The sequence below is a fragment of the Mustela nivalis genome (assembly GCF_964662115.1).
Source record: "Mustela nivalis genome assembly, chromosome: 8".
NCBI lineage: Eukaryota > Metazoa > Chordata > Mammalia > Carnivora > Mustelidae > Mustela > Mustela nivalis.
In genome coordinates, this window is record NC_139027.1 from 25,521,140 (window position 1) to 25,761,451 (window position 240,312).

Consider the following 240,312-nt stretch of genomic DNA (forward strand, 5'->3'; position numbering starts at 1 on the left):
TCTGAAGAAAAGGGGGAACTAGGGAGCATGGTAGTGTCTGATGTTCAAGATACATTCAAGGTTTATGGGACTATAAAAGAGGGGACATAAAAAGCTCTAATACATCCTATTAGTGCGGAGGGTGGTAAGCTCTGTACACCCAAGAATGACAAAACAGTCAATTTTTGAGAAAGAAGAGTCAATTATATGTCAGACACACACATGGTTGCTAAAATCTAGCTACAGGGGCACCTGGGTGGCTCAGTGGGTTAAGCCTCTGCCTTCGGCTCAGGTCATGATCCCAGGGTCCTGGGATCGAGCCCCACATCGGGCTCTCTGCGCTGCAGGGAGCCTGCTTCCTCCTCTCTCTCTGCCTGCCTCTCTGTCTACTTGTGATCTCTGTCAGATAAATAAAGAAAAATCTTGAAAAAAAAAATCTAGCTACAAAATGATCAGCAATAAGAATAAAAGGACATTTATCAGCCCTCTAGGCTTTTCCTCTTTTGTCTGTGAGGGTCCTGTCAGGGATGGAAGATAAAAGCTACTAACCATATCAAGCCTCCAACTTGGAATTTCTACCCCTCAAGTCCTATTTATTTATTGATTTGACATATAATGTGTTAGTTACTTCAGGGGTGCAGGTCTGTGAATCATCAGTCTTACACAATTCATAGCCCTCACCATAGCACGTACCCTCCCCGGTACCCATCCCTCCCCACCAACCCCCAAGCAACCCTCAGGGATTTTATTTTTAACCACTGAGGTAAATTTGGGTCATTTTCTCTAATTCACACCACTAGTCTTCAGAAAGCTTTATAAGAGGAAAGTAACAATACTAGTACCATAAGGTCCAATTCATGTTTTTAAAAAACCAAGACCTAGAGGCACCTGGGTGTCTTAGTTGGGTAAGTGTCTTCCCTCGGCTTAGGTCATGATCCCAGCGTCCTGAGACTGAGCCCCACATCGGGCTCTCTGCTCAGCAGGGAGCCTGCGTCTCTCTCTCACTCTGCCTGCCACTCCCCTGCCTATGCTCTTGCTCTCTGTCAAATAAAATCTTTAAAAAAAAAAGACCTAAAAGTCTAGATTTGAGACATTACTTTAACATGGTTCCCTCTAGGATGCTGACTTGAGTACTCATTCTGGCAGTAGGTACGGGTTCCAGCACTTGAGGGTTGGATGACAGACGGAAATATGATGTCGGTACAGTTGAGAAGTCCTCTGATAGAGTTTACAGGGTACTGTTGGAAACACGGGGGAGGAGCACTTAGTTCAGGCAAAATGCTAATGGACATTGAGGTGATGCGGTCAAGAAAGACCCCCGAGGAAGGTATTCTGAGTCTTGAAGGATGCGGAAGAAGTTAGCCAGGCACAGGCAACTTGGTGACTCAGTTGCTTGTGTCTGACTCTTGATGTCTGTTTAGGTCATGATTTCAGGGTTGTGAGATCAAGGCCTCTGTGGGTCTCTGCACTCAGCCCAGAGTCTGCTTGAGATCTCCCTCTGCCCCTCCCCCCACAAGGTAAATAAATCTTTAAAAAAAAAAAAAAAAAAAGAATTTAGCCAGGCAGAAAGAAGTTATTACAGACACAAGAGAGCAAGGGGAAAACTCAATAGCACATTGGATTGTAAGAGAAAGTACGATAGTTGATAGTCCAATGAAATGCAGGCTGTAATGTTAGATAGGAGGGCTTGGATCATGGAAGGCTGTCCTGTTAAGAAGCTTTAACATCCTGTGGGTGATGATTAGGGGAGCAACCTGGTCATACTGTTTCAGGAAGATTCTACCGACGATGGGGAGGCAAGGAGATGAGTTAAGAGCCCACTAGAGTCCGGGTGGTAGGTCATCAACTAGGACAAAGGTAGAGAAGAAAAGTTGGGAAATACCTATTTTTTGGTATAAGAACAGCCAGCATGTTTACTGGCTGAGGTACCTAGGGCAGGAGATGGGGGTGTGGCAGGGAGATGGGGAGGGTAAGCATGAAGGCCTTGGAAAAGGCAGTAAAGACAATTGGTCTAGTGGTTAAACTCCTATGAAGTCTAACAGTACAAATATAAACTGCTTAGATACCACTGTAGCATTAAGGCCAATATTGTCAAAGCCTGACAAATCTAGAAAGTACTATAAAAGTTTTTTGATGTCCTATAGTTTGGTTAATGCAGGGTGAGGTGGGTGAGGGTGAGATGTTGTAGTTAGTGTGTCTTAAACTGGTGGAGAGTAAGGTTCTTGGTTGTGCCTCCTTTCCATTAGAGAAGCACACCTTGTACAATACAATAAAAAGTTTGCATTTTGTCACACTGCTTCTTCTCACCTTCCGAACTTAGACCATTGCCTACTGGGAGCCAACTGGAGCATGACCTGAGCAGCCCTATGCTCAGCAGCTCAAGTGAGGCTGGGCCCGTGGCCAGGCAGTTCTCACTGGCCATTTATTCCTTAAACTAAAGCTGATGATCTGAGTAGACAAATGTCCACAGTTGCATTTTTTTTTTTTTAACCAAGCAATGTGCACACCTCAAATGAGTACTCTGGCATAACCTTGTGTAGATGCTGGAATAATATTTTGCTGAAACAAGCCTTGAGTCTTGGGAGGTGTGAGACCGGTTAGAAAGGCTCCAAGATGGAAACAGACCTGCCCACTGGGTCAGCTGAGACAGGTACAAAGCCAGTTGCAGACCTTGAGGGAGCAGGCAGCTGGGGTACCAGAGGACTGGTGCTTCAAGCCTGGCCCAGGTTGCTCCACAAATTCCTCCAGTCTTGGGCAAGGTGGTCAGGGCGTGGCAGAGCTTTGGGTTCATCTGGTTTCATAATACTATGAAGTTAAAAAGAAAAAAAAAACACCATTTTTTTAAGATTTACTTTAGAGACAGAGCATGAGCTGGGGGGAGGGACAGAGAGAGAAGGAGAGAGAATCTCAAGGAGACCCCCCGCTGAGCATGGAGCCTGATCCAGGGCCCCATCTCATGATCCTGAGATGGTGACCTGCGCTGAAGTCAAGAATTGGATGCTTGACTGGCTGAGCCACGCAGGCATCTTTATCTTTGTAAAGATAAAACTCAATAATCACTTTTCCTTACATATTTTAACTGCAATTTTTTGCTGTTGTTTTTTCCTTGGCTGTAATCTCTTGATCACCTCTTCATAGATCACAATCCTTATATTGTCTAACTATTAAATAGGAAAACAATTCGTTATTCCAGCATGGTTGCTTAATTTTGTATTTTATTATTGGTGGTAGGGTTGCAGACCCCTAACCCTAACCTCACCACAGACATACACCTGTTTATAGTATTCCAACAGGTTGGTGTCCCACCAACCCATAAATTCTATGTTTCATTATTCCTATTTAAAAAAACAAAACAAAACAGGGCACCTGAGTAGCTCAGTTAGGCACGTACCTTCGGCTCAGGTCATGATCCCAGAGTCCTGAGATTGAGCCCCACATTGGGCTGTCTGCTCAGTGGACAGTCTACTTCTCTCTCTGTGTCTCTCCCCCTCCCTCTGCTCGTGCTGTCTCTCATGCTCTCTCTCTCAAATAAAAAAAGGGGCGCCTGGGTGGTTCAGTGGGTTAAGCATCTGCTTTCAGCTCAGGTCATGATCTCAGGGTCCTGGGATTGAGCGCCACACCAGCTCCCTGCTCATCAGGGAGTCTGCTGCCCCTTCTGCCCCTCCCCCTGCTCATGTTCTTTCTCTCTCTCAAGTAAATAAAATTTAAAAAAAAAAAAAAAAGGAAAAGAAAAATGGGGCACCTGGGTGGCTCAGTTGGTTGGGTGACTGACTATTAGTTGCAGCTCAGGTCGTAATCAGGGTTATGAGATTGAGCCCTACATGGGGCTCTGCACTAAGCATGGAGCCTGGGTGAGAGTCTCTCTCCCTTTTCCCTCTCACGCTCTCACTCGTTCTCTCTCTCTAAAGTAAATTTCTTTTTTTTTTTTTTTAAGAAAAGACCAGGTGGTTTTGTAATTCCTCCCTTCCTTTCATCTTTCCTTTCTTCCTTTTATTTATTTATTTATTTATTTATTGGTTAATTAATCCTTTTAATCCTTTGGCTTATTTTAATTTTCTCTCTTATACTGGTTTAATTTTTAAATACTTTCTTGTCAGTTAAAAAAAAAATGATTTGAGGCAGAAAAGGCTCAAAGTGTTGTATTTCTATGGACACAGTGATGAACAGATTGACTAGCCCTCCGCGCACGGTGCCCCAAGTCTGGGTGGAAGACAGACCCTAAGCACGGAATTCGAGGTGATGGATGCCTAAAGAACTGCGGGGTCGGAGCGCCTGGGTGGCTCAGTAGGTTAAGCCTCTGCCTTTGGCACAGATCATGATCTCGGGGTCCTGGGATCGAGTCCCGCATCGGGCTCCCGCTCAGCGGGGAGCCTGCTTCCCCCCCACGCCCCCACCTACCTCTCTGCCTACTTGTGATCTATCAAATACATAAATACATAAATAAATAGATAAACAAATAAATAAATAAAACTGCGGGGTCCCTGACGGAGGCCGCATTTCCTCCCTGTGGGAAACCTGGTCCAGCATCTCACCAGTCAGACTCCTTTTCAGACCCGTCGGTATTTCAGGGACATGGCTGATCACTGGTTGTATTCTTCTTAAACTTTTATCCAGGAATCCCTCCAGAAGAGATTGGGCACCAGACTCTGCTGGTCTCTTGAGAAAAGGTCACTGTCTGACCAGGAAGAACCCAAGTTTCCTTTTGTGTCCGCCAGCCACGCAATTGGAGTGAGCTCAGCGCTCTTCTCAGGGGCCAGAGCCTCCATCTGCTCATCAGCAGGATCGGCCGGAGCTTCTCCACCGCAGGGCACGATCTCATCGCCCTTTCTCAGCCCTCCTCCGTCTGCCAGGCGGTCACTGGGAGTGGCGCTTACAGGTACTGCGCTGAGGGGCGCCTGGGTGGCTCAGTGGGTTAAGCCTCTGCTTTCCGCTCAGATCATGATCCCAAGGTCATAGGATCGAGCCCTGCCTGGGGCTCTCTGCTCAGCAGGGAGTTGGCTTCCCTCTCTCTCTGCCTGCCTCTCTGCCTACTTGTGATCTCTGTCAAATAAATAAATAAAATCTTTTTTTTTTAAATGGGGTTGGCTAGATAGTAAAGATTTTAGTCATTGCAGACCCCCTATGGTTGTCATTGTAACTGCTTGCTGTTGTAGCACAAGAGCAGAGACAGTAAGTAAAATGAGTGTGGCTGGGTCCCAGTAAATCTTTATTTACAAAAACAGGCATCAGGCTAGCCTTGACCCACAGAACAGTTTGTCAACCTTTGTACCGAAAGAACAAAAGCAGAATTGAACTTCCACATAGTAAAGGAACAAATGGAGTAATTAATTAAAAATACTTTTTTATCCAACTAAAAGGCAAGAAATGAGAGAAAAAGAAATATAAAACAGGATGAAATAGAAAGTGCCTCGTAAAAGGGTAATTTTGATCCCAATGTTTTAGTAACTGCATCAAATAGAATGGGATGCGTAATGGAACTGGAAATGGAGGGCGTGCCGTTTGGGGTGGGACAGTCTGTGCTGTGTGAGTGGAGGTCTTGGCTCTTGGATTCCACGAAAGATTTCCGCGCGGATCCGTGCTCTCATAAAGACAGCTGGGGTTGGGGCGGGGGGTGGGCATTAAGGAGTACAGTGATATAATGAGTGCTGGGTGTTATATGGGACTGATAAATCACTAAACTCCACGCTGAAACTAATAATACAGTGTATGTTAACTAACTTGAATTTAAATAAGGAGAGAAGAAAGCAGCAAGCACAAAGCAGTTTATTGAGGACGGTACACTCTCAAGGCGGGAGAAGGGGGAAGGCTCAGAGAAGGCAACTGCCCTGGGGCTGCAGGAGTGTGTGTGTGTGTGTGTGTGTGTGTGTGTGTGTGTGTGTTGGGTGGGGGGTGGAGGGGGTCTTGCGTCATACATTGGTCAGCCTCTAATGGAGGCTGCGTCCAATCCTTTGAGAGAGTCCTCCCACAGGTTGAGAGAGGTTAGGTTTTTGTTTGTTTTTTAAGATTTTTATTTATTTATTTGACAGAGAGAGCACAAGTAGGCAGAGAAGCAGGCAGGGGGAGGGGGAAGCAGGCTCCCTGCTGAGCAGAGAGATGTGGGGCTTCATCCCAGGACCCTGGGATCATGACCTGAGCTGAAGGCAGAGGCTTTAACCCACTGAGCCACCCAGGCACCACGGGAGGTTAGTTTTTGATCCTACAAAGTTTGTCCCTGAACCATCAGGGCAGGTTTCCCCCATGGGGAGTGAGGGGCTAAAACCCCTTCACAAATATATTGTAATGAGTCTAGGGGTTACCCTGGGGCAGAGCTGGAAGAGGAGAGTGGCTTGTTCTGCACCTGTGGCTCTTGGTGGGTCAGCCCAGGGGATTTGGAAGCCACAAAGTCAGGGTGTCGTGCCCCCAGGCTTCTAATGTGTAACCTACTTACCACCATCCCTGCCTCCAGCCCCTGTCCAGCTCATTGCCTACTCTTATCAGTGCTCCAATAAAATCTGTTTGTTTTAGACGTGTCTCTTGCCAATAGCATATATTTAGATTTTTTTATTTATCCAATATTAAAAAGGTATAGAAAGGTTGAAAGAATGGGAAAAGATACACTATACAAGTACCAATCAAAAGAAAATCGCTATAGCAATACTAGTATCAGACAAAAGAACTAAAGGCCAAAAGTAGTGTTAGAGATAAAGAGGGTCTTCATAGTGGTACCAGACTTAATTCACCAGGAATAAATAAAACTTACAAATACATAAAGCAAATATTCTTGCTATTCAAAGGAGAAATAAGCAAATCCACAATCATGATGAGAAATTTTACATACTTGTCTTAGTAATTGGTGGACAAAAAGCAGACAAAAGTTTAGGAATAGTATAGATTTGAACATGGAGATGAACAGAATTGACCAAATGGTCATAGAGACATCCCCCCAACCCCAGGCAGAAGAGGAAACTCTGAAGAGACTTTTTTTTTTTTAAGTTTTATTTCCTTGAGAGCAGAGAGAGAGAGAGAGCGTGCACGCACACACACGCAGGTGCAGGGGGAGGGGCAGAAGCAAAGGGAGAGACTCCCAAGCGGACTCCCCACACAGGACCCTGAGATCCTGACCTGAGCCAAAACTGGAGTCCAGCGCTTAACTGACTGATCCACCAGCTGCCCCCGGAAGAGACTATTTTCTACACCTGCAGAATTCTTAAGCACACAGAGAATTTTTTTTAACTGACCATAAATGGGGAATAAAGTCTTAGAACAATTTAAAGGAGTGAAATTAAAGTATATATTCTGGCCACAGTCCAACTTTGTTAGATAACTGAAAAATCCCCATATGTCTAGAAACTTAAAATGGATTACTGAATAATGCATGGATCAAAGAAATCACCATAGAAATTAGAAAATAGTTGGAATAGAATATAAAAATTCTGTGTGTTCTAACTTACAGAACGAAACTAAAGTAGTATTTAGGAGAAAATTTATACTCTCAAATACCTATATTAGGGAAAAAGGATTAAAAGTGAGTGATCTCGGGCACCTGGGTGGCTCAGTGGGTTAAGCCACTGCCTTCGGCTCAGGTCATGATCTCAGGGTCCTGGGATCGAGTCCCGCATCCGGCTCTCTGCTTGGCAGGGAGCCTGCTTCCTCCTCTCTCTCTCTGCCTGCCTCTCTGCCTGCTTGTGATCTCTGTCTGTCAAATAAATAAATAAAATCTTTAAAAAAAAAAAAAAAAAAAAAAAAAAAAAAGTGAGTGATCTCGACATTAATCTCAAGAAGTTAGGGAAAAAAACCCAGCAAAATAAATCCAAAGAAAGTAGAATTGTCGATTATATCTCAATAAAACGGGGGCAAAAGAGAAAGGAGAAGTGAGGAAATAATAAAGACGAAAGGAGAAATGGTTGAAATTGAAAGCAAACATATAGAAAGTTGGCTTTTTGAAATTATTAATTAAAATCGACAAAACATGGGGCGCCTGGGTGGTTCCGTTGATTAAACACATGCCTCAGGCTCAGGTCCTGATCCTGGGGTCCACGGGTGGAGCCCCACAGGGGGGGGGGGGTCTCTGCTCAGCAGGGAGTCTGCTTCTTTCTCTCCCTAAGCCCCTCCCCCACCCTGTACTCACTCCTTCTCTCAAATAAATACAATCTTTAAAAAAATAAAATAAAATCAACAAATCTCTAACAAGATCAAAGATAAGAGAAAAAAGAAGACTCAAATAACCAATCTCATAAAAACAAGAAGACAGTACTGCATTTGAATAATTTTATGTTAATATATTTGAAAATGTAGATTAAACAAAAAATTACTAGGAAATATAACTCACCAAAGAAGATTCAAAATAATTTACAAACTCTTGGGATGCCTGGGTGGTTCAGCTGGTTAAGCTGCTGTCTTCCGCTCAGGTCATGATCTCAGGGTCCTGGGATCGAGTCCCACATGGGCCTCCTTGCTCAGTGGGGAGCCTGCTTCTCCCTCTGACTGCAGCTCCCCTGCTTGTGATCACTCTCTCTCTGATTTAAAAATAAATAATAAAGTATTTTAAAATATGTATAAATTCTCGATAGCACTATGGGACTTCAAATAAATGAAATCTTTGGTCAAAAATCTTCACTCAGGGGTGCCTGGGTGGTTCAGTGGGTTAAGGCCTCTGCCTTCACCTGGGGTCATGGTCCCGGGGTCCTGAGATCGAGCCCCGCATTGGGCTCTCTGCTCAGCAGGGAGCCTGCTTCTCCCTCTCTTTCTCTGTCTGCCTCTCTGCCTACTTGCGATCTCTGTCAAGTAAATACATAAAATCTTTAAAAAAAAAAATCTTTACTCAAAACTCCAAGCTTTGTTGACAAATTGTACCCAATGTTGAAGAATCAAATAGTTTCAATCTTTTATTTTTTAAAGACCTAACCCCCTGAGTCACCTAGGCACCCCTCAAATAGTTTCAATCTTATGCAAACTTAATCAGGCATTTAAAAAAAGAGGAAATATTTTCCAACTCAGGAGTCTAGCCTGACCTTGATACCAAAAGCCTGACAAAGACAGAACAAGAGAGAACAATCACAGGATGGCCTCATTCATGAAAGTAGGGAACAAAAATCCTAAACAAAATATTAGCAGCTGGAATGCAGCAATTAACTCATGAAATGAATTAATGCCCAATGAGAAAAATGCCCAATTAACTCATGAAAATGTGTTCACAAGTTAATAATTATTAGTAACCGGAGAGATTTAAGTTAAGCAATGGAATACTGTTACCACATACACCAGATTGGCTAAAGGGAAACAGCCTGCCGAAACCACACGTTGGCAGGAAAATGGAGCAGGAAGAACCGCCATTCACCACTGGGGGAGCTATTGACACGGCCACTCTGGAGAAAGCAGTTTAGCACTGTCTCCTAAAGCTTAAGTTACACATACTCTAGAACCCAACCATTCCACTCCTTGGTTGATACTATAGAGCAGGCGTCCTTAAAGTGTGGTCCTTGGTCCAACAGGACCAGCAACAGCTAGAAACATCTTAGAAATGCCAAATTCCTGAGCTTTACTGCAAACTCAATCCATCAGCAACTCTAGGGGTTGGGCCCAGCAGTCTGTGTTTTTACAAACTGTCCAGGTGATTCTGATGTATGTTAAAGCTTAAGAGCCATGGCCATAGAGAAACAAGAATATATATCCATGAAGATACAAGGACATGGATGTTTTTAACTGCATTGTTTATAACAGCCAAACATGGAAAATAAATGTCCATCAATATCGTAATAGATAAATGAGTTATGCAATGACTGATGAACACTACATCTGAAACTAATGATGTACTATATGTTGGCTAATTGAGATTAAATTGAAAAAGAAAAAAGTGAGTTATGCAATGGTTATACCATGCAATGAAGTAATAAAAATGAATCCCCAAGGTACAGAGTAGCGTGGATAACTCAAACATAATGGTGAGTGAATATTCAAGATACGAAGAATACATTTTTTAAAAGATTCTATTTATTTGACAGAAATCGCAAGTAGGCAGAGAGGCAGGGAGACAGGGAGGGAAGTAGGCTCCCCACTGAGCAGGGAGCCCGATGCGGGGCTCGATCCCAGGACCCTGGGATCATGACCTGAGCTGAAGGCAGAGGCTTCATCCACTGAGCCACCCAGATACCCCCAATGAATACATAAACACACAGAGAAAAAAGTGGGGCACCTGGGTGGCTCAGTTGCTTAAGTGTCTGACTTTGGCTCAGGTCACCATCCAGGGGTCCTGGGATTAAGCCCTGTGTCTGGCTCTCTGCTCAGTGGGAAGCCTGCTTCTCCTTCTCCCTTTGCCCCTCCCCCTGCTTAGAGACTCCTGTCTCTCTCACTCTCTCTCAAATAAATAAATAAAATCCTTTTTAAAACGTGTTTGTCAAACTGTACACCCGTGTTCTTTGAACCAAAACTGTACCTCCACCCCTAACCTTAGAACTCCAGGCTGGCATATACTAGTAACCTGCCACGGAAGGTGTGCTCAGCCTATCAAGTATCATTCTTTTTTTTTTTTTTTTTTTTTTTTTATAAACATATATTTTTAACCCCAGGGGTACAGGTCTGTGAATCGCCAGGTTTACACACTTCACAGCACTCACCATAGCGCATATCCTCCCCAATGTCCATAACCCCACCCCCCTTCTTCCAACCCCCCTCCCCCCAGCAACCCTCAGTTTGTTTTGTGAGATTAAGAGTCACTTATGGTTTGTCTCCCTTCCAATCCCATCTTGTTTCATTTAGTCTTCTCCTACCCCCTTAAAACCCCCCATGTTGTATCTCCACTTCCTCATATCAGGGAGATCCTATGATAGTTGTCTTTCTTTGCTTGACTTATTTCGTTAAGCATGATACCCTCTAGTTCCATCTACATCATTGCAAGTGGCAAGATTTAATTTCTTTTGATGGCTGCATAGTATTCCATTGTGTATATATACCACATCTTCTTGATCCATTCATCTGTTGGTGGACATCTAGGTTCTTTCCATAGTTTGGCTATTGTGGACATTGCTGCTATAAACATTCGGGTGCACGTGCCCCTTCGGATCACTACGTTTGTATCTTTACAAGTATCATTCTTTATAATCTTTATAGTGACTGCAAAGTCTGTCATCATATGGACATATCATGTGTTTTTTAACCACTTCCTTGATGATGGGCTTACTGAGAATATTACTGTGGCTGCCCCAGTGGGTTGAAAATTCTGTAAGGTGAGATACCATCATTGTCTTTTTCAAAAACAGTGCCTGCTATTCAATAGTTATTTAATTGAATTGATCTTCCAAATTAACATTCCTACAAGAAAAAAATATACCCTGGCCAGTTTTCTTCATCTTTAGTATAGCATAAGTTGATTCTTTGGAAATTTTGTTACAGCGAATTAACCATAGAGAATCCAGTTAACTCTGGGTGTAATGACATAATAAATCTTCTAGAAAATGAGACTATGGATTTTGGAGTTGAGTGATCCTCTAAGAACATTTAATTTCCCTAACTGACATCTCATCTCTGTTTCAATGCTATAGCAACTAAGAAATATGTCAAACTTTGGAGTTAGGAAACCATATATAATCACATTTCCTGAGAGTATCTGTACTTAAAACAGCCTAGCTTTCCTAAATGTACTTGCCTCAGTATTCTAATTCGTGATTGGGAACATATGACTGCAGACCTGGACTTCTAGGGAGTGAATGGTTCCAGAGAAGACGCTTATAGGACAAGATAAGCCCTTTGGAGGGGCTGCTCCTTTGAAATCTTGCCTCCGTACTCTCTATGCCAACTTGTCCAACCCAATCCTAGTAGAATGCTAAAGGAGGTCTTCCCTGAGCATTGGCTGCCAAGGCAGAGCCCATGGGCAGCTGCAGGAAAGGGCGTCTGATGGACACATCTCTGAGAAGAGACCCAAGCAGCTCACACATTGGCTGGGCCCTGTCAGGTTGACCTCGCAATGACCATTGTGATGTCATATGGAGTCACAACCTTGAGGGATAATAGTGTTTGGCTGAGAGGGGCAGGGTGTTGAGAAATGGCACCCATCTGGGGGCTGGCCATACCTCCTCCATCATGTGTCAGCCTTCTACTACTATGTGGTTTCCTCGTTTGGGGGCTTTGGCTGCTCTTCTCTGGGAGACAGAGCAGGGAACAGGTGGCAGCCAAGAGAGCCTCAGAGGTATGTGATGCAACCTTCCCTGGAAATCCACTGCTCCCCGTCCCTGCCTCTGAAGCACTGGAAACGCCTACCTCTTGGGCCAGGGGAGGAACTGGGTGGGGGAAGAGGGGAGTTGAGACAGTGCCTATGGATGTCTTCCTAGAAGTGTCAATCATGCTCAGTCCTGTTCCTTTCGGTTTATTTCAGCAAACCTTGAGCTCCTATTATGTATGGTGGCGCACTAGACATTGAGGAGAAATAAAACCCCAACCGCACCCTCTAGGAGCTCTAGGCGAACCTGGGGAGAGAGATGGATATATACATAATGAAAGAGAAAATGATAAGAGTTAGTAGAAGTATAAATATTGCTGAAGAGGTTGGAGGCAGTCTTTTGAAGCAGGGGGATCTAGAAAATGCCTATGGGGGAGCTCAGGATTGAATTGTGCTTCAGAAGAAGGGAAGGGCTTTGGACATGGATAGGGTGGATGGAAGACAGTAGGGACGACTCTCAGGTTGGAAGGAATGGATTGGGGGAAAGCAGGGGAAACTGAATAGTGCTGGATATGTTTGAAGAGAGGACACCTATGTGGTTGGAATGTATATTCATTCATTCTATATGCAATGGGAAGATGTCAGGGGGCTCCTGGGTGGCTCAGTTGGTCTGTGACTCTTGATTTAGGGTCAGGTCATAATCTCAGGATTGTGAGATCAAGCCCTGTGTCCTGCCTTGCACTCAGCAGGGAGTCTGGCTCTCTCCCTGCCTCCTTTCTCCCTCCCCTCCCCCTGTTCCACGCTCTCTCTCTCAAATAAATAAGTAAATCTTTTTTTTTTTTAATAAGCACATCTTAAAAAAAAAAAGATGTCCAAGTTCTTTTTTTTTTTTAATTTTATTTATTTATTTGACAGAGATCACAAGCAGGCAAAGAGGCAGGGAGAGATAGAGGAGGAAGCATGCTCCCTGCTGAGCAGAGAGCCTGATACGGGGCTCCATCCCAGACCGTGGGGTCATGACCTGAGCTGAAAGCAGAGGCTTAACCCACTGAGCCACACAGGTGCCCCGTCACATTTTTTTTTTAAGAAAGGAAATTTTTATCTTATTTTATTATTTTAAAATGTTAATTGCAGTATAGTTAACATACAGTGTTATATTAGTTGCAGGTGTACAGTATAGTAAGTCAACAATTCTATACATCACTCAGTGCTTATCCAGATAAGTGTACTCTTAATCCTGTGCACCCATTCCCCACCCCAACCTCTCATAACCATGTTTGTTCTCTGTAGTTAAGAGTCTGTCTTTTGGTTTCTCTATTTTTCCTTTGTTCATTTGTTTTGTTTCTTAAATTCCACATGTGAGTGAAATCACGAGGAATTTGTCTTTCTCTGACCAGCTTATTTCACCTCGCGTTATACTCTCTAGATCCATGCACGTTGTTACAAATGACAAGGTTTTATTCATTTTTTTCAAGATTTCGTTCATTTTTATGACTGAATAATATTCCATTGTGTGTGTATGTGTGTGTGTATCTATGTATACATGTACATTTATACATGTGTATATATATATATACCACATATCCTTTATTTATTCATCTATCAATGGAGTACTTCCATAATTTGGCTATTGTAAATAATGCTACTCTGGGGACACCTGGGTGGCTTAGTTGGTTAAGTGTCCGCCTTCAGCTCAGGTTATGAATCCGGGGTCCTGGATCAAGCCACACGGCAGGCTCCCTGCTCAGGGGGAGCCTGATTCTCTCTCTCCCTCTGTCCCTCTGCCTCACTCATGCATGCTCTCTCTCAAAGGAATAAATAAAATCTTTTAAAAAAATAATGCTGCTATATACATAGTGGTACATATATCCTTTTGAATTAGTGTTTTCAAAGTTTCTGGGTAAATACCTAATAATACAATTACTGGATAATATAATTATATTTTAAAATTTTTTAAATATCTTATTTATTTTAGAGAGAGAGAGAACACGGGTGTGGGGGAGGGGCAGAAGGAGAGGGAGAGAATCTCAAGCAGACTCAGCCCTGAGTGTGGAGCCCAATGTGGGGTTTGATCTCATGACTCTGAGATCACGACCTGAGCTGAAATAAAGAGTTGGACACTTAGCTGACTGAGCCACCCAGGCACCTCTCTTCTGCCCATTTCTAATTGGATTATTTGGTTTTTGGGGTGTTGAATTGTGTAATTTCTCTCTATATTTTGGATACTAACCCTTTATCGGATTTGTCATTTGCAAATATCTTCTCCCATTCAGTAAGGTGCTATTTAGTTTTGTTGGTTGCTTCCTGTGCTGTGCAGAAGCTTTTTGTTTTGGTGTAGTCCTAACAGTTTATTTCTGCTTTGCTTTCCCTTACCTCAGGAGACATCTCTAGAAAAATGTTGCTGTGGCCAATGTCAGAGATCTTACTCCCTGCGCTCTCTTCCAGGATTTTTATGGTTTCAGGTCTCACATAGAGGTCCTTTACCCATTTTGAGTTTATTTTTGTGTATGTTGTAAGAAAATGGTCCAATCTCCTCCTTTTGCATGTAGCTAGTCAGTTTTCTCAACACCATTTGTTGAAGAGACTTTTTCCCATCACATATTCTTTCCTCCTTTGTCAAAGATTAATTGACCATATCATCGTGGGTTTATTTCTGAGCTTTCTATTCTGTTCCATTGATCTGTGTGCCTGTTTTTGTGCCCGTACCATACTATTTTGATTGTTATAGCTTTGTAGTAGTATACCTTGAAATCTGGGATTGTGACACCTCCAGATGTGTTGTTTTCCTCCCCCAAGATTGTTTCAGCAGTTTGGGGTCTTTTGTGGTTCTGTACAAATATTATGATTGTTCTACTTCTGTGAAAAATGCCGATGATTTTTTTGGAAGGGATCACATTAATCTGTAGATTGCTTTGGGTAACATGGGTATTTTAACAGTATTTGTTGTTCCAAGCCAGGAGCAAGGACTATCTTTCCATTTGTGCCATCTTCAGTTTTTTTCATCAATCTTTTCTAGTTTTCTGAGTACAGGCCTTCTACCTCCTTGTTTACTCCTAGGTTAAGTTTATTTCTAGGTCTTTTATTATTTTTGACGAAGTTGTAAATGGAATTGTTTTCTTAATTTCTCTTTCTATGGCTTCATTATTAGTGTATAGAAATGCAATGAATTTCTGTGTATTGATTTTATATACTGTTACCTTACTGACCCAGGACCACGGTTTGAAAGTGAAACTTTAAAATCACGCCAGTACGTGTCTGTGGCAGTTGTCTGGGTAGCTAAGCCAGTTGGAGACTGTTAACGAGGTAGTGGGAAGGAGGGAAAGGGAATTCAAGCCGGATGGTAGGAGAGGCGTGGATTCGGTCCTCGGATGGATGTTGACCAGCCGCAGCCACCACCCTGTACAAGGCACTCCTTTAGGCTCTATGGATACAGCGGTAAATGGAAGGGACAAAAGTCTTTGCCCTCAGGGGGCTATTGTGACAAAAGTTTGGATGTGAAAAGTAAAGCAGAAAGAGAGAAGGGACTGAGTCTGGTTTTTTCCCTGATTGGACCTCAAATACAAGAGTTCATTATAAATATTATCACTGTTTTCCTACAAGGACTATATTCATCTTTGTATTCCCTACGCCTAGTATCCTGCCTGGCATTTAGTAAGTGCTCCCTCCATCTGGTCTTTTAAATGCCATTTTCTAAGGGCACCTGCCTGGCTCAGCCGGTAGAGCATGTGACTCTTGATCTTGGGATTGTAAGTTTGAGCCCCACACTGGGTGTAGAGATTATTTAAAAATAAAATCTTTAAAAAAAAATCATTTTCTAAATTATGTCAGTACTTCAAAATAGGGTGCCTGCGTGGCTCAGTTGGTTAAGCAACTGCATTTGGCTCAGGTCATGATCCTGGAGTTCCGGGATCGAGTCCCACATCAGGCTCCCAGCTCCACAGGGAGTCTGCTTCTCCCTCTGATCTTCCCCCTCTCTTGCTCTCTCTCACTGTCTCTATCTCAAATAAATAAATAAAATCTTTAAAGATTTTTTTAAATTCATTTATTTGGCAGACAGAGATCACAGGTAGGCAGAGAGGCAGGCAGAGGGAGAGAAAGAGGAGAAGCAGGCTCCCCACCGAGCAGAGAGCCCAATGCGGGCCTCGATTCCAGGATCCTGAGATCATGACTTGAGCCAAAGGCAGAGAGGCTTAACCCACTGAGCCACCCAGGCGCCCATAAATAAAATCTTAAAAAATAAAATAAACAAAAAAACACCTCAAAATAAAATGGACTTATCAAAAAAGGGGGGGGGTTTCGATATTGACCTTTTATCTAAAAATCTCGATAAATTTGCTTATCAATCCTGAAAATGGATTGGTAGATGCTTTTCCAAAAGCATATTGTGATTCCCTACACAGTCCCATTGTCTGCATATGATAACTTTATTTCTTCCTTTCTAATCCTATGACTTCTCTATTTCTTTTCCTTGCTTTATTGCATGGAGTAGGATTCCCAGTACTGTGTTCAGTAGATAGTGGGGTTTTTTATCTTTATGTAGACGAAGGTTTTCTTTAATTCACCATTTATGAGTAATGTTTGCTGTGTGGTTTTTGTAAATGCTGTTTAGCAGATGAAGAAAGCTCCCTTTTACTTCTGGTTGCTAAGAATTTTAGCATGAATGGGTGTTGAATTTTATCAAGCACTTTTTCTGCCTCTACTTAGCTGTTCATACGATTTTTCTTGTTTATTCTATTAAAGTGCTGAATTACAATGAATTTTTAAAGTATTAAACCAACTGTGATTCCTGAAACAAATATGTTTGTGACACTGTTCATGATCCTTTTTATATATTGTTGGATCAAATTTGCCGATATTAAGTTTAGGAATTTTGCATCTGTTTCCATGAAAGAGCCTGGCCTGTGAGTTTTCCTTTCTAGTAATGTCGTGATCAGATTGTAGAATCAAGGTTAATTCAGCCTCCTAAAGTAAAGGGAGAAGTAACTTTTCTTTTCTACCTCATTAGCATAACCAAGGCATTCCTATCACTCAGGAAATTCCCACAGAGTTTTTGAATCTCTGTGTCAGGAGTCTGGGACAAACACCAGATGTGTTCTTTATTATAAGACCACATAGACACACACACAAACACACACAGTGGAGGGGGGATTGAAAGATTGGCTGATATCAATATATTTGTGGAGGCTGATAAATCCCAACTTTCTTGAGGCAGGCTGGAAACTTAGGCAGGGTTTCTATTTTCAATCATTTTTTAAAAAATTATATTATTTATTTTAAAAATATTTATTTATTTGACAGAGAGAGAGAGAGAGAGAGACAGTGAGAGAGGGAACACAAGCAGGGGGAGTGGGAGAGGGAGAAGCAGGCTTCCAGATGAGCAGGGAGCCAGATGTGGGGCTTGATCCCAGGACCCTGGGATCATGACCTGAGCAGAAGTCAGACGCTTGACGACTGAACCACCTAGGTAACCCTAAGCATCCAACTCTTGATCTCAGCTTAGGTCTTGATATTGATCTTTATCTTGATCTTAGGTCATGAGGTCAAGCTCTCCATTGGGCCCAGTATGGAGCCAACTAAAAGAAAAAATACAACTGATTTTTGTGTGTTGATACTGCATTCTGTAACTTTGCTAAATTCATTTATTCTAATTGGGTTTGTGTGTGTGTGTGTGTGCGCGCATGCGCGTGTGTATTCTTTACGATTTTCTGTAAATAAGATTATGTCGTCTGTGAATAGAGCTATTGTTTAACTTTTCCTTTCCAAAGGAAAGGATGGCTTTTACTTTTCTTACCTAATTGCTCTGGTTGGAGTTTCTAGCACAATGTTAAAGAAAAGTAGTGAAATTGAGCATCCTTGTCTGTTCACTACCCTAAAAGAAAAGCTCTCAGGCTTTCACTATTGAGAAACTATCGATGAAAAACTATCAGTTTTTCATTAATTCCCCTTACTAAATTGAGGAAATTCCCTTCTATCCCTAGTTTGTTAAGTGTTTTTATTTTTTTAATTAAATCATGAATAGGGGTTGGATTTTGGCAATCCTTTTTCTCCATCAGTTGAGATAATTGTCCAGTTTTTCCCCGTTGTTGTTATTGATGTGGTGTATCACATTGATTGACTTTCTTATGTTGAACCACGATTCTTGGGAGAATTTTTGCTTTTAACACTTTTATTCAACATTGTTTAGCTAAAACATCTGGCAATACAATGAATATTATGTAGGCTTTTATAATACACTCTCCGAGACTGATGTCATGATTCAAAAGGGAGAAATAAAAATTGTTTTATTTGAAATGGTAACAAATGTAATTCTACCTTTAAAGTGACTTGGAACATGCTTGCAAAAAACTCAGGAGTTTATGTTACTGATCAGGAAATTCTGACCTAAAGGATAAAATAAAAATTCCATCATTTGGCAAAATCTGGCTTCCACTTCTATTTTCAGCTTTTGTCTTAGCAAATGTGCACCTGACACTCATGACTTTATAGTCTTCTTGAGGATGTTGCTTTTGACTTGGAATGCTCTTTTTTCACCTAAAAACTTTCTGCTGATTCTTCAGACTCCAGTACAAATGGCCACTTCTTGAGTAACTTTTCCCATCTCTCCCAGGCAGTGAATCCCTGTCCTTTTATTCTCTGACGCTTATATTTCTGTTATATATTTATTTATTAATATATCGATAAATTTTTATTAATATATTTAGATGTTTCTGTTCTATATTTATTTACAGAGGATTTATGTGTTCTATATTTACCACACTGTATTATAACTTAGCTGTTTAGACATCTGTTTTCCCCATTAATGTGAATTCCCAGAATACAGGGGTCATATTTATCTTTGTAGTCCTAGCACCCAAGCTAATGCCTAGAACTTACTAAGCACTCATTAAATGATCTATGAATACATGAATGGGATGCCAGTTGTGCTGTGGTTATGGACACCAACTGGATCAATATTTGTGTCTGTAAGAGGAAATGTCCTCTTGATTCTCTAACCCAGAACATTTTCTGATTTTATTTTTTTCTCTTTGTGCCTCTCTAGGCTTCAAAGCATCATAAACTGAAAGATATCCAGAAACTCACAGGTCAGAAAGATCCTATCCTTTATTTTTCAGCTCAAGGCTAATGACAAACCAACTGTGGGTCTGCTTTAAGACTCCAGACTTTAATAAGAGGTTGAGGGAGGGAATTTGAAAAAGATTATGTAAATGAAAGAAATGTGCTTATTCTTTCTAGCATCTCCAAAGACGCTAGATTCTTTTCAGCAGCTTCCAGAGAGCTGTAAACGGATTGATAATTCTTCCTATGCTTCCTTTCCCCCATGCTTTCTTGCCTAATTTTCCTTTTGTGTAGAACTCAAAGTATCAGGAAAGAAATTCGGTGAGATTAATGTTTGGTGCAGGAAGTTCCGATAACTTTTTCCCCTGTCATAGGCACTGGATAGACTCCTTTGGGGGGAAAAAATATGTGTTATGTTTAGTTCCCCTACTCCATCTCCCTACTCGCATGATTGTTCCTGCTCTTTCCAACAGCTTCATCTACTCCATGGCGAAGGCAGCATAGTAGAGTTCAAAATATAAAAACTTGAGCCCTGGGTTAAGTCTGAGCTCTACCACTAATTAACTTAATGATCCTAGGCATGATTTCACCTTTGTTTTCTAATCTGTAAAACAAGGGGGTGGAACAAGGTAGAGGTGGTATCAACAATTAGGGTGCTAAAAGCTTCTTTATCTCTGCTCCCAGCTTTCCAGTGGGAAGAAAATCTTAGGATGAGCTGCTCCGAAGCTAATGGGACACAGTGAGTAGAGTTGACCTTCACTATCTATTCCTCCTCTCTTCAACTTACTCTACTGATAAACTCTGTAGTAATTAAGAGAAAGGTACCTAGTACTGTTTTACTTCCCTCACAATGATAGCTGTTCCTTTTCTAAGTTAAGTCACTATTCTTATTGGTTTCCTTACTAGTACTTTAATATCACTTCAGTGACATTGACCTACTCTTGTGTCCAGCTTTTCAGGTCTCCCTATGGGATGGGCCCAGGAGTATGTACTCTGGTCAATGGAGAGAAGTCTTCAACAGATCTTCCAACATCTGGAATGTGCAAGGTCAGGGAAGGTCGTTTCTGGGAGGAGGTTGGGTGGTGGAAGTTTTTGTTTTTGTCTTAAGTAAACTCTACTTGAATTGAATTCTCGAGATCAAGAGTTGCATGCTCTACCAACCGAGCTAGCCAGATGCCCCAAAGGTGGAAGAACTTTTAAGAGGGAGGGAGGAAGAGACCCAAGAAGGGAGGTGGGAAAGAGGGAAAGAGGGAGGGAAAAAGAGAGGGAGAAGAGAGATTGTTAGTTGGTTGCTTATTTACTTAGTTTGGGCAGTGGGGACAAATTCTGGGTCCAAAGGTTTAGTCCATGGATCATTTCTGATTGGAGTGGAGACCCATACCTTCCTCTCCTCCTCGTAGAGGAATTCTTTACATAAGTAATTGAGATTGGGGAAGACAACCTCTTTTGTTGTTATTGTTCTCCCTCAGGACAAAATATTTCACATTTGAAACAGCCATTACCTTTCCCTTTTCCTACTTTTTCCTGCCCCAAAGCAAATGGAAACTTTTATTTCCTAGATCAACTCTTAGAGAATTCTGTTTGCCTGAATCACAGGATACGATTTCTTCCTCCACCTCCTCTGTGCTTGTGGCTCAGGAGCCTGTTCTACCCCATTGTGGCTGTAAGAAGGCGAAACATTCTCCTAAAGACAGCAGCTCCTCTGGATCATGATGCAACAACTCCAGCCTGTCCCACCTTCCCGTCTTTTCTAAAGGAACAACCCGGCAAATCCGGAGCCATAGTTTACCTATTTTACCCAAAAACCAGTCTTCCATGTTCAGGAACCAGGCACAGCCCTGCCTCCTTTTCAGCTCTCAGAGTTTGGGAAATCAAAACTTTTACAGAATTTGGCAGCTCTTTCACCCTTAAGATCCCAAAACTCTTTTATCAACTCTGTGTTTGAATCCCCAGATCTCTGCCAACAAGAAAAAACAAAGAGTGGGGGAGAGAGCAAGAGTCATTTGACATTGGATCATGGACCAGATTTTATTTTCACCAAGGGAAGACCACGATTCTCAGGGTTGGCTCCAATCCTGCTCTCTCCTTTGGCTAGGTGGGAGTTAGAGGGACATATGGCTTGGAAGGTTTATACTTTGAGGGAGCAAACAGTGCCTCTGCCAGTGAGGGAGTCATGGGCAATGCTGAATTATTTAACTGAGGCACAAGGAGGAGTTCCCAAACCACAGAAACCTCAAATCCAGGTATCTATGCCCACTCATCAAAGCACTGAACAAAGTCTCTACAATAAATTCCCAAACTGTCCATCATTTCAGCTCCATGTGATACTGGAGTGGAATCTGGATTAAATTGAACAGAAACAGAAATTTCACAGTCACTTATCCCAGGTAAGCAGTCACAACTTGGGGATGGCCCGCAAATCCTTGAATCCAGACCCTTAGTTACATCATTGGGCACTCCGTTTCCCAAAAGTTTAGGAGCTGACGTAATTCCAGAGAACACCACTGGACTGCAGAAGGAGCCAAAACACGTTCTAGAACTTAATATAGAACAGAAGGTCATAGGTCTTCTGGAAAAAAGGATTCAGCAGCATAAGTCCCACATGACTCACGTTGAATTGATCCCAAAGTTACCATGTCAAGTTACAGAGAGCATAAAGGTAACTCCTTTAGCATTACTTCAAGTCATGGCTTCAATGGGGATGATCCCAGAATCACATTCAGAAGTGATAGAATCTGTGGGTTTGTTCCCACAGTCACCAAAGTTGGGAAACCAATGGAAACAAAAACAAAAACAAAAAAGTGAGTGTAAGCACTATAAACCATCATATCAAGTCACTAAACCAGTGGAGGTAACATCAAGTGTTCAGCATCAAGTTATGGAATCCAAGATGACCTCCAGACCCCTGAATCAAGTCACAGATAATGTGACGGTAACTCCTGCAGCACTGCTTCAAGTCATGGATTCTATGGGGATGGTTAATGGGTCACATCCACATATCGTAAAACCAGTGGGAATAACCCCAAGAACACCATCTCAAGCCATGAAATCAGGGGAAATAACCACATCGTTGGACCATAAAGTCATACCATCAGGAAAGATGCATCCAAAGGCACAATACACAGTTGTGGAAACTGTGGCAATGACTTTTGGGCCACATCCTGAAGTTACTGAATCAGTGAATATAACCTCAAAGCCACAAAGTCAAATCACAGGACCATTGAAGATTCCTCCAGGGCCAATATGTCAAAATACAAAATCACTGGAAATGATCTCCAGTCCATTGCATCAAGTTACTGATTACACGAAAGTTACTCCAGTGGCACTATTACAAGCTATGGATTTCGTAGGAATAATTCCACCAGCACCACCACCTGTTATAGAATCTGGGGATTCACAGTCTGCCCCAGGAGCAGCTCAACCAGTTGGTTGGACATCTACTAGCTCTCCTCCTACTATTGGTCCGCCTGGAGTTGGAGGATCTGTGGGTTTACCTCCAAAGCCACCACTTAAAGTCACAGAATCAGTAGGGACGATTCCAATGCCAACACATCAATTCATACATTCTTTAAAGGTAACTCCAGTAGCACTGGGGTCATCCATGGGAATGATCATAACACCACAATCATCACAAGTTGCAGAAACTCAGGATTTGACCTCAAGGCCAGTAGCTCAAGTCAGGAAACCTCTGGAGTTGACTCCTGGGTCATGGATTCAAGTGCGAGACTCTGTGGAGTTGACTCCACAACCATATGTTCAAGGCACAAAGACTACAGCATTAACCCCAGGGCTACCTCATCAAGTCATGGAATCTCTAAGTTTGGCCCCATGGCATCAGATCTTAGAATCTTCAGAGATGAGTCCAAGGCAAAGCCATCAAATGGTGGAAACTATGGGGTCGGCTTCTGACCCCATAATCAGAAATGTGACTGAGTCAAAACAGTCACATCATCAAATAATGGAACATTTAGGGACAGTACCAAGATCACTGGGTCAAAGAACAGCATCTAAGGAAATGAGCCAAAAGCCACTGCATCAAGTCACAGAATCTGCAGTAATGACCACCACATCTCTACTTCCAGGTGCAGAATATTAGAGGGTGAAGCCAATGCCACAACTTAAGACTGTGGATTCTATGACGTTACCCCCAGGATTGCACAATGTAACATCTGTAGACATGATTCCGGGTTCAGTCCCACAGATGGTGAAATATGGACAGCTGATCCCAACTGTGAGCCCTAGAGAACTGGCCCCAGAACTTCAACTGCAGATTGCAACATCTAATGAGTTGGCTCCTATTTCACAGCTGGAAAGTGGGATTTCTGTGCAGTTAGCCCCAGGGTCTCAGCTTCAAGGTGTGAAATCTATTCATTTTACCCTAGGAACATAACAACAAAGTGGAAAAGCTGCTGAGTTAGCCCAGGCACCACAGTTGCAAAATAGGAAATCACTATATTTGACCCACAATTCACAGTTGCGAGGTCTGGAATATGTTCATTTGGCCCTACCACCGAAGTTTTCAGATACAAAAGCTGTGGAGCTGATCCTAAGATGACAACAGGAAGAGAAGAAATCCATGAAGTTTGCCCCAAAGCCATGGTTACAAGATGAACAATCTAAGGAGACAGCCCCAATACTATTGCTTAAAGATGTGAAATTTCCTCAAATGGTAGAATGTAGAAATGTGATTCCTGAAACACAGGTGGAAAGTATGAAATATGAGGAGCCAATCTCAGGGGCACACATTCAAGCAGTAAAATCTGCAGAGCTGAACCTCAAGCCAAATCATCAAGCCACAGAATCTGAAGGATTAACCCGATGGCATCAAGCTTTGGAATCTTCAGGAATGATCCCCGAGCCAGGATATCAAGGAGCAGAAGTAGAGTTGACTTCCGACCCTTGTCACCACAGGAAAGAATCTCTGGAGTTGACACAATCATCTTTAAGAAGTACTCCAGGGCCACTGAACCAGACTTCATAATCTATGCAGGTGAACTCAGTGCCATCCCAAGGTGCTCTTGAGACAATGCTCCAAGGCATAAAAGCCTTGGACACGCGAATGCCTCAACACATAATACAAGAATATCCAGAGTTAGTACCAGGATCAGAGATGCAAGGAATAAATCCAGAAGTGTTGAACCCAGAGTCCCAAAGTATAAACTTTGTTCATCTGAATCTAGGACTGTATTCAGAATTTACAAACTATAAGAAGTTGACCCCAGAACCTCAATTTCAAGGTGTGAAATCTGTGCTACTGACCCCAGAACCGCAGCCCCAAAGTACAAAACCTGAGGAGTTAATTCTAGGTCTGTTAATGCATGGCAATAAAGTTGTGGATTTAACTGTACCACTGGAAGTATCTAAGAGGTTGATTCTCTCAGTCATGGCCTCAAGTTAAGGACTCGGGGGACTCCTATACAAGGCCAGTGCAGGAAGTTACAGGATCTGAAGAGATGACACCAGAGCCCAAGCATCACACTACAGAAACTATAGGGTTGACCCCCAAAGCAAGGCCAACAGAGAAGGAATTCCTTGGCATGACCCCAAAGCCAATAAGTAAAACCACTGGATATACAGAGAGCGCTCCAAGGCCCTATCCTCAAGCACTAGAATTTGCGGAGGCGATCTCCGAGAAAAGACTGCAAAGGGAAGGATCAGAAGCACTGACTACAGAGTCATTACATCATGTCCCAGAATCTTCAGAGATGACACCAAGGCTAAGATATCCAGTTCCTGAATCTGTGGGTTCAACCTCTAAGCAGTGGCTTCAAAGGGAGGAATCTTTAGATTTGTCCCCAAGGCAGACAAGTCAAGCTACAGGACATGCAGAATCTGTAGAGCTCACATCTGACACACGGCAGCAAGGGGATGGACCAATGGGGCTGACACAATCACAGAATCAAAGTATGAAATATTCACAGATAGCTCCAGGACTACAGGGTCAAATTACAGAGCTTATGAGGATTAGTCCAAAGCTGCTCCATCAAGTCACAGGATGTACAAAGACACAGCTTCAAGCTGCTCAATCAATAGGAATAACCTCAAGAAGCCCCCCAAAAGTTGTTGAATATGTGAAAGTGTCTCCTGGGCCACCACTTCATGCTGTAAAGTCTGTACCATTAACACCAGGGGGAACCTCTCAAATGGTAGACTATGTTGAACTGACTCCAAAAGTACAAGATGTGAGACCTTCTGAGTTTACCTCAGGGCTATGGTTGCAAAGTATAAAATCAAAGGAATTAACCACAGAGCCAACACACCAGATTTTGGATAGAATGAAGTTGACAGGCTTTCAAATTGTAAAGACTCTTTTAATCCCACGGCCACCACTTCAAATTGTAAAATCTGAGGAATTAGCACCACCACCAATTCCTCAGATTGTAGAACCAATAGGAGTCTCCTTAGGATCAGCTACTGAAGTAATGGATTGTTTGGATTTCTTCCCAAGGCCACATCTTCAAGAAATGGTAGAACTAATGGTGAGGCCAAATATCGAAGAGAAATCGTCAGAATCACTCTCACAGCCAGCATTTTCTTTGGAGGAATCGACAGTGTTCACTCATGAACAAGGGCTTCAGGCTGTGAAAGGAATGGGGGTAAAAATAGGGCCTCCTCAAATCATGGAATGTGAGGATTTGAATCTAGTACAGATATATCAGAATAGGGAATCTGAGGATTTTATGTCAAGAGAGGAGTTACAAATAGGGAATTATTTCTCTAGATTTCTACAGAACTCTTCAAACTCGCTCATCTCAAGCTCTGTCGAAGCATCTGAATTAGGAAGCCTTTGTGATCTGGAGATGCCAGAAGTGTCAAGGGCCTTGGATATAAATAACTTTGGGACAGATATTTTGCAGTCTGAAGAATACTTTATAGACCCTACTATGATACAAACTTCAACCTTTCCCTTGTCCCTTCACAATCAACCCTCTGATGAGATAGGTCACATTGTAGAAATGCCACATTTTGAGATCCCAGGAGTGGGTGTCGTATCTAAGAGGACTGATAAGAAGCAGGTGGAGAAGCTAGAGAATTCACTCCAGCGCCTATCCCAACATCCACTGCAAAGCTGGAGATCACCATCTAGGAGCTTCCAGTCAGGATCAGGAACTCAAAGAGGCCTGAACGGGTCTGTCTTGAGCAGACAACAGAATGTCTGGGAGAATCACTCCTGGAGACAGCGATTACCCAGAAAATACCTCTCCAAGATGCTAGTGTTAGGGAATGTCTTGGGAACCACCATGGAAAGGAACCTTTGTTCTCAAACATCTTTACCGGAAAGAGCCACTGCAGATATCTGTCAATCTATTCAGAATTTATTTGGGGTTCCTGCGGAACTGATGGAACTTTCCAAGAGCCTACTAGAGAAGAGTCGAAGTAGTATTTCTCAGACTTCAGTGCCCGAAAACTACATTCAGAGACACACTTCCTATCATGGTCACGAACAAAGAAGAGCCTTAAGGATGTGGACACGTAGCTCCATGTCCTCCATAATACAGCAACACTCTGGGGCCTCCTGTCCCAGTAAATTTAGAGTCTTCCTTCAATATACTTTTTACTAGGAAAGATTCTGTTCCAATGGAAGAGAGTAAGACCTCACAGAGTTCACAGACAAGGATTTTTGAGCCCCAACACTGTCTCAAGCCAAGTTATCTTCCCCAGGCCAAGAATGACTTGTCAGAACAGTTCCAGTTGCTACAAGATCTGCGGCTAAAAATAGTAGCAAAACTGTTAAGGAGTCAGATACCCCCCGATGTACCTCCACCTCTAACTTCAGGTGTGGTTTTAAAATACCCTTTCTGCCTACAGTGTGGCCTATGTGCAGGACTTAATTGCCATCATCAATTACAGGGCACTTTGGGGTCTTACCTTCTTATCTACCCACAGCTCCACCTTGTAAGTACTCCCGAAAACCATGGAGAGATTAAGGTGAGTTTTGGCTTTAGGTTGCAAACTAGGAAAAGATCCCAAGTCCCAAAGTACCACAGAAGAGACAGATCCATCACACCAAGGAGTTCTATATCACTACCACTAAGGAAAGCTAAAGCCTATACTCGAGCTTCCAAGAGTCCTACTTCTACAATGGATTTCCGGTCTGTATCTTCCCAGTCTCCTGCTCCTGTACAAGTCCACATCAGGCAAAGACAGTCTAGAAGCCCTGCCCTAGCAGGAAAGACGATAATTGGAGGGCCAGGGCACTATGAGTTTACTCCAGTTCACTCTCTATGAGAGAGTGACTCTGAAACCGATCAGGATGAAACATGGGCTAAAAGGAGAACCAAAAAGACCTGTAGTTCAATATACCCAAAGAAAAGAATCACTACGGGAGGCAGAACACAAAACACAAAGTTCTACAGAAATGGTAGAACCACAATACGGAGTTCTTCTCGGGATTTACCAGACCAGTTAAGAAGGAAGAGGCATGGAGCATCTCAGACAACTACTGCCTCTTCAAAAAGACAACCTAAGAAATCCTCCAAACCCAAATTCATTCAACGGCTTTTTCAAGGTCTAAAACAAGCATTCCAGAGAGCACACAGAACTATGGCTTTTGCTGGACAGAAGCCTGAGGACACGTCAAGGCCAGACCATTTGTGTTCAAGCAAAAACCACCATCCAAAACGAAAAGCCAGAGATTATTCCTCATCAAGAGATATCAAAAGAGATAGGATGTCAGTAGGTAAGCTAAAGCGAAAAGACATAACCACTAAGCAGGAGAAGATGTTATGGGAAGAAATAGAGCAATTCACATCAGCTCATCAACCAACAAGAGGTAGCTCTTTCCAACGTAGACATACCCAACGACCCAAGACCATAGTTTCCCAAAGAAGTGCTATTTTCAAAACCACTTCAGTTGGACAGGCTGTGGTCATTGTTCAAAACGACAACAGCAGCAAAGGTAACAAAAAGTCTTCCAGATGTGAAATCTCTAGCCAGGAGTCCAAGAGCTCCAAAACAGGAACCAGAGTTCAGGCCAGAGGGAGAAATCTACACGGTTCCCTTAAGAGAACCTCACACAGTCACCTTACAGAGAAACTCACACCCACGAAGCAAAACCACCATAGCGTCGTAAGGGAGAGAACCCCATGTAATTCCGCAGAAAGGAGCTATCGCAGTCCCTCTGAGAAGCGCCATTGAAGTCGTCCTTGGAGGAGACATCACAGTTCCTCTGAAAGGAGCCCTCAGAATCCCTGTGAGAGGAGATGTCGCAGTCCTTGTGAGAGGAGATGTCGCAGTCTCTTTCAGAAAACACATCACAGTCCCTTAGAGGTGAGAGGATACAGCCGTTCTGAGAAAAGACAGCACAGGCCCGCTGAGAGGAGTGGTCACAGTTCCTCAGATAGAACTCACTGTAGTCCCTCTGAAAGACATGGACACAGTCCCTCTGAGAGGAACAGACACAGTCATTCTGAGCAGTGCCAACAGAACCACGTTGAAAGGGGCCAGTACAGTTGGTGTGGGAAAACCCATCTCCATGTCTTGGAGGTGAGAGGACACAGCCCTACTGAGGGAAGACAGCACAGGTCCTCTGAGAGGAGTGGTCACAGCCCCTCAGAGAGAACTCACTGTAGTCCCTCTGAAAGAAATGGACGTAGTCCCTCTGAGAGGAACAGACACAGTCATTATGCACAGAGCCAACAGAACCAGTCTGAAAGGGGCCAGTACAGTTCGTGTGGGAAAACCCATCACCATGTCTTGGAGGTGAGAGGACACTACCCTATTGAAAGAAGACAGCACAGGCCCTCTGAGAGGAGTGGTCGCAGTTCCTCAGAGAGAACTCACTGTAGTCCCTCTGAAAGACATGGACACAGTCCCTCTGCGAGGAACAGACACAGTCATTCTGAGCAGTGCCAACAGAACCAATTTGAAATGGGCCAGTACAGTTCGTGTGGGAAAACCCATTTCCGTGTCTTGGAGGTGAGAGGACACAGCCCTATTGAGAGAAGACAGCACAGGCCCTCTGAGAGGAGTGGTCGCAGTTCCTCAGAGAGAACTCACTGTAGTCCCTCTGAAAGAAATGGACGCAGTCCCTCTGAGAGGAACAGACACAGTCATTCTGCACAGAGCCAACAGAGCCAGTCTGAAAGGGGCCAGTACAGTTCGTGTGGGAAAACCAATCACCATGTCTTGGAGGTGAGAGGACACTACCCTATTGAAAGAAGACAGCACAGGCCCTCTGAGAGGAGTGGTCGCAGTTCCTCAGAGAGAACTCACTGTAGTCCCTCTGAAAGACATGGACACAGTCCCTCTGCGAGGAACAGACACAGTCATTCTGAGCAGTGCCAACAGAACCAATTTGAAATGGGCCAGTACAGTTCGTGTGGGAAAACCCATTTCCGTGTCTTGGAGGTGAGAGGACACAGCCCTATTGAGAGAAGACAGCACAGGCCCTCTTTGAGGAGTGGTCGCAGTTCCTCAGAGAGAACTCACTGTAGTCCCTCTGAAAGAAATGGACGCAGTCCCTCTGAGAGGAACAGACACAGTCATTCTGCACAGAGCCAACAGAACCAGTCTGAAAGGGGCCAGTACAGTTCGTGTGGGAAAACCCAAAACCATGTCTTGGAGGTGAGAGGACACTACCCTATTGAAAGAAGACAGCACAGGCCCTCTGAGAGGAGTGGTCGCAGTTCCTCAGAGAGAACTCACTGTAGTCCCTCTGAAAGACATGGACGCAGTCCCTCTGCGAGGAACAGACACAGTCATTCTGAGCAGTGCCAACAGAACCAATTTGAAATGGGCCAGTACAGTTCGTGTGGGAAAACCCATTTCCGTGTCTTGGAGGTGAGAGGACACAGCCCTATTGAGAGAAGACAGCACAGGCCCTCTTTGAGGAGTGGTCGCAGTTCCTCAGAGAGAACTCACTGTAGTCCCTCTGAAAGAAATGGACGCAGTCCCTCTGAGAGGAGCAGACACAGTCATTCTGAGAAGAGCCAACAGAACCAGTCTGAAAGGGGCCAGTACAGTTCATGTGGGAAAACCCATGTCAGTCCCTTGGAAGTGAGAGGACACATCCCTATTCAGAGAAGACAGCACAGGCCCTCTGAGAGGAGTGGTCGCAGTTCCTCAGAGAGAACTCACTGTAGTCCCTCTGAAAGAAATGGACGCAGTCCCTCTGAGAGGAGCAGACACAGTCATTCTGCACAGAGCCAACAGAACCAGTCTGAAAGGGGCCAGTACAGTTCGTGTGGGAAAACCCATGTCAGTCCCTTGGAAGTGAGAGGACACATCCCTATTCAGAGAAGACAGCACAGGCCCTCTGAGAGGAGTGGTCGCAGTTCCTCAGAGAGAACTCACTGTAGTCCCTCTGAAAGAAATGGACGCAGTCCCTCTGAGAGGAACAGACACAGTCATTCTGCACAGAGCCAACAGAACCAATTTGAAAGGGGCCAGTACAGTTCGTGTGGGAAAACCCATCACCATGTCTTGGAGGTGAGAGGACACTACCCTATTGAAAGAAGACAGCACAGGCCCTCTGAGAGGAGTGGTCGCAGTTCCTCAGAGAGAACTCACTGTAGTCCCTCTGAAAGAAATGGACGCAGTCCCTCTGAGAGGAACAGACACAGTCATCTGCACAGAGCCAACAGAACCAATTTGAAAGGGGCCAGTACAGTTCGTGTGGGAAAACCCATCACCATGTCTTGGAGGTGAGAGGACACTACCCTATTGAAAGAAGACAGCACAGGCCCTCTGAGAGGAGTGGTCGCAGTTCCTCAGAGAGAACTCACTGTAGTCCCTCTGAAAGACATGGACACAGTCCCTCTTCGAGGAACAGACACAGTCATTCTGAGCAGTGCCAACAGAACCAATTTGAAATGGGCCAGTACAGTTCGTGTGGGAAAACCCATTTCCGTGTCTTGGAGGTGAGAGGACACAGCCCTATTGAGAGAAGACAGCACAGGCCCTCTGAGAGGAGTGGTCGCAGTTCCTCAGAGAGAACTCACTGTAGTCCCTCTGAAAGAAATGGACGCAGTCCCTCTGAGAGGAACAGACACAGTCATTCTGCACAGAGCCAACAGAACCAGTCTGAAAGGGGCCAGTACAGTTCGTGTGGGAAAACCCATCACCATGTCTTGGAGGTGAGAGGACACTACCCTATTGAAAGAAGACAGCACAGGCCCTCTTTGAGGAGTGGTCGCAGTTCCTCAGAACTCACTGTAGTCCCTCTGAAAGACATGGACACAGTCCCTCTGCGAGGAACAGACACAGTCATTCTGAGCAGTGCCAACAGAACCAATTTGAAATGGGCCAGTACAGTTCATGTGGGAAAACCCATTTCCGTGTCTTGGAGGTGAGAGGACACAGCCCTATTGAGAGAAGACAGCACAGGCCCTCTTTGAGGAGTGGTCGCAGTTCCTCAGAGAGAACTCACTATAGTCCCTCTGAAAGAAATGGACGCAGTCCCTCTGAGAGGAGCAGACACAGTCATTCTGAGAAGAGCCAACAGAACCAGTCTGAAAGGGGCCAGTACAGTTCGTGTGGGAAAACCCATGTCAGTCCCTTGGAAGTGGGAGGACACATCCCTATTCAGAGAAGACAGCACAGGCCCTCTGAGAGGAGTGGTCGCAGTTCCTCAGAGAGAACTCACTGTAGTCCCTCTGAAAGAAATGGACGCAGTCCCTCTGAGAGGAGCAGACACAGTCATTCTGAGAAGAGCCAACAGAACCAGTCTGAAAGGGGCCAGTACAGTTCGTGTGGGAAAACCCATGTCAGTCCCTTGGAAGTGAGAGGACACATCCCTATTCAGAGAAGACAGCACAGGCCCTCTGAGAGGAGTGGTCGCAGTTCCTCAGAGAGAACTCACTGTAGTCCCTCTGAAAGAAATGGACGCAGTCCCTCTGAGAGGAACAGACACAGTCATTCTGCACAGAGCCAACAGAACCAGTCTGAAAGGGGCCAGTACAGTTCGTGTGGGAAAACCCATCACCATGTCTTGGAGGTGAGAGGACACTACCCTATTGAAAGAAGACAGCACAGGCCCTCTGAGAGGAGTGGTCGCAGTTCCTCAGAGAGAACTCACTGTAGTCCCTCTGAAAGACATGGACACAGTCCCTCTGCGAGGAACAGACACAGTCATTCTGAGCAGTGCCAACAGAACCAATTTGAAATGGGCTAGTACAGTTCGTGTGGGAAAACCCATTTCCGTGTCTTGGAGGTGAGAGGACACAGCCCTATTGAGAGAAGACAGCACAGGCCCTCTTTGAGGAGTGGTCGCAGTTCCTCAGAGAGAACTCACTGTAGTCCCTCTGAAAGAAATGGACGCAGTCCCTCTGAGAGGAGCAGACACAGTCATTCTGAGAAGAGCCAACAGAACCAGTCTGAAAGGGGCCAGTACAGTTCGTGTGGGAAAACCCATGTCAGTCCCTTGGAAGTGAGAGGACACATCCCTATTCAGAGAAGACAGCACAGGCCCTCTGAGAGGAGTGGTCGCAGTTCCTCAGAGAGAACTCACTGTAGTCCCTCTGAAAGAAATGGACGCAGTCCCTCTGAGAGGAGCAGACACAGTCATTCTGAGAAGAGCCAACAGAACCAGTCTGAAAGGGGCCAGTACAGTTCGTGTGGGAAAACCCATGTCAGTCCCTTGGAAGTGAGAGGACACATCCCTATTCAGAGAAGACAGCACAGGCCCTCTGAGAGGAGTGGTCGCAGTTCCTCAGAGAGAACTCACTGTAGTCCCTCTGAAAGAAATGGACGCAGTCCCTCTGAGAGGAGCAGACACAGTCATTCTGCACAGAGCCAACAGAACCAGTCTGAAAGGGGCCAGTACAGTTCGTGTGGGAAAACCCATCACCATGTCTTGGAGGTGAGAGGACACTACCCTATTGAAAGAAGACAGCACAGGCCCTCTTTGAGGAGTGGTCGCAGTTCCTCAGAACTCACTGTAGTCCCTCTGAAAGACATGGACACAGTCCCTCTGCGAGGAACAGACACAGTCATTCTGAGCAGTGCCAACAGAACCAATTTGAAATGGGCCAGTACAGTTCATGTGGGAAAGCCCATTTCCGTGTCTTGGAGGTGAGAGGACACAGCCCTATTGAGAGAAGACAGCACAGGCCCTCTTTGAGGAGTGGTCGCAGTTCCTCAGAGAGAACTCACTATAGTCCCTCTGAAAGAAATGGACGCAGTCCCTCTGAGAGGAGCAGACACAGTCATTCTGAGAAGAGCCAACAGAACCAGTCTGAAAGGGGCCAGTACAGTTCGTGTGGGAAAACCCATGTCAGTCCCTTGGAAGTGGGAGGACACATCCCTATTCAGAGAAGACAGCACAGGCCCTCTGAGAGGAGTGGTCGCAGTTCCTCAGAGAGAACTCACTGTAGTCCCTCTGAAAGAAATGGACGCAGTCCCTCTGAGAGGAGCAGACACAGTCATTCTGAGAAGAGCCAACAGAACCAGTCTGAAAGGGGCCAGTACAGTTCGTGTGGGAAAACCCATGTCAGTCCCTTGGAAGTGAGAGGACACATCCCTATTCAGAGAAGACAGCACAGGCCCTCTGAGAGGAGTGGTCGCAGTTCCTCAGAGAGAACTCACTGTAGTCCCTCTGAAAGAAATGGACGCAGTCCCTCTGAGAGGAACAGACACAGTCATTCTGCACAGAGCCAACAGAACCAGTCTGAAAGGGGCCAGTACAGTTCGTGTGGGAAAACCCATCACCATGTCTTGGAGGTGAGAGGACACTACCCTATTGAAAGAAGACAGCACAGGCCCTCTGAGAGGAGTGGTCGCAGTTCCTCAGAGAGAACTCACTGTAGTCCCTCTGAAAGACATGGACACAGTCCCTCTGCGAGGAACAGACACAGTCATTCTGAGCAGTGCCAACAGAACCAATTTGAAATGGGCTAGTACAGTTCGTGTGGGAAAACCCATTTCCGTGTCTTGGAGGTGAGAGGACACAGCCCTATTGAGAGAAGACAGCACAGGCCCTCTTTGAGGAGTGGTCGCAGTTCCTCAGAGAGAACTCACTGTAGTCCCTCTGAAAGAAATGGACGCAGTCCCTCTGAGAGGAGCAGACACAGTCATTCTGAGAAGAGCCAACAGAACCAGTCTGAAAGGGGCCAGTACAGTTCGTGTGGGAAAACCCATGTCAGTCCCTTGGAAGTGAGAGGACACATCCCTATTCAGAGAAGACAGCACAGGCCCTCTGAGAGGAGTGGTCGCAGTTCCTCGGAGAGAACTCACTGTAGTCCCTCTGAAAGAAATGGACGCAGTCCCTCTGAGAGGAGCAGACACAGTCATTCTGAGAAGAGCCAACAGAACCAGTCTGAAAGGGGCCAGTACAGTTCGTGTGGGAAAACCCATGTCAGTCCCTTGGAAGTGAGAGGACACATCCCTATTCAGAGAAGACAGCACAGGCCCTCTGAGAGGAGTGGTCGCAGTTCCTCAGAGAGAACTCACTGTAGTCCTTCTGAAAGAAATGGACGCAGTCCCTCTGAGAGGAACAGACACAGTCATTCTGAGAAGAGCCAACAGAACCAGTCTGAAAGGGGCCAGTACAGTTCGTGTGGGAAAACCCATCACCATGTCTTGGAGGTGAGAGGACACTACCCTATTGAAAGAAGACAGCACAGGCCCTCTGAGAGGAGTGGTCGCAGTTCCTCAGAGAGAACTCACTGTAGTCCCTCTGAAAGACATGGACACAGTCCCTCTGCGAGGAACAGACACAGTCATTCTGAGCAGTGCCAACAGAACCAATTTGAAATGGGCCAGTACAGTTCGTGTGGGAAAACCCATTTCCGTGTCTTGGAGGTGAGAGGACACAGCCCTATTGAGAGAAGACAGCACAGGCCCTCTGAGAGGAGTGGTCGCAGTTCCTCAGAGAGAACTCACTGTAGTCCCTCTGAAAGAAATGGACGCAGTCCCTCTGAGAGGAACAGACACAGTCATTCTGCACAGAGCCAACAGAGCCAGTCTGAAAGGGGCCAGTACAGTTCGTGTGGGAAAACCCATCACCATGTCTTGGAGGTGAGAGGACACTACCCTATTGAAAGAAGACAGCACAGGCCCTCTGAGAGGAGTGGTCGCAGTTCCTCAGAGAGAACTCACTGTAGTCCCTCTGAAAGACATGGACACAGTCCCTCTGCGAGGAACAGACACAGTCATTCTGAGCAGTGCCAACAGAACCAATTTGAAATGGGCCAGTACAGTTCGTGTGGGAAAACCCATTTCCGTGTCTTGGAGGTGAGAGGACACAGCCCTATTGAGAGAAGACAGCACAGGCCCTCTTTGAGGAGTGGTCGCAGTTCCTCAGAGAGAACTCACTGTAGTCCCTCTGAAAGAAATGGACGCAGTCCCTCTGAGAGGAACAGACACAGTCATTCTGCACAGAGCCAACAGAACCAGTCTGAAAGGGGCCAGTACAGTTCGTGTGGGAAAACCCAAAACCATGTCTTGGAGGTGAGAGGACACTACCCTATTAAAGAAGACAGCACAGGCCCTCTGAGAGGAGTGGTCGCAGTTCCTCAGAGAGAACTCACTGTAGTCCCTCTGAAAGACATGGACGCAGTCCCTCTGCGAGGAACAGACACAGTCATTCTGAGCAGTGCCAACAGAACCAATTTGAAATGGGCCAGTACAGTTCGTGTGGGAAAACCAATTTCCGTGGCTTGGAGGTGAGAGGACACAGCCCTATTGAGAGAAGACAGCACAGGCCCTCTTTGAGGAGTGGTCGCAGTTCCTCAGAGAGAACTCACTGTAGTCCCTCTGAAAGAAATGGACGCAGTCCCTCTGAGAGGAGCAGACACAGTCATTCTGAGAAGAGCCAACAGAACCAGTCTGAAAGGGGCCAGTACAGTTCGTGTGGGAAAACCCATCACCATGTCTTGGAGGTGAGAGGACACTACCCTATTGAAAGAAGACAGCACAGGCCCTCTGAGAGGAGTGGTCGCAGTTCCTCAGAGAGAACTCACTGTAGTCCCTCTGAAAGACATGGACACAGTCCCTCTGCGAGGAACAGACACAGTCATTCTGAGCAGTGCCAACAGAACCAATTTGAAATGGGCCAGTACAGTTCGTGTGGGAAAACCCATTTCCGTGTCTTGGAGGTGAGAGGACACAGCCCTATTGAGAGAAGACAGCACAGGCCCTCTGAGAGGAGTGGTCGCAGTTCCTCAGAGAGAACTCACTGTAGTCCCTCTGAAAGAAATGGACGCAGTCCCTCTGAGAGGAACAGACACAGTCATTCTGCACAGAGCCAACAGAACCAGTCTGAAAGGGGCCAGTACAGTTCGTGTGGGAAAACCCATCACCATGTCTTGGAGGTGAGAGGACACTACCCTATTGAAAGAAGACAGCACAGGCCCTCTGAGAGGAGTGGTCGCAGTTCCTCAGAGAGAACTCACTGTAGTCCCTCTGAAAGACATGGACACAGTCCCTCTGCGAGGAACAGACACAGTCATTCTGAGCAGTGCCAACAGAACCAATTTGAAATGGGCCAGTACAGTTCGTGTGGGAAAACCCATTTCCGTGTCTTGGAGGTGAGAGGACACAGCCCTATTGAGAGAAGACAGCACAGGCCCTCTTTGAGGAGTGGTCGCAGTTCCTCAGAGAGAACTCACTGTAGTCCCTCTGAAAGAAATGGACGCAGTCCCTCTGAGAGGAGCAGACACAGTCATTCTGCACAGAGCCAACAGAACCAGTCTGAAAGGGGCCAGTACAGTTCGTGTGGGAAAACCCATGTCAGTCCCTTGGAAGTGAGAGGACACATCCCTATTCAGAGAAGACAGCACAGGCCCTCTGAGAGGAGTGGTCGCAGTTCCTCAGAGAGAACTCACTGTAGTCCCTCTGAAAGAAATGGACGCAGTCCCTCTGAGAGGAGCAGACACAGTCATTCTGAGAAGAGCCAACAGAACCAGTCTGAAAGGGGCCAGTACAGTTCGTGTGGGAAAACCCATCACCATGTCTTGGAGGTGAGAGGACACTACCCTATTGAAAGAAGACAGCACAGGCCCTCTGAGAGGAGTGGTCACAGTTCCTCAGAGAGAACTCACTGTAGTCCCTCTGAAAGACATGGACACAGTCCCTCTGCGAGGAACAGACACAGTCATTCTGAGCAGTGCCAACAGAACCAATTTGAAATGGGCCAGTACAGTTCGTGTGGGAAAACCCATTTCCGTGTCTTGGAGGTGAGAGGACACAGCCCTATTGAGAGAAGACAGCACAGGCCCTCTGAGAGGAGTGGTCGCAGTTCCTCAGAGAGAACTCACTGTAGTCCCTCTGAAAGAAATGGACGCAGTCCCTCTGAGAGGAGCAGACACAGTCATTCTGAGAAGAGCCAACAGAACCAGTCTGAAAGGGGCCAGTACAGTTCGTGTGGGAAAACCCATGTCAGTCCCTTGGAAGTGAGAGGACACATCCCTATTCAGAGAAGACAGCACAGGCCCTCTGAGAGGAGTGGTCGCAGTTCCTCAGAGAGAACTCACTGTAGTCCCTCTGAAAGAAATGGACGCAGTCCCTCTGAGAGGAGCAGACACAGTCATTCTGAGAAGAGCCAACAGAACCAGTCTGAAAGGGGCCAGTACAGTTCGTGTGGGAAAACCCATGTCAGTCCCTTGGAAGTGAGAGGACACATCCCTATTCAGAGAAGACAGCACAGGCCCTCTGAGAGGAGTGGTCGCAGTTCCTCAGAGAGAACTCACTGTAGTCCCTCTGAAAGAAATGGACGCAGTCCCTCTGAGAGGAGCAGACACAGTCATTCTGAGAATAGCCAACAGAACCAGTCTGAAAGGGGCCAGTACAGTTCGTGTGGGAAAACCCATCACCATGTCTTGGAGGTGAGAGGACACTACCCTATTGAAAGAAGACAGCACAGGCCCTCTGAGAGGAGTGGTCACAGTTCCTCAGAGAGAACTCACTGTAGTCCCTCTGAAAGACATGGACACAGTCCCTCTGCGAGGAACAGACACAGTCATTCTGAGCAGTGCCAACAGAACCAATTTGAAATGGGCCAGTACAGTTCGTGTGGGAAAACCCATTTCCGTGTCTTGGAGGTGAGAGGACACAGCCCTATTGAGAGAAGACAGCACAGGCCCTCTGAGAGGAGTGGTCGCAGTTCCTCAGAGAGAACTCACTGTAGTCCCTCTGAAAGAAATGGACGCAGTCCCTCTGAGAGGAACAGACACAGTCATTCTGCACAGAGCCAACAGAACCAGTCTGAAAGGGGCCAGTACAGTTCGTGTGGGAAAACCCATCACCATGTCTTGGAGGTGAGAGGACACTACCCTATTTAAAGAAGACAGCACAGGCCCTCTGAGAGGAGTGGTCGCAGTTCCTCAGAGAGAACTCACTGTAGTCCCTCTGAAAGACATGGACACAGTCCCTCTGCGAGGAACAGACACAGTCATTCTGAGCAGTGCCAACAGAACCAATTTGAAATGGGACAGTACAGTTCGTGTGGGAAAACCCATTTCCGTGTCTTGGAGGTGAGAGGACACAGCCCTATTGAGAGAAGACAGCACAGGCCCTCTTTGAGGAGTGGTCGCAGTTCCTCAGAGAGAACTCACTGTAGTCCCTCTGAAAGAAATGGACGCAGTCCCTCTGAGAGGAGCAGACACAGTCATTCTGAGAAGAGCCAACAGAACCAGTCTGAAAGGGGCCAGTACAGTTCATGTGGGAAAACCCATGTCAGTCCCTTGGAAGTGAGAGGACACATCCCTATTCAGAGAAGACAGCACAGGCCCTCTGAGAGGAGTGGTCGCAGTTCCTCAGAGAGAACTCACTGTAGTCCCTCTGAAAGAAATGGACGCAGTCCCTCTGAGAGGAACAGACACAGTCATTCTGCACAGAGCCAACAGAACCAGTCTGAAAGGGGCCAGTACAGTTCGTGTGGGAAAACCCATGTCAGTCCCTTGGAAGTGAGAGGACACATCCCTATTCAGAGAAGACAGCACAGGCCCTCTGAGAGGAGTGGTCGCAGTTCCTCAGAGAGAACTCACTGTAGTCCCTCTGAAAGAAATGGACGCAGTCCCTCTGAGAGGAACAGACACAGTCATTCTGCACAGAGCCAACAGAACCAATTTGAAAGGGGCCAGTACAGTTCGTGTGGGAAAACCCATCACCATGTCTTGGAGGTGAGAGGACACTACCCTATTGAAAGAAGACAGCACAGGCCCTCTGAGAGGAGTGGTCGCAGTTCCTCAGAGAGAACTCACTGTAGTCCCTCTGAAAGAAATGGACGCAGTCCCTCTGAGAGGAACAGACACAGTCATCTGCACAGAGCCAACAGAACCAATTTGAAAGGGGCCAGTACAGTTCGTGTGGGAAAACCCATCACCATGTCTTGGAGGTGAGAGGACACTACCCTATTGAAAGAAGACAGCACAGGCCCTCTGAGAGGAGTGGTCGCAGTTCCTCAGAGAGAACTCACTGTAGTCCCTCTGAAAGACATGGACACAGTCCCTCTTCGAGGAACAGACACAGTCATTCTGAGCAGTGCCAACAGAACCAATTTGAAATGGGCCAGTACAGTTCGTGTGGGAAAACCCATTTCCGTGTCTTGGAGGTGAGAGGACACATCCCTATTCAGAGAAGACAGCACAGGCCCTCTGAGAGGAGTGGTCGCAGTTCCTCAGAGAGAACTCACTGTAGTCCCTCTGAAAGAAATGGACGCAGTCCCTCTGAGAGGAGCAGACACAGTCATTCTGAGAAGAGCCAACAGAACCAGTCTGAAAGGGGCCAGTACAGTTCGTGTGGGAAAACCCATGTCAGTCCCTTGGAAGTGAGAGGACACATCCCTATTGAGAGAAGACAGCACAGGCCCTCTGAGAGGAGTGGTCGCAGTTCCTCAGAGAGAACTCACTGTAGTCCCTCTGAAAGAAATGGACGCAGTCCCTCTGAGAGGAACAGACACAGTCATTCTGCACAGAGCCAACAGAACCAGTCTGAAAGGGGCCAGTACAGTTCGTGTGGGAAAACCCATGTCAGTCCCTTGGAAGTGAGAGGACACATCCCTATTCAGAGAAGACAGCACAGGCCCTCTGAGAGGAGTGGTCGCAGTTCCTCAGAGAGAACTCACTGTAGTCCCTCTGAACGAAATGGACGCAGTCCCTCTGAGAGGAACAGACACAGTCATTCTGCACAGAGCCAACAGAACCAGTCTGAAAGGGGCCAGTACAGTTCGTGTGGGAAAACCCATCACCATGTCTTGGAGGTGAGAGGACACTACCCTATTGAAAGAAGACAGCACAGGCCCTCTGAGAGGAGTGGTCGCAGTTCCTCAGAGAGAACTCACTGTAGTCCCTCTGAAAGACATGGACACAGTCCCTCTGCGAGGAACAGACACAGTCATTCTGAGCAGTGCCAACAGAACCAATTTGAAATGGGCTAGTACAGTTCGTGTGGGAAAACCCATTTCCGTGTCTTGGAGGTGAGAGGACACAGCCCTATTGAGAGAAGACAGCACAGGCCCTCTTTGAGGAGTGGTCGCAGTTCCTCAGAGAGAACTCACTGTAGTCCCTCTGAAAGAAATGGACGCAGTCCCTCTGAGAGGAACAGACACAGTCATTCTGAGAAGAGCCAACAGAACCAGTCTGAAAGGGGCCAGTACAGTTCGTGTGGGAAAACCCATGTCAGTCCCTTGGAAGTGAGAGGACACATCCCTATTCAGAGAAGACAGCACAGGCCCTCTGAGAGGAGTGGTCGCAGTTCCTCAGAGAGAACTCACTGTAGTCCCTCTGAAAGAAATGGACGCAGTCCCTCTGAGAGGAACAGACACAGTCATTCTGAGAAGAGCCAACAGAACCAGTCTGAAAGGGGCCAGTACAGTTCGTGTGGGAAAACCCATCACCATGTCTTGGAGGTGAGAGGACACTACCCTATTGAAAGAAGACAGCACAGGCCCTCTGAGAGGAGTGGTCGCAGTTCCTCAGAGAGAACTCACTGTAGTCCCTCTGAAAGACATGGACACAGTCCCTCTGCGAGGAACAGACACAGTCATTCTGAGCAGTGCCAACAGAACCAATTTGAAATGGGCCAGTACAGTTCGTGTGGGAAAACCCATTTCCGTGTCTTGGAGGTGAGAGGACACAGCCCTATTGAGAGAAGACAGCACAGGCCCTCTTTGAGGAGTGGTCGCAGTTCCTCAGAGAGAACTCACTGTAGTCCCTCTGAAAGAAATGGACGCAGTCCCTCTGAGAGGAGCAGACACAGTCATTCTGAGAAGAGCCAACAGAACCAGTCTGAAAGGGGCCAGTACAGTTCGTGTGGGAAAACCCATGTCAGTCCCTTGGAAGTGAGAGGACACATCCCTATTCAGAGAAGACAGCACAGGCCCTCTGAGAGGAGTGGTCGCAGTTCCTCAGAGAGAACTCACTGTAGTCCCTCTGAAAGAAATGGACGCAGTCCCTCTGAGAGGAACAGACACAGTCATTCTGAGAAGAGCCAACAGAACCAGTCTGAAAGGGGCCAGTACAGTTCGTGTGGGAAAACCCATCACCATGTCTTGGAGGTGAGAGGACACTACCCTATTGAAAGAAGACAGCACAGGCCCTCTGAGAGGAGTGGTCGCAGTTCCTCAGAGAGAACTCACTGTAGTCCCTCTGAAAGACATGGACACAGTCCCTCTGCGAGGAACAGACACAGTCATTCTGAGCAGTGCCAACAGAACCAATTTGAAATGGGCCAGTACAGTTCGTGTGGGAAAACCCATTTCCGTGTCTTGGAGGTGAGAGGACACAGCCCTATTGAGAGAAGACAGCACAGGCCCTCTGAGAGGAGTGGTCGCAGTTCCTCAGAGAGAACTCACTGTAGTCCCTCTGAAAGAAATGGACGCAGTCCCTCTGAGAGGAACAGACACAGTCATTCTGCACAGAGCCAACAGAACCAGTCTGAAAGGGGCCAGTACAGTTCGTGTGGGAAAACCCATCACCATGTCTTGGAGGTGAGAGGACACTACCCTATTGAAAGAAGACAGCACAGGCCCTCTGAGAGGAGTGGTCGCAGTTCCTCAGAGAGAACTCACTGTAGTCCCTCTGAAAGACATGGACACAGTCCCTCTGCGAGGAACAGACACAGTCATTCTGAGCAGTGCCAACAGAACCAATTTGAAATGGGACAGTACAGTTCGTGTGGGAAAACCCATTTCCGTGTCTTGGAGGTGAGAGGACACAGCCCTATTGAGAGAAGACAGCACAGGCCCTCTTTGAGGAGTGGTCGCAGTTCCTCAGAGAGAACTCACTGTAGTCCCTCTGAAAGAAATGGACGCAGTCCCTCTGAGAGGAGCAGACACAGTCATTCTGAGAAGAGCCAACAGAACCAGTCTGAAAGGGGCCAGTACAGTTCATGTGGGAAAACCCATGTCAGTCCCTTGGAAGTGAGAGGACACATCCCTATTCAGAGAAGACAGCACAGGCCCTCTGAGAGGAGTGGTCGCAGTTCCTCAGAGAGAACTCACTGTAGTCCCTCTGAAAGAAATGGACGCAGTCCCTCTGAGAGGAACAGACACAGTCATTCTGAGAAGAGCCAACAGAACCAGTCTGAAAGGGGCCAGTACAGTTCGTGTGGGAAAACCCATCACCATGTCTTGGAGGTGAGAGGACACTACCCTATTGAAAGAAGACAGCACAGGCCCTCTGAGAGGAGTGGTCGCAGTTCCTCAGAGAGAACTCACTGTAGTCCCTCTGAAAGACATGGACACAGTCCCTCTGCGAGGAACAGACACAGTCATTCTGAGCAGTGCCAACAGAACCAATTTGAAATGGGCCAGTACAGTTCGTGTGGGAAAACCCATTTCCGTGTCTTGGAGGTGAGAGGACACAGCCCTACTGAGGGAAGACAGCACAGGTCCTCTGAGAGGAGTGGTCACAGCCCCTCAGAGAGAACTCACTGTAGTCCCTCTGAAAGAAATGGACGTAGTCCCTCTGAGAGGAACAGACACAGTCATTATGCACAGAGCCAACAGAACCAGTCTGAAAGGGGCCAGTACAGTTCGTGTGGGAAAACCCATCACCATGTCTTGGAGGTGAGAGGACACTACCCTATTGAAAGAAGACAGCACAGGCCCTCTGAGAGGAGTGGTCGCAGTTCCTCAGAGAGAACTCACTGTAGTCCCTCTGAAAGACATGGACACAGTCCCTCTGCGAGGAACAGACACAGTCATTCTGAGCAGTGCCAACAGAACCAATTTGAAATGGGCCAGTACAGTTCGTGTGGGAAAACCCATTTCCGTGTCTTGGAGGTGAGAGGACACAGCCCTATTGAGAGAAGACAGCACAGGCCCTCTGAGAGGAGTGGTCGCAGTTCCTCAGAGAGAACTCACTGTAGTCCCTCTGAAAGAAATGGACGCAGTCCCTCTGAGAGGAACAGACACAGTCATTCTGCACAGAGCAAACAGAGCCAGTCTGAAAGGGGCCAGTACAGTTCGTGTGGGAAAACCAATCACCATGTCTTGGAGGTGAGAGGACACTACCCTATTGAAAGAAGACAGCACAGGCCCTCTGAGAGGAGTGGTCGCAGTTCCTCAGAGAGAACTCACTGTAGTCCCTCTGAAAGACATGGACACAGTCCCTCTGCGAGGAACAGACACAGTCATTCTGAGCAGTGCCAACAGAACCAATTTGAAATGGGCCAGTACAGTTCGTGTGGGAAAACCCATTTCCGTGTCTTGGAGGTGAGAGGACACAGCCCTATTGAGAGAAGACAGCACAGGCCCTCTTTGAGGAGTGGTCGCAGTTCCTCAGAGAGAACTCACTGTAGTCCCTCTGAAAGAAATGGACGCAGTCCCTCTGAGAGGAACAGACACAGTCATTCTGCACAGAGCCAACAGAACCAGTCTGAAAGGGGCCAGTACAGTTCGTGTGGGAAAACCCAAAACCATGTCTTGGAGGTGAGAGGACACTACCCTATTGAAAGAAGACAGCACAGGCCCTCTGAGAGGAGTGGTCGCAGTTCCTCAGAGAGAACTCACTGTAGTCCCTCTGAAAGACATGGACGCAGTCCCTCTGCGAGGAACAGACACAGTCATTCTGAGCAGTGCCAACAGAACCAATTTGAAATGGGCCAGTACAGTTCGTGTGGGAAAACCCATTTCCGTGTCTTGGAGGTGAGAGGACACAGCCCTATTGAGAGAAGACAGCACAGGCCCTCTTTGAGGAGTGGTCGCAGTTCCTCAGAGAGAACTCACTGTAGTCCCTCTGAAAGAAATGGACGCAGTCCCTCTGAGAGGAGCAGACACAGTCATTCTGAGAAGAGCCAACAGAACCAGTCTGAAAGGGGCCAGTACAGTTCATGTGGGAAAACCCATGTCAGTCCCTTGGAAGTGAGAGGACACATCCCTATTCAGAGAAGACAGCACAGGCCCTCTGAGAGGAGTGGTCGCAGTTCCTCAGAGAGAACTCACTGTAGTCCCTCTGAAAGAAATGGACGCAGTCCCTCTGAGAGGAGCAGACACAGTCATTCTGCACAGAGCCAACAGAACCAGTCTGAAAGGGGCCAGTACAGTTCGTGTGGGAAAACCCATGTCAGTCCCTTGGAAGTGAGAGGACACATCCCTATTCAGAGAAGACAGCACAGGCCCTCTGAGAGGAGTGGTCGCAGTTCCTCAGAGAGAACTCACTGTAGTCCCTCTGAAAGAAATGGACGCAGTCCCTCTGAGAGGAACAGACACAGTCATTCTGCACAGAGCCAACAGAACCAATTTGAAAGGGGCCAGTACAGTTCGTGTGGGAAAACCCATCACCATGTCTTGGAGGTGAGAGGACACTACCCTATTGAAAGAAGACAGCACAGGCCCTCTGAGAGGAGTGGTCGCAGTTCCTCAGAGAGAACTCACTGTAGTCCCTCTGAAAGAAATGGACGCAGTCCCTCTGAGAGGAACAGACACAGTCATCTGCACAGAGCCAACAGAACCAATTTGAAAGGGGCCAGTACAGTTCGTGTGGGAAAACCCATCACCATGTCTTGGAGGTGAGAGGACACTACCCTATTGAAAGAAGACAGCACAGGCCCTCTGAGAGGAGTGGTCGCAGTTCCTCAGAGAGAACTCACTGTAGTCCCTCTGAAAGACATGGACACAGTCCCTCTTCGAGGAACAGACACAGTCATTCTGAGCAGTGCCAACAGAACCAATTTGAAATGGGCCAGTACAGTTCGTGTGGGAAAACCCATTTCCGTGTCTTGGAGGTGAGAGGACACAGCCCTATTGAGAGAAGACAGCACAGGCCCTCTGAGAGGAGTGGTCGCAGTTCCTCAGAGAGAACTCACTGTAGTCCCTCTGAAAGAAATGGACGCAGTCCCTCTGAGAGGAACAGACACAGTCATTCTGCACAGAGCCAACAGAACCAGTCTGAAAGGGGCCAGTACAGTTCGTGTGGGAAAACCCATCACCATGTCTTGGAGGTGAGAGGACACTACCCTATTGAAAGAAGACAGCACAGGCCCTCTTTGAGGAGTGGTCGCAGTTCCTCAGAACTCACTGTAGTCCCTCTGAAAGACATGGACACAGTCCCTCTGCGAGGAACAGACACAGTCATTCTGAGCAGTGCCAACAGAACCAATTTGAAATGGGCCAGTACAGTTCATGTGGGAAAACCCATTTCCGTGTCTTGGAGGTGAGAGGACACAGCCCTATTGAGAGAAGACAGCACAGGCCCTCTTTGAGGAGTGGTCGCAGTTCCTCAGAGAGAACTCACTATAGTCCCTCTGAAAGAAATGGACGCAGTCCCTCTGAGAGGAGCAGACACAGTCATTCTGAGAAGAGCCAACAGAACCAGTCTGAAAGGGGCCAGTACAGTTCGTGTGGGAAAACCCATGTCAGTCCCTTGGAAGTGGGAGGACACATCCCTATTCAGAGAAGACAGCACAGGCCCTCTGAGAGGAGTGGTCGCAGTTCCTCAGAGAGAACTCACTGTAGTCCCTCTGAAAGAAATGGACGCAGTCCCTCTGAGAGGAGCAGACACAGTCATTCTGAGAAGAGCCAACAGAACCAGTCTGAAAGGGGCCAGTACAGTTCGTGTGGGAAAACCCATGTCAGTCCCTTGGAAGTGAGAGGACACATCCCTATTCAGAGAAGACAGCACAGGCCCTCTGAGAGGAGTGGTCGCAGTTCCTCAGAGAGAACTCACTGTAGTCCCTCTGAAAGAAATGGACGCAGTCCCTCTGAGAGGAACAGACACAGTCATTCTGCACAGAGCCAACAGAACCAGTCTGAAAGGGGCCAGTACAGTTCGTGTGGGAAAACCCATCACCATGTCTTGGAGGTGAGAGGACACTACCCTATTGAAAGAAGACAGCACAGGCCCTCTGAGAGGAGTGGTCGCAGTTCCTCAGAGAGAACTCACTGTAGTCCCTCTGAAAGACATGGACACAGTCCCTCTGCGAGGATCAGACACAGTCATTCTGAGCAGTGCCAACAGAACCAATTTGAAATGGGCTAGTACAGTTCGTGTGGGAAAACCCATTTCCGTGTCTTGGAGGTGAGAGGACACAGCCCTATTGAGAGAAGACAGCACAGGCCCTCTTTGAGGAGTGGTCGCAGTTCCTCAGAGAGAACTCACTGTAGTCCCTCTGAAAGAAATGGACGCAGTCCCTCTGAGAGGAGCAGACACAGTCATTCTGAGAAGAGCCAACAGAACCAGTCTGAAAGGGGCCAGTACAGTTCGTGTGGGAAAACCCATGTCAGTCCCTTGGAAGTGAGAGGACACATCCCTATTCAGAGAAGACAGCACAGGCCCTCTGAGAGGAGTGGTCGCAGTTCCTCAGAGAGAACTCACTGTAGTCCCTCTGAAAGAAATGGACGCAGTCCCTCTGAGAGGAGCAGACACAGTCATTCTGAGAAGAGCCAACAGAACCAGTCTGAAAGGGGCCAGTACAGTTCGTGTGGGAAAACCCATGTCAGTCCCTTGGAAGTGAGAGGACACATCCCTATTCAGAGAAGACAGCACAGGCCCTCTGAGAGGAGTGGTCGCAGTTCCTCAGAGAGAACTCACTGTAGTCCCTCTGAAAGAAATGGACGCAGTCCCTCTGAGAGGAGCAGACACAGTCATTCTGCACAGAGCCAACAGAACCAGTCTGAAAGGGGCCAGTACAGTTCGTGTGGGAAAACCCATCACCATGTCTTGGAGGTGAGAGGACACTACCCTATTGAAAGAAGACAGCACAGGCCCTCTTTGAGGAGTGGTCGCAGTTCCTCAGAACTCACTGTAGTCCCTCTGAAAGACATGGACACAGTCCCTCTGCGAGGAACAGACACAGTCATTCTGAGCAGTGCCAACAGAACCAATTTGAAATGGGCCAGTACAGTTCATGTGGGAAAGCCCATTTCCGTGTCTTGGAGGTGAGAGGACACAGCCCTATTGAGAGAAGACAGCACAGGCCCTCTTTGAGGAGTGGTCGCAGTTCCTCAGAGAGAACTCACTATAGTCCCTCTGAAAGAAATGGACGCAGTCCCTCTGAGAGGAGCAGACACAGTCATTCTGAGAAGAGCCAACAGAACCAGTCTGAAAGGGGCCAGTACAGTTCGTGTGGGAAAACCCATGTCAGTCCCTTGGAAGTGGGAGGACACATCCCTATTCAGAGAAGACAGCACAGGCCCTCTGAGAGGAGTGGTCGCAGTTCCTCAGAGAGAACTCACTGTAGTCCCTCTGAAAGAAATGGACGCAGTCCCTCTGAGAGGAGCAGACACAGTCATTCTGAGAAGAGCCAACAGAACCAGTCTGAAAGGGGCCAGTACAGTTCGTGTGGGAAAACCCATGTCAGTCCCTTGGAAGTGAGAGGACACATCCCTATTCAGAGAAGACAGCACAGGCCCTCTGAGAGGAGTGGTCGCAGTTCCTCAGAGAGAACTCACTGTAGTCCCTCTGAAAGAAATGGACGCAGTCCCTCTGAGAGGAACAGACACAGTCATTCTGCACAGAGCCAACAGAACCAGTCTGAAAGGGGCCAGTACAGTTCGTGTGGGAAAACCCATCACCATGTCTTGGAGGTGAGAGGACACTACCCTATTGAAAGAAGACAGCACAGGCCCTCTGAGAGGAGTGGTCGCAGTTCCTCAGAGAGAACTCACTGTAGTCCCTCTGAAAGACATGGACACAGTCCCTCTGCGAGGAACAGACACAGTCATTCTGAGCAGTGCCAACAGAACCAATTTGAAATGGGCTAGTACAGTTCGTGTGGGAAAACCCATTTCCGTGTCTTGGAGGTGAGAGGACACAGCCCTATTGAGAGAAGACAGCACAGGCCCTCTTTGAGGAGTGGTCGCAGTTCCTCAGAGAGAACTCACTGTAGTCCCTCTGAAAGAAATGGACGCAGTCCCTCTGAGAGGAGCAGACACAGTCATTCTGAGAAGAGCCAACAGAACCAGTCTGAAAGGGGCCAGTACAGTTCGTGTGGGAAAACCCATGTCAGTCCCTTGGAAGTGAGAGGACACATCCCTATTCAGAGAAGACAGCACAGGCCCTCTGAGAGGAGTGGTCGCAGTTCCTCAGAGAGAACTCACTGTAGTCCCTCTGAAAGAAATGGACGCAGTCCCTCTGAGAGGAGCAGACACAGTCATTCTGAGAAGAGCCAACAGAACCAGTCTGAAAGGGGCCAGTACAGTTCGTGTGGGAAAACCCATGTCAGTCCCTTGGAAGTGAGAGGACACATCCCTATTCAGAGAAGACAGCACAGGCCCTCTGAGAGGAGTGGTCGCAGTTCCTCAGAGAGAACTCACTGTAGTCCTTCTGAAAGAAATGGACGCAGTCCCTCTGAGAGGAACAGACACAGTCATTCTGAGAAGAGCCAACAGAACCAGTCTGAAAGGGGCCAGTACAGTTCGTGTGGGAAAACCCATCACCATGTCTTGGAGGTGAGAGGACACTACCCTATTGAAAGAAGACAGCACAGGCCCTCTGAGAGGAGTGGTCGCAGTTCCTCAGAGAGAACTCACTGTAGTCCCTCTGAAAGACATGGACACAGTCCCTCTGCGAGGAACAGACACAGTCATTCTGAGCAGTGCCAACAGAACCAATTTGAAATGGGCCAGTACAGTTCGTGTGGGAAAACCCATTTCCGTGTCTTGGAGGTGAGAGGACACAGCCCTATTGAGAGAAGACAGCACAGGCCCTCTGAGAGGAGTGGTCGCAGTTCCTCAGAGAGAACTCACTGTAGTCCCTCTGAAAGAAATGGACGCAGTCCCTCTGAGAGGAACAGACACAGTCATTCTGCACAGAGCCAACAGAGCCAGTCTGAAAGGGGCCAGTACAGTTCGTGTGGGAAAACCCATCACCATGTCTTGGAGGTGAGAGGACACTACCCTATTGAAAGAAGACAGCACAGGCCCTCTGAGAGGAGTGGTCGCAGTTCCTCAGAGAGAACTCACTGTAGTCCCTCTGAAAGACATGGACACAGTCCCTCTGCGAGGAACAGACACAGTCATTCTGAGCAGTGCCAACAGAACCAATTTGAAATGGGCCAGTACAGTTCGTGTGGGAAAACCCATTTCCGTGTCTTGGAGGTGAGAGGACACAGCCCTATTGAGAGAAGACAGCACAGGCCCTCTTTGAGGAGTGGTCGCAGTTCCTCAGAGAGAACTCACTGTAGTCCCTCTGAAAGAAATGGACGCAGTCCCTCTGAGAGGAACAGACACAGTCATTCTGCACAGAGCCAACAGAACCAGTCTGAAAGGGGCCAGTACAGTTCGTGTGGGAAAACCCAAAACCATGTCTTGGAGGTGAGAGGACACTACCCTATTAAAGAAGACAGCACAGGCCCTCTGAGAGGAGTGGTCGCAGTTCCTCAGAGAGAACTCACTGTAGTCCCTCTGAAAGACATGGACGCAGTCCCTCTGCGAGGAACAGACACAGTCATTCTGAGCAGTGCCAACAGAACCAATTTGAAATGGGCCAGTACAGTTCGTGTGGGAAAACCAATTTCCGTGGCTTGGAGGTGAGAGGACACAGCCCTATTGAGAGAAGACAGCACAGGCCCTCTTTGAGGAGTGGTCGCAGTTCCTCAGAGAGAACTCACTGTAGTCCCTCTGAAAGAAATGGACGCAGTCCCTCTGAGAGGAGCAGACACAGTCATTCTGAGAAGAGCCAACAGAACCAGTCTGAAAGGGGCCAGTACAGTTCGTGTGGGAAAACCCATCACCATGTCTTGGAGGTGAGAGGACACTACCCTATTGAAAGAAGACAGCACAGGCCCTCTGAGAGGAGTGGTCGCAGTTCCTCAGAGAGAACTCACTGTAGTCCCTCTGAAAGACATGGACACAGTCCCTCTGCGAGGAACAGACACAGTCATTCTGAGCAGTGCCAACAGAACCAATTTGAAATGGGCCAGTACAGTTCGTGTGGGAAAACCCATTTCCGTGTCTTGGAGGTGAGAGGACACAGCCCTATTGAGAGAAGACAGCACAGGCCCTCTGAGAGGAGTGGTCGCAGTTCCTCAGAGAGAACTCACTGTAGTCCCTCTGAAAGAAATGGACGCAGTCCCTCTGAGAGGAACAGACACAGTCATTCTGCACAGAGCCAACAGAACCAGTCTGAAAGGGGCCAGTACAGTTCGTGTGGGAAAACCCATCACCATGTCTTGGAGGTGAGAGGACACTACCCTATTGAAAGAAGACAGCACAGGCCCTCTGAGAGGAGTGGTCGCAGTTCCTCAGAGAGAACTCACTGTAGTCCCTCTGAAAGACATGGACACAGTCCCTCTGCGAGGAACAGACACAGTCATTCTGAGCAGTGCCAACAGAACCAATTTGAAATGGGCCAGTACAGTTCGTGTGGGAAAACCCATTTCCGTGTCTTGGAGGTGAGAGGACACAGCCCTATTGAGAGAAGACAGCACAGGCCCTCTTTGAGGAGTGGTCGCAGTTCCTCAGAGAGAACTCACTGTAGTCCCTCTGAAAGAAATGGACGCAGTCCCTCTGAGAGGAGCAGACACAGTCATTCTGCACAGAGCCAACAGAACCAGTCTGAAAGGGGCCAGTACAGTTCGTGTGGGAAAACCCATGTCAGTCCCTTGGAAGTGAGAGGACACATCCCTATTCAGAGAAGACAGCACAGGCCCTCTGAGAGGAGTGGTCGCAGTTCCTCAGAGAGAACTCACTGTAGTCCCTCTGAAAGAAATGGACGCAGTCCCTCTGAGAGGAGCAGACACAGTCATTCTGAGAAGAGCCAACAGAACCAGTCTGAAAGGGGCCAGTACAGTTCGTGTGGGAAAACCCATCACCATGTCTTGGAGGTGAGAGGACACTACCCTATTGAAAGAAGACAGCACAGGCCCTCTGAGAGGAGTGGTCACAGTTCCTCAGAGAGAACTCACTGTAGTCCCTCTGAAAGACATGGACACAGTCCCTCTGCGAGGAACAGACACAGTCATTCTGAGCAGTGCCAACAGAACCAATTTGAAATGGGCCAGTACAGTTCGTGTGGGAAAACCCATTTCCGTGTCTTGGAGGTGAGAGGACACAGCCCTATTGAGAGAAGACAGCACAGGCCCTCTGAGAGGAGTGGTCGCAGTTCCTCAGAGAGAACTCACTGTAGTCCCTCTGAAAGAAATGGACGCAGTCCCTCTGAGAGGAGCAGACACAGTCATTCTGAGAAGAGCCAACAGAACCAGTCTGAAAGGGGCCAGTACAGTTCGTGTGGGAAAACCCATGTCAGTCCCTTGGAAGTGAGAGGACACATCCCTATTCAGAGAAGACAGCACAGGCCCTCTGAGAGGAGTGGTCGCAGTTCCTCAGAGAGAACTCACTGTAGTCCCTCTGAAAGAAATGGACGCAGTCCCTCTGAGAGGAGCAGACACAGTCATTCTGAGAAGAGCCAACAGAACCAGTCTGAAAGGGGCCAGTACAGTTCGTGTGGGAAAACCCATGTCAGTCCCTTGGAAGTGAGAGGACACATCCCTATTCAGAGAAGACAGCACAGGCCCTCTGAGAGGAGTGGTCGCAGTTCCTCAGAGAGAACTCACTGTAGTCCCTCTGAAAGAAATGGACGCAGTCCCTCTGAGAGGAGCAGACACAGTCATTCTGAGAATAGCCAACAGAACCAGTCTGAAAGGGGCCAGTACAGTTCGTGTGGGAAAACCCATCACCATGTCTTGGAGGTGAGAGGACACTACCCTATTGAAAGAAGACAGCACAGGCCCTCTGAGAGGAGTGGTCACAGTTCCTCAGAGAGAACTCACTGTAGTCCCTCTGAAAGACATGGACACAGTCCCTCTGCGAGGAACAGACACAGTCATTCTGAGCAGTGCCAACAGAACCAATTTGAAATGGGCCAGTACAGTTCGTGTGGGAAAACCCATTTCCGTGTCTTGGAGGTGAGAGGACACAGCCCTATTGAGAGAAGACAGCACAGGCCCTCTGAGAGGAGTGGTCGCAGTTCCTCAGAGAGAACTCACTGTAGTCCCTCTGAAAGAAATGGACGCAGTCCCTCTGAGAGGAACAGACACAGTCATTCTGCACAGAGCCAACAGAACCAGTCTGAAAGGGGCCAGTACAGTTCGTGTGGGAAAACCCATCACCATGTCTTGGAGGTGAGAGGACACTACCCTATTTAAAGAAGACAGCACAGGCCCTCTGAGAGGAGTGGTCGCAGTTCCTCAGAGAGAACTCACTGTAGTCCCTCTGAAAGACATGGACACAGTCCCTCTGCGAGGAACAGACACAGTCATTCTGAGCAGTGCCAACAGAACCAATTTGAAATGGGACAGTACAGTTCGTGTGGGAAAACCCATTTCCGTGTCTTGGAGGTGAGAGGACACAGCCCTATTGAGAGAAGACAGCACAGGCCCTCTTTGAGGAGTGGTCGCAGTTCCTCAGAGAGAACTCACTGTAGTCCCTCTGAAAGAAATGGACGCAGTCCCTCTGAGAGGAGCAGACACAGTCATTCTGAGAAGAGCCAACAGAACCAGTCTGAAAGGGGCCAGTACAGTTCATGTGGGAAAACCCATGTCAGTCCCTTGGAAGTGAGAGGACACATCCCTATTCAGAGAAGACAGCACAGGCCCTCTGAGAGGAGTGGTCGCAGTTCCTCAGAGAGAACTCACTGTAGTCCCTCTGAAAGAAATGGACGCAGTCCCTCTGAGAGGAACAGACACAGTCATTCTGCACAGAGCCAACAGAACCAGTCTGAAAGGGGCCAGTACAGTTCGTGTGGGAAAACCCATGTCAGTCCCTTGGAAGTGAGAGGACACATCCCTATTCAGAGAAGACAGCACAGGCCCTCTGAGAGGAGTGGTCGCAGTTCCTCAGAGAGAACTCACTGTAGTCCCTCTGAAAGAAATGGACGCAGTCCCTCTGAGAGGAACAGACACAGTCATTCTGCACAGAGCCAACAGAACCAATTTGAAAGGGGCCAGTACAGTTCGTGTGGGAAAACCCATGTCAGTCCCTTGGAAGTGAGAGGACACATCCCTATTCAGAGAAGACAGCACAGGCCCTCTGAGAGGAGTGGTCGCAGTTCCTCAGAGAGAACTCACTGTAGTCCTTCTGAAAGAAATGGACGCAGTCCCTCTGAGAGGAACAGACACAGTCATTCTGAGAAGAGCCAACAGAACCAGTCTGAAAGGGGCCAGTACAGTTCGTGTGGGAAAACCCATCACCATGTCTTGGAGGTGAGAGGACACTACCCTATTGAAAGAAGACAGCACAGGCCCTCTGAGAGGAGTGGTCGCAGTTCCTCAGAGAGAACTCACTGTAGTCCCTCTGAAAGACATGGACACAGTCCCTCTGCGAGGAACAGACACAGTCATTCTGAGCAGTGCCAACAGAACCAATTTGAAATGGGCCAGTACAGTTCGTGTGGGAAAACCCATTTCCGTGTCTTGGAGGTGAGAGGACACAGCCCTATTGAGAGAAGACAGCACAGGCCCTCTGAGAGGAGTGGTCGCAGTTCCTCAGAGAGAACTCACTGTAGTCCCTCTGAAAGAAATGGACGCAGTCCCTCTGAGAGGAACAGACACAGTCATTCTGCACAGAGCCAACAGAGCCAGTCTGAAAGGGGCCAGTACAGTTCGTGTGGGAAAACCCATCACCATGTCTTGGAGGTGAGAGGACACTACCCTATTGAAAGAAGACAGCACAGGCCCTCTGAGAGGAGTGGTCGCAGTTCCTCAGAGAGAACTCACTGTAGTCCCTCTGAAAGACATGGACACAGTCCCTCTGCGAGGAACAGACACAGTCATTCTGAGCAGTGCCAACAGAACCAATTTGAAATGGGCCAGTACAGTTCGTGTGGGAAAACCCATTTCCGTGTCTTGGAGGTGAGAGGACACAGCCCTATTGAGAGAAGACAGCACAGGCCCTCTTTGAGGAGTGGTCGCAGTTCCTCAGAGAGAACTCACTGTAGTCCCTCTGAAAGAAATGGACGCAGTCCCTCTGAGAGGAACAGACACAGTCATTCTGCACAGAGCCAACAGAACCAGTCTGAAAGGGGCCAGTACAGTTCGTGTGGGAAAACCCAAAACCATGTCTTGGAGGTGAGAGGACACTACCCTATTAAAGAAGACAGCACAGGCCCTCTGAGAGGAGTGGTCGCAGTTCCTCAGAGAGAACTCACTGTAGTCCCTCTGAAAGACATGGACGCAGTCCCTCTGCGAGGAACAGACACAGTCATTCTGAGCAGTGCCAACAGAACCAATTTGAAATGGGCCAGTACAGTTCGTGTGGGAAAACCAATTTCCGTGGCTTGGAGGTGAGAGGACACAGCCCTATTGAGAGAAGACAGCACAGGCCCTCTTTGAGGAGTGGTCGCAGTTCCTCAGAGAGAACTCACTGTAGTCCCTCTGAAAGAAATGGACGCAGTCCCTCTGAGAGGAGCAGACACAGTCATTCTGAGAAGAGCCAACAGAACCAGTCTGAAAGGGGCCAGTACAGTTCGTGTGGGAAAACCCATCACCATGTCTTGGAGGTGAGAGGACACTACCCTATTGAAAGAAGACAGCACAGGCCCTCTGAGAGGAGTGGTCGCAGTTCCTCAGAGAGAACTCACTGTAGTCCCTCTGAAAGACATGGACACAGTCCCTCTGCGAGGAACAGACACAGTCATTCTGAGCAGTGCCAACAGAACCAATTTGAAATGGGCCAGTACAGTTCGTGTGGGAAAACCCATTTCCGTGTCTTGGAGGTGAGAGGACACAGCCCTATTGAGAGAAGACAGCACAGGCCCTCTGAGAGGAGTGGTCGCAGTTCCTCAGAGAGAACTCACTGTAGTCCCTCTGAAAGAAATGGACGCAGTCCCTCTGAGAGGAACAGACACAGTCATTCTGCACAGAGCCAACAGAACCAGTCTGAAAGGGGCCAGTACAGTTCGTGTGGGAAAACCCATCACCATGTCTTGGAGGTGAGAGGACACTACCCTATTGAAAGAAGACAGCACAGGCCCTCTGAGAGGAGTGGTCGCAGTTCCTCAGAGAGAACTCACTGTAGTCCCTCTGAAAGACATGGACACAGTCCCTCTGCGAGGAACAGACACAGTCATTCTGAGCAGTGCCAACAGAACCAATTTGAAATGGGCCAGTACAGTTCGTGTGGGAAAACCCATTTCCGTGTCTTGGAGGTGAGAGGACACAGCCCTATTGAGAGAAGACAGCACAGGCCCTCTTTGAGGAGTGGTCGCAGTTCCTCAGAGAGAACTCACTGTAGTCCCTCTGAAAGAAATGGACGCAGTCCCTCTGAGAGGAGCAGACACAGTCATTCTGCACAGAGCCAACAGAACCAGTCTGAAAGGGGCCAGTACAGTTCGTGTGGGAAAACCCATGTCAGTCCCTTGGAAGTGAGAGGACACATCCCTATTCAGAGAAGACAGCACAGGCCCTCTGAGAGGAGTGGTCGCAGTTCCTCAGAGAGAACTCACTGTAGTCCCTCTGAAAGAAATGGACGCAGTCCCTCTGAGAGGAGCAGACACAGTCATTCTGAGAAGAGCCAACAGAACCAGTCTGAAAGGGGCCAGTACAGTTCGTGTGGGAAAACCCATCACCATGTCTTGGAGGTGAGAGGACACTACCCTATTGAAAGAAGACAGCACAGGCCCTCTGAGAGGAGTGGTCACAGTTCCTCAGAGAGAACTCACTGTAGTCCCTCTGAAAGACATGGACACAGTCCCTCTGCGAGGAACAGACACAGTCATTCTGAGCAGTGCCAACAGAACCAATTTGAAATGGGCCAGTACAGTTCGTGTGGGAAAACCCATTTCCGTGTCTTGGAGGTGAGAGGACACAGCCCTATTGAGAGAAGACAGCACAGGCCCTCTGAGAGGAGTGGTCGCAGTTCCTCAGAGAGAACTCACTGTAGTCCCTCTGAAAGAAATGGACGCAGTCCCTCTGAGAGGAGCAGACACAGTCATTCTGAGAAGAGCCAACAGAACCAGTCTGAAAGGGGCCAGTACAGTTCGTGTGGGAAAACCCATGTCAGTCCCTTGGAAGTGAGAGGACACATCCCTATTCAGAGAAGACAGCACAGGCCCTCTGAGAGGAGTGGTCGCAGTTCCTCAGAGAGAACTCACTGTAGTCCCTCTGAAAGAAATGGACGCAGTCCCTCTGAGAGGAGCAGACACAGTCATTCTGAGAAGAGCCAACAGAACCAGTCTGAAAGGGGCCAGTACAGTTCGTGTGGGAAAACCCATGTCAGTCCCTTGGAAGTGAGAGGACACATCCCTATTCAGAGAAGACAGCACAGGCCCTCTGAGAGGAGTGGTCGCAGTTCCTCAGAGAGAACTCACTGTAGTCCCTCTGAAAGAAATGGACGCAGTCCCTCTGAGAGGAGCAGACACAGTCATTCTGAGAATAGCCAACAGAACCAGTCTGAAAGGGGCCAGTACAGTTCGTGTGGGAAAACCCATCACCATGTCTTGGAGGTGAGAGGACACTACCCTATTGAAAGAAGACAGCACAGGCCCTCTGAGAGGAGTGGTCACAGTTCCTCAGAGAGAACTCACTGTAGTCCCTCTGAAAGACATGGACACAGTCCCTCTGCGAGGAACAGACACAGTCATTCTGAGCAGTGCCAACAGAACCAATTTGAAATGGGCCAGTACAGTTCGTGTGGGAAAACCCATTTCCGTGTCTTGGAGGTGAGAGGACACAGCCCTATTGAGAGAAGACAGCACAGGCCCTCTGAGAGGAGTGGTCGCAGTTCCTCAGAGAGAACTCACTGTAGTCCCTCTGAAAGAAATGGACGCAGTCCCTCTGAGAGGAACAGACACAGTCATTCTGCACAGAGCCAACAGAACCAGTCTGAAAGGGGCCAGTACAGTTCGTGTGGGAAAACCCATCACCATGTCTTGGAGGTGAGAGGACACTACCCTATTTAAAGAAGACAGCACAGGCCCTCTGAGAGGAGTGGTCGCAGTTCCTCAGAGAGAACTCACTGTAGTCCCTCTGAAAGACATGGACACAGTCCCTCTGCGAGGAACAGACACAGTCATTCTGAGCAGTGCCAACAGAACCAATTTGAAATGGGACAGTACAGTTCGTGTGGGAAAACCCATTTCCGTGTCTTGGAGGTGAGAGGACACAGCCCTATTGAGAGAAGACAGCACAGGCCCTCTTTGAGGAGTGGTCGCAGTTCCTCAGAGAGAACTCACTGTAGTCCCTCTGAAAGAAATGGACGCAGTCCCTCTGAGAGGAGCAGACACAGTCATTCTGAGAAGAGCCAACAGAACCAGTCTGAAAGGGGCCAGTACAGTTCATGTGGGAAAACCCATGTCAGTCCCTTGGAAGTGAGAGGACACATCCCTATTCAGAGAAGACAGCACAGGCCCTCTGAGAGGAGTGGTCGCAGTTCCTCAGAGAGAACTCACTGTAGTCCCTCTGAAAGAAATGGACGCAGTCCCTCTGAGAGGAACAGACACAGTCATTCTGCACAGAGCCAACAGAACCAGTCTGAAAGGGGCCAGTACAGTTCGTGTGGGAAAACCCATGTCAGTCCCTTGGAAGTGAGAGGACACATCCCTATTCAGAGAAGACAGCACAGGCCCTCTGAGAGGAGTGGTCGCAGTTCCTCAGAGAGAACTCACTGTAGTCCCTCTGAAAGAAATGGACGCAGTCCCTCTGAGAGGAACAGACACAGTCATTCTGCACAGAGCCAACAGAACCAATTTGAAAGGGGCCAGTACAGTTCGTGTGGGAAAACCCATCACCATGTCTTGGAGGTGAGAGGACACTACCCTATTGAAAGAAGACAGCACAGGCCCTCTGAGAGGAGTGGTCGCAGTTCCTCAGAGAGAACTCACTGTAGTCCCTCTGAAAGAAATGGACGCAGTCCCTCTGAGAGGAACAGACACAGTCATCTGCACAGAGCCAACAGAACCAATTTGAAAGGGGCCAGTACAGTTCGTGTGGGAAAACCCATCACCATGTCTTGGAGGTGAGAGGACACTACCCTATTGAAAGAAGACAGCACAGGCCCTCTGAGAGGAGTGGTCGCAGTTCCTCAGAGAGAACTCACTGTAGTCCCTCTGAAAGACATGGACACAGTCCCTCTTCGAGGAACAGACACAGTCATTCTGAGCAGTGCCAACAGAACCAATTTGAAATGGGCCAGTACAGTTCGTGTGGGAAAACCCATTTCCGTGTCTTGGAGGTGAGAGGACACATCCCTATTCAGAGAAGACAGCACAGGCCCTCTGAGAGGAGTGGTCGCAGTTCCTCAGAGAGAACTCACTGTAGTCCCTCTGAAAGAAATGGACGCAGTCCCTCTGAGAGGAACAGACACAGTCATTCTGCACAGAGCCAACAGAACCAGTCTGAAAGGGGCCAGTACAGTTCGTGTGGGAAAACCCATGTCAGTCCCTTGGAAGTGAGAGGACACATCCCTATTCAGAGAAGACAGCACAGGCCCTCTGAGAGGAGTGGTCGCAGTTCCTCAGAGAGAACTCACTGTAGTCCCTCTGAACGAAATGGACGCAGTCCCTCTGAGAGGAACAGACACAGTCATTCTGCACAGAGCCAACAGAACCAGTCTGAAAGGGGCCAGTACAGTTCGTGTGGGAAAACCCATCACCATGTCTTGGAGGTGAGAGGACACTACCCTATTGAAAGAAGACAGCACAGGCCCTCTGAGAGGAGTGGTCGCAGTTCCTCAGAGAGAACTCACTGTAGTCCCTCTGAAAGACATGGACACAGTCCCTCTGCGAGGAACAGACACAGTCATTCTGAGCAGTGCCAACAGAACCAATTTGAAATGGGCTAGTACAGTTCGTGTGGGAAAACCCATTTCCGTGTCTTGGAGGTGAGAGGACACAGCCCTATTGAGAGAAGACAGCACAGGCCCTCTTTGAGGAGTGGTCGCAGTTCCTCAGAGAGAACTCACTGTAGTCCCTCTGAAAGAAATGGACGCAGTCCCTCTGAGAGGAGCAGACACAGTCATTCTGAGAAGAGCCAACAGAACCAGTCTGAAAGGGGCCAGTACAGTTCGTGTGGGAAAACCCATGTCAGTCCCTTGGAAGTGAGAGGACACATCCCTATTCAGAGAAGACAGCACAGGCCCTCTGAGAGGAGTGGTCGCAGTTCCTCAGAGAGAACTCACTGTAGTCCCTCTGAAAGAAATGGACGCAGTCCCTCTGAGAGGAACAGACACAGTCATTCTGAGAAGAGCCAACAGAACCAGTCTGAAAGGGGCCAGTACAGTTCGTGTGGGAAAACCCATCACCATGTCTTGGAGGTGAGAGGACACTACCCTATTGAAAGAAGACAGCACAGGCCCTCTGAGAGGAGTGGTCGCAGTTCCTCAGAGAGAACTCACTGTAGTCCCTCTGAAAGACATGGACACAGTCCCTCTGCGAGGAACAGACACAGTCATTCTGAGCAGTGCCAACAGAACCAATTTGAAATGGGCCAGTACAGTTCGTGTGGGAAAACCCATTTCCGTGTCTTGGAGGTGAGAGGACACAGCCCTATTGAGAGAAGACAGCACAGGCCCTCTTTGAGGAGTGGTCGCAGTTCCTCAGAGAGAACTCACTGTAGTCCCTCTGAAAGAAATGGACGCAGTCCCTCTGAGAGGAGCAGACACAGTCATTCTGAGAAGAGCCAACAGAACCAGTCTGAAAGGGGCCAGTACAGTTCGTGTGGGAAAACCCATGTCAGTCCCTTGGAAGTGAGAGGACACATCCCTATTCAGAGAAGACAGCACAGGCCCTCTGAGAGGAGTGGTCGCAGTTCCTCAGAGAGAACTCACTGTAGTCCCTCTGAAAGAAATGGACGCAGTCCCTCTGAGAGGAACAGACACAGTCATTCTGAGAAGAGCCAACAGAACCAGTCTGAAAGGGGCCAGTACAGTTCGTGTGGGAAAACCCATCACCATGTCTTGGAGGTGAGAGGACACTACCCTATTGAAAGAAGACAGCACAGGCCCTCTGAGAGGAGTGGTCGCAGTTCCTCAGAGAGAACTCACTGTAGTCCCTCTGAAAGACATGGACACAGTCCCTCTGCGAGGAACAGACACAGTCATTCTGAGCAGTGCCAACAGAACCAATTTGAAATGGGCCAGTACAGTTCGTGTGGGAAAACCCATTTCCGTGTCTTGGAGGTGAGAGGACACAGCCCTATTGAGAGAAGACAGCACAGGCCCTCTGAGAGGAGTGGTCGCAGTTCCTCAGAGAGAACTCACTGTAGTCCCTCTGAAAGAAATGGACGCAGTCCCTCTGAGAGGAACAGACACAGTCATTCTGCACAGAGCCAACAGAACCAGTCTGAAAGGGGCCAGTACAGTTCGTGTGGGAAAACCCATCACCATGTCTTGGAGGTGAGAGGACACTACCCTATTGAAAGAAGACAGCACAGGCCCTCTGAGAGGAGTGGTCGCAGTTCCTCAGAGAGAACTCACTGTAGTCCCTCTGAAAGACATGGACACAGTCCCTCTGCGAGGAACAGACACAGTCATTCTGAGCAGTGCCAACAGAACCAATTTGAAATGGGACAGTACAGTTCGTGTGGGAAAACCCATTTCCGTGTCTTGGAGGTGAGAGGACACAGCCCTATTGAGAGAAGACAGCACAGGCCCTCTTTGAGGAGTGGTCGCAGTTCCTCAGAGAGAACTCACTGTAGTCCCTCTGAAAGAAATGGACGCAGTCCCTCTGAGAGGAGCAGACACAGTCATTCTGAGAAGAGCCAACAGAACCAGTCTGAAAGGGGCCAGTACAGTTCATGTGGGAAAACCCATGTCAGTCCCTTGGAAGTGAGAGGACACATCCCTATTCAGAGAAGACAGCACAGGCCCTCTGAGAGGAGTGGTCGCAGTTCCTCAGAGAGAACTCACTGTAGTCCCTCTGAAAGAAATGGACGCAGTCCCTCTGAGAGGAACAGACACAGTCATTCTGAGAAGAGCCAACAGAACCAGGCTGGAAGGGGCCAGTACAGTTCGTGTGGGAAAACCCATGTCAGTCCCTTGGAAGTGAGAGGACACATCCCTATTCAGAGAAGACAGCACAGGCCCTCTGAGAGGAGTGGTCGCAGTTCCTCAGAGAGAACTCACTGTAGTCCCTCTGAAAGAAATGGACGCAGTCCCTCTGAGAGGAACAGACACAGTCATTCTGCACAGAGCCAACAGAACCAATTTGAAAGGGGCCAGTACAGTTCGTGTGGGAAAACCCATCACCATGTCTTGGAGGTGAGAGGACACTACCCTATTGAAAGAAGACAGCACAGGCCCTCTGAGAGGAGTGGTCGCAGTTCCTCAGAGAGAACTCACTGTAGTCCCTCTGAAAGAAATGGACGCAGTCCCTCTGAGAGGAACAGACACAGTCATTCTGCACAGAGCCAACAGAACCAATTTGAAAGGGGCCAGTACAGTTCGTGTGGGAAAACCCATCACCATGTCTTGGAGGTGAGAGGACACTACCCTATTGAAAGAAGACAGCACAGGCCCTCTGAGAGGAGTGGTCGCAGTTCCTCAGAGAGAACTCACTGTAGTCCCTCTGAAAGACATGGACACAGTCCCTCTTCGAGGAACAGACACAGTCATTCTGAGCAGTGCCAACAGAACCAATTTGAAATGGGCCAGTACAGTTCGTGTGGGAAAACCCATTTCCGTGTCTTGGAGGTGAGAGGACACAGCCCTATTGAGAGAAGACAGCACAGGCCCTCTGAGAGGAGTGGTCGCAGTTCCTCAGAGAGAACTCACTGTAGTCCCTCTGAAAGAAATGGACGCAGTCCCTCTGAGAGGAACAGACACAGTCATTCTGCACAGAGCCAACAGAACCAGTCTGAAAGGGGCCAGTACAGTTCGTGTGGGAAAACCCATCACCATGTCTTGGAGGTGAGAGGACACTACCCTATTGAAAGAAGACAGCACAGGCCCTCTTTGAGGAGTGGTCGCAGTTCCTCAGAGAGAACTCACTGTAGTCCCTCTGAAAGACATGGACACAGTCCCTCTGCGAGGAACAGACACAGTCATTCTGAGCAGTGCCAACAGAACCAATTTGAAATGGGCCAGTACAGTTCATGTGGGAAAACCCATTTCCGTGTCTTGGAGGTGAGAGGACACAGCCCTATTGAGAGAAGACAGCACAGGCCCTCTTTGAGGAGTGGTCGCAGTTCCTCAGAGAGAACTCACTGTAGTCCCTCTGAAAGAAATGGACGCAGTCCCTCTGAGAGGAGCAGACACAGTCATTCTGAGAAGAGCCAACAGAACCAGTCTGAAAGGGGCCAGTACAGTTCGTGTGGGAAAACCCATGTCAGTCCCTTGGAAGTGAGAGGACACATCCCTATTCAGAGAAGACAGCACAGGCCCTCTGAGAGGAGTGGTCGCAGTTCCTCAGAGAGAACTCACTGTAGTCCCTCTGAAAGAAATGGACGCAGTCCCTCTGAGAGGAGCAGACACAGTCATTCTGAGAAGAGCCAACAGAACCAGTCTGAAAGGGGCCAGTACAGTTCGTGTGGGAAAACCCATGTCAGTCCCTTGGAAGTGAGAGGACACATCCCTATTCAGAGAAGACAGCACAGGCCCTCTGAGAGGAGTGGTCGCAGTTCCTCAGAGAGAACTCACTGTAGTCCCTCTGAAAGAAATGGACGCAGTCCCTCTGAGAGGAACAGACACAGTCATTCTGCACAGAGCCAACAGAACCAATTTGAAAGGGGCCAGTACAGTTTGTGTGGGAAAACCCATCACCATGTCTTGGAGGTGAGAGGACACTACCCTATTGAAAGAAGACAGCACAGGCCCTCTGAGAGGAGTGGTCGCAGTTCCTCAGAGAGAACTCACTGTAGTCCCTCTGAAAGACATGGACACAGTCCCTCTGCGAGGAACAGACACAGTCATTCTGAGCAGTGCCAACAGAACCAATTTGAAATGGGCCAGTACAGTTCGTGTGGGAAAACCCATTTCCGTGTCTTGGAGGTGAGAGGACACAGCCCTATTGAGAGAAGACAGCACAGGCCCTCTTTGAGGAGTGGTCGCAGTTCCTCAGAGAGAACTCACTGTAGTCCCTCTGAAAGAAATGGACGCAGTCCCTCTGAGAGGAGCAGACACAGTCATTCTGCACAGAGCCAACAGAACCAGTCTGAAAGGGGCCAGTACAGTTCGTGTGGGAAAACCCATGTCAGTCCCTTGGAAGTGAGAGGACACATCCCTATTCAGAGAAGACAGCACAGGCCCTCTGAGAGGAGTGGTCGCAGTTCCTCAGAGAGAACTCACTGTAGTCCCTCTGAAAGAAATGGACGCAGTCCCTCTGAGAGGAACAGACACAGTCATTCTGCACAGAGCCAACAGAACCAGTCTGAAAGGGGCCAGTACAGTTCGTGTGGGAAAACCCATGTCAGTCCCTTGGAAGTGAGAGGACACATCCCTATTCAGAGAAGACAGCACAGGCCCTCTGAGAGGAGTGGTCGCAGTTCCTCAGAGAGAACTCACTGTAGTCCCTCTGAAAGAAATGGACGCAGTCCCTCTGAGAGGAACAGACACAGTCATTCTGCACAGAGCCAACAGAACCAATTTGAAAGGGGCCAGTACAGTTCGTGTGGGAAAACCCATCACCATGTCTTGGAGGTGAGAGGACACTACCCTATTGAAAGAAGACAGCACAGGCCCTCTGAGAGGAGTGGTCGCAGTTCCTCAGAGAGAACTCACTGTAGTCCCTCTGAAAGACATGGACACAGTCCCTCTGCGAGGAACAGACACAGTCATTCTGAGCAGTGCCAACAGAACCAATTTGAAATGGGCCAGTACAGTTCGTGTGGGAAAACCCATTTCCGTGTCTTGGAAGTGAGAGGACACAGCCCTATTGAGAGAAGACAGCACAGGCCCTCTTTGAGGGGTGGTCGCAGTTCCTCAGAGAGAACTCACTGTAGTCCCTCTGAAAGACATGGACACAGTCCCTCTGCGAGGAACAGACACAGTCATTCTGAGCAGTGCCAACAGAACCAATTTGAAATGGGCCAGTACAGTTCGTGTGGGAAAACCCATTTCCGTGTCTTGGAGGTGAGAGGACACAGCCCTATTGAGAGAAGACAGCACAGGCCCTCTGAGAGGAGTGGTCGCAGTTCCTCAGAGAGAACTCACTGTAGTCCCTCTGAAAGAAATGGACGCAGTCCCTCTGAGAGGAACAGACACAGTCATTCTAAGCAGAGCCAACAGAACCAGTCAGAAAGGGGCCAGTACAGTTGGTGTGGGAAAACGCATCTCTCTGCGAGAACCCATCACAGTCCCGCTAAGGAGAGACTCCAACACAGCTGCCCCAGGGAGAGGCTCAGACATGGTCTGTCTGAAGATTGCAAGGGCTCCTCAAACACGTCTCCTAGGGACCACACACAAAATACTCCAAAAGAGGCCAAGTTTAGAGGCCTGAAGCTAACAGATGAGAAGAGATTTGTCCCCATTATTCACTGACTGGATCAAGCCTTCACGGACCTGCCCCTTTTGTGGCTTCTTTCCTGCTTGGCCACTGCCTTTGATACCAGCACCCTCAGCAATCAGAGCCTCAATGCCGCTCTACCTGGGGGAAGGGAGGGCGGGAATGGGTCTGTAATTTCTCTAAGTAAATAAAGGGGCGATAATTCATCTCCACCTAGAAAGCCCACTCGTCGTGCTGCAGCGGGGAACAGAGGGTGATGGGATATTGGGTGTCACGCAAAGGGATGGAACGGGAGGAAGGGGCCCTGAAGCCATGTTTGGGGCTCTAAACCCCACCTACAGCTTCCCGTGGCGGGGTCTCAGAGGAGGGAGTCCTGTCACGTGACTCACTCCAGCCTCAGCCCCCTAGGAAGCTGCCAGGCAGATGCAGACCTTGAGACCTAGGATCTGCAGCTCTGACTCCACATCCCCCTCAAACTCCTAATACCGTATTTCTCTGAATCAAAGATGGATCATTTACTTTGTTTTAGATAGCACGAGTGGGGTGGGGCAGAGGGAGAAGAAGAGCGAATCTAAGGCAGATTCCGCACCCAGTGCAGAGCCCAATGCAGAACTTGATCTCACAATCCTAGATCATGTGCTGAGCCGAAAATTAATAAGAGTCAGATGCTTTACCCACCAAGTCCCCCAGGTACCCCAGATACATCATTTAAAACTTCACATGCAGGGGCGCCTGAATGGCTCAGCGGGTTAACCCTCTGCCTTCAGCTTGGGTCATGATCTCAGGGTCCTGGGATGGAGAGGGTCCTGCTGAGCAGAGAGCCTGCTTCCCCCTGTCTCTCTGCCTGCCTCTCTGCCTACTTGTGATCTCTCTCTCTGTGTCAAATAAATAAATAAAAATTTAAAAAAATATATAAAACTTTATATGCAACCCAAATTCTAAGATAATAAAATGTGATTATATATATGTTTAGGAATTGATGAAACCTACTGACTTGGCTTAGCCGGCTGGATTCTTCTCTTTAGGAGCTTCTGTGTAGAGGAGGAGGCTCTGCTTTCTTCCTGGCTTCCTTCTGGCCCCAGCTCTGGCCTCTGGATTTGCCCTTCCAGCTCTGGTCCCGGGTCTGCCCCCTCCCTCACAGAGCCTCCCTCCCTCTCAGTCGGGACCTCACCCGCCTCTGAACTCCACTTCAAATCACATCCTTGATCTTCACCGAGGTACTCAGTTAGCTGAGCCACAGTGGTGTCCAACTTCCCCCAATTTCAGGCTGTTAGGTGTTCTGCCTCAGATCCCCTTTTATAGTTTTCATAGTTCTGGCTCTAGCATCTAGCAAGCACTCAGCAGGTACCTGCCGCCTGAGCGAAAATGAGAGGCCCAGGAGGAAAAAGCAATGTCTGAGGAGGAATGCTGGCTGTGAGGGCGGTCCGGGAAGTGGGCGGCCAGGAAGGGTGGAGCCCGCCTCACCTTCATCCAGCACTTTTCCACCAGGCTGCTGCTGCCTGAGCCCCGCACCTTGAGGTAGCAGTCGACGGCACGGCTATACTCTCCAGCCTGCTCCCACTGGCGAGCTTGGTCCACGAGCCCCTCCATGCCCCTGAGATGAGAGTACACGTGACCAGGACAGGCTGGGCAGCGTGGCCTATCCCGTGCACACCTTGTGACCCAAGCTCCAGCCCTGCCCACACTTGCTGCCTCCTGGCGTCATACCTGGCCCCTTTCTTGGTAGCCTCCCGCTCATACTCTTCCCGCAGAACCTCCAGCTGGCCCCGCACATAGTCTTTGTAGATCCACAGAGCGTCGCTCCATAATCCAGCCTCCTGCTCAGATTTCCAGGTATCAGGAAGGCAGAGGCCGGCATGACACCTTCCCACTGCCACACAGGTGCTCTATACTATGGGCCACGGATCCCTAGGTCCTTGCACCTCTCTTCTCCTCCTTGTCTCCTTCCCCCTCTCCAGTGCTAACTCTCTGGATCTTTCCCAGTAGTATTGGTTAGTGTACTGCTCTGTGGGTTCTTACACTCTCTCCCCCTCCCCCTCATGGTCCTGAATCCGGTGCCCTACCTTATAATAATTGAGGGCCAGGCCCGGTCTCTGGGCCCGAAGCAGCAGCCCTTCTGCTTTCTGAAAGTCCTTCTCCTCCAAGGCCCCCCGGGCCTGCCCCACAAGCACCTCGGCGACAGTGTCAGGATCGTGGGCCTCGGCCACACACTGAGCTGCCTCCCAGTCCTGGTTATGGACGAACCTGCTCCCAGAAGAGGACACAGGGGAGGCTCAGCGCAGGACTGAGGCCTCAATAGTGGGAGACAGACAGCCATATCAGAGGGGGTAGAAGATTTATTGGTACTAGGTTCAGGTGAAGGTGGCCATGCCAGGTCCTGGGGCTGCGGCTGGGCGGACGGGCGTAAGGAATTGATGGGTAACTCACATGAGGGCTGCTTCCTTGGCCTTACCAGCCCTGATGAATTCAGCTTCGGCCTCTTCAAACTTACCCTGCAGGGACAGAAGGGCAGCCGCACACGATCAGAAGCAGATTGCCATCATGGCAGCCGGGAGACAGGAGGAGGTCCAGGTTAAAAGCAAGGGAGGAGGAGCACATCCATACCTCATCCTCCAGGTACAGAGCATATGGGAGATGCATTTCAGGGGTTTTGTGCTTGAGGGCCAGCTGGGAGAGTTCAAAAGCAAATTCAAATGAGCTGAAATGGAAGGTGTAGGTAAGGTCTGCCTACTCAGTACTTTCATTTTATGAGAGGCGGAGCAGGGCAAGAGAAAACAAATAGGGTAGAGACGGGGCCAGGGGAGGGAAAGGACAGACTGAGAAGACAACCCACGTGAAGTGACACAGAAGCACACAGACACGTAAAGGAGGACGGGGGTCAGGGGACACTTGGAAAAGCCTGTGCTTCCTGCGACCAGTGGGCATAAAGGAATGGGATGGGCGCGAGGCAGGGGACCGCAGTGAGCCTCACAGCACTACTCTGCCTCGGGAGCGAGGGCTCCGGGTTCTCCACCACTTCCTCCTGAGCCACATTTATACTAGCAGAAAAACTGTCTCTCTAAAACATTGACTACCCTCAGCCATCTGACTCCATGCAGGATTATTACTGGTCTTTGTAACATTTGCTTAAGAAAAGCTCTTTTTGCATTTAACAGAAGCCCACTTCCGTTACTCAGAAGTCAATTACTGGCTTAGTGCACCTTCGCTTTAAAAGCTCTTCTCTCTGGGGCACCTGCCTGGCTCAGTCTGTAGAATGAGGGACCTTTGATCTGAGGTTGAGTTCAAGCCCCACACTGGCTATAGTAATTGCTTAAAAAGGTCTTTTTGAAAAAAGAAGGAAAAAAGCTGATCACTTTCCATCTTCTTGGAACAGCTAAACACTGTTCTGAGCCCCCGGGAAACAGGGGCAGAGCTACTGATTCATTCCTTGCTTCTCCATCACGTTCTTCCAAGGATTTCTTCACTCCTGCCTCCTTTCTGAATGTTTCAGAAACATTCTCAGCTATACAGCCGTTTTCCTTGTCTATGTAGAGGCTCTGTCTCGAAAGGGTCCAGTGGAGAGAAGCCGTGGGGCCTCACCAGTTGGCGGCGTGGTCCACGGCAGCTGCCTGGAGTCCGAGCTTAGTGAGCAGTCTCACTGAGGATGCTCCTCCCAGGCTCTTTGCCCACAGATAGGCCACGTGCTTGTGGGCATCAGCTCCTCTGTGACCCTGGGCCACCTGTGAAGCAAAGCCATTTGGCAATCCTCCCACGCAGGGCCACAGGGCTGCTCCCTTCCCCCGCTGACTGGACTGCAGCTTTGACAAGGGTCAGGTCTTTCTACTAGAACAGGGAGAGGGCTCAGTTTTGGGGTCTGTTAGCCTGCTCAGGGTCCAAGAATGGACTTCAGGTAGTCCACAGACCCCTCCTACCGCATGTGAAATTTTGCCTGTCGGTATGGACATTTTTCAAAGAGACCCACGACCAGTTCAGAATGCGTCACTTGAGAGTGGGAAGAGGCACGGGCGTGTCCCCAGAGTGACCTGGACTCCTTACCCGGTAGGCCTCCTCCCAAAGCCCATTGGACCGGTCCATGTTCACTGTTGCCTTCCACTCCTGAGCCTCGAGGTAGTGAGACTCGGCCTCCTGCAGTCGGCCTTCAGCCTCCAGCTCCTGGGGAAAGGGGGGTCAGGATGGGGCGAGGGGGACGTGGGGCCTGTTCGGGGAAGAGATGGCCGAGACCGGAGAAGGGCTCACCTTGCCCAGGTGTAGGTGTGTGTCACTGAGGAGATCTGGGTGGTGCTTCCCTACCAGGCGGATCATATCATCATCCAGCTTGTGCTTTTTGAACATGGTGATGGCAAGATCAGGCTCTTCCACTGTCACGTAGAGCCTGGGGAGGGGAGAGACACCCGGGGCCGCCTCGACCCAGATTCCCGCATCACTGCCCTCTAGGCAGACGGCGCGCATCCTCAGATGCACCCCTCTCCCCGCACGCTGCCTCTGGGGCCCTGGCTCACCTTTCAGCCTCCAGGTACTTGCCCTGCTTCTCTGTCTCCTGAGCCTGGCTGATGTACAGCACTGACACGTCTTCCGGCCTCATGCACTTCATCGCCAGCTGTGCAGACACACAGAGCCCCAGTGTGGCCAGGGAAGCGCGACTCGGGGGTGACCTGTGTTCCCAGCAACTCTGAACCTTCCCAACAACCACAGGGGTTTGTGTACGGATGCTTTCCTGGTCAGTCCAGGGAATTCCAAGACCATAAGGAGCAGAGTCAGGACTATATTCTGCTCAGGCAGAAAGGCCAGAGACGCCCTGTGCTGGGGCACGTGTTCCCACTCCCGTGCTCCCGCCGTGCCCACCGGGTTCTGGGCGCCGGCAGCGAATGAAGTTGCCGCTGTGACTACAGCTTGGGGAGGGGCATTTGGGGCTCCCCAGCTCCCAAACCCTTCTGCTCGCTTCGGAATTACGGGTTTGGAACAAGGGCCTCTTCATCCTTGCCTTTCCCTGTGGCTAGGTGTCCAAGCGCTCCAGACTTTTCTATCTTTTGCTTTTACTCAGCTTTCAAGGAGGCCGGTGAAGAGGGGACATCAGAGCCCAAGGAAAGTGGGGACAGCCCAGAGAGAACCGGGCCCGCTCTCTACTTTATGGGCTTGCTCCCAGCGGCCGGCCCGAGTGTACATGTCTACTGCATCTTCTGTTCGGTCTCCCTTAACGTAGAGCTCCTCCGCAATCTGTGCTCGGGACAGCAGATACAAAAGGCCGGGAGCAAGAGCGTTAGAGCAAGAGCGTTAGAGCGGCCTGCAGGGGGAGAGCAAACCTCAGCTGGGGTGGCGGGGAGGGGACGGGTCCTTAGTCCACAACACAGAAGAAAAGAGGGCTATGGTGTCTCACACCCTCCACTGTTTTGAAAACAAAAACAAACAAACAAAAAAAAAACAGCCAAAACCAGAATGGGGACAATACAACAGGCAGTTTAAAAGGACCGAAAAGGACCCCATACTTCTGCAACACAGGGCAATTCCACATTGGAACAGCTCCATAGGAAGAGAGCTGGAGACTCGCTTTATAGGTCTGGGAGAGGGCTCTATGTTATGTTGGAATGAAATAAGGGAAGTAAACTGCTTTCTTCTCGCTCAGGGTGGCTGGTGCTGCTGGACCCAGAAAGAAGGATTTGGTGAGGGGCCCCCACTTCCGGTTCTGGGTTCTCTTCTCATTCGGTACTGCGTTGCCTCCAGCTCCAGCAAGGGACTTTCCTCACCTCATACTCCTGCAGAGACGCATAGTGTTGGGCCCCGCGGGGATAGTATGTGGTGGTCCGACAGTATTCCGGTCCGGTAGATCTAATACATAAATGGCTTTCTTCCACTGGCGGACGCCAAGGGCAGCTTCAATTGCCTTAATGGAGCACCTGGCAGAGCGGGGAAAGGCATCCGTGCATATGAGGCAAGAGGAAGACAGGTAGAGGTAGGGAGACACCTCAAGCCTACTCCAACCTACATGGTGCCATCTCTCTCGGAGCCTCGGTGCCCTTACTTGCCCCATCACCTTGGACCTCACACCCAGTCGCCTTTGCACCCCTCTACCTAGCTTCAATGTAGTGATTAATGGCTGCATCGAGCTGCTTCTGCTGTACCAAGTGATCCCCCAAGGCCCAGTCTCATCACTTCCACTGGGAATGCCAACTGAGCCAGCTCCACCGCTGCCAGGGACAGAGAGGGCACTCAGCTAAGCCTTCCAGGGATGGGACTCAGGGAAATGGGGTGTGGAAAATAGGTGACAAGTGGAGGGACGGAGAACTGAGCTGATCCACCAGAACAGGTGCACAAAATTGGTGCAGGGGGACTATTCGGGCAAGACTCTAACAGGGAAGGCTGGGTTGTCCGGGGCAGTACCTTTCATGAATGCGCTGCCTTTACAGTAGCACTCCAGGGCCCGCTGTGGGTTTCGAATCTTCTCAAAGAGATCACCTGCCTGTTGACACATACCACGTGACTACAACAACAACCCTACTACACTAAGAATCAAGTAGCAGCCCCCAAAGGTGGAGACTCAGCCACCAGTTCTGGGGGGCTATGCACTCCAGGGCTCCCCTGGGTAGGAGGGAGCACTGAGTCCTGGAGAGGAGGGACAGGAACAGGAAGCCAGCCATACCCTTTCATACAGCTCCCCCTTGATTAGGGCTGCCGTGATGTTTTCTACCAGCTCGGTGTTAGCTAGCAGTTCCTCCCGGGCCAGCACCAGTCGGGCAGCTTTGGCAGGGAGCCCGGCTTTGAGGTAGAGGCTGATGGCTGCTAGTCCATCCCCCGGCTCTCCTGTAGCTCACCGGCTCGCTCCTCTTGCTGTGTGTCCATCAGCCACTGGTAGTAACTCCAGCGCAGCTTCTCCAGGGCTGGGTGGCCCTGGACATGCAAGAGAGGCAAGACAAGTCACCTCCCTCCTTCCTGTGCTGTTTCCCAAGCTTCTCCAATCCCACTGTAACAACAGAAAGCCTCCCAGTCACCAACGTGCCAACTCCCGGCCCAACCCTGTTCCAGTTCCTATAGCCTCATTGGTAAGAAGAGGCTTTGGATATTGGTGGAACTGAGCTGCGAGCCCCATGGAGAAGACAGAACTGCTAGTACCTTGGCCTGAGCCACAGCGATACACTCATCCCAACGGTGCAGCTCATGCTACATATCCATAGCCTTCTCAACGGCACTCTAGGGGAACCCGGGCAGAGGAGAGAGGGACACCAAGAAGTGAGAGGAGCATCAGGGATCAGCAGGCTGTCCTCAGCCCGGGTATGATGCCAGCCTGGGGGGACTGAAAGCCTCACCCTTGACCTATGCACAAGCAGTGGATTTATCATGAAAGCAGAAGGAGGTTAAGCCCCAGGGCACCTCATTTGCATAGGCCCCTTCCTAGGCATTATTTCTTAAGGAGGGCTCCTTAAATTCTATCCGCTTTGGGCCCCACAAACCCTGGATTTGCCTGTGTGCACAAGCAGGGCCAGGGCAGGCTCTGGGGTAGGGGGGAGGTGGCAGATGGGGAGGCAGCAGACAGCTTATAAAGACATAGCTGTAAGGACTAACGCAGAGCAGACCCAGAAGGAAGGAGTGACATTTTAGCTGCATCAACCTTTCTAGAAGCTCTCCCCTCAGGCTGCCTCACTCCCCCTCCCGCCCAGCTCCCCTCTTGAATCTGGCCCCTCTGCTCCCATCACCTGCTCCAAGAAGATCATCTCAGCCAGCTTGTAGTTCTTCTCCAGCATGGCTAGGCGTTCTCGGACCTGGTAAAAGTCCATTCCTTCTCCACCCTGTGGGGCAGGAAGAAGGCTCTGGTTATCCTGTCAGCACTGCAGGAGCCATTCAGACTATGTGAGCTTATTAGACAGGAAGGCCACAGAGACGACGAAGCTAAAGGACCAGAAAGCTGAAAACCTTCATGGGGCTTAAAGGATGAGGTCTGGCAAGCCATTCCAGAGCGGTCTGACTCGAAGGTGGAGGCGCGCAAGCCATGGCTGGAAAGCCAGGGGTGGTGGGGCTGCACGTGAAGAGAAATCTCAGCTTGAGAGACTGAATAATTCAGGAGGATAATACTTGCATATTCCCGAGACACTTGGTCTGCAATCTCCTTGGTCTCATGCAGGAATCGAGCTTTTGCTACATGGCCCCAAGAAGAAAAGCACCTACAGGGCGGAAGCAATCATAGTAACAGCAGCATCACTGCAGGATCAGCGCGGACACACCGGCCCAGCAGCCGAACACTGAGCCTCGGTGAAGTGCCGCGCACCGTTTCTGCCCCTAGAGACACAAGGGGATACTCGGATAAGGGCCTTGCTCTCAGGGAACTTACTTTCTGGGGGAAACAAGTAGTTAGTATGCAAACAAAGATATTCCAGAGAAAGAAGAGTGAAATGGAATAGCGTGACAGTACATATAAACTGTAACGGAGGGGGCTAGTTCAGCTGGAACTCAGAGAAGGCCTATCTGAGGAGATGACATTTGTGCCAAGACCTAAGTACAAGAAAAAGTCAGTCATGCAAGATGGGGAAAAATTATTCCAGGCAGAGGGAACAGTGCATGTAAGGTGCCATGGCAGGAATGAGTCTGAGATACTCAAAGGGCCCAAGGGGTGCCAGTGTGGCTGGAGACTAACGGGCACGTGGGTACCTAGAAGATGAAGGGGGCAGAGGCCAAATATTGTAAGGAGTTAGGACATGCCATGGGCTGTGGATCTTATACTAAGTAGAACAGTAAGCTACTGGAAGGTTCTGAGCAAAAAAAGGACACAATCTGATTTATGGTGTAACACATGATTTCAGCTATTGTGGGATGAATGGATGGTAGGTGTGTAAGAACAGGATCCGTGAGACTAAGAGGCTTTTGTGACACTGCAGGTAGAGGTGTGGTCTGTTCTGGGCTGGACAGTAAGAGCTTCAGGATGTGTTCTGAAGATGCTGGGTCAGGGCCCTAGGACAAGCTGGTCGTCTACCTGTGGGGCCATGGGAAAGGAAGCATCCAAGAGGACTCTTGGCAAAACAGTAGCAGCTGACATTTACTGAGCACTGAGAATTCTCCTACTTTCTTCACTGCCCCTATGATTCTTCTTTACCACCCCAGGAGGTAAATGCTATCATTCCTCCCATTTACAGAGAGGAAATTAAGAAACCAAGGTTTGGAAAGGTTCACTTAACCCACGGCTATACAAGCTGTTAAATGGAGCCAGGTAACTTGAAAGAGTCTCAAACCTCAAGACTGTCCTACTAACTACACCCCTATGCCGCATTCGGAAATACACGTCAACACCTGGACTGGAGGGCATGGGTGTGAAAACTCTGAAGGGGGACCTACATAGGGGAAGCAAAAGCAAAAAAAAATCTTATAAACTGGGATGGAAGAATGTTTGGAATAACTACCTGGAAGGTATTACTGGTTGTAAGGGCAGGGGACTGGTGCCTCAGCACTGGGAGGAGCCTCTCACACACCCCGCCCTCCACACCGAAAATGGCCTCTGGCCATCCTTCCTAGCTGCCCGCACCTCACTTCTGGTCTGCCTCACCTCTCCGCGATGCGGAGCTGCCTTGCCTCGAGTGCCAGTTTGCTCAAGGTTTTCCACATTGCCTCTGTTTCTGGGGTCATTTCCAGAGTCTCCAAGAAGGCTGTGGCCCTGAAGACAGAAGGAAGGAAAGCAACAGTGCAGGCGCAGCAGGGCGCAGAGGAGTACTGGCGATGGGCAGGGGTGGCGGGGCCAGTTGTCTGGCCCATCCCAGCTCCTCCAGCCTCAGAACCAGCCTCTCCCACCACCTCCCGGGGCTGTCAGCTCAGCCCCTCACCGGTTGTAGTTGCCGTCATCAACTCCATCAGGCCCTCATCCAGCATGTAGGCAACAGTCGTCACACCTTCGGTCACCATCACCTCCGTCTTCCCCCCCTGCCCCCGCTCTGCTCCAGACCTACCGCATCACCCTGTAATATTTCAGTCCCCCCACACCACCCGAATTCCAGGTTAGTGTCTCCACCGACTCCACTGCAGAACGGACAGGCCTTACCCCACCCTAGCGCGTACACGCTGAGGGAATCCCAGTGGCCCTTGTTTGCCCGGCGTTTCGTTTCCTTCAAGCAGGTAAGAAGCCCTTATCTACACGGACGCCCTCATCTTCTGGGACACTCAGAGCTGTGCCCGCACCAATGCCTGCAGGTAAACTGACAAAGTGGGCAACCACTTCTGCTTCCGGCTTGAGTCCTGTTAAAATACAACTTTAACCTGGGCCGTACTTTTGCATACCTTCGTTGCTTAGGTCACCTGAAGAAATCGCTAGGCTTGCTTCCTAGTCTCCCGCGGGGAGGAAAGGAAAGGAAAAGCAGGAGGGAGGGAAGAAAAGGTTAGGTAAGGAGGGAAGGGAGGGAAGAAAAGGAAGGAAGGGAAGAAGAGAAAGAAAAGGAGAAAAACAGAAAAGGAAAGGAAAACATAAAAAGGAAAAGGCCAGTCAGCTAAAACCCGAGCAGGAAAAAAACAGGGGAGCAAGTGGAAAGGGTACAGTTGCCCTGATGCAAACACAGCAGCGGGTGAATAAAGCAGGGGTCCTCCAGCAGGATGAGGGGGCGATTCTGAGAATCTGTTAGTCATGAAATCTGGGATCCTCTCTTCAGGAAAGGGAACAAAAGCCATTAGTATGCCCGATTCCTGCAAAAGCAAACACTGATCATCTCTAGAGGAAAACATGCCCATGTTAGGCCCTTGGGATTCTAAAGATTATATCCAATGTAACGTGAGCCCCCCAATAAAAAAAGGTACCAACATAGAAGTTAACCACCATAAAGGAGTAAACAATAACAAGAACTACAGCACTTGTGGCCCTCCAAGGATTTCCAGTATTAAAAATAACAATTATGGAAGAAACCAGTTATGGAATATGAAAGAACTGTAAAATGTTTAAAGACCTAAGAGATGGAATGAAACATTAAGCAAGGGACAAGAGACTCTAAAAAATGGCCACACTGTGTTCACTTCAGCAGCAAATATACTAGAAAAAATGACCAGGCAGACTAGAGAAAGAACCAAATAAAACCGTATAAAAAATTCAATATTTGAAGTAAGAAAACTCAGTGGGTGATTTTAATAGCAGATGAGACGATGGTGAAAGTGAACCCCTGACTTGCAAGATTTTTTTAAAAATAATCTTTTAAAAATTGTATTTATTTATTTATTTGACACAGAGAGAGGGAAACAGGCAAGGGGATGGGAGAGTGGGAGAGGGAGAAGCAGGCTTCCTGCTGAGGCTCGATCCCAGGACCCCGGGATCATGACCTGAGCCAAAGGCAGATACTTAAGGGCCAAGCCACCCAGGCACCCCTTGCAGGATGTTTCTTAAGGAATTATCCAGAATGTAGCACGGAGCGAGAAGGAGGAAGGAAGAATAAGAGGTTATAGAGGCACAAAGACAGGACAAGAAAGGGAACACATACCTAATTAGGAAACCCCCTCAGGTTGCTATCATTGTTACTCCCATTTTCCCAATGAAGCCGCTGGGTGGGCGCTCAGAGACTGTGTGCCGAGGGCTTCAGGTAGGCGGGATTGGACCATTTATTGAAAGTGCAGCTGGCACTAGGACTTGAGTGCTGGTCTCCTAGCTCCAAAACCCAGCCTCTCTTCAGCATGGTTCCTCTCCTTTTCCGAATCTGAGATCTTCATCATCAGAACGAACGTGAGGTCTTCCGCACTCCGTCTTGGGGGCTTTTACCTAAAGCGCTCCTTTATCCGGGCGCAGACTTAGGCTCGCTGTTTCCATGTGCGCCCAGCACGGGGCCTCGTACACAACTGATGTCAAAGGAAACGGACGAAAGCTACCGCGGTTAGCGGTCCGTCCTGCTACTGCACACTACCGACCGAGCAGAGATTCCGCATACAGTAGGCGCTCACCATCGTGAGATTTCAGTTCCCCCCACTTCTCTGGGAACGTTAAGGCTGGCGGGGGAGGAAAGAGGCACGCAACTCCTCACCTGAGGGCTCAGCAGGGTCCTCAGGTGCTTCAACTGCATGACGAACACCTGTCTCTCGGATGCCACCAATCAGCGACAACTCCCGTGGTTACCTTGACAACCCGCCACGCTGACGCTGCCGCTCACGCTGACGCGAGTACAGCGAGACACACTTCGCAAAGTCACCACATAGCTTCGCTGTGAAGCAGAGAGAACGTGCGCAGGCGCAGTGAGGTCTAGGGCGGGACCGAGAGGACTGGAATCCTCTCTTCAACCAATCCTGTCGTCGCTTGCAAACTCAAGCTGAAGCCACGCCCACGAGCCCTTCGCAAACTCGAGGTCCTATGGCATCGCGATCTTCCTCCCGCCTGGATTGTGAGTAAAGTGTGGCTGAACACTTCTTTTAATCCTTACAACCCTGGAGGAAGGCAGGGCGGTTGCTTTCATACGTTTTGCAGCAGCCCGTATTGAACCCAGATAGGCTCTATGATGTGCACGGGGTATCACAAGGCTAGTAATGATAGCTAACCGAATCCTCAGGAGGCGTCTGCCAGGTACCGTGCAAAAGGTTGTAGATGCATTATCTCATTTAATCTCAAAGACAGCTTTTGAAGGGGATGGCATTATTAGTTCCATTTCTCATGCCAGGAGACTCGGGATTAGAGGGGTCCCTTAACAAATGAACAGTAAAGGATGTAACAGGGATTCAACCCAGAGCTGATGCATTGAAACAGCCTTTATATTCTGAACTCGTAGCTCCCTATATCTATGCCAAGCTTCTATACCCCGTGCCACTTCCATCCCAAGAGATGAGGTGTCCAGAGTCCGAGATGTGAGTGTTTCCGGGCCAGTGGCCAGTGAGAGGTACTACTGCAGAACTGGGTAGCAGTGGATCAAAGACTGCTGCCCAGATCTGGATGCTTTTGTGGTTCAAGGCAGAGGGCCAATGAGAACTGGGCTTATCTGATAGGATGAAGTTAAGTCTTGTGATACCTGGGGCTGGAGCTTGGTGAAGTAGAAAGGATAATGACTTCTTGATCTGTTTGGATTGGGGTCCCTTTCAGAATTACTGGTCTAAATTCTTGGAACATGCCAGGGAGACTGAGATGCAGAAAAGGAGCGTTCATACACCTCCCCTGGAAAGATCCGCAGTTGAGAAGACCTATAATTCTCCAGAGAGTATAGCATATGATGTCCAGATTCTGGGTTCTGCAGCTTTTCCCCCACAGTGGTATTTCTCTCACTGGCACCATCCTTGGAATTTAGGAAACAGTAGAGGAAAGCCTCTACTTTCACAGGAAGGAAGTAGCCCAGAGCCCAAAGTATAAGTCTTTTGACAGGGGAGTTCCAACCCCTCAGTTTTATTTCCATAATCCTCCTCTGGATATAGTGGCAGAGAGTGAATATAATAAATGCATTTACACTTTACAGTTATTATTGACTTTGACCGAATCAGCAGAGACAGAGGCAGACGAAACAAAAGGAAAAGTGAGTGCGGGGAAGACTAGGAGTACAGGAGTGCACAGGATACGAGCACGTGGCACTGAAGGATCCATTAGTGGAGCTGCTCTTTCATTTGTCCCAAAACACTGTTCAGTCCTTTTCTGGAAATTAACTCGAGGCTGATGGAGGTGTCAGAGGAATCAATGGTGAAAAGCTTGGGTGTCAATGTGGGCAGTGAACTTAAAAAGGTTACCGGCCCCTCTCACGTGGTATGACCTTCGTTTCCACGGATGCAGGAGAATTTATATCCCTCCCCTTCTTTTCCTTCTCCCCCGTTCTCACTGAACAAAACAAAAGGAACTAGGGCTCTAGTTTTCTACACCCATTTCTGTCCTCTCACCACCCATTCCAGGCTATAGAATCAAAACAAACACTTTAAAACAATGTTAGTGCTCCTGTCGAGTTGGTGGGGGTGTGAGAGGCCCTTGTGGTCAGGGGAGAGACAGTGGGGAGGTGTCTTCAGCGTACTGTACAGTATTCCCTACAGTCATCTCCAGTTTTTCCAAGAACGTTTATTGGAAAAATGTCCAAGGGGTGAGGTCACCAGCAGCTGGGGGGCCACCAGGTGAGGGGGGAGCCCCTGAGGCTCCGTGGAAGACATTGGAGTAGTGCAGTGCAGCATCTGCCTCCAGACCCAGACAATTCCTTTGAGTTGCTGGGGGAGGGGGAGTACCCAAAGAAACCCCACTGAGACCCAGAGGCAAGATGTGGGGGCACCTGGGGATGCCGAGAGTCCTGATGCAGGTGCAATGGGGGCCCATCTGGGACCTAGTGGGATACAGTTGAACAAGTGTCTCTCCCCCAGACCTGGGGGATGGAAGGACATTTCCCATCTGATAGCCATTCCCCAGGTCCAGGGACACAGACCCCAAGAGACCTACCTTCTGGCCCTGCTCACAGTGGAAAGAGGATGGGCACCAGGCCTGAGATTGTGGGAGTGTCATTACCCTCTAGAAGATTACGGGATCCTTCACAGTCTTGGGCAGATCACCAACTGAGGCTCTCCCCGACCCTATCCCCATCCCCAGGGTGTTAGTGCATCTGTTTTTGAGTTCGGTTTCTTCACTCATACATCAATGGTGTTGATGGATGGTGACTTTTTCTGTTAAAAAAAAAAAAAAAGGCCTGAGTCTCATGTCAGGAAGGTAAGAGCCTCCTCCATCCCAAATATCCATTTCCCCTCTCTTCCTGCCCCTCTTTGGCCTTCTCCCTTTCCCTGACTGCTTCTAGAAGCAAAATCACCCTTCCCTCCCTCGCCGGCCCCACATCACATCACCTGTCTCGTCCCCACCGGCCTTCCCTGAGGACTCTGTTCTGGCCCCTTCCCCTTCTCCTTGGGGTTGTTGTTGGAGTCGTTGTCCTTGATGATATCATACTGACGGCAGAAGAGCCCAATGACAGCTGAAACACAACAATACAATCTGCACCTTGATCTTGACCTCCCCACTCACAGCCTTGAAGGGCAGTGAGATACCCACTAGGTTTCTAGAAAATCTGAGAAGAAAACCCTTGAATTTCTGGTGCTCATATGCGAGCACCACCCTCTTAGCCTTCCTCTCCTCAAACTTCTGCTCACCCCCAACTAAGCATCTCCCCACTGCATTTCCCTCCCTGCCTTTTCTCCTGAGCCTTCACCACCTCCCACCTTCACTGAGCCCCCACTCCCCCAATCCTTGGTCCCCCGTGCAGCTGCTCACTCACCGGCCCACATGAGCAACACCACCACAATGATAACCACTTCCCCTGTCTGCAATGGTCGCTCTCCCTCCAGAACCTCCACTGTGATGTCACCTGAGAAGAAAGAGATAGACTCCAGGTTATGGGGAGCGGCCACAGAGCTCTTCTATGCAGACCCGTAAGGATGGAGAGTCTGGGGCCAGGGTTGCCCCTGAGAGCCCCTCTCTAGGAAGCTGTTAGTGGACAGGTAGGTAGAGACCAAAAAAGCAGGACTGTTGCGGGCAAGTATTCACGCAGATTGCGGCGGCTGGGAACAGAGGGTGGGGAAAAGGAAGCTTGAAAGCCCTTCTCCCAAACGATTCATTATCAGCCTGTTTATACCCAGTCCTCTGCCAACCTTTTCCTTTCGTTTCTTGGCAGTATGATGAATTAAGTCATCCTTTTATTCATCTAAGCTACACTGTGGCTTGTTTGGGGGGAAGTAAACAAGAAGCTGAAGGGCAGGTAAAAAGCCAGAGAATCCAAAGCTTTCGGGAGTGGAGGATAGCTGAGCCTCTCACCTGGGCTTGAGCTGTTGGAGGGTAGCTGGTCAGAACCCTTGAGAGCTCGGAAGTGCACCCGAGGCCCTGGGGGGCTCTCTCCCCGAGGCGATGATGCTCCGCACCTGCACGGAGTCGCTATCTTCAGCCAGTCCCCAGAGGGCACAGGCCCTGGTGGCGGTGTTCACCTCCCGGATCACACACTGCCCAGGGCCATTCTGTCGCTGCAGGGAGATGATGGGACAGGAGGGTGGTCTCACACCAGTCCCAGGACTCAAACATCCAAGCACTCCACGAAGTAGGATGACAAGGGCAGCTTGAGCCAGGGGACACCAGCTCCCTGATTCCCCCACCACGGGGAGGGGAGCTTTGGTCCCCAGTGGGGGTAACGGAAGGAAGACTCAGAGTTCCAAGGACACAGGCTGAGGGAGCAGAAGGGTGAGTCCTACTTGCTAGGAAATGGAGTAGCCAATGACGATGTTGCCTTCTGGGATGTCCCAGGACACAGTGGCCGAGTTGGCTCTGAGGTGAGTGACTGTCACATTCACAGGAGAGGGAGGCCGGTCTGTTGGCTGCCAGAGTGAATAGGTTAACAGGTCCCAGGTACGGACTAGCTCTGCTCGACCCCACTACCCCTTTACTCACCTGCTCGCACTAAGCCCAGGTCACAACTGACCAGCAGGAGGACCGTAGGGCTTAAATATGGGGAGAGGAGCATCAGCGAAGCCATGGTCCCCACCGAGTCCGCTGGGAGGCACTGGGGCATCCGCTTGACATCCAGGCGGGGCTCCTGGAGGTGGCAGGAGTTGTTGGGGGGGGGGGTTGTCCAGGACTGCCCAGAACGCACGCGTGGCAGCAGCTCTCCCGGCTCCCCACCGCCCACAGCAGCCCGGGATCTCCCCGGTTCTCCCCACGCCTTCCCCGCCCCCGCATCGCCCGGGTGTCCCCAGTGCGCCGCTCTGCCCCGCCCACGCCCACCCCCGCCGGTCCTCGCGGTCGGTCAGGCCTCGGGGGGCTGCTCGGTGCCCAGAGGGCGGCCCATCGCCCGGCTCCGTGGCGCTGCCCCTGCCCCATCCCGGCGGGGGCCCGGCGCGGCGGGCAGCGCGGGACCGAGCTGCGGACAGAGGGCAGGTGGAGGCGCAGCGGGAGCGAGCCGCGGGGCTGCGGGGGACCCCAGAGCTCGGACGGGCCGCCTAGTCTGTCCCTGATGGGGGGGGGGCGGTGCCGGCGCGGCCTGGCCGCTGGCCGGAGTCCCGGTGCGGGAGGCAGTGCGGCTGCTCCGCCGGCCCCTGCAGCGGGATGTGACCGTCCTGGCTAGCTAGCCGCCGCCTTCTGCAGAGCTGGCCCCGCTCGCTCCGCCGCAGCCGAACCGGGACGTGCCGGCCCGCCCCGCCCCGCCGGGGTTCTCGCCGCCGTCATTCCCCTCACCCCCCTCCTCCGACCCCATTCTCCCGGGGCTCCTCCCACGATCCTCCATTGGCGGCCTCCCGGGTCCCCTTGCCTCTGATCCTGGCTCCGTCCAAGGAGCCTGGGGCGGGGGGCGTAGGGAGAGGTGCAGGTGCGAGGGTCTCGGGCACCCAAGAGGGCCCCTCCCTCCCCGGGTGGAATTAGCCAAGTTGGGAGGAGGAATCCCACTTCCCCTGCCAGAGGGGAGAGTGGCGAGATAATTGATCTAAAATCAGTGAGTTCAGGATTCACTGCCGCTGCTGCCAGTACTGCTGTCACCACAGATGCCCCATACCCTTGGAAAATTGACAAGGGAAACTGGAGTCCAGCTCGCGTACATACCACTGAGCACAGACGCTTCCTTGTCAGTTCGTTCGGTCACAGAAGGATGGCCTTTTCCTCCCTTCCATGTTCCAAGTCCTGTACCACAGTTTATCAGTCGCTGCAGAACTCAAATTATGCCCAGAATCTTAACTCTGTAGAAATCTGGAAAATGTGAATTTACCCTTCCATACATTATAACCCAGGGGATAGGGAGACATTAGAAGGGAGTGAGAATGAAAGCTAAATAAAAATTAACAATATCTAGTGCAGCCCACTGCTTTGGCTAATAAACTTTCAAGCAAACAACAGAACTATGTTCCCACTTAAGACTGCCGTTCCTTCCTTCAAATGAAAACATGCTTAGCCTGCCCTCTAATCTTTACACCCATTGCGATGTGATGTTCCTTCCTCTTCTCTTTTAGTCATAAATTCCACTTTAAGACACTCTAACCTAAGGACTATCTTATAACATTAACCACCAGCAGCAAATCTCATATAAAAGGAAAGGATAAAGCAATGAAAAGAAGTTCATTAATACCTACAAAAACAAAGCAAGGAAGAAAAATGCATAGCTTCTATGGTCCTTTATTCTGCAACAGAAAATGAGACCATAGTTGGTGTTTATTACTTCCTTATTCATTGTTCTCTTTGCCCTCAGAAATCTTCCTAGCCAGCACGGTGGCACAAATCCTGAAGGACTTGAGCCCCAAATAGTCCTGACTTGTTGAACAGCTATAGATTTCCATTAACATGTAACACTGAGCAAGGAATTACTAGAAGCAACTTTGGAGGAACTCCAAATATATGCTTGTCCCTGATACTGTTGTATGGTTGCATCACTATTCTCCCTTATCGTTCTGCCCAGCCACTTGGGTAACCCCCTTATTTCCTTGCTGGCCTGATGACGTCATGATCCTTGCAATATCCAGATGCAGTTTCAAATTTCTATTCAAAGAATTGTATGTCCCCCTAGTGGAAACAGAGCCGTATATCATAGGAACAGGAAGCACTATTTTGCAAGTACATAGCAAGGTTTATTTTTTATTTTATTTTTTAAAAGATTTTATTTATTTATTTGAAAGAGAGGGGGCATGAATGTGGGTGTACAAGCTGGGGGAAGGGGCAGAGGGAGAGGGAGAAGCAGACTCTCCACTGAGCAAGAAGCCTGACGCTGGCTGACCCCAGGACCCTGAGATCACGACCTGAGCCAAAGGCAGATGTCTAACCGATTGAACCACCCAGGAGTCCCAAACTAGGTTTAATTGTGGGACACAACTCTCTCACTTTTATTGTTTCCAGAGTTCATGTGTCCCAGCCATGAAAAAAGTAGCAATTTGGTTTAGAACATACACTATCCATGAAGGGCAGCACACCCAGCTTGGTAAGTGCTGTCTCCTACTTGGGGCTGTAGCTGAGTCTTCATTACTCTACCCTACTGTCCAATATGGCCAGTTGCTTGGGGTAATGAGGTTCATAATAAAGTCATTGACTCCCATGGCAGTCACTTTTTCCTCTGTAAAATGGGTCTCTTAGTGAGGGATACCATGATGGTGAGCAAGGTATTAAGAATGTCCACCAATGTTGATGCTGGCAAAAGCACTGCTGGAAGGAAAGGCAAATCTGTATTTTCATTTAAATGTTTACCCCCCCAGAGGGAAAATCCCTGCGCACTCCCTGATGGAAGGGTCCTGGCATTACCTGTCTGCCACAAAGTGGCTGGCCAGTCTCCTTTGGTGTCTGGTCTTCTCCACGGGGGCCCAGAGTTGGTCCCTGATGTGAGAATGTTGGGTGCTCAGCCCAACATCTGACTCTGATCAGTCAGATCAGCCTTGATGAGAATTTCATGTTGATGAACTCATGTATATCATATGTTCCTACTGCCACAGTCTCCTCATTCCTTGAAGAAGCACCGGCGAGGCTGGGGAAAAGACTGACCAATGTCTACAGAAGTCTTCCTGCCCACTGCTTCTCAAAAACTTCCTCAGAAGTGGATGCCTTCCATGAACATTCACAATATGCTCCTGTTCTGTGTCCAACTGGTCTACCCACATCATTTTCCTCAGGTTACCTTATCACCAATCCTCTGATGTTGTTCCTTCCAAAGCTCTGACTATCCAGCTAACTTGGTTTTATCCAAGCCACTAGCTTCCTCTCTTTCCACATGACAACTACTACTCAAGGTTTTGTCCACGGGGAGGATTTCCTTTCTTCCGCTATACTTTAGGGCCACCTCACAGAGGGGCTGGTGTAGTACATCAGTCCACTTCTGATGAGTGCCAGTGTACTGTGCTACGTGCAGCTTTTTGTTTCTCAGTCACCTGGTCACAGGGAACCTTCCACGAGCTCAGTGATGTGGGTTGACAGAACTTGTCTTTTCCTTTCTTTAAATGGCAACTTGTCGCTGATACTGCCATTGCTGCTGCCACAGCCACCACATACCCACAAAACCAGCAAATGGTCTCTTGCAGATTCCTGCATTGCTGGAGTTTTTGTCATCTGGAAATTCCCCAGAAAGATGGCTCTACCTCCTATCATCCTTACAAACCTTCCACCAGTACTTCACATTTGCGAAATTTATTTTTTTTTCATTTGCGAAATTTAAATCATGCCCAGGACATGAGCTATAAAGAAAATAGAGTGTTGGGGCACCTGGGTGGCTTCGTGGGTTAAAGCCTCTGCCTTAGGCTCAGGCCGTGATTCCAGGGTCCCAGCATGGAGCCCTGCATGGCATCCGGCTCCCTGCTCGGCTGGGAGGCTGCTTCCCTGCCTCTCTCTCTGCCTGCGTTTCCGCCTGCTTGTGATCTCTGTCTGTCAAATAAATAAATAAAATCTAAAAAAAAAAAAAGAAAGAAAGAAAGAAAATATAGTGTTTAGCTATTGATAGCCTGAAATTCCGGCGTTTGTCGGCGAGAAGTGGAGAGGGACTCCTAGAGCGGAAACCAAATACTGAACAAATATCCGAGGTCCATCTCGGCACCACTGCAAAGATGCTGAGGGTACACATTTCTGGTTCTAATCCTAGTTCTCCTGCTTCCTGACTGTGTTAACGGCTCTGTGCCTCAGGCCTCAGTTTTCTCATCCGTTAAATAGGTATAGCAATGGCACCTACTTGTCAGTATTGTTGTAAGTCCTCAGCACTCCTCAATCCCCGTGTCTGTTTCTTACAAATCGAGGACTACTTAGTGGGGCGTTGGTAGGCAAACTCCACGCGGTCCCACAGGGAGCAGGTGGCTGGTGCTTAGAATGGCGCTGGCAAGTACCTGTTGAATGGATGGATGGCTGGACACTGACCTAAGGAGGGCTATGTCCCCAGGGCTCTTCGCCCCGCAGCCTTGTAAAAGTGAGGAGGTAGCAGGGTGAAAGGGGGACATACTTTGGTGTTTTACAGGCCTGACCTTGAGTTGAATCCTGGCTTTGACACTTACGAGCAGCAGGACTGTGGGCGAGTTAATTTACTCAGTTTCTTTGATCGTGAAACGGAACGGATAATATCCACCTTGGCCGACCGCGGGCGCTGGGGGCCCTGGGTGTGCCCGGTTTCTTCCCGCTGACGGATCTCGCACACGGGGGCGGGGCAGAAACAGACGCGGGAGCCCGGGTCGGAGGGTAGGAAGGTCCTTGCGCGCCTGGTGGCCTCCGGACGACACGTGGGTGCCAGCGCGTCCGGCGCGAACTCCGAGCGCGGTTCCAGTTTCGCGCGATCCAGGAGCGGGAGGGGGCCGGGCGGCCGCGGCGGAAGGCGGAGCCCGCGGGGAAAACGAAAGCGAGAGTGAGCGGTCCGGACCCCGCAGGAGCTCCGCGGCGGCGGTGCGGGTGAGTAGGGATCTGGGCGTGCGGGGAGCGCGGGGGGCTTCGGGGAGAGGAGACCGCGCGGGCGCGGCCAAGGGCGAGTCCCGGCCGGGAATGTGGACGCGGGTGAGAGGCCCCCGACCCGTGGCCCGGCCGCGCGGGAGCGCTGTCCGAGGCCCGCAGCCGAGGTGCGGCGCCCTTGCCAGAGCCCGGGAAACGTTCGCGCAGCGCAGTGGGGTCTGAAAGCCATCTCCCCCACCCCGCGAGGAATTTCTATAAGAGCAAGTAACGAATTTCCCCAGCTGGAGTGGCGGGGGATCTCGCGGAAAACATAAGTTGGGAACTGTGACAGAAGGGAAATACAGAGGCCTGGATTTCCCATAGATTGACTAAATAGGCCCTGGCTAAAAATCTCCTGCCTACACAGTTGCTGTTGTTTCCCAATTGCCCTGCCTTAGCGCACCCCATCCCACCCCTTAGCCCCGCCCCAACCTGTACCACCCTGTCCCCCATATCTTTTCTCAGCGCTGCAGCAGAGGGGATCCTTTAAATCAGGTCCTTAAAACAGGACCCTCTGCTCGGATCACCCTAATAGCTCACCATCCCATCAGAATTCGGTCAGTGAGGGTGCCAGGGTGGCTCCGTTAAGCCACGGATTCTTGGTTTCTGCTCAGGTCATGATCTGGGAGCCCTGAGATGGAGCCCAGACCCCAGTCGTCTGGAGCCTCCCTGCCTCCCACCAAGTAGGGCCAGGAGCCTGCTTGAGATTCTCTCCCTCTGCCCCTCCTCCTAGCTCATGCGTGTGCTCTCTCTCAAATAAGTAAATTAATCTTTAAAAAAAAAAAAATCAGTACATGGTGCTGACAAGGCTCCTTGCTCTCTCAACTGTGACCAGATAGGCCTCATTGTTGTTTTGGGATACAGGAAAGTACATGCCTGCCTCTGGGCCTTTGCACGCCTGTTTCCCCTTCCTGGAAAACTCTTTCTTCCCCCAGATGCCTGCATGGGTCATTCTTTTGCTTTACCCTGTACTTCTGGCTGTGACATCAAATCAGAGCAGCCTTCTCTGAACAACCAGCTGTGTAAAAGAAACCCCGCCCTTCCCTGCCTGTTCACCCTTTCTCTGCTTCAGTTTCCAGCACAGTAGTTACCAGCCAGTGACATTGTCTTATGAATTTGTCTGTGTTCCTCCTCCAGGAAGTTTACAAGAGCAGGGTTTTGTGCACCGGTAGTAATAGGTTCTCATTAAATATCTGTTTAATGAATGGCAATTTCTAAATTCTCTTTTGAATTAGAGAATAGTGAGACTTCCTGTTGAACTGATTTCTTTAGTACTTGAAACAGCTCCCAAAGGAGAGCTAAAAGGTAAACTCTGCTGTCAAGAGCTTAGAATTTGGCGCAGATTATGCTCTTCTTCACTTTGCTTAGTTGAACCTGAAGATCCATAACCCTGGACCTATAGTTCATTCATTGAACAATCAAGATCCTAGTTGTATGCATGTTGTAGGCCAAGCATTGTGCAAGACCTGGAAGGGGCGGGGTCCTCAGGGAGCTGGTAGTTGGCCAGAAGGGACAGAGGCCAATAAGTAAGATGAAGAAGGTGATTTTTGCTGGAGATTTCCTTTAGGAAAATGAGAACAGAGAATCAAAACAAGATTTATTGACAGTAGTTGAAAAGAAGCCTGATTTTTTTTTTTCCAGACTTGGAAGTATTTTTTCAAACATGTTAATTCAGCACTTTCTTAGTTTGCACATATATTTTACTTAAATTTGAACTGGCTTGTCCTTCTGATGATGGGTAGTTACTTAACATTAAAAGTGCTGGGGGCTTAGAGTGGATGATAGAACTTCAGGATATAGTTGCTAAGGGTTCTTCCATGACTGCTCTTCTGATATCTGTGGTCCCCTCCCCGCCTCATGTATGGTCTCATGGTTGGGACCAAAGTAAATGACACTGGTTCCTAAAAATAATGGTACAGCTGAAGATCCTTATCAATGACCCTTGGGCCAGGCATGTTCTGGTATTCAGAGAGTTTTGGATTTTAGCGAGGTAAGCCAACGTAAATCCTGTCTATTGCGGAATGTTCTCAGGAGACTTGGGGGGCAGCCCTCTAGAATAAAACCATTTATGTAGTGAAATGTATACGTGAATAACAAAGTATCATGAAAACTATAAATAGCTCATGTCCACTCAGGTCTAGACAGGGGGCTACAAAGCTATCAAAATCAAAACGAAAGAAAAAAAATGCATCTCCGTTTTTAGAGCTTTGTGGATTTCAGAATTGCAGACCAGGAGCACCATTTGTTGAGGGGAAGACTCTGCTGGATGTTTTTTGTCTGATTTCTCTCCCACAACAACCTCTGAATCTGCTGTTTTTGTTCCTGTCTTCAGGTCACAAAGGTAAGGTTCAGAGAGAGTCTAGCCCAGAGCAGTGTGACCTCTAGTCTGACTATCTCCATGACACTGAGCAGTAACGTGATGGCTTTGCCTTTGTGCAGACTCTAGATACTCCCAGCACGTGCTTCCAGCCACCATCATTGCTCACCCAAACAATGGCAGCAGCTTCTGCTTATGCTCTGCTCCACTACCCACACCTGTCCCTGCCCCCAGACTCTACTTTTCCCATAGTGTCAGAGTCATCACCTAAAACATAAATCCACTCACATCCCCCCTCTATTTAGAAAATGTCCAGTCCAATGCAATGTCCAGGTATTGCAATCGGAATACCATCCATTGGTTCTGACCATGACCTACAAGGTCTGTGTGCATGGCACTGACCTCTCTGACATATTTCCTACTCTTTCCCCCTCATTCACTGGGCAGCAGTCCCCTTCTTTTTGTTATCCCCTCCAAGGCCATGCTGGTTCCTGAGATACACTTCCCCCATATCTTGATATAATGGACTTTCTCATTATTCAGTCTTCATTTAAAATTGCCTCCCAAGAAAGGTTTTTTGTGAACACTATGTTTAAAACCGCCTCCCCTTTATCTGTCCCTGCCTACCAACTCACCCTCCTATGCCACACCCCTATTTAATTTCATTATAACACTTCTGGCCATCGGGTCATCATATGTCCAGCCTGTTACCAGTTTCTGTGCATGGTCATTTTCTGTCTTCCCTCAGTGGAATGCAGGTCAGGTGTGAATTTGTCTTGTCCACATCTGGATGGATACTCATTGTCACAATAATGCCTGGCACTTGCTAGCCATCCATTGAACAAATGAAGAAAGGATGCATGGAAAGCAGCAGATGAAGAAAAGGGAGAAGACGAGGGGGTTTCGAGTAGAATATTTAATTTTAATGAGTCGTTCTTTCATTTTCCTATGCACCATCCAAGTGTTCAGCATTTCCTGCTTGCCACTAGGTTTTGGTGATACAAAAGGAGTAAGACATAGAACTGCTTCCCAAATTGCTAACTGACTGGGCTGTTATGGGAGCTGGACAAGGTGGGGTGGTGGGCCCTTGGAGGAGGACTGGCTGCCCCCCCAACATCAAAGAAAATGTGGGAGCCTCACAGATGAGTGGGGGTTGCCTGGTGGACTGAGGGTGCAGATACTGCATTCAAAAGCAAAGAGACAAGTATGTGACAAGTCATGCAGGTGGGGAAGGTCTGTAGATATTCATTCATTGATTATGGAGCCCTTATTCTAACAGCCTGGCCCCATCCCTGTTATAGGTCATGGTCTCTTTTGGAAGACAGTCAGTTATATAAGCAATTGCAGGTAAGGGGACAAGAGCTGTTGTGGAGCACGGGACCATGACCTCTTCCAGGGTGTCTGGGAAGTGACATCTGAGCTGAAACCTATAGGAAATAGGAATTGACCAGACGAAGGCAGTGCATGGGGTATAGTCAAGAGCATTTCAAGGAGGCAGCCTACTGGACAGAAGCAGTTAGAGTTAAGAAGTAGAGTTAGAGGTGTTCTTTTGATAACTATCATTGTGTAGGTGGAATTTAAAGCCTTAAGTCTAGAGGGAGTTTGTGTTAATAGAGCAGAGAGGAGATCTAAAACAGGGCCCTGGGGCACTAGACTATTTAGAAGAAATAGTCTGTTCAGGTCCTTTGCCAGATTTTTACTTGGATTGTCTTTTTATTGTTGAATTGTAAAAGTTCTTTATATATTCTGGATACTGGACTCTTATCAGATATATGAACTAAGATATCTCTTTCTTTAGATTTTCATTTTCCTCATAGTGTCCTATGTGACACAAGTGTTTTTATTTATTTTTAAGATTTTATTTATTTATTTATTTATTTATTTATTTAAGAGAGAACAGAGATCCAGGACCCTGGGATCATGACCTGAGCTGAAAGCAGACGCTTAACCACCTGAGCCACTCAGGCACCCCTGTTTTTACTTTCAATAAAGCCCAATCTCTCTGTTTTATTTTGCTGCTTGTGCTGTTGCTGTCATTGCGAAGATTCCACTGCCAAATCCAAGATTCTGAAGATTTGCCCTTATGTTTTCTTCTTAGAGTTTCATAGTTTTGGCTCCTATATTTAGATTCTATATTTTTTGATTTTCATTATGACTTAAATCATTGCTACCCCCTTGGTCTAATGAGACCCATAAACTAGGGTCATAATTTACCTAGGTAAATTTACCTACAATTGACTAATGCACATTTTAAAGGGAAGATTTTTGGGATTTCATAGGGGAATCTGTTTCTGTATAGATAAATCTTTTTTTTTTTTAAGATTTTATTTATTTATTTGTAAGAGAGAGAGAGTGAGAGCGAGCACAGGCAGACAGAGTGGAAGGCAGAGTCAGAGGGAGAAGCAGGCTCCCTGCGGAGCAAGGAGCCCAATGTGGGACTCGATCCCAGGACGCTGGGATTATGACCTGAGCCGAAGGCAGCTGCTTAACCAACTGAGCCACCCAGGCATCCCAAGTATAGAGAAATCTTTAATGATTTCATAAACTTCACCTTACATATGTACTCCTGACCTTTTTCTTCTCAGCATGAAGAATCCTAATTCTACCCATGTAGCTCAAGCAGGTGGACAAACCCATGTCTGACCCTCACTGGAAACAGAGAGCAGAGTAGAAGAGAAAGTCCCATTTCCTTTTTTGGCCAGTTGAGTTTTAAAAGTAGAAAGTTTTGGAGAAATTCAATTGGTGTGCAAATCATGAAGGAAAAGGATTTTGTAAGAAAGTCTTCTCTGGATTTATGTGGGGCTGAGATGAGCCTTAGAAAGAAGATTCTTCTTATCCTGTTTTGTCTCCTACATTGGATTGGGAAAATCAGGTTAAATATGTTCTGTGTCACTTTTTTCAAACATCTCTTCTGTTCTAGGTTACTAGAAGAAATGGCCAATGTGCGTCCACCAAGTTTTTCTATAGAAGAACTTAATACATACTGTCAGAAGCACAACTTGGTACTTAAGTATTATGAACTGTCTAAGAAAGGACCTGCACATAACTTAAAGTAAGTTGCTATTTTTTTTTTTAAGATTTTTTAATAGTATTATCTCCACCCAATGTGGGGCTGGCTCTTAAACTCCGAGATCCAGAATTCATGCTCTACTGAGTGAGCCAGCCAGGCACCCCAAATTGCTTTTTAAAAAGGTATATCTCTCTAAAATATGAACTGTAAGAATGGCAACTCTGACACAATTTTGGAGTCAATAATTTAGCTCTACAGCAAAGATGATGTGTTATTCTGCTGTTTGTGTGTCACTGCTTAAATTCTATATTGAACCGGTTAAAATCTTCAAGGTCACAGGAGGCAGTGTGACTAGAACACTTGTCCTTAGACAATGCATGAACTTAATAACATTTTGTGAATATTGTCTTTGTAATCAGGTTTACATTTCAAGTTATCATAAATGAGAGAAAATATTCAGAAGCTGAAGGTAAATCAAAGAAGGAGGCCAAAAATACTGCAGCCAAATTAGCTCTTGAAAAACTTAATGAAGAAAGCAAGGTGAGTAAATGCGCTTTTAAACTTTACTCGGGGAGAAAACACCCACAGACAGAGTAAAGCCATTCACAGGTTCTCTTCCATTCAGAAGTTCAGTTCTTTTTCCCCCATCTCCATTTCTGTAGAGCCCTGAGTGAGAGGTTCATCTAGGAAGTAGTGGGCAAAGCCTGCCAATATCAATTTAGAGTGCCAGCAGTAGCCACTGTCTCTGAAGTTGAGTGAGTGGGAAAGGCAAAAGCGAGAAATGAGCTGGCAGGAGCCCCCCCCCCCCAACCACTGGGGAATAGAAGGACAGTGGAGAGGATGACAGATGAGCAGGACAGGTCATGGACATCCAACATTCGTGGAATTGGTTTCCCAGAGGCTGAGACCAGAGTAAAGAGTACAAAGAAAGCTATCTGAAGAAATTCCAGTGTAAAGTGTTTCTGAAATAAAGGAAAACCTGGATGCAGATAAAAATAACTCAACAGATACACAAAAATACAGATCTGCCAAGAATGTCAATCATTGGGAAAGTCCTGAACTCTAGGGATGATGAAAAAAATCCTATAAGCATTGAGGCAGATAAAGGAAGTTATTTAAGATGTAAAAATGAAGAAAAAAATATCTTGCTGTCCACAGCATCGTTTCAAACTTCGGGATAACAGAGAACTGGCAATAAAATGAGACAAGTAGTCATTTACATGTGGGACCAAAGAAGATCTTTTCTCAGATACTGAAAATCTTGAAAACATTGACTTTTAAGATACTTCCCTGAAAAGTCTTCCTCAAGGATGTCACCCTTGTAACAAAACTGGGAAAAAGTAAATCTGGCAAAATTACAAACTCACAAAATGTTAATGAGCCTGAGAAGTTAGGAAAGGAACAATAGAATGCCTTCCCCCCCAACCCCCCCAAAAAAAGAAGAAGAAAGAAAATAACAGCAAGGCCAAACATTAATGTAAAAGAAAATCAAGAAATAATAAAGAAGGTCCATAAAGCCAAAAGTTAGTTCTTTGACAAGATCAATAAAGTAGAAAAACTTTGGACAGGGTTTTGTCAGATTAGGAAAAAGGTAGAGATAAGAATGGAATGAATGGTGCTGTTATATTACTCTTTCCCAATAAGGTGTGATCCAGGATATAGCTTTACTTGTACATCGGCTATCTTGTTTTTTGAGATTTATAAAACCTAACATGAGGTAGACAGTGTTACAGTATTTTGGGTGGATAAATGAGGAAGTTGACTACTTTGTTTTTCTGTAGGAAACTATAAAAGGATGGTTCCTTTTATAGTTATAGTTATAGTTATAGTTATCTAGTTATAGTTATTGTTATCTTTTTCTCATGGTTTTTTTTTCTGGTAGAAAAAGACATATACTTAGACTTTTACTCAAGAAGATAGTAGACTAGGGCAGTACATGAAATCTAAGTTGTCTTTCAAATTGTTCATAGTAATTTTATTAGAGGAAATAAAATGGTTAAATCTTTGTTTTCATCTGTATTAAACAAGATTTTTTTTTTCTTTGTAGGCAGTTAGTTCTTTATCACTGACAACAACAGATACTTCAGAAGGACTAGGAATAGGATCCATTGAGAATTTCATAGGCCGTTTGAATAGGCTTGCCCAGAAGGAAAAACTATCTGTAAATTATGAACAATGTGAACTGAACAAATCTGGGCCAGAAAGGTGAGATGTAGTTCATCTTTTCCTTCTGTCTCATTATATCTAAGCAATAGAATGGGGTTGTTTTCATGTCTAATTTTCCAGAAACATTTGTCCTCCTTTTTGGGGCCTTTTGCATGGAAGGTTTTATATGACTTACACACAATTGGTCATTTTCATAATTAAAATATTTAATTGCTGAAGATGGGACCCGTATACATTAATGGATTGATTATGGGGAATCCTTTATTTCTGAGGTATATCTGGATGGTTTAGTCTACAGGAGACCTAAGAGAGAATGGGGTGCCCTGCTGGGGGAGGGGTGTGTGGAGATGGTCACAGGTCACAGGGGGAGTGGCTGTGTGACAAAGACTGGACCACAGGTGTAGGTAAAATGACTCTTTCACCATCATCAGATTAGAGAACCATTTGTCTAGGTGTTTGTCCTTCAAATTCAGTTAAATGGTGTCACTCTCTAGACAAATATCACGTCTTAAGAGAAATGGGTTTTAGCCATAGGCTGTGAGGAGACCCAGATTTAAGAAATATGAAGGGTGAGACGGAGGAGAGTTTCAGAATTGCCAAGACTTTGGAAGTGAGGATAAAGAATGGATAGGAACTGGTAAAAGCAGAAAGTAAATGAGCCTGAAGGAAATTGCTTCTTGGCTACAACCAAAAAAAAAAAAAAAAAAAAAAAAAAATCTAAACGACAAATAGTCCAAATAACCACTTCAGGATACCAGCCTCTGAATTGACTCTGAAAAGTTATGGACTTTGAAAACTCTGATGGCTTTTAGGCCAGAACCAGGAAGAGGAAAACAGAAGAGTATTCTTTGGCATGGAAGAGTCCACAGTGAATTGTGTGAGTGGATCTCAATAAAGTAGGAGGCTGTTCTATTGTCTCAGAGCTCACCTGTTTGCTTCCTTGGGATTAAACACTCTAATATGAGTTACCTAAAAGAGAGAAGACATCTACTTAAGGGTACCTGGGAGAATAGGGACCGTACACACCACCCAGTCACTCAATCTAGTTCTGCCTTCAGGGTCCAGAAGGGAAGACTCACCCTGGTTGGATGTGTTTGCCTCCATGGCCAATAATACTGGAATAATTTTGAAGTAATATATAGTAACTCCCTGAGGCTTACCAGGTCCATTGCTTTTCCACCTTAACTAGAGTTCTTCTATAATTGGATCCTTGCCTCACCACAAATATTCTTACATCTCCTATGAGGAGGGCATGGACTTCATGGAGCTCTTGCACTATGGGGATTTCCTTAGGTCTGGGGACACATGAACAGGGAGCAGATAATCCTGAAGTTAGAACCCAATCTCTGATTTGCCCATTCCCTACAAAACACTATAACCTTATTGTTTCTCCTGTAGAAGTCCTACTTTCCCAACGTAGGCTTTTTCTTTCCATTTGAGCATCTCTGAAAAATTCCCCAAATCTCTCTTCCTTCTCTACCTCTGGATCTTTTGACCTTTGAGGAATTTTTTAAAATCCCCATCAAGTTCCTTTTTCACCAGATCTTTCGGTGAAGCAACAAAAAGAAGTTGCCTGAAAAATGCGAGCGGAGACATCAACCAGTCCTGGTTATTCTAGCAAATCGGCCAGCCGTCTTATCAAAAATTTATATGCTACAAGATACAAACTGTAAACCTACCCATTAAGTTAGGGGGATTTTAAGATCTTTGTTCATCTGTGTTTGTTTCCAAATCCTGAGTTAGATTTACTGTTTTTGTTTGTTTGTTTTTTGATATTTGGGTGAATATTCTTTATCGTTTCTCCTAGATTTTATTATAGATGCAAGATTGGACAGAAAGAATATGCTGTTGGCGAAGGTGCTACTAAGCAGGAGGCAAAACAGATGGCCGCGAAATTTGCATATGAGCAGATAGAGTCAGAGAAGGCCTTCATGGTATGTACTGCCCTTGGATTTAACTTATAAATTTTAAGATTCTTTTTGAAGTGGATTTGACATAAGACTGCATTTAGATGATGCCAAGACAGCCAGTCACAGAGCAAAAGGATTCCTCCATTCTGTGTTTCATCAATGAGCCACGAGCCTTGGGGCCAGGAGACCCCAGAGAGCAAAGTTCTGTTGGCAACTCGGGGTTGTTGGGTGCTTTGGGTTTTTTGAAGGTTTTATTTATTTGAGAGAGTGAGAGGGAGTGAGAGAGAGAGTTTGGGGGGTGCAGAAAGAGGGCGAGAGGGAGAAGCAGACTCTCACCCTGAGCAGGGAGCCTGATGTAGGACTCGATCCCAGGACCCTGAGATCAGGACCTGAGCCGAAGGCAGACGCTTAACCCACTGAGCCACCCACGTGCCCCCAGGGTCGTTTTTTAAATCTAGACCAAGCATCCATAAATAAATCTGGTAGTTAGCACACAGAGACCGAAACGTGTGGAGAAGTGATGTAATTGCTCTTAAAACTCCTAAGGGGTACTCTTTCTTGCAGAAAGAGGACTCAGCAGCATCCAGTGATTCTTGGACTACTTTGTCTAGTGACTCCAGAAACAGCACTTTGGTGAAAAACCTATCGTAAGTGTGGACAAATAGCGGTGATATTTAACAAATTTAGATTGCTGCCTGAGAGGTCACATTTTTATGAAAATGCTTAATGTTTAAGGAGAATTTAGAGAAAGAATTCTGATCAACAGAAGATAGGCAGCATTGACCAATTAATAATGATCCCCTTTTCTTCTAGTGCCTCTAAATCACCACTTGAAAATGATTCCTCACCAAATGCACCGGAAAGAAATTGTAACAGCAACAGTGTCAACACTTCTTCATCTCCTCTGGTACAGTATTAGCCTCTAGCTTCCTGATCATCTTTTTCCCTGTTGTGTTTCCTCATTGAACAATTGCCTCCAGTCCTCAACCGTCATTTTCCCACTTTTATCTCATACACTCTAGTTTCCTATTAATATGTGGCAGCATTTTGACTTTCTCCTTTCTTTCTTTTCTTTTCTTTTTTTAAGGTTTTATTTATTTATTTATTTATTTATTTATTTGTCAGGGAGAGAGAGTGCGTGAGCACACAAGCAGGCAGAGCGGTGGGCGGAGGCACCCAATGAGGGACTCGATCCGAGGACCCTGGGGTTATGACCTGAGCCGAAGGCAGCGGGTTATAACCCGACTGAGCCACCCAGACATCCCTCCTTTCTTTATTAACCCCCCTCCTCACATGCAGAATTCTTCCACTGATCGCTTACATCTTCCTCTTCCTACTCACTTTTATGTTTCCATATGTTCCTGTGATCTCAGACAGTACTTCATAATGTCCTTTAATATTTAGTCTGATTTAAACAAAAGTCAGAACTAAACTTAAAAACCAGATAATTTTTGTGGTGACAGTTCATGTTGCACAAGTGCCGTATTTATAACAAACTTGAAACAAATCAATAAGAAAAAGAAGGGCAGCTCAGAAAAATATGGAAAAGGATCTAAACAGAGCAATACAGAGAAGAGATACCCAGATAGGCAACAAAAATATGAAAAGATGCTTTACTGCATGGTAATAGGGAAAATGCAGTTCAAAACAGCAGTTAGGTACTTCTCTAAACCCATCACCGTGGCAAAATTTGAGTCTGGCGATACTAAGTGTTGCAGAGCGGTGTTCCCGATTGTAACGACCATGTGCTGTGGGTAGAAGTATAGGTTGGTACAACCATTGGGGGGAACAGTTTGGCCATATGGAGCGAAATAGAGGGTGTGGATGCCATGCCTTCAAGCAGTTCCATTCCTGGGGATGTCTCCTAGAGAAGCACTCCTACGTGTGTACAAAGAAACATATTTCTTGCAACCTCATTTGTAACAGGAAGAGACTTAAGAAACATTGTCCATTAACAGCATGGCTACATTAATATACTGTAGTCATCACATAGAGGGAAGTGTTCTGAGCTCATAAACTCAGAGTTTGATGCTCCTCCCTCCGTGTCAACGTATTCAGATTGGCAATACTACAAAACCTACCAGAATAACAGGGAATATGAATAAGGTATAGCTATGTGAAATTAACTTTTGAGATTTTGAGAGTGACGATTCCTCTTTTTTTGCTAAATATTAAAATTATTAATTTGTGCTAAAAATGAAATTATTAGCATTGTCATTTTTTTCTTTTTCTTTTTTTTTTTCAAAAAATTTTTAAAAGATTTTATTTATTTATTTGCCAGAGACAGAGGGAGAGAGAGCAAGCGAGCACAGGCAGACAAAGAGGCAGGCAGAGGCAGAGGGAGAAGCAGGCTCCCTGCCTAGCAAGGAGCCCGATGTGGGACTCGATCCCAGGACCCTGGGATCATGACCTGAGCCAAAGGCAGCTGCTTAACCAACTGAGCCACTTATTTGTTTGGCAGAGAGAAAGACAGCGAGAGAGGGAACACAAGCAGGGAGAGTGGGAGAGGGAGAAGCAGGCGTCCCACTGATCAGGGAATCTGATGTGGGGTTCCATCCCAGGATCATGACCTGAGCTGAAGGCAGGCGTTTAATGACTGAGCCACCGAAGGGCCCCTAGCATTGCCATTTTAAACTGATGACCGGATAAGAAACACTTGGGGAATTATTTTAGACTGGATCCCTGAGCTCCATCTGAATCTTTAGCACTGTAGAGGACTGTGATGTACGCCTTCATATTGACACCCACTGGCCCCAGGGAGATCACCAGGAGGTCTGTGGTCTGTCCTGGGGAAATCAGTGCTTCTGCTGAACTTGCCCTGATTGCTTTTTTGTCCCCCTCCCCTACTGACTTATCTGTCTAGTTGCTATAACAGTGAGAACTTCGATCTAGCCAAGTAAACTGAGAAGCATCTAGCCAAGTAAACTGAGAAGCAGGGCTTGATGAGAATACCTAAGTTGATGAGGCTCTTTCATCCAATGAACCAGAAATATCACAGAAACATCTAGAAGCACAGGAGGATAAAGCAAGATAACTGATTTAATCATCTCAAACTGTTTTTCATTTTCTTTTGTTCCAGAGCAATGTCAGAAGTAGTGAAAAGAAGGTGAAAAGGTGGGTATCGTGATGCAGTGCCTGTATTTGGAAATGAAGTTTTGTTTCAGACTTAGGCTGTTAACTTTATTTACTAGGTCTTCAATATTTGGAGAGTACTATATACCCTTCTTTGAGTGGAATTTCAGAAGTAGAAAGCATGGTTAAGGATCCCCCAAAAGCTTGAAATCTATAAACAAGTGATTTTACATACGTAGAGAAGTCTTTGAATTTATGTACACACTGCACTGTAGAGGAAAGGGCCTGTGAGGGTATCACTAGAGACATTGGTTAAGGGCATTATTTTGGACAAGGCTGACAGAAGTGACCCTTGGAGAGGCACTTTCCAGAGAACTGCATTATTTTGCAGATAGCAGGTAGGGTGGGGTTGGTCTAATGACTTGGGTAAGAAAAGGAAAAGATCAAAGGTTGTATTCATAACGATGGATTGGCTTCTGGAGCAGAAGAGAAAAACAAAGATATAACTCTGAGTCATCAGTGAGGATGGGACTGCAATAGGGACCATAATGGGCCACCAACATATTCTGAACCAGAGGCGATGTGTCAGGGAGCGATGATTCCTGATGTGGGTGTTTGGGTGGAGGAGGCAGGAGAGGTGTGTGGAAGGTGATCGGACATCTTGGTTATCATGGCAGTGACGAGGGGTGAGGAGAATTTGCAAGACCGACTGTATGGGAAGAGAGGACAGGATTTGAGGGAATAGAGTTGCAATAACGGGGTGAAGAAGAGGCAAAGGAGAAAGGATTTGAAGTTTTCACTGGGGCTTGCACTTCCCAGAGCACATGGCTCACCACCCTCCAGGAATAAAGTACAAAGACCAGGAGCAAGGAGATCTGTTTTTTTTGGTTTTGAGTCTGTAGGGGAGAAAGGAGAAGCGGGTAGATCACCAACATTGAATGTGGTAAGGCAAAAAAAAAAAAAAAAAAGGAATCAGGAAAGGAATGAAAAATTATTAGTGGACAGAGGAGAACTGTCAGTATACTGTTTTATAAAAGAAAGGTTAACACGTTCTACCCTGTAATTCTAATAGTGGACTCAGAATATAAAAAAAACTAGTGCCTGACATAAAGTTCTCTTTTATTTGAGTTTATTTGAGTTTTATATTCTTCTCTTAAATTTTAGAACTTTGGCACCTACCTTTAACTCTCCTGTGAACAAAGAAAACAAGTACACTGTGGAAGAAAGGTAAGAGGGAAACCTGTATAAAAGATCTGTTTAAGGATATGTTTGCTCATTTGACAGATCTTCTGAAGGGACTATTGTACACCAGCCAGATTAATTCTATTTCTCTCTGAACAGTTAATTTTTTTTTTTTTAGTGCAGTCAGACCCCGAAAGGATCATTGTCTCTTGGAGAAGTAATGTTTAGATGAATCCAAATGGAGTGTGGTAAAGGTAGATCTGTGTGATGCTTATGTGAGTTTCTCTGACATCCATGGAAGTTTTTAATATTGAAGATATATATTTCTTTAAGCCAGTGATTTTTTTTCCCAAAAGACCCCCAAAGGAATCGAAGTAGATCCACTCGAATCTGTTTTCCATTTTCCAGCTCCATTCCAGATTTCATGTTGAAAAGAGTTTCCTCTTGTGATAGATTATGTGTTTGGGTTTAAACAAAATATCAAAAACAAACGTGAAACCTATTCGCAACAGGAAGACACTGACCTCATATATACCTGGCACTGTGCTGGGCATTGGATCTAGAGCGGGAACAAATAGAAACAGCTTCCACCCTCACAGAGTTTTGTGGGGATGATAATTACATGAAAAGTCTGTAATTATAATCTCTGGTCAGAGGTGTGAAGGGAAAGCAAATGGAAATAGGACCCTTGGGTTTAGTGTGAGGGGTGAGGCAAAGGCTTTCTGTGGGGTCATCCATGTGGGGGCGCCTGGAGGATGAGTTAAGCATGGGGAGGTGGGCTCTGTGGCTTCACAAAAGCAGAACATGCGGAAGAGTGGAGGTAGGAGAGCTGTGTGAGTGTTCAAGGGGGAGAGGCTGTGTGCTTGGAGTGCGGTGAGCAAGGGCGCCGTGCCACCAGACAAGCTGCGGAGGGAAGCACGAGACCCCTTGTAGGCCGTCTAAGGACTTCCTGGGGTTTGCTGAGAGCAAAAGGAGGCTGTTGGAGCGTTTAGGCAAAAACAAAGAGACATGCTCAGAATTTCTCCCCCTGCTTGCTGTGTGGCTCGTGGATTGGAGTAAAGCAAGGGAGAGGGAGTGGAGTGTCCCAGCCAGGACGGTTCTGAAGGAGCCTGACGGGATCTTGTACTGGTGTGAAGATGTTGGAGATGAGGAAAAGTGGGCACACACCTGTGATGTGTTTGGCGAGTAGAACTGCCAGGGCTTCATGACGGAATGTGGGGCTGGAGAGAGAGGGGAAGACCAGGTAGTTACAAACGTAGGTAGGCTCAGAGACCATGCTCATTTCTCTTATGATAGCTTGGTGGTAGCTGGGGAACCAGCATGACCACAAGATATGTTATGTTGGGAGCAGGAGCGGGAGAGAAACTAAGACTTGATGCTTGAAGAGTTTCACTCTTCTTATTTAGAAGGGAGCGCCATGTTTGTTATACAGTCTTCCTGCTGGTGACCTTAAGGGGGAGTGGAAGCGCGGGGTGGGGGCGGGGAGAGGGCCAGGACTATAGAACTCAGAGTAACAGTGGCATTTCTCTTTTCAGGTTTGTTAAGGATTTTACAGAAATAACACCGATTGGCTCAGGCGGATATGGTCATGTTTTCAAAGCAAAGCACAAAATTGTTGGGAAGATTTATGTTATTAAACGTGTTAAATATGATAAAGAGTAAGTACATGCTTGTTTCTTCAAATGAGAAGGTTTGTGAACCTGCACAATTCTTTTTTTAATGTCTCTCATCTTCGTTAGCAGATTATTTACTTTTTTCCTAGTCTTCTTAAAAATGTCACTCTCTCATCAGGAGCTTGCCTTCCTCTAACATAATAACCCCCCATTTTACTGTGGTTATTTCACTGAAAAAAAAAAATGAGTAGACCATTGTTCATTCCTTCAGTTCTGTCTTGATGAAAACTGAAGTTATGGAATCATCTAGGAAACGGTGACCTTTGAGATTTTCTGGTCTCCTCTCCTTACTTTACGAATTAGGACACTGAGACCCAAAGAGGCGAACTGATTGGTCAGAGGTACAAGCTAGTTGGTACCCGTCCCATTTGTCTATTATTGCATTATACGCCATGTCAAAATGTAGTGGCTGAAAAAGAACAGGTATCATTATCTGTCACTGTCCTGTGAGTTGGATGTGTTCGTCTGGGCCATCCCCACACGGGACACGGGATCTGTTATGCATTTATAGTCAGAAGTCATCAGAAAGCTTGGGGATGCCTGAGTGTCTCAATGGGTTAGGCATCTGCCTTTGGCTCAGGTCATAATCTCAGAGTCCTGGGATCGAGTCCTGCATCGGGCTCCCTGCTCAGCAGGGAGCCTGCTTGTCCCTCTCCCTCTGACCCTCCCCCTACTCATGCTCTCTCTCTCTCCCTCTCCCTCTTTCACAAATTCATAAATAAAATCTTTTGAAAGAAAAGAGTCCTCAGAAAGCTTGGCCAGGGATGGGAAGGGGACATGGGCTAAGGCAAACGATGTGAGCAAAGGAGAAGCAGGCATGGAGTCCTAGCCACTTCTCCTCTCCGCCAAACAAACCTACTTCCTGTGCCATGGACAATGCCTTGCAGTTGAAATCCCTCATATCCACCTGGCATCAAAACAAGACTTTTTCTTTCCATGTGGGTGTGTGTGTGTGTTAAGGATTTATTTATTTATTTCAGAGAGAGGGAGAGAGCGAGAGAGAGAGAGCACACATGGGCGGGGGAGTTGGGGGAGAGAGGGCGAGGGACAATCTCAAGCAGACTTCATGCCGAGCATGGAGTCTGACACAGGGCCCGATCCCATAACCTTAGCTGAAACCAAGAGTCAGTCGCTTAGCTGACTAAGCCATCCAGGTGCCCCTCTTTCCACATTGTTTTGCTTGACAGGAATAAAGTGTTATTCCGTACATTCAGTAGTATTTTTTTTAACGGTAATAACGATGATAAGGACATACTATCTTGGACATTTTTAGTGGCTTCATAGATTAGTATAACACAGTTATGAATATACTTGGAATAGTTATTCACCATGACACACGGGTTTCCTGTGTGGGAATCTATTCTAAGGATATTATCCAAATGATGGAAAAAGTTGTACAAGAGGATGTAAATCACTGTTTCACAGTGAAACATTAGAACAAATCAAATGTCCAACAATGAAGAAGTGATTAAGTATGTTCTGTTCTCTCCCCTGTTCAATGGCAAAACAGGGTGGCTCAGTGGGTTAAGCCTCTACCTCCGGCTCAGGTCATGATCTCAGGGTCCTGGGATTGAGACCCGCATTGGGCTCTCTGCTCAGCAGGGAGCCTGCTTCCCTTCCTCTCTCTCTCTGCCTGCCTCTCTGCCTACTTGTGCTCTCTTTCTCTCTGTCAAATAAATAAATAAAATCTTTTTTTTTAAAAAGTGAGGCTTATATACTGAAAGTATTTACACGTGAAATGGTGTGATGCTGGAATTTGCTTCAGAATAATCCAGGGAAAATGAGGAAGTGAGTCAGAGCATAGATGAAACCAGATTGGCCAGGAGTTAACAACTGTTTCATCTGGGTGATGGCTAGGTAGCAGGTCATGATACTATTTGTTCTAATTTTTTGTACTTTTGAAATCTTAATGACAAAGTTATACATGATATGTATAGATTACATAGATTGTGTAACAAGGAAAATGTAAAGATGACCTGTTATGTGAAAATAGGATAAAAATTATATACTATAATTATAAGTATATAAAAATATGTATGAAACGATCTCTCTGATATGAGGAATATGAGAGACTGGGTGGGGGGTCATGAGGGTAGGGAGGGAAAAAAATGAAACAAGATGGAATCGGGAGGGAGACAAACCATAAGAGACTCTTAATCTCACAAAACGAACTGAGGGTTCCTGGGGGGCGGGTTAGGGGAAGGTAGGGAGAGGGTGGCTGGATTATGGATATGGGGGAGGGTGTGTGCTATGGTGAGTGTTATGAAATGTATAAGCCAGATGAGTCACAGTCCCGTACCCCTGGGGCAAATAATACATTTTATGTTAATAAAAAAGTCATTAAGTTATCACCAAAAAAAAGTGTATGAAGAAAGACGGTAAGAAACAAACCAAAATAATCACTGATTGTATTAGGACTGTGAATTATGAGTACTTTTTCTTCCTTTAGTCTTATAAATTTTGTGACATGTAGGTATAGAACTTTTCAAGTTTAAAAAATGGGATTATAAAATGTTTGCTTACCCTCTCTCACTCTTGAAATCTCAAATTTATTAATTCCTTGTAGCCCAGAATTTTGCTCTTGATCCCATATCCATGTAAAGCTCCTGCAGTCTTCCTTTCTCGGCATAGGAGATCTTCTGTGTCTGTTTTTGCTACACACTGAAAATTCTGATTGGCGTTCTTCAAGTTGCCTGGGTTACCCTTGCAGCCCAAACAGGGTTGGCTTGTGAAATCCAAAGTGATTTTAACACAAGTCTAAACAAAATATGATGTGTGAATTAGTTACCAAGATTTGCATGACTGGCATTTGAAGACCACCACGAATGACTTTTAAATTATCTGATACTCGGAATGAATGAAGTCACCACTTCTTCTGTTATGTTGAGAATGAGAACAGCTGTGTATTTTCTGTGTGTTCAGTCTTTCCTTTGGTGGGCTCCTGGCTTCCATTTATTTATTTTTTTTTTTAAGATTATATTTATTTATTTGACAGACAGAGATCACAAGTAGGCCGAAAGGCAGGCAGAGAGAGAGAGAGGAGGGGAAGCAGGTTGCCCGCTGAGCAGAGAGCCCCAAGCGGGGCTCGATCCCAGGACCCTGGGATCACTACCTGAGTCGAAGGCAGAGGCCCAACCCACTGAGCCACCCAGGTGTTCCTCCTGGCTTCCATGTTAAACACTCAGGGTGAGTGTTAAACAACCAGGGTGACCGTTGAATAAGGAAGCACACGTAGCTGTCTTCTGTTACTGGACTTGTAGTTTTTACAGGGATGTATAATGACACTTTTCTCTTCCCTGTTTCTTTAAAGGAATAAGGTAGAGCGTGAAGTAAAAGCTTTGGCAGAGCTTCATCACCCAAATATTGTTCAGTACTGTAATTGCTGGGCTGGGGAAGATTACCATCCTGAGGACAGCGAAAATCCTTCAAGGTAACTACAAAGAATTCTCGTAGCTCTAATAGGATGGAGGAAACTGTTATTTACAAACTGTGGGCCACCAGTTAAGGCCATTAATTAGTAATATCACAACCACAAATTCTGTTATGTCTCTATTCACCAGATAAGGAAATAACTAGCAATCTTTTCGTGGCTCCTATTCCTTGCTCCCAACTTCCTTATTTATTTATTTTTTTTTAACTATCCTCAGCTATTTTCAGAACCTCAATGTGTAGGCTTGCTCATGTGCCCCAACCTCAAGCCAGGCTGTAAACGCAGCTTCATGAAGAAGCTTTCAATGTGTTGTAGATGCTACAGCTGGAAGCGTGTCCTCAGCTTCTAGCACTTTCCTGTCCTTCTCAGAGGCCCCTGGTTGGTGGAGTGCAGTCAAGTGGGTGGGGAGTCTCTCTCTTTTTAAAATTTAATTTTTTTTTAATTTTAAATTTTAAGTAGACTCCATGCCCAATGAGGGGTTTGAACTCACAATCCTGAGATCAGGAGTCACATGCTCTCCCGACTGAGCCAGCTAGGTGCCCCAAGGAGTCTCTGTTGAATACAGTTATACCACGTATGGTGGAATGGTGGACAGTGAAAATAATTGTAAGACCATGAGCTGTGATGGGGGTACTCCACTGGGTATCACTCATGTTTTGTCTCAAGCCCTTGACAAAGGACTGGAAGGTTCTAAAAACCTGGCATGTCCCTCTGAAGGCCAGCCAGTGTTTCTTGAGGACTATCCTCACAGAAATCCCGAGGACATTGAGGTCCTGTTCATTTATTGACTCTCGACTCCAGCCCCAGCCACCCCATAGTGGAGAGGTAATTGAGAGCTTTATCATTAGTTTCAGGAGTTACGGACCATCAGCATACAGACAGGACTTCTTCAGCTTTTAGCAAATTCTTGGCTTTCTCTTCCCATTTTCTAGCCAACATAAGTTCAAAGAATTTAAGTTAATATTGAGGCCAAGCTAGTTGAGAAAGCAACATAAAAGCATGGTTAGCAGACTCAGTCCTCACGGGTATGTCATAGGAATTTATTGGCACTACTCTTTGAGAACATTTCCTTATGCTGTTTTCAATTTGTTTTGCATGTATTTCTCTCACTAAACCGTAACCCGCATGACAGCAAGGATGGCATCTAATTCATTTTTTCATCTCTAGGTGCCTGTTCTAGGCCTTCCACAAAAAAGAACTCAGTAGGCTGATGGTAAATTAAAATGTTCCAGAATTCTTTTATGTAGTGATGAACTTTGGTTTTCTTTAATTCCATCGCGTTTATGTTCTTATTCCTATTAGCAAAGGTGATCCAGGATCCTTCGCCATTAAAGAATGGTCAGACTCATACTTTATAGTTCACAAGTAAAGCTCTGGACATTTGGGAACTTAGTATTTAAATGAAAAGATGACTTATTATATTTTGGTCAAGTTTGTTATATTTAGATTTCTGTTTTGAGACATATTTGGGGATTCTTAAGGAGATAAAGTACAATTTTAAAAAGAAAGGTTATTTTTTATGAATTTATTTTTATTGCTAATTGTAACGTACTGTGAATTTTATATCCAGGTCAAAGATCAAGTGTCTTCTCATCCAAATGGAATTCTGTGACAAGGGGACATTGGAGAAATGGATTGACGAAAGAAGAGGCAAGACACCTGACAAACCTTTGTCTCTGGAATTATATGGACAAATAGCAGAAGGTGTAGAGTATATACACAGCAAAGAGCTAATTCACAGAGACCTTAAGGTAAATGGAAAATGTACTGTTCAGATTTGACAAATATGATATAGTCATTTTTAAATTTACCTTCTCTAGTTTTAGAATTGATGGGCAGTCCTGAAAAATCCTTAAATCCTTTAAAGTTAGAATGGATCTAGAACTTGCCCCAAATACCATTCCATCGCAGCACACAGAAGACCTCTAGGACAAATGAATTTATTGAGACAGTCAGAATGAGCCCTATAGGCAGGAGCTCATTCACTTCTGCTGCTATCTGGCCGCTCGTCACACTCAGGGTGCAAGCACCAGTAGCTTTCGGAAGCTGAACATCCGTGTGCAGATGGTTACTGTGGCTTGCACACCAGCGGGCCGCTCTGTCCCTGCCTCTACCGCTACTCAGGCTTGTTTGGGAAGCAGAAGGGACTCCCGTGACTGGCTTTGGGAAGGTGGTTCTCCTAATTTCTTAAGTCATTACTCTTGAGGGCAGTCCCAGATACTGGGTCCAGAGTCTAGAATTTTCTTGGGATTTGGTTAGACATTTCTACCCTGCGATTGGTAAACTAGTAATCCAAAACTTGGAACACATAGCATACCTTTGTATTTTGTTTTCTGTGGACTTCCTCGCTTCTTTCATGGTCTAGATGAGCTGTTTTTCCATTTTACCCCTTCTCGTCAAAATGAAAGAAGGGACAGGAGAGCTTTACACGGTGTCCCCCAATCTCTTTTCCCTGTAACCTGCCTCCTCCCATTACAAACTAGCTATGCGGAATCCTAGCACTGAGGCTTTGTTCTTTGTGCTCGACCCATTTTTCTGCTTGTCTTCTTTGGTCTCAATTTCATTACATAGCCCTTCTTGATCACTCTGGATCCCGCAGAAGCACCTCGTCTCTATGGATCTTGGCTGTCTGCTTACCCTGCTCATCGATAAGCCAGGAATGAGGAATGAAGCAAAAAGTTTCTTGAGAAAAAGAAGCTCCTGGGTATAGAGTTGTTGGGCTTAGATGGGAATAATTGGCCCATGAAAGTGTGTCTTTGGTCTGCCCCCAGTAGCTGGAGGCTTGAGGCCTTTGTGTTGGAATCCACTTGGTTCCATCTCTTTTGCTTTCTTTCTTTCTTTTTTTGAAGATTTTATTTATTTATTTGAGAGAGAGAGGGAGAGCACAAGAGAGAAAGCATGAGCAGAGAGAGGGAGAGCAGACTCCCAACCAACTGGGGAGACTGACTTGGGGCTCCCTCCCAAGACCTCAGGATCATGACCTGAGCCGAAGGCAAATGCTTAACCGACTGAGCCACCAGGTACCCCTGGTTCCATCTTCCTTTAACAATATCTTAAAGGTACATTTTAAAGTTGGAATGTTAGAAGAACTATGTTCAAAAGAAGACATGTAGAATGGCTATATCTCCACCTTGGGATAAATCATATATATAGTTAAATAAAAAAATTAGGCAAATTAATTATAAAGTAATCTGCAAATAAATGCAGACATTTGGGCATTAACTCCCAGGCCCGCTTCTGGATGAATCCATGAAAATGACAGGTGCTGCCTGGCTCTTCCTTTCCCTAGCATCTCCATCTCCCATGTTGCCTGTGCCCTGGTCACCGGCTGATCTTTCCTTGGGTCTGTTTGCAGACAGTGTTTGCTCCATATCTGCAATTGCTTGAAGGTCAGACTTTAATACTCCTCAGCCTTCTGACCTCCCCTAACTTTTCTAGCTTTGCTGCTACATTTGCTACTTTATCCCATCTGAGAGAAGAGGCTGACGAAGGCAGGCACCTTTCTCTGATGCTTCACACGACACCAGCTGTGGGTGGTTTTTGCCAGAGGATGGTCTTCACCCTAGGAAGTCTGTATTGCATAGAGTCTACCAGCATTTACCACCTTCTGTCAGAATCTGAAACATTAGACCATCAAATCATTACATCATACGTCGAAACTTATATGTCAGTTATACCTCAACGATAAAATATATTACAGCAAAATGGAGGTGGGGGGAACTAGTTGAACATCCTGCTGAGGGACATAGAGGTTTCTAGAGTAAAAGCTTCTGGGGGTTCTTTCCCTCTGCAGGCCCAGGCTCTTTGGTCAGCCTCGGCCTGTGGATTCAGCCCTTTTTCCCCGAACTTCCTGTATAAAGTTTACACTTTTTTTTTTTTTTTGCCTTATTGTTACCATAACTGATTAGACAAAATGTGACTTTATTGTTTTTATTTTTTCTTTTTAATGAACTATAAGAAGCGATCTGCTATTTTTATTAGTCTCATACAGCTTCTGGATTTAGAAGCATCGTAAATACAACCTCAGGGTTTAGACCTCTGTGGGAACAGCAGTTGCACTTGCAAACCCAAAACATTCCTGCATGGTAACTTGAATACCGCATTGGAAGGTTTTCTCCTGCACCCACCCCACACGCATCTGCAGCCTTCCATCTTTATGACTGGCACTGGATTCCAGCCTCATTGTTAATGGTGCTAATCTGACTGCTAATTTCCGCCTGAGTCTTTGTAGGAGGGCTTCTTGGAAGCTACTCTGTCAGCCTTCCTGGCTTTATGGTCTCTTCCCTGTCAGCTCTTCCGCTAGGCCCTCTCGTGAGTATTACCTTCCAGATTCTGCATGTGCACGTAAAGCCCAACACTTTATTCACAGTTGCCTTTTCAAGAATGACAAAATATATATTTTTAAATATTATATTTTTAAGCAATATCTACACCCAACATGGGGCTCGAACTTACCACCCTGAGATCAAGAGTCCCATGCTCTACCAACTGAGCCAGCCAGGCACCCCAGGAAGAGCAAAATATTAATCTCCTTATCAACAACATTCCTGTTTTCATGGTCTTTAGAATGTTGGTCAGTACCAGCTACAGAATTGTGGAATAGAATGAACAGTCCCCATTCTGTCCCTCTCCCATTTTCAGTCTGCGTAGAATATTACGTACATAGACAGAAATACTTAAGTGCTAGTTATCAGCTTTCAGTTAATGTGGCCTGCCCTCAAGAGCAGAAGGGGTATGTTTGTCAAGAAGATGTCAGGGGCCTGGAGAAATTGACATCAAGGAAGCCCCCAAGAGAAATTCTGCATAGGATATCTTAACAGCTTTATCGAGAAGAGACTCATTCTGAGACTCTCAAACTTAGAGAACTGAAGGGCTTCTTCTTCAATCCCCAACAGATTCCTGGACTCATATTTGCAATACTTCTACCAAGTCGATGTCCAGCCCCACTCCCTGAGATGGAGACTCTCAAATTCGCATTTTTTGGACCACACTGTTAATATATTAGGATATCATAAGCAAGCCTTTTGGTGGTTTCTATGCTCTAGTACTGTGCAGAGTAGAATCTACCTTCCACTAAGCATCTCTTCCGATATTGGAAGGCAGTAGGGCCCGAAGCCTTCTCAGGTGACAGAGAAGTCCTTATGCCCTCAGCTGGTACTTTAAATACCATTGGTATTAAGTATCCTGTTTGGGGCTACCCATGTAAGGGTAAATGCCTCATAAAGAAATATAAAAACAGCCGTTGTTAAATATGATTTGGAGATGTGACAGCAGTCTGTTGAATTGGTACTTATAAATTAAATATTGGGTTGTTTTTTTTTCTGTAGCCAAGTAACATATTTATGGTAAATACAAAGCACATAAAGATTGGAGACTTTGGACTTGTGACATCCTTGAGAGATCATACAAATCGGACAAGTAATAAAGGAACTCTTCGATACATGAGCCCAGAGCAGGTGAGATCCCTTTCCTTTGTATGTATTTTTCACTTCCTTTGAATTTTTAATTCTAGAGATAATAGGTGCCTCTTGTAAAATTAAAACAGCACAGAACCATGTAGAATAAAAATGGGAAATTCTCTTTAACCTTCCCTTCTACTCCTGCTCTTCTCATAGAGTCTTGTTTATCTTTTCAGATAATTTTCTCTGAATTATAAACATATATAAACACAAATATGTATGTATATAGAGACTTTTTTTTTCAAAGATTTTATGTATTTATTTGACAGAGAGAGGGAGATCACAAGTAGGCAGAGAGGCATGCAGAGAAAGAGATGGAGAAGCAGGCTCCCTGCTGAGCAGAGAACCTGATTCGGGGGTTGATCCCAGGACCCTGAGATCATGACCTGAGCTGAAGGCAGAGGCTTAACACACTGAGCCATCTAGGTGCCCCTAGAGACTTTTTGCATAAAGATATAAGGACACGCTTTTACAAGTTACTGTAATGTTGTTTTGTGACTTAATTTTTTTCACTCAACAGTGTATCCTAATCTTTCCATCTCAGCACAGGTGGATCTGCACATTCATTTTACTAACTACATTGTATGCTGACCTGTACCATCATTAATGTAACTTTCCTTCCTAATGGGTATTTAGTTAGGCTGTTAGCAAGTTTTTACATGTTTTCCCCTTTATCTTTGACTCTAAAAACAAGTATTTCCATCATTATCTGTGATAGGTTCCTTCAAGTAAAATTATTGAGTTGAATGACATTTCTTGTTTTCTTTTTAAAGATTTTATGTATTTATTTGACAGAGAGAGCCACAGCGAGAGAGGGAACACAAGCAGGGGACGTTGGAGAGGGAGAAACAGGCTTCCTGCTGAGCAGGGAGTCCGATGCAGGGCTCCATCCCAGGACCCTGGGGTCATGACCTGGGCCAAAGGCAGCTGCTTAATGACTGAGCCACCCAGGTGTCCATGAATAGAATGACATTTCAAGTGCATTTCAGAATTGGCCAATACTATGAAATTGGCAGGCTCCTTCCCCTTGTTCAAGTCCTCTCTCAAGTCAGCCTTTCTGGGAAATCCTATGGTAACCGGTGACTCCCAGTCCCACAGAGGCATACAGAATATCAAAGATTTATTTCTTGCCCCCGTAATGTGTTGGCTGCAGTCCGGCTGTGGTTTAGTCCCACGTGTCTCCTTCATTCCAGAGCCCAGACTGAAGGAAGCATCCTATCCGTATCATTGCTCTCCTCATAGCAGGGGACCATGGCAGGATCTCCCGGTGTTTGGGCAGGCTCTGCCCAGGAGTGGCGTACATTACTACCCATCATGGCCCTGTGCAGATTGCATGGCCCAGACCAAGGGGAGGAGATGGCAGGTGTCATCCTCTCACTTCCCAGCTGGGAGCAATGATAGACCTCCCTGAAGGCCATCTTTATATTCTTCAATGAAGTTTCAAAATATTTTTTTTCTTCACCAACACCACTTATGTTTTTAAAGCATTTCCCTCAATATGTATAGTGTTTTGCTGTGAAAATGGGCCTCTTTATATCTAATTGGGCATTAACAAGGCTATTGATTCTAAGACATATTTATTTTTAATTTTGGAAAAATACACATAACGTAAAATTTACCGTGTTCTCCATTTTTAAGTGCACAGTTGAGTGGCATCAAGTATATTTACATTTTAGTGCAATCACTTCTACCATCCCTCTCCAGAATTCTTTTCATCTTGCAAAGCTGAAACTCTGCACCTCTCAAATAGCTCCACATTCCCCTCTCCCCCAGCGCTGGCAACCACCATCCTGCTGTCTGTCTCTATGAATATGTCTGCTCTAGATACCTTGTGTAAGTAGAATCATGCAGTATTTGTCCTTCTGTGACTAGCTTTTTCCATGCAGCATAATATTCTCAATATTACCTATGCTGTAGCATATGTCAGCATTCCCTTCCTTTTTAAGGCTCAACAATATCCGTACAACAAATTGTATGGATAGATCACAGCTTGTTTGTCTCTTCATCCATCAGTGGATACTTGGGTTGCTCCACCTTTCGGCTCTAGTGAAAATTGCTGTTACGAATGTGGTTTTACAGCTATTGATTGTGAACGTTTGTATTCTATGTAGATTTCATTCCTCTAGGAGCTTATATATTTTGGTTGATACTTTATTATCTATTTTTCATCTTTTTGATGTTTGAGAGTCTAGATTGAAGAGCACATTCACCTGCTCTCTTTGGGAACCATGTGGCACAGAGATAAAATTTTTTGGTGGAATGTGAAAATGGAAGATAACAGGTGGCTGATGGCTCCCCTTTAACTCCCACTTTTTTAAAAAAAAATTAATTTGTTATTTATTTATTTATTTTTATAAACATGTATTTTTATCCCCAGGGGTACAGGTCTGTGAATCACCAGGTTTACACACTTCACAGCACTCACCAAAGCACATACCCTCCCCAATGTCCATAACCCCACCCCCCCTTCTCCCAACCCCCCTCCCCCCAGAAACCCTCAGTTTGTTTTGTAAGATTAAGAGTCACTTATGGTTTGTCTCCCTCCCAATCCCACTTTTAAAAATATCTCCTGCATCCTATGTTGCAGTCCTAAATATATTTTTTAAAAATTCGTTCATCATTGTGCTTTTCTTTTTCTTTTTTTTTTTTCAAAGATTTTATTTATTTATTTGAGAGAGAGTGAGAGAGAGAGTTGGGGGAAGGTCAGAGGGAGAAGCAGACTCCACACTGAGCAGGGAGTCTGACCTGGGACTCGATCCTGGTACTTTGGGATCATGACCTGAGCTGACGGCAGTCGTTCAACTGACTGAGCCACCCAGACTCCCTGTGCTTTTCATTTTCTTAGGGGTTTTTAAATTGAAAATAATTTTGTTAGGGGATGATTTGTATACCATAAAATATATATCTTAAATGCACATTTTTGACAAAGGCACATTCCTTTGAAACCCATAAGCTTATGAAAATGTAGAACCCTGTCCTCACCTGGGAAAATTCCCTCTGGCCCTTTCCAGTCCATCCCTCCTTCCCAGAGGAAATCAGTGCTCTGATTTCTGTCACCACAGATTAGTTTTCCCTATCTTGAGCTTCATATAAATGGAATCATACTTTATGTATCTTTTTGTATTTGATTATTTCACTCGAAGTAATGTCAATTGGAGAACTTCTAGTCGTTGCTGATGCCAACAGGTTATTCCTTTTCATTACTAAGTACTATTCCATTGCCCTGATAGACCACGATGTGTTTATCCATTCTCCCATGGATGGACATTCACATTGCTTCCAGTCAGAATTTTAGAATTACATCTCTATGAACATTTGCATGCAAGGCGCTTAGTGAGAACTGTTTTAACTATTTTACCTGCTGCATCTTATTTATTTGTTTGTTTGTTTATGGTGCATCTTATTTAACACTGTAGTCAAACTCTGAGGTTGAAACTTTTGTTATCCCCATTTTAGGGTTGAGATTATTCTACCCTTGAAAGTTAATTTACATGGTTGATGCAGCTCTTAAGTGACAGCATTGAACCAGGGTAGTCGGGTGTTGCTAACAAATAATGTCTTGTTACATGATATAAGATATCTTGGCTTCAGAAGACATGGATCTTTACATTGCGTGAGTAATGAGTGTAAACATATCTTGGTCTCTTTAGATTTCTTCACCAGAATACGGAAAAGAAGTGGATATCTTTGCTATGGGGCTAATTCTGGCAGAACTTCTTTATATATGTCCCACTCTTTCAGAAACAATACAGGTAAATAATCTCACAAAAGGAATTAAGCAACAAAAATTATTTGCAGTCATCTCCGAAGTGCTCTACGGTAATTACCCTCATGTGAGGATTGGCTTGAATATATTCATGTTGACTGAAAAAGAAATACAGATTTTATCTTTTCCATGTTTGGGCAACCAAAGCTTTTTGTTTAAGACAGAAACCTTTGGTCTTCTTCCAGAGGTGTGTACACCTCATAAAATGACAGCTGTTTCTTACATGAGTCAGTCAGTAAACTTTTATTGATTGCCTGATTTGTATAAGACATTGTGCTAAGTGCTACAGGGTTATAAAAATGGATGAACCTTGCTCTAAAGGAGCTTATATTCTAGAAAGGAAAATAAGAGAATGCTATACATGTTTTGGGAGAAGACATGATTTTTTGTGGAGATGGCTAGGAAAGAGATCTTGCTAGCTACAGGGATTTCGGTTTAATCTGAGCTTTGAAGGATTGGTTCACTTCTAATGACCCCAAATAGAAAGAAGGCAAGTCCAGCCTTCAGACAGCAATGTGCAGAATGTGGGGATAGAAAGCAGTGGCATTTTTATTGGAGTATATAAGTGACAAGGAAGGGATGGTTGGTGGCCCTGGAAAGACATGTTGGGGCTGGACGAAGGCAAGATGATGGTCTTTCTTATGGAGGCAATGGGTTGCTCCTAAAGGCATTAGGCAACTGGATAGCTTGGTCTGAGGCTCAATAAAGGGAACTTGGCTGGAGCCAACAGCCTTCTCTGTACAACTGGGTAATGAAACACCTATCACATAGGATTCCAAAAAGGATGAAGGGAGATAATGCATATGATGTCCTTAACACTTCAGCATATCATGTTGTTAAGGATGGAGCAAGGTGGGGAAGGGAAATCCTGCATGCTTCTTGGCTGAGAAGCAACTTTGGTTTTCCTCCCAAGTAAAGAATTTCCTAACGATTTTATATGTTTTATTTTCAGATTTTTAAAGCGCTAAGGGATGAGAAGTTCCCAGATGTGTTTGATGCCAGAGAAGTAAGCACTTGAAAATAATCATAATTTTATTTATTGCAATGTTCTATTTCTTAGTATTGACTCATTATCATTACAGAAATTTCTTCTGCAGAAATTACTGTCACATGATCCCACAAAGCGACCTAATGCTTCTGAAATACTGGAGACTTTGAAGGAGTGGAAAAATGTTGCAGTGAAAAAGGAACGAAGCACGTTTTAGAGCCCTTCTAAAAAAAGTATCCTACTTTGGATATTCAATTTTTCTGTAACTGTCTAAAATCTTCTAGGGACTACCGATGGTATTTACCTTCTATTTTAAATTTTCCCTTAATTTTTCACTACATTTTAGGAAGATTTGAATTTTTCTTAACTTCAAAAGCATTTGTACATTTGCCTTATTTTCCTGTTTTATCTCCTTATAAACATAGGGAATCTCTCAAATTTTTTCTATTAGTGAATCAATCAATTAATAAATGTTAAGTATTCATTCTTTCTGGGCCAAAAAATATAAGAAGATCTTTCCCTGTCTTAGATAGCTAACCAGCTCATTAAAGAAATATGATATCCATAAAAAGATAAGTGGTTTTTTGATTTTGGAAAACAGTTTGGTCAGATCTGGTTAGGCTGAAGGTTTATATACCCTCAAAGCCATCAATTCCATTTCCATGTGCATGCCTACAAGAATGTTCATAGAAAGTCTGTTTGTAACAGCCAAAAGAACAAAAAAAATGTCCATCACAAGAAGAATGGATAAATAAATTGTATTTTTTCACACATTGTAATACTATATAGCAGTGAAAATGAATGAATGATAAGCTAAATATAGTACCATGATTTATCTCATAGGAACATAATGTTCAACAAACAGCCGGTTACAGAAAATATAGACAGAATGGTTCTCTTCACATAAAGTTCCAGAGAAGGCTAAATGAAATAATTTTGTTTAGAAATGCAAACAAGTGCGATCCAACAATAAAGGGAAAGAAAGGAGTAAGAAATATTAAATCCCATAGTGATTCTCTGAGAAGGGACGGAAGTGTTGTGACCTGGCGGTGGGGGGGGGGGGTGAACTGCAAAGGTAACAATTCACCATTTTTTCTTAAACTGACTGTTGAGTTTACTACTGCTTACTGCCTAGTTATTCTTTTTTTTTTTTTTTTTAAATCTTAAATACATTTTGTATCTGTTAGAACACAGATATAAAGATACAGCTGCGCTGGAAGACAGGAGGTAAGCACAGAAAGTAGTCAATGTGGAGAGGTTCATGTGAGACTCCTTTCTACTAAAGTATCATGGTGCAGGGCTTAGGCCTGGCATTCCAGTGAGACTTCAAGTAGGGGAGGGGTTTAACTGAGTAGAGAGGAACTGAATGGGCAAGAGGCGTGGCTTGAGTTCTGAAGAGATATACCTGAGGAGCACTGGATATACTCATTTATTTCCCTGGATTGCTGGAGGGAATAGCAGAAGATAATTTGGGTGGCATTCTGGAAGAACCTGAAAGTTGATTTAAATTTTAGAGCAACCAACTACCATTCTAAAATTGTCATATAATATTACAGTTTTTTAAAAAAAGATTTTATTTATTTGACAGACAGATCACAAGTAGGCAGAGAGACAGGCAGAGAGAGAGAGTGGGGAGAAGCAAGCTCCCTGCTGAGCAGAGAGCCCGATGTGGGGCTCAGTCCCAGGAGCCTGAGATCATGACCTGAGCCAAAGGCAGAGGCTTTAACCCACTGAGCCACCTGGGTGCCCCAATTTTACAGTTTTTAAAATGAGCCAAATTTAGGCTAAGCAGAAAACTATAGAGAAAATCCTTTTATAAAGGTTTATGGCTATTTAAAAAAAATTTTTTTTTAAAGATCTTATTTATTTGACAGACAGAGATCACAAGTAGGCAGAGAAGCAGGCAGAGAGAGAAGAAGGGAAGCAGGCTCCCTGCTGAGCAGAGAGCCCGATGTGGGGCTCAATCCCAGGACCCTGGGATCATGACCTGAGCCAAAGGCAGAGGCTTTAACCCACTGAGCCACCCAAGTGCCTGGCTTATGGCTATTTCTAAAAAGTTACTAAAAGCAGTTAATATGGTTTTCAACTCCCAAAGGAGTATGTGACAAAGGGAAGGTTTATTGGTGAATGCTAAAGCTATTGGTTGAAAGGCTTTGGGGAACAAGATCTTCACAGGAATTAAGCATAATCCCACAGATGTTATATCAGAAGGGGAAGAGGGGAAATTCACCTTTGCAATGGAAAGATCTCATCCTCTTCTCAATAACCACTTGGTTAAATCTAGCATCACTGAAGGTGGGACAAACTAATATTATGCCTCTCCTAATGTGATTGGTGTAAGAATTATACACTATCACATATTTAGTTTTATTGCCCAAGCATTTTACTGAAATTCAATCATGAAGAAATTATTAGACAAACCCTGAATGGAGTCATTCTATAAGATAATTACTTTGGGGTTTTCAAAAAAAAAAAGCCAATATCATTAAAAAAAAAAAAGTAGAGGAAGTATTCTAAGTAGTAAGAGACTCTCTAGAGAGATATCATGACCAAATACAATGCTTGAATCTTGATTGTATCTTAGATATTAAAAAAAAAACAGAACAGCATGGGCACCTGGGTGGCTCAGTCAATTAAGCAGCTGCCTTCGGCTCAGGTCATGATCCCAGGGTCCTGGGATTGAGTCCCACATTGAGTCTCTGCTCAGCGGAGAGCCTGCTTCTCCCTCTCCCTCTGCTTGCTGCTCTGCCTGCTTGTACTCACTCTCTCTCTCTCTCAAATAAATAAATAAATAAATAATCTTAAAAAAAAGCTGTTTTGAGGACAATTAAGAACATTTGGATATTGACTGCATATTAGATGGCATTATAGAGGATAATTTTTGTAGGTGTGGTAATGATATTGTCTTGCAGGAAAATGTCTTATTCTTAGGTAATGCATGAGAAAGTACTTAGGGGTGAAGTGCATGATCATGGCAACTTTCTTTTCTTTCTTTTTTTTTTTTTTTTTTAAAGATTGCTTATTTATTTATTTGAGAGAGAGAGAGCAGGAAGGGGGTGGGAGGGTAGTGGTGGCGGAAAGGCAGAGAGAGAAGCAGACTCCCCGCTGAGCAGGGAGCCCAACGTGGGGCTCGATCATGACCTGAGCCGAAGGCAGACACTTAACTGACTGAGCCACCCAGGTGCCCCAATATTGGCAACTTTCAAATGTTCAGCAAAAATCAATTATGTACATGAAGAGAAGGAGAAAGCAAATGGGGTGAAATGTTAATAGCTGAACAACTGATAAATCTCGTTGGAGGATATAGAAGTTATTAATGCGCATACGTGATTTAGCTTTTATGCATATACGTGTGTGTGTGTGTGTGTGTGTGTGTGTCCAGATACATAATTTGTGGGACCCAGTGAAATCAAAACATGAGGACTTTGTTCAAAAATCAAGCATGGGGCACTTCTTGAACACAGAATTTTGTGCAACTGCACCAGTTCCACATCCATAAGGTCAGACAAATATGTGAAAATAAGACATATCCATGTGCACACACATATAGGTGCACACTCACGTAACTGAGATGAAATGTTTAGAAGTCTAAATACTAGCTTCTCCAAGACTCCATTATCCAGGACACTGACTAGAAACATAAACTCACAATATCCATTCCCTACTTGAGTGTTCATAACTTGAGGTTCCTGGCATGTTCATTTTTTATTATAGAATAATGAATGATTCTAATATTATTCGTATTTTAATAAATCTTTATGTTAAAACATATGTCAAAACAGAGAATAAGGGGAACGTCTGGGTGGCTCAGTCGGTTAAACATTCGACTCTTCATTTTGGCTCAGGTCATGATCTCATGGTGGTGGATTGAGCCCCCAGTCAGGCTTTACGCTCCCCTCAGCAGGGAGCCTGCTTCTCGCTGTCTCTTTTCCTCTGACCCAACCCCTGCTATCTTTCAAATAAATAAATAAAATCTATAAAAATAGAAAGAAAAGTAGAGCGATACTCTGTGTACCCATCACCCAGTTTCAATAACGATCAATATTCTACCTTTCTTGTTATATCTGTCCCTTTTTTAAAAAAATTTTTTACTGTAGTATTCTAAAATGAATGTTAGGTGTTATATAATTTCACTTGTAAATACTTAAAAGCGTATCTCTGATACAAGATCTTTTGAATTTCAACAAAACCACGATAACATTTTCATTCAACAAAATTAATAAGATTTCTTTGATCATCACACAATAATCTTAAATGTATTCAGTTTTCTTCACAAAAGAAATATTTTTACTGGTTGTTTAAATCAGGATCCATCACTGTCTCTTACCATAACACTTACCTCTGTTTTCAATGTTTTCCTCTTGCCATTCATTTGAGGAAGGAGCTGGATCACATATCCTGTAGAATTTCCTTCATTCAGGGTTTGACTGATAACATCCCATGGTGTCTAGTTAGAACTAGAAGATTGATTTGATTCTGGTTCCGATTTTTTCCCCCAAGAATGCTGCATTGGTGATGCTGGATACTTTTTTTGGCATCGCTTTGGGAGGAATATGTTTGGTTGTTTCATTTTGGTGATCTGAAGATTGATTGGTGGGCTCCGGGGGTGTCATGTCCTATCAGGTTTCTTACCCATCTTCCACCTAACAGTTTTGGCAACCATTGATGATTGTTTGTTGGATCCATTATTTCTTTAGGGGTTGCAAAACAGGGATTTTCGGATCCTATCAGACCTCTTTGTCATCTGTGATTCTTCTATAAAGAACTTAAATGGGACAGATGGGGTATTTATTTTTAGAATGAGTTGGTGCCCTGGCAACCTCCAAAGGTGGCAAATTAGGTCTTTGTTTGCTGAGCAAGGGTGTGACCCAACCGGTTCTTTAAAACAGTATGCTCAGAATGGGTTGAAGCAGGAAGAGACTATATTTGAAAGACCAGAATGCTGAGAGGCTGTGTCAGCCTGGAAAAAATAGTGGGGTTAGGACTAAGAGGAGTTGGGAACTAATTGTGAGGATTAAGGAGAAGGTACAGCAGACATTGCCTCCAGGTTTGCTTGAAGGCATGTGGCTGGATTAGGATGCCATGACAGGAAATAGAGACCTCAATCATATTAACCCCTGAAGAGCCACACATACTTGAGAGCTATTTTGTCTCACACTTTTATCTATTACACAGTTTTTTGTTGGAATTTAAGCCAGTCGCGAGGCCACTGTACATTTGTCCGCACAGTGAGGTAACATGGGAGCTCTCATGTGGAGATGCTGCCATGTTTGTGTTGCAGTCAGAATATTCAGGTAAAGATGTAGAGCAGACTGTAGGAAACGCACGATAGGGACACAGCCAAAAGGATGGAAACACCTGCAGAATGAGGTGTATGTTGTCTGGAAGCAACCCCTGCAGCTTAACTTTGAATCTAGGGGATTGCCCAGGGAGATCATATAGAGGAAGGCAGGCTGAGGAACAGAATATGACGGACAATCCATTTAGATATTTACTTTTATGTCCAGCCAGTCTGTAACGTCTGTGATTCTGTATCTGTGACTATGGCCTATCCCAAGCCTACATTTCTGCAGAAAGGTCTCAGATGGAGGCACTACAGCTGATTGATGTACAGTGGCCTCACTAATGGTTTAAACTCTGACTGAAAAGTGTGTAATAGGTAAAACTGTGAGGTAACAATCTCTCTCAAATATGTGTGGCTCTTCGGGGGTTAATTTGAGACCTGTATCAGTTTTCTATGACTGCTCTAAAAAATTACCACAAACTTGGAGGCTGAGCACAACACACATTTATTCTCTGACAGTTTTGGAGGCCAGCAGTCTGAAATGAGTTTCACTGGCTGAAATCGGGGTGTTGGCAGGGCCAACTCCTCTGGAGGGTCCCGCTTCGTGACCTACATTCACTGTTACTTGAATGAGCACCCACCACACAGGCTCGCTGTGTTACTTGAATAAGGTTTTGCGCTCAGTGGCTTTCTACTACGGTTTCTACCTAATATTTACTTCAAATCTTTTTTTTTTAAATAAAATTTATTAAGATATGGGGCTCCTGGGTGGCTCAGTGGGTTAATCAGCTCAGGTCATGATCCCGGAGTCCTGGGATTGAGTCCCACATCAGGCTCTTTGCTCAGCAGGGAGCCTTCTTCTCCCTCTCTCTCTGCCTGCCTCTCTGTCTGCTTATGATTTTCGTCTGTCAAATAAGTAAGTAAAATCTTAAAAAAAATAAAATTTACTAAGATAAAATTCACATACGGTACAATTCACCCATTTAAACCATAACAGTTCAGTGTTGTCAAGTATGTTCAGAGTCGTGCAGCCATCACAATTTTAAAACATTTTTGTCACTCGAAAAGAAAACCCAGGCCCATTAGCACTGATTCCTCATCTTCCCCCAAAGACTAATCTATCATGGATTTACTTCCCATCTCTATAGAATCGCCCACTCTGGACATTTCATTTATACGGAATCATACAACATTTGGTCTTTTTTACTTAGTATAATATTTTCAAGGTTCATCCATGTCATGGCATGGATCAGTATTTCATTCCTTTTTATTGCCAACAATTATCCATTATATGGATAGATCACAGATCACATTTTATTTATCTACTCATCAGTTGATGGACATTTGCGTTTTTTCCACTTTCCTGCTATTACGAACAATGCTACTGGGAATATTCATGGGCAAGTTTTACGTGGACTCATGTTTTTGTTTCTCTTGGGCGAATACCTGAGAGTGGAAATGCTGGGTCACATTGAAACTCTTATAACTTTGTGTTCCCGGGTTATCGTCAGGATCAAGTTCTGTGTTCCATCATCCCCACTCACAATGAAACCTCTCCCTAGTACTGCTGCTGTTCAGTATTATGCTCACCAATTTGCCTTGCAGGAATTTCTATGTGACTCTTTGTGACTTTCTGGAAAGCAGGGACAGGGTCTCTCATTTTTGTATACCCCAAGGCAGTGAGTGTACTGCCTTGAATAAAACAGAAACTCCGTATGTGCTTTTGAATTGGTGGGAAGTAAAAGTATTAAGAATTTCATGTGCTTGATCCTACAAAATGTGTCTAAAACTAAATAATGTTCACTTTATTTTTAATAAAGTGAGACCTCACTTTATTAAATGTGTCTATAATTAAATAATGTGTCTAAAACTAAATAATGTTCACTTTCAAATTTCAACAATTAAATGGCAAATAACACTTAAAATAAAAGTGTCTAAGGCAAACCAATTTCGTATGTTAAAGTCTGTTTATTTTGAATTATAGAAGCTCTGGTATTTTGGATTTATATTAAGAAAACAAAACACTTTAGAAATTATAGAACTTTGAAAACAAACTTAGCACAATACAAACAAAAGTAAATGACATCATGATGTGTTAAAATTTAAGTTCCAAATTTCACATAAATTTCACTGAAGCAAATTCAAATTCACTAAAGGAAATTAAAAAATTCTTTTTAATGATGTGCTTCTGTTGGTTTTCATTATTGTTTTTACAAGTCAACAAAGACATATTAATAAGAATAAATTTTTACTATGTTGAAAGCCTGTATTTTTCTTTGCCAATGTTAAAGAATGGAGGGGTATTTCCTACTCTCCAAGATAGGCCTGTTTCTAGCCTTTGACCTGGAAATGCAGACCACAACTCTGGTGGAGTCACAGATTCCATCAAGGTTATTTGCACATTTTCAGCCTAATTATGCATGAACATATTAAAAATATTCTTGGTCACTAGGCAGGTGGGAGATTTTCTCCAGAGTCAGTAACAAAAAAAGAAGCTGGTGCCTAACTCTGTTCTGTCTAAAGCAGTCCATGTGGCTTTGAGAATGTCCGCATGAATGTCAGGATATTGGCTGAAATGACAGGAAAGTATCTGACTGTAATTCCAAGGAAAGATGAACTCCTTTGTTGTGGCTATTAATTCAATTTTATTGTTTTTGAAGTGAAAAAGTAAATATTAAATAGTATTATCCAAGTGTGTAAACGCTAGTATTATATACATATATGTATGTATGTATATATATATATATTTTTTTTTTCATAAAAATAATGACTCATTTTCTGAAGAATGGAGGCCTAGGGCTAACTAGTGATTTGCAAGCTCTGCTGCATCGTAGAATGAAGCATAGTAATGCTCAGGCCACACTGACCAATTACATCAGAATCTCTGGAGGTACCACACTGTATTTCCTTTTTAAACTCCCCAAGCTAAACTTGAGAACAAATGAATTAGGTCATATTAGGTCAGAGGCTGATACAAGTTGTATTACTGATTATCTTAACACAAATACAGGTTGGTTTTTGCTGTGTTTTTGAGTGTGTGGTTTTTTATAAGAGGAAGGAGCATGATCTCTTGCTCAATGGTACTGAAAGGTGAGCTGTAAAATTGTACCCCAGAAGATAATAGTGCTCTACATTTAGTCTGCAGCACTAGTTCTTATCCACAGGTGCTTATCAGACTCATTCTTAACACTTCAAAATAAATACAAATATCCAGAAATTCTCCTAGAACAGCTGAATCAAAATCACTTGGGAAGCACCTGAGTTTGTGAACTTTAAAAAAAGTTCTGTGATTTTTGATGTCATATTTTGGTTGAAGATCTTTAGAGGTGTGCCACGTAGTATGTCCTTAGTTGTATTTGATTAAATTACAGGGAAGCAGATTTTAGAATAACTTTAAAAAATCATATAGAGCTACCCAGCAATGGAATGACCCATTTTAAGGCAGTCAGCCCTCTGTGTCTGGAAAAATAAAGGCAGAGGTTGGATTAACACCTGCTGGGAATGTTGTCCAAGGGCTCCCAAACAGTAAGTAGCTGGATCAACAGATAGTTAAGGTTATGCCCAGTTTTTAAGTTTCGTTGGCCAAAACCTGCAGTCGCTCACTTACAAAGGATATTCACATTTTCATGAAAAGTCATGATTTTGCCAGAAGTATCATAATTATTTTGTTTCTAAAATTGGCTAGATCGAAGTAGCATTAATGGAATGTTGCTTCTGATAGCAGTCTTACCGAGGGAAATATCCTTCCCTCCTTCTCATGTTTGCATGGAGGGATGGAACTTTTTCTTGCTCCTTGGGAGACAGAAGTGTGGGAGCAAGCTCCATGAATCCTCATTCATTCCTCTCAACAGACAGGTGTCTCATCTGATGAGCGATCTGGGAGGCAGGAAGCCAACACGTGTGGCCCAGCCCCTGGTGTGTTCTCTCTCCTGAAACCATTCTCTTGAAAGCTGAATGGGTTTCCGAATGCAAAGGTGGGCTCTATCGCTGGCAAGGCAGAGATCTGCAGTTGTGTCCAGGCAGAGATATTTTAGGGAGCCTGATAGAACAAGCCAACCTTGCCCTCTACTCCAGCTTCACTGATAATGAAGCTGACACTTTGACTCTGACTCCCATGTCTTATTTCTCAATTTGTTCCAAAGTGAAGAGGGGAATAAGAGAGGTATTCTTAAGCCCCAGAAGTATCACAATCGAGTCATGAATTGTAACTACATGTGTCTATAACACTTGTGTTCTAAAATAGCATTGTTATTTTTTTTTTAAGTCGATGAACAACTATAAAATACAAAATACTTCCCAAGTTACAAAAAGAACACAACATATAAAAGGCCCCTTTTCTTTACTGGCATAATTTGGGAATTCTAACTGCTCAATTGTCTATTTTTAGGTAATAGCGACATTTTCCAAGTTTTTACTTTATTGAGAATATTCTTAGTCGTGATCTGCAGAAGTTGGTCCTGGGCAATTTGAAGAGAGGTCTTCTTTATCTGTGATTTATGTGGAGAAAATAAAAGATTAATATGACTTATATGGTAAACTATTGCTGAAAATTATGTTAACATAACACGTTTTGTAGTTGTGTTTGCTACTTACTCAGCTAAACCAGGGAAAGATACAATAAGAACTAACCAGTCTTAACTGTCAAAAAGTCCTTAAATTCAAGTTAACAAAGGCAACTTGGGTGAATGTTTTAAAAGGGAATGTATGTGGCTCTATAAGACATCTGGCCAGATTTAAACCCCTTTCTTTCCTTAAAATAGAATAAAATTTTAAAAAATGGAGTGGATTTCAAAATTCTGATTTTTACAGTTCAGGGACAATAACTACACAAAAGCTAGTTTTAAATTTATTTATTTATTTGAGAGAGAGAGAGAGAGATTAAGAGAGAGCATGAAAAGAGGGAGGGTCAGGGACGCCTGGGTGGCTCAGTTGGTTGGACGACTGCCTTCGGCTCAGGTCATGATCCCGGAGTCCCGGGATCAAGTCCCACATCGGGCTCCCAGCTCCATGGGGAGTCTGCTTCGCTCTCTGACCTTCTCCTCACTCATGCTCTCTCTCACTGTCTCTCTCTCAAATAAATAAATAAAATCTTTAAAAAAAAAAAAAAAGAGGGAGGGTCAGAGGGAGAAGCAGACTCCTGCCGAGCAGGGAGCTGATCCCGGGGATTCCAGGATCATGAACTGAGCAGAAGGCAGTCGCTTAACCAACTGAGCCAACCAGGCCCCCAAAAAGCTAGTTTTAAATTTTTAAATAGGGATGGCCTGGGTGGCTCAGTCAGTTAAGCATCTGCCTTCAGCTCAGGTCATGATTCCAGGGTCCTGGAATCGAGTCCTGCATCAGGCTCCCTGCTCAGAGGTGAGCCTGCTTCTCCCTCTCCCTCTGCTGCTCCCCCTGCTTGTTCTCTTTCTTTCTCTCTCAAATAAATGAATAAAAATCTTAAAAAATTTTTAAATATCTTTCAAGTACTATAGCTCAAGAAAGACTCTTTATAAATAAAGCATGAAAACAAATCATCCCCAAGACTCAAAAGTTCTTCCTTTTGAAATAGAAGACTGAAAAAATTCCCTTCTGCACATTTAGTTTCTGAAAAGTTAAAAGCATCTTTAATAAGGCCTGTTAATGGGATGCCTGAGTGGCTCAGGCGGTTAAGTGTCTGCCTTCAGCTCAGGTCATGATCCCAGGTCCATGTAGGGCTCTAGGGAGCCCGCTTCTCTCTCTGCTTGTGCTCTCTTGCACGCCCTCTCTCAAATAAATAAAATCTTTAAAAAAGAATTTCCATTGTCTTTGGGGAATGTGACTTTTTCACACACACACACACACACAATTAAAGTTCAAAAAAAAAATTAAAGAACATTTGTGTTCAATATTTTGAAAAAGTGCCAAGTATCTTACCTTCATAGGCTGTTCCACACCAAATACAATACAGATGTTCTTCTCTTAAATAACCAGTCAATATCTGTAATTTTTCCAGTACCTAGACATAGGACACAGGCACATTAATAGTTCAAACTGAACAGAATCTTGGTTTTCTCGTCTTTTGGATCCTGCCAAATTAGCCCAAGGCCATAAATCTTCTGCTACTCTCTTTACCAGGTAGAAGTGTAAAGGGCAGAGTATATTAGAACATATCCCAGTTCATCAGCCACCCTGATATTTTCACAAGTCTGCCAGACACAAAGAGACCACTTGTTAACATTTAGAAAATGAGGCTTGGGCTGGCTCTGTTTTAATCAGCCTCCTTTAAAGACCCCTTCTACTTTCAAAGAATCTTCCTCCCCAGTGGGATGAGAGTGAACACTGTCTCCCTTTGTCCTTCAAGTTCTTACCAATGTTCTCCCAGCTAAGTGGAACACTGGTTTTTCAAATTGGGAATGTTTCCTACAAAATGCTCATATATAAATAACCACAGAAATAGGATTTCTTTCTCGAATAATCTCTACTTCCTTTGAACTTTTTTTTTTTTTTTTTTTTGCTTTGTGGGTAGAGGAGAGAGGTACTCCTACAGAATCACTTCCAGAAATTTAACAGGCAATAAGGTAGAAATTAAAATAATTTACATTTGCAGTTTATCCATCATCCAAACTAGAGCTCAGATGAGAGTGTAAACTGAAGCTAAAGGAAGAAATTAAATAAAGTTTTGGTAAACTTATAATGTCATGGTTCTCAACAAGGGCTGATTTTTCCCCACGGAGATATTTTGCAGCGTCTGGAGACATTTTTGGTTGTCACAGAGAGATACAACTGGCATCTGCTGCGTGGAGGCCAGGCCTGATGCTACGAGGCACAGAACAGCATCCCCTGCCCCCAAACAATCACTGGGCTGAAAGCCTTAATGGCGCCAAGGCTGACGGGGCTCAGTGGGTTAAAGCCTCTGCCTTCGGCTCAGGTCATGATCCCAGGGTCCTGCGATCGAGCACCACATGAGCCTCTCTGCTCAGCAGGGAGCCTGCTTCCCCCTTTCTCTCTCTATCTGCCTCTCTGTCTACTTCTGATCTCTATCAAATAAATAAATAAAATCTTAAAAAAAAAATGGTGCCAAGGCTGAAACCCCCTGATCAAACAACTGGTGGCAAAACATACACTTAAGTCTTCACTCTTATATTCATCTTCCTCTGGCTCTTTTTCTTCCTCTTCCTCTTCCTCAGTCTCCTCTTCAAGCCCCAACCAGTACCATGCTTCCCTCGGAACCTGAATGTTCTGAAAAGGAGAAAATTATTCCCAGTTAAACACAAATATGCTGTCAACATGAATTCGTATTCTTTCAATTCAACATTTTCTGAATTGCCTCGAGAGTCCAGCATTGTGCTGCATGAACCATGGGAATAAAGACCCAGTTGGAATATTGTCCCCAAGTTGCTGCCGGTCTAGTGGGGACAAGAAGCCTTGGGTATACGTAGTCTAATGGGTATAAATTAATACATATAAGCTAGAAATCTTAAGTGTCATGACACAGACACAAAATAAAATGCTATGAGAATACAGAAAAGCGAAAGATGGCTTCCAGAGATCTATTTACATATGAGGGAAATTTGACAAACATTTTTGAGACTTCAAATGAAGTAAAATCATTTTATTTTGATGAAAACATCAAAATAAAAAATAAGCGCAAAGCAAAATAAAAATAAAAGAAAAAACAGAATTGTAAAAACCACTGACATCTAAAATAGTAATCTACCATAGATTTTACTAGTTAGGGATGCATGAGGTACTGAATATGGACTAAAAATAGGCTATTCTGATTAATCAAATATTCTGGTGAACAGGATTTCCACACGCATCAGCTCTGAGTTATCGATACTCAAATAAGTAGAGAACAATTAAATATAAAAACGCTATCTGAGGCTTACCGGGTAATTCAGACCACCCCGGTTCCTGCAGCGGACAAGTCATCTGAGTATTAGTCATCAAAGATCAGAAGTGCCCATTAAATGAAAGCTTTATGGGGTAGCAGGCTAGATACAGTGGGTTTGGGAAGTTCTTTTCTTTCTTTTTTGGGTCTAATTAGAGGGCAAATTACACTGGGTGCAAAAAAAGTGTTCCAGTTGGAGCACAGCTGAAAGGCTTGCCTTCTGAGTATCCAACTGGCGGCAGGCTCGCTGGCTTCTCCTCAGGTCTCCTTCCAGCTTCACTTCATCGTGCTTATGTTTAAATCGCAGTCTAAAAAATAAATCAAGTCCAATCAAACAATCACAGTCTCACTGAAAGAAGAAAACAGTCCACGAAGAGTCTGTACTCTCTTTGCCTAGTCTATGTGCCCAGCTTCCAGGGAACATACCCCAGTAAAGACAAGATGAAACCCAACCCAGCACAAGTACAAGGTGTTACCGAAACTGCTCTGCAGCTGTTTCTTCAGCTTGGTTTTGCATGCGAATCTTTCTCCTGTAGCTTTCTAGTTTTTCCTCTGCTTTCCGCTTCAGCAATGCCTCGTGACCAAGACCACTTTTCCCTGTTTAAAAAGCAAACTCTGCTGAGGAGCCTGCTAGCTTCACACTTGAAAGCATGGCAACTAACATATTTGTAAATGACACACAATTCCAATTGGAGGACAATCACTTAAAATCAATGAACATGAACGATAGGAGAAAATACCAGAGATTTTTTTTTCCCCTAAACCCAAACTCACAATTTGATTTATACAAAGATCATTAGTCTGATCTCCTAAGATAGTCACGCTATATAAAATTTTTTAAATTGGGAAAACAGGATCAACTGTTATACTTTCATATAAATATAACGAACAAATAAAATATTTATTTTTCTCTTTAATTCATCCAAAGTATTAAGAAAAACACTAAATGGATAAATCTGTCTTAGAAAATTTTGACGGATTTCAATGGAGAAAAGTAGCTTTGCATTTTTAATGGTCACTACAATTTTTTCCCATATTTTTATGATTTAAATTTTATTTTACACTCAAACTTTTATTTTTTAGTTTAAAAGACTTAGAAGTTTAAGAAACATCTTACAGAGGGCTTCCTTTGACAAGAACTGTAACAGTGCTACCATAAAAAAGTATTTAGTAAGCAAATACATGTGCTAGATCTAAGTGTAAGTTATTATTACTGGTAAATATGCTCAAAAATAATTATATACCTGTTTTGACGTTGAGAGGAATTGGCTCAACAATACCATCCCCTAAGAAAAGAGAACAAAACACACAAACTACTTTAGAAATTCTTCCGCAAACTATAGGCGAACCTGGTATGCGATATTACGATGTTCTATACATACCCCTCCGGCTTACTGAATATACCCTATCATCAACTACCTCCCTTGCCTTCAAATACCTGCTCCTTAGTAAGGATGACCCACAGCCCCCTCTGCCCTGAGAAGGTAGGGTTTCCAGAAGTGAAAACACTGATACTCTATGTCCAAGAGGGCGGCAGCCTCCAGAGAAACCAAAGCCTTGCTGGGTGAGGATCAAAGCCATTATAATAAAGAAGAGAAGATGAGAAAGACAGTTTACTACAAACATCTGACCTCTCCATCTTACTAAACAGTCTCACTTTCTAGAAGGGAAGCAGGAACTGAGCTTGTCCCAGCAGGTGCTCATTGAGGCAGCGGCCACAGGTACCGAGCAAGCGGGGAGAGTCCTGCCATCCTCCTCAATGTCACTCCACTGTCCTTTGGCCCTTGCACTCCTCAACCCTTCTCTTGTCACCATTCTTAGCTGCTGCCTTCATTCTAAGTCTTGCCCATCCCAGATGTTAGCATCTTCAAGGCAAAGCTGGGCTAATAAGTAGCTCTGGATGGCAAACGTTGTCTGAAGTGGTGAAGGAAGATGAAAGTTGTCCATATGCTTGTGAGCACCTAAGAGACTAGCTAAGTTGTTTAAAGTTCGGTGCAGCTGGATAAAGAGTCGTCTCTGGTACTCATCAGTAGATCAGCATTTGGTGGTTAGGAACACCTGCTTCCGTCTAGACGGAACTTACCACTCTTGCCAAGGGCCTGACCGCTTTTATATCCCATCTTTTGGAGCAGAGCAAACCCTTTGTTTTCACAGCCTAATGCATTCTTCAGCCCAATATCACGTCTTTCTTGTTCTTCTTCTTTTAAACTCTTCTGCCTATTTTTCAAATTAGCTTCCTGCTGCTTTTCTTCTTTTCGACGGGCTTCTCGGATCTGCCTCAGCATTGGCAATCCTGGTCTGATGTCTTGTCTGAAGAATAAGGGAAAAGGGGATTTTGGATGAGTACATGAAGTTTTCTCACAACTTTGCTACTCACTCATTTCACACTGCTTAAAAGTTCAGTAGCACTTCTATGATCACCTTTGTTATTATTGGTTATTATTGGTATTAAAACATAATCAGTGACCTCTAGAATGGCGGTCTTAATAAAAATAATGAAGGCTGGTGCCAGATTGTAGGAAACTAAAGGAAGTAGAGAGTTGAAATAGTAATTTTACACTAATTTTTCTAGGAGGTTGGACATAATAAAGAGCAAAGCTGAATACTAATTAGAAGAGACAATAAGATAAAATAAAGCAGAAGAGAAATTTCCTTGAAAGAGAAGAGTAACAAGAACCAAGGGCAGAAGTCAATGTTTAGCATTAAAAGGGAAATAAAGGCTCCTAGTATATTTGTATGAAAATGTAGGAGATGTTCCCATAAAGCAATAGAACTAATCTTCCAACTTGCATTTAAAATCAATGCTATTACTTAGGAATCTCCTACATACTATTACATGAGGTATACATCTTTACTTACTGGACATTAACGAAGGAATCAGACATGTAGTCCTCTTCTTCTGCCATGTTCAACTTCATATGGCAAAAGTATCTACACATCAAATAGGATAAAGTAACAATACCTATTATTTTAGTTTATGATGGAAATAGACCTTTCTCGGTAGCTCTCCCACACATTCAAGTGCCTCCCAGCAGCTTTCTGTGTGAAGCTCCCCAATAACTCATTCTCTTCTACCCCAAGCTTCTTTCATCCCCTATTATTTCCAAATGAATGTCACTACAGTATGCCCATTCCTGACCTCTTACAAACCTCTGCCAAGACTTCCTCTACAGTACCCCTCATTTTTCCTATATTTAAGGCATTTCTTTCTCACCTAAACTATTACAACTACTTCCTAACTCTTCTCATTGCATTTGGCCTCTCCTCTCCCAATCTGTTTCCTACATGCTCTCCAGAGTGGTTTGTTTGTTTGTTTTAAAGACAGCTATTTTTTCAAAGCTCATTTTATTTTAGTAATCCGTACACCCAACGTGGGGCTCAAACTCACAACTCCCAGATCAAGAGTCCTATGCTCTTCCCACTAAGCCAGCCAGGTGGCCCCTGTTTTTTTTTTTAAATAAGTCAGGTCATTTAACCTGTTTCAAATCCTTCAATAAGCTTTACTCTGTAGGCACTGGAAGACCAGTCACTTAAACACAGCAGCAGAAGGGATCCTTCATTGTCTGACCCCTGACGCTCCCTTAGGATTCAATGGTCAAGTCATAGGGGCTTCTCATTGGCCTCTGAACATACTACAGACATTTCCTTCCTTCTGGGCCTTGGCGACCCTCCTTCAGTCTGTGCTGACCATTTCAGGCATTGCTCTACAGCACTCCACGTCCAAGCTGCTCCTTTGGAACTCGATACAGTTAACGTCTCACGTATATGGAAACATTTTTTGAGGAGAGTTTCCATCCAAAACAGTTAAAATCATGTAACTATTTTCCCTTACAGGGATAACATAATTATCAAGAAAGGTGCATCTTAAATTTTATTACATACAGGAACTGCCTCAGGAGCTTCTTAAAATCCAGAGTCTGATTGTGAGCTAGAGCCTGAAGTTTTGTATTTCCAATAAGCTCCCAGGTGATATCAATGCGGCTGGTCCAGTGGCTAGTTACAAAGGGAGTCATTGGCTACAGTGCATACATGCTGTTTTTACCTGTATCCTTTCCTTTGGGAACCCAGCCCTCTGCTCTCCATGTGGTTCTAGTGGAGGGTGGCAATCTCAGTACTCGTACCAGGGACTCCCAATTCTGGTATACTATGTCCCCGCAACAGAGGAGGTGATGAACTAACCAGGGAAGATAAGCGTCTATTTCCTTACATGATAAGAATATACAGATTTGGCGGGGGGGGTGGGGAGAGATACCTTCACATACTGGTATCTTCACATACTGGAAGTATGTGAAGCTGGGCTTCAGATGGCCACCTTCCTGGCCATATGAAGAGATTCTATTCTGCAGAATGAAACCAGATTAGAAAAAATGGACAAAAGTAGTCCTAAAAGCAGTGAGTCTCTTAGTCTAGTTCCTAAGACCCTGATTTTTATAGCACTTTCTTTGATGTTGTGATCTAACATTCTTCCAAGCTAGACGGACTGATAAATTTCCTCACGACTTAAACTTGGAATAGGGATTCTGTCAACTGCAACTGAGAGTCTGGACAATTACACTGGATAGGAAAACTATTACTGTACTGTTTTTGTTTGTTTTTATAATTTCTTAATGTATTCTTCCTAACTGGGCTGTAAACCCCAAAGACAAGTTCCCTACCACTGTGGCCCAAACACCATAAATTCTAAATGTCTAGCTATGGTAAGAACAAGAGTCTTTGTGATTTTGTAATAATAGAACACTTTTCTCCCTAGGTTATCATGTCTTAAAACAGATGTACAGATAATGTACTTTTATGAAACAAACACTCTTGTAACCAAGCAGTGGCCTCCAAGATGGCCCCCAATGATTCCTGCCTTTTGGTTTTCCACATCCTTGCACAGTCCCCTTCCACAGTGACCAGGATTGACCTGTGACCGATAGGGTATTGTGGAAATGATGGAGAGTGACTTCTTGGTCATAAAAGACACTACAGCTCTTAGATCACTCTAACTCTGGTTAGATTACTCATTTTAAAGAAAGTCAGCTGTCATGTAGTGAGGACACTTCAGCAACTCTATGGAAAGGTCCACATAGGAAGACCTGAGGTCCACTGTTCACAACCATTACAAAGTTGGGACATGTTTGAGACATTTTAGACATGATTGAGACATCTTAGAAACAGAGCCTCAAGTGCCAGTCAAACCTTCAAATGATTCAGCCTGGGCTACCATCTTCACTACATCTTCTTAAGAAAGTCTGACTTAAGTTAAACGACTAACAAATTCCTGACTCATAAAGCTGTGAGAGAATAAGTGATTATAGTTATTTCAAGCTGCTATATTTTGGGATAAATTATTATACCGTAATAGATAATATAATCCATCACCCATATCACGACCCTTGTCAGCTACCTAGGAGTCCTCTTTGTCCCCTAACAATTGTATAATTTTCTTACTTCTAGTTTCATCAGCCATGTGTGCATCCTTAAACATTATCATTTTTTATTTTTATTTTAATAAGGTAAAAATATATGATTATACATAGCATTTGTGGTAATTCACCCACTGTCTCTAAACTTCAACAAAATTTTCATTTTTAATAATAGTACTTTTACACATAATGGTTTAGCGCCTACCCGGTATCTCAAACATTTTTATTCCATTTAACCATTAACAACTATATAAGGTAGGAATAGTTAGTCCAGCTTATTAGTTGGAGAAACTAAGGCTCAGTATGGCTAAACACAAAAAAATCCAGGTCTCAGTGCTCTTGCTTACTGCAAACCAGGTCAGATTATTTTTAAGGGACCCATTTAGCTCTTAACTGTTAGGCAGATCTGAATGGAGGTTCCAGTTTTTTTTTTTTTTTTTTTTTTTAACTTTCCCTTTGTGGGTACAATATGCTTTAGCATCATCCATTCGCATCAAGCATAAGGACAAACTTCGTAAAGCGATAATCCAGGCACTGATGACACAGTAACAGCAGCGGAAGTGGTTTGGAGCGGTCGGATTCTGGGTATACTTTAAAGGTAAAGCTAATAGATGGGAAGCAGTGTGTCAAAGAGCGAGGTCACCGATTACGCCAAGGCTTTTCGTCTGAATACCTGGAAGAATGGAGTTAGCCAGTTTGTTAGACCGTAGTAGGTCTGGTTCGGGTAAGGTTTGTCTTGTTTTGTTCGGCAGAGAGCGGGCAGGGAGGCGGCAACAAGAAGGCTGCTTCAGACCTACGGAGAAACCCATTACACATCCAAGGGGAGAGAAGGGCTACGCAGCTGGACGTATAGTAGAGACCTAACCAGAAAAGCCTCAGTCCTCCCCATCCCCACCCCAGGGACCCCTGATTCCTCCCTTCTCGCGTCCATCCCAGCTGCAAGCATCCCGCAGACGCAACGACTCCCGAGCGGGTAGTCAGTGATGGTGTGACGGCGTCGTCAGAAAAAGCGCAAAGCCCACCACTTTTTACTATTCCCTCTGGGGTCCCCAGCGTCCCCACCCCCGTACCTGGCAGCTCTACTCTCGCCCGGCCAGCTCCAGCGAGCGCGCGCTGCGCATGCGCCCACCTACCCCGTGCGACGTCTGAACCTCAGGTCCCACCTGAGTTTCCAAGCGAGCCATCAATTGGAAACCTGTGGCAGGCAGGACTAGGAGGATGTGATTAGTACGCTTGCGCAAGACCAGGCTTCCGCGCATGCGTTCTACATTCGTTTCCTGCCGGCCGGAGCGCGGGAGGCGGGGCATCCGGGTCGTTTGGCAGATGCTTCTCGCCCCGGAACTCAGCTGTTCAGCCCCTGCCAGAGTAGGAGGTGAGGCCACCCCCGTCTGCCGCCAAAGCATGCACGGTGACATGCACACAACCCCCTGCCCCCCGTTACGTTTTCAGAGGGCTGGAGAGGAAAATCGAGTTTGTAATGAACATTTTCCTTTCTCAGTCTCCAGGCTCGGTTCCGGGCCACCGTCACCTACGGTTGACAGCCCGAATGGCCCTGTTGAGGCCCGCGGCGGGCTCTTGCATTTCCCCTAGGCCCGGGACTGAGCTACGGGGGTCCTCCGAGTAGCCGGGTTAACCCGGACCTGCAGCGCGCACAGCCTCTGCGGGCTGCATTTCGCGCAGCGCCCGGGGTTGCCACGGGGATGTGGCTCCGTCACCCCATCCCCGTAGGAAGGCTTTTGGAGACCTCCAGTTTGACATCTTTATGCTGGGAGTTTTGACGTCCTCCTGGGCCAGGGGAGGGTAACGGTGCTGTGCACCGAGCAGTGGGCTGGAAAAGAGGAGGATGGATTGTCAGGCCCAGCTGGTGTTTGATCTTGCCGAAGTTTTACCATTTATGGAATAAGTTAATGACATGCATTTTGCTATGCATTTTTCTTCTGGGATAATGCCTTATTTGCCATATGTATTTATATATTTTATATTTTAAGTAATCTCTATGCCGAACGAGGGACTCGAACCCACAATTCCAAGTTCAAGAGTCGCAGGCTCTACTGACTCAGCCAGCCAGGTGCCTTGCTATTTACAAAATTTATTTTAACTTTCCGTTTATTCCTTTGTTCATTCTTCCTCACCACGCATGACTTTCATTTATGTTTGTTTTCGTTTTACGCTGGTCCTTTAGAATTGGGTTTTTGGGTTTAATCTCAAAGAAATTATGTAAATTTCCCCCAAATGAAGTGAAAAGTAAAGCCCTACTTTTCATTTTTTAAGTGGTTACATTCATTAAACTTGACTTTTAACATTAAAAAATCCTAACAAGTATTTTTTAATTTATTTAGGTGTGACTTTTAAACTTCAGTAATGGAGCTAGCCCACAGTTTATTGCTAAATGAAGAAGCTTTGGCTCAAATCACTGAGGCAAAGAGACCAGTTTTTATCTTTGAATGGTTGCGATTTCTTGATAAAGTCTTGGTTGCTGCCAACAAGGTATGGTATTTTTTTTTTCTTTTCCAGCCGGGTTTACATAACGAAGCATATTATATGTTCATGATTTGTGATAAAAAAAACATTATGTTTTGGGAAGGTTGTGAGGTCACTTATGGAATTGAGAATGTAGCACTGGAATAGGAATTGTTGTCTGTCCTTTTTCTGTCTTGTTGCAAGACCTGAATCTCATTTTAACTTTTGCCTACTTCATGTATCTGCCTGGACAACTGATTGTGACTGGAGAAAAATATGATATGACTGCTGTCATTTTATATTCATTTATCTCCAACTTCAAGTGGTCCTAAAGTGCTGCCTAGCAATCCCAGTATCTTCACTTATCTCTCTGAGGAATTATAATTGTTTTTTTTCCCCTTTCTGTTTTCTTCTGCCTACACAATCTCTTTTATCCTAGTTGCTTTTCCTTGTGTGTACATTTTATTTTCTGTCTTTAATATTAGATGCTTTCTTCAAATACCTGATGATGTTTGGCATCTGTTCAAATTTAAGAGTGAGTAGGGGGTGCCTGGGTGGCTCAGTGGGTTAAGAGTGAGTAGTAAGTCCCCTGGGCAGGATGAAGTTCATTAACTGTGCTTCACTGTAGCTAGTCCTATTGTTTGAGGAACTCCTGACATTGGTATCATAGGTTTCTCGTAGCTACTCATTCCCTGGAATGGACATTTCTACTCTAGTGTCCTAGAGTGTGTCAGCAGCTGCCTAGATTCTAGGAATTCGGGATGGCTAGGAGCTTCAACGTCCAGTATGTAAACTTCCATTTAATCCCCCTGTCTTCAGTGCAGTTTTCCCAGCTCACAGCTGTGCTGAGCTCCCTAAGTCTGGAGTGGAGGAGAGATGCAAGAGAGTCTGACAGCATCTAGACTCTCAACCATTTCCTCTAGCTCTAGGCGCAACTTCAGTCTCTCCTCCAAAAGTGCCTAGAGCTTTGAACAACAACAAAACAAACATGAGCTTTATGGGATTCTATGATGTAAGTTGGGTCTCTTCTCAGCTTTCCCTATTTGAGATACCTGGCCTCTATATTTTCTGTTGATTATTTTACCATTTTCTTTGCTCTTGTAGATTTGGGCTCTTTTGGGGGTGGGGGCAGGTTGCCCTTTAGTATCGTTTTATTAGTATTTCTGGAGAGACAAATTTAATGCATAGATTCATTTACAGTTCTTAGCTCAAAGTTTCCATTTTCTCTTAAACTCCTTCTAAGTGAGAATTTGTTGCCTACATTTCACTGAAATGATCTTGGTTAGTCATCAGTGATCTCAGATTCTTCCAGCCAGTGGTCAGTGTTCTGTCCTAGTTGACCATCAGCAGCGTTTGATATAGTTGATCCTCTACCTTGAAACACTTACTCTATTTTTTGTTTTGTTGTGCTGTTGAAAAATACAAAAGTATTTGTAGGTATTTATTCCTTCAATGATATCATAATCTCGTGATTTTTACTGCCATCTATACAATAATAACTCCCATATACCCAACTACCTCTTTCTTAAACAGCATCTCAAAATTAAGATACTCAAAGCCAAATTCTTGATTTCCCCATCCTAAACCTGTCCCTTCCCTAGTGCTCATCTTCTCAGGAAACGACCATTTCTTCCTTCTTGTTGCTCAGGTCATAAACCTTAGAGTCATTCTTGACTTCTCTCTTCTTCTCAAACTTCACATCATGCACATCAGCAAGTCCATTGGTTCTATCCACCCAGTATGTCCAGAATTCAGTTATTGGTCATCACTGCCATTGTTCCCATCCTCATGTCTCATCTGGGAACTTCCTAAGTGCTCACCATATTCCAGCCATATACCTTGTAGAGTATTCTTTGCTCAGTATTGAGAATGTGCCTGTTAAAACGTTCTGATCGCATTCCTCTTGTGCTTCAAGTTCCTGCTTAGAATTACATAGAAAATTCTTACAGTGGTGTGTAAGGCGCTCGCTATACAGTTTGGTCCCTTCTACCCTTCAACTTAATCTGGATCCACTACTTCCTCTCTCTGACAATGCTCCAGCCAAACTCACCATCTTTCTGTCCTCAACTAAACATGCTTCCACCTCAGGACCTTTGCCCTTGTTCCCTTTGCCTGGAATGTTTTTCTCGCAGGTATATGCATAGCTCACACCTTCAGTTCTTTTCAGGGAGGGCTTTTCTTACTAATCTGTACAAAACAGACCTTACACTATTCATTTGTATCTTTGGTAAACTCTGTCTTTCCCCACTAGACTGTAAGTTCACAAGAGCAGAGACTCTGTTGTGTTCGCTGTTCCATCCCAGTGCCTAGAAAATAGCGCATGGCATCTAATAAGTGCACAACTGGCATTTCTTGAATGAATGAGTGAACTCTCAGTATTGATTATGGTGTATCTGAATTTTTCTTTTTGTGCTGTCTACGGCTCTTGAAGTTTCTTTCAGTTTCCTTCAATGACCTATAATTTATGAACTACTGACTTTGCTTTTACAGGGCAGCATTGCTAGGTTCTAAGACTTCAGTTGTCCACATGCCCGGTATTGTACATCCTTTGTTGGTTTCTTAGTAAGTTGGTATGGAAACTTTTTGGATCTAGAGTAGTCACTTTAATTGGTAGCTACCTTTTTGGCATTGGAGGGGAATGAAGGATAATACTTAATCTAGGAAAGAATGGTTCATTTCTTTATTTTTTTTTTTAAGATTTTATTTATTTATTTGTCAGAGAGAGAGACAGCACAAGCAGGCAGAGTGGCAGGCACAGGCAGAGGGAGAAGCAGGTTCCTTGCTGAGCAAGGAGCCCGATGCAGGACTTGATCCCAGGACCCTTGGATTATGATATGAGCCGAAGGCAGACGCTTAACAGATTGAGCAACCCAGGCATCCCAAGAATGGTTCATCTCTTGCCAAAGTGTTCCTTATCTTGAAAATTTTCATGTATGGTTTTATGCCTAATGTAATCTAGATTTTAACTGTTCAGTATTTTTTTATTTTTATTAAAAGGTAACAAAGGCATATATAAGAAAAAACTGATAATATTCTTTATGTTTTGTAACAGACTGATGTAAAGGAAAAACAGAAAAAACTTGTTGAACAATTAACTGGATTAATAAGTAGTTCGCCTGGACCACCTACACGAAAACTGTTGGCTAAAAATCTTGCAGCTCTTTATAGCATTGGGGATACTTTTACGGTTTTTCAAACGCTTGATAAATGTAATGACATTATCAGAAATAAAGATGACACTGCAGCCTACTTACCAACAAAACTGTAAGTACTTACTGTGACGTTTTGGTTTTTTTTAAGAATAACTTATCTTAATAAGGGACCACTGACCATAAAGATGCCCAGGTGAGTGGAACCTGTGGTGTGTTGCTTGACAATGAAAGATCTAAGTAGGTCTGGGGAAGGGGTTCTTTTTCAAGCTGTTTCATCACGCTTGGGACTTTTAGAAACGACAGAGAATTGGTATGATGTCAGCAATTTGCACAGAGGTCTTTTAGTAAATTTGGATGGAGAGAATATTCTTGGCTGGGATAGAAAGAAAAGTAAAGCATTTCTAGATGATGGGATTGAGGCAGGACTCAGCAAACTAGCCAGTAGGCCAAATTCAGGCTGCCGCTTATTTGGTAAATAAAGTTTAATTGGAATACAGACATGCCCATTCATTTAGGTGGTAGCTGCTATCATGCTCTAGTGGCAGAATTGAGTAGCTGAGGCAGAGACCTTTTGCTTGCAAGTTTACTGACCTTAGATTAAGGCCTTCCCAACTCCTGGCTCATACTTGTGGCTTGGGTCATGGATAGACATTTCCAGAGCAAGCCTTCAGGTTAATGGCTATAGGGTGCATCCTATGAGAGGGTCAAATAAGAAAACCAGCTGTTGTACTACTGGTAAGCCTAGTACTCCTAGTGAGGAGTATCGTCAAGGGGAAAATAACTCATCTGTGGCCTAAGGGGAGAACAGTGTCAAGGAGGCTTCCCAAAGAGGTATCAGCCGAAGATCAACAACAGGGAACAACACATGATGGTTAGTCAAGTAAGTGGTTAAGATGGGAAGATGGATGTGAAAGGCCAGGGATTGACAGACTTTATGAAAATGTGCCAGGTAGTAACTTTTTGGCTTTGTGGACTGTCCATCTCTGTGACAACTGTTCACCTCTGCCATAGACTGTGTGTAAATAAAAGAGCTGTGTTCCAGCTAAACTTTATTTGCAAAAACAGGTGCCAGGCTGGATGATGGGCCAGATTCGGCCTACAGGCTGTAGTTGGCCAACCTGTTTTCTAGGTGAAGGAAACTTCTCATTGGGAGCAAAAGTAGGTTCTTTATACTTTACTTACAGTTCTTTTCAGAAAGATGCAAAATGGAAGAAACAAGTCATGAGGGGAACATGAGAAGTTCAGTTCTGGGTGCACTGATTTGCAGTAGAGGAGGGAACATCCAAGGGACAGTGTGTAGTAGGTAGTTTGAAGTTGTGGTCCAGATTTCAGAGCTCTGAATTGAGAATGTAGTTTTGGCAAGTGGAGCAGAGATTAGGAACCCTTTGGTATACATAAAGTTACCTAGGAAGGTTCCTTTTGGGGACTAGAGGATGGCCAAGGACACATCTCTAGAATGCCATGCAAGGGGCCTGGACCAGTGAAATAGCTTAGAGAGGAAACGGGGAGATTATTCGGACCCTGGACACTGAATTTTAGGTCTTTTCTCAACTGTACAGGTATGTTGTGATTAGATTTTGTGTTGTTTTGAATAGATGTAGATCTCAGAAGTTTTAGAAGAGGTTAGAGAGTCCTAGTGTTTTCCAGTTTATTTTGGAATTTGAAGCTATGTTAATACTTTGATGGTTTAGTTCTCCACCACTTAGCAAATCCACACATTACCTTCTCGTTCTGCTTAAGTAGAATTTACTATATATTCCTTATTATTCATATGTATTTCCAGTGGATTCATGGGTTTTGTTTAGGAATTCTCTAAATATTCTGGCATGTGACCTTGGTCCTTTTTAGTTTTGTTAGCAGCCTGGAGAATACTGAAAGAAGCATAGGATTTAGGGTCAACCAGGTGAAGGTTTCCCTGATTCTCCTATTTATTACATATGTGATAGTGAGGTATATGTATTTAATATCTCTGCCTCAGTAAACTTGCTCAGGATACGTAGCTATTATTAGGTGGCAGGTTCTAGGACTTAGTCGCAGATCTGCCAGACTTCTAGGATGACACTCTTTACTTCTGTCCTGTACTCCTGCCTGTACACTAAACTCACAGCTACTCACTTCTCTGCTATTCATAGAACTGATGATGGAGTGGTTTCCTCTGTCCTGAAGAGATGGGCTTTTGTTACATTTCTTCTTCTGTGTAGCCAAATGTTCCATGAAAGCCATAAAAATAAATTTTAAGAGTAATTTTTACTATTAATTATATATTAAGAGGCAGGAACTGTGTGCAATAAAAAAATGTGTAAGATAGATTTCCTGTTTCCAGATTTTACATTTCCACTGGTAGGATAAGATATAACATTACTTATATTTATTTATATTTATTTTTTAAGTAGACTCTATGCCCAATGTTGGGGCTTGAACTCATGACCCTGAGGGGATCAAGAGTCACTTGCTCTACGGACTGAGCCAGCCAGGCCCCCCAAGATATACACATTTAAATAGTCAAGTTAGAACACAGTAATTAGATTAATTTTTATCAAAATGAGTGGTTAACTTTAAACTTTATATGTAATGAGAGAAGAGGAGGAATCATTGTAGATTGACATAATTTAGGAAGTCTTTGTGAAAGGAATACTTGGGTTTCTTTCCAAAGGAAAGGTATGATTTAATATGTGAATATATATTTATTCTCTTATATTTCTAATGAGAATACAGTTTGATTAACCATAGTTGTTGGAATTATAAAGAATAGATAAACAAGGTATTTTTGAAAGTTGAGAATTAAGGATTTGTAGCTGAAAGCATCCTCCACCAATACAAATTGATTTTTGAAAATCAAAAAGGTATTGTGAAATTGTATTATTAATCTGAACAATGACGGGTGCAAACATCACTTCTTATAGGGCTGCAGTGGCTTGTGTTGGAGCATTTTATGAAAAAATGGGGAGAATGTTAGGAAGTGCTTTTCCAGAGACAGTGAATAATCTTCTGAAATCTCTAAAAAGTGCAGAGGTAAGTTTTATAACAAATATTATTTAAATGTTTTGCTTGTGGCAGGAGTTAGATGTCAGTATTTTTTTTCTGTCACTGTGGTACTCATACTGCTTAGTAAGAAGGTAATTTAAGATTATTACTTGCACAGAGTGGCTGGGTTATGGACATTGGAGAGGGTATGTGCTGTGTTGAATGCTGTGAATTGTGTGAGACTGATGATTCACAGACCTGTACCCCTGAAGCAAATAATACATTATATGTTAATAAAAACAAGATTATTACTTGTAAAAGAGTTTACCTGTCCCTTCTTTAATGTATATTACCGTATATTTCAGTGAGAAGGGAAAGAATGCTTTTCCTTGGCAAAAATAGGTTTACCTATTGTTTCTTATTTAGCCCTATGGATATTTTTGCACTGCTGTTTTATTTTTGTGCCATAGCTAATGTATTAGGTTCCTAGAGTTGCCTAGGCCATAAATGACCACAGTGACTTAAAACAACAGAAATTTGCTTTCTAACAATTCTGGAAGCAAAAATCCCAAATCAGGGTGTTGGTAGGGCCATGCTTCTGAAGACTCCTGGGAAGAATCCTTCCTGGCTTTCTTCACTGCTGGCGGTTGCTGGCAATCCTTGGTGTTCCTTAGTATTCCTTGATTTCTAGATGCACTTCTAATTTCTGCCTCTATTGTTACACGGTGTTTTTCCTGTGCATCTGTAGTCTGCCTCCATAGTCTTCTCATCTTGTAAGGATACCAGTGATTGGATTAGGGCCCACCTGAATCGAGTATGACCTTTTCTTTATTTAATTTCTTATTTCCAAATAAAGTCACATTCACAGGTAATGGGGCTTAAGACCTGAACGAATCTTCTTGGAGGACCTTTCAATCCACAGCAGCTAATACTGAGTAAAAATAGTTGTGTTTTGTCATGTCAATTTGATGTTTCTTTTGAAGGTTCCTTATCAACTTGGTGTTACTAAAACTAGACCAAGCCCTGGATTCTCACAGTTCAATTCCTCCATCTCAGAAGGCTGAAAATTTCTTGGACAGCATTTCTTCTGGGTACTACTTGCCTAGTCATTTATTATAAAACAGTGATTGAGGACATATTGTCAGCTAGTAAGCATATAAAGACGAGCAAGACATGGTCCCTGACCTCTTAAAAGCTTTCAGTCTAGTGGAAGAGATCTGTGTTTGAATGAGTGTACTCCAAGAAATATGAACCAAGTACTGTAAGAGTATGAAAACAAATTTGAAATAGTTATAAGATGAAAGCTTACTATATCTATGTAACAGGTTTTTAAAATGTGTTGGATGGTTCTTCTTTTAGATGGTTTATATTACTACTTAACTACTTTTGGCTTACCCATTCACATTCTGAAAGTTTGGACCCTTGAGATATTGATATTGAAGTTTTTGAAATTGTTTCCATGTTCTCATTAAGTTGTACTTTATGTTGTGGGAACATTAGAATATGTTTTCTTGTGGTAACCATATTTCTCAGCAAGATATTATTTAATTGAAGTTAATAATTATTCTTACCTTTCAGGTACTTTCTAGGCTACTTTATTTTATTTTACTTTATTTTGTTTTTCATTACTTACTGTTTACAGTGTAAAGGTAAGACTACAAAACCATGAAGCCCAGAAAACTTTTGTGTTTTGGTATGTTCTTTAAATATGGAACTTGTTTTACAACATAGTTTTTAGTTTTGATTTATGTTCATGTCTAGTCTCAAGGGCGAAGTGAAATCTTAATGAGCCTACAGAAAGTTCTGAATGGACTGGGAGGTGCAGCAGCTTCCTCTCATCGTGATATTTACAAGAATGCCAGGTCCCTCTTGACTGACAGGTCGATGGCTGTTCGATGTGCAGTTGCCAAGGTTAGTACTTGTCTGATTTATAAAGCTATTCCTTTTCTGGCTTCCTCTTAAACAATGACTTTTTTTTCTTTTAAAGTTTCAAAACGCGATAGCATACTTTTTGTTCCTATGGATTATATTCAGTTTGTACAATTATATACAAATGGAATCATGTGGTATGGACCCTCTTTCTTTGGTCTGGTTTCTTTTACTCAGCATATTAACCTTGAGACTCATCTATATTGTTATATGTGTTGCTAGTTCATTTCTTTTCTTTGCTGAGTAGTAGTATGTCATTGTTTGTTCCTTCACCTGTTAAGGACATTTGAATTGCTTCCAGCATAGGCTATTGGGAAAAAAGCTATGAACATCTGTATACAAGTTTTTGTGTGAACGTATGTATTATTCTACCTGGGTAAATACCTAGGAATGGAATAACTGGATTGTACGATAGATTCATTGTTTAACTTTTTAAAAAAATTGCCAAACTGTTTTCCAAAGTACTTGTATCACTTTACATTTCCACCAGAAATGTATGAGGTTTCTAATTCCTCCAGATCCTCATTTGGTATTGTCTGTCTTACTCATTTTGGCCATTCTCATAGATAGGTACCCATATCTCATTGTGTGTTTAGTTTATATTTCCCTAATGACCAATGATGAGCATATTTTCACATGCTTATTGCCATCCATATCTTCTTAGATGAAAAATCTATTCAAATCTTTTGCCTGTTATTTTATTGAGTTGTTCGTTTTCTTATTACTGAGTTTTGATAGTACTATATAGAGTTTTTATGTATCTCTTTATCAGATAGACGATTTGCAAATACTTTTTCTCCACTGTGGCCTATCTTTTCATTCTCTAAATAGTGCCTTTCTAAGGAAAAAAAGGGAAGTTTTGAATTTTGTCAAAGTCCAATTTACCAATTTTTTAATATAGACTGTGCTGCTTGTATTGTATCTAAGAAAATTTTCCCTAACTGAAAGTTTCTCTTATGTTTCCTTCTGGAAGTTTCATAGTTTTATACTGAGATATATGATCCATTTTGAGTTAATTTTTAAATATGGTACAAGGTATGAATTAAAGGGTTTTTTTTTTTTTTTTTTTGCACATGTATATTCACTTGTTCTAGTACCACTTTGGAAACACTGTCTTTTCTTCACATAAATTGCTTTTGCACCTTTGTTGAAAGTTGGTTGTCCATATGTGTATGGGTCTATATTTGGACTCTGTTATGTGCCATGTCCATAACATTTGATGTCCGTAACACTGTTTTAATTACTGTACCTTCATAATAAGTCTTGAAACCAGGAAGTGTTAACTTTCTAACTTTGTTCCTTTCAAAGTAATATATTCTAGGCTCTTTGCATTTCCATATGAATTTTAGAATTAACTTAGAAATTTCTAGAAAATTAGCATGCTGGGATTCTGATTCATGCTGGTATTTTACAAGAATCAGTAGATCAATTTGGGAAGAGTTGATATCTTTTTTATTTTTTTTTTAATAGACAGAGAGAGATCACAAGTAGGCAGAAGGCAGGCAGAGAGAGAGGGGGAAGCAGGCTCCCTGCTGAGCAGAGAGCCCGATGTGGGTCTCTGATCCCAGAACCCTGAGATCATGACCCAAGCCGAAGGCAGAGGCTTAAACCACTGAGCCACTCAGGCGCCCCGGGAAGAGTTGATATCTTAACAATACTAAATCTTCTAATCTTTGAACATGTTCTATCTTGCCATTTATTCAGGTCTTCTTTATTTTCTCTTAGCAACATTTTGTGGTTTCGATTTATAGGTCTTAGACATCTTTTGTCAGATTTATTCCTAAGTATTTAATATTTTTCAGTGCTATATTAAGTGGCATTGATTTTTAAGATCTTAATTTCTAATTGTTCATTGCTAACACAGAAATCCGATTGATTTTTGTATATTGATGTTGTATATGCCGATGTTGATAAATGGCTTACAAGTTCTGTCAGCTCTTTTAATAGATTCTATCAGATATTCTACATAAACAATCTTGTTGTCTAAGAATAAAGACAGTTTTACTTCTTTTCCAATATGGATACCTTTTGCTGTGGCTAAATCCTTCAATGCAATGTTGAATTAAAAACATGAGAGCAAACATCCTTGTCTTACTCCAGATCCTTAAGGAGGAGCTATTCAGTTCTTTGCCATTTAGTGTTAAGTATTGGTTTTTTTAAAGACTTTTATCAAGTTGAGGAAGCACCTTTATACTCCTAGGTTGCTAAGAGGTTTTATCAGGAATGGATATTGGATTTTGTTAATTGTCTTTTGTTTTAATATTTGATTTCTTATGTTGTTTTTGTTGTTGCTATTTTCCAGTTAAATTTCTTAAAGATAATTGTATATTTGCATGCAATTATGAGAAATAATATAGAGATGTCTTTATAAACTTTTACCCAGTTCTTCCCAAAGGTAATATCTTACAAAAGTATAATACAGTATTACAACTAGTATAATAGTGTTGACATTGCCATAGTCCATTGATCTTGTTTAGTTTCCCCCAGTTTTATTTGTGTACAAATTCAATTTTAAGATTTATTTATTTATTTGAGAGAGAGAGCACTCACATGAGTGAGTGTAGAGGGTAGGGGTAGAGGGAGAAAATCTCAGGCAGACTCCCTGCTGAATGAGGAGCTGTTCATGGGGGCTGCATCCCAGGACCTCCCCTTCCAAGGTCATGACCTGAGGCTAAACCAAGAGTTGGATGCTTAACCAACTGAGCCACCTAGCTGTCCCTACAAATTCAATTTTAAAAATAAATGCTGGGCTATTTAGGTTATCTTTCTTCTTTAGCGAGTTGTCTATTTCATTTTTCAAATTTATTGGCATAAAATTGTTTATGATATTCTCTTTGTCCTTTTAATATATATTGAATCTGTAGTAATGTGACCTCTCTTATTCCTAATTTTAGTAATTGGTATCTTTTTCCTTTATCTGTCTGGCTAGAGATTTATCATATTTATTGGTCATCTCAAAGAAGCAGCTTTGGGTTTTATTTGTTCTTCCTCAGTTCTCTATTTCAGCTCTGTTATCTTTATTATTCTCTTTTCTCCCCTGATTTCTTTGTGCTAAATTTGCTCTACATCATCAGTTTCTTAAGGTAAAAGCTGAGGTTATTGATTTGAGACCTTTCTTCTTTCTAGTACAGAAGTTCAGTGTTAAGTGTCTTCTCCTAAGTATTGAAAACTCTCTAGAGGCCATAAGCTGGGACAATTACAGAGTTCAGTTTGTTTCCATCTCCTAAGGATTTCTATCCTTCATTGATGTCCAGTGTCTTGAAAACTGTTGTTTCATGTATTTTAATTTTTTGGTTATTTCAGGAGACAGTAAATCTGATTCTTGTTGTTATATCTATGGAAGTGGAAGTTCCAGGATGTATTTATATATTTATTTTTTAAATTTCAGTGTCTACTAGAACTACAGAATGAAGCTGTGTTCATGTGGACTGCTGAATTAGAAAATATTGCCACTCACTGCTTTAAGGCTTTGGAAAATTCAAATTATGGGGTTCGAGTGGCAGTGTCTAAACTCTTAGGAACAGTCATGGCTACAGCGTTGATGCCAAAACAAGCAACAGGTATCATTTACCAATCCCTGATGTAGTCTGTAAAAGGTATTTGAAGGTATATGAAATCTATCTAAATAAGCTATTTGTTATAGGTAAGTCACTGAAAGATTTAAATTGTTTAGTGTCTTTGTCTACCTTTTTGGGGAATGGAACTACCCAAATGGCATTTTCCTTGATATAGACAAGACATTTTTTAAACTAAATTTAATTTAATTTTTTTCAGTGTTCCAAAATTCATTGTTTATGCATCACACCCAGTGCTCCATGCAATACAAGACATTTTTTTATGGTTATAATATACAAGATTATATATATCAAGTATACTGAATATATAAACAAGCAAATTTACATAATGGTTTTCTATAATCTTCAAGGGACTGGAATCTGGCACTTTATATGACTTTCAATCTCTGATGAGTAGATCCCTTTTTATAGAACAGTATTATTTTTCTTTTCTTTTTGGCCATTACTGTAAGCAGAATCAGAGACATTTGTCATGTGGCTTCTGCTGTGTCTCATAGTTCCATAGAGATGCCTCAGTGAGGGTTGTAAGTGGACTGTAAGGGAGCCCAGCCACGTCTGCTACTGTCCCCACCCCTACTCTAGCTCTGTGTAGCAGGAGAATCAGAAGTAATAGATTCAAGTCCTAGCTCTTATGTTAATTAGCTGTGAAGCCCTTTGAGCTTTAGTCTCTTTATCTTTAATTATAATTATTTCAGTCTGTGCAATTAGATGATGATGATAAGAGGTAACATTTATTAAGTGCTATGTGCCAGGCACTGAATTCAGCATATACCTGAGCTGTTTTATTTAGTCCTCACAAAAGACCTATGAATTATGAATACTATTACTATTCCCACTTTATAAACAAGGAAATTGAGGCTTATGAGATTGTGTAATTTGTGTTCTCTTAAGTGTTCTATAAGCGTCAGAGCTGAAATTCAAACCCAGGCAGCCAAATTCTGATCTCTACATACTTAATCATGAGCTTGATACCTCTCCTACAGATATCTTGTGAGGATTATGTTTGCACCTATATGTGAAAGACTTTATAAAACATTTTCTGCACAAGGTAATGTCATTTCAGCTTCAGTCCAATGACATTTTAATCTGTTGCTAACTGTTGTCTAGAGAGCGTGAACTTGACAAAGTTTCTTTGCATCTACTCTGTTGAGAATAAGGGCTGTGAGTCACTTAGTATCTGCTGTGGATGTACTTTGTCCTTGTTGTGTTACATATGTCAAGGTTAACATTATTAGATGGTGTTTGGCATAGATTTAATGAATTGATTTTAATTTTTAACTTCTTCCATTTTTCCTAATTTTTTTTTGCTTCAAAATTGAATTTATTTTTACAAATGCATTATAAATTTAAAGACTATAAGAAAATGAAAGGACCCTATCTTTGTAGTAGTTTAAGGATCCTTAGAAATAATTACTTGAATTTTAAGCTAGAGTTATTAGAAAATGTTATCTAGTAGCAGTATATATTGCTTATGAATTTACTGTTCTTCCTGAAAGTAATGCGCCAGAACGTGAAGCGAGCGACATTTGATGAAGTCTTAGAACTCATGGCCACAGGATTTCTACGTGGAGGATCAGGTTTTTTAAAGAGTGGTGGAGAGATGTTAAAAGTCGGAGGGTCTGTTAATCGTGAAGTAAGAGTTGGAGTTACACAGGTTTGTAATGCATACTTATGAAAGAATTCTGTTCACATTGCTGGTGAAATCTCATGGAAGACTCTTAGTACACACAGATTTTTAATATTGTCTGGTGTTTTTCCAAAGTGTTTATTTTACCAAATGAATGAATTACATTCAAATTCCAAATTACACACTTATATGGAAAGATAGATTCTTAATGATGTGTAAATAAGCCTGTGTCTGCTATATTTATGTAAATATCCAACAACATTTTCCCAAATTTTACTTGGCAGAAAATCAGATGTAAAATAATTCAGTTTTATATTCAGTATTTAAATTCAGTATTCAAATAGCTTGAGAAATTTAGATTTACTGTTCTCCAGTGACCCTTATTTGTTAATATTTCAATTGGACTTATCATTAATGAGTAATCACCAATATAATTATGAAACTAATTCTGACTTGGTGTAATCTCAATTCTTTTATATAATTTATCTGAAATTATATCTCTCTATATAGGCGTACGTTGTTTTTGTGACTACATTGGGTGGTCAGTGGTTGGAGCGTAGCTTTGCTACATTCTTGTCCCATGTACTTGATCTGGTGTCCCATCCTCGGGCAACGCAAACACATGTAGAAGCTGTGTACTCAAGGCGATGTGTCTCCTTTATCCTAAGAGCTACTGTGGGCAGTCTGCTAGGTGAAAAAGCCCAGATTGCAGCTGCCAAAGAAATATGCCAAGCTATTGGAAAACAAATGAAAGCAGTAGGTAAGAATTGATGTGTGTTGCTGATTTCCTTAGTCATTTAGCTTTATATTATTATTCTTAATAAATACTAATGGATCTGACTGTTAATTCATGGCATTTTCTGGACTGCATTTTACTAGTCACTTTTATTGAGTATGCTTATTTGTTATTAAAACAACATAATTACAGTGAAATAGAATTTTTTTTTTTTTAAGATTTTATTTATTTATTTGACAGAGAGAAATCACAAGTAGATGGAGAGGCAGGCAGAGAGAGAGAGAGGGAAGCAGGCTCTCTGCTGAGCAGGGAGCCCGATGTGGGACCCGATCCCAGGACTCTGAGATCATGACCTGAGCCGAAGGCAGCGGCTTAACCCACTGAGCCACCCAGGCGCCCGTGAAATAGAATTTTTAAAGATTTGAGTAGCACGTTTGAATTCTGTTTCATTTCTAGTATCTGTACTGATGTTCTAGCTCTCCTGGTATGCAACAGCATATTGCTTTCCTATCCTTAAGGAACAACCTATTTTAGTTTTCTACTTGGGCCTTTTGTTTTGTAAACACGTGTTTGTTTGTTTCCTTTTGTTAATAGGCTTAATAAGAAGACTTAGGAACAATTGCAGGTGGTTATTAGCCCACTAGAGGATATCCTGTGAAACCTCAATTAATTCGTAATTAAAAGGAATATCCATTTTATAAATATTTCAGTTTAACAAGTAGTTACTGAGCATCTGAGATTGCAAAGCAGTAATTCAGGGTTTGAATAACAAGTGAAATAAACGTTCCTGCTTTCATGGAGCTTGCATTACAATTAGGGAACTGAACAAGGTAAAATATACATTCCATAGGACAGTTCAGTTTTCTTAACCATTTTAATCAGGCAAATTATATTGCCTAATAGTGGGTTTTAGAAATAAGAATTTAATGGGATGCCTGAGTGGCTCAGTTGATTAAGCATCCGACTCTTGACTATGATCCAGGTCATAATCTCAGGACTGTGGGATCCAGAGTAGAATTCAATGATTCGTCACTTACATACAACACCTAGTGCTCGTCACAAGTGCCCTCCCTAATACCCATCACCCCTCTAGCCCATCTCCCATCCACCATCCCTCCTCACCCCTCAGTTTGTTCTGTATCATTAAAAGTCTCTAATGATTTATTTCCCTCTCTACTTTTTCCCTTTCTCCTTCCCATATGTTTCTGTGGCTTTTTTTCTTAAATTCCACATGTGAGTGAGGTCATATGGTATTTGTCTTTCTCTGACTGACTTATTTCATTTAGCATAATATACTCTAGATCCATCCATGTCAAGCAAACCATTTTTGTTTTTTTTTATTTTTTAAAGATTTTTTATTTGTTTATTTGAGAGAGAGAGAGAGAATGCACATGCGGGAGGAAGAAGAGAGGGAGAAAGACAAGCAGACTCTGGTGTAAGTGCAGAGACCATTGCGGTGACCCTGAGATCTTGACGTGAGCTGAATTTAAGAGTTGGCTGCCTAACCAACTGAGCCACCCAGGTGCCACAAGCCAAACATTTTTAAATGCATACGGCTAACTGGAAGTTAAGAATTGTGAATTAAAGGGTGTTTAAGTTAATGAGGTACCGTTCTTTAGTTACATTAAAATAGTAATCTCTCCTAGGTTCACAATTTGAAATGTATTTGTACAGTGATGTGTTAAAGAAATGTTGAAGTGCCAGAGACACTGTGCCAGACTGTGGGAATAAAATAGTAAACCAGATATAGAGAGTACCTGGTCAAGGAGGTGTGGTTTAGCAGTCAAAAGATGGAGTTCATGCATTTCCAAGTCCAGAAATAGCTAAAAATCAAGAGGTCCATAATGAAAATTACAATCTGTAATATATTATTGTATTCTGTTAGTATGTATTATATATTTTTAAATTTACATTCAATTAACACATAGTATATTATTAGTTTCAGAGGTATTGTTTAGTGATTCATCAGTCGTATATAACATTGAGTGCTCGTTAGATCAAGTGCCCTCCTTAATGCCCATCACCCAGTTACCCAATCCTCCCAACCCAACCCACCCCCCAGCAACCCTTCATTTGTTCTCTATAGTAAAAGTCTCGGAGCACCTGGGTGGCTCAATTGGTTAAGTGGCTTCCTTCGGCTCAGATCATGATCCCAGAGTCCTGGGATTGAGCCTCACATTGGCTCCCTGCTCGGCAGGAAGCCTGTCCCCCCCCTCCCCCCAATTTGTTCCCTTTCTCACTGTCTCTCTCTCTGTCAAATAAATAAAATCTTAAAAAAAAAAAAAAAAGAGTATCTTATGGTGTGTCCCCCTTTTTGATTTCATTTTATAGTCTACTAATACACAATGAATGCAAAAAAGGTAAGGAAGTTTTACTATATTATAAGGGTTAATTAATCTTAGGTCATAGATTAGCCATTTGATTTTTTAAAAATCTTAAAAGCAGAATTAAATATCCATCTGGGATTTATGGGCCAGAATATATTCTCAATTAGTAACTTGACAAGGAATCTTCAGTTGTCTCATGTTAAATACATTTCTGTTCTATTGAAAGGTCAGGGAAGGGGGCAGCAAAGCTAACAGGAACTTTGAGAAACATCTCAGTAAGAAATTCTAAAGCTAGTATCCTTTTAGATCTGCTTTCTGGTCAGTAATTCAACAGTGTTGCTATTAATATATTGCAGCACTTGAGGTAGCGACAATAATAATGTAACAATAATGGCTGCTGAGATTGATGCGTGTGTATTGTGGGCAACATTGTGCTCTATTCTTCATGTGAATTGACTTTTTAATCACCACAGTACTCTTTGAGATAGTCCCTTAACCCCCTGAGTGGATAGAGAAATTGAGACTCTTGGGGTGGCTTGCCCAGTGTCACGTGGCTGACATGACTGGTGGAGTTGGAATTGGAACCCAGGTGCCTTTCCGGGGAGCCAGTGCTTTTATACACTGTGGTTTGCTGCTGCTTGCTGAAGTCAGGTGTATTCCTGGAGGCAGGCAAAATCCCTCAGTGTGTATTTCAGTACTTTCGTGATGTCATTGGACAGTGTTTTAAGTCACTTCAGTGTTTAGTTACACAGGTGTTCTGCTAAGAAGTAATTACAGTCAGAGTTTTTAATACCCAGGCATCAATTGGTGGAAATATTGGTATAAAAATGTCAACTGTATAAATCAAAAAAATTATGTCACAACTTAATTCACCCACATCAAACACATGATTATGTGTTTCCAGAAGCAGTAGTGAATGATACTAGTGGTGAAAACAAATCTGGAGCAGCCGACATTGCAGCAAGCCAGCATGTGATGGTGTGCGCCCTCCAAGAACTCGGGAGCCTGGTGCAGAGCCTGAACGCTACCGCATCCCCTCTTATTCAGGAAGCATCTATAGGTATGATAATTCACTTACTTGCTGGAATTCTCTTTACCATTTCAAAAAAAGTCCTAAAAGTGTGATTGATATTTAACTCCTGATTAGTTGCTTGCCATTATAATTAGTAAGTACTAATTATAGTGTTATAATTATAATATTAGTATTATAGTTATATAAAACTAATTATATTAGTAACTACATTATAATTAGAAAACAACTATAATTAGTAGTTTTCAGATTACTTGTTAAAAAGCTGGGTTTTATTTAAAATTCACTAGGTTTGTGAATGTTGACTTAATAGTGAAATAAAGTTTAGGGAGACAAAAGAGTTATGTAGTTTGTTTCTAATAATTGGCTAAAATTTGTTGAATAAACATTTAATTTTTACATCAACAGTTTTTGGGGATATAATTATACTATTTTGTAGAAAATGTTCCTTTAAGATTCTCTACTATTTCTGAGATAATGTGTTTTTGGCAAAGTTCTGAAAGTATTTGGGTAAAACCATAATGCTTATGATTTTAATCACTGTGTTACACGTATTCTCGTGGTTTACGAAATCATTTGACTTTATTAAAGAGCCATTTGTTTTTGTATTTCTCTTTAGGACTTTTGGAAACTGTGACTTCCGTGCTGCTTCATCCAAGTATGGCTGCCCGGCTTGCCGCCGCCTGGTGTTTGCGCTGCGTGGCGGTGGCATTACCATTCCAGCTGACACCGTTTCTAGACAGGTGTGCAGAACGGCTCAACAACTTGAAAACTTCACCAGAAGCTGTTAGCGGATACAGCTTTGCCATGGCTGCTTTGTTAGGCGGAGTTCATCAGTGTCCGTTGGGCATTCCTCATGCCAAGGGAAAGGTACGAAAGAGACCATGGAATTTTAAGTGCTGTCATGTGGGGTTTAATCTTCATTGGAACGCCTTCTGTGTTTAATGTTTATCTGGATGATCAAACAACAGTTTTATTATAGTAATACAAAAAATAGTGTTTTGCCAATAATGATATTTAATTCTGCATACGAATAGTACATTTTATTTGGGTACAGAGTCATTTTATTTTAGAGGGAAAAAACACTTATACTAATCATGATGAAATCAGAGCTTTTCTTTCAGCTTTTAGAGAGAAAAATTCATATTGTTGTATTCAAAGATGTCAGGAGAATATGTTACTGCATTTAGCATTTTGATAATAATAGTTGAATGGTTTTTATGAGTCGGTGTTTTTTCTTTCTACTATACCTACTAATACTATTACAGTTTTTTCCTCAAGAGTATTAAGTGTTTATGTAAATATTATTTTACATATGTAGATCAGGGCTAGGTTTTTAACTTCTTATTCTTTCTGGGACATTGGGACTAGATTCATTCGTTCTTAGGAGTTCCATAGCTACTACTTGAATCTCGGCTTCCATCTCGTTTTGTTCTTCGACTGCCTCCTCCTGATTATCCTGCTTGCAGTCTTTCTCCCATCTCCCCACACCACTTCCATGTCTCACATTAGCTCGGAGACACTTTGGGACTACGCAGTGCTCAGAGAATAAATGTAATCCCCTCTGTCTGGAAAACCAGCACCTCTGTGGTTCGCCCTCATTCTACCCATCCGTTCTCATTTCCCGCTGTTCTACTAGACCAGTCATCTTGCTTCCTTCCCATGCCTTTTTCAGCCTTCATGCCGTTATGCACACATTAGAATGTCATCCCCCTTCTTGGTTGCCTGTACCAAGCTTATCCGTTTGTTTAGAAGCCTAATTCAAGTGCCATTTCTTTCATGAAGTCTCCTTAGAGCTACCCTATCTAGGATAACGTCCCTTTTGCAGACCACGACTACATCTGTCTTACTGTTGTGTCATTTAATCATGTGCTGCTTGTTACTTCCCGTTTTCCCTGTGACAGATTCTCTAAGACTCTAATTGCCATAAGACTGGCTTCATGGCAGAAACATAATGGGAGTTCAACAAATCTTTGAATATAGGATAACGGTACTACCAGTAATAGCATTTATGAACTAGTTACATGGGCCAGCACTCTTCTGAGTGCTTTGCTATATTAACTTATTCAGTCCTTGCTGGAGTGTGGTTGGCATTCCTGTTATTCCTGTTCTACCATTGAGGTAACTGAGGCAGGGAAGTTAAGTTATCTCAGGTCAGAAAGCTGGGAAATGACAAAGCTGGGATATGAACCCAGGCAATCTGGCTCTGGAGCTCTCTCTTAACCAGTGTGCTGTGTGGGGTCTCCTCAGAGACAACCGTGCCATCTGGATTAAGCAGGTCTTGATGTTGCCTCTTTAACATGTTAAAGCAACAACAAAAAAGGACAACTTCTTTTTTAAATTAAGCATACTATCTATGTATTTTCTTATTTGATTTCTTTAACTTGTTTCAGTTAAAATCCAATTGTAAACTTCTCTTGCAGATGGTAGTTAGTATTGCTGAAGATCTCTTACGAACTGCTGCCCAAAATAGCAGGCTGTCTTTACAGCGCACCCAAGCTGGATGGCTTTTACTTGGAGCACTTATGACTTTAGGTATAGTCATATTTGAGTAGGATCTTGTCTTACTGTATGACTGTCAGTAGACGCTAAAGAAAACTTAATTTGAAAGTATTCAACTTCACATTCTAGACTTTGAATGACACGATAAAATTGGTGAAGGTGTGTTTCCTCTCGTTTGGGCATAGATTTCTATTTTTGGTAATTTCTGCTTAAGTACATTTAATGACAAAATTATTAATGAAGTTTCATCTTCACTATCAGAATAGCCCTGGTCTAACTAATTGGCTTAGTGTTCGCCAAATGAGATGAGAGTATGGGGCCACTTGCCATCCCCGGAGTGACATGTATGACATGATTTTGGTGGGGGGATAAAGTCACATTTAAATGGTTTTTGGTGCTGCTTTTCTGGGGTACCCTTCTGCATTTCACTTTCCTAAGTGCTATGACAAATCTGAGATGCAGGCAGAGTTAAGCACTGTACACAGAACAGAGACATGTTGTCGTGGCGAAGAGATGTGTCTACCTTTTAGTTCGTACATTTAACTTCTGTAAAAAGTATGTGTGTGTGCATGCGCTACAGAGTCACTCACCACTTTGAGGATCTACCTTTTGGAAGTTATACTTTGACCTAGTTTTCTAAAGAAAATAAAAAGTGCTAACTTTTCCAGAAATTTATGTTAAATATGTTATGTGGTATGTTAAAGGAATTCCTTTGCAATATAAATTTTTAGTTCTAAACATACTGCCCCTCTATAAAATAAAATTAGCCATATCAGTTGCCCCCAAATGGAGGAATATATAGATGTATGTGTGTGGCACTGGGTGTCAATATTTATATGCAGGTGTATTAATAGGAGATTCATCGTAAGATGTGACCCAGGAGTATTTCATTATTGACAGTGCATAATCCACCATTATGAATATAGGTTGATAATATATAATTCACCATTCTGAATATAGGTAATTTCTTTTAAAATACTTGTTACGGATTTATGTTTGACTGCTAAAAATATTGATACTTTGTAGGTGAGTGTTATTATGCTTTAATATGTTATTTTACTTCCTGACTAAGAAACATTTAAAAGTGGGGGAGGAGGAAGTGCAGGCTAGTGGTGGAAAGGTATAGCCTTGCAGTTCTAAGCTGAGTAAGTACAGGGCTGTGGTATACAGCCTGGTGGCTGCGAATCACACTGCTGTGTGACAGGACAGCTGGTGAGAGAGTTAGTCCTGAGAGTTCTCATCACAAGGAGAAAATTTTTTAAAAATTGTTTTTCATGTTATTGTGTCTATATGAAATGGTGAATGTTAGCTGCATCTTTGTGGTGCTCCTTTTACAATTATTTATAACCCAAAACATCATACTGTATGCCTTAAACTTATGCAGCAGTATATTCAATTATTTCTCCATCAGACTGGAAAATAAAAGATGCATGTTGAAAATCTTACTTTTACAGATAAAGATAGAGTGAAACACCAGGTGTTGTTAAAGCCTGTGCGGGGCTCTCTGACTTTTGTTTGAAACATATGTTATATATATATATATGGTTTATATGTATGTTTTCACATTCTTGTTTTCTCCAATAGGACCATCTGTTGTTCGTTATCATCTGCCCAAGATGTTGTTATTGTGGAGAAATGTTTTTCCTCGTTCTCTGAAGGAGCTGGAGGCTGAGAAGGCCCGAGGCGATTCTTTTACTTGGCAGGTAACATTGGAAGGTCGTGCCGGAGCTTTATGTGGTAAGAACTGAAAGGATATCTCAGAATATTATTTTATTACTAAAATATTTGTGAGGGGAAGGAAAATCACTGCTTCAAATTTTTATTTTAGTGTGTAATGACAAATTCATAGACTTGTAGATTTAGAGAGAAGCCTTATAAATAACCTGTGCCAGTTTGCTAATTTTGCGATGGAAATGAAGCTGAGACTCTGAGAGGACGTTAGCATCAGGGGTAAGGTGAGAGCCAGAGCCCAGGCCTTTGATTCCCAGTGATTGCAGTTGTCCACCTGTCACAGAGGCACTGGCCACCAAGTAAACAGCCTGGTGGGTATTCAAAGAAGAAACTCAGTGATCTTCAAGGTCATTGAGTTGACAGTAAGTCTTTTCATAATGGACACAGCTAGCATTATCAAATCTGCAAATGCTGATGCTTTTTTTTTCCAGACATCATTGTTTCAAAAATTATGAATAAAGTTGTTTTTGTTTAGAAGCTAGCAACTTACAGGAAAGGCTCACGTTTGGTTTCCTCTGGGAATTAGAATTACACTGGGTGATGCTATTCTTTTTTGGTTTATCTCAGAGTGAAAAGTGCTTCTTTTTCCAAGGTGTGGGAGACGGATATATGCTAAAGCATAAGGGCGGCAGGGCAAGGGGTCCTTTTTGTTCCTACACATCTAAGAGCTGTTTTTGTCTTAGTTCTGTTGCTAAAGAGGCAGCAAAGATGTTCCCTCTCACTGAGCTATTTTATGCACTCTTGGTTTTATCTTGAAGCTGCATTCTTTGTAGTTATGTGAATTTAGTGATATTATAAGACCTTTGATTTCCCACTCACAGAAATCTCCCTACTAGATACCTTCCCTCCCTCCACCTTTCTTCTAGGCTCTTCTAATGATTTTTTTCTGTAGTTGCAGTTAGTTCTTCTTTCGGTTTGACCTGATTTCAGAGCCTTATATTGTATTATAATGGAGAACTATAGGTATCTTTATGTAATTCTGTAATTTTTTTTATTTTCACAGAAACTATCCTAAATCTGTTCTTTTAAAAATTTTATCTAGCAATGAGGAGTTTTGTTGCACATTGCCCTGAGCTCCTAACTGAAGATGTGATTAGAAAATTGATGACTCCTATTGAATGTGCCATGACTATGATGTCACAGTAAGTAAGCAATTAGGACAAGTTAACATCCAGTTTTACATATTTATAAACAGTCATGTCTTGTACTTCCCTATATGTATCATATATGAAATGTATAAAACTTTACTGTTCTAAAATGACCTTAAAAATTATAGTAATGGTATGGATTGAAGTAAAATTGTGTTTTACAGTGTGCCTGTAAAGGCCACAGAATAAACTAAAATGAGAATGTAGTACTCACCAGTGTATTTTGGTGGTTCATCGATACATTGCTGAAAATGCTTTAAGTAACACTTACTCTAGTAAGCTGTTATCAACTATACTTTTGATATTTTAGCATTCCGTCTGTAATTAAAGCCCATGGAGCTCATCTGAAAGCCAGTGCTGCAATGGTCCGTTTAAGACTTTACGATATCTTGGCTTTGTTACCTCCAAAAACTTATGAAGGTAAATAAAATTTATGGTATCTAGTAAAAATTCTTCAATTTACCTCTCCAGTTCTTCACACAGTATTATAGAGTTCTGATCAAGGCTCTCCCCTGACTTTGCAGAGGAAGACAACTATTTTACTATTCTTCATATGAAGAAACTAACACTTGTGGGGCATTTACTGTGCTCTGGGTCTGTTCTAATCCCTTTACATGTATTATCTCCTTTGACTCTAACCACAACTTTATGATGTAATTCAGCTGTATTTTATAGATGAAGAGCCTTGGGTACAGAGAGGTAATGTAACTTGCCCAAGTCTGAGATCTAGTAAGCGGTAGAGCTTGGATTCAGAGCCAGCTGGTTCAGCTTTAAAGCCTATGCTTTTATTTATTTTTTAAAAGATTCTCATTTATTTGTTTGAGTGATTGAGCACAAATAGGGATGAGGCAGAGGGAGAAGCAGACACCCCACTGAGTAGGAAGCCCGTTGTGGGGCTGGATCCCAGGACCCCAGGATCATGAGCTGAAGGCAGATGTTTCACTGACTGAGCAACCTACTCACCCCTCTGTCCTCTTAATTATGATACTGAACTGCTTCATATATATTATAATATAGACAATAATTTAGGAATCTTGACAGAGAATAATAATATACTTTACAGACATCAAATATTATATAAATTTTTTTTTTTTAAGATTTTATTTATTTATTTGACAGAGAGAGTTCACAGTAGACAGATAGGCAGGCAGAGAGAGAGAGAGGGAAGCAGGCTCCCTGCTGAGCAGAGATCCCGATGCGGGACTCGATCCCAGGATCCTGAGATCATGACCTGAGCTGAAGGCAGCGGCTTAACCCACTGAGCCACCCAGGCGCCCCTCAAATATTATATAAAATGCTAATATTAAAGTAAGCCATTGATCTGTGTTCAGTTCAGCCATACCCAAGAATTCTGATGTGTTATGGTTCAGTGTTTGCACATCATTGCGTAATTATTTTTTTTTTAAGATTTTATTTATTTATTTGGGGTGCCTGGGTGGCTCAGTGGGTTGGGCCGCTGCCTTCGGCTCGGGTCATGATCTTGGGGTGCTGGGATCGAGTCCCGCGTCGGGCTCTCTGCTCAGCGGGGAGCCTGCTTCCCTCTGTCTCTCTCTGCCTGCCTCTCCATCTACTTGTGATTTCTCTCTGTCAAATAAATAAATAAATAAAATCTTTAAAAAAAAGAAAAAAGATTTTATTTATTTATTTATTAGACAGAGAGAGATCACAAGTAGGCAGAGAGGCAGACAGAGAGGCTCCCTGATCATGACCTGAGCCAAAGGCAGAGGCTTTAACCCATTTGAGCTTCAGGTGCCCCTCATTGGGAAATTAATAATAAACAATAATTGTGTCATATTTAATTAATTAATTAATTTATTTATTTTTAAAAAAGATTTTATTTATTTATTTGTCAGAGAGAGAGAGAGAGCGAGCACAGGCAGACAGAGTGGCAGGCAGAGTCAGAGGGAGAAGCAGGCTCCCCACCGAGCAAGGAGCCGGATGTGGGACTCGATCCCATGACACTGGGATCATGACCTGAACTGAAGGCAGCTGCTTAAACCAACTGAGCCATCCAGGCGTCCCTATTTAAACAGATATTTAAATTATTACAATATATTTAATATATTTAAATTTATTAAATTTAAATGTGAACATTTAATAGAAATATTTTCTCTGTTTGAGTGTTTCTGTTACTTTAAATAATTTGGGCTAAAAGGCATAATACAGTAATACACTTGATCTTAGACAAAAGGCTGAGAAGTGGTAGAAAGGCATAATACCATTATTGTAGGTTAAAATCAGCATTAAAATATTTAATACAGATTTTTTTTTTAAAGAGAACAGGGACTTAATTATTTTATCCCTGTAGAAAATGTTGCTTCTTTTTGTGAGCAGTGATTGTAATTTTTATAAAAATTATTCTTTCATGTCTGATCTGAAGTTCTATTTTTTAGGATCTTTCAACGCACTTCTGAGAGAACTGGTAGCAGAATTCACTTTGACTGACAATTCAGCGAACACAACTACTTCCCTCCTCAGATCCCTCTGCCATTATGATGACAGTGTTCTTCTGGGTTCCTGGCTTCAAGAAACTGATCATAAATCAATTGAAGACCAGGTAGCAAACCATACAGGGAACTGAAATACAACTTAATCAAAGGCAGTGGTGTTATTATACATTGTCATTTAAAAAGAAAATATTGCAGACTAAAGTTTAATTTTATTTTGGCTTTCTTAGACATTTAAGGATAGCTTCCTGATGGTAGATAAGTAGTGAAAAAAGGTAAATTTCTTATGTTCTTTTAAAAAAGTTACCACAGGGGTGCCTGGGGGGCTCAGTGGGTTAAGCCGCTGCCTTCAGCTCAGGTCATGATCTCAGAGTCCTGGGATCGAGTCCCACATTGGGCTCTCTGCTCAGCAGGGAGCCTGCTTCCCTCTCTTTCTCTCTGCCTGCCTCTCTACCTACCTGTGATCTCTCTCTGTCAAATAAATAAATAAAATCTTTAAAAAAAAAAAGTTACCACAGTTTCTTTTAATTTTTTTTTTGGTGTGGTTTTAAGTTATTCCTGATATTGTTTTGCTTGCACTTTTTAAGGTGGGCAGTATAAAAATGTTTTTAGAATAAATAAGCATTCTTAAAATTACATAAGGTATAAATTATACAATTTTATGTATGTATAAAATTGTGCAATTACTGATGGCTTTTTTTCTGGATAAATCATTTTTTTTTAATATTTTATTTATTTGTCAGAGAGAGAGAGGGAGAGAGAGTGAGCACAGGCAGACAGAGTGGCAGGCAGAGGCAGAGGGAGAAGCAGGCTCCCTTCCGAGCAAGGAGCCTGATGTGGGACTCGATCCCAGGACGCTGGGATCATGACCTGAGCCGAAGGCAGCTGCTTAACCAACTGAGCCACCCAGGCATCCCCTGATGGGTTTTTCTAAAGATTTTATTTATTCATGAGAGACAGAGAGGCAGAGGCAGGAGAGGCAGGCTCCCCACGGAGCAGGGAGCTCAATGTGGGGTTCAATCCCAGGATGCCGGGATCATGACCTGAGACGAAGGCAGCTGCTTAACCAACTGAGCCACCCAGGCGTCCCGGATAAATCATATTTTTATCTATTTAAAAATTTTGTGATTCAGTCATTCTTGTGGGGTTTTTTTTGTTGGAAATTTTCAGATTGAGTCATTCTTATTTTTTTGTTGTTGATATTGTTAACCTTTTTTTCTGCCTCACATTCTATTTTTCTGGACTAATACTCATTCAAGGAGATTTTGAATGATTTTTACATCATTTTTTTTATTTTGTAGCTCCAGCCAAACAGCGCGTCTGGAAGTGGGGCTCTGGAGCATGATCCATCCTCCATTTACTTACGCATACCTGCTGGAGAAGCTGTGCCTGGTCCTCTCCCGCTTGGGGTTTCAGTCATTGATGCTTCCGTGGCCCTTTTTGGTGTAGTGTTTCCTCATGTGTCTTATAAACACCGGTTAGTATAAAGTCTAACAAGTAATTTTAGTTAAATATAAATTCTACCAGAGGAGTGGTGGTTAGCAGGGTGGATGGGTTAAGGAGGGTCATGGGGATTGATGAGGGCACTTGTTTTTATGAGCACCGGGTGTTGTATGAGCACCGGGTGTTGTATGGAAGTGTTGAATCACTAAATTGTGCACGTGAAGCTCGTATTACACTGGATGTTAGTTAACTGGAATTTAAATAAAAAGTTTAAAATATAATAAATAAATTTTAAAGTATTTAACATAAATAAAGTTATCTGTTAGGAAAAAAATACATAAATCATACTCAAACAAAGATTTTCCCATCCCATGCAGTTATCTACAATAAAGTGAATTACTACTTAAATAATAGGTTTATAAATTTAATGACCTAAGTGACACATACATGATTGAAAAAAATTGCATGAAAATCCCATATAATTTGAAGCTGCTTTTTTAAGATTTGGCTCTGTGTACTAGCATCCAGTACCATTGTCTTGTGGACTGTGTCTTAAACAGCAAGATTTTCATTTCAGTAGTTCATTTGCCAGTTTATAAGTAGGTTTTCACTATATCTTTAGTGAGGAATCATTAAATAAGTTTGCTAATAAGTCTTTTGTTTTTGTTACTGATGAAGTTAATGAGTGAGGTATTTGCTCTTTAATAAGGTTTGTCATTCCATTTGAGTCTGGAACTTGGGAAATCAAAATAACGGTTGTTTTTCTAAAAGGAGCATGTTGGTTTGCTATATTCTTTGTACAGACACTCTTCCTAACTTTATTAGACATTTTGTCTATGTATGGTGGTTTCTCAAACAGAAGAGTGAAAATGTGTGTACCATGTTTACATATGTACATGTATAACTACAAGAGTAGTTATTTCCGGTTAGTAACTTTTTGTTACTAGTCTTCAAATTAAATGAAATGAATATTTTATAATAAAAAACTTTTTTAAAATAAATTATTTTAAAAGATTATGTACTTAAGGTCAATTATAGACAAATGATGCTTAACAGTAGTGTTGGAGACATGGGTCTCTTATGTGTGTGCTTGAAGGCAGTGTGAATAATGTGCTGCTTCCTCATCCACAGAAGATATACATAGCATTAAAGTGGTCAGTTTCAGCCTCCAGTAACTCTAACTGGACCTGCTACTGGAGACTAGATGATTTCTTCCTCAGTGATTTTGGAGAGTGCTCTGACCTGAGACCTGTGGACTGTTTTACACTGAGCTTAAATCCTTATAGTGACCTTAGAGGGATACTGATATCCTGCTTTAGTTCATTGTTAACTTTAGTACTAAATCCAACTTCCCAGCATTCCTTTGCCCAACCCATTTATTTTTAGAATCTGAAATGATCTCATTCTCTTTTATCAGAATAGTCTCAAATGGCTGTGATTTTTTTTTTGCTGTCTCATTTAAATAATTTGAAATAATAAAAAAATTCACTTCTGATTTTCTACATTAAAAAAATTTACCACAGCTAAATTTTTTTCAAAATCTCCCAGTTAGCTTCTGAGAATAGGACATGAGATACTGTCTTCTTCCATGTGAGGTATTTTATTTTGTATTTACTTATTTATTTTTATATGTTCAGTTAGCCATTGTATGGTACATCATTAGTTTTTGATGTAGTGTTCAGTGATTCATTAGAGTATTTTAAAAGAAGAGAAAAATTATGCCACATTTTAACGTTTCTAACTTAAAAATCTTCTACATAGATGCATAATTAATGATTGTTACTCTATTGAAGAAGACTTGAGCACCTACTATATGCCAGGCACTTTGTTAGATGCTTGGGTTAACATCAAAGAACATTGAAACTATGACCTTATTTTGTTAATTGAAACTTAATGTTTAGTTGCTAGCTTTGTTACAGTTTTTTAAACTATTATGTTCAGTTAGCCACTGCTTTTTGATGTAGTGTTCAGTGATTCATTTGTTATGTATAACACCAAGTACTCATCATACCACATGCCCTCCTCAATACCCACCATGCCCACTCCATCCCCAAACCCTCAGTTTGTTTCCCAGAGTCCATAGTCTCATGGTTCGTCTCCCTCTCCCTCTCTGATTTGTGCCCTTTCAGTTTTCCCTCCCTTCCCTTATGGTTCTCCGTGCTATTCCTTATGTTCCACATGTGAGTGAAACCATATGGTAAATGTCTTTCTCTTTTCTCTGCTTGACTTATTTCACCTAGCATAATCCCCTCCAGTTCCATCCATGTCTTTACAAATGGTGGGTATTCATCCTTTCTGATGGCTGAGTAATATTTCATTGTCTATATGGACCACATCTTCTTTATCCATTCATCTGTTGAGGGGCATCTCAGCTTTTTCCACAGTTTGGCTACTGTGTTAGTTAAAAACCACGTGTCGCTGTATCAATTCAGGAGGAAGAGATCTGGTCTAAATCAGCTGCAGGAATGGAATAGAAATGAAACAGCATGGGACATTATTTGTTATACACTTAGCTGTTGCTCTTATTTCTGTTTTCTGAGCTATATATGAGTGAAAAGTATTGCTAATGCTATCTTTATTCTATGATTATAGATTACAGATGTTGGATCACTTTGCCGAATGTGTTAAACAAGCCAAAGGTGTCCGCCAGCAGGCTGTGCAGCTTAATATTTTTACTGCTGTTCTTAGTGCATTAAAGGTATTTACTTTTAACACATAAGTATTCTGAAATAAGATTTTATTAATGTCTTTAATAAGACATGTATATCTAGACCATTATGATAATTATATGTGTATCACTTGATAACTATGTTTTTATATTAAATTGTTAGAAACTACTTATTAGGCTCATTGTAATTAAATAAGTGTTTTCTATTTTAATAATGTTCAAGTTCATGTTTCAATGTGACCTTTCAGATTTTACAAGTGCTAGTAAGTTCTTTCAGAATTTTCAAAGATGTCTAATGCAATCTGATATTCTACTGGAAGCTGACCAGACAAAACTTAAGTTCAGTTTGTGGTTAGACCATAAATCAGGAGAGGCTATGTTGTATAGCTGAAAAAGGCTGCATTGGGAGACTCTGTTCTGGTTTAGCTCTCATTAGGTTTATGTCTTGTGCAGTTCCTTTAATCTTTTAAACTTTGGTTTCTACATATATGTAGTGTTTGGAAGACTAGTGTACCAACTGTAATATTTGTCCACAGAACACTTGTCTTCATAGATTTGCTTACTAATGCCTCTCTTGTAGTTAACATTTCCCTTGGAACCATGAGTTGGATTTTGTTATCAAGTTCCATGACAGTAAGTGTACCTAGAACAGAGATAATTGACATTTAATATGACGAACAAACTTTATCAATATTCAGTTACTGATATTTTTACCCCATTTTATCATTTTATACTTATTGAATATACTCTTTTTTTAAAAAAATTATTTATTTGACAGAGAGAGACACAGAGAGAGAGGGAACACAAGCAGGGGGAGTGGGAGAGAGAGAAGCAGGCTTCCCACTGAGCATGGTGCCCGATGTGGGCCTCGATCCCAGGACCCTGGGACCATGACCTGAGCCCCGAAGGCAGATGCTTAATGACTGAGCTTTCCAGGTGCCCTGAATGTACTCTTGATGACATAATTATCTTCTCTGAAATTTTTATATTAATAAATCAAAGTTTTTTACTCATCAGACCTTTTCCTTACTTAAAGTTCGAATGATAAATGTCAATCAGTTGAATGATAGTTGATTTAATAGTAGAGTGTCCTTGGGGCGCCCGGGTGGCTCAGTGGTTTAAGCCTCTGCCTTTGGCTCAGGTCATGATCTCAGGGTCCTGGGATCGAGCCCCGCATTGAGCTCTCTGCTCAGTGAGGAGCCTGCTTCCCCCTCTCTCTCTCTGCTTACTTGTGATCACTGTCTGTCAAATAAATAAATAAAATCTTAAAAAAAAATAGTAGAGTGTCCTTTTATATAAAAACAATTTAAGAGCATAGTCTTTGGATAGAGACACTTCTAGGGATTGTTCATTTTAGGGCTGATTGACTGTAACTATGTTATGTATCATGTTCTGAATCATGTTTAGGAAAGTAATTACTGTCGATCTAATAGGTATTGATCCTAGATGTAGTATATACATATGAAAGATGGTTGAAGAGGGGAATAGGTAAAATCGGTGAAGGGGATTAAGAGATACAGATTTACAGTTATAAAATAAATAGGGCACAGAAATGTAGCATGGGGAATATAATTAATAATAGTGTAATAATGTTGTGTAGTGACACATGGTGACTGCACTTAAGAGTTAGCTTAATGCACAAAATTATCCAGTCACTGTGCTGTACAGCTGAAACTAATGTTGCATGTCACCTATACCTTACTTAAAAAAAAGATGGTTGACACATGCACCCCTATTTTATAGAGCAGTATTTATAATAGCAAAGACATGGAAGCAGCCCAAGTGCCCATCAGTAGATGAATAGATAAAGAAGAGGTGGTATATATATGCAGTATTACTCAGACATAAAAGGAATGAAATCTTGCCGTTTGCAATGACATGGATGGACTTAGAAGTACGATGCTAAGTGAAATAAATCAGAGAAAGACAAATACCGTATGATTTCACTGATAACGTGGAATTTAAGAAACAAAACAAATAAGCAAAGGGAAAAAGAGTGATAAACCAAGAAGCAAACTCTTTAACTATTGAGAGGAAACTGGTTATCAGAGGGGAGGTGCATGGGGGGACGGGTGACATAGATGATGGGGATTAAGGAGTGCACTTGTCATGATGGGCACTGAGTGATTAAAATAAAAACTTAAAAAAATGAAAAGGTGGTTGGAAAAAAGTGGGTGAAGTGGATATATTTACAGAGGTTGCAGCACATTTTTTAAAAAATTTAATGTGAATTTTGAATTGCCTTTTTTTTTCTTTTAAATAACTATAGGGCCTGGCTGAAAACAAAAGTACTTTAGGACCTGAGGAAGTTCGTAAATCTGCTCTGACTCTGGTTATGGGTGCTCTGGACAACCCAAACCCCATCTTACGATGTGCAGCAGGGGAAGCTCTTGGAAGAATGGCTCAGGTGGTTGGGGAAGCAACCTTCATTGCCAGAATGGCCCAGTATAGCTTTGACAAGTAAGTGGGTCTGTGTACTGACAAATACGTTTCTTATAGGGGCAAAGATGTCTTTTAAAGTAATCAGTAAATATAGTAATTGGATGATAGGTTTTCCACATGGTATAACATATGACAAAATTTCGTGTTTTTTTAAATGATCTTAATTTTTTATTCAGTAATTGTTTAAACTCTATAATCTAGGAAAGTCATTATATTGTAGATACTTTCAGCGTGATGAGGTTTCAGCCTTTGAATGTTACATAATGGAATCAAGAGAATTGTTAATAGGACTTCTCTCAATTAGTTACATGTATTCTTCTCTGAAATGGTGCTCTGGTAGTCCCTTTCTCTCTCCGCCCCCACCTCTTTTTAAATTCTATTTTATTTTTTCAGTGCTCCATGCAATATGTGCTCTCCTTAATACCTATTACCAGGCTCACCTAACCCCTTATCCCACTCCCCTCCAAAACTCTCAGTTTGTTTCTCAGAGTCCACAGTCTCTCATACTTCTTCTTCCCCTCCAATTTCCCCCAATTCACTTCTCCTTTCCTTCTCCTATTGTCCTCCATGTTATTCCTTATGCTGCACAAGTAAATGAAATCATTTGATAATTGGTAGTCCCTTTCTCTTATCTCTGCTCCCCACATTATACTTCTTGTTAATTAGTCACTTTTTGGAATAAACCATTCTTTTCCTAACTGCTAGCAAGTTTATCATCTCTTAAATCATCCCTGAAACGGGAAAGGTTAGTGTTAGATTTTAAGGATTTCTTTGCTGTTTTAATTAAAAAGAGTGGTGTCAGAGCTCCAAATAAGTGATTAAGTTGATGCAGTTATTAATGATTCTTGGTTGTTAGGTAAGTACTTAAGTAGAGAAGTTGAAAATCAGGTGTGGTCAAGAACTGATACTTGAGTTAGGTAATAACTATTCTCAATGGTTATTTATTTTGAGTACTAATTACACTAAAATAGGACATAATCTTTTTTTTTAAAGATTTTATTTATTTATTAGAGAGAGAGAGAGCATGCACAAGAAGGGGAGGGTTAGATGGAGAAGCAGACTTCCCACTGAGCAGAGAGCCTAGGACTTGATCCTAGGACTCCAGGAGCATGACCTGAGCTGAAGGCAGTCGCTTAACCAACTGAACCACCCAGGCGCTGTAGGCCATAGTCTTTAATGAGAGGGTTGGGGAGGTATGGAGGTATGGTGGTGAAGCAGTAGTCCTGAAGAAAATGTATTTTCTTTCTTGGTTATGGGAGGATGGTTTTCCCTGTTGTCAAACGTGAACAGCAGTTTGTCTGGTTATAGGATAATGCCCCAGTGTATTGTTTGAATCACTAAGGATAATACGAGCAAGCAGAAGATATCTATTCCCAGATACTTCCTCTTCTGCAGGATGACTTCTGCCATTTTCTAGCAACAGAGCAGTTTTGCTTTTCCAAGTATATGTCATTGATTCTTAAACCGGTTTTCGTTAAAGATGTTTTTAAATACACAACTGATCTTACCTTTTAATGGTTTGTGCTCTGTTAGTAATAGGTAAGATAAGAATGTATTTGTTTGGGGGGCGCCTGGGTGGCTCAGTGGATTAAGTCTCTGCCTTCGGCTCAGGTCATGGTCTCAGGATCCTGGGATCGAGCCCCACATAGGGCTCTCTGCTCAGCAGGAGCCTGTTTCCCCTTCTCTCTCTCTGCCTGCTTCTCTGCCTACTTGTGATTTCTGTCTGTCAAATAAATAAATAAAATCTTTAAAAAAAAAAAAAAAAGAATGTATTTGTTTGGAAAACTTCAGAGTGGTAATTTTGTTTTGTAGTTCAAGGAGTTTTAACTTTGTAAGTATTTTCAATACCTGTAGGAGTATTTATTTTTTACTTATTCTGGTGAAACACAAAGACTTTCATTCATACCTGTCTGGTTAATGCTTTACAAGTATTTTCAGTGCCTAGTTTCATTAGCTTTTCCAAATCATTGATGATGATTTAAAGTTAAGTATTACCTGCATTTAAAGTTACCCATTTTTCGCAATTCATCTGACATTAGAATTTGTTTTAAATTCTCTGTAAAACATCATAATTAATTGGTGGCATTTTTTGTTTTTTTGGTTTTTTAATTTAAACTCAATTAATTAATATACATTTTTTCTTCATTTTATACTACCATATAAAGTAATGGTATGTTTAAAAATCTGTGGTATCTTTTTTTTTTTTTTAAGATTTTATTGATTTATTTGGCAGAGATCATAAGTAGGCAGAGTGAGAGGGGGGAAGCAGGCTCCCTGCCGAGGAGAGAGCCTGATGCGGGGCTTGATCCCAGGACCCTGAGATCATGACCTGAGCCGAAGACAGGGGCTTAACCCACTGAGCCACCCAAGTGCTCCAAATCTGTGGTATCTTAGGGGCACTTGGGTGGCTCAGTGGGTTAAGCATTGGCTCTTGATCTCAGCTCAGGTCTTGATCTCAGGATCATGAGTTCAAGCCCCACATTGGGCTCTACACTGGATGTGGAGAGTACTTAAAAAAATAAATAAATAGGGATCCTTGGGTGGCTCATTCGGTTAAGCCTTCAACTTTTGGTTTCAACTCAGGTCATAATATCAAGGTCTTGAGAACAAGCCCCTACGTGGGCTCCCTGCTCAGTGGGGAGTCAGCTCACCCCCCCTCTCTCTTTCTCCCTCTCCCTCTGTCCCTCCCCCTGCTCGTGCACTTTCTGTTTGTAAAATGAATAAATGAATCTTTGGAATAAATAAATAAATAAAAGTAAAAATAAGGATCTGTGGTATCTTAGATTAGCTTTAAAAAGTTTCAGTGTCCTCCTGTTTCGTTATAGTAGAATGTTTTCACGTACACACTATCTTTTGTTGATTTAGTATCTATGAAAAGCCAAAAGTACTTACACATACAGATCTGTCAGCTATATTTACACACTGAAGTGTTATGCCATCTTAGCAGTTAAAGAGGAATCATTCCTATAAACCGTTCTAGTTAACAGGGAGCTACTTCAACCGCTTAAGTTCAGAGGGAAATAAAATCATTACTGGTTGAATTTGTTTCCATTCAAACTGAAAATCACTTTGAGACCCCTGGGAAATATATATATTCTTACAGCTTAGAATATTCGCTCTATATTGAATAGATGATTATCACTGAGAGAAGTGACCCAGCTTTTTATCTCACTGAAATGTTGCCTTTCAAAAAGTACCAACATGAAAAGCAGTTTTGTAATCTATGTAATGCTTTAGAATTCAAGGATTGCATTCATTCTTAACTTCTTTCATTCCCCAAAATGACTGCAATGGAGAAACTGAGTCATAGAGAGGTAGAGGTTACTTATCCAAGGATGTAATATGTTAGAAATACTGCTAAGAACAGACATCGTTTACGTCCTTCATTACTACATTTCTTCATATCTGTTTCATGATAGCCCTTGGGATTTTTCTTTCTTCACCATAGGCAAACTGACCAACCAGCCTTGGTGATGGATTTTTAATCTCTTGGCTTTATTTTACTTTTATGGGTTTAACAGAAATTTGGTCATCAATGACTTACTGAAAGTTATAATACAATTCTGAAAATGCAAAGAAAGTTTCTCTCTAGACATCTTTGTTATTTTAGGTGTTCTGTTTTAAACTCTCTACATTGCTACTTACATATGAATAAAATAATGAAATCTATTCTTTCAAGTAAACATTAAAAATACTTACAGGACTTGCACTGCCAGTCATGGTGGAAGAACGGGGGCTGGGTTTTTGCTGCAGTCTTGAACAGTTGGAAAACCAGATAAAATAAATGAAAGAATGGTTTTCAGGTATTGGACAACAGCCAGCATAGAGCAGTGATCCCTGAGAAATGGGAAACAAACAAGGGGAACACTATAATTGCTCCAGATTTCTGCTTGGAAAGAGTTTCCAGGTTGAAATGCAGGGATAGGAACCCTAAACCTAACTGAGGTAAGGAGAAGGAACTTGGGGTTTTGAGAAATCAACATAGCTAGAAGGTGTGGAATAGAATATGTAAGAGGAGAGAGCTGCACGGAAAGAGAGCTACGAGCAGAGTCATCTGAAATCTTCAGCTGAGCGCTGCTATGTGCAGGAGGAAACTGCCCAAGACCGGGAAAACAAACAAACAAACAGAAAAGAACAGGTGAATAGGTGGAAAGAGTATAAAACAATCCCCAGGGCTCACACATGATTCCTACTGTCTAGATTGGAAAAACCTCCTAAAATGGAGTTGTCAGAGGGATACTGCCTTCGTAGTGAAGACAATATTGACCCACTCTAAAACAATTTAAAAGCAGGCTTTGAAAGGATCAAACTAATTCTAATGAATAAGAATATTCTAGAACAAAGCCCAATAGTATTTAAAGAAACACCACTAATGTAGCACCTAATATTGTAAAATGTATAGGACCCACTATCCAATCCAAACTAAAGAAGCGGGAAAGTAAGATCTGTTACTAAGAGAGTATATCAGTCATTGGAAACCGGCCCAGAAATGGAAGAGATGATGGAATTAGCAATGAAGAATACTGAAAAATATGCACCATATTTTTTTTTAAGATTTTTATTTATTTATTTGACAGACAGAAATCACAAGTAGTCAGAGAGGCAGACAGAGAGGGTGGGGGAAGCAGGCTTCCCAAGCAGAGAGCCTGATGCGGGGCTGGATCTCAGGACCCTGAGACCATGACCTGAGTGGAAGGCAGAGAGGCTTTAACCCACTGAGCCACCCAGGCGCCCTATGCACCGTATTTTTAAGTAAGTATAAGAAAAATCCAAGAATGATGAAAAACAAAATGAAATTCATAAAACAACCCAGGGAAAACTACAAGAACTGTAAAATACTTCCAATGAAAAAAATGCAGTGGTTGGGATTAACAGAAGATTAGAAATTGTGGTAGGAAAAAAAGTGATGTTGAACACCTGGAAATAGAAACTGTCCCAAAGGAAGAACAGAAAAACGGGGAGAAAAATGAACAAGAGTCTCAGTGACTTCTAGAACAATGTCAAGCTTACATTCATATAATTGAAATCTTAGAAGTAAGGGTAGGTCAAAAATTATTTGAGGAAATAGTAGACAAAAATTTTCAGTTTTGATGACAACTATCCATTTACAAATCCAGTGACTTCAACAAACCCCAGATGGAAGAAAGACAAAAGCATATCATAAACAAATTTCTTAAAGCCGTGGTAAAGAGAACATAAAAGCAGCCAGCAGGGAAAAGACATCATGCAGAGGAACAAAAATAACAATTTCAGCAGGCTTCTGATCATAAACTGTGAAAGCAGAAGACAGTAGAATGACCTAGAACGTTATGCCCAGTGAAAATGCTTTTCAAAACTGAAGTTTTAATAAAGACTTTCAGGCTGTGAAAAGTTGGGTAATTCATTGCTTACAAGGTATACCATAAGAAATTAAAAGAAGCTTTTTGCATACACACAAAAAAAGATGATACCAGATGGAAATTTGGATGTGTATATAGGAGTGAAGAGTGCCCAAAGTGGTAGATATGTGGATGAATATAGAGACGCATTCGTTTATAAGTCTATTTTAAAATGACCTGTTATTTTTATTCTCATTTTAAATTTATTTCTTATTGTTGTTTGGTTTTTATTTCATAATCACATACTTAACTGTGCAATCCAGTTAGACTTGGAGGGGAATAAGGAGAATATGGTACTCAGAGAACTGCAGAGAGAGCATAAAGATTTTAGGATATTTTGAAGAGATGAGAGTGAAGGGGTGCTCTCCTGAGCTACAGAAGTAATGGTCTGGCAGTTAAGATAAAAGACAAGTCAAATTTAATAGATTTGTCCACAATCAGCCATAGTGATCTCTTTGCTGGTCTTGCCATTCCTGGACGCAGAGCACTCTATGGCTTCCACAGTATTCATGCCTTCTTTCACTTGCTAGAGACCACGGCCTTGCCATCCAGCCGCTCACTCTTGGCAGTGCAGGTGAAAAAGCTGGGAATTGTTTGTGTTGGGTCTGGCATTTGTTATAGGCTAGATGCCGGGACCCATATGCTTCAGGATAAAATTCTCAATATCATATTTTTCCCCATAGATGGACTTGCCAGCAGTGCCATTACGGCATGTGAAGTTACCACCCCGGCACAGAAATCCCCGAATAACCTGTGAAAGCAGGAAGTTGTATAACAGAATCCTTTCTCCCCAGTGCTCAGAACATGAAAGTTTTCTGTTCTCTTTGAAACTTTGTCTGCAAAACAGCTCAGAGGATATGTGACCCAAGGGGTCACCAACCATGGCAATGTTGTACATGGTAGGATTGACCATGACTGGGTGGCATGGGCAGCTCCCGGGCAGCACAGTCTGCAAGCTATTTTTATTCTCATTCTTTTAAAATATCTTGGAAAGATAATTGTCTCTTTAATGCAAATAGAACATATGGTTGTATTTTAATATATAGAGAAATAAAATACCTGACAACAGCACAGAGAACGGGAAGAGGAAATGGTAGTATACTCTGGTTGTGTATAATATACATGAAAGAATATGATGATCTTTGAAGGTAGATCATAATGACTTAGAAATATATATTATAAGGGCGCCTGGATGACTCAGTCTGTTAAGTGTCTGCCTTAAGCTCAGGTCATATTCCTGGGATTCTGGGATCCTGGGATTGAGCCCTATGTGGGAGCCGCCTCCTCCCTCTACTCCTCCTCCCTGTTTACTCTCTCTCTCACTGTCTCTCTCTTGCAAATAAATAAATAAAATCTTAAAAAAAAAAAACGAAATATATAACTAATAAACCAATAGTGGAGATAAAATGGAATCATAAAAAATACTAAATCCGAAGAAGACAGAAAGAGGAAAAAGGGAACAAACTGATGTGACAAATAGAGCACAAATAATGACATGGTAGACTTAAACCCAGCCATACTGATAATTGCATTAAATGAAGTGGTCTAAACCTTAAAAGTAAAAGTTAGGGTTTGTTAGATTAAATAAAAACAAGATCAGGCTCTTGGGCATCTTAATTGGTTAAGCATCTGCCTTCAGCTCAGGTCATGATCCCAGGGTCCTGTGATCAAGTCCCACATGGGGCTTCCTGCTCAGCAAGTAGTCCGCTTCTGCCTCTCCCTCTCCCTCTGCCCCTTCCCTGGCTTGTGCTCTCTCTTGCTCACTCTCTTTCAAATAAATAAAATCTTTAAAATAAATAAAGAAATAAATAAAAACAAGATTTAGGAGCTCTTGGGTGGCTCAGTTGGTTAAGTGTCTTAACTCTTAATTTTAGCTCAGGTCATGATCTCAGGGTTTTGGGATTGAGCCGCATGTTAGGCTCCCTGCTTACCGGGGAGTGTGCTTCTCCCTCTCCTTCTACCCCTCTCCCTCCCCTTGCCCCCACTCATGCTCTCTTCCTTGATTGCTCTCAAATAAAAAATAAAATCTAAAAAAACAAAAAAAAAACCCTAAAACAAAAAAGAAGATCTAACTGTATGCTGTCTACAAGAAACCCCTTTAACTAAAAGAGAGAGGTTAAAAGTAAAAGGTTAGGAATAATATACCATGAAAACACTAATCCAAAGAAAGCTGAAGTGGTTTTGTTATCAGAAAAAGTAGATTTTGTAATAAAGATTGTTATCAGAATAAATGAGTGATTTCATAATGATAAGAGGGTATATTCCTCAAGAATACATAGCAATTCTCTATGTTTATGTATCTTATGATATAGTTTTAAAATACATGGAACAAGGAGCACCTGGGTGGCTCAGTCTCTTAAATGTCTGCCTTTAGCTGACGTGATCTCAGGGAACAGGGTTCGAGGCCGGCTCAGTCGGAAGCCTGCTTCTCCCTTTTGCTCTGCCTCGCCTGGCCAGCTCCTATTCTTTTTCTCTTTCAAATAAATAAATAAAATATTTTAAAAAATAAAATAAGATAAAATAAAATACATGGAACAAAATCTAATAGAAGTGAAAGTTCATAGTTATAGCTGGAGATGCAGCATTCCTCTCTCAGTAGTTGATAGAACAGATGCTTCCAAATTATTAAAAATGGATTTTGCCAATATAATCATCTAACTTGGCCTAACTGACATTTAGAGAATACTTTACCCAACAGCAGCAGAATGTACATTCTGTCTTTCTGTCTCTCCTTTTCTTAGGCAGTTGAAGGATTTATCAGTGTTACAGTTTTTTTTTCCAAAAACCAGCTTTTGGTTTCATTGAGTTTCTCCATTTTTCTGTTTTCTCTTCCACTGATTTCTGCTTTATCTTTTTAACTTGCTTCATGTAAGTAACCATGATTACTTTTGGTTCAGTTTGCTTTTCTCTTTCTAGGTTCTGAAGGTGGAAGTTTAGGTAATTGATTAAAAACCTTTCTTTACTGATATAAGAATTTTAATGCTATAAATTCACCTTAAAACAATTTAGCTTCATACCATAATTTCCATTTTTTGGAATTAGTTATCTGTCTTTATAAATGTTCTATGTATACTTGAAAAGAATTACAATTGGTAAATTTTATTGTATACAAACATCTCAATAAAGCCTATTTTAAAGAGTAATATACAGTATCTCCTTTTTATATTTTTTAATTCATTGGGTAAATTTCACAGGGAAAAATGCTTGATGCATTTTAAAGAGGTTCAAATCATAATTAGAGATAATTTCTTAAGTGAAAGTTAACATTTTCTTCAGTTCTGTGACTAGAGATACATTTTTTTTATATTTTTAAAACTAGTTATAAAAGCAATTCTTTTATCTAAAACACCAATAATAGGGGTGCCTGGATCGCTCACTTCTTAAGCATCTGCCTTTGGCTCAGGTCAGGAGCCCACAGTCCTGGGATCGAGCCCTGCATCGGGCTCCCTGCTTGGTGGGAAGCCTGCTTCACCCTCTCCCACTCCCCCTGCTTGTTTTCCTACTCTTGCTATCAGTCTCTCTGTCAAATAAATAAATCTTTAAAAAAGTAAAATAAAAATAAAAAAATAAAACCAATAATAAAAATATTTTTCAAATGATTCTTGACTTTTTTTTTTTTAAGATTTTATTTATTTATTTGACAGAGAGATAGCACAAGTAGGCAGAGCGGCAGGCAGAGGGAGAAGGAGAAGCAGGCTCCCAGCTGAGGAGGGAGCCCCATGTGGGACTCAATTCCAGGGCCCTGGGACCATGACCTGAGCTGAAGACAGCCACCTAACCGACTGAGCCACCCAGGCGCCCGATTCTTGACTTTTTAAGGAATGATGTTTAAAACTGAGAAATTGTGGGGTGCCTGGGAGGCTCAGTGCGTTAAGCCTCTGCCTTCGGCTCAGATCATGATATCAGAGTCCTGGGATCGAGCCTCACATCGGGCTTTCTGCTCAGCAGGGAGCCTGTTTCCCCTCTCTCTCTGCCTGCTTTTGATCTCTCTCTCTCTGTCAAGTAAATAAATAAATAAAATCTTAAACCAAGAAGTTGCAATTCTTCTTTCAAATTTTCTCTAAAATAAAAGTAGGCTTTATGCCATGAAATACATGACTTTCACCAACCATTTTCATTAATCTTTATCTCTTGGTAGGTAGTGGAAAAAGAAGTAATCATACCTGTAGTCTTTTCTGATTTCCAGAATAAAGCCCTTTTATGGTGTGACTTAAAAGCTTTTAATTGCCATAGGGAAATAGGAAAACCAATTCCTGAAGCATAACTTTTTTTTCAGGTTGAAATCAGCCCGTGATGTTGTATCCAGAACTGGCCATTCATTGGCTCTGGGTTGCTTACATCGCTATGTTGGTGGTATTGGCTCAGGACAACATCTGAAAACCAGTGTCAGCATTTTATTGGCTCTAGCACAAGATGGAACATCCTCTGAAGTTCAGGTATAATGTTGATTTTTTTCTTTATTACGAAGTTTTTAAATAATATTTTTAGAACTATTGTAATATAGTAATGATTCTGCTGATTTGTTTTAAAAATGTATTAGAGTCTTTCCCTGTCATTTTATGAGTCTTTTTAATTGTAAAAGTATAAACAGGATTTTGTATTTTAACCTAATCTTAAATCTGTCTTATTCTGGGAATTTAACCCATTCATATATATTTCTTGGAACATAGTTTCTTTTTATTACTTATTGTCTTTTGTACTTGTTTTCTCTTTTCTTTTGCATTTCCTTACATTTGCTAAATTGATCTAGTTTCTTTTAATAACCATTCTGTGTCTCTTCCCACTCATACACCATCCCAGCAACAGTGTTTTTGGTTGAATCTTCAAGTATCCTCCTGAAATTCTTTGTTTGTTTCTCTTTAAACATTTTAGTTATAAAGAAATACAACCACAATGAAAGACAGGAAGTTCGCTTGTGTGAAAATATACTACACGGTTGATTTGCCATCTCACACTGACGTACCTGTGAAGGTCAGGAGTATATGAATCCAGTAGCATTCAACTTACCAGCTTTGTACTGGGACTGCAAATTGGGAAAAGAGACAAATTCACTTGGCATTAGGGCCTACCATTAGTTTATTAATGAATTCGTTCCTTCACAATTAGATAAGGGACAATAAATCCATCAGAGGCTTCTAGTCTACAAGCTTATTTTACCTTTGACTTCTTGGCAAAAGTTTCCAGCTGTGTAAAGCTCAAAATTCCCCAAAGGGATAGAAACAAAAATCAAGTAAGCTTATCCCTTAATAGGTGCTACTACTTTTTTAAAAATTCTGTTTTCACAGTAGACTAGAAGAAAACTATGCCTACAAAGTTGCTGCTTAATTTTGTATTTTAAATTTAATTTACTTTTTTTTTTTAGAGAGAACATACAAGCGGGGCAGGGTAGGGGCAGAGGGAGAGGGAGAGAGGATCTCAAGCAGGTTCCACGCTCAGTGCAGGGCCTGACATGGAGTTTAATCTCACAACCCTGAGTCATGAAATCAGGAGTTGGACGCTTAACCGACTGAGCCACCAAGCTGCCTCTCCGCTTTCTTCTTTTATGTCAAAGAGCAGGGTGGCAGTTTTGCTTTCTTTTGTCTTCACCTTCTTCTCAGCTTTCTCTTGCTTTTAATTTCTTAAAATCATATTCCTTTAAGTGACCACTCTGCACAGTTCTTTTTATATGACAGGACATTTTACTATACTTTATATCAATTACATTTCCTCAGCACTACAGTAGATCTGCACAAGAAGAATATAATAGATTTTCTTAAGTTTTCCCTAATGTGTCTTCTTTTTTAAGAATTTTAACTCAAAAATTGATATTTTAGGGGCACCTGGGTGGCTCAGTGGGTTAAGCCTCTGCCTTCCGCTCAGGTCATGGTCTCAGGGTCCTGGGATCGAGCCCATGTCGGGCTCTCTGCTCAGCAGGGAGCCTGCTTCCCTTCCTCTCTTTCTCTGCCTACTTGTGATCTCTGTCTGTCAAATAAATAAAATCTTTAAAAAAAAATTGATACTTTACAGTCCTAGTATTGGCTACATCTATTTAACTATAATCACTAGAGATTTATTTTTCAGTAACTTTTTTCTTCTTTTATCCTCAACTTCTGCCTTGAGATCTCTGTTCTTTACATTTTTATTTGGTACGAAAAATTCCTTCAACAATCATTAGTTTGCATGGTATACTTTTTGAATGCTTGCGTATCTAAAACATGGCTTTATTTTGCCTTCACATTTGAGTAATATTTTAGTTGAATGTACTTTTCCCAGCACACAGTCCTTTTCTTTCATTATTCCTAAATGTTCAGGGTTTTCTGTGTTGGGTATTGCACATAAGAGGCTAATAGTAGTCTTTTAAAGTTAAATTACAGTAAATACTAACATCTCAAATTTTAATCATTTATCTCTAAAAACATTCAACTATGTTCTTTAGGAAATAAAAGGCAATATAGTAGTCATAATCAAAGCAACTGGTGTACAAATGTGTTTAAAGTTTCTCTGCAGTGTGGCTTTGAGTATCCAGAAATGAGACTTCAGTGACGAATTCATTTTCCTTTATACTGCACATACATTTCACACTTGCAAAAGACAGTGGCTTATGTGATAAACTTCTGAATTAATACATACTTACAGACATCACAGCAATCTGTATTCCCCATCGTTTTGTTGCTTTTGCTAAGAAATTTATCTGAAAGATGTCTATATGTCTGTTACTTTACATTCTTGTTTGGCAGTGTCTAAGAATTTTCCTGCCTGTGAAGTTCAGGCAAGGAGCCTGATGTGGGACTCGATTCCAGGTCCCTGGGATCATGACCTGAGCCGAAGGCAGTGGTTTAACCAACTGAGCCACCCAGGCATCCCGTAATTATTTTGGTTTTTAGCAATAGTTATTTTTTCCCAGTTTTCCATTGCATCTTTAATATAAATCCTGGGTTTTTTAAAAAACACTTCAAGAATCTCCTTTGTGCTTTAATTATGTGGCCTAAAAAATTCTTATTATAGTTTCATTAAAGTGATTTTTGTTTCTTACTCTTTTTTTTTTTTTTTTCCCAAGTAATCTCTACACGCAAGGCGGGGCTTGAACTCACAACCCTGAAATCAAGTGTTGTATGCCCTACCGACTTAGTGAGCCAGGCTCCTCTGTTTCTTATATTTAATCATTTTCTCTGGAAAGTTTGCTCTAGTCTTCTCTGATAAGGTGCTATGTCCAATTATTTTTTGCTGGCTCATGTCAGTAGATGTCGTTTCTGTACATACCTATCCAAGTCAGGTTGCTGAGTTCTCTAGGTTTATTGTAGGTTCACAGGTAGTAGAAGCTGAGGTATGGATTTTTTTTTCCTCTGTTGGCAAGTTGAGATCTCTCTGTCCTTGGCCCCGTAGTGTAGCTGCCTACAGCAGAAATTAAAGGTAAGTTCTTCTACAGCTGGATATAGGCAGTTGAAAGGACTTTTCATTTTCTCAGGCCTATGCTGATTACAGTATGCTGCTCTGGGATTAGTTTTGTAAATGCTATTAGCCAGTAGGATTACTTTGTGTTTAGTAGGCATAAATAGGGGCTTGAAATGGTTCAGTGCACTTGAAGAGCTGATTTATGAATATCATTGCTATAGAATTGTATCTGAGTTACAGAACATTGTCATGGTCATTGTTTAATTTCAGGCTCATTATTTAGCAAAACTCCACAATACAGGCAATAAAAATATATTTGATGTCCATAAGCATCCACTAAATTAAATGGTTATTATTTGAATTTATGAAATAGATGTACCTTATAGCAGAAGAAAATGAATTCATCATTGAAAATTTTGACACGCAAAGCCATGCTGCAGAGACACTTAAACATAACATTTGTACATCAGTTGCTTTGGTTAAAGTACTTTTAGATCATTGATTAAAAAGTAAGATGTTAGTATTTATGAACATTGAAGTTAAAAATCAATTCAGTGGGGCGCCTGGGTGGCTCAGTGGGTTAAAGCCTCTGCCTTCGGCTCAGGACATGATCCCAGGATCCTGGGATTGAGCTCCACATCGGGCTCTCTTCTCAGTGGGGAGCCTGCTTCCCCTCCTCTCTCTCTGCCTGCTTCTCTGCTTGCTTGTATTCTCTCTCTCTGTCAAATAAATAAATAAAATCTTTTAAAAAAAATCAATTCCGTATACTCATGTTATTCCTTATAACTAAACAAAACTATATTTCCTTCCAGACATGGTCTCTTCATTCACTTGCTCTTATAGTGGATTCTAGTGGCCCAATGTATCGCGGATATGTGGAACCAACATTATCTCTAGTTCTTACCTTGCTGTTGACTGTTCCACCTTCACATACAGAAGTTCATCAATGTTTGGGTAGATGCTTGGGTGCCATCATAACTACTGTTGGCCCTGAGCTACAAGGTGAGTAAATTTATCTTAAATTAAAGGAATTAGACATTGCTATCTTTGAATTTCCTCGCTGTCACTACCAATGAAAACTTGTAATAATAATAATTACTGTGTACTGAATGTTTCTTATTTACCAAAGGCCTACAATTTCGCTTTTTTTTTTTTAGATTTATTTATGTATTTGAGAGAGAGTGAGAGAGAACGCACAAGCAGGGGGAGGGGCAGTCAGAGGGAGAGGGAGAGGCAGACTCCCTGCTGAGCAGGGAGCCTTTAACTCTGGGGCTTCATCCCAGCACCCTGGGACCATGACCTGAGCCAAAGGCAGGCACCTGGCAGACTGAGTCACCCAGGTGTCCCTCAGCTCTTCTTTTTATATATGCTATTTTATTTAATCCCTACAACATACCTATGACTGACTGTTACTTGAAGTTTTGAGCAGAGAAAGCTTTATTTTTCTCCTTTTCTTTCTTTCTTTCTTTTTTTTTTGAGAGAGAGAGAGAGAATGTGTAAACTGAAAGGGGCAAAGAGAGGGAGAATCTTAAGTAGGCTCCACACTCAATGCAGGGCTCAATTTCATGATCCTGAGTTCATGACCTGAGCCAAGATCAAGAGTTGGAGACTTAGCCCACTGAGCCACCCAGGCGCCCCCAGAAAAGCCTTTCTAAATTGAATTTTACCTGGAGTCTCATGAAGACAAAGGTCAAAGTGGAGTTCCTTTGTCCTGGAGTACCATCCACTTGTCTTCATGGACTTCTGCTTCACTGTTTTTTTGAGCTCTAAAGATCAGGAACATAAATTGAAAACGCACTCCCATAAAGGAGGTAGGTAATATTATGTAAGATTTCTGTGAGGAACCAAGCTCAGAGAAGATAAGTAACTTGTCTGAAGTTATTTAACTAAGTGGCAGATTTATGATCCTGAGGCCCATGTTCTAACCACACAATTCCACAGATATAATTTTACTAAAGGCTGAATGAAACACAGAAGGCAGAAAATCACTGTGAATTGATCCTGAATGTATCACTCATTTTCAGTTTCCTCTTTTTCCCCTATCATTTAGTAAATGCTTTCAGTGAGTCAGAATTTTTATACATATTATCTGTCTCATTTAATTCTAACATTATCCTGAGATAGGTGCATCTCTCCATTTTACAGATGAAACTCCAAAGCTAGGAGAGGTTAAGAGCTTTTGCACCGTTTTGTATAGCTAATGAGTGGTTGGAGCCAGAGGTGAAGCCCAAATCAGTTTCCTTTGCATGCATTCTAACCACTGTGCTGTATTGTCTCCATCTGGACAGATATTTTAAAAAAAGAAAGAAGCCAAAAATGAAAAGATCTTAATGAAGAATGTTACAAATTGGAAAATACTTGATTTAGACATGTCTTTTTCTTACACTCAGTGTCCTCTTTGAGAAATTTGGTAGTTTTTTCTTCCAGTATTATCACAGGATATGGACAAGATAAACACATGCCTGATTAAACATAGGTGTATAGCAGGTGCTTTCTGATGCAGTGATGATGAGGCAGCCATATGTATTTCAAACTAGAATGTGACGCTATATGACTAAGATTTCCTTATTTCACATTATATGTATATAAAATTATTTTACATTGGCAAAAATTTTAAATCACTTATATTAGGGAATTAAGATGTTTTTACAAGTATATAATACTACTGTTCTTTTTCCTGACTATCTCTGTAAAAGTTTTCATTAATCTTCTTAGGAAAATAGGATTTGAAGTATTAAATAATACAGTGATAATATTGAACAGGGAATGAAGAATCTTCTGGCTCTTTCAAGTAAAACGGTGATGGGTTTAAAGGACAATATAGTTTCCTAGGTAATTTACATAAACCTAGCTAAATCTAGGAGGGATATATTATTGTCATACATAGACAGTCATGTTTTAAAGTCATTTCTATGGACTTCATAGACTTTTTTGTCTTCAAAACAATCTGAATAGTGATCAGAAAGAAGAGTTATTGAGAAGAAAATTGTTCTAGGAATATTTTCAGTAATACTAATAAGAGCTTTTTGCATTTTCTTTTATTTTGCTACCAGGGAATGGAGCAACAATTTCCACCATTCGTTCTTCTTGTTTGGTGGGTTGTGCAATAACCCAGGACCATTCAGATTCTCTGGTTCAGGCAGCTGCCATATCTTGCCTTCAGCAGCTTCACATGTTTGCACCACGACATGTCAATCTCTCTAGTCTTGTTCCCAGCCTGTGTGTAAGTATAAAGCTGCTTCATTCATTGATTTATTTAGGGAGCCCCACATTTGTTGACCAAAAGATTAAACTAGATCAAAACAAAAAATGTAAGTTTTCTGGATTGTGCATTCTAGAGTTTCACCTTCAATAGTCATTTTATGACTTTTCATTTTATTTATTGGTTTCCTTTTTCACCTTTTATATATATATTTTTATTTTTAAGATTTTATTAATTTATTTGACAGAGAGAGAGAGAAATCACAAGTAGGCAGAGAGTCAGGCGGGGGTGGAGGGGAGAAGCAGGCTCCCTGCTGAGCAGAGAGCCCTATGCGGGGCTCGATCCCAGGACCCTGGGATCATGACCTGAGCCGAAGGCAGTGGCTTAATCCACTGAGCCACCCAGGTGCTCCTCCTTTTTCACCTTTTAAGAAATATTTTGATGAACTGTTTATTTCTTGGCTAAAAATGCATCATGTTTTTAGTTTTTCCCATTCAGAATTTTGTGTCCTGAAGTTTGATTGTAACTTCTGAGGGTCTGTTGCTATCACCATAGTCATTAATTTGTTCACTTAATTAGTACTTATTGAGAGCCGGCTATGTGTCACATACCATGCAAAGTTTTGGGAATAGATTTGTAGATGAGACAAGATGAAGCTTATGCCATAGTGAAATTTGTAGTTTACAAGGGAACAAGGTCAATAATAATTATTTACAAATAAGATTAAGTGCTAGAAGAGGCTTATAGGAAAACACGTAACAGAGGAGCCTGTCAGAATCCAGGCATTCTGCAAAGATTTACCTGAAAAAATGATCTTGAAGGTGTAGTCTGCTGGATTATTAAGAGTTAGTTCAGGAGAAAGCATGATATTGCAATAGACAGAATTTATTTTTAGGCAGACAGAAAAATATGTGAAAGGCCCCAAAATGGGAAGGACTGTGACACAATTGAGAAACCATTTAGTCGGTATGATTAAGGCTGAGAGAGAAGAGGTGAGTGGAGCCCGGGCACAGAATGAGGCTGGACACTTAGCCAGGTGAGAGATCATGGGGAGCCTGCTTCCTCCTCTCTCTCTGTCTGCCTCTCTGCCAGACTTTCTAGATGTATTAAAACTTTAGACCTTAGGACTTTGAGAATTATGGTGGTCTAGGAGGGAGATGGTAATGTCTTGCTCTATATTGGCAGCAACGGGAATAGGGCAAGATAAATAGAATTGAGTGATACTTAAGAGGAAGAATCAGTGGGGGCACCTGGGTGGCTCAGCTGGTTAAGTGTCTGCGGGTCACGTCATGATCCCGGGGTCCTGGGATCAAGTCCCATGTCGGTCGGGCTCCTTGCTCAGCAGAGAGTCTGCTTCTCCCACTCCCTCTGCCCTTCCCCCTGCACTTGTGCTCTGTCTCTCTTGCAAATAAAATCTTAATTTAAGAAAAAGAGGAAAGAGGGGCGCCTGGCTGGCTCAGTGGGTTAAAGCCTCTGCCTTCGGCTCGGGTCATGAACCCAGGGTCCTGGGATTGAGCCCTGCATTGGGCTCTCTGCTCAGCAGGGAGCCTGCTTCCTCCTCTCTCTCTGTCTGCCTCTCTGCCTACTTGTGATCTCTGTATGTCAAATAAATAAATAAAATATTAATAAATAAATAAATAAATAAATTTAAAAAGAAAAAGAAAAAGAGGAAAGATCAGTAGAATCTGTTGATTAATTGGCCATAAGGAAAAGAGAGAAGGATGTAATCCACATTCTGACTTGAACATAGTAATGTAATTTCCTGAGACTGGTAATACCAGGAGAGGAAGAGGTTGGGAAGAGTGGGTATCATTAAATCAGTTTTAGATAATTGGTTAGTTTCATGGCCTGGAGCTCAGAAAAGAGAAATTTGGTTGGAAACATAAATTTGGGAGGCATAAGAATTTAGATGGAAAATAAAGACAGGAATAGTTAAGATCTCACAAGGGAGAGAATGCTAAATGAGGAACCCAGCATATAAAATTTAGGAAAAGAAAAAGAATTAGGAAAACTATGAAGCAATACAAGAGATTAAAGGAAATAAAGAGTTTGTAGTGTTCACAGAAGCCAAGTGGAGTAGACAGGAGTGGTCAGCTATGTCACACATTGTTGAGAGATCAAGATGAGAGCTGTAATGTGTTCTTTGACTTTTGTCACGTGATGTCTTTAGCAAGAGTTCATCTAGCAGAGTGGTTACAAATAAAAGCCCAAATACATCGGGCTATGAACAGAAACTTCATTCTGAAGTTGACTTTATAGGAGAGGACTGAGGTCCATAGGTCCAAGGGGTGATGGGGTCAGGCAAGACTTTTTCTCCTACAGTAGTGAGAAATGAGGGTGTAAATGCTGAGGAGATGGAACCAGTAGGATGGGAGGTGTCGGGCAGAGAGTGGATAATTATGCAAGGTTTCTGACGGAATGGACACAAATAAGGACACAAGTAAGAGAATATCTCTCCCAGTGCAACATGAAGAAAAGAGGAGAGGATGAGTATAGGTAGAGGTGGGTTTTTGGATTTGGTGGCTGGAAGTTGGGGAAGCTATCATCTGAAGACTTTTGCTTCTTAATCAAGTAAAAGGGAAGATAAGTTTTATGAGTGAGGGAGCAAAGAAGAGGGCCAGAAGTTTGAGGAGAGTGGATGCGGGAGATTGAATTAACTGGAGAAATAGAAGATTCTATGGTAGTTCTGAGGGTTTAGCAGAGGGTAGTGACCCTTTTTTGGATCCATTGTGTGATTCATGATGGTAGAAGTTTTCACCTTGTAAAATTTTTCTCCAGCATCTATAACCAACCATTGAGCGGCCAGATACTTTGAAACATTCATAGTTGGACTTTGGCCAATGAGATTCAAGTAAATGATAGCAGGATGAAAGAAATAAGGATTTTAACAAGATGTTGCTAAAATAGTAATGCATCATGAGGTCTCATTTGGATAAAAGAGGAGGGAAAAGACAGTAGGAGCCTGATATATAGAGAGAAAGAAATCCTGTAGATGTAACCATGAGAAGATATCACCCAGATAAAGGGAGGAGAAGGTTATTCAGGATGAGGTAAAGGAACTGAAAGACCAGCATATTAGATGTTAGATCTGATGTGGTATATTTAACTTATGCAACAGGATTTTCTCTTGCTTCACCATAGACCAGGGGGAACTGAACCAGTCCTAGACCATCAAAAGAATCTGAGTATGCTGTAGGGCAGAAACCAGATGCACATAAAATGCATACAGGAAACATCCATAAAAAAAATAGTTGATGAATACTTTACATCTGATTGTATTCTGCAGCAAGAAATGTGGCATCCTGCCAAAAAGCATGGCCTAATGCCTAACCTGAGGGCACTGGTGACATCTCTTGAGTAAGGTGGCTCTACATGAGCAAGCTGTTTCATGATACAGCTTAGGTAACTGACAAACGTGATGAAAACACACACACACACTCTTTAGGTTATCTGGTTCCTCCATTTTTTTTTTCTCCTTAAATATAATTATACCATGGAGGTTGACCTTCTGAGATAGAACACATTTAAGAGGATCTGGTAAAGTAAATAATGTGAATTTCGTTACCTCAGTGGAGGTTATCAATAAACCATAGTCTACACAATGAGCTTCCTGTGTATTAACGTTAGAAAATGCCTCAAAACTCATTTCCTTAGCAGAATACCAAGAGTTTTATTACACAGCATGTTGGAGCCCTTTCCTGAACCCTCTCCAAAAGGCTAAGTAGTTAGATTACAGGTAGCTGGTTGGAAGGAGAGGGCATGGCAGGATAGAGATGAGAAAAGGGGCCACTCAAGGGGTTGTCTTATTTTCACATTGCTGAAAGCCCCCATGCAGTCTCTCTTACCAGATCTTTCGACAGTGAAAAATAGTCCACAATGGGTTCATCCAAATTAGTGAAATCTGTTCAGATTCTTATAAATTTCATTTTCATTTTTGCTCAATCATTGCCATCAGAAATGGCAATATTACGTGATACCATGTGTAATACCTAACACAAACGAAATGATTTTTTTTTCAGCGAATGTATTGAGAGGTGTGTTTCACCATAGTAATCTTTAAATGATATAAAAGTATTAAAATTTGATTTTAGATGTTAGAACATTCCAAATGTATCTTTGAAAGAAAAACAACCACTCTGAATTATTATTATTATTTTTTAGAAAGAATTGTGTGTGCTTGTGTGTGCACATGTATGAGTGGGGTGGGGGAGGGGCAGAGGGAGAGATAGAGACTCTTTTTTTTTTTTTAACTTTTATTTATTTATTTGACAGAGATCACAAGTAGGCAGAGAAGCAGGCAGAGAGGAGGAAGCAGGCTCCCTGCCAAGCAGAGAACCCATGCTAGGGTTGATCCCAGGACTCTGGGATCATGACCTGAGCCCAAGGCAGAGGCTTTAACCCATGAGCCACTGAGGCGCCCCTAGAGAGAGACTTGTAAGGTCAACTCATGCCCGTTGACCCTGAGATCATGACCTGAACCGAAATCAAGAGTCAAACACTTAATGGACCGAGCCTCCCAGGTGCCCCAGCAATTGCTTTTTATACCATGTGACCACAGTTACACGTTCTCTTGTCCTGACAGAAGTATTCTGCACATAGGCACTTATGTCATCTAGGATAATTGTAGGAAATGTCAGTGAGAGAAAGACTTGAGCTGAATGTTCACATCATCACTGTGGGAGCAGGTGTGTCTGGTTGTCGGGGATGTGTATACAGTGGGCACAGCAGGAGATAGCAAGGTGACATACCGTGTAAAATAACAGGCATTTTTACAGGAAGATGGAGCTCTACTGTAGGAGCAAGCAACACAGTGTTCCTGAGGTTTGTGGACTCTAAGAAAAACAAAGAAGCTTCTTTGGAAAACAGTTCACCATAATCTTAAATAGTTGAATATATGCATATGCTGTGACCCAGAAACTTCACTTCTAAGTAAACACCTGACAAATACATACTCATGTGTGCCAAAATACATGTGCAGGAATGTTCACTGCTGAATTATTCATCATAGCCAAAACACAGAGCTGACCTAAATATCTACCGGTCAGCAGTGGGTAGGGTGATGTCATTATTCAGCAGAATACTACACAGCAATGAAAATGAACAGTAAAGTCTAATCACATGGGTGAATCTCACAAACAACTTGCTGAGAAGAAGCTAGATACAGAAGAGAGCGCACAACATGCTTCCATTTATATAAAGTTTAAGAACAGGCTAAATGAAACTATAATGATGGATGTCACTATAGACTGTGATCATCCCCGAGAAGCTAAGAAGGGTCATGAGGAAGCCACATATTTTTATCAAATTTAATATGTTTGATTCTTTATTTTGTGGCTTTTACCAAAAAGTGTCAAGGGAAAGTTTTCAAGTAAATATGTCTTTATTTTCTCTGTTTTATAGTGACTCTATGACACCATCAATTATAATTTGCATCTCTAATATTAGAGATGTTAGAATGGAAAAAATATGCATCAGAATCATTAAAATGGAGTTTTTGAAAAGACTTGGTAAACTAAAGGGTTCCCCCCCCCCCTTTGGCTCTGCCAGTCAATATTCGTTGAGTGTATTTTCTTAGCTAAAATACCTTTTTTTTTTTTCAGATTAAAAAAATTTTTTTCTTTTTTTTAAAAAATAGATTCTATGCCCAACATGGGGTTTAAACTCACAACCCCCAAATCAAGAGTTCCATGCTGTGTGGACTGAGCCAGCCAGGCACCCCTCTTAGCCACAGTTCTATTCACTTGCAACTAAATTAAATTTTTATGGTGTTCTGCTTTATATATATTTGGTCATTTGTTTCTTACCACAATTATTTAGGATAAAGCTGATACATAAAAACACATAAGTTTTTATGGGTACAGTGGAGACAGTATCAGCTCTATCCTAAATAATTGTGGTAAGAATAAAGAAACTAAGAAACTAAGTGACTTGTTCTTCCCCTCTCATATGACCATGCTTAAGATTTCTAAGTATAGGATATTTGAAAGTTCCAGAATGTCTCCCTTTTAAGGAGATGAAGTGAATAAAACATTTTATTGAAAAAAACTGTCAGGTTTTATTCCCTCAGTTTTATATATATATATATACATATATATATATATATATATATATACACACACACATATACATATATATACATACTTATATATACTTATATATTATATATATATTAATACTTGGTATAAATTTCACAGGGTATAAATCTTATGCAAATATATCTTGAATTACAAATGCTATATTGGTAGCATAAAAATATGCTAGTCAGCATTGTGAAGAAGTGGTATATTCCATATATTTGTTCCCTCCTCTACTATTTCTGGATGACACTTTTTTTTTTTAAGATTTTATTTATTTATTTGACAGAGAGAGAAGTCACAGATAGGCAGAGAGGTGGCAGAGAAAGAGGGAAGCAGGCTCCCTGCTGAACAGAGAGCCTGATGCTTTGTGGGTCTCAATCCCAGAACCCTGAGATCATGACCTGAGCCGAAGGCAGAGGCTTAATCCACTGAGCCATCCAGGTGCCCCTCTGGATGAGACTTTTTCCTAAAATATATTACTTATCTTGCTTAAAAATTAAAAAGCGAGTGCATGGAACATAATTTAATATTTTCTTGATGAGTCAGATTTATAGCAATAATGATAATAACTAATACCATGTCTCAATCACTGTTGTAGGGAAAATACTTGCATTGACTTTATTTTATTTTCACTATATTCCTGCAAAGAATCATTCTCCACTTTTGCATATGGGCAAACAAGGCACAGAGAGATTAAGTAAGTTGTCTAAGGTCACACAGGAGTCAGTGACAACCAAGATTCAAATCCAGTCTAGTAACCAGAGCCTGGGCTCTTACTCATTATGTTGTGCTGTGTCTTATACTTTACTTCATGTATTAAGGTGTACTACATTGACTCTTTCAGGAACTTTAGAGATGAAAAACAGGGCCTATTTTAGAATTTTTTCCAGATGTTTATGTTTGCTTGATTTTTTTTTTTTTAAATTTTATTTATTTATTTGTCAGAGAGAGCACAAGCAAAGGGAGAGGCAAGACGAGTAGGTAGGCAGAGAGAGAAGCAAGCTCCCCACTGAGCAGGGATCCTGATGCGGGGCTCAATCCCAGGACTCTGGGATCATGACTTGAGCCGAAGGCAGGTGCTTAACCTACTGAGCCACCCAGGCATCCCTGTTTTTTTTATTTTAATAAATACCCTTCTTAGCCTTCAATTCTTACTCTGTGCTCTGCCTCCCAACTTTTCATTGACTATATATAATCTCCATGCACTTAAAAAATTTAGATGATATTTAGTAGAACCATTTGTAAAATAAGATGTGCAAGAGATTCTTCTGGATTTTCATGGAAGTATATAGTGACATATATATATATATATATATATATATATATATATATTATAAAGTATATATCTTTAGTGACCAGGTCTTGGGACAGTCATTTTGGCCACTAAAATATTCCTTGTCTACTTTAGTGGTATTATTTTTTCAAAAGTCGATTATTTGGCTATATATTTAACAACTGCTGCTGTTACATGAAGAGTCTCTTCACAAGTAAGGTGTGAATACATATTCACTAGGCAAATGAGATTGCATTTTTTAAAGAAACTTGTCTAATATGTTATGGTTTCCAGGTTCACTTGTGTAGCTCCCATTTGCTACTTCGCCGAGCAGCTGTGGCTTGTCTCCGGCAGCTGGCACAAAGGGAAGCAGCTGAAGTGTGTGAATATGCCATGAGCCTAGCAAAAAATGCAGGTGACAAGGAGAGCCCTGGTACTCGTAAGTTACTTAATCAGTCAGTATTCCACATTTTAAATGAGTATTACTCTTTAAATAACATTTTTGCTTTCAAGTATGGTTAGTCTTCTTATTCTTTCAAGTTAAATAAAACCATTATCACTTTAAAAATTCCAGTATTGTTTTCTTGGTACTTTTACACTTTTACCTTTTTTAAGGTTTGGAGCTAAAAAGGAAAAAAGTGTAAATAGCATTTAGTGTCAAGGTACTCATGCCATTCCTTCTGGATGATTTAGCTATATAATGGATAACAAACTCTAAGGATATTGCTTTGTATCACAAGTAGATTTCTGGAAAGAGAAGTGATCTATTTTGGGGGTACCTGAAAGCTTCCAGTCTCTCATACTAGTTGACCCTTTGTGATGTAACTTTTCCTCAAGAAGAGAAAGCTAGGGTAACCAATAAAAGAAATGTCAGTAGGTGTTTGGGTACAAAAGGTAGATCTTTGCTTGCTTCCATTCTTTCTGCTTTGGTGGGGGAGTGGGGTTAAGTATAGCTTGAATTTCATAGCCAGCCTTTTGGTCTCTAGGGATAGATTGCTTGAGAGCTTTTTCAGAGCTTAACTAACAGGTATTTCCCCTATTGTGAGAGAAAATTTTTACTTGTAAGAGCTTTCTAATGCAGAGAAGTTCCTTGGGTACTAAGAAGCAAGATAATAAAATAACTTCAATTTTAGGATAATATATGAGCTCTATTAACAAATAAACTATATTGCATAATATGAAAGAAGTTACTTATACAGTAAACAGTATTGCTTTTTTTCTTTTTAAAGATTTTATTTATTTATTTGACAGAGAGAGAGATCACAAGTAGGCAGAGGCGGGGAGGGGGGAGCAGGCTCCCCGCTGAGCAGAAAGCCTGATGTGGGACTGGATCCCAAGACCCTGAGATCATGACCTGAGCCAAAGGCTCAACCCACTGAGCCACCCAGACGCCCCAACAGTATTGCTTTTAAGAGAGAAAACATAGCACCAAAAATAATTATAGAATTCTCCTGAATACATAGAAAATTTAAAAACTTATACACATCAGTCACCAAAATAAAAATTGAAAGACAAAACTAAGAGGGGAAGTACTTGCAAATATTTTTTAATTTATTTAATTTATTGAAGTGTGCATATTTACATTTTAATGTTTTTAAAGCTTTATGTGTTGAGGGTTTTAAGACCACCCGAGGTTTGATGATGTACTTGGAGGACTTAGCATATAGTCATGCTTATGGTTATGATTTACTATAGCAACTGGACACAAAGCAAAATATGTAGAGGGAAAAGGCACTTGGCGTGAAGTCTGGAGCAAACCAGGTATAGATTTCCAAGAGCTCACCTGCCGGGAAGTCACACAGAAGCTGCTTGAGTCCCGACAACATATATGAAATGTCTATCACGAAAGCTTGTCAGGGGCTTGGTGCCCAAGATTTCTCTTGGGCGCTGGTTGATTAGGCATGGTCTGTCAAGCATATTCCAAAAGTCCAGACTTTCAAAGGCAAGCAGGTATTCAGCATAAACCATACCATTGGTACAGTTTTAGGCATAGTGAGCCACTTTGACCAGGAAATGGTGGGAACCGTCCTGAAACCCACTTCGCTGGGAGGCTAGCTGAAGGCTAATATGAATTTCAGGCATCTCAAGCATCCTATGTTAACTCTCTTCTCCATCTATGGAAAAATCATGAGAACATAAAAAACACGTTTTATCAAAAAAGAAATATCAACTTATGAAATATTTTCAACCTCTAGTGATTAAATAAGTATAAGTCAATACAATCATAAGATAGAATTTTTCTTCTATAAAACTGACCAAATTAAAAATAATGGTTATAACCATCCCTGAGAGAGATATGAATAAAAGAGAATGTCTTATACTACTGGTAGAAAGAAATGTAAAGTCGTACAAATTTTCTGAATTTTTCAGTGTTTTTTGTCAGCTTACCCTTTGACCTCATGATTCCCCTTTTAGGAATTTTTGCTCAATGATCAAGCAGTGTTCTCTCTCTCTCTCTCTCTCTCTCTTTTTAAGAGAGGGAGAGAGAAGCTGAGTGCGGCAGAGGGAGAGGGAGAGAGAAAATCTTAAGCAGGCTCCTTGCCCAGCGCAGAGCCCAACATGGCTCTCAATCTCATGACCCTGAGATCACATCAAGAGTGGGGTGCTTAACTGGCACCCTCAGTGTTTTCTTAATTCAGTGGTTTGTTGTATAGCTATGAAAATTCATGTTGTAGAAGAGTAATCCCTGATATGGAATGTACTGCCAGGGCCTAAGTAAAAAATAGGCCTCTGTGCCTAACTTCTTGCTAATGTTCTCTTTCCTTGGAACTGAACCTTTTGACTTTTCCTACTATCTGAGTTCCTCTCACTGTGGCTATTTTCTGCAAACTTCCCCTTATTTTGTCTTTGGAGTGACTCAACTAAAAGAGCTGCTTTCAGTCTACACGCCTTTGTCTCACTCTCTTCAAGGTTCAAAGGGCTTCCGTCTTTGGAGCCTCAGTATTCCTTCTTAAGGTTGCCAGTTGTACAATTTACACTGTTTCTAAGAAGGAAAAGATTTTCAGATAAAACAGGACCTTTATCTACTATTTTGTAACAGTATGACTTTTTTAATTGAAGTGTAATTGACATACAGTGTTTTATTAGTGTCATCTGTACAATATAGTGATTCTACCGTTCTGTACTTGATGCAGTGCTCACTGTGACAGATGTAGTCACCGTCTGTCGTCATATGTTCTTACAGTACTACTGACTATTCCCCATGCTGTACTTTTCAACCCTGTGATGTACCTTACAGCTTGAGGTTTGTGCCTCTTAATCCCTTCCACCTATTTTATCTATCTCCCCACTCAATATGACTTTTTGATCGAATATTTCTTAGAAAATATTTTCCCAGTTTTTAAATGATCTTTTAGGATACAATCCATTTATAACTTGTGTTCCAGCTTTATAGATTTTTAAAAACCTAAACTATAAGACTAAATAAATTCCAATTTGTTCTTCCAACAAAATAGCAATAATTATTTTTTAGTCCATTAAATTAAATCTACTTAGAAATATGTCTCTTTCCCACACTTAATTTTTTTTGGAATGAAATATATATTTATGAGCATTCCCTGGAGATTTGTTTAAAATACTGCAGAATAATCAGTCTTAAGGATCTGAGTTTTACCCATATTGTCAGATTAAATTCTAAACCTAAGGATATATATAAACTGGAGAACATAAATTCTATGTGTAGCTAGTTTGTTTTGTTGTAATAGTGAATTTACATGTAAATCTTGATCTTTATTGCCTACAGTACACAACAAAACCCTATACAAATTCATTTGTAAAATTTGCTTTTCAGATGTCAATCCTTTTGCACCTGGAGTCAGTTCTCGAAGTGATATCCACTGCCGGCACCAAGGGGTTAATATAACAGAAACTGGTCTTGAGGGACTTCTTTTTGGAATGCTAGACCGGGAGACAGACAGAAAATTATGTTCTGATATTCATGATACTTTGGGGCATATGCTTTCATCACTGGCTGTAGAAAAACTTTCGCATTGGCTAATGCTTTGTAAAGATGTCCTGGCAGCTTCTAGTGGTATGTATTTAATATATAAAATATGTTCTTAAAATAATGACTCCTTTACCTCTGGTATATATCTGTATATGTACCTGTACATGTATGTATCTGTATATGAAAAAAGAAATATATACAGATATATATATATACGTATTTGAGCTTACATTAAAAAATGCTAATAAATTTTAATCTATAAATCCCTGTATAAATGTTGAAGGTTAAATTATATTATAGACTAATGAGCTTTCTTTGATTTGTAGGAAATAACTAAATTCAAACTAAATTTTCATGTATAAAAACTCAGGTTACTCTGTATTCAACATAGTATTTAAAACTAGTGAAATATGTAAAAACACTTTTATGTTATCCTTTCTTTGCTTTCTGATTGACATAAAAAAGACCTGCCAGTTCTGCTGTTTCCAAAGGAGTGAGAATTTAGTCCTTTTTATTAGAAATCTTGTAACATTAATGCAAGTTCTAAAGTATCATTTTGCTCTACGTGAGGTTGTCATAATGTGCCTTGTTTGTGTTATAGATATGAGCACTGCCACTCTCGTAAGTAGTGGAAAAGATGAGGAATCTGAGAAGAAAGATGAGATGGATGATGATACCATGTTCACCACACTAGGTGAAGAAGATAAATCAAAGCCCTTTGTGGCCCCTCGCTGGGCCACTCGGGTGTTCGCTGCAGACTGCCTGTGCCGAATCATCAATTTGTGTGAGAATGCAGACCAGGCCCACTTTGACCTTGCCATGGCACGTTCTGCTAAACTACGAAACCCTACAAGTAAATTTAAAATCAGTACTTCTTTTCCCCAGAGTATTTTTTTAGGTTTGTAATATTGGTTTGCTGCTATGGGACATGGTTTAGACTCTGCCTTTCATTTCTTACAAGTTTCTTTTACCTTTTTTTCTGTCGCCTAAGCTTACTACCTATCTTCTGACTTATATTTAGAAGATAAGTTGAAGAAAATGATCCAAAGGTGTACTCCTTCATAAGGTAGATGTATCTTAATCATGTGCCCTAAAGATAACAATGGTAGTAATTTACACATCCTTTGTACTTTGTCCTAGTTTAGCATTTAAGTATAAAAGAGATGGCAGAATGTTAAGGTACATAGGTAAAGGTTATGTAGTCCAGCTATGGAGAATATCAGAACTCGTGCATGCCATCATTTAATTCAACTCAAACTCTCAGATTTCAGAAATGCTGCTAGGTATTTTTGAAAAGCTGAAAACTCTTACTGAAACTCGACACTGTTTTTTATCTTTTGTAAGCTTTTTATATCCCTTAATTCTCTGGATCAGATGTTACAGGGAGTTTACAAAGAGATCATCAGATCCAATATCCTCGTTGTACAGATGAGTAGACCCAGAGAAGCCGAGAGCGGTGCAAGAGTAACAGACTCTCTGTCTTGTATTTGTGGTCTCTTCATCACCCTGTCATTTTTTTTAACATATGTAAAAACAAATTGTGCGTACTAATAGTATTGAAATCTATACATTAAAACTCCTTTTAGTTTACTTGATTACAAATGCCTTTTAGTTTACTGGAACTCAAAGTTGGATTAAAAAACAAACAAAAAGGGGCACCTGAATGGCTCAGTGGGTTAAAGCCTCTGTCTTCGCCTCAGGTCATGATCTCAAGGTCCTGGGATCGAGCCCCGCATCGGGCTCTCTGCTCAGCAGGGAGCCTGCTTCCCCTCCCTTTTCTATCTGCCTGCCTCTCTGCCTACTTGTGATCTCTCTCTGTCAAATAAATAAATAAAATCTTAAAAAAAAAAACAAACAAAAAGTAAAACAGTGGTACTCCACATATAAAATGTGAGTCCGAATGTACAGTTGTCAGCAAAGCACAATATATCACGAACACAGTTTCCTTATTCATGCCATTGTTTATGAAATATTTACCAAACCCTATTCTTTGCTACACATTGGGGATGCAAAGAAGAAAAAAATATAGCCCGTATTTTTGAAGAATTTCTAGTCTAAAAGACAGAAAGACTTTCTTTTAAACAATTATATGTCCAAATACTATTATGACAGAGTGTTTTGGAGGCATAAACAAGTAGTATGCATTTTCTGAAGAACCAAGGAAGATCTCACAGAAAAGGTGATTTTGAAACTGGATTTTAAAGGCAGACAAAAGATTTTCCAGGTAGAAGAAGCTGGTTGTATTTGTTTTCTATTGCTGCTCTAACAAATGAAGACAAATTCAGTGGCTTAAAACAATACACATTTTTTATCTTATTGTTCTTATAGGTCAGAAAATCCAACATGAGTCTCACTGGGCTAAAATCAAAGTATCAGCAGGGCTGCATTCCTTTCTAGAGGCTTTCCAGGAGTCTTTTCTTCTTTGGCTGCCTGCATTCCTTGGTGGTGGCCCCCTCTCTCTGTCTCTTGGAGGTGGCCCCCTCAAAGCCAACACTGACTTGTCTCAGTGATCCTTCTGTAGCTGTCACAGGGCTGTGAGCACAGCCAGGAGCGGTACTCTGCTTTTCAGGATCCTGTGATTAGATTGGGCCCACTGTTAAATTTGGGATAATCTCCATTTCAGAGCCCATAACCTTAATCACAACTACAAACCCCCTTTTGCTATGTAAGTTAACATATTCACAGATTGTAGGGATTAGGGTAGAGACACATTTGAGCACCAGTGTTCTGGTGGTTTATTACAAGCAAGGAAAGCAAGATAATTTGCTTGCTTTAGATTTTATTTATTTGTTTGTTTATTTTAGAGAGAAAGAGAGTGTGTGTGTGTGTGTGCATGCACACCAGCAGGAATGAGGGAAAGGAGAGAGTGAGAGGGAGGGAGAATCTCGGGCAGACTCTGTGCTGAAGATGGGGCCCACCATGGGGCTCGATCTTATGGCCCTGAGATCATGACCTGAGCTGAAATCAAGAGTTGTACTAATTAAAATTAACCAACTGAGGCACCAGGCACCCCAAAAGTGAAGAGAATTTGTAGAGGCATGGAAGTATAAGTAAGCATGTGACATTTAGGGAGTAGAGCAGATCTTTAGGTTGGCTTTCCTTTCTTTGTATTTAATACTTTTTCTCTCATTATTTGTATCTTGCCTACATGAGAAGAGATCCTCACAAGTTTTTCCTTTATATCATTGATAATGTTTTACTGTTTTCTGCCCCCATACTGGATCTTGTCTTCGTTTGTTTTTAGTTTTCTTTTAATTTTTGTCCTTTTGCTATTTTCATTACATCATATCCTTTTTTTTTTTTTAAAGATTTTATTTATTTATTTGACAGAGAGAGAGATCATAAGTTGGCAGAGAGGCAGGCAGAGGGAGAGGGGGAAGCAGGCTCCCCGCTGAGCAGAGAGCCCGATGCGGGACTTGATCCCAGGACCCTGAGAGCATGACCTGAGCCGAAGCAGAAGCTTAACCCACTGAGCCACCCAGGCGCCCCAGAGCATACCCTTTTGACTACTTATGATTTTCTGTTCTTATTCCATAGCAGCCATGATTTTTTGCATTCTATTGAAGTGCCAGGTGATTTTATATATTTTATTCTGATTTTTATAGAAAATTATTTTTGAGATTAGCACTTTCTGAATCTTCAGAATCTTTATTTTGCCTGTGTGTGTTTTCTTCATAGGCTTATTTGTTCATATATCCTTGAAAGAGGAGAGCATTCTCCATACTTAAAATTTGCTCAAAGTGTGTGTGGGGGGGGGTGGTGTGGATTGTCCATATTCTTGATCTTTGTTTACTTCACATTGGTAGCTGGATAGTAAGCTGATATAACAGCTTTCCAACCTAGATTCCAGTATCTGACAGGCTTTGTTCTGCTGGGCTGAAACAGGATCCTTTCTACTTCCCATTGCCTGCTATTCTGGACAATCATGTCAACATGTATTTTTCAAAGTTGTAGACCAAATAAATGTGCTATCCAGGCTCTTCCTGTATCATCCTTACCTCCCTTTGTATCCACTGAACTTTAGTTGTATGGAACTACTGCTCCCAGAATGTAATCAACCTCTAACAGCCCCCCAGTTCTCTCCCCATTTTAGAGTTTCTGCCTCAAGCCCCTTCCCACTCCCCTGCTTTAGAAGTTCATCTCCTTGGACTTGGAAAAAAGATATCTTGACTTTAGAAAAGTCAGAGAAAGAGATTTGTGTAGAGAAGCAAAATACTTTCAGTAATAATTGCCTAGTTTTTGGTTGGTAGATTGGTATCTTTCTAGACCTTTTTAATTAGGAAGAGTAGTGGGTGTTTTTATTTACTTTTGGGTTGGCATAATATGAATAAGCTCACATTAGTCCAGTTCCATCTGCCTTGGAAATTTCCTCCCAACTTCTGGCAGTTCATTATGCCTATTTTTTTTTTTTTAAGATTTTATTTATTGGGCTCCTGTGTGGCTCAGTCTTTAAGCATCTGCCTTCGGCTCAGGTCATGATCCCAGGATCCCAGGATTGAGGCTCATATCAGGCCCCTTGCTTGGCGGGAAGCCTGCTTCTCCCTCTCCTACTCCTCCTGCTTGTGTTCCCTCTCTCCCTGTGTCTTTCTCTGTCAAATAAATAAATCTTTTTTAAAAAAGTTTTTTGTGGACCTCAGTCCCAGGACCCTGGGATCATGACCCGAGCTGAAGGCAGATGCTTAACAACTGAGCCATCCAGGAACCCCCATTATACCTAATTTTTATTGATGATGTGGTTTTGCCTCCCTTAGATGAGGAAGTATTGGGATCTTCCAGCCGAATTTTTAAGTCTCTTCTTTGTTCTTCTTCTCCAAACCAGTAGATATTCTTTTTTAACTTTAAGATTCTAAAATTGGTATTTTAGTTAAGCACATGAAAAACTTAGAAGATACTTGTCTTATAACCTTCACAATAGCAATAGTCACAAAAACCTGTTTAAATAGGAACTGTTTGGGTATCCAGCTAAGCTACAGATTGCCACTGCTTCAAAAAGATTTTGGGAGTCTTGCAGCCTCCTCAAGAATCTGAGAGTGCTTGAGCTTGATCATTTTTTTAATAACTTCAGTTGCTAGGTCTTTAAGGTCACCAGTATTTTCTTCTTCAGTATCTAATCACTAATAATCTTACCCAGTACATTTTTCATTTCAGGTATTTTATTTTTTTTTTTCTACAAGTCTTATTTGTGACTTTATTTATACAAGTTTTATTTATGATTCTCCCTGTCTTTTATTTCTCTCTTAAACTTGCTAAGGTTTTTGTTTTCTGTCTTGAATATAAGCAACGTATTTATGATAATTCTTCTAGACTTCCTGTCTGCTAATTTCATCACCTTTTCATTTCTGGATCTGTTTCTGTTCACTAAGTTTGTTTTTTTTTTTCCTTGTTGCAAGTTGTATTTTCCTACTTCTTTGCATTCCTGATAGTTTTTATTACATACCAGATTTGCAAATTTTATAGTAGTAGTGCTGGATTTTGTTTTATTCCTTTAAATAGTGTTGGACTTCATTCTGGGATGTAGTTATATTACTTGGTATCTTTTGAATCCTTTTGAGACTTGCTTTTAAGTTTTGTTTTGGCAGATCTGGAGTAGCCTTTACTCTAAAAGGAGGACGACTTCCCTTTTCTGCATCTTATCTGTATAAAAGTCTTTTCTAGTAGAAGTTGGGAAATTACTTCCTACAGTCCAAATCCAGACCGTAGCCTGTTTTTTAAAATAAACTTTTATTGGAACACGGCATACTCATTTAAATACATGTGATCTATGACTATGCTCATTCTACAAAAGAAGAGTTGAGTAGCTGTGATAGAAATTATGTGGCTGGCAAAACCAAAAGTATTTACCATCTAGTTCTTTACCGGAACAATCCGCCAGCCCTATTCTAAAAGATTACAAACTCCTTTTGGGAAATCCAGTAATGTCATCTGTATTACTATATTGTGTAAAGATTCACCAATATTCTTGAGAAATTATGATACACGAGTCTTACTGGAAGTGTATCTTCTTTATTTTAAAACATAGTGGAATTGTGGAACATAAGTGCTTTTTAAAAATAAATATATATTTTATTTATTAGAGAGAGAGAGAGGGAGAGTATAAAAGGAGGGGTAGCAGCATGCAGAGGGAGAGAGAGAAGCAGGTGTGGGGCTCGATCCCAGGACCCTGAGATCATGGCCTGAGCGGAAGGCAGATGCTTAACTGACTCAGCCACCCAAGCATCCCAAACACAAGTGCTTTTTAAAAGAAGTTTATTTCATTTCATATTTTTATGTTGTAATACTTATTTTTGGAGTTTTCCTTTTTGCCTTCTATTTCTATTTTTAGATGACTTGTTGGTACTTCATCTCTCTGACCTGATTCGCATGGCATTCATGGCTGCAACCGATCATAGTAACCAGCTGCGGATGGCTGGGCTCCAAGCACTTGAGGACATTATCAAGAAGTTTGCATCTGTGCCTGAGCCAGAATTTCCAGGCCATGTGATTCTGGAGCAATATCAAGCTAACGTGAGATACTCTGTTTTATTTTGTTTTGTTTTAAGAGATACTCTGTTTATTTAAAACTTAAAATTGTTCCTTTAAGGGAGTGAAGATTCCCTGGAGAAATGTATTTGGAACTTCAGCTGCATATCTTTATTCCCATCGTCTGTTACATAGTTGAATCCCACAGTTGAAGAAACAGTAGTATAAAACTTGTCACTATTTTCGAGTTCTGATAGTGTATTGGTGATAAAACCAAAATAGAATCGCAGCCTAGCTTTTCAGTCTTGTGTTTAGATGTTTAGCCATGCCATTTAAAAGATAAAAGGACATTCAAAGAGTGTTGTGGATTTGCTGACATTACTTTTATATGTTAAGACTTGATAAGCATTTTTAAAAATACAAAGGACAGCTTTGTAATGCTGAAGGATAACTTCTAATAACAGCAGTTAAAAATACTACTGAAAGAATTACTTACCTTCAAAAAATATTTTATTTTATTCTGAACAGAGATACTTGTTTCCCCTGAAATTTGTAACTTTATTTGTGTTCTTGAACTGAGGCACAATAGATTTAATCCTCATAATGATGGGTTATGTGAAGACAAACTTAAGTTAGCAAGGAAAGAAGATACATATGTGTGTATGTATTATATATTCTATATATATATAAAATATATATTATACATACATAACATATATGTATAATTATGTATAATGTATATTATATATAAATGTTATATATAATATATTTTAATATAAATATCATACATATATATATATATATTTTTTTTTTTTACTGTAGTTATATCAGAACCTTAGTTTCAGATACACAACACCTCATCTAAAAGCTATACTCAAGCATACACAAAATTAAAAAGGGTGAATAGTGTATGCTCCATTGTTTTTCCATCATAAGTACAGGTGAGGAAGTTATAGCTTCTAGCCCAGCTGCCTAAGGAACACCCATATACAATTATTTACTCCTAAATACCCAACCTGTAAGAATGAAGGTTTGTTGTTTTGTTTTGACTTTTTATTTAGGAATAGTTCTTTCAGAAAAATTGAAAGAATAATTATTTAAATCTGTAGCTTTACCCTTGAATATTACAGTCTGTATTTCCAAAGAAAAAGGACATGTCTCATATAACCACAGGGCAGTTACCAACTTCAGGAAATTCAGCATTGATGTATTACTTCTATATAGTCTGTCATATTCCAGTTTTATCAGTCAACCCAGTGATCTCTTTTATAGTATATTCTCTTTCTTCTTCAGTACAGGGTCCAGCACCAGCTGTGTGATTAGTTGATGACTATACTGCCAATACTGCAATTAGCCGCCATGTGTTTTTAGTCATGGAGACGAACACTTGATTCATTTCTAAACTGCTATTGATATATCTCAGTGACTGACTCTCTTGTGCAAAGAGAGAAGTCTCAGAGTAGGAGTTGACTATATCTAACTCCTTATTCAGTTCATTCATGTTAAATCTGATATATTTAAGAATCTGTGACTGGGTTGGCTTATTAAAACTAAAGCTCACATTCCTTCACTTAATACTATGACAATGGTACATAAACTAATATTCCTTGAGTATACTTTAAAAAAAAAAAAATTTAAGATTTTACTTATTTATTTGACAGAGAGAGAGAGAGCACACAAGCAGGGGTGTAGCCGGGAGAAGGAGAGGGAGAAGCAGTCTCCCTGCTGAGCAGGGAGCCTGATGCTCTCAGTCCCAGGACCCTGAGATCATGACCTGAGCTGAAGGCAGATGCTTAAGCAACTGAGACACCTAGGCACCACCCCAAGCATCCTTCTTTTAAAGTTTTTTTTTTTAATTTTTTAAATTTTATTTTATTTTTTTAGTGTTCCAAGATTCATTGTTTATGCACCACACCCAGTGCTCCATGCAATACGGGCCCTCCTTAATACCCACCACCAGGCCCTCCCATCGCCCCACCCTCCTCCCCTCCAAAACCCTCAGTTTTTTTTCTCAGAGTCCACAGTCTCTAATGGCTTGTCTCCCCCTCTGGTTTCCCCAACTCACTTCTCCTTTTCCTTCACCCGATGTCCTGTGTGTGTGTGTGTGTGTGTGTGTGTGTGTTTTTAAGGTGAAATGGTCTCTGAGATCTTTCAGTGACTGTGAATTTTTAGTAATAGTTATTAAAGGAATTGATCCAGTTATATGAGATTCACTCATGAGGTAAATACTGTTAGAAATATATTCAGGAAAATATAGACGGAATTTTTTAAAAAAGGGTAGCAGTTTTCTGTTATGTCCAGGAACATGTGACTTTGTCAGAAAATCCTGTTTACTATTAAACAAAAACAAAAGAAAAAGAAGATTAATTTCCTGTTTTGGTATAGCATTCATATAGATTTGATAATGATTATAACCTCCTGGGAAGCAAAAGAAAAATGGTATGTTTGAGTTTATTGTAACTGAAAAGAGAGATAAAGGGATACGTGATTAAAAGGAAAATAAAAAGATGTGTTTTGTGTGTTTTCATCTCCAGAGACACAAGAGGCTTTATATTTACTACTTATCTTTAAAAATAAAATGCTTATATTCATTTTCTTAGGTGGGAGCTGCTCTAAGACCAGCCTTTTCACAAGATACCCCATCAGACATAATAGCAAAAGCTTGCCAGGTAAGAAGAAAAATAGAGTTTTCTTTAAATTAAAAGATACCTTAGAATTTCACTCCCAAAAAAGAGAGAAAAGGTAAATATTTATTTTTATCTTGGAAATACAACAGTGACAGTTCCTTCTTCTATTCTGTATCAAATGATGACGTAGTAACTGTTAATTGCATCCCGTTTTTTTGTCATAGCTGAGGAAATGACTTTGGGATACATAGGTCTTTCATCAGCCAGAAGTGAATAATGATATAAAAACCATAAGAGGGACTAAAAATAAAAATATGATTATAAAATAATTAAAGAATGCATATTAATGATGGTTGGGTAATAAATGATTTTTTTTATCACAGTTTGTGAAAATTTCCAAGTTTCTGGAGAATTTCACAATATGGAAATTACATTGCAAAATTAATCCCAGAGGATTATTCTCACATGATTATATTTTTAAAAAGTCACAAAATGTTCCTACACTTTTAATAAGTTCCTCTTTTTCATGCCTCATTCTGAAAATGGACTCATGCAGTAAGCTCTCATCTTTCAGGAAACCGGATTCTTTATCTGCTTTCCTAAGGATAGAAGAGAAGCAACTTTCTATTTCCCAGTTTTCTGGAGTACCGGGCTGTGGTCCATCATTATTGCTTAGAATCCATAATCAAGCTACGTGTGGCCTCTAGACAGAGAATGTTCTGCTATTTGCAATGATAAGCGGGAAGTTCTTACTTTGTTCTCTCTCTGGCTGAATGGATTTGCCTCTTCCTGCCATTGTTAAGATTTTTCTTTTCTTTTCTTTTCTTTTTCTTTTTAATAGGGGGTGATGGGCTAGGGGCATTGGGAGAGGGAGAGAATCTTGAGCAGGTTCCACACTCAGCAAGGACCTAACACGGGGCTCAGTCTCACAACCCTGAGATCATGAGCTGAGCCGAGATCAAGAGTCAGGTGGTTAATGACTGAGCCACTTGGGTGTCCCCCGTTGTTAAGATTTATTTCTCTGAAGTCTATGGTCCTAATGATGGCCTTCAGAGAAATCAACTCCTCTTACAAACAGCAGACCAGAAAGAAAAGAGGGAGTCTTGTTTAAGAAAGAATTCTGTGGATCATGATACAAATCTCAGAGTTAGAGCAGACCATTTGGTAATGAGATACTGATGCACAGACAATCAGAAATCATAGTCCTGTATAAATAAATGTCTTGTGATGATGTTTCAGAGCATAGTATTTAAGCAGAAAAAACTTATAAAGCTGTTCATAGAAAAGCAAAAGCTATCCAGATTTCATCTTGTGGATGAGTAGTATGAAAAATTCCTGTTACTGAATTTGCCTTCAACTTCTTATTCTTTATGTAGCTCTAGCTTTTTTTTTTTTTTTAAATTATAAGATTTTCTTCTTTTCTGCTGGAAGGCTTAAGTTTTTGACCTCCTGTCCTGTTTCTGGGAGGAAAACTAATTTTGAAACAGATGGAACAGTAGGTTGCAAGTTCCTTTTTCTTAAAGGAAAATGAGGAGTTGGCTTTGGACAGACCATAAAACATTGCAGCCCACCTTGTTTGCTAGAATAGATGTCGTGTTAAACCTGAAGCTGAATCAGAGTAATTTTGAGATATTAGAGGAAGACTCTGAAGTGCAACACAACTGGAGACAGGAATCAGTGCTTTAATAAAAGAAAAATACTTTAAATCAGCTTAGGAATCATAACCGTAATATATATTTTAAATATCATATTTCAGGTTAAATTGGTTAAGCGTACATTCACGTAACACTCTTTTTTTTTTTTTTAAAGATTTTATTTATTTATTTCACAGAGAGAGATCACAAGTAGACAGAGAGGCAGAGAGGCAGGCAGAGAGAGAGAGAGAGGGAAGCAGGCTCCCTGCTGAGCAGAGTACCCGATGTGGGACTCGATCCCAGGACCCCGAGATCATGACCTGAGCCGAAGGTAGCGGCTTAACCCACTGAGCCACCCAGGCACCCCTTCACGTAACACTCTTGATGCAAGTCCAGGTCTTTTCTCTGAGTATGACTTTGCTGATTCAGTGCTGCTTTATCTTTTTTCATAAACCAAATTTATAATGCAGAACCTACAGTTTCTAGTTTCATACTCTTTATCTTTTTAAAGATTTTATTTTCAAGTAATCTCCACACCCGTCATGGGGCTTGAGCTCACAACCCCAAGACTAAGAGTTGCATTCTCTACTGACTGAGCCAGCCAGGCGCACCAAGTTTCAGGTTCTTTAAAGTGAGAACTTGTGATTGTGGAAGCAAGCTCGCACCGCCAGACTACACCTTTTTCCTCAACATTCTTCCTTTGGCTCCAGTGTCACTGCCCTGGCCTGGTTTTCCTTTTGCTCTTCTGGCATTTTCTTTTCAATTTCTTTCATTGTTGGTTCTTATTCTGCTTGTCCCTTGTAACTATCTTCCTTGTGTTCTGGTCTTATACCTTTTTTTTTTTTTCTTATAACTCAGTCCTTGAACAAATTTACCTGGTCCTTGAAGAAATTTACCTAGTAACATTGCTTTAGTTTTTACCTGTTTGTGGAGAGTTCCCAGGTCTCCCTAGTCATTGTTTTTGAAAATTTTAATTCCAGTTCAGTTATATTAATTTTGGGTGTACAATATAGTGATTCAGCAGTTCTATGCATTACTCGTTCATCACAATAAGTGTGCTCTTCATCCCCTTCACCTAGCTCCCCTCCCCTCTGGTAACCAACAGTTCTCTATAGTTCATAGTCTGTTTCTTGATTTGTCTCTTTCTTTCTTTTTTTTTTCCTAAAGATTTTATTCATTTATTTGACAGACAGAGATCACAGGTAGACAGAGAGGCAGGCAGAGAGAGAGGGGGAAGCAGTCTCCCTGCTGAGCAGAGAGCCGGATGCGGGGCTCCATCCTAGGACCCTGGGATTATGACCTGAGCCGGAGGCAGAGGCTTTAACCCACTGAGCCACCTAGGCGCTTTTTTCTTAACGTTTGTTCAGTTTTGCTATTTAAATTCTACATGTGAGTGAAAGTATATGGTATTTGTCTTAGTCTCTGGCTGGCTTATTTCACTTAGCATTATACTCTCTAGCTTTATCCATGTCATTGCAAATGGCAAGATTTCGTTCCTTTTCATGGCTGAGTAACATTCCATTTTGCAAATGTGTACACACACATATACATATGCACACATATATATACCTTTACACATTTATCTATCGATGGACACTTAGGTTGCCTCCATAATTTGGGTATTTTTTTAAAAAAAAGAAAGTAAAAATAGAACTACTCTATGATCTAGTAATCACACAATAGGTATTTACCCAAAGTATACAAAAATACTAAATCAAACAGATGCAAATATTCTGAAAATGTCTATGCTACGTAGAGTTATCTACATGTTTAATACAATTCCTATCAAAGTACAATCAACTTTTTTCAAAGAAATGGAACAAATAATCCTAAAATTTATATGGACACCAGAGAAGACCCTGAATAGCCAGAGGAATGTTGAAAAAGAAAAGCAAAGTTTACAGCATCACAATTCCAGACTTCAGGCTCTATGACAAAGCTGTATCATCAAGACAGTATGGTACTGGCACAAAAACAGAAATATAGATCAATGGAACAGAATAGAGAGCCCAGAAATAGACTCTCAACTTTATAGTTAACTAATCTTTGACATAGCAGGAAATAATGTCCAATGGAAGAATGACAGTCTCTTCAACAAATGGTGTTGGGAAAATTGGACAACCACATGCAGAAAAATGAAACTGGACCATTTCCTTACACCACACACAAAAATAGACTCCAAATGGATGAAAGACCTCAATGTGAGACAAGAATCCATCAAAATCCTTGAGGAGAACGCAGGCAGCAACCTCTTCGACCTCAGTTGCAGCAACTTCTTAGAAACATTGCCGAAGGCAAGAGAAGCAAGGGCAAAAATGAACTATTGGGATTTCATCAAGATCAATATCTTTTGCACAGCAAAGGAAATAGTCAACAAAACCAAAGACAACTGACAGAAGTGGAGAAGATACTTGCAAATGTCATATCAGATAAAGGGCTAGTATCTAAAATCTATAAAGAACTTATCAAACACGGGCACCTGGGTGGCTCAGTGGGTTAAGCTTCTGCCTTTGGCTCAGGTTATGACCTCAGGATCCTGGAATCAAGGCCTACAATCAGGCTCTCTGCTCAGCCAGGAGCCTGCTTCCCTCTCTCTCTGTCTTCCTCTCTGCCTACTTGTGATCTCTCTCTGTCAAATAAACAAAAATATTAAAAAAAAAAAAAAAAGAACTTATCAAACTCAATACCCAAGGAACAAATAATCCAATCAAGAAATGGGCAGAGGACATGAACAGTCATTTCTGCAAAGAAGACATCCAGATGGCCAAAGACACATGAGAAAGTGCTCAACATCACTCAGCATCAGGGAAATACAAATCAAAACCCACAAAGATACCACCTCACACCAGTCAGAATGGCCAAAATTAACCAGTCAGGAAACAGCAGGTGTTGGTGAAGATGCAGAGAAAGGGGAACATACCTACACTGTTGGTGGAATGCAAGCTGGTGTAGCCACTCTGGAAAGCAGTATGGAGGTTCCTCAAAAAGGTGAAAATAGAGCTGCTCTATGACCCAGCAATCACACTACTGGATATTTACCCTAAAGATACAATTGTAGTGATCCGAAGGGGCACATGCACCCAAATGTTTATAGCAGCAATGTCCACAATAGCCAAACTATGGAAAGAACCTAGATGTCTACCAACAGATGAATGGATAAAGAAGATCTGGTATATATTTACAATGGAATACTATGCAGCCATCAAAAGAAACAAAGTCTTGCCATTTGCAACGACATGGAACTAGAGGGTATTATGCTAAGTGAAATAAGTCAATCAGAGAAAGGCAATCATATGATCTCTCTGATATGAGGAATTTGAGAGGCAGGATGGGAGTTCTTGGGGGAAGAGAGAGAAAAATGAAGCAAGATGGGTCTGGGGAGGGAGATAAACCATAAGGGATTCTTAATCTCAGGAATCAAACTGAGGTCTGCCAGGGGTAGGGAGGGTGGGATAGAGTGGCTGGGTTATGGACATTGGGGAGAGTATGTGGGTGCTATGAATTGTGTAAAACTGATGATTCACAGACCTGTACCCCTGAAGCAAATAATACATTATGTGTTTAAAAAAAAAAAAAAAAGACCTGAAGAAAACAATGAAAAAAGCAAAACAAAACAATAAAAAAAGGGATGTATGCAACCCAGGTTTATTGCAGCATTATTTACAACAGCCTTCTTTGATTCCTCACAATATTTCAAGTCTCTGGCCTCTCCCCTAAAAATATTTAATTGGTTTCCAAATACTGTGATTTCTGCCTCTAAGTATTTCTCTGGTGACTCTCCCTTTTCATCCCATTCCCAGCTTGATCTCTATCATTTCTGTCCCATAATACTGTAATAGTCACGTAACTAAACACATTGCTTGCTTACCATCTAAACATGTTCTTTCCTGGCATAAATACTGGAACCATCTTCCTAAAGTACCGTTTTTGTTTTTTAAGATTTTATTTATTTATTTATTTATTTAGGGGTGTTGGAGGGGCAGGGGGAGAAGGAGAAAGAAAGTCCCAAGAAGACTCTGTGCTGAGCTCAGAGCCTGACATGGGGCTTGATCCCATGACTGCAAGATCATGACCTAAGCCGAAATCAAGAGTTGGACGCTTAACCAGCTGAGCCACCCAGGCACCCCAGGCACAATTCCAGTTGTAATCTCCCTGTTCAGAAGCCTTGGAAACTGCCCATAGAACAAAAAGTCTGAATTCAGTTTACATGGAATTTAAATTGTACCATAATCCCAGTTAACTTTGCTAATCTCATATCTTCTCCCATGTAACTCCTCTGTATTTATGCACACAGACCTTCCTGATAATTTAAGCATTCCCATTTCTTCTGCCAGAAGTAATCTCGCCCTTCTCTGTTTTTGAATTGTAGTATTACAGCCCTAAAATGTTCATTCAATCTGTGTTTTTTTTTCTTGAGGACAAGGACTAGATTTTTCCCCTTTATTTATTTATTTTTTAACCTCTTCCATAGCGCCCAGAATAATCCTTTGCCTGTGGTAGGCAGAAATGTTGAAGAATTATTCACAACTGAGGTGATTCAGGAAGAAACTTATTTTCTATTAAAATTTTTGTCACATTAGTCAATGGAAATACTTAAGTAAATACTGTTAGTTTTCCATGTAGGATATAATAAATTCCATCCTTGTTGTTGATTTGTTATTAAAAAATAAAGTTGGGGTGCCTGGGTGGCTCAGTGGGTTAAAGCCTCTGCTTTCAGCTCAGGTCATGGTCTAGGGTCCTGGGATCGAGCCCCTCATTGGGCTCTCTGCTCAGCAGGGAGCCTGCATCCCCCTCTCTCGCTGCCTGCCTCTCTGCCTACTTGTGATCTCTGCCTGTCAAATAAATAAATAAAATCTAAAAAATAAATAAATAAATAAAATAAAGTTGAAGCACAGCATTTGGATTTTTTTTTTGTTTGTTTTCTTCATTGATATTTTGTTTCTTCCCCCAAGGCGGGGAAAATCATATTTACTTCATACTCTTATAGTTAAATATTAGTTTTTTATAGAGAATTTAAAATTTCTTTCTTTGGCTAGGTGTGTAGTACATGGATTGGAAGTGGAGTTGTCAGTGATCTCAATGACCTCCGTCGAGTGCACAATCTACTTGTCTCTTCTCTGGACAAAGTGCAGGCTGGAAAAGGATCTTCAAGCCAGCTGTACCGAGAGAGTGCCACAACCATGGAAAAACTGGCTGTTCTCAAAGCTTGGGCAGAGGTAACCACAACCTATTGTTTTTGTTGTTGTTGTTGTTGTTTATTAACATAAAGTGTATTATTTGCCCCAGGGTACAGGTCTGTGAATCATCAGACAGCCTATTGTTTTTGAACAATTTCTCCATCCATGAGAAAATGTTCCCCTAGTCCTGTAGGTGAAAAAATTTTGATTTTTTGCTTTTTAAAGTGACCTTTGGTATAAAATGCTTTTTGGAAATCTGTTATTTGCTCCATCTCACTGAAATATGTATATTTATGTCTCAACTCTTTTCAACCCTTTGAAAGTTATGTTTGTTTATTTAAAAAAAAAATTTTTATTTATTTGTTTGTCAGATAAAGAGAGCAAGCACATGAGGAGGACAACAGCAGGCAGAGGGGGATGTGGGTTCCCCGCTGAGGAAGGAGCCCGATGCAGGACTCTATTCCAGAACCCTCCTGCAATCATGATCTGAGTGGAAGGCAGACGCTTAACTGGCTGAGACAACCAGGTGTCCCAAAAGTCTTTTTTAATCAGTTTTTTTCAAAATTTCTATATTGAGAAAGGGCTCCCCTAACTAGTTATGTGGAAATTAGGCAGCACAAGGTTTGATGATCATAACATCGGTTGTCAGTCATCTAGCTCTTTGCTGAATTGCATTAATATGCTTGACTCACCTACCAGGAAGACTGGTGTAGTTTAGTATAAAAAGCATTAAATGCTGATTCCGAGGCCGTAAACAAGTTCTCTCTCTATAATTTACCGTCTTCTTGACTTTGGTCAAATGGTTTGATCTCTCAGAGCCTTGTGTTTTTGGGTTTTGGGTTTTTTTTTTTTTTTCATTATCATGTGGAAATAATATCATCATCTTTTTTTTTTATTTTTAAAGATTATTTATTATTTGACAGAGAGAGAGATCACAAGTAGGCAGAGAGGGAGGCAGAGAGAGGGGGGAAGCAGGCTCCCTGCTGAGCAGAGAGCCTGATGCGGGGCTTGATCCCAGGACCCTGAGGTCATGACCTGAGCTGGAGGCAGAGGCTTAACCCACTGAGCCACCCAGATGCCCCCAAATAATATCTTCTTATAAGGCAATATTTATCAAAGGACATTATAGCTGGCACTGAATGGAAGATAGATTATTGCTTTCAAAAAATAGATCAGGGCGCCTGGGTGGCTCAGTTGGTTAAGGAACTGCCTTCAGCTTGGGTTATGATCCTGGAGTCCCAGGATCAAGTCCTGCATTGGGCTCCCAGCTCCACGGGGAGTCTGCTTCTCCTCTGACCTTCTCCCTCTCATGCTGTCTTCCACTGTTTCTCTCAAATAGATAAATACAAATCTTTAAAAAATGAAATAAATAAGATAAAATATTAGATCAGAGTCTTACATAACTAAATTAATAATGCACATTTTTGTTGACACTTTTTTCTTTTTTAGGGTAGTTTGTACTATAATTTAAAGATGTGCACCTCATGCCTCAGCCTTGAAAGCCATCTCATAATTCTTTTACCTGTTTATCTGCCTTTCCTTCATCATGCTCTTCAGATGCCCAGCATATTCTAGATTTCTCTCCTGAAGACCTCTCTTTGCTTATACTCTTTCACTCAGAAAGCTGAAGATCTCCATTTTCCATCTCCTCAGATTTTTACTTTGAAATCTTTAGATTTACATGAGTTGGGAACTGTGCTTTCACCTGTTAGTTAATGTTAGTTAAATATGAGTGTGAAGGGGAGACTTTCTAGCTCACTGCTATCAGTCATGCCCACTTCTGTATCTTCAGCCTCTCCCTCTATGTGCTAACTCTTCTTGCTTGTCTTCCTCCCCACCTAAGTGTGTCCTCCTCACTGCTTTCTCTCTCTCCTCTCATGTTTCAGTTCACGATGGAGTTTCAGTATCTTTCACTACCTCAACTCTTGGTCACCTGCTTCTCAGTCCCCCACAATGTGGGGTCATTCTCACTGTTGCAGGCTGGTCCGGTCTGAGGACCCAGAGGGGGTCCTGTAGGACCAGCCAACAGAGTCCTTGGGTTCGAGCAGGATCAAAGTCAAACGCAAGCCAAAAGGAAATGAGAGCAGAGCTTATTGAAGATGTAGAGACAGCAGATACAGACAGAGCATCTGGCAGACTTGAAAAGGAAAGGAGAGTGAATCTCATCTTTGCTTGGGACCTGGGATTTTTATTGAGGATGCTGGTCTGGTGTATGTGCCCTCTCAGGCATCCAGGAACTAGTCAGACAAGGAGTGCTCAGGTGTCCTGCGTAAGTCGCTTATGCGCTAGAACTATGGGTCTTGGTGTCAAGGTGTCTGGAGTCAGTGGTCTTGGAAAACTTACGTGATGGCCCCACCTGGTCATTCCTTAGGTGTTGTCTGTTGTGCTGAAAGACTTCGAAGAAGTCATTAAGTGCTTGATCTTTACAAGGAGGATATACAGCATGCTTAAGGGTGGGGTGTAGATCTCAGCAAGAAGAGAAGCAGGAAAAGGACCCAAAAAAGCAGTTTTTTATTAGGTCCCTTTGGTTTCCCTGTGTCATCACCACGCCATTGGAATCATTCTCACTAAAGTTACAAATGAGAGAATTATCTGTGTCACTGTGCACTCATCAGTCCATGTTCCTTGGCCTCTCTGCAGCATTTGATATAGTCTCCTCTAGAAGCTCTTTGTTTTCCTTGACATGCCCCTCTTGCTTCTCCTCTTTCCTTTTCATTGTTCCTTCTCAACATCGCTTGCTGGCCTCTCTTTGCCTGCCCCCTCTTTCAGTGTTGGTATTTTTCTTGTCCCTTTCCCATCTCTTCGTACTTTATGGGCAACTTTATCCATACCCATAACCTATTGCTTTAACTTGTATATCAAAGATTGTAATTCTGCTTTTCCACCCAGACCAAATTCCAATCCCATATTTTTAGATGTTTACTAGACATCTCCCCTTGGATGACCCATAAGTACCACACACCCAACAAGTCTTAAAAAAATACTGTGCTTTCTCTTCTTTTATCTTCTTTATCCCAACTACTGGTTCTACCTTCTATCTTCAGGCCAGAGCCTAGTATCAATATTAACTGCTTCTTCTTCAGTCCCCTTCGTATTATATCTAGTAGGTATCTAATTCCTATGTATTTGACTTTGTTAATACTATTTTTGAAGATAATATAATTTTGTTCTGATAATATAAATACCGATTCACTGCACATATTCAAAATATAGAGAAGAGGTATTATTTTAAAAAAATCTATAATCTTATCCCTTCTGTAATCTTCTTATCATCCAGAGATAACTATTAATATTTTGGTGTATATCACTATGCATATGTGCACATGTAAGTCTTTATATGCCTTAAACTGTGTGTATCTACCTATATCTTTTTTAAAAAATGGAATTTTATTCAACATAGTGACTATTTTTAAAATTTAGCAATGGATTACATACACCTTTTGCATATCTATAAAAAAAAATACTTCCTCTCTTCTGCCCCTGCCTTTAGTTTGAATCCTCATCATCTGTTACCTGGTCTGTGCAGTTGCGTCCTAATTTTCTTCTACTGTTAGTCTTCCCTGCCTCCACTGGCAGATATTCCTGTACAGATTCTCAGCATAATCATTCTAAAATGCAAATTTTGGGCAAAGAATATGAATTGACGATTCACAGGGAGGAACCAAAGCTACACATAAACATATGGGGAGGGTGAAGAAATATAGAAACATTTCCCAGCTAAATTAACATCATTTTTAGAATGATAGTAAAATTTTTCTAAAGAGTGAGATATATCAAAACACTTACTAAATCCAGTTTATCCTAAGGAATATTAAGGATATACACAAAGACTCTGCTATGGTGGTGTTTATTGCAATGTTTATTTTTCTCAGAAAAAATGGAAATAACTTAAATGTATGTCTTGATCCTAAGAGATGGTGGAATTAAGTGACTAACGAATTTGGGTAAAAGTTATTCACGGGGGTGGGGGGGGGCGGCGCCTGGGTGGCTCAGTGGGTTAAAGCCTCTGCCTTCCGCTCAGGTCATGATCTCAGGGAGCATCGGGCTCCCTGCTCCACGGGGAGCCTGCTTCCCCCCGTATCTCTCTGCCTGCCTCTCTGCCTACTTATCTTTTTCTGTCAAATAAATAAATAAAAATCTTAAAAAAAAAAAAAGTTATTCACAGGGGTGCCTCTGTGGTACAGTTGGCTGGGCATCCAACTCTTGGTTTCAACTCAGGTTGTGATCTCAGGGTCATGAGATTGAGCCCAGGGCTCCACACTCAGCGGGGAGTCTGCTTGGGATTCTCTCTCCTTCTCGCTCTGCCCTTCACTTCTGCATGCCCTCTTTCTCTCTCTGTCTCTCTCTCTCACAAATAAATAAATCTTTAAACAAATTTTTAATTAAAAAAATAAAAGCTATTCACGACACAGTATTATTTAAAAGACTATGTATATACAACATGTTTAGAATGCTCATGGTATTTTCTTCAAGTTATTTACACTTCTGATTTTTCTATTTTTCTTGTGTAGTGTCTAATAAGAAAGATAAGCCAAACATTGATTAAAAAGAAGTCTAAAAAATATATTCTCCTGTATTGCTAGTAGCAATATAAATTATAGAACCCTTTTAGAAAGGTTTTGGCAGTGTCTATTCAGAGCCATAAAAATATCTGTAGTCCCTGATGCAATAATTCCCTTCCTGGGGCTTTATCCTAGGGAAAAATATCTAAAATACAGGAAGGAAATGTTTACAAAAAGCTTTACTTGGGGGCGCCTGGGTGACTCAGTGGTTTGAGCCGCTGCCATCGGCTCAGGTCATGGTCTCAGGGTCCTGGGATCGAGTCCCGCATCGGGCTCTCTGCTCAGCGGGGAGCCTGCTTCCTCCTCTCTCTCTCTCTCTCTCTGCCTGCCTCTTTCCCTCCTTGTGATCTCTCTCTGTCAAATAAATAAATGAAATCTTAAAAAAAAAAATTTTTTTTTAAAAAGCTTTACTTGGAACATTATAATGCGAAGAATTATATACCTTTTGTCTTTGAAAATTATATCTTGTTCAGATTCCCAAGGCTGAATCAAGAAACAGAAGTAAATATGAAATTTCAATGTAGGGAGATTGTTAGATGTATTATGGCTTATCCCCTACAGCCATTAAGAGTAATGATTATGAAGATGGACATTCCATAGGTAGATAAAATTAAATACAAAATTCTTTGTACAACAGAATTATAATTTACAAAGATAAAATATAGTAACCTGGAAATTGGGATTTTGAGTAATTTTAAAAACTCATTTTCAAAACTTTTTATGGTATCATTTTAAAATAAAATTAAAAGTTTAGGAAAAATACATAATATTTGATCTGTAAATTCTGCAGTGACCTCTTCCCTTCCCCATTGCCTATAGAGTAAAACCTTCACCTACTTCTCCCTCATATTCTGTGCTCAGTCTATGCTAGTTGCCAAAGCCTAAATATAGGTACAAAAACAAAAATCAAAAATAACTGCAACAAAGAAAAATGTTTAAAGTTATGTTTTAGTAAGTTGCATTTATACATCTTTTTGGTCTACTAAGTGGAGAGAAAGGATACAGATAATATATATGTGACTAGTAAATTATATGCGTGGTTCAACTCTATTATAAAGGCCAGATTGCTAAGTGTCACTTAAGAGGCTAGAAGGATATTTATGGAAATCCTTTCTCTGGCCCTTCTCCCATCCCCCTCCAGCCTTTTTCTTTGAATGTGCTGTCTGATTGTGCCTAATAAGTCTGTGAAAGTAGAGGCAGTAAACAGGAAGTTATACCCTAGGACAAAAAAAGAAAAAAACACACATAAAAGGAGGCTTTGTAAAGTATAACAAGAGAAGCCAGAAACATCTCAGTGAACTCTACTAAAGGAATGTTTTGTGAGAGGAATAGTCAGCAGTCAGATCAATAAAAAAAGATTGTCTCCAAAGCAGGTGGAATTATTCTTTGGAGGTTGTCAGGAAACCATGAAGTTATAGACTTTCCAGGGTCTAAACTCAATTACTTTCAAAAATTCAGTTGTATAGCAACTTAGATTAAGTCATTTCTTAACACTATGCCTTATTATTTTCTCCTCCTGAATATCTTAGGTGTATGTGGTTGCTATGAATATTAAGAAGGAAGCAGAGTCAAAGCCAAAAAGAGCAATGAAAAGTACTGATGATGATGATGATGATTATGGTGCCATAGATGAACTACCACCAGATAGTTTAATAACACTTGTGCAGCCCGAACTGCCAACACTCAGTCGCCTGTGGTTGGCAGCATTAAAAGACTATGCACTTTTGACTCTGCCGGCTGAATTTGCTAGTCAGCTCCCCCCCGATGGTAAGTACTACATTCAGAGTTTTGCCTTTATGGACTTTAGAGTAGTAATTAAACAAAATGTAGTTGGTGGAAGCTAGCAACAATAATAATTAATAATATTATAGTGTAACTTACCCACCTTGAATTTATAAAGAGAGTAAAACCCCTTAAATTTAATTAATTATTAATAATGTAGTAATCTAGATTAAGATGTGGCGATGACATTTTAAATTTCTGTAGATTTAAACGTGGCACTCTGTCCCTGAGAGCATGTTGTCCCTGATTCAAATGCAGCATTAAGCTCATTTGTTAACCCAAGCAAAAAGTTCTCACTGTCACAGTAATAACTGTATGAGCTAGAGTACTCTAAATAACCAGGCGTAACAAGTCATTATGCGTAACTCTGATGAAGTTGATTGCTGGGCTGGTCAATGTATGCAAGGATGGATGGGGGAGTCCTCAGTTTGGTAGTGAAAACAGGAGTTAAGGAAGAAAGGCAGAGGAAGGAGAAAGAAGAGACAGAGTTCCCTGGCTGGGGCAGGAAGAGAAGGTGACCAGGGTTTTTGGGAGTCTCTGGCAACAGTGAAGAGGAAGCCTGTGACCACCGGCTAGAGAAAGGTGGAGGATCCCCAGCGGCATCTGCAGTTGCAGAGAAAAAGCTGGAAACCCTAGCACTGGTGAGGAAGGCACAGAGGCCCTCCAGTTCTGCAGCTGCAGGAAAGACTCACTTTTGGTGGCTTTGTAATAAAGAGAATCCCTTTGGCCAGATTGCTCTTTAGTACGTGTTATGGTCTGAATTTTGTGTCCGTATTGTGATTAGCGTCAGAAGCAGGGCCTTTGGGAAGCGCTTAGGTCAGGAGGTGAAGCCCTCTGCAATGGGATTCGTACCCTTAGAGGAAAGACCCCACCCACACTGGCCCCTAGCCCCTTCCACCAAGTAAAAATACAGCTATGAGTCAGAGACATGGCCCTTACCTGACTGAGCATGGAGGCAGCCTGATCTCAGGCTTCCACCCCCTCCAGCACTGTGAGAAATAAATGTCTGCTGTTTGATAAGCCACCCAGTCAGTGGTATTTTGTTATAACAGCCCAAATGGACTAAGAGTAAGTAATGAGGATTTTTAAGTTAGTCGTTGATGAATGGTTGACCACTTGCAATAAAAGTAATGGCTTCGATTGGCCTTTTTTACAGGTGGAGCATTTTATACTCCTGAGACCATTGATACAGCTAGACTTCACTACCGGAATTCGTGGGCCCCGATTCTTCATGCGGTGGCACTTTGGTTAAATAGCACAGGATTTACATGTTCAGAGTCTACAGAAGCAGCAGCAATACCTGGCTTACAGAAACGTGCTACACCTGTCAATTTAAACCAGGCATCGGGAGCAATGCCTGGTGCTAAATCTTTGCCAGAAATTAACAAAGACAGAATGCATCTGATTTTAGGTAGGTGTGAACATTGATATATTTCAAGATATGTCACTTCTGAAATTCATTTCTGTAGGGAAGAAAAAATTTCCTTCTATCCTTTTAGGTTGTATCGCTGGCCTAAGAATTAAATTGACATAAGACAGATTAACAGGAGAAAAGCATACGGATTTAGTATTTTTCAATCTAAAGTAGCCATTAGGCCCAAAAACTTATATGCCATTTGATGCAAAGAACAGTAAATTGTGGGGATGTGACCAGACTAAAGGGGTTTGGGCCGGGGGCAATAAATTGTGGGACAGGGACTAGGAAATATATGGGGGAAATTAATTTTAGTAGGTTTGTTTGTGCAAGTCTATTTCAACATTGACTCCCAGTCTTCTCTTCCTGATACGGAGAGGGCACATTTCTCATGAGAAATGTTGACTTGTTTTTAGGTGGAAAGGGGTCAGAGAACCCTTACTGCATCTGCTGTTCATCAAGTACCTTCAGCTGAAAGTAATCAATATGTCAAAGAGGCATATTTTGGTGTGGCGTGTTCTGAACTCCTTCAGATCTTCCGTTTTAATGCTATAGAAAAGTTTTATATACCACAGTCCAGAGAAGGGATAAAAAGGAGAGGATTGTTTAAGCACGTGTTCTAAATTGTTAACTGAATTTTTAATAGAAAAAGTTAATTATTAAAAACTATTCTAAAAATTTTAGCTGCTGTGTTCACTCACAGAGCAATAGTGAATAATTTTCAAGAAAAAAACTACATTTTTCTTTTTTCAATGGCAGATTTTCTTTTTACTTGACACTTAACAAATTGTCTATGAGGAAATAATAAAATGCAAAGTTAAAACAAATTTGAATAAATCTCAATTTATAATTGCTTTATAGATGCTCTTTTAACATTAATATATTATAGATTCTAATGAGGCTCTTAAGCAGTTTTATATTTTGGGGAGGGAAGAAGAACACAGTTGGTAAGGTGAAATTATAGAACTTGTCAGTAGATCTCATACATGAAAATATGAAAGACTTATAAAATAATGACCTTACCCTTATGCAAATTAAGAATAATTGTTATCCATGATATCCATTTTGTCTCTGTAGCTTGCCACTAAAAAATCCTTGTAGACATGAAAATTGTTTGACAACCATTTAATGAGAAGTAATTTTATAATTTACATAAGTTTATTTTTAATGTATTATTTTTTAAATTCCTAAAAATAAAAAATTGAGTATCTTCTTAATCAACTCCATGACCTTGGAACTGCCTCTCTCCCCCAAGCTACAATCTGTGTTATAAAGTTTGGCAGCTGCGTTTGGTAAGCATTTGACTCTACTTTAAGGTAGCATTAAATAGGTGTTACAGTAATCTGTAAAAGAATAGAGGAAGAATAGAGAAAAAAATCTGATGTCAGAGCAACAAAGTGTTTTATAGTGACAAACGTGTGTTTTTATTATGTACGTCGCAGGTGTGAGCATACAGTTCCTTTGTTCCCCCAGACCTGAGGAGCCCATTGAACATGTCACAGCATGTCTACAGGCCTTACACACCTTGCTCGATTCTCCTTATGCCCGAATCCATATTGCAGAAGATCAGGTACAGTATATTTCTATAACAGATAATAAATTATACGCTATGTTTTCATCCTGTTTGTCTTAAGATAATTTTCTCCTGTATGAAATAAAATATATGATAAGTATTTAGGATTTTGACTTTATCGTGAATGTTGGATGACAAGGCGCCACCAGCATAGAAATAGTCAGTGTATCTTCTTAGATGTGTTTATCGGTAATCAAGTAAAACTAAAAATTAAGGGATGCCTTCAGCCCCAGCTAATGATTCTGTTGATAAAGGCCTGAAGAAATTTATAAGGCTGTTAAATAAATTATACCACTTTTAAATGTTTGATAATGTTTTATCTCTCATTTAATGAATTTTTTTTGCACTGGCTCAATTACTCATTAACAATTTAATGAATTGCTTTTTCTAATTTCTATATGTAATTTTAGAGGACTTTATTCATGTTATAGAACCAAGCTATTGGTGGATTTCTTATTCTTTTAAATTAGAAATTCTTTTCTTTTCATAAGAACCATCTTTTTGGTCACCATCACACATCTACAATGTGGGGTAATTTTCCATAAAACACCAACAGATAAAGAAAGTTGAGAGCATTCATTATATCAAATTAATTGTGCACATGATGCTGACCAAAACCAAAATAAAACAAAGCACATGCTTTGTGATTACAAGATTCACTCACTGATGAACTCTTCTTGTACCCTAGCCTTACAATCGGAAGCTGTTCCTCAGCTAAACTACAGCTTACTGCAAGAAACTTCTGGTTTTTTGAAATTTAAAACTTAATCTGTGAATGAAGAGAGAACATTATGTTTACACTCACTCATTTTTTTTTTAACATAATACATCCCACACCCAACTACCTAGCTATTTTTTGGACTCAATAATGTTTTGTTTATCCAAGCACTGCTTTACACCTGAATGGATTATATTTTTCTTCCTGAGTTGGATCCTATAATTTCAAAATCATCAGTATTGTATTGATTTACCCAACAGCTTTCACTCTGTGCCTGTCCTGCATCAGGCACAGTTTGAGGCTATAGCTATCAAAAGTACAGGTACCTCCGATCCAGGTACAGGGAGATCAGGACAGTATGACAAATGCTGAGCTAGTAAAGGTATGTAAAGTCTGAGGACAATAGAGGGAAGGAGCCCTGACTTCAAGGAAAGTAAGGAATGGCTTCTCAGAGGAGATGAGGATTGGATTAAATCTGAAAAGAGAGGGGCGCCTGGGTGGCTCAGTGGGTTAAGCCGCTGCCTTCGGCTCAGGTCATGATCTCAGGGTCCTGGGATCGAGTCCTGCATCGGGCTCTCTGCTCGGCAGGGAGTCTGCTTCCTCCTCTCTCTCTCTCTGCCTGCCTCCCTGCCTACTTATGATCTCTCTGTCAAATAAATAAATAAAATCTTTAAAAAAATTTATTAAAAAAAAATCTGAAAAGAGAAATTAGTGAGGCAGCACAAAAGGCATGGGTTTTTTTCTCTGGGAGAAAATCCAAAGACAAGGAGGTGTAAGAGAACGTGACAAGTTCAAGGACACTACTGTCATTTACTACAGCTGAGACAAATGGAACATGTAAGAGTTGTTAGGAGACGAGGCTGTGCGACAGGGGAAAAGCCAAATCATGAAGATTCCTGTATGGCCTGTGGAAGGGTCTAAAAATCTATCTTAAAAGTGATAGGAAATCATTTAAAAATGTTAAAATAGAGGAATGACCTAATTAAACTTGTATTTCAGAATATGGTATATATATAGAATTTGATCACTTTTATTGACCCTGTGAAATTGGTCTATAGGACATGACAAGGGAGGCAGGAAGGCCAGTTAAGAGGCTCTTTGCATTTTATTTCTAGAGAAATAGTGAGTTACACTGGCCTAGGAAAACTGAATAAAGGAATAAAAAAGAGGGCGGGGACTGGAACGTGAGGGTGTATTACAAATAGCAAACAAGGATGGAGATGAGGGAATAAGGAGACTACAGAGAGGTAGGAAGAGAACTAAGAGAACAGAGTTACAAGGGCAGAGGAGAGTTTCAAGGATAGACGACAGTCTCAAAAGAACCAGAATCCAGTATATGAAGACAGAAGAGGATCCAGGGAAGGTTACTAGTGATCTCGGATGGAGCATTCTATCTTAGGTGGAAGAGTGAGGGGTGAAGGAGGGGTGAAGGAACTGGAAGCCTCGGGGCTGGGACCAGAGGAAGCAAAACAGAGATACAGGACATGGGGACAGAGAAGGTTCTGAGAGAATTGGGGGTTTGGGGGAGGAAATAAACAGGAAAGACCTGAGTGTTTTCCTTATACTGGGAAAGGAACAGACCTAGACAGAGAAACTGAAGACATATGGAATGCAATCAGGGTCCTTGAAGAATAAATCCCTGGGAGGTCAGATAAGATAGGACAGGAAGCAAATAAGGAAAGATGAATCAGCCTTGGGTAGAGTCTAGACATTTGATCTTAAGGAGAGAGGTAAAGGTAGGTTTGCTTATAGTTAAGTTTTTTTCTTCCTCTTTAAAATATGAGACAGGTTCATTGGATGGGTTTGATGTGGATGATTGTAAGAGGCTTAAAGTGAGTGGTGAAAGTTTGTAATAGTTGCTGAGATGAATGGGAGAGGGGCTTATGGGAAGTATCTAGTATCCACAGTAATTTGTTGAATGAAAATTTGTTGGGATAGAATATGACCAATTCTCAAGACTGTTAGATTGTTCTTATGTGTTACAGAGTCATATATATTAATTTTAGTTACCAAACTGATTTATTTTTACATGCATATTTTCTTAGATTGTAATATAATTTTGTTCTTTGAAATTAAGATTAATTAAATTTACCTGTATTAATTTATACTAGCTGATTGGTGTTGAGTTGCTAAGTGTTCTGCACCGCCTCCTGTTGACCTGGAACCCACCCTCTGTTCAGCTGCTGGTCACTGGGGTCGTACAACAGATAGTAAGAGCTGCTCAGGATTATCTGCAAGAAAAAAGAAACACTCTAAGTAAGCACTGGAAATTATGCTAATTTGGAAGTAGATCTTGTTTGTACTCTAACTTTTTAATATCAGTGCCAGGAAGTTTTTAATTAAAAATGTAGTCAAAGATGTAGAAGATTGGCAATTGATTTTGCTTTCATTAGGAAGAACCAAATGAGGGGCACCTGAGTGGTGCACTCAGATAAGCATCTGACTCTTGGTTTCAGTTCAGGTCATGATCTCAGGGTCATGGGATCAAACCCTATGTCAGGCTCCAATCTCTGCTTGAGATTCTCTCTCTCTCCCTCTGCCCCTCCCGCTTGCTCTCTCTCTCTCCCTTCCTGCCCCTCTCTTTCTCAAATAAATAAATAAATCTTAAAAAAAAAAAAAAGAAAAGAAGAAGGAAGGAACCAAATGAAATTGCTGCTAGTCAACTATTTTTCACCTTCAAAAGTGTCAACCAAGGGACACCTGGGTGGCTCAGTTGGTTAAGCAGCTGCCTTCAGCTCAGGTCATGATCCCAGCGTCCTGGGATTGAGTCCCACATGGGGCTCCTTGCTTGGCAGGGAGCCTACTTCTCCCTCTGCCTCTGCCTGCCACTCTGTCTGCCTGTGCTCGCTCTCGCTCCTCTCTGACAAGTAAATAAATAAAATCTTTAAAAAAAAAAAAAGTGTCAACCTCACATGGTTCTACCTAACATATATGTTCCTCATAATATGAAATACATTCCTAATAAAAATATCCAATAAAAATTTCTGAAGTAAGAAATGGATTGTCCTTGGGGCGCCTGGGCGAAGCCACTGCCTTCGGCTCAGGTCATGATCTCAGGGGTCCTGGGATAGAGCCCCGCATGGGGCTCTCTGCTCAGCAGGGGGCCTGCTTCCCTTCCTCTCTCTCTGCCAGCCTCTCTGCCTGCTTGTGATCTCTCTCTGTCAAATAAATAAATAAAATCTTTAAAAAAAAAAAAAGAAAAAGAAATGGATTGTCCTTTACTTTTAGAGAGAGGTCAGTAAACAGAATTATAGGGAGGCAGAGAATTATTGTGAGAAAGACATGTGTTGCCAGTGAGACATTCAGTTGTAAGTTCCTTTAAAAGAATTTCTCAGGGATGCCTGGGTGGCTCAGTGGCTTAAAGCCTCTGCCTTCAGCTCAGGTCTTGATCCCAGGGTCATAGGATTGAGCCCCACAACGGGCTCTCTGCTGAGCAGGGAGCCTGCCTACCCCCCTCTCTCTCTGCCTGCCTCTCTGCCTACTTGTGATCTCTGTCTGTCAAATATATAAATAAATAAATAAAATTTCTCAAATATATTTACTATATAGTTTTATCTACTCAGTGCCATAATTTTTTTTCTGGAAATTTTACCAAATTTTCTTTCATCCAAGATGAAGATGATGTGGAAAAAGAGTCATGTCTTATAGTTGGAGAAGGCGGTGACAGCGGTGGTCTTGTTCCTGGAAAATCTCTTGTGTTTGCAACTATGGAGCTGTTGATGTTCATTTTAGTACGTCATATGCCACATCTCAGTACCAAGATGTCGGATTCACCCAGTCACATAGCCACCAAAACTCGACTGTCAGAAGAAAGTGCTCGTTTGGTGGCAGCCACAGTTACCATACTCTCTGACTTACCGTCCCTTTGTTCGCCTGCTGGTACGGTATTAATCAATGTTTGGAAATGCATTCTATTACAATAGACAAAGATGAGCTTGCCTTTGATTTTAAGTGCTATTATAACTTATCTTCTTCTTTAGTCTCAAGTATGGAAGGAGAAGTTAGTCTTTTATGGTGTCTTAACCTTTAGGAGCCTATAAAGATTAAGGATTCAAAAAACCCAGAACTTGAGATGCTCTTCAGATACATTTCAGACAAACTTCACAAGGGAGATAAAACCACAGCTTGAGGCAAGGCACTGGACGTTAGCAGACAGACATATGGTGGCATAACCAAACCTGTTAGTTTCTGATCTGTTTGCCACTCTTGAGTAACTGACCAACCATAAAAACGTCAGATGAGTATGATCACCAACTCTTAGGAAGAACTAAAGAGAATTTAGCTACAAAGATGATAGTTGTTTGCAGGTATCTGAAAAGTACAGGATGGAAATGTAGACTTTCCCTCTGTTTATCTGGAAGAGAGAAATAGTATAAGGAGTATAAAGGTAAATTTCAATCCAACACGAGCCTATAGAGAAGAGGTTCTCTGTTGCTGGAGCTTTGCAGGCCAAGCACAATAGCAGCCTGAGAAAGTGTTGAGCATTTTCCGTGAGGTGGGAGGTTGGATTCAATGACCTTAAAGTTTTTCAGCTACAAATTCCAGGATTTTTTCGTTTCTTCTTTGCTTACCCATATAGTCCTTTCTTCACTTTCCCCCACTTGGTTAAGGCTGACTTGAGTACACTCAAGATTGATTACATGTCTTAGAATTGCTACCAGATTCATCAAATTGCTCAGATAATTATCAAATATATATGGTAGTGCTTCCCTTCTGTTTTTCTATCTTCTTTTCTCATTTTCATTTGAAAGGCACAACATATTAAATAGGTGAAATATTAGAAATAATAAAAAACGAGGCTACTTGGGAAAAGAAAAGAAATATTCTGTCTTCTTTAAAATAACTTGCTACTTTCTCACTTTCTTTTCCAAACATTGAATTATAATAATAGTAATGCAGTAAATTTTGCATTAACAACAAGGGAAAAAATAGTATTAAACCAGAATCAATTGTAAAAACAACTGAAAGAACTGCAATAAGCGAACTGAGTAGTTATGAGGTATCTGATTTGTTTTCAATTCAGGGTGTATGACAATCCTGCCCACGATTCTATTTTTAATTGCAAGAATATTGAAAGACACAGCGATAAAGTCTGCAGATAATCAGGTTCCTCTGCCAGTCAGTGCAGCACTTCAGGGAATTAAAAGCATCGTGACACTCTCAATGGCCAAGACTGAGGACACTCAGAAACAGTGGACAGCTCTAATTCGCAGCACTCTCGCATGCATCCTGGAATATTCTCAACCAGGTAACCTAATCAGGGCTTCAAACCCATAATCTATCTGTTTGTCAATAACTAATTGAATGAGCTTGTCCGAATCAACACAGAGAGGTGTTGTGTGTGTGTGTGTGTGTGTGTGTGTGTGTGTGTGTGTGTGTTTTAGTCACACCTTGCAGATAGGAACTTTAGTATCCCTTTCTGGGTATTCACTGCAAGTGTCCTTGTCTCAGCACTTACATACATGTTGGATGTATCTAAAAAAGAGAGAAAATTTCTGTCCAAAAAAGGACAGAAAATTTCAGAAAATATACTCAGAATCAAATTGATATGTGTTAATATATTTGTTTCATATGTTTTCTTTTTAATAAAAATAATAAAATAGGAAAGTTGAAGTATCTTTCACCACCCCAGCTTATCCTCAAATGAAACCACAGTCTTGATTTTGATGTTTCATTCCAGAAATACTTATATATGTAAATAAATTACTTTCTATATTAATAAATACAGGCATATATTAATAAATATTAAAAATACACATATATCTTAATTAAATGTATATATGAATTCTCTATCAACTGAGATAAATAACCATGAGCAATGTATATATATATATTTTTTAAGATTTTACTTATTTATTTGACACAGAGAAGAAAACACAAGCAGAGGGAGAAGCAGGCTCCCTGCTGAACAGGGAGCCTGATGTGGGACTCGATCTGAGGACCCTGGGATCATGACCCGAGCTGAAGCAGACTCTTAACTGACTAAGCTACCCAGGCATCCCTCTTTTGTGTTTTTAAATTTACATAGGTAATGTCAGAGTATATCATTGTGCCTGCACATTCTCACTTAAGAATAAGGTTTTTTGAGCTATTAATGTACATATAAAGCCCACATGTTTCCTTTTAACCTCTGTGTTGTTTCCATCACATGAAATTTTCATATACTCATTCCCTTCTCAATTGATATTTCTGCTATTTCTGATTTTTTCCCATTATAAAAATTGCTGCCGTGAAAATCCTTATAAATTCTTCATACATTTATACCATGAGATTTTCTGGGGTACCCCTAGAAGCTGAATTGATGGCATATTTTAATTTTAATTTTATCAGACATGGCCAAATTACTCTCCAAAGTAGCCATATGAATTTACACATCCATCAGCAGTGTATGATAATCTCTACTTTTCCACATCTCACCAATACCTGGTATTTCAGACTTTAGGTTCTGGTTGAATTTCTTCTGGTCTTTTAAATTTTGCTCTCTGATGGGTAAGATGTACTATCTTACTGTTTTAATTTGCATTTCTCATTTTCCTAATGAGTAAAAGTATTTTTCATGCTGTGTTTAATTTGGGGGAAATGCTTTTTCACGTTTTTGTCCATTTTTCTTCTGTGTTTGACTTTTTCTTTCATTGTATTTCCATTTTAAAGAAAATGTCAGAGGACTAAAGACAAAGAATAATAATTAAAGACTTGCCATGTCACCTATCACCTATTAAAACATGACTACTCTTAAGACTGTGGAGCAGGTCCATGAATCAAGAGATAGGGCAATGAAACACACAAATCACTTAAAACAGACATTCATCTACATGAGAATATAATACATGATAAGAGCACATTCATTATTCCTCAAATGGTTTCTGTCAGCTGTTTGAGATACCGATTCCAGTTAGGTCCTTACCTTCTATCATGACCCAAAATAAATACCAGAGAAATTGAAGTGGTAATGTATAGTTTTAAAACTAGTTAAAGAAAATATATGTAAAATTTTTATGTAAGAATGGCAAAGGGGTATGTAAGTGTAAGAATGGAAAATATCACATGGGAAAACTATCAGTGTATTAGGCTATATAGAAATTAACTTCTACCTGTCAAAACATCTTACATTAAAAAGTAGCTGAAAAAAAAGTAGCTGAAAAATTGACAATAGTATTTATGTCAGTGTTAGTATCAATAATGCACAAATAACACCCAATAGAAGAAAGAACACACGTTAGTAAAAAGGAGATAGAGGTGACCAACACACATATTAAAAAGTCAGCCACATTATTATGTAAGCAAAGAAATAAAAACAAAAACAAATAATATAAAATTTTTTCTTATAAAATTGATGTTTTTTCTTTTAATGTGACTGTACAGCTGGAATTGGTACCAAGAGAACATTTTCATACTTTGCTGAAGGGAGTTCAAAAATGGTTTAAACTTTCAGGGAATCAGTTCTACAGAATGTACAAGGAGCCTTGAAGGATTCATAATGTTCAAGGTTATCTATCACAGTCTATTTTATAAAAATGAAAATATGTGATAAATATAAGTACCTGGCTGGCAGTGGTAAAAATTATTAAGTATATGACTATACATTAATTTGGGTTATAAATCCATTATAATGATTTAAAATCATATTTGTAAATAACTATGTATTAAAAAAAAAAAACTACCTCAGACCAGAAGAAATTCGACCAGAGCCTAAAAATTAAACTGTCACAGAGCCTGGATGGCTTAGTCTGTTGAGCATCCAACTCTTGGTTTGGCCCATGTCCTGATCTCAGGATCCTGAAGTGGAGCCCTGCATCAGACTCCACACTCAGCATGGAGTCTGAGATCCTTTCCCTTCATCTCCCTCCCCCTCTACTCGTCCTTGCCCCCTGCACTTGCTCTCTCCTTTTTCTTTCTCTCTCAAATAAATAAATAAATAAATTTTATTTCTAATTTCTTTAGAAATTAAACTGTCACTGGATGGTAGAATTACAAGTTTTATTTTTTTCTCTAGACTATTTTTATATTGTTAAGCAATGACCATGGGTTACTTTTATTATTTGAATTTTTTAATACTAATTATTTGGAAGAGAAAACTTTAGTTTTATTAATTCTACTGAAACTATTTTAGCTTTATCTTGAGTTAATGTTTTGCTTTTTAAAGTAGGTTTTTTTTGTTTTGTTTTGTTTTTTTAAAGATTTTATTTATTTGACAGAGAGAGATCACAAGTAGGCAGAGAGGCAGGCAGAGAGAGAGGAGGAAGCAGGCACCCTGCCGAGCAGAGAGCCCGATGCGGGACTGGATCCCAGGACCCTGAGATCATGACCCGAGCCGAAGGCAGCGGCTTAACCCACTGAGCCACCCAGGCGCCCCTGTTTTGTTTTTTTTAAAGATTTTATTTATTTATTTGACAGACAGAGATCACAATTAGGCAGAGAGGCAGGCAGAGAGAGAGAAGTGGGGAAGCAGCTCCCCACTGAGCAGAGAGCCGGATGTGGGGCTTGATCCCAGGACCCTGGGATCATGACCTGAGCCGAAGGCAGAGGCTTTAACCCACTGAGCCACCCAGGCGCCCCTTAAAGTAGGTTTTTAACAAACTAAAGAAATGTTAAAAAAATGTTAAATGCCACATTTATATGTATGTATATGTGTAAATAGGTAAATAGATACTAAAAATAAAGTAAAAAAATAGTTAAGAATTTGTTTAAGAATATAAATATTGTTTTAATTGTCATGAGGCAGTTCCAAAGTCAATAATCACACATTTTTCCAATTGTCAGTTATATGGGAAGGTTTTGATATTTTATCAGTCATGTTCGTTAATATTAAGTTAATTTAAAGGTATGATAAAATTAACTTGCATAAAATATTCTGTCCAGAACTGAATTTTCAGTAGACAGCCAGTATCAAGTGGGAGTTAAGGCCACAGGTGTTACTTGTGTAATATTTGTAAGCAAGGCAAGTAAAATTCCTTGCTTTACAAGGAAAGTTTTATAATAAGGAATTTTTATTTAGGAAATCACATTTCCTAGTATGAAATCCGAGACTTCCATTTAGAAAAAATGTGCATGTGTATGTACGTGAGCATAGACATACGTATATAAATCTCCTTGAAGGTAGTTTGTACTCTTAAGATTGCTGCCATTTTTCTTCATTTTTAAAAAGTTTTCAATTTTGAAATAGATTTCAAACTTTTTAAAATGTGAACTACAATATACCCTTCTAGATTCACCAACTGTTAACATTTTGTCACATTTTATTACTCCATAATCTGTATGTTATTGTTAATGTCATTGTTTATTTTGCTGAGCCCTTTGAGAATACACTGAAGTCATCATGACTCTGTACTACTAAATGCTTCAGAGATGTCCTATGAACAAGGACATTCTCTTACATAACCACAGAAGAATTATCAAATGTAGGCAATTTAACATCAATACAATGCTGTTACTGTTCAGATGCAAATTTTACCAATTGTCATAATAATGACTTTAATACAACTCTTTATTTTATCAAGGATATAGTCCAGGATCATGTATACTTAGTTGTCATACTTAGTTATTGTAATGATTTAGTCTTCTTTAGTCTGAGGCAGTATCTTAGCTTTTCTTTAAATCTTTCATGATATAAATGTCTTAAAAGTGCAGACAGCTATTTTATAGATTGGTTTTCAATTTGGAATTGTATGTTTCTTTTCTTGTGGTTAGATTCAGGTTATGCTTTTTTGGCAGAAATACTATATGAGTATTGGTATGTCTTTCTCCATGCATCTTGTAAGGAGGCATATAATGTTGCTCATCCCATTATCGGGAATATTAACTTTAATAACTTAAGATGGCATCTGCCATATTTCTCCACTACAGAGTTGATGTTTTCCCCTTTTACAACTAATAAGGAATTTGTGGGGAGATAATCTGAAACTCTGTCTATTATCTGTTCCCCATCAAACTTTCACCCAATGGTTTTTGGGGTTTTATGGTTTGTATTTTAAGTAAACCCTACCCCCAGCACAGGACTTGAACTCGTGACCCTGACGTTGAGTCGCAGGCTCTACTGACTGAGACAGTCAGGTGCCCAGTGGTTTTAACATCTGTTGTACTTGAACCAGTTATTACTGTGAAGATGTCAAAATGATAATTTTCTAATTTCCTCCTTAATTTTCTTCCTTGTACATTTTTTAGCCAGCATTTCATGGGAAGAGCTTGTTCTTTGCCCTTATTTTTTATTTTCTTACGTTTGTTATTACTATCAGTACAGACATGATCCTTTTTTTAATTCAGTAGGTCCATTTTTATCATTTTAACATATTCCCATTATTTCTTGAGGACATTTTTACTTTCTTGCCCCAAAAATATAGCAGGCTTACTTTGTATTTTTCCTGTTAGTGTTCTGGTTCCATCACTTCTCCAAAACAGCCCTGGTTTCTTTTAGTAGAAAACAGTATTTAAATGGCAAATCTTAAAGTCACAATTTTACAATAAAGTGTTAATTTTTGAATAAAAATTGCTTACAGTGTCACAGACTCTGAGTTACAAATTGTTTTCATTTCACCTATGATAATATTCCTGCTATGGAGTTCTCAGGTTTTTAACAGGTATGACTTAGATTATTATAGATTGGCTAAATCCTTCAAATTTTATAACTTTTTTTCCTTATGTTAATAGGCATCTTTCTATTATTATTAGCTCATTCTATTTTATGTCAGTACCCTAAATACTAGATGTTAGCATATCAAATATATATGTTCATAATTTTGATAAATTACTGATTATCATTGAGTATTTGCAGTTTCCAAATTAGTCCAAACTCATACTTAAAGAATGTTAATAAGTTCAGCTGTGGAAGAAATGAGAATGGCAAAATAGTTTAGGTCTCTTACTTTATATGTTTAATAGTAGTTTTCTTTAGAATAAATATAGATATTTCTGGTATTTCTAATTATATACTGTATTTTTGTTAGGTTGTATTTATTCTCAAATAAATGATTTCAATAGAAGTTCTTTAACATTATAAGAATACTGTCTTGAAGAAATTGTGCAAAATTTTTTGATTATGGTTGTATAAAATGTGTAGGTTTCATATTTAATGAATAGAAAGGTGTTATCACTAAGAAAGTCTGCTCTGGATTTTTAAATTACTTGGAATATCTTATAATTGGTTAACTTTGTTGGAAGGAAAGTATTTGGAAATTTTTGATCCATCTTAACTACAAAGAAGTTACATAACTTTTAAGTAATTTTATATTACTATGTTATCTTTCATTCAAATTTGCTTTCCCTTAATAGAATTCTTGTTAGGACTTATGCCTGAAATTTTTTCAGTTAATATTGTACCATCCAGAAAAACAAGGAAAAAAGGACTTCAATACAGGACTTATGATAAAGTATCCCTTTTTCCTCAGTAGTAATTGATTTCTATTCATACAGTTGTTTATGGATTATATTAGATTGAGGAACACACTGCTATAAATGTCACTGGGGGAGAGAGGGTTATTGTTCAAGATTGGAATTCCAAAATATGTTGGAAACAGCACATTGCTTTCCTTTTTCATGTATTTTAATATTATTCATGTATTTCAGAAGATTCCATGCCTATGCCTGATGAAGTAAGCATGCTAACAGCAATTGCACTCTTCCTGTGGTCTGCTAGTAGTGAAATAATAGGAGTCCAGTCATTACAGAATGGCTGCATGAACAGATTTAAAAATGCACTGAATTCATGTGACCCATGGGTAAGTTACACTTAAACAGACAGGTAAACATTCCATATCATCAGTAAAATTTCAGATCAATTCATTAAAATGGGTGAGGCATTATTTGAAAACCCAAATATTTGTTATATGGGTTTTCAGTAGAAAAGCTGGAAAAGATCACTCAGTTTAAGCACTAGGAGACACCTGCAAAAAATTCTCCAGTATCTAAAATATTTGATTAACTCTTCCTTATAATGGTAGAGACTTTGCATGAGTCTATGGTTATTATCTTTCACTGTTTACTTAATGACACCAAAAGCATTAAAGAATAAATTTATATTATTACATGTTTTGATGAACCTGTTAGAAGCCAGTTTTTCTAGAAAATAAAGTTTTTTGGCTTCACAATGTCAAAGTCTAAACTAATGATTCTCAAACCTGCTGCACATCAGAAAAAAACAAACAAACAAACAGCTTAATAACATGATTCCTAGACTCTGCCACTGTCTTCCTAAATCATAAATCTGTATTTTGAAAACATTGCCCAATATTATGTCCAGTAAGGTCTAGCAACTTCTCTTCTACCAAAGTGCTGAAACAGCTTTATTCCACTATTTATCCCATATAGTGATGGGCCTTCCTTTTATCTTACCTTCCTTCCTTTTTTTAAAAAATTTTTATTTGGGGTTACTATGAAGTCCTTTCATGCTAAAGTGAATGAGATTTTACTCCTTTTACCAATGAGATTTTACTTTCTAGGCCTGGAAAGGTTAAATAAGCATAAGCTCATTTCCAGAGAATTCAAATGAATTTGAGTTGTCTACCGGGGGTATTTTTATAGCATTGTTTGACATCATTTAGATACTAGCCTTCCTTACTAAATATGTTAGGTTAAAATGGAAGGGACAATTTTCAAACAAAGGAAAAATTAAAAACATAAATTGGAGTTCCTGGTTTATAGCTTCTACCATACTATAGAAAGAAATGAATTATGTAAGCTTGGTAATTTGGCAGTTACCATATAAGGAATATTTATTTAATTTCTTTTGTTTTTTTTTTTTTAGTTAGCTTATTAGAAGTTTCGTTATTCTAACTTTATTTCTATAAATAGAAAATGGTATTAATTCATCCCACAGTTCTATTTTCATCATGCAGTATCATATCTTTTCAGCATATATTAAGTTGCAATGTGATTGTACAGCAAATGAGAACTATCACACATGTTAATTAATAAAATTATTTTCTTATATAGGTCCAAGCCAAGTGTTATCAGCTTCTCCTCTCAGTCTTCCAACATTCCAATCGTGCCCTTTCAACTCCGTATATCCATTCCTTGGCTCCAATAGTGGTTGAAAAGCTGAAAGCTGTTGAAAGAAACAGACCAGCCAGTAGCACAGAACTTTTAGCTGTTCAAGAAGGAATCAAAGTTCTGGAAACATTAGTTGCTCTTGGGGAAGAACAAAACAGTAAGTATTCTTATAAAAAGCCAGCAGTCCAAAATGAACTGTATTTTATATATATTTCATATGTATATATCTTACTTGATATTAGATACAGGCCATTGCAACAGTAAGTTTACTAAGGAGTGGTTACTATAGAAAGCTTAATATTTTGGTCATGCTACTGACATAATATATTGAGTTATTTATATTCATTTTTTTATGAGCAAGAAGTTAAATTACTGATGGCCTTTCAACACACTGATTTTTTTTTTCTAGGAATGTACTCTTTAAGAATTAGGAAAATGTGGGTATTTAATAAGTTTATAAAAGTAATTTAGTATGGTGTTCATAATAGAAATACAGAAGCTTTATAACAAATAGAATCAGATTAGTATTAGTACCAAACATCATTATTAAAATACCTCCAATTTTTAAACTTAAAAATTATTTTTATTTGGGGCGCCTGGGTGGCTCAGTGGGTTAAGCCTCTGCCTTTGGCTCGGGTCATGATCCCAGGGTCCTGGGATCGAGCCCCGCATTGGGCTCTCTGCTCGGCGGGAAGCCTGTTTCCTCCTCTCTCTCTCTCTGCCTGCCTCTCTGCCTACTTGTGATCTCTCTCTCTCTATGTCAAGTAAATAAATAAAATCTTTAAAAAAAATTATTTTTATTTAATGAAAAGTTACCACATACGTCCATTTAATCAGAGACTTCCGCAGCTTAATACCTATTCCTCTTTATTCCCTTGATTTCATCATAATCTAAAATTTCTTTTAAAAAAAATGACTTAATTGCAGCAGAAAGACTATACTTTTTAAGCTAATATCTTATGATTGAACATTAGGTGTTTCCAGTTTTTCAAAATCATAAATAACTGAGATGAGTATACTTGTACAGATATGTTTGCACACATTATTTATTATAGCTATCAGATAAAATACTTAATATGAAATTACTGGGGGTTGAAAGGAATGTACATTTTAAAGACTTTTAATATATATTGCTAGATTACTCTCCAGATAACAATGACATCCATTTTTTTTCTATTGTAAGTTTTTTCTTCTTCCCTTGAAAAAATTTTTACAGGAAATTGGAAAGGTAGTAGAGACTTTGAAAAGTTACTGTAAGAGCTTCCCTATAAAACAACAATCCAGAGGTGCCTGGGTGGTGTCTGACTCTTGGTTTTGGCTCCATTGGTGGTCTCGGGTCCTGAAATTGAACCCTGAGTCAGGCTCTGTGCTCTGTGCTTGGAGTCTGCTTGTCCCTCTCCCTCCCCCTCTACTGTTCCCCACCAACACACACATATGTGAATGCTCTCCCTCTCAAATGAGTAAATAAAATCTTTTAAAAATAGTAATAATCCAGAACTATGATAGTGGAAAAGGAGAAATGCAGAGGTGATGATGAAAAAAAAAATTCATCTTACTTGATGAGTGACTAGTTATAGGGAGCAAGAGAAAGAGAAGAGCTGAACAGGACTATGTTACGTGGAAGAAACATGGAAGCAGTGTCAGAATTGGGAAAGTCAGGAAGAAGGATTTTTTGAGAGTTGATAAGTTTAATTGAAATTAGATATTAATAGATTATTTGAATAGAAATGTTGTGACTGACATCATGGTCTATGTTTGTGGCCATGATGGCGAAAACCAAAGGTAAATTGTGGCCATCACATTATTTCGTATATGCTCATTCATTTATTCATTGATTTGACGTTACCTTCCTGACGAATGCCATCATACCCTCTTTTTTTTTTTTTTAAGATTTTATTTACTTATTTGACAGAGAGAGACCACAGTAGACAGAGAGGCAGGCAGAGAGAGAGAGAGAGGGAAGCAGGCTCCCTGCTGAGCAGAGAGCCCGACGCGGCACTCGATCCCAGGACCCTGAGATCATGACCTGAGCCGAAGGCAGCGGCCTAACCCACTGAGCCACCCAGGCACCCACCATCATACCCTCTTAATAGGACTCATTTACCTTTGGTTTTTGTATGCATTTGGCCTTATATTTATCTTAATTTTTTTAATGCCAATTTTATTATACTTAAAAGTCTTTCTATAATACAAAACATCTGTTATCTCAGTGAAGCAGTCTATTAAAAAATGAAGAAACCAGAATAATGCTTATTGCTATTAAGATATGTCTGAGGTATATCTCACTAACACTTAAAATTATAATATATAGTTACGTAAAATATAGTAATGTAATTCCCAGAAGACAAATTTTCATCTTTTAAATTTGTTTTATCACCCACCTTTCTTCACAACAGTTACAAATGCTAATTTTTTTGTTTTTAACTTTATAATATTCATTAAAGAAATAGGCAATGAGTGTTTCTTCACCCAGCATGACCAGGGTGATAAGCTAAAGACATTGGAATTATATTTGAATCTTAATTCTTTTTTTTAAAGATTTTATTAATTTATTTGACAGACAGAGATCACAATTAGGCAGAGAGGCAGGAAGCAGGCTCCCTGCTGAGCAGAGAGCCTGATGTGGGGCTTGATCCCAGGACCCTGGGACCATGACCTGAGCTGAAGGCAGAGGATTTAACCCACTAAGTCACCCAGGTGCCCCTGAATCTTAATTCTTGTTCATATTCTTGATTCAATCTGTTACTCAAAACTTGTCCTATCTTTTTTGGAAACTTCTCTGGGATTCAGGAGAATCTTGGTTCCTATTCTTGTACCTAATCATCTCAATTAAATAGCTCTAAATGTTTCCTAACAGTTTTCTAATAGTTTCCTAACAGGTATGTTTCTTCCTCTCATTTCTAATTACACAAACAGATTTAACCTGCATCAGATCTCATTTTTTTCAAGAAATGTTGCTCAATTACTCAGCCCACTCTCATCTTTCCCTTCATACAATTTCTTTGGCAGTTATAATCAACCTTATTCTTTGGCTTTGTGGTTTTAAGATAATAACTAAAACTATAAAATCCTAAAGTATTCTTCCACTTTATGAGGCTTTTGAGGAACTATATCTCAAATGTTCCCTATAGGTTTTTAGCATTTAGTTCTCTAATTGTTTGATGTGCTGGATACCCTTTTCAACTAGGCACTAACAGCTTTAAGTTGAAAGCTGTTGATGAATTATGTATTTCCTAAAATTCCTAGCACATTTCTAGATACTTGATGGGTACTTAAATAATTTATATTTTTTCCAGTTAATTAACTGTTAAAATCAAAACCTTGCTTTTCAACCTGATGTTGAAAACCTTGTCTGCTTTAGTATGCACAGTGTACTGAAGATAATTTCATATTTATTTGGTGATTCATTATTATATCTTATATAGAAGTTCTTATTATACAATACTGTTATAATTCTGTGTGAGGGAAATTGAGTTAAGTCTAGCTAATTGGAGAATTCTTGGGACTTTTAAAATATCAGCTTGCTACCTTTCTTCTGAAACTTTGTCATGGAAGAATATCCAACTGATAAAAACTTCTGAGGGGTTTTCAAGGCAAAGGATGTTTGTGTTTGTTCATTCATTCAACAAGTAGTTATTGAGTGCCTGCTGCATACCAGGTATGTTCTAGTCATGAAATAACTACACAAAGATCCCTGCTCTCATGGAGCTTATATCATAGTGCAAAAACAGAGACAGTGAACATTCCCCCCCCTTGGGTATATCTGTATCTATATTATATATAAACATAAAATTTTGTATAGATAAACATTGTCTACATATATCTATATACATAGTTTTATATAGAAGTGAAAGTGGATAGAACTATATTAATTTTGGATATAGATATAATAGATGATGAATTAGGAAGATGCTATGCAGAAAAAAAACACAGCAGGGAAAGAAGATGTTGAGGGACAGAATGGGATTAGGGTTCCGGAAAGGTCTAATGATTGTTATCATTGTATTTCTTGACGTCAGTGAATGTTGTATTCCACATTCTGTATCAGATGTTTCCTGCTCCCCTGCAACCTTGGCTACTGTCATTCTACAAACGTTAACAAAAGTGGAAAAAATTATTATTCTCAGTGTTGATTATCAGATACATATGTATACATGATCACGTTTTTTAAAGAAAAATACCAGCTTTAATGAAATTTATATTCCAGGATGAAGTTGTTAATATGGGTTTATCTTTCCTATGCTATCCTCCCTATTCTGAAATACCCTGAAAAATGTCATGATCTTACTCTAGACTAGACAGAGAGACTAGTAAATGGGATGGGATTAAACTTCCAAATAAATCTTGAAGGGCTTAGAGTATATGTCAACCAGACACAGGCTCTTGGGTTTTTTTAACCCTAAATTCTACATATTTGCTTCTTTTTGAGATATTTTTCCTTCACTTATTGTGGAGTTTACTGTGGTAAATAAAATGGTGGTGATAAAATGGGAAATAGTTGTATTTCTATTTTTAAAAGAAGGAAATACCTAGTTTTAGTTAAATAATAGTAAATTGATGCTGTTCAGGTTTATCTTTCCTATGCTATCCTCCCTATTCTGAAATACCCTGAAAAATGTCATGATCTTACTCTCAGAATACATTCCACCAGATGGTAGTTGTAGAGTACTTACTCCTTTTTACCCTTTTAGCCAGTATTTTTTCACTTTTTTTTCTTTTTTTGGTAAGTAGGCACCTCACCCAGCATGGAGCCCAATGGGGGCTTAAACTCATGACCCTGAGATCAAGACCCAAGCTGGGAAAGAGTTGGACACTTAACCGACTGAGCCACCCAGGTGTCCCTAGCCAGTATTTTTTTTTTTTTTTAACAAAACAAGATAAACTAAAATATGCAGTCTTAATAAACTTGGTCTCCAAGCCAAACATAGCCTGGCATTAAGTAAATATTTAATATTAATATTAATTAATATTGAATATTTAATATTAATTGTTGTTGATGTCTAAGACAGATTCTATTTGATAATGTTTTATTGTGACCGAGACTACTGTGGTAATCACCTATCTTAAAGTTTATTGTAATTGACAGATTTGTGATGATCTTCAGACCTTATCATTGTTCCTTGCAGGAGTCCAGTTACTTGCCCTTTTAGTTCCCACTTTGATCTCTTACCTGCTGGATGAAAATTCTTTTGCCTCAGCAAGTACAGTTTCCAAAGATCTTCATGAGTTTGCACTCCAGAATTTAATGCATATTGGACCTCTGTATCCACACGCTTTCAAGACAGTAATGGGAGCGGCTCCTGAGTTGAAAGTACGTTTGGAAACTGCTGTTCGAGCAAGCCAAGCCAGCAAAGCTAAAGCAGCCACCAGGCAGCCAACCCCTGCTGTACATTCTGCACCAACAATTAAGCTAAAAACCAGTTTTTTTTAACTTGATATTCCATTCATTTTTATTTATATTGTCAACTGGCAACTAATTAGTGATCGCCATTGTACCTTTCTGGGCTATAGGTCCTACTTCATTTGTATATGAGTATTGTATGCTTCTAAGTAGGTTAAGTAAAATGATGCTCATGCCATTTTCTGATTTGAAAGGGGTAATTGTTTTTATCATGGGGTAGATGTGCTCTCCTTTTTTTCCCTGTAATATTTCTTTTTTATTAATTTATTTTTTAAATACTGAGCCATAGTCTCTTAAATTTAAGTGCTAAAAACAATTGTATCATGTTGGGCAGCCTATTGGTATTGTCAGGAAAAAATAAGTCAATATTCAACATCTGTCATGAAAAAATTTAACTGAGAAACAAGCAGAATTTAGATTTTGAAGTAACTCAAATAATGGAAAATGTTTCATGGTGTATATAATATGAATAAAGTCACACTTTCTTAGCATTTCTCAGAATGTCCTTATCTTTCTGATAGATCTTTTTACTTCCATGTTAGATAACTAAATTATGTCTGTATTTTAGGTGTTAGCTGAATTAAAGCTCTCATTGAAAGATCCATTAAAATGTTTCAAATGTGGAATAATGTTCTCCTTTTTTTTTTTTCATGGCTAAAATTTGGCCTTGGTTATGTTTTATAATTATAGAACAGAGCATTGAGTTCTGACTGTGATGGTTAGTTTCATTCATCAAATATTTATTGAGCACCTACTGTGTATGAAGCATCAAGCTAAGTCCTGAAGGGCATACAAAAATGTATTTGTCATAATTATGATAAGGCCAGTCTTTTGTGAATCGGAATTTAATTTTACCCTATCCAATAGATAATTGATGAGATGAGTGTTTGCCACAGTGTTGAGCA

The 240,312-nt window shown here is 42.1% G+C and overlaps 7 protein-coding genes, 1 long non-coding RNA gene and 2 pseudogenes across 30 annotated transcripts; 4 read left to right on the plus strand and 6 right to left on the minus strand.

The window, feature by feature from the left end:
- Nucleotides 1-4,646: 4,646 nt before the first annotated feature.
- On the plus strand, nt 4,647-20,878 carry LOC309871861 (uncharacterized protein; the record flags this gene model as incomplete). 2 transcript variants are annotated; one of them, XM_082745300.1, is made up of 5 exons in its annotated part: nt 11,984-12,139; nt 19,149-19,191; nt 19,850-19,904; nt 20,117-20,212; nt 20,725-20,878. In XM_082745300.1, the coding sequence occupies exons 1-5, from the start codon at nt 11,996-11,998 to the stop codon at nt 20,876-20,878; spliced, it is 492 nt and encodes a 163-aa protein (XP_082601426.1). In that variant the 5' UTR covers nt 11,984-11,995. The 2 variants fall into 2 exon arrangements, 1 of the variants encoding a protein (XP_082601426.1); XR_014315531.1 differs by lacking the exon at nt 11,984-12,139 and adding an exon at nt 4,647-4,855 and having other exon boundaries at nt 19,149-19,904; nt 20,725-20,813.
- On the minus strand, nt 17,443-68,273 carry LOC309871859 (intraflagellar transport protein 172 homolog). Of its 8 annotated transcripts, none has more exons than XR_014315527.1 (7): nt 67,462-68,272; nt 67,285-67,349; nt 66,921-67,101; nt 66,565-66,674; nt 66,322-66,451; nt 18,422-18,490; nt 17,668-17,682 (listed from the first exon to the last, which is right to left on the minus strand). XR_014315527.1 is itself a non-coding variant. In XM_082745295.1 (6 exons), the coding sequence occupies exons 1-6, from the start codon at nt 67,495-67,497 to the stop codon at nt 17,650-17,652; spliced, it is 555 nt and encodes a 184-aa protein (XP_082601421.1). In that variant the 5' UTR covers nt 67,498-68,272; the 3' UTR covers nt 17,443-17,649. The 8 variants fall into 8 exon arrangements, 4 of the variants coding, with proteins under 4 accessions (XP_082601421.1, XP_082601423.1, XP_082601420.1 ...); XR_014315528.1 differs by lacking the exons at nt 17,668-17,682; nt 18,422-18,490 and adding exons at nt 25,456-25,744; nt 66,029-66,251; XR_014315530.1 differs by lacking the exons at nt 17,668-17,682; nt 18,422-18,490 and adding exons at nt 25,456-25,744; nt 66,029-66,212 and having other exon boundaries at nt 67,462-68,268.
- Nucleotides 68,274-68,361: 88 nt separating this feature from the next.
- Nucleotides 68,362-70,711, minus strand: LOC309871862 (intraflagellar transport protein 172 homolog). Its single transcript, XM_082745301.1, has 6 exons — nt 70,599-70,711; nt 69,982-70,071; nt 69,357-69,454; nt 69,094-69,229; nt 68,893-69,009; nt 68,362-68,576 (listed from the first exon to the last, which is right to left on the minus strand). Exons 2-6 carry the CDS (start codon nt 70,018-70,020, stop codon nt 68,433-68,435), a joined length of 534 nt encoding a protein of 177 aa, XP_082601427.1. The 5' UTR covers nt 70,021-70,071; nt 70,599-70,711; the 3' UTR covers nt 68,362-68,432.
- Nucleotides 70,681-74,586, minus strand: LOC309871860 (intraflagellar transport protein 172 homolog; the record flags this gene model as incomplete). 2 transcript variants are annotated; one of them, XM_082745299.1, is made up of 7 exons in its annotated part: nt 70,681-70,748; nt 70,924-71,039; nt 71,233-71,311; nt 71,664-71,739; nt 72,543-72,635; nt 72,923-73,007; nt 74,381-74,586. In XM_082745299.1, 5 exons carry the CDS (start codon nt 74,584-74,586, stop codon nt 71,304-71,306), a joined length of 468 nt encoding a protein of 155 aa, XP_082601425.1. In that variant the 3' UTR covers nt 70,681-70,748; nt 70,924-71,039; nt 71,233-71,303. The 2 variants fall into 2 exon arrangements, with proteins under 2 accessions (XP_082601425.1, XP_082601424.1); XM_082745298.1 differs by lacking the exons at nt 70,681-70,748; nt 70,924-71,039 and having other exon boundaries at nt 71,122-71,311; nt 72,760-73,007.
- A 524-nt stretch (nt 74,587-75,110) lies between these two features.
- Nucleotides 75,111-75,595, plus strand: LOC309871863. Its single transcript, XR_014315532.1, has 2 exons — nt 75,111-75,202; nt 75,235-75,595. It is a non-coding gene; the product is annotated as an uncharacterized lncRNA (long non-coding RNA).
- A 1,537-nt stretch (nt 75,596-77,132) lies between these two features.
- EIF2AK2 (eukaryotic translation initiation factor 2 alpha kinase 2) lies at nt 77,133-116,084 on the plus strand. Of its 4 annotated transcripts, XM_082745309.1 has the most exons (17): nt 86,037-86,101; nt 88,341-88,478; nt 91,375-91,506; nt 91,884-92,004; nt 93,512-93,669; nt 95,438-95,564; nt 96,105-96,187; nt 96,354-96,447; nt 98,620-98,654; nt 99,777-99,839; nt 101,330-101,452; nt 104,778-104,897; nt 106,468-106,648; nt 110,225-110,353; nt 114,007-114,108; nt 115,075-115,128; nt 115,205-116,084. In XM_082745309.1, the coding sequence occupies exons 3-17, from the start codon at nt 91,388-91,390 to the stop codon at nt 115,325-115,327; spliced, it is 1,632 nt and encodes a 543-aa protein (XP_082601435.1). In that variant the 5' UTR covers nt 86,037-86,101; nt 88,341-88,478; nt 91,375-91,387; the 3' UTR covers nt 115,328-116,084. The 4 variants fall into 4 exon arrangements, with proteins under 4 accessions (XP_082601437.1, XP_082601436.1, XP_082601434.1 ...); XM_082745311.1 differs by lacking the exons at nt 86,037-86,101; nt 88,341-88,478 and adding an exon at nt 77,133-77,174; XM_082745310.1 differs by lacking the exons at nt 86,037-86,101; nt 88,341-88,478 and adding an exon at nt 80,163-80,226.
- On the minus strand, nt 78,795-81,824 carry LOC309871867 (fibronectin type III domain-containing protein 4-like; annotated as a pseudogene). The gene is made up of 7 exons (XR_014316511.1): nt 81,497-81,824; nt 81,164-81,308; nt 80,968-81,083; nt 80,540-80,742; nt 80,004-80,093; nt 79,579-79,703; nt 78,795-79,404 (listed from the first exon to the last, which is right to left on the minus strand). The product of XR_014316511.1 is annotated as a fibronectin type III domain-containing protein 4-like (transcript).
- Nucleotides 116,085-122,342: 6,258 nt separating the features above from the next.
- Nucleotides 122,343-134,927, minus strand: GPATCH11 (G-patch domain containing 11). Of its 4 annotated transcripts, none has more exons than XM_082745315.1 (10): nt 134,785-134,912; nt 134,325-134,444; nt 131,103-131,174; nt 130,327-130,553; nt 129,488-129,529; nt 128,720-128,840; nt 128,461-128,551; nt 127,475-127,591; nt 126,287-126,368; nt 122,343-124,881 (listed from the first exon to the last, which is right to left on the minus strand). In XM_082745315.1, the coding sequence occupies exons 3-10, from the start codon at nt 131,159-131,161 to the stop codon at nt 124,826-124,828; spliced, it is 795 nt and encodes a 264-aa protein (XP_082601441.1). In that variant the 5' UTR covers nt 131,162-131,174; nt 134,325-134,444; nt 134,785-134,912; the 3' UTR covers nt 122,343-124,825. The 4 variants fall into 4 exon arrangements, with proteins under 4 accessions (XP_082601441.1, XP_082601440.1, XP_082601438.1 ...); XM_082745314.1 differs by having other exon boundaries at nt 134,722-134,901; XM_082745312.1 differs by lacking the exon at nt 134,325-134,444 and having other exon boundaries at nt 134,785-134,927.
- Nucleotide 134,928: 1 nt separating this feature from the next.
- On the plus strand, nt 134,929-240,033 carry HEATR5B (HEAT repeat containing 5B). 6 transcript variants are annotated; one of them, XM_082745303.1, is made up of 37 exons: nt 134,944-135,023; nt 135,640-135,719; nt 135,991-136,138; nt 139,164-139,375; nt 142,167-142,275; nt 143,989-144,138; nt 147,545-147,716; nt 149,228-149,385; nt 149,869-150,118; nt 153,326-153,481; nt 154,071-154,321; nt 155,875-155,986; nt 157,538-157,690; nt 158,727-158,826; nt 159,143-159,252; nt 161,226-161,389; nt 162,581-162,756; nt 165,315-165,420; nt 167,660-167,850; nt 177,487-177,646; nt 181,394-181,583; nt 183,635-183,804; nt 191,428-191,572; nt 194,924-195,163; nt 195,681-195,932; nt 201,402-201,583; nt 204,139-204,207; nt 210,836-211,015; nt 217,068-217,305; nt 218,477-218,731; nt 220,177-220,304; nt 223,137-223,281; nt 224,638-224,904; nt 226,049-226,273; nt 232,585-232,736; nt 233,950-234,163; nt 239,133-240,033. In XM_082745303.1, exons 3-37 carry the CDS (start codon nt 136,013-136,015, stop codon nt 239,435-239,437), a joined length of 6,213 nt encoding a protein of 2,070 aa, XP_082601429.1. In that variant the 5' UTR covers nt 134,944-135,023; nt 135,640-135,719; nt 135,991-136,012; the 3' UTR covers nt 239,438-240,033. The 6 variants fall into 6 exon arrangements, with proteins under 6 accessions (XP_082601428.1, XP_082601431.1, XP_082601429.1 ...); XM_082745306.1 differs by having other exon boundaries at nt 232,588-232,736; XM_082745302.1 differs by lacking the exon at nt 135,640-135,719 and having other exon boundaries at nt 134,929-135,023.
- Nucleotides 173,629-174,123, minus strand: LOC309871925 (peptidyl-prolyl cis-trans isomerase A pseudogene; annotated as a pseudogene). The gene has a single exon. The product of its transcript is annotated as a peptidyl-prolyl cis-trans isomerase A pseudogene (transcript).
- Nucleotides 240,034-240,312: the final 279 nt, after the last annotated feature.

Excerpts from the sequence above, each read along its gene's own strand:
- GPATCH11 (XM_082745312.1), bottom strand. The coding sequence starts at position 131,161 with ATGAAGTTGAACATGGCAGAAGAAGAGGACTACATGTCTGATTCCTTC. Across the intron at positions 129,530-130,326 it reads TCAGGCCCTTGGCAAGAGTG|GGGATGGTATTGTTGAGCCA; the intron begins GTAAGTTCCGTC and ends CTCTTTTCTTAG. Across the intron at positions 128,552-128,719 it reads ACAGCTGCAGAGCAGTTTCG|ACTGCGATTTAAACATAAGC; the intron begins GTAACACCTTGT and ends TTTATTTTTTAG.
- EIF2AK2 (XM_082745311.1), top strand. The coding sequence starts at position 91,388 with ATGGCCAATGTGCGTCCACCAAGTTTTTCTATAGAAGAACTTAATACA. Across the intron at positions 104,898-106,467 it reads GACAGCGAAAATCCTTCAAG|GTCAAAGATCAAGTGTCTTC; the intron begins GTAACTACAAAG and ends TTTTATATCCAG. Across the intron at positions 110,354-114,006 it reads GATACATGAGCCCAGAGCAG|ATTTCTTCACCAGAATACGG; the intron begins GTGAGATCCCTT and ends TGGTCTCTTTAG.
- LOC309871862 (XM_082745301.1), bottom strand. The coding sequence starts at position 70,020 with ATGTACACTCGGGCCGGCCGCTGGGAGCAAGCCCATAAA. Across the intron at positions 69,230-69,356 it reads AAGTACCTGGAGGCTGAAAG|GCTCTACGTGACAGTGGAAG; the intron begins GTGAGCCAGGGC and ends TCCCCTCCCCAG. Across the intron at positions 68,577-68,892 it reads TTTGGGAGGAGGCCTACCGG|GTGGCCCAGGGTCACAGAGG; the intron begins GTAAGGAGTCCA and ends TTTGCTTCACAG.
- LOC309871859 (XM_082745294.1), bottom strand. The coding sequence starts at position 67,497 with ATGCATCTCCCATATGCTCTGTACCTGGAGGATGAG. Across the intron at positions 66,675-66,920 it reads TGGCCCTCAATTATTATAAG|GAGGCTGGATTATGGAGCGA; the intron begins GTAGGGCACCGG and ends AAATCTGAGCAG. Across the intron at positions 23,544-66,321 it reads TGGAAAAGTGCTGGATGAAG|GGTAAAATGAATAGATTTCA; the intron begins GTGAGGCGGGCT and ends TTATGTTCCTAG.
- HEATR5B (XM_082745302.1), top strand. The coding sequence starts at position 136,013 with ATGGAGCTAGCCCACAGTTTATTGCTAAATGAAGAAGCTTTGGCTCAA. Across the intron at positions 142,276-143,988 it reads AATCTCTAAAAAGTGCAGAG|TCTCAAGGGCGAAGTGAAAT; the intron begins GTAAGTTTTATA and ends GTTCATGTCTAG. Across the intron at positions 158,827-159,142 it reads GCCATGACTATGATGTCACA|CATTCCGTCTGTAATTAAAG; the intron begins GTAAGTAAGCAA and ends TTGATATTTTAG.